The 267,339-nt window shown below is 37.6% G+C and overlaps 35 protein-coding genes, 4 long non-coding RNA genes and 3 pseudogenes across 66 annotated transcripts; 21 read left to right on the top strand and 21 right to left on the bottom strand.

Moving 5' to 3' along the window:
* Positions 1-13,316: 13,316 nt before the first annotated feature.
* On the bottom strand, positions 13,317-15,242 carry LOC148697577 (uncharacterized). The gene is made up of 4 exons (XR_015961249.1): positions 15,117-15,242; positions 14,877-15,021; positions 14,345-14,410; positions 13,317-13,557 (listed from the first exon to the last, which is right to left on the bottom strand). It is a non-coding gene; the product is annotated as an uncharacterized LOC148697577 (long non-coding RNA).
* A 565-nt stretch (positions 15,243-15,807) lies between these two features.
* Positions 15,808-18,661, top strand: LOC137722656 (jasmonate-induced oxygenase 1). Its single transcript, XM_068461707.2, has 3 exons — positions 15,808-16,132; positions 16,219-16,757; positions 17,951-18,661. The coding sequence occupies exons 2-3, from the start codon at positions 16,252-16,254 to the stop codon at positions 18,531-18,533; spliced, it is 1,089 nt and encodes a 362-aa protein (XP_068317808.1). The 5' UTR covers positions 15,808-16,132; positions 16,219-16,251; the 3' UTR covers positions 18,534-18,661.
* A 5,128-nt stretch (positions 18,662-23,789) lies between these two features.
* Positions 23,790-25,963, bottom strand: LOC137721893 (myb family transcription factor PHL6-like). The gene is made up of 6 exons (XM_068460917.2): positions 25,580-25,963; positions 25,221-25,297; positions 25,062-25,101; positions 24,903-24,960; positions 24,700-24,772; positions 23,790-24,487 (listed from the first exon to the last, which is right to left on the bottom strand). The coding sequence occupies exons 1-6, from the start codon at positions 25,689-25,691 to the stop codon at positions 24,062-24,064; spliced, it is 786 nt and encodes a 261-aa protein (XP_068317018.1). The 5' UTR covers positions 25,692-25,963; the 3' UTR covers positions 23,790-24,061.
* A 1,852-nt stretch (positions 25,964-27,815) lies between these two features.
* On the bottom strand, positions 27,816-30,375 carry LOC137722494 (PHD finger protein ALFIN-LIKE 1). Its single transcript, XM_068461509.2, has 5 exons — positions 30,031-30,375; positions 29,893-29,925; positions 29,258-29,480; positions 28,616-28,736; positions 27,816-28,308 (listed from the first exon to the last, which is right to left on the bottom strand). The coding sequence occupies exons 1-5, from the start codon at positions 30,119-30,121 to the stop codon at positions 28,057-28,059; spliced, it is 720 nt and encodes a 239-aa protein (XP_068317610.1). The 5' UTR covers positions 30,122-30,375; the 3' UTR covers positions 27,816-28,056.
* A 1,229-nt stretch (positions 30,376-31,604) lies between these two features.
* Positions 31,605-33,402, bottom strand: LOC137722367 (uncharacterized). The gene is made up of 3 exons (XM_088692736.1): positions 33,198-33,402; positions 32,437-32,806; positions 31,605-32,192 (listed from the first exon to the last, which is right to left on the bottom strand). The coding sequence occupies exons 1-3, from the start codon at positions 33,303-33,305 to the stop codon at positions 31,750-31,752; spliced, it is 921 nt and encodes a 306-aa protein (XP_088548862.1). The 5' UTR covers positions 33,306-33,402; the 3' UTR covers positions 31,605-31,749.
* Positions 33,403-34,273: 871 nt separating this feature from the next.
* Positions 34,274-37,817, bottom strand: LOC137722973 (uncharacterized). Its single transcript, XM_068462111.2, has 3 exons — positions 37,429-37,817; positions 36,898-37,328; positions 34,274-35,002 (listed from the first exon to the last, which is right to left on the bottom strand). The coding sequence occupies exons 1-3, from the start codon at positions 37,591-37,593 to the stop codon at positions 34,564-34,566; spliced, it is 1,035 nt and encodes a 344-aa protein (XP_068318212.1). The 5' UTR covers positions 37,594-37,817; the 3' UTR covers positions 34,274-34,563.
* Positions 37,818-41,217: 3,400 nt separating this feature from the next.
* Positions 41,218-43,631, top strand: LOC137722864 (uncharacterized). The gene is made up of 6 exons (XM_068461966.2): positions 41,218-41,691; positions 42,075-42,203; positions 42,295-42,415; positions 42,506-42,587; positions 42,893-43,046; positions 43,151-43,631. The coding sequence occupies exons 1-6, from the start codon at positions 41,410-41,412 to the stop codon at positions 43,274-43,276; spliced, it is 894 nt and encodes a 297-aa protein (XP_068318067.1). The 5' UTR covers positions 41,218-41,409; the 3' UTR covers positions 43,277-43,631.
* Positions 43,632-43,894: 263 nt separating this feature from the next.
* LOC137722082 (uncharacterized) lies at positions 43,895-58,598 on the bottom strand (annotated as a pseudogene). Its single transcript, XR_015961184.1, has 16 exons — positions 58,242-58,598; positions 57,979-58,138; positions 57,738-57,830; positions 57,557-57,662; positions 57,305-57,473; positions 56,167-56,341; positions 54,342-54,470; positions 53,634-54,191; positions 53,224-53,554; positions 52,982-53,094; positions 52,808-52,888; positions 52,652-52,723; positions 44,876-44,920; positions 44,714-44,797; positions 44,338-44,441; positions 43,895-44,247 (listed from the first exon to the last, which is right to left on the bottom strand). The product of XR_015961184.1 is annotated as an uncharacterized LOC137722082 (transcript).
* Positions 58,599-59,904: 1,306 nt separating this feature from the next.
* On the bottom strand, positions 59,905-61,107 carry RSR4 (Aldolase-type TIM barrel family protein). The gene has a single exon (XM_068461488.2). It carries the CDS (start codon positions 61,020-61,022, stop codon positions 60,093-60,095), a length of 930 nt encoding a protein of 309 aa, XP_068317589.1. The 5' UTR covers positions 61,023-61,107; the 3' UTR covers positions 59,905-60,092.
* A 3,303-nt stretch (positions 61,108-64,410) lies between these two features.
* LOC137722808 (E3 ubiquitin-protein ligase APD2) lies at positions 64,411-68,060 on the bottom strand. Of its 2 annotated transcripts, none has more exons than XM_068461904.2 (10): positions 67,574-68,060; positions 67,374-67,480; positions 67,144-67,269; positions 66,955-67,048; positions 66,374-66,448; positions 66,209-66,291; positions 65,705-65,851; positions 65,547-65,619; positions 65,124-65,463; positions 64,411-64,865 (listed from the first exon to the last, which is right to left on the bottom strand). In XM_068461904.2, the coding sequence occupies exons 1-10, from the start codon at positions 67,896-67,898 to the stop codon at positions 64,790-64,792; spliced, it is 1,446 nt and encodes a 481-aa protein (XP_068318005.1). In that variant the 5' UTR covers positions 67,899-68,060; the 3' UTR covers positions 64,411-64,789. The 2 variants fall into 2 exon arrangements, with proteins under 2 accessions (XP_068318005.1, XP_088548861.1); XM_088692735.1 differs by having other exon boundaries at positions 65,124-65,472; positions 67,574-68,019.
* Positions 68,061-73,849: 5,789 nt separating this feature from the next.
* On the bottom strand, positions 73,850-76,078 carry LOC148697576 (uncharacterized; annotated as a pseudogene).
* Positions 76,079-76,407: 329 nt separating this feature from the next.
* LOC137722080 (uncharacterized) lies at positions 76,408-80,484 on the top strand. Its single transcript, XM_088691955.1, has 4 exons — positions 76,408-76,665; positions 76,759-77,533; positions 78,899-79,426; positions 79,826-80,484. The coding sequence occupies exons 1-4, from the start codon at positions 76,408-76,410 to the stop codon at positions 80,482-80,484; spliced, it is 2,220 nt and encodes a 739-aa protein (XP_088548081.1).
* Positions 80,485-84,165: 3,681 nt separating this feature from the next.
* On the top strand, positions 84,166-88,484 carry LOC137723019 (LMBR1-like membrane protein). 2 transcript variants are annotated; one of them, XR_011066837.2, is made up of 15 exons: positions 84,166-84,877; positions 84,999-85,084; positions 85,277-85,386; positions 85,489-85,599; positions 85,970-86,068; positions 86,158-86,280; positions 86,406-86,468; positions 86,551-86,615; positions 87,060-87,169; positions 87,255-87,369; positions 87,481-87,546; positions 87,668-87,778; positions 87,877-87,943; positions 88,037-88,323; positions 88,399-88,484. XR_011066837.2 is itself a non-coding variant. In XM_068462174.2 (14 exons), the coding sequence occupies exons 1-14, from the start codon at positions 84,528-84,530 to the stop codon at positions 88,082-88,084; spliced, it is 1,524 nt and encodes a 507-aa protein (XP_068318275.1). In that variant the 5' UTR covers positions 84,166-84,527; the 3' UTR covers positions 88,085-88,484. The 2 variants fall into 2 exon arrangements, 1 of the variants encoding a protein (XP_068318275.1); XM_068462174.2 differs by having other exon boundaries at positions 88,037-88,484.
* Positions 88,485-90,817: 2,333 nt separating this feature from the next.
* Positions 90,818-96,271, bottom strand: LOC137723018 (GDSL esterase/lipase WDL1). 3 transcript variants are annotated; one of them, XM_068462172.2, is made up of 6 exons: positions 96,034-96,271; positions 92,324-92,401; positions 91,896-92,036; positions 91,691-91,767; positions 91,446-91,595; positions 90,818-91,305 (listed from the first exon to the last, which is right to left on the bottom strand). In XM_068462172.2, exons 1-6 carry the CDS (start codon positions 96,142-96,144, stop codon positions 91,074-91,076), a joined length of 789 nt encoding a protein of 262 aa, XP_068318273.1. In that variant the 5' UTR covers positions 96,145-96,271; the 3' UTR covers positions 90,818-91,073. The 3 variants fall into 3 exon arrangements, with proteins under 3 accessions (XP_068318273.1, XP_068318274.1, XP_088548860.1); XM_068462173.2 differs by having other exon boundaries at positions 96,039-96,220; XM_088692734.1 differs by lacking the exon at positions 96,034-96,271 and adding an exon at positions 92,916-93,004.
* A 1,506-nt stretch (positions 96,272-97,777) lies between these two features.
* LOC137723017 (GDSL esterase/lipase WDL1-like) lies at positions 97,778-100,125 on the bottom strand. 2 transcript variants are annotated; one of them, XM_068462171.2, is made up of 5 exons: positions 99,816-100,124; positions 99,343-99,420; positions 98,894-99,034; positions 98,549-98,772; positions 97,778-98,332 (listed from the first exon to the last, which is right to left on the bottom strand). In XM_068462171.2, exons 1-5 carry the CDS (start codon positions 99,924-99,926, stop codon positions 98,101-98,103), a joined length of 786 nt encoding a protein of 261 aa, XP_068318272.1. In that variant the 5' UTR covers positions 99,927-100,124; the 3' UTR covers positions 97,778-98,100. The 2 variants fall into 2 exon arrangements, with proteins under 2 accessions (XP_068318272.1, XP_088548859.1); XM_088692733.1 differs by lacking the exon at positions 99,343-99,420 and having other exon boundaries at positions 99,816-100,125.
* On the top strand, positions 98,662-99,169 carry LOC148697575 (uncharacterized). The gene is made up of 2 exons (XR_015961738.1): positions 98,662-98,791; positions 98,938-99,169. It is a non-coding gene; the product is annotated as an uncharacterized LOC148697575 (long non-coding RNA).
* A 1,138-nt stretch (positions 100,126-101,263) lies between the features above and the next one.
* LOC137723016 (26S proteasome regulatory subunit S10B homolog B) lies at positions 101,264-104,557 on the bottom strand. The gene is made up of 10 exons (XM_068462169.2): positions 104,119-104,557; positions 103,767-103,886; positions 103,526-103,662; positions 103,271-103,432; positions 103,061-103,147; positions 102,826-102,912; positions 102,604-102,741; positions 102,252-102,443; positions 102,077-102,175; positions 101,264-101,586 (listed from the first exon to the last, which is right to left on the bottom strand). Exons 1-10 carry the CDS (start codon positions 104,222-104,224, stop codon positions 101,512-101,514), a joined length of 1,203 nt encoding a protein of 400 aa, XP_068318270.1. The 5' UTR covers positions 104,225-104,557; the 3' UTR covers positions 101,264-101,511.
* A 720-nt stretch (positions 104,558-105,277) lies between these two features.
* On the top strand, positions 105,278-107,582 carry LOC137723609 (S-adenosyl-L-methionine-dependent methyltransferases superfamily protein). Of its 2 annotated transcripts, none has more exons than XM_068462807.2 (7): positions 105,278-105,485; positions 105,570-105,631; positions 106,109-106,242; positions 106,449-106,594; positions 106,789-106,860; positions 107,036-107,140; positions 107,223-107,582. In XM_068462807.2, the coding sequence occupies exons 1-7, from the start codon at positions 105,425-105,427 to the stop codon at positions 107,411-107,413; spliced, it is 771 nt and encodes a 256-aa protein (XP_068318908.1). In that variant the 5' UTR covers positions 105,278-105,424; the 3' UTR covers positions 107,414-107,582. The 2 variants fall into 2 exon arrangements, with proteins under 2 accessions (XP_068318908.1, XP_068318907.1); XM_068462806.2 differs by having other exon boundaries at positions 105,281-105,485; positions 107,036-107,143.
* A 411-nt stretch (positions 107,583-107,993) lies between these two features.
* On the top strand, positions 107,994-112,465 carry LOC137723143 (vacuolar cation/proton exchanger 3). Of its 3 annotated transcripts, none has more exons than XM_088692730.1 (12): positions 107,994-108,110; positions 108,891-109,226; positions 109,477-109,544; positions 109,634-109,662; positions 110,009-110,205; positions 110,352-110,561; positions 110,942-111,076; positions 111,166-111,282; positions 111,375-111,428; positions 111,533-111,649; positions 111,739-111,833; positions 112,109-112,465. In XM_088692730.1, exons 2-12 carry the CDS (start codon positions 108,945-108,947, stop codon positions 112,119-112,121), a joined length of 1,317 nt encoding a protein of 438 aa, XP_088548856.1. In that variant the 5' UTR covers positions 107,994-108,110; positions 108,891-108,944; the 3' UTR covers positions 112,122-112,465. The 3 variants fall into 3 exon arrangements, with proteins under 3 accessions (XP_088548856.1, XP_088548857.1, XP_088548855.1); XM_088692729.1 differs by lacking the exon at positions 107,994-108,110 and adding an exon at positions 111,941-111,983 and having other exon boundaries at positions 108,853-109,226; positions 112,109-112,362; XM_088692731.1 differs by lacking the exon at positions 107,994-108,110 and having other exon boundaries at positions 108,806-109,226; positions 110,352-110,486.
* A 9,068-nt stretch (positions 112,466-121,533) lies between these two features.
* LOC137723704 (vacuolar cation/proton exchanger 3) lies at positions 121,534-127,791 on the top strand. 2 transcript variants are annotated; one of them, XM_068462896.2, is made up of 12 exons: positions 121,534-121,917; positions 124,815-124,882; positions 125,119-125,147; positions 125,311-125,507; positions 125,726-125,944; positions 126,222-126,347; positions 126,434-126,550; positions 126,692-126,745; positions 126,840-126,956; positions 127,058-127,148; positions 127,236-127,304; positions 127,408-127,791. In XM_068462896.2, exons 1-11 carry the CDS (start codon positions 121,645-121,647, stop codon positions 127,295-127,297), a joined length of 1,353 nt encoding a protein of 450 aa, XP_068318997.1. In that variant the 5' UTR covers positions 121,534-121,644; the 3' UTR covers positions 127,298-127,304; positions 127,408-127,791. The 2 variants fall into 2 exon arrangements, with proteins under 2 accessions (XP_068318997.1, XP_068318998.1); XM_068462897.2 differs by having other exon boundaries at positions 121,541-121,917; positions 127,405-127,791.
* Positions 127,792-130,681: 2,890 nt separating this feature from the next.
* Positions 130,682-134,130, top strand: TAAC (thylakoid ATP/ADP carrier). The gene is made up of 10 exons (XM_068462363.2): positions 130,682-131,166; positions 131,695-131,751; positions 132,042-132,104; positions 132,213-132,269; positions 132,358-132,441; positions 132,680-132,748; positions 132,829-132,941; positions 133,030-133,199; positions 133,433-133,511; positions 133,681-134,130. Exons 1-10 carry the CDS (start codon positions 130,816-130,818, stop codon positions 133,778-133,780), a joined length of 1,143 nt encoding a protein of 380 aa, XP_068318464.1. The 5' UTR covers positions 130,682-130,815; the 3' UTR covers positions 133,781-134,130.
* Positions 134,131-134,544: 414 nt separating this feature from the next.
* RUS5 (root UVB sensitive protein (Protein of unknown function, DUF647)) lies at positions 134,545-138,310 on the top strand. Of its 3 annotated transcripts, none has more exons than XM_068462113.2 (15): positions 134,545-134,959; positions 135,049-135,108; positions 135,217-135,374; positions 135,476-135,576; positions 135,667-135,725; positions 135,936-135,982; positions 136,064-136,142; positions 136,230-136,302; positions 136,503-136,592; positions 136,761-136,820; positions 136,934-137,047; positions 137,154-137,214; positions 137,301-137,419; positions 137,523-137,615; positions 137,710-138,310. In XM_068462113.2, the coding sequence occupies exons 1-15, from the start codon at positions 134,784-134,786 to the stop codon at positions 137,938-137,940; spliced, it is 1,521 nt and encodes a 506-aa protein (XP_068318214.1). In that variant the 5' UTR covers positions 134,545-134,783; the 3' UTR covers positions 137,941-138,310. The 3 variants fall into 3 exon arrangements, with proteins under 3 accessions (XP_068318214.1, XP_088548854.1, XP_068318215.1); XM_088692728.1 differs by having other exon boundaries at positions 134,600-134,959; positions 137,694-138,310; XM_068462114.2 differs by having other exon boundaries at positions 134,878-134,959; positions 135,517-135,576.
* Positions 138,311-141,042: 2,732 nt separating this feature from the next.
* LOC137723061 (E3 ubiquitin-protein ligase AIRP2) lies at positions 141,043-143,603 on the top strand. Its single transcript, XM_068462217.2, has 5 exons — positions 141,043-141,418; positions 142,041-142,191; positions 142,343-142,409; positions 142,523-142,757; positions 143,194-143,603. The coding sequence occupies exons 1-5, from the start codon at positions 141,294-141,296 to the stop codon at positions 143,399-143,401; spliced, it is 786 nt and encodes a 261-aa protein (XP_068318318.1). The 5' UTR covers positions 141,043-141,293; the 3' UTR covers positions 143,402-143,603.
* A 1,018-nt stretch (positions 143,604-144,621) lies between these two features.
* LHCB4.1 (light harvesting complex photosystem II) lies at positions 144,622-146,373 on the top strand. The gene is made up of 2 exons (XM_068462737.2): positions 144,622-145,169; positions 145,820-146,373. Exons 1-2 carry the CDS (start codon positions 144,669-144,671, stop codon positions 146,177-146,179), a joined length of 861 nt encoding a protein of 286 aa, XP_068318838.1. The 5' UTR covers positions 144,622-144,668; the 3' UTR covers positions 146,180-146,373.
* A 746-nt stretch (positions 146,374-147,119) lies between these two features.
* On the top strand, positions 147,120-148,988 carry LOC137723647 (uncharacterized). Its single transcript, XM_068462845.2, has 5 exons — positions 147,120-147,330; positions 147,483-147,699; positions 147,788-147,860; positions 147,955-148,120; positions 148,641-148,988. The coding sequence occupies exons 2-5, from the start codon at positions 147,534-147,536 to the stop codon at positions 148,746-148,748; spliced, it is 513 nt and encodes a 170-aa protein (XP_068318946.1). The 5' UTR covers positions 147,120-147,330; positions 147,483-147,533; the 3' UTR covers positions 148,749-148,988.
* An 8,260-nt stretch (positions 148,989-157,248) lies between these two features.
* Positions 157,249-159,972, top strand: LOC137723006 (protein yippee-like). Of its 4 annotated transcripts, none has more exons than XM_068462159.2 (6): positions 157,249-157,402; positions 157,628-157,767; positions 158,867-158,910; positions 159,336-159,444; positions 159,548-159,603; positions 159,675-159,972. In XM_068462159.2, the coding sequence occupies exons 2-6, from the start codon at positions 157,672-157,674 to the stop codon at positions 159,754-159,756; spliced, it is 387 nt and encodes a 128-aa protein (XP_068318260.1). In that variant the 5' UTR covers positions 157,249-157,402; positions 157,628-157,671; the 3' UTR covers positions 159,757-159,972. The 4 variants fall into 4 exon arrangements, with proteins under 4 accessions (XP_068318260.1, XP_088548851.1, XP_068318261.1 ...); XM_088692725.1 differs by having other exon boundaries at positions 159,672-159,972; XM_068462160.2 differs by having other exon boundaries at positions 159,650-159,972.
* Positions 159,973-160,758: 786 nt separating this feature from the next.
* LOC137722959 (uncharacterized) lies at positions 160,759-164,178 on the top strand. Its single transcript, XM_068462094.2, has one exon. The coding sequence runs from the start codon at positions 160,904-160,906 to the stop codon at positions 163,484-163,486; it is 2,583 nt and encodes an 860-aa protein (XP_068318195.1). The 5' UTR covers positions 160,759-160,903; the 3' UTR covers positions 163,487-164,178.
* A 3,889-nt stretch (positions 164,179-168,067) lies between these two features.
* On the top strand, positions 168,068-171,381 carry LOC137723068 (uncharacterized). The gene is made up of 5 exons (XM_068462222.2): positions 168,068-168,479; positions 168,587-168,707; positions 169,127-169,241; positions 169,630-170,583; positions 170,764-171,381. The coding sequence occupies exons 1-5, from the start codon at positions 168,275-168,277 to the stop codon at positions 171,016-171,018; spliced, it is 1,650 nt and encodes a 549-aa protein (XP_068318323.1). The 5' UTR covers positions 168,068-168,274; the 3' UTR covers positions 171,019-171,381.
* A 3,089-nt stretch (positions 171,382-174,470) lies between these two features.
* Positions 174,471-178,511, top strand: LOC137722923 (Protein kinase superfamily protein). 4 transcript variants are annotated; one of them, XM_088692724.1, is made up of 9 exons: positions 174,882-174,994; positions 175,165-175,298; positions 175,433-175,794; positions 176,138-176,250; positions 176,419-176,629; positions 176,822-177,059; positions 177,376-177,526; positions 177,728-177,916; positions 178,003-178,511. In XM_088692724.1, the coding sequence occupies exons 3-9, from the start codon at positions 175,737-175,739 to the stop codon at positions 178,183-178,185; spliced, it is 1,143 nt and encodes a 380-aa protein (XP_088548850.1). In that variant the 5' UTR covers positions 174,882-174,994; positions 175,165-175,298; positions 175,433-175,736; the 3' UTR covers positions 178,186-178,511. The 4 variants fall into 4 exon arrangements, with proteins under 4 accessions (XP_068318147.1, XP_068318148.1, XP_088548850.1 ...); XM_088692723.1 differs by having other exon boundaries at positions 174,891-174,994; positions 175,123-175,298; XM_068462046.2 differs by lacking the exon at positions 175,433-175,794 and having other exon boundaries at positions 174,471-174,994; positions 175,123-175,298.
* A 3,093-nt stretch (positions 178,512-181,604) lies between these two features.
* Positions 181,605-183,282, bottom strand: LOC148697574 (uncharacterized; annotated as a pseudogene).
* Positions 183,283-185,407: 2,125 nt separating this feature from the next.
* Positions 185,408-194,742, top strand: LOC137723269 (RNA polymerase II C-terminal domain phosphatase-like 2). 8 transcript variants are annotated; one of them, XR_015961734.1, is made up of 14 exons: positions 185,411-185,863; positions 186,152-186,622; positions 187,232-188,374; positions 188,492-188,549; positions 189,408-189,541; positions 189,657-189,710; positions 190,179-190,275; positions 190,376-190,524; positions 190,602-190,754; positions 191,173-191,243; positions 191,726-192,110; positions 192,546-192,623; positions 193,056-193,104; positions 194,011-194,742. XR_015961734.1 is itself a non-coding variant. In XM_068462425.2 (10 exons), the coding sequence occupies exons 1-10, from the start codon at positions 185,594-185,596 to the stop codon at positions 191,829-191,831; spliced, it is 2,553 nt and encodes an 850-aa protein (XP_068318526.1). In that variant the 5' UTR covers positions 185,408-185,593; the 3' UTR covers positions 191,832-192,351. The 8 variants fall into 8 exon arrangements, 2 of the variants coding, with proteins under 2 accessions (XP_068318526.1, XP_088548848.1); XR_015961737.1 differs by having other exon boundaries at positions 190,585-190,754; XR_015961733.1 differs by lacking the exon at positions 190,602-190,754.
* Positions 193,782-197,326, bottom strand: LOC137723287 (uncharacterized). Its single transcript, XM_068462442.2, has 5 exons — positions 196,987-197,326; positions 196,325-196,364; positions 196,044-196,204; positions 195,205-195,957; positions 193,782-194,436 (listed from the first exon to the last, which is right to left on the bottom strand). The coding sequence occupies exons 1-5, from the start codon at positions 197,188-197,190 to the stop codon at positions 194,101-194,103; spliced, it is 1,494 nt and encodes a 497-aa protein (XP_068318543.1). The 5' UTR covers positions 197,191-197,326; the 3' UTR covers positions 193,782-194,100.
* Positions 197,327-201,315: 3,989 nt separating this feature from the next.
* On the bottom strand, positions 201,316-205,845 carry LOC137722644 (putative LRR receptor-like serine/threonine-protein kinase At3g47570). 2 transcript variants are annotated; one of them, XM_068461693.2, is made up of 3 exons: positions 205,561-205,845; positions 202,182-204,901; positions 201,316-202,080 (listed from the first exon to the last, which is right to left on the bottom strand). In XM_068461693.2, the coding sequence occupies exons 2-3, from the start codon at positions 204,898-204,900 to the stop codon at positions 201,644-201,646; spliced, it is 3,156 nt and encodes a 1,051-aa protein (XP_068317794.1). In that variant the 5' UTR covers position 204,901; positions 205,561-205,845; the 3' UTR covers positions 201,316-201,643. The 2 variants fall into 2 exon arrangements, with proteins under 2 accessions (XP_068317794.1, XP_088548846.1); XM_088692720.1 differs by having other exon boundaries at positions 205,619-205,845.
* A 7,521-nt stretch (positions 205,846-213,366) lies between these two features.
* LOC148697573 (uncharacterized) lies at positions 213,367-214,363 on the bottom strand. The gene has a single exon (XM_088692721.1). The coding sequence runs from the start codon at positions 214,320-214,322 to the stop codon at positions 213,630-213,632; it is 693 nt and encodes a 230-aa protein (XP_088548847.1). The 5' UTR covers positions 214,323-214,363; the 3' UTR covers positions 213,367-213,629.
* A 13,691-nt stretch (positions 214,364-228,054) lies between these two features.
* On the top strand, positions 228,055-229,705 carry LOC137722558 (uncharacterized). Its single transcript, XM_068461589.2, has one exon. The coding sequence runs from the start codon at positions 228,144-228,146 to the stop codon at positions 229,434-229,436; it is 1,293 nt and encodes a 430-aa protein (XP_068317690.1). The 5' UTR covers positions 228,055-228,143; the 3' UTR covers positions 229,437-229,705.
* Positions 229,620-230,442, bottom strand: LOC148697572 (uncharacterized). Its single transcript, XM_088692719.1, has one exon. The coding sequence runs from the start codon at positions 230,336-230,338 to the stop codon at positions 229,721-229,723; it is 618 nt and encodes a 205-aa protein (XP_088548845.1). The 5' UTR covers positions 230,339-230,442; the 3' UTR covers positions 229,620-229,720.
* Positions 230,443-230,707: 265 nt separating this feature from the next.
* LOC137722559 (small ribosomal subunit protein bTHXc) lies at positions 230,708-231,431 on the bottom strand. The gene is made up of 3 exons (XM_068461590.2): positions 231,184-231,431; positions 231,050-231,114; positions 230,708-230,926 (listed from the first exon to the last, which is right to left on the bottom strand). Exons 1-3 carry the CDS (start codon positions 231,341-231,343, stop codon positions 230,798-230,800), a joined length of 354 nt encoding a protein of 117 aa, XP_068317691.1. The 5' UTR covers positions 231,344-231,431; the 3' UTR covers positions 230,708-230,797.
* A 2,954-nt stretch (positions 231,432-234,385) lies between these two features.
* Positions 234,386-235,865, top strand: LOC137722079 (uncharacterized). The gene has a single exon (XM_068461065.2). The coding sequence runs from the start codon at positions 234,430-234,432 to the stop codon at positions 235,681-235,683; it is 1,254 nt and encodes a 417-aa protein (XP_068317166.1). The 5' UTR covers positions 234,386-234,429; the 3' UTR covers positions 235,684-235,865.
* Positions 235,866-237,808: 1,943 nt separating this feature from the next.
* LOC137722078 (uncharacterized) lies at positions 237,809-239,453 on the top strand. Its single transcript, XM_068461064.2, has one exon. The coding sequence runs from the start codon at positions 237,866-237,868 to the stop codon at positions 239,186-239,188; it is 1,323 nt and encodes a 440-aa protein (XP_068317165.2). The 5' UTR covers positions 237,809-237,865; the 3' UTR covers positions 239,189-239,453.
* A 3,785-nt stretch (positions 239,454-243,238) lies between these two features.
* Positions 243,239-247,251, bottom strand: LOC148697571 (uncharacterized). 2 transcript variants are annotated; one of them, XR_015961732.1, is made up of 4 exons: positions 246,878-247,251; positions 246,675-246,786; positions 246,032-246,094; positions 243,239-243,655 (listed from the first exon to the last, which is right to left on the bottom strand). It is a non-coding gene; the product is annotated as an uncharacterized LOC148697571 (long non-coding RNA). The 2 variants fall into 2 exon arrangements; XR_015961731.1 differs by having other exon boundaries at positions 246,032-246,786.
* A 2,935-nt stretch (positions 247,252-250,186) lies between these two features.
* Positions 250,187-252,121, bottom strand: LOC137722076 (UPF0481 protein At3g47200-like). Its single transcript, XM_068461062.2, has 2 exons — positions 251,941-252,121; positions 250,187-251,858 (listed from the first exon to the last, which is right to left on the bottom strand). Exons 1-2 carry the CDS (start codon positions 252,019-252,021, stop codon positions 250,356-250,358), a joined length of 1,584 nt encoding a protein of 527 aa, XP_068317163.1. The 5' UTR covers positions 252,022-252,121; the 3' UTR covers positions 250,187-250,355.
* A 6,993-nt stretch (positions 252,122-259,114) lies between these two features.
* LOC148697570 (uncharacterized) lies at positions 259,115-260,739 on the bottom strand. Its single transcript, XR_015961282.1, has 3 exons — positions 260,634-260,739; positions 260,037-260,118; positions 259,115-259,190 (listed from the first exon to the last, which is right to left on the bottom strand). It is a non-coding gene; the product is annotated as an uncharacterized LOC148697570 (long non-coding RNA).
* Positions 260,740-267,339: the final 6,600 nt, after the last annotated feature.

Below are 267,339 nucleotides of genomic sequence, written 5' to 3'. Positions count from 1 at the left end.
CATTAAGGAGGCAACCAAGGGACCCATGACCCCCCATGAGGAGACAAATGAGGATAAGGGTGGGTTGGGAGAGATATCAGTTGATCGCAGGCTCACCAAGCGATAGTTTTTGCCATTAACTTGGAATTCTATGATTTTGTTTTTGAAGTGCCAGCCAATGTAACCCAAGGATTCTAACCATTCAGCCCCCAGAACTAATTCGCACCCTAGAACGGACAAAAGTCGTATATCCGAGGAAAAAAATATAGTCCTACAATTGAACTGAGACATTGTATGCAAGCTCATTGATCTAATAAATGTGATCATTAGCAACCACGACGGGTTCGATATGAGAACTATCGATGCGGAGGCCAAGGTGGGTTGCTATGGTAGGGTTGAGAAAGTTAAGATCGGCCCTGGAGTCCACAAAAACTTGAATAGGTAGAGTCCTAATATGACCCACCAAGCGTATAACATGACATTGAGTACGTTTGGGAAAAACCAGTACATTGAGGGTGATGGGAATGGGGTCCTCCAGTTGAGTTTTATCAGGCGCCAGTAGAAGGTTGTTAGTATATGTTTCAGAAGCGGCCTCAGAGGCGGCAGAAAAGGCGGCGGCGTCTAGAAGTAGCAAATGAGGGGTGGCACATGTATAATCGGGGTAGTATTTGTCGGGACAATAAAGACATTGGCCCCAGGCACGACGCTCCTTAACTTCCGCAGGGGAAAGGGGCAGTGGTGGCCTTGCCGGAAAGGATGAAACTAGTTTGGGAGGTGGAGGTGGAGAAGATGATGATGAGGCCAGTACTGTAAAGGTGGGTCAGGTGAAGAAATGGCAGAATGGACCTTAGCGACGTTGGTGCTTGTTGTCGTAGATACGGGAGAGTTTGATGGCACGGGTCAAAGAGCGAGGAGCCTGGGCTAAAATGTGATCCTAAAGTTCCAACTTAAGTCCACCAAGGAAAACCCCTAAGAGTATGGAGTCAGACCAACCTTGGGCCCAACAGGACAAACCAATGAAATCGTTGATGTGGGCCTCTAATGAGCCTTTTTTAGAGACATGGGAAAAAGAACGTGTTGAAGTCTAGTTGGTCACCCAGCCCAAATCGTTGGAGCAAAAGCTTCAGTAAAGATGGCCCAAAGCCCGGACCCAATGTGCAGCTTGTACTATTTGAACCAAAGGGCAGCATCTACAGTGAAATGGAACGCTGCAATTGTGACCCGGTTGGTGGCATCACCGTGATAATCCATATATTCCTCCGTTAGAGCCAGCCAACTATACGTATCGTCCCCGAAAAATCAAGTGAGCTCAATTTTCATGTATTTCAGGCCGATGAAGGTTAGTGGTGCCCCCAAAAGAAAGGATGGCGGTTGGGGAAGGTGAAACAAAGAGGATGGGAGGTGGGGACGGAGTGTGGTGGTAGAGGTCGAGATGAGAGAGGACGCATGTAGGTAACCTATGACTTGGGGAAGGGAATATGGGAGAGAATGGGAGTGAGAGTAATAGGTACCCTATGTCGGAGGTGGACCAACGGAAGGGGGTTGGGAGGTTTGGGGCAGTAGAGTGGATGTTGTGCCCAGGGGAATGTGGAAAGAGCCGATCAGAGTCTAGGAAATAGGGGTTGTTGTTGGCGACTGTTGCTTGGAGGCACGGAGCTCCTCCATCAAATGGTTCTAGACGAGACTGATATTAGCCAATGAAGCTTGAATATTCGTCAAGTTCGACTGGAAGGATTCTTGGCAAATGGCTAACAGAGACACCGAATCATGAAACCCATTAAGCTGCTCTAGGTTTTGGTGTTATTGGTACTCCAATTCCAGGTCAGCCTCCGTGATGTCAACCACTACCACGGAGGCTTTGCTTTTGCCCATAGATGGCAACAACCTGTCGCTGATACCAAATGATAGGAGCAAAGTTTGAAACAGTGTGGAGGGTACGGAGAAAAAAGGAAAAGGTATAAACTAAAACATTTGATTTTCATTCATACCTTTCCCAAATGGTGAAATGAAGCTTCTATACAACCCTAGAGGGGAAGTGCTCACAATTGGAACACATCACCATATTCCCTACCGTTGGATGAAACCAACACTTACAAGGATAAAATAAAATACCATAAAAGATAGACTAGCAGCTGCCTAATAATCCAATGTCCTAACATCGTCATTGCACATCCATGGACCTCATCGAAAATTGGCTTAGAGTTCCTGAGGGTGAGACAATCTAACTGATGGTGGTGGCACACGGTTTAGTTTTTTTATTCTCGATTTCTTTCAAAACGAAATAGAAAGCGACATGCAATAGACGAATTACAAATCTAAGAGCGAAATGAAGTGATCTGGCCGGTTGGTGGAGACGACCGATTTCAACAAAATTCGACCAGAAACTCGTCGGAAAACTCAAGAGTTTCACGTTCTGCATCAAAAGTCGACTCTTTTGCAATGTCTTATTCGAAATTTGTGACTTGCTATGCAAATCTTCCAACTATGCCTTTTGACAACCAATTTTGCGATTAAATCAGGAACAACCGGTCACCCAGTGATGATTCTGGGCCCTTGGATGGGATCTAAAGGCCACAAAATGTTCAGTACAAATACCTAATGGCACCGAAGAAAAGTTGTATATGTCGAAGAAACCCAAAAAGACATCTGACAAATCTGTTCCAAAAACTCCATGAATTTCAGTGTCTTATTAGGCGCAGCCAGGTCTACAGTCACTCTTAGTCTCTGTCATGCCAAATAGGCACATCATCTCCATGTAAAACACATTCACTTTTCTCCCAATCTGCCAAACTATGCACTTTAATAGTTTAAAAAAAAAACTATGCACTTTAATAATATAAAGTTTATTTCGCACCATTATAATCTACAGAATCAGATAATGCCCACATTATGGCTGGCTGCTGTTGGCTGCTGTGGCTGCTACATATCATGTATCAACATGATCATTCTCACAAAACAAGTAAATAAATAAAATAAAACACAAAGCAACTTGGATGGATTCCCACACACGGTGAAATCTTTACGTATCTCTTAAGAATGAATCTCACATTGATAAGAAGAGAGACTTTGTATGTGTTTATAAATAGTTAGGCTACTTCTCATATTGCCAATTGGTTTTATAATGAAATCTTTTCATGGTATCAGAGCCTAGTTGTCTCACGTGTGAAGTCAAACGATCACACGCGCTCCATGTTATCCAATTTGTGTTGTTCACGTGTTAGACTTGAAAATTCACGTGAAGAGCATAGACAGAGCTTTCTTTTTTAGCAAGCTTCATTATGCCATAAATTGTAGGAGTTACAGTGATGGGAATATAAACTGAAATTATTTAAAGTACTAAAATTATAGAAAAATTCAAGTTGCAAGTCTTTTTCTTTATATTCCACTAAAAGGAGCAGCATTAATATGACCTATATGTTCTTCGCACTTTCTAAATTCATCATAACTTTTCCCCTCACAAAACTTTAGTGAAGGCAGTTGCCCCCAGTGGGCCTTAGCTGCCTCCCTCTATGGTGAGGAGGCGTGTTAAGAATGAAATCTACGTTGATAAGATGGGAGTTATTGGCATATTACCAATTGGTTTTATGGTGGAACTTCAACTTTCTTCAATATCACCCCTTATTGTTTAAGTTTGTGTTTATGTTTATGTTTATTTTTATGTCAGGAGGAGGCAATTCATAAGTAAGACGAACAAAGTATGCGTCTTTGATCTTACTTTAAATTATGCCTTATATTTTCTTTATATAATTTTTCATTATTATTGATTCAAAAGAAGGAAAAAGAATCTTGTATTCTCATAAATTTAATATGATGCATCTCAAATTAATATTGTTTTGAAAAGAAAAAAAAATCATATTTAAAGTATTGGACGCCATCATTTCATTTTCGTCACAGGCCATAATTTGCATTAGGACGGCTCTGTGCCAGGCGTTCACCATTTACCATTTACCATTTACATGGCAGCCAATCTCTGGGTTTGACATGGACTTTCAAAATGCAACGTGAAATCATTTCATGCACAATTGATTTTCAATTTCTAGAGATTCATTGTGTGAATTTGGATAATATTTTTATATTTTTATATTTTTATATTTTATCTAACCTGTTGTCTCTCTCCCATGCTTATAAATTGAACCCCTGGAAAACATATCAGTTTAACCATCTAGGCTCCAATTTTTAGATGCAGCCCTAAGGAAGGTCACACGGATGATGATGGTCAGCTGCTTGGTATTGGAAGGAACCGAACTTTGAATTTGTTATAATCCTAACTCATTACACTATCCTTCATCAGCATTTTGGCTAACCCTAAAGAGAATCAGAGCTTAGGGCCTTTCTATTTAACTGGGATACTAGACTTTTTTTTGGGTCAAGAAATTAAGACAATTTGAAAAAAAAATAGGGGTTTTGAACTCTGGATCTGTAGCCTGCTCTCACTCATCACCCTACTCAGACTCATCATTAGGTTAACCCTAGAAATACAAGAGAATTGCTTTATAAAAAAGAGAAATGAGAAGGTTACTAGGCCAACTTGCAACTCATTAATTTGTAAGAATATGTGGCTATAGCTACTATCATCAATTATTATAAGAATAATTAGGCTGAAGTGATCAGTAATTTAATGTTTGAGAATTGATTTTCACATTCGTTTTTCATCTTTTGCACTTTCTTTATCGTTTCTAACCATTGGATTGAATAAACGGTTGGAGAATCAATGGAATTAGAAGGGGTGCTTAAATCAATCCCCTATTGTTTTCCAGCATGACCAAGGCCAGATATCTTACAACGTTTTAAAACCCCTCTTAAATCATGTTTTCATAATTGATTGTTGTTCTGTTATGAGTTCACACTAGCTTTTTGCAGTAGACAACTCAATCAAACTCCATCATCTTGTAAGTGACAAGAATATATGTTGTCCCTGAGAAGATACCTCACTAATACAGCCCTAAACTCCGCAGACAAGAAATAGGTTTGCGTCCATCTCGTACCTTACAAAAAAAACAAATAAAATTTGAAATCCAAAACATGACGATAAGATAATGGCATCTTCAAGTTATCATGCTTTAATCATTCTGTTCCTGCACGTTCAGAAAGATGAAAAGTTGCTACTTTAAATGGTCAAATAAATTGCACCAGCAAAAACCAAGCAAAACGAATAAGTTTCTCATTTCCCATGTTTGGTTTGCATCATTGAATGGTCAAACTCAAAAGCACTTGTAAATTGGGACAAAGTGAAAATGCCTTTCTCCAAACGGTGGAAATTGGAAAATCGATCTTGTAGTCCAAAGTGAAGCATCACCGTTGATGTTACCTGAAACATTTTAGTGCACATGCACCCCCTTGGCTTTTCTGTAAAGTGCTTGTTGGGTATTCCCCCTAATTGTTGTCACCATATGAACCAGACATAACTTTCTGCTTTTCAATAGCTCTTTAATGGGTTTCCATGATTAGCTTATTATGCACATATAAGCAATAAAGCAATGCTTAGAGGGTGATATATACAACTTTAATTTTTTAAGAAATATTGGCGTTGGATTGTGAAACAACTAATAAGGTCGACATTCTAGTATACTTTAAGCTCTAGTTTTCCACCCTTGGTTGGATTCGATTCACATTCTAAGATCAAGTTGGGCACAAGAGGCTTCAATCATTGAGTTTGATTCCCATGTTGGGTGAGGCAAAACATTGGTGAAATCTTAGTGTGGTGGTTAATACTTTTATGCCAAACATGCTGCATGTACTGGGTATGTAGCCATGTTCTTGTGTTCTCAATTGCCACAAGTCTACAATGGCATCAACTGGCAGTAAAAATTTCATTTCCTCAATAGAAAACTCAAATTGTTCGTAAACGGTTTCGAGTCACAAGTAAAATATAAAAGAGAGATTTGAAATTAGTATTGATCAAAATATAGGATATTTAGAAGAGAAACGCTAATAGATGGAAAAGCTAAAAAATTGACACATGTATTAATTTGTTACTTTTACATCATTATTGATGAGTGACATTATGACGTTGATGAGTGACATTATGACCAATCCACTATATAATTTCATGGCTCAGAAAGGCACGGTGGGTTAGGGTGAGCCCTCACACCGGGACCAGCGGCATGAACCACGAGCATGGATGGGCCATGAACTTCACGTGAGACAGTGCATCCTTCGATGTGATTGGAAGTTTTAGTAGGTGTCATTTAGCCCTTATCAAACCATCTGCTTCATACCTTTTTTTGCAATAAAGAGATCAAGCTAATCAATATCATCACAAAAAATGTGTAGATGTGGTGGCCTGCTTTAAGTTTCAAAGGAAACCAACCTGTAGTGACCTCCTCTCTCTCCCAGTCGACATGCATGGTGTACCAACATTGTTGTTACGAAGTCCACCTCCAAACGAAGTGGCCGTATATGGTTTTTTTCTTTTTTCCCGACAAACTATTTCACTCAATTTGAGTTTCTATCTTAAAACTAATGAAAATAGGAGGGAAATATTTATATCGTTATAAGCTTAATATATGGCCAACATTATATTAGATAATGTGGAAGTACGTGAATCATTAGGTTCACATGTAAATAACATGCTCTGATACCCTATTAGAATGTGAGCATCCATCTCAAATCTCACTTCACAATAAAAGAGAGACACCCAATATTATTTAAACTATTAGGCAAGCTATTCACGAGTGAATCCAACAGCTATTCACATGTAAGCCCAAAGGCAATCTTAGTACATGGATAAAAAAAATACATGTAGGATTTATACTATCAACAAAGATAGAGATTTTTTAATCTACATCTTTTTTAAGAAGAAGAAAAAGAATAAGCACGATATTCTATTCATAGAATAAAGACATTACAAATACATATTCATGAAGAATTCAACCCGAAAAAAGTCCTTGCAAACTTGATTTGAAATTTACAATAAAACATGATCAATTGCAAAACAAAGAGTAGATTTCAAACACTTCGCTGAAAACCTAACTCATTAGCTGGGAAGCACAATATTAAAGAGATCAGTTGAATTGATAAATACCGTATTACGTCGAGATCGTGTAACAACAATAACTCTCAAATCATATCAGGACAAGTTGCATGATGCACACATGCCTACTACATCACCTAATCACCGCCCCATGAGCCTAAAACATAAAAGGAAGTAGTAGATCCATCAAATCAAACAGTTTCGCTGCTTCACAACCTATTGACATCCCGAAGAGATCCGTAGCACCAGGCTAAATTCTTAGTATCGTACTCGCTAAACCTGAAATCATGATTTGACATATTTCACGCCTTGTGGCTCCTTATCCATTTCGAAGATGACGACTGTAACCAAGTTCTTATATTAATTGTGTGTGTCAGCCAAAAAGTGGCGACTATCCCAGCTATTTCTACCCCAAAATCAAAAGTAGGAAAATTTGAGAGAGAGAGAGAGAGAGAGAGAGAGAGAGAGAGAGATTAACGGCAACCCCAAAACGACCAGGTTTTTTTTCTCTCCAGACGGCTAGGTTTTTTTTTCTCTCAGGCGGCTAAGTTTTTTTTTTTTTTATTAACTTTTGCTCTAATCCATCTATTTTTTTTCTTATTTAAAACTCAAACCTACTCTACTTTTTTGTCTATCTCATGACTATAATATTGCTCGTGGCTAGAAAGTAGAAACAACCATTTTCCAAAATGGTGGAGCATGTATAATATAAATATAGGGTGGTGTTACCTATATTAAACTTGTGGATCAAATAATATGGTACATTGTACATCATATAAAATTTCCCTACAATTATTATCAAATTTCAACTTGCATTAAAGTACAAATTTAATTAGTAACACATCAATAATGCTCATATATGCTAATAATTAGTGCAAGTGAAGAGAAATCCACTTAGACATGTCTAACAACAACATCGTTGTGCAATCTATGCTAGAATAATCGCCCTGCTCATTGCATATATTAAACATTTGAAACCCTTTATAACATGACAAAAATTAATGCAATTAAAACAATTTATAACTCCACATTTTAATTTTTCGTCAAAACCACAAAGTCAATCCCACTCCAACATTGTTGTCTTGAAAAATAACTATGAGGTACATTTATTAATAGAAAATTAAAAAAATACAACATTTCGTGACAAGAACCCTAATCATGCAATGAATGAAACCATGAAAAACAAACAAGTACACTAAGTGCCTCAATAAATCCACACCAGTAAAAAACAAAGAAAATCTACGGAAGGCGGTAGCTTGGAAAACCCATATCATTTCGATATTAATATAAAAGGATGAAAGTAGGAGCCTACCAAACATGATCAAGAGATGCCATGATTTGCTAGAACATCAACATCTTTATTAATATATAATTCCACATTAAATTTCACGTGTACTTTGAAAAAACAATACAAAAAGTTAAAAACTAGCTAATTAGCTTGAAACTTTCTATTACACCTCTAATTTTTTAAGGCAGGAGAACAAGAGCCCCAGCAGTTTTGAACTGTTAACTCTTTTTAATATCGTTGAGTGAAATAATGCCTACCTATAAAAATAAAATAAACATATTACGAGATGAATTATAAAAGTATTTAAATAGAAATAGTTTAATTTCTTATATGCCATCTCTATCACATAACTATACATAAACTTATAAACAAATAAAATTGAAAGGGACTCTGTGGAAATATTGGGCCTTCGGGGGGACATTAGATTTGGAAGGCCAGGAATGGCCTGGCTGATATCATCTCGACTATGTCACATATTCTTAATGTTTTCTAGCCAATGTTTCCCACGTGATGAAAAACCTTAAGCCCTCCACCGAAATGTCGGCCAAAGACTATCTAATAACGGACTTTGTATTATATTTGTAATATCTTTACTAATTAATGAAATCTTTTTTGTCAATTGAAAAATGATAAAAAAACAACTTAGTCTTCTATCACATAAAAAAAATTATGAGCAATAATATAATTTCACAAGTCCAAATTTTACTGTTTTTTATTGAAACCTCACCTACAGCTGATGTTAAAATACCTCCAACATTATTAAAAAAAATAAAAAAAACAAAAACCAAAAACAAAAACCTCCCACTCCCCCATGTTCTCCCTCCCTCCCTCCCTCCCTCTCTCCTTCTCATTTTCTAAAAAAATGTGTTCATACACACAAAGTGTGTAGGCAAATATTAGTTATAATTAAGGCAACACTGCAGGCAGTGATGCTTGCAGCTTCCTTAACAAATTAAAGTGATCGAGTCATTGAGGTTGATGCCGTCATAAGCCTAACGATGGTTGTGTTTCAGCCGAAATTGCATATATCACGAAAGCTTAATTGTTTGCCAAGCGCACAACCACTAATATTACAATTACATATTTAGGTTAATTATTCAAAAACCACAAGCATGACATCTGAATCTTGATATATGGAGGTGAAAAGCTTAATTCGGACATGTTTAATAATTGCTTCGGTATTTCGTTTTTTGATTACATGTTTTGTGGCTTAAGATATGATGAAAGTGTATATGGAAAGAAGGGTGATGCCGAACTCTTTTACCTTTACATCTTCACAAAAAAAAAAAAAAAAAAAAAAAAAAAAAAAAAAGTGTCACATTCTGTCCGGGCTCGACTCCATCGTAGCACAATATTGTCCGTTTTGGGCCCCGACCACGCTCTCACGGTTTTGTTCGCTTAACTTCGGAGTTCCTACGGAACCCGAAACCAATGAGCTCCCAAAAGGCCTCGTGCTAGGTAGGGATGGGAAGATACATATAAGGCTTACAGAATCCACTCCCCTAAACGATGTGGGATGTTACAACAAGAGTATGTGAAATCAAAAACCAAAAATGAAATTGTTATCAAGGAAGCTCTTAACCTATATAATTGGAGTAAATGATGAGATTGTGTGGCTAAATTATCAGTTAAGACCAAGCCAGGATTTAAGGATTTAAGGTTTGTTGCGAGTTGAAGACCAAGGCAACTATAAACTTCTTCCTTATAGTGGTGATGTGTTATGCGGAGGGATTTTAGTTAATTATTTGATCCAAAGTAGGCTAACATATCTATCTAAGAAAAAGGAACTGAGGACAACTAAGATTTTTTTTTTTTTTTTGTTTCATTACGAATACATCACATCCCACATCCAACCATAAAATTTAGGTTTGAGTATTATGTGACATCCCACATCGTCCAGGGGAGTGATCCTTATATGTATATTCTCATCCCTACCTAGCACGAGGCCTTTTGGGAGCTCACTGGTTTCGGATTCCATCGGAACTCCGAAGTTAAGCGAAAAGGGGACTAGAGCAATCCCATGATGGGTGACCCACTAGGAAGTTGCTTGTGAGTTTCCAAAAACAAAACCGTGAGGTAATGGTAAGCCCAAAGCGGACAATATCATGCTACGGTGGTGGAGTGGACCCGGGAAGTGATTCGTCCCGGGCCGGGATGTGACAATTTGGTATCAAAGCCTAATCCTGGTCTCGTGAGTGCCGACGAGGACGTCGAGCCCCTCAGGGGGGTGGATTGTGACATCCCACATCGCCCAGAGGAGTGATCCTTATATGTATATTTCTATCCCTACCTAGCACGAGGCCTTTTGGGAGCTCACTGGCTTCGGGTTCCATCGGAACTCCGAAGTTAAGCAAGAAGGGGGCTATAGCAATCCCATGATGGGTGACCCACTGGGAAGTTGCTTGTGAGTTTCCAAAAACAAAACCGTGAGGGAATGGTAAGCCCAAAGCGGACAATATCATGCTACGGTGGTGGAGCGGGCCCGGGAAGTGATCCGCCCCGAGCCGGGATGTGACAATGAGGAGAGGTTTCTAGTGCAAATCTTAAACTTTTAATATTTTCTTTCAACCTAAAACCAAATATTTAGATTTTACGCTTTAGACCTATGTTTTGAATATATTCTTAATTAAAAAGAATAAAGAATAAAGAGGAAGGAGATATCTCTTTTTTCGTTTGAAGGAAAACCCAATATTAATATTAATATTTCGATGTATTTTAATTTTGGAGAGCAGTGAAGTTTCGATGACATTTCTCATCCCATTTGTAACGAAATATAAATGCACATGAATTGTATAACTTTCTATACACGTGCAAGACAGCCCGTGTAATCTAGTAAAAATAATCCAGGAAGGATGCATTACAGTTCATGTACAGTGGCGGATTCAAGAAATATTATTAGGGGTTCACAAGAATAACGTGCGCAGCGTGCAAAATTTTTTAAACAAATATAGCATGCATATCGCCATTTTATCGAGTCTTAGTAAGTCTGAAGTCATTTGCAAAGGCATATTACACACCTGTTAATGCCTCAGTTGCATGGGTAACTATCATGTTCCAAAGCTGCTCCCATATGAATGCGTAACAAAATAACACGCTTATCTTGAACACACTAACAAATTGATTGATATCATTGCATCCCATTAATATGTTTGTCCAAGAATGATGATGCTCTGTTCATTCTCTGAAATTACCATTTCATTTACTTTGCATTTTTGGATAGTCTTTTACTTGGTTCTTTTTTTTTTTTCTTCCTACAATTGTAATCACAACCAACAAATACACCAAAGATAAATTATGTTAAGGCTAGACTATAAAGAGGCAGCACCTCTCTAATGCATTTTATCAAGCAATTGGAGGCCATATATGAAGGGCAACTCCAACCTTCAAAAGAGCAATACCCAAATCATCCATGAAGATTCACGAGAGTTCAGAGGGTCAGCCGACCTTGCTTCCCCCTAAGTCAGTCCGCCTTTGTTTATGTATATATACTTTAGAATTACATAGATAATATATTATACAAAAAGTTAATGGGAGATATAAAAAATTATATATATATATATATATATATATATATATATATATATATATATATATCTTAGCAATGTGAGAGGAAGGAAAAAGGAAAAGGAATTTGGATAACTACATGCCTTGTCTACTTTTTTTATCTAGGGCACCATATTGGTCCACAAACTAGTATTTATCAATATATGGAGGATATTCATTTGATATTAGCTAAGATCAGCTAGTAGAATACAAGTAGTTGAGAAGTAAAAGAAAGAATAAGGAAATGTAAGTAAAGAACAATAATTCTGAAAAATTACTTTCAAATTTAGCCAAGAAAGGTGCGACAGAGAGAAGATGAGACTATCTTATAGTTAGAGATAAATGAGGTTTTGAATTAACCTAAACATAAAATATTACTAATACATCAGTTGGAACCTTGCGATTTGGTTCGATGATTTAGATTTTAGAGTGGACCTAAACAACTTAATAAAGCACAATAATAAACAAAAGATTTTACAGAGGTATCAACTTTCATAAAAAATAGTCTCATCAACTACAAAGCACAATAATAAACGAAATTTTTACATAGGTTAATCGTTTAGTTTACAACTCAACCCATGTTCATTCATATTGCGTTATTCAAGTGGTAAATTGCATATACAACTTAATGGATAATGTGCATGCACATATCAATTAAACTATTCAACTAACTAGTTGAACACAGAGGAAAGAAAGAAATGTAGAATTTGCAGAGGGAAATGATAATTACACGTCTCTTCTTTTTTTTTTTTTTTTTTTTACATTCATTTATATCCAGCCATTAAATTGAAGAAATCAACAAGAACAACATAGAAGATTAAACAGAACTGTGTAAAGACGAGAACAAATATTGGACCACAAATAAAAAGGGGTAAAGTAAAGTCTAAGCGCATATGACACGCAAAGGAAATCCGATTTCAGTAAGACCTAATCTTAATCATAGTTCAGATTCAAGATATAGTGTAGTTATAATTTTTTTAGAGGCATTTAGATATGGGTCAAAAAAATCAACATGCTATTAGATTAAGTCTAGTATTACCTTTTCTTCACTTTTATATTTTTTTTACATTTTTTAATATTAGAGATAATTAAAATCCTCTAATTTCATGCATCTTTTTGTTTGTATTTTTGAATTTTGAATATTTGAAAATTACTTTATTTTTAATCTACTTATTAAAAAAAATTAATCTACTTATTATATTTTAACAAAAAAAAATTAGCAAGTGGCCCTTTATTACAATGGTGGAAAGGAGTTGAGTCGTTACATGATGGCATGGGTTCTAATTCCGTTGGTGACTAATCATCTAGTAACAAAATTTATCGTTTGACAAAATAAAAATTAATATACTAATATATATAAACCCACTTGCAGAACATACCTAATTCAAGAAACAAATAACTAAATGGATAATATACCTATAAACGAGATATGAAATCTAACTAAAAGGTACAAAAATATAATTGACACACCCCGATCGAGATCAGGGCATGCTGGCTGTCACGTGGAAGTGACGTAACCATGTGCACAGTGCGGAAGCTAATAAAATAATAATATAAATAGTACGAATAAATAAAAACTAGTCTTACATAAAGTAAGAACAACGAGTGCAAGCATAAGTGCGACGTTAAGTTCAGAGCATAAAAGCCTAATGCAGTCCAGGAGAAAACGACGCAACAAAAGTACACCCGAAGGTGGTCCTACACTGGTGATCGTCTGTCAGATATGCTGGGGAAATCCTAAGGGAAACCACCAAACGTGCTAGCCAACTAGAACCTGGAGGGGCGCAAAACAAAAGCGTGAGTGGGCAAAAACAAAGCTTTTCGAAAACCATTTAATAAATAAGTTCTAACCCATCGCTGTAAAACCTGTATACTTCCCAGAAAATAGAGTGTATATATATATATATATATATATCATGCTCAAGAATATGCTATGCCAAAACCTCAAAGTAAAATGCAAGTGCTCAGGTAATATCACATCAGTATCATATAATCTGTCAGCCGGAGTCACCGAACGTGACCTGTACGACTAAATCTAGAGCTCAAATCTCCATCTCACTAACTAGACCTGCACACGAGTCGGAACCACCTAAAGTGGTCTGTACGACAGGCCTGGGTGTAACATATATATACGCTCAAGTGCTACGATCACGTGAAGGCTGTGCGAATAATCACGGGTCACCTACGAGTCGGAACCACCTAAAGTGGTATGTACGACAGGACTGTGCACCTAACTTGGATCCAAGCTGAGCGTGTGGTGCGGGAGGTGAACATCACGTGAAGGACTGTGCCCAACTCTGGGCGGGAGCACTAACATCGGGGGTGCAGGTTATGAGCTCTCTATGCATCTCAAATCACTACTGAAAGTAAACATGAATCACAACTCACCTGGCACTTACCTGTGCGTCCGCAGCACCAAACATACATATATATAAACAATTAACAATGCACAAATAACGGCAAAGCTATAGGCATGGCATATAACGAATAAACATTCTAAATAAATTTCTGGGAAAAGTATAAGTATATAGGTATATACGGAAAACCAAAAGCCCACTCACTGGTAAGTGGAAGGGTCGTAACCCCCTGCCTAGAGTGACCACGCTCGTCCTCGGGATAGGATTCACCTATATGCGAAACAACTATTAAAAACGTTAATTTTAAAGCACATAACCAAACTTAAGAAATAACTTCTCATACCATGCTCAAATGGGGTGTATGAATACACCAACGTGATCTACTCAACCTCAGGAATATCTCCATATTTTTAAAATAATTTTTCACCGTCGCACGCGCCCCCACGTGCCGGCCAAGGTACGGCCACACGGCCCGGCCACGCGCAGGCACGTGCCTGGCACGCTGACGGCGTCAATTAACGCCGTCAGGAATATTCCGTTAACTTTAACGGATTCCGTCAACGGCGTTAGGAATATTCCGTCCAAAATGACGGAATATTTCGTCGTCTTCTCCGGCGAGGCTCCGGCGCCGGAAAATCGGGAAAATTTCAAATCGTCCTATCTTCTTCGTTTTTCAACCAAATTTCACAAAATTGGTACCAAAATGAAGATTACAACGAGAGGAACAAAATAATACCACTTTCAAGTGCTAAAATCCACAAAAATCTCGCCTGGAAAATACCCCCAACTCCGGCCAACCTCGAAACTCGTGATCCCGACGTCCAAAACCTTCAAACGAACCACCCCGAGCCTCCTAAGGACCTCACCAAGCTTCCTACAAGCTTGAAATTCCCAAAAACATAAGAATTTACGTGTGCATGAACAGTACCAAAAATCGGGTATCCCGAGTTCGACGTGAAAACGAAGGTATCCTTACCTGAAATGGGTATGGTTAGACTCCAATGGACCTCACAAGCATGGATATGTACTTTGTTTCTTCGATCTGTGAAGATTTGGGTGGTTTTGGAGTGTGTCCGTACACATGGGATAGAAAATGGAAAGGGAAATGGCACGGGATGGGTGCAAGGATAGGGGAAAGGGTGAAGGGAAGGTGTGGGAAAAATGTGTGGTGCAAAACCAGCCACACCAAGCTCAAAACAACCACACAACGTAAAAATCACACTAGGGGCAAAATCATCTTTTCACGCGTACGTTTTAAAATTTTCGGAACGGGCTGTCACAATAATATACTTACAAGTAAGACACATTAATATGTGTACAAGTTGATTATCAAAAAGGAAGAAGAAGAAGAAGAAATTACCTATATGAATGGTGTTTAGAAGAGGAGGAAGAAGAAGAAAAAGAAATAACAAGAAATAATTAAAAATAATAATTAGGAAGAGATTTAAATCCTATAGTAAATTATATCATTAAAAAAATAATTATTGATAATAAAATAATAAACTAAAAAAATGGGACCTATTTTAATAAAATAGAATATTTTTAATATTATTTTATATCAAGTTTTCTCCCTTTTTTTTTAATTGGAAAAAGACATCTCAGCACAAATCAATAAATGTATTGTGATATATTTCAATCATAGTGGTACACAAAGATAAAAGGCAGATGGAGCGACACAAGCTCAGCCACAAGTAGTCATGCAGTGTAGGCAGGCCATGTCAGCCAGCCCAAGCTAGGACATGCTGTCTTGCTAGCTGCCAATTCTCAAAAGTGAAAGTATGGTTTCGGGTTCAAGCACATAAGAAATGGACCCTCCAAGCAGCTTTAATTTGATTTCTCTCCTTTTCTTCTCCTTTTTCTTCTCCTCTTAATTGTATTTTTGTTTGAAATTTTATTTTTAATTGATATGCATATCAAATTATTCATAAGTATTATTTTCTTTTAAAATTATGGTGATGAGAAAATCAAGTTGCTCACGGCGCCGAAACCATGGCTAGTTCCCCCACCCTCACCCTCCTTCAACTACTTTATATAAACCTCCCGTCTCCTCCTCTTACAGTCTCACTCTTGCATTGCAGATTTAAACTTATCTGACTAGAAGCATAACCACAATGAGTTGCTTGCAGTCTTGGCCTGAGCCTATCGTGAGAGTCCAGTCCTTAGCAGAAAGCGGCATAACCGCTATCCCCGATCTCTACATCAAACCACCATCCAAACGACCATCACCGCCAAACACCAACAACCACCGTGATGCTGACGTCAACATCCCGATCATTGACCTCCAAAACCTTTTGAGCGACAACCGGTGCCTCCGCGAGGCAACGATGCGTTCAATCTCGAGCGCCTGCAGGGAGTGGGGTTTTTTTCAGGTGGTAAACCACGGGGTGAGCCACGAGCTGATGAAGCGGGCGAGGGACACATGGCGCGAGTTCTTCAGCCTGCCTCTGGAGGTGAAGCAGGAGTACTCCAACAAGCCGAGTACGTACGAAGGGTACGGAAGTCGGCTGGGAGTTGAGAAGGGGGCTATTCTGGATTGGAGTGATTATTACTTTCTTCATTACATGCCTCCTCAGATCAGAAACCACAACAGATGGCCAGCTCTCCCAACTTCATGCAGGTACTTTTCATTTTTCATTTTCTGACATGAAAGTATTTCATCATTGAAAACGTGCCTGTTATGACTTTTCTTTTTCTAATTATATAATGCCTAAATAGAATCGGTCTGTTTTGCTTGTTAGGTGGCTTTTTAGACACGTAAATTATGTTATCAGATACTGTGAAAGAAGCCTTGTATGGGCTTGTTTTGTTAAGAGTATTCTTTTTGTGTGTAAAAGTCTCATTAGTCGTGACGACTTATTATTTATTTTTGTATTATTAAGCATGTATGAATTAACATGTAAGTTGTGCTTTCTTTTTATTAGGTTTATAAATTGTGTATAGCACAACTCTTTTTGTGTAACCATTAATCAAACGTAACATGTTACTATATATATAAACAGAAATTGATCAAACTTTTTTCTCAAAATGTGGTAAATCTCTTATGTGAACATATCTATATATTTGATATCAATATCTTACCAAATATTTGATGTTGAATATGAAAAATAATGTAAAAAGAAAATTTTGGTTTTATTAGATACATAACTTCATATTTCCAAACTTTGGGCATGCCGATATTTCTCACCTAGTGATCTGAGTCTTTTAGTCATGCATCCACTAAAATTTCCCCACTAACTTATAAAAATAAAAAAATAAAAAAAAATAAAAAAATCCTTACTAAAATGAACTGACTAAAGTCGTGAGGCAAATTTTCCACAAAGCATATCTATGGTATTACCTTGTGGCATTTTCGCCTTTTCCATGAAGGTCATACCTAAGCACATGGTTCGAACTACAACACGCAAATTACCTTTTTTGATTTATAAGAATCCTTATTTGGTACACATGAAATAAGGAAAATACGTATCGATTGATTCTAACTAATGATGACACATGCGTATACACTACTAACCTTTGCATTCTTTATAAATTCATAAACGTATGCTAAAAAACTTAAACAATCTAAATATTTGCAAATATATATATATATATATATATATGTGTGTGTGTGTGTAATAAGTATGTGATTGTTGTTGTACTAAAATAATTAGTAATGTAATTTGCCATAGACTTCGCCAATTAATAGAAGTATTTTGTACTTTTTAGAGAATTACTAGGAAAATTGCATGTGACTAGTCAAATTACTAATTTAACTTTGAATGTGATATTTGTAAATCCACTCCAGGCTATAATATTTAGCTTCTGTTGTAGGAAATTGATTGAAGAATACAGCGAAGAAACAATTAAACTGTGTGGGATTCTGATGAAGGTGTTGTCTCTAAACCTTGGCCTTGGGGAAGACCAACTTCTCGATGCTTTCGGAGGAGAAGAGAATGTTGGGGCATGTTTACGGGTCAATTTCTACCCAAAATGCCCTCAACCAGATCTAACCCTTGGTCTCTCAGAACACTCTGACCCAGGTGGCCTGACCCTTCTCTTACCTGATGAAAATGTTGCTGGACTTCAAGTTCGTAAAGGTGAAAATTGGGTGACTGTGAAGCCTGTTCCTAATGCCTTCATCGTGAACATCGGAGATCAAACTCAGGTGCTGAGCAATGCAATTTACAAAAGTGTAGAACATAGAGTGATTGTGAATTCAGTTGAAGACAGAGTTTCACTGGCCTTGTTTTACAACCCAAAAAGTGATTTGATGATTGAACCTGCCAAAGCTCTTGTCACAAATGATCGCCCTGCCCTTTACTCGCCTATGACATTTGATGAGTATCGGCTTTATATTAGGATGAAGGGGCCTTGTGGAAAGGCGCAAGTTGAATCTTTAAAGTCCTATGAATAGTATTAGTTTCCATGTTCTTTTATTAGAACACAACATATTATAAATGGTGGTGTTGGTGCACTGGAATAATCTTGTAATTTGTTATAGACTTCACCAATTAATAAAGCTATTCTATATTTTCCAAAGAATTACGTGGAACTATTGCATGGGATAAGTCAAGTACTAGACTTTCAATGTGATATTTGTAAATTCACCTTATGTTATGTGCATATTTATTAATGTTATACTTCCCTCAAGCATTAGCTTCTCACTAGAGATGCACAATCAGCTACTCCGGCATGAATCTGGCACAAATCCGGTCTGGTTAAAGTCGGCGCGGGAATGGCCTGACTCGCCAAAAAATGTCCAAATTAAAATATAATTGACAGGTCGGAAGTTGATCAGTACAAGAATGGATTAACAAAACCACACCTTCTTCCACAGCTGGAACTCTCTCTAAGTAGTGGTGTTTTCCTTTCTTCTAAATCCTAATCACCCTCAAAGATCTTACTTATGCTTTGAACTACTTTTCCCAACTGATCAGGAATTTCATCACTCAAAAACAGAAAATCTAATCCCTAAGTCGTTCAAGTCCCCTTCACCTCCATTGTGGATCTAATTCTTGCTTTTTGGTATCTAATTACGGATTTTAAGGAGAAACTCACATTTTTACGATTCCATGTGTTAGTAAACACAAAGAATGCTAAAAATTGAAATGATTCTCATATCCATATTTTTAGGCGTTGCATAGAATTTGGTCATGGAGGCCTCTGTTTTCCTATAGTGAACTTATTTTAATGAAGATTGGACAATGCAATATTTAAAATCCAAAAATATGTATCTTCTTTGAGTGAATACTACCGAATTTTTTAACAGATTAAATTTGAGTTGACTGTTATTGTATGCTATCGGTCCTGAAATTAGTATTTTTCATGCGAGATCATATGACACCGGCCTCACTTCAAGTTCTGCAACGAGTTAAGGTACAAAATTAATAAAAATTATGCATGATGTGGAAATATCCCATTGCAAATCACTTATTTCTATTTGTAGTTATTTGCAATATTAGTTGAAAGGACGACGATTACCCTTTCTCTTCAATATACCTAATTAAGTGTACGTTCTCTCTTTGCCGACTCAAACTCACGAGTCCGAAGACTTGGTAATTCGTATAGTGGTCCAATTCTTTTGATAAAATAAGCATAAGTTTCATGTTGTTTGAACTCGATCAGTCGGCCCCTATAATATACTTGTATACTTGAAACAGACAAGATATCATTATATATGAAATGTTCAATGAAGATGTGTCTGCATGCCTTTGGTGCCAAGGCTTAGTTGTGGAGTTTTAGTTCCGTACGCACTGATTGTAGAACTGTAAATGTGGGTTTTAGGTGGACTCCACTTTAAAAAGTGGCCATGCATTTGCACATTGGATAATGTCAAACAACACCTTTAAGGAAAAAGACAAAATTAGAGTCTTGATCAATACATAAGAGTATCTCTAACAGAAGTTCTAAAATTTTGTTATACTAGCTAGTGAACAGTTTAATTTTTCATTACTATCAACACTTTATATTTTAACAAATTTTAAATATTTTATTATTAACAATTCAAACCCACAACTCAATTTCTTAAGCATCCTTCTAAAATTATGTGGTTATTTAATCTTTAAATTGTAATAATGTCAAGCAATGATTTTTTGGGTAATTCCATCAAACTTTATTGTTTCTTACTTGGCCATTTAAACACTTATTTTGGATGAAAGTTCTATCAGTGCTAATAAAAAAGATCATGGCTTCACATTGTGACAAATTTAGAAGATCGGTAGCCAAAGATTTTTAGTTTATAGATAAAAACTTCAATAAAGCCAAAATCAATGGTCATTGCTCCAATTTTCTCCTGACAAATTTGCAATGAGTCTATAAATACTCCAATATCGAGTGAACATATAATAATGGTAGGATGAAGAATCGAAATAGGACTTAAGGAAATTTAAATAAAGATAAGATCAAAATTAGTGTGATTGTAAATGAAGTGTAAAGTACAAACATTAACAAGACAATTCTCAAAGAAGGCTGAAAGTAAGAGAGAAAATGAAGTGTAAGCAAGCACAAAAGCATTGACAAGACAATGCTAAAAGAAATCCAAACGTAAGAGAGAGTGCAACTGTTTCATGCACGTTTATTTTATGTTAAATTGTGAAGTTTGATTTTTACAAAAGGGGTTTTGACTCGCTCACTAAATATCCCACTTTCAAAGGCACCATCATTGACCATCCACTCATCGATCATTACAGGCATGCAGGTGTTGGCCAACAAAGTTATACACAATGGGAAACGCACTCGTTCCCATTAAGGATCATGCATTGTATATTTAGAAGTAGGAAAGATGATGTTCAAGTTTACACTTACTAATAGAGTAAAGATATTTCCTCTATACGTTTATATATTGACTAGTCGACACACTCTTTGCATTCTAGAAGTAGGTTTTCTTGGATTATGATTATATTCATTTCTTCCTTCTTTGAGTGGAGTCCACCATGAATGCATTAACAAGATGGGGCTATCCTAATGACATCTCTACATGAATATGAGGAAGTCTGAAATTAGGAAGAGAAATATTGAGTATGAAATAAATTAGGGATCGGTAACAAATTGAAAAACCAACCAAATCAAATTGTTTGGGTTGATTTGATTTTTTTTTTTTTTGGGTCAATTCAGTTTATAAACTCGATTAAACAAGAAGAATCAATTTAGTATGTGATTTTGATTTTTACAAACTGAGTTAACTGAACCAAACCGTTGATAGTAAAAGATACAAAATAATACACACATATATAGGGTTAAGACTTAAGACTAAGAGTTGAGGCTGGTGTGCTACGATCTAGGGATTGGTCATTGCAATTTCTTTCTTAGCAGAATTTTCAGCAATTATTATTGGTATAGAGTTTGCATATTAGAAAGGTTGGCGTTGTCTTTAGTTGAAAAAATGACTCTTCTTGTGTTATTTTTGCTCTCCAATCGACTATTTTTTAATCCTCTTTAGACTCTTCATGCGCAATGGTCTATTTGTTTGGACCGCAATTGGAAGATGACTTTCTACTTCTCTCACATATATCGCAAAGGAAACGTTGTTGCAAACAATTTTACTAACATGGAATTGTCTTCTCCAACGTTGGTATGGTATGATTCCCCTCATTTGGCGGTTCATGCTACTTTGCTTTTCGAACTATATTGGCTTTCCTGACTTCTGCTTCTTCAATTAATGTGCATCTCAACATATATTTTTGTCTCACTTTCTTGTTTTCTTCTTATCCTTGTGATGTTGCTCGATCTGTTATGCAGGTTTAGACCTTTAGGTTCAACTTTAGAGGGGTTAGGGTTTCATGTCCCCCCTCCCCCCTTTCTCTTCTATCTTTGTTGTTTTCGTTTCTAGAGAGGTAAGTAGGGCTGGGCACTGGCCGGTCCCAAATTTGGAGGGACCGAATTGGACCCGTACGAAAATGCAACGAGGCGAGTCAGGGCAAGTAATGGGATTTCAAATTTTGGAACCGAACCTAACCCAGCTCGTTTGAAAGAGGCCGATTCAAGCCGAGTCCACAGGTCCAATTACAATTTTTTCCACAGGTCCAATTACAATTTTTTTTAGGTCAGCACAGAAGGGACGAACTGAAGGTCGTGTTTCCTCAGCACAAAAAGGAAAATACCAAAGTCATATTCCCCAATGACAAGATCGTCACTGCAACCAAACAACCAGATTCAAAGACCGATGAATATTCTTCAAAAATTAGAAATTGCATACAAAATTTCAGAACATGGCCTGCTGTATGAGAACTCGTCCTCAAGCCGTAATATGGCAGGCTGAATAACCTTAGGATTCGCAACGCCGATGGACTTATTGTCGGCCATGGCTATCTAGTCTTGAATCGTGGCGATGAGGTCGTCGATTGAGTCAAGAGCGACCAAATTGGGTGGTCAGCAGCCGAGTTGAGCCTATTGTTTTCTCCGATCTGGAGATTTGCAATATTCGTGTTCTTTGATGGTGAGGTGATTTCGTGAGTTGTGACTCTGGTGGTAGAACGGGTCGGTTCGGGGCCCTAAGATTCTAAAATTATGGAACCGCCCGACCTAGCTTTGTCCCTACCAAATTTGGCCCCACCCCGACCCGCAGGTCCTGTACCCGTTTGCCCAGCCCAAGAGATAAGGTTTATGTCCCCCTTCTTTTTCATGTATTTTTTTATTATTATTAATTTTCTTGCATTATGATGGATTAAGTTTATGTCCTTCTAGTAAGTGTAACTTTTTTTTTTCCTCTTATACTTTCGAGGTTTTCTATATAAAAAAATAATAAATAATAAATCGTCATCAAACTGTTAATTTATTATATATAGGAAATAGTTTTGTGAAGCCCAACTGCTTTTATGTTGGACCAACCTGACTGAATTGACCAATTTTACAAAAAGGCCCAACTTGACCCAAAATTCCTCTCATTCTTTTTTGTAACCAATAGTACACGGGAGGGGAGTATCTACATTAATTAGGTTTTGTGCGGCCCAACTAGTTTGGTACTACTTTTTTGAGTTTTCAATCTTCATTTTTTAACAAATAATATTATCTACACTAAGAAAATAAAAGAGTGGACTAATTATTTGTAGCCTTCACTTTCCTAAAGCTCCTCTACATTAGCAGCTTCTCCATGGACTCTCCAGGAGAAGTTTCCAGTGTCAAGCCTCAAAGCACGCCACTTGACATTCCCACCTCAATGCTTTTAGGAACCTCATCTTGTGCCACCAATGTTAATAATATATTTTGAAACATAAATTTTTAATTCACCCATATTATAACAAGTGAATTAGTTAATTGTAAGTGTTTATTTACTTTTTTCGGCCCAGAAAACCAAAACCTAATTAGAAATTGTTATTTGCCTCACAAGACTTGGAAATATCTGGGCTAATTGAAGCCTGTTGCAATGCCTTCGTCCTGAACATTAGAGATCAAATCCAAGTAATTAGCAACATCATTACCATGAGTGTGGAGCATAGACATAAGAGCGGTAGTAAACTCGTTCGTTTTATAAGTAGGTACTTTACGTGTCATAAAATAAGTGGAGGGACACAAAATAATATATCATTTTCTTCATTTATATTATAACATGTGATGTACCGTTTAAATACTCGGTATTTAAAATCTCTCCTCACCACATACAAAAGAAGAATAGTTCCTCTTGTATGGTCAATCCAAACAAAAGAATACAATACCAATGTAGTATAGTGTGAGTTTATTTCAGAAACAAAACCAACCTAAACCCCATATCGAATATTTATATTTATACATGTAGTCATCCATTTGGCAATAGAGAAAGTGGTGCCAAGTTCATGCGGATGATCTTATTAGGAAACATCTTCAACTACAAAACTATACTATGATGGATATTTTGATTGCTTCCACAAACTTCCAAGCAAAGCAAAATGGAAGCAACAAAATCAAAATATCACCTTTATCGTAGCAAACTGTATATATATTAACATATGGGACTCATCAAAATTTAATTTATAGAAAGCAGCTGGGCACTGCTAAAGGAGATGAGCAGGCTGCAAAGTTCCAAGGAAAGCTGATGTGGTCCTCCTCATGAGGGAGAAGCAAGCTGTGGCTTTGAGCAGTATACAACTCTGAGTTAAATGCAAACTGGACATTAGGGTCATTTTGATGATGGTGCAGCCTGAGCTTCTTCAGAGTTTGGAATTGTTCTGCAGATGACTGTGTTTCGCTTCTGTCAGGCTCCGAGTCGGATGCAAAGTCCTTTGCATTTGATTCCAAGTCGTCACAGAGAGAAGGGAGCGATGTCCGCGACAAGGGTGCTTTTCTAGGTTTTGTGATCACGATAGGACGGTTCTTGTTTGTGTTATGGCGTTCTGCTGAATATCTTTCAAGAAACCTTCCTTGGGATTCAAGTTTATGTTTCAGGTTCTTTTGCACCTTCAAAATAAACCCACAACAAAAGAACCATTATTGGTTTGTTTTGGTATTCATGTGACAGAAATTCTAGGTTCTATTTCCCATAAATATATCGACACAATAGATGGCGTAACAGTATGAATTTAATGAAGAACGAACATTTGTTCCATAGCAAACTATTTATACGGAGGTAAAGATTTTTACATAACTATAATTGGATATTATATATGTACCTCATGTTGATCACTGAATCTCCTGTGTACCTGTATCTGCATAATTTTGAAGGCTTCATTGAGCTGAGCTGCACTAGAAGTTGTTTAGAAAAACACAGCAGTTACAAAGTAAGTTAGTACTAAGCCAATAATTAATTGATACAAACAGCATAATAACTATCATTTTAATTCAAAACCTAGGGAGAGTGGACATGATTACTCACGATGTTGTACCAAAATTAGGCAGCATTTCCGTAATGTTTTTTCTCTGAAGCTTGCCTTCTGTGCAAATTAAACAATGGTACCACAAGATAAGTAAGCATTAGGGTTTAGATGTCATCATATGTACCAAAATTTTTAAGGGAAATTAAAATTGAACTCACTGCTCGTCGACTCTGGAATGAACTTTGAGATTCTATACTTCTGAAAATCATCACATGAAAAGAAAAATAAAACAATCAGATAGTTTATCCTAGAAAAATTATTGAAAATTAAACACAGTATGTCAAAATCGGGACGTGACAAAGGGAAAGAGAGAGAACCTGCAAATGGCTTTTGATGTGGTAGATGGTCAGTCCGGAAACACTCATAGCTTTCAAGATACCCTTTGGTGTTGCCCCTATAAAACCAAACAGATTATAAACCTAAATAATACGCACCAGCTACAGGCTATAGCAACAGCACAAGCCAGGCACATCGCATCAAATAACCGGGGAACTCTTGTAACCTCGTATGTATACGCATTTCGTTCTCTCTCACATCACGTGACCTCTCGTATCATGTGATATAAAGAGAGGGGCTAAAACATAGGTTACACTCAACGTGTTTCTCAAGTAACTGGGACAATATTCATGTCACGTTAAACTAATAAACTTCATGAACCAAGATTAATTAGACTTACGATCAGGGCCACCAAGCTTAGTAACTGCCTCCACAAACCTATCATGCAGCTCTTGCGTCCACCGCAGGCGATCCTTGTTTGCCGCAGAGCTCTCTGATCGTCTCGAACTCATCTCAAAATTCGACCAAGATCAGCAGCTGCTCCCGAGCTCTGCGGAGAGGAGGAACACGATTATAATAGAAGGATCAACATGTACGAGAAGCAGCAGTTGGAGACAAAACAAATGACGATGTGAACAAAGTGGTGAGTGCTGGATTTGGATATATGCCTTACGCTGTCTCCAACTGTCGGATTAAACGAAGAAAACGCAGCAGAGTCCACAACATTTCATACTTCAATGTCTTACGTCTTAAGACTTTGTAAGTCAAATTTTTCGACTTGGTTTCATTGGTTGCAGTGTTCTGTCCGAAGTTGAACGTACCTTGGTCAAATCCCAAACCTTAATCACTAGGAAAATAGTAGGGCAGCTTGATAGAAATTGTATATGCCCTGCTGTCATATTATATTTTTTTTAAATAAAATTAACATTGCACATATTGGTTTTGTACGCGTAATAGAGTTGTGTAATGATTGATAAAGGTAAAATTGCGAATAAACATGTCGACATTCCCAAGCAAGTCAACCCCAACCGATTAGAAATACTATGTTGCAACTTTTGAACGGGTCGTGCACCTTACATGTAATAAGTATTTATTGGACAAATAATGGTATTGGGAGAGAAATTTTTCCAGGTTCCGTACACATCTGACACCTGGTGTTCCAACAAATGGAAACTACACACGTGGCTCTTCATTTGTTTAATTAAATTGCATTCTTGAAAAACCGAAGAGACAAGAAAGTCTATCAAACTTCCATTGCCGTTAATAACATTTAAACGCCCCGATGGCCTTTCCTGCCCTCATTAGGATAAACCAATCTACTGCAGTTTATCAACAATTGCTTCAGATTTAGTTTCAGACAGTTTCTTTGAGTTGTACTGTCATTTTCCTTGGTTGGGTTATTTTGGCCCTTTTATGAAATTACATAAAATAAAAAAAACCTCATTTTACAGACAGATAAGTGCAAATAGGCCGCCATGCATGCCTTGTCAAGCCAAATCATTCAATACTCCTTGTTTGATTTCATGAAAATCAGATTTTGAAAACCAGAAGAAGAAAAATAAAAACCCATAAATACCCATGAAAGAATAAGAAATTACTCAATGAAGCTTCGGAGAACTGAGAAATTAACGATGGAGGAGGAGGAGGAGGCCATCGCACGTTGCAGCAATCTGGATGATGGAGGAGGCCAATGCACATCGCAGCAATTTGGATGATTTGACAAGTGTCTATTAGACAGATGGCCAAATATATCCAAAAATAGATCGAAACTCATAGGGTGTGTATGGTCTAGTTCGGCCCGGTTTCACCCTCAAATTGGAACCTGAACCAGAAATATCAATAGTTCAATTGGTTACAGTTTTCTTAAATTTATCACTAAAACGTATGACTCAGTTCACGCCTATTCCAGTTCAATTCATGCAGGTTTACGGTTCTAACCACAAAAAAAAAAATATATATATATATATATTGAATCTTCTATTTTCAATACCAAATACATATTTTAACCATGAATTCAAGCAAATTTGAGTTCACACAACTAGATTTACAAGATTTGTGACCGAAAGATAAAAAGTGTACATATAAATATAAATCAAAAGATAGGAAACCTCTTATCAAACCAAACTGTACATAAGGTATAATATACTAGAAAAGAATGAAGAGAAATAAAGAAGGGGGAGAGAAGTGAAGAAAAGCAGTTCGATCCGGTTCCATTGATTCTTGGTATTTTCAAACTGAAACAAATACCGGTTTGAGACAGTCCGGTTCGGTTTTTGTCACAATTTTAACTTTTTTGATCAACATAGTTTTTTATCTTTTTTTGTCACGATTTGATTTGATTATCCGGTTCGACGGTTTTTATGCCCACCCCTCAAAACTCAATAAAACAATACATATGACATCAAAGATCTAGGAATTAGATTGATTAGGAGATAGGTAGTCGATCCCTTCCTCATCTCGAACTCCCGACTTTCTCGATTCATGACTTTCTCTTATTTCAACTTACAATAAAAACTTGTACCCTGCACCAAGAATACCACATGTACATGCGTACCTGAAGAGTAAATTTCAGATTTGCCAAACCTGGTTTAGACTTGTCATAATTTCCTAAGGTTGAAAGATTGGAACAATAACACTAACAAGAAGCAAATATAATTCATAAAATTTGTCATAATTAAGAACTGGAAGGTTATATAAAAGCCGAAGCAACGTTTGATAGGGAAGAAGAAGAAAAAAAGCATCTATTATGAACAAACATCACAACAACAAATGCAGTACATTAAACAGTGACATTTCCTATACTACTTTGTCAGTCACGGAGACGACGTTATCTGCCCTTTTCTCGTCCGACGGTTTGGGTTGATGGTTGAGTGTCCACTACTGCCTGCCCCTTTTCAAGCTGCAAGACGGGCATTTGTATTGCTTGATGTTCTCGGCCTTAGCAGGTGTTATCTTAACACATTTTCCATGGAACCATTTCTCGCAGATGTCACACCCGATCCAAAATTCATCTGCATTGTAATTTCCACCACAGCTACCGCAGAGAGTTTCGCTATGTTCATCCTCCTCCTCCTCGAAGCTCTCGTCAGGTAGCTTAGGAGTGCTTTTCACTAGTCCATCACCAGATCTCTATAGAGAAGACGAACAAGTTAATGGCCACTACGTAACAAACAAATATTCCAAATTCCTGCATCAGCAGTACTGAAAAGCAAGCAAATTATAAGACATGACATCTTTTAAGTACACCAACATCAGCGATTTTCTGTAATAAAAAGATTTTTTCTTTTTTTTCCTTTTCTTTTTTCTTGAAATAACAAAAGAATCTTACTGTACATCGTAGCAAAAAGCTTCTGAACTAGGTAAGAACCTTACACAAGAACGGGTATTCTAAGATTCCAAGAGGGAAAACAAAAGAACAAGAAATGATTCATCTAACCTTCGTGCTGCCTCGAGATTTGCTTCCACTATCCACGCTGGGCTTTTCTTTGACAGGTTTCCGTTCCGTAACAACTTCAAAGACAGTAGGCAGATCATTGATCAAGCTAAATAGGCGTTTCCTGTCATACAGAACCAACTCATGATGGATAAAGCCATAGAGAACTCAAGCAAAGGGGCATGGTGCATAAAAACTTGCTACAATGGAATTCCTCGATACCAAACAATGGAAGATATTAAAAAATGAGCCATATAATAAATTTATCGTTGGTGCATTGGTGCAAATTGCAGAAAAGGGGATCAAGTGCTAAAACTTCTTCAATGACCATAAGGGACTTTTTTAGGTTCATTTCACGTTGATATTATAGTCAAGCGGGACATTGGAGAATTCACTGTTAAACTAAAGGATTTCTATCAATGAATATATGATTTCAGTTTTATCACTACTATCATCAATGGAGACAACTAACACTAAACCAATTGATCCACTCATGCTGCTATTTTGCATCTGCTTAAAAACTAATTTCAACTCGGCATCTAGAGTTCAGACATCTTACACACATGCATCAACAACACAGAACAAGGAACACTACCAAGTATCTATACCCCATATATGGAGCAACAACAAAAAAATCTCAGGTACCTCTCATTGCGGTTCAGACGTGCTCCAAAATAAAAGGCCACAGACAGCAGCCAAGAATCACTGTGAACAGCAACCAGAGAAAGCCAGTCCCTGCGGTTCATGCCATCTCTTGCAAAATTGATCCCAAGTGCTGGCTCAGGAAGCTCCGGTGGGACTTCTTCTGCTGGAAGCGTCACCTCCCAGGTTTCATTCGGGTGCCCATACAGACACAAGTTCTCCTTTTCTAAACCAACCAGAGTAATTAGAACCAAGGAAAACCATGAATTGGGTCAACAAAGAATCTGTGAATTGGTTTCAGCTAACTAAAGTGAATTTAAATACAGGTAAGGTCAAAAGGAGTTGCGGTTTTAACAATTAATCCAATTAATTACCACACAATTACAGTAAATTAAGATTTAGCAGAATCGAAATAACAGGCAAAGTAAACAAATTACTTTCCCTAGATTCTTCCATATTCTTAGTCTCTAGGAAACATATACAAATCCTTTTTACAAAATACATTAAGCATTTAATTAACCTAAAAAACATTCACAAATTCATACAAAATTACAAAAGCTAGAACCCTAAAATACAATTAAAATTTCACAAAGCAAGCAAATTGTAATTAGAAGTCTGATCTACAATTAGGCATTTACCTGGATCACAGAGTCCGTAAAATTCATCGACATCTGCGAGAAAACAAAACCACCGCAAAGGTCAGAGATATCCAAAACCGAAAGAAAATTAAGAGAGAGAAAGAGAGGGGAGAGGGAGAGAAAGAAAGATTGGAGTACCGCAAGTTAAAGCACTGACGACGGCCTTTCTCCGAGCACTGTAATCCTTGAAGATCTCCTCCACCGTACGGGGACTCGAGGCCATCTCCATGGGATCTAAAAACGCAGCGTTTTGGGGAAGAAATTGGGAATTTAGTATTAGGGTTTGAGTGCAGGGGAAGAGTTCGAATTAGAGAGAGGGAAGGAGGAGAGCATGAAGAGAGATCGGAGGAGGAGAGAGATGCATGTAAACGTGATGTGAGAGAGAGAGAGAGAGAGAGACAGAGAGAGCGGGGGTGTGTTTAGGTCGCGGATACTTGATAAATCCACTCCCCCCTTCGAGTTCTATAGAGAATCCAAAATACTGAGAAATTTTAATTCATCAAGGACATATATTGTATCAATTTCACATGGACGCCTCTATACCAGTTCTTATTTGCAATTTGACCCCAAATTCTTTTGGTTTTTTTGTATGGGTGATTTTGGGGTATTTGTTAACAGCCATGGTTCGTTTTAGACTTAAAAATTAGTAAAAGCACAAACAAGCCAAGCCAATTTATTAGGGACTACTGATTTGGTTGGTTATGTTCCTTTGATAATTACATGGACCTTCATTATGTAAAATGAACGATTTTTTAAAATGTGTTTTACCATTGCAGACGAAAATAGTTTGGAGAAAGAGATGTCGAAATGTTTGAATTTAATTTGTTGTATTAAACTATTAATTGCTTGATATCAATGGGGGATCTAAAATATAAATGTAAATGGTAACTCTACTAAGGAAATTTGAAGTGTCAAAAATCAAAAAATTATTATTATTGATTTGGCTCAATTTAAGCAGTTTTCAAATAAGGCAAACCGAAATGGACCAAATTAATTGCGGTCTGGTTCGATTTAGTCCAAGATTACACTTTCTTACTTTAAGATCAAACCAAAGTGATTGGACTGGTTTGATTTGGCTGGTTTGAATGATTTGGTCTTTTTTCCCCACCTCCAATGGGTAGCAACTGTGTTAAATCGGCTAATCTGGTGAATCGAGGTCATGTCGAAAATTGAAGAAGAATTTATATATAATGGGGACGTCAAGGTGATGATGTCCCAAACCAATCATAGGACACTATGTAGTAGAGTTAAGAACAAGACAACACATTAAGATGCACAGCAGGGAAATTCCCTTGCATTTCAATTCATCGACGTACTCCACCAGAAGAAACTCCCGATTCTTTTCGCAAGTCCGTGCACGAAGATTTGAGGAACCTTCGTATAGAATGGTTAGGACAATTTCATCTACAAGAGATGGTAATGTCGAATGTGATGAGTGCAATGCTGGAAAACCAAGCTGAGCTGATGAAACTATTTAAGTCTAACCGGAAAGAAAACCGGCAGCTCCAGCAATTGGTTTGAGTTCCGGTAAGGACCGTCATTGTTTTGATAGTTTTTCAGTGGCCGTTTGCTCTATAGGTGGATGAGGAAACTGCATCAACTGAATCTGCATCGCATTTCGGCGTTTCTTCAATTGCATCAATTTCTTGTTCATGCATCAAGTTTTCATCAGAATATATTTAGATTGACGAGGAAAGTAAACACACTGAAAATATATTAGAACGGATTTATTGTCGTTGCTGATAGAGCAGCAATCTACTTAGTACACAACAAACACAACAAACACCTTTGTAAACCTAGGAAAGCTAACACTAGCTTGGAAGATAATACGGACTTGTACGAGTCAATGACCTGCGTTCACGAAGATGGCAGCAACATTCTGATGCCGGATTTCTGCTCTGAGGTGAGCTTCGGGATCTTGACGCCAAACTTGACGATCAAGTTCCCCTTCTTGGATTGTTCCTTCTGGATAGGCATCCCTTCCCCTCTAACCACTTCTTCATGGGCCTGGCAGATAATGGAATCGATAGAGACTCTCAGATTTCTCCCGTCTAGGGCTGTCAGCTGCGCGGTGTGACCCGCCAGAGCCTCCGCGAGAGAGACCTTCTGAGTGATGATCAGATTGTCCCCGTCCCTCTTGAAAACACTGTGAGGCTTCTCATCGACGATGAAGACAATGTCTGCTGGTATCACACCTCGCTGTGTGTCGTGCCCTTTCTCTTGGAAAGTGATCTTTGTGCCCTTTTTCCATCCCGGCTTGATCTCGATTGTCAGAACTTCTTCCACCGTGCTTTTTCTTCTGCACCGAATAAAAACGAGCATTTTAATTTACTTCAAATTTTCTTTGACTTGGAACCTTGCAACCAAGTTGATTGATGGTGCTAATGTATCGATTCGTAGTAATAATTGGTTTCAAAAATATTTTCTAAACATTTTCATTGAAGCGACAATCATTTTAAAACACTTTCAAACAAGTCTTAGGCTTTTAGCAAAAAATTAAACAAAACAAAATATTCATAAAAAAGGGGGGAACAAGGGCTTTCCCGCTAGCACCAAGAACATCCCTGAAGATCTTCAGCTTCTTGGTGGCGCCCTTGTACAGCTCCTCCAAAGTACAAGGCAACGTCCTTTCAATGGCCGCTGCTTTCCTCGGCCCATTTCCAGGTCCCGAGTCCGCGAATCCAAACGACTGGAATACATCTTCCCTCATCGGTCTACCTTCGAAAAACGTCGAGAATATCTCTTCCGGTTGCCGGGTCTCCTTGACCCGAGACCCCCAGGCTCCTGCCCCGAAAAAGTCCGTGAAGTTCAAGCGGGTCGACCCGGGCGAATCAGGAGGCGTCGCTGCCTCTCTCTTCAGACCCTCCTCGCCGTGCTGATCGTACACCGCTCGCTTTATGGGATCACTCAGAACCTGCCCATTTACCCATCAAATTAACAACAAATTTCAGTTAGCAAGTTCAGTTAAAATAAACTAAACGTAATATTGCAGCAGCTCCCGCCCATTCTGCATGCTAACAACCAAAAGCGCTTTTTGATTCATGAAGAAGCACCACTTCCAGGTGCTTGAAATTTTCTATGGGCTTTACTTAAAACACTACTAACAAAAAAGCGCTTATAAATAAAATTGTTTTCTACATAAATAGTCTCAGAAGTGACCATTTCATATTTATAAGCGCTTATGAACAGAAGTGCTTCTGTAAACAATAGTTCCAATCGAGACCATCTACACCGCCAACAAATTAGAGCAGTCTAAAATATCGCTTATGAGAAGATAGAAAACAAAAATCGGAATGATCACATACCTCGTAGGCATCGTTGATTAGGTTGAGCTTGGCCTCGGCGGCTTTCCTCAAGTCGTCGCCTCTGGCGTTTCGCTGAACTTGAAGAAGCTTATAGTAATCGACGGCCATTCCTCCCTCTCTGTTTTTCTCTGCTCACTCAAAACCGTCGGATCTTCTGTTGATGTAAACTCTCTGCGTTGTTGTGCGTTAAACTTCGGGTGCTACCATGTTTATATAGCGAGCTCAATTATTGATCGCACCAAGGAAACAAAGCAGAGTCACAATGATGGATGGAATCTGCAAAAGCAGAGGGGCAAAGGGTAATTTCGTGGGACTTCCGAGACAAGGTACTAGTACAGTGGCTTGACTTCTGTAGCAGAAGACTTGTTAACCGAAAAATATTTCAATGTGTCGGAAACACGATTCGTTACATTGTGTAGTTGAAAATTTTCTTTTCATGTATCCAACTATTTGTGTCCTCATGGTTGGTGTACACGGAACATGACTTGTTACACTGTGGTTGGAAATTTTCTTTTCACGTATCTAATTGTTTGTATCATTATACTTGATGTACAGAGCTATGTTTCGACATATTGGAAAAAGTGTGATTAGCTTTTGTTTTACGAAGTATTTTCAATCACCACCATAAATTACGTTATATATTCATCATGCTCCTCGTCATCTGGTTAAATGAAAAAACACGTGAGACGTATAATACGCTGTATGATAAACATAGACTATAATTTATAGTAGTAAGCAAAAATACTCTATTGTTTTTGGTTATTTGGCGGGATTGAAGGATAATTGGAAATTTAGGCGAAAAATTTATTCTAGACTACTTCAACCATGCAACATGTCCGACCATTCAATATCTAACAAGTTTCTCTGCAAGCCTAAGTAGAAGTCTAAATTGAGAGTAAATGGTGATAATAATATTAAAAGAAAAATAAATAAATAAATAAAAAATAAAAAAAGATAAAAAATATTCTTGGGTTATAAACCTCCACACATGATCAAGCTGCCTGACCAAAACGAGACACAAACATTTGGTTTGACAAAGCGAGGTTTTGCAATATTCCACAAAGTGCACAACAAAGTTCCTGGAACACTTTAAAATCCACTGTGCTATTTATTAATGTTAAACAGAAGGGGGCAGATTCTATCCAGCATTTCTACATAACCAACAAAAAGATTGGACAACGAAAGAGGAATGTGGAAATCAACATAACCTCCTAGTCAAATATTGTGATCAAACATCGAACCCTCATTCGACGAGGCATCAATTTCCAAACCCAAAAACAAAAAGCGCTAAGAAAGCAAACAAATGCAAAACTTTCACAAGTTCGGCGGGATGGAAGGGAGAAGGGAGAGCTACCATTGGCCTTTACTAAGATGTTAATAACCGTTTCATGTTGGTTTTTTGGTCCGAGGTAAGCTTGGTCGGGAACTTGATGTTGAACTTGATTCTCAAGTTTCCCTTTTTGGAAGGCTCCTTGGGAATAGGCATCCCCTCCCCTTTAACCACTTCCTCATAGGTGGGACTGATGATATTGGTGATGGAGACCGTAAGATTTCTGCCGTCGAGGGTTGTCAGCTGTGCCGTGTAACCTGTCAGAGCTTCCGCAAGAGAGATCTTCTGAGTGATTGTAAGATCATTACCGTCCCTCTTGAAAAGGGTGTGAGGCTTCTCATCAATGATAAATACAAGGTCTGCTGGTATGATTCCTCTCTGTTCATTCCCTTTCTCCGGGAAAGTGATTTTCGTGCCCTTTTTCCACCCTGGCTTGATCTCAATTGTTAGAATTTCCTCCACTGTGGTAGTTCTCCTGTAAACAAAGAAAGGAAACAAGAATAAATAGCATATGGATCCAACACAGACTTGTTAATGTACATCGTTTTTCAATACTTTTACCTCTAGTCGATTAAATTGATCCAAAAGGTGCCAATTTGACACCTGGATGATAAACAATAACATTACTAAGGACAAGAACAGCATGCTAAAGCCACAGTACCTCCCAAAGAGTCTCTTTCCGACGTCAACACGTATTAGATAAAGCAAATATTCATCCTTCCAATCAGCAAATTAATCTAACCACAACCATAATTCATGTATCAATCAGCAAAACTATGATGCCCACAAAACCAAAGAGATATTTCTGTCACCCCAATGCTAAAGTCTAAACATACTAGTACGCCTAGGTAGACACGGATAGAATACATAATCATAGTACACAATATAGGGAACAATGCAAAACTTGACCACATAAGCAGACACAAGAATCCATCATTAATAAAGCAGGAATAAGCATGCACAGTACATGAAAGCATTAAGATAAACAATGTCTTATAGTTATTTGGGCATCTTGGATTCCCTATCTGCTGCCAGATATCCAAATATAGAAAGTTTCTTGTCGTACTCTGCATCATTTTGGATGACTGTCTTGACTGTGAGACAATAAAAGACACCAAATACATAAATATGAGGAAATATACATCCATAAGTGTTATGAGGTTTACTATTCCACGGTAAAAAATTCCCAAGATTATTCGATAGTGCCTTCCAACAGTTTTGTAATCTCAATTAACTGGAATTAAGTAACAACTAACAACTAAGAAATAATCATAAATTAATGTGATTTGGCATTAGGTCAAACTACTTCAAGCATATGAAAGGATCCAAAGAAGGAAGTAATATCTCGTCGTGGGTTTCAAAAATGAGTTATAAGTGACAGGTAAAGTTGTATGAGATGATTATCAAGGATATAGTGGAGATTAGATTATATAAACTTGAAACAGAAATAGTAAGGTTAAGGCTTAGTCCAGTCAGTTCATCTTTAGTTTATTTCTTCATCAGCACTGGCTATCAGGTAAACCATTACTCAACAAGAAACATCTACACAAAGCTCCTATATATAGCCAGATTCCTAAGTAGATGTATCCAAATTTTCTAGTTATCGTGTATTGGGAGACCAAGAATCACCTTGGAGGAAATTATAAGGTTAGTACTGGAAATAACCATAATCCAGATTTAGTGCATTAGGTAGCACTATTAACTAAATTTTGTTAATGAGATCAATAAAAAAGATGCACATCCGGTGATATAACAAGCTCTTGCAACCACTAATACATACTGATGTTTTGTGCAATTTGTCGACAAGAACTTTCCTGCTCCATTAATGATACTTTTAATCAAATGAGAAGTGATCTCATGCGGGAAACAAGACAACAATATAAGTTAAAAACTTAAAACAACCCCAAGATCGAGATAAGACCCTCAAGCAAACAAGTACCCAGATCAGTAGTCATATCATCATCCTTGTATACTTCAAAAATAAATGCTTTTATCCCCACCTTTCCTGCCTCTGGATAGTAAACAAAGTATGACACTGCAATACTTTTCGCAAGCAGGGATCATATGTTCGCAAGCAAGGATCGTACTTTCGCAAGCAAGGATAGTAAACAAAGTACGATGCAATACTTACATTAAGAATAACACAAACTAACGGAGATCTGACCTAGAATTCTAAATACCCAAACAAAAAAAAGCCACCTGAAAGATGTGAGAAGACATAGTAACAGGTACCAGTCACTTAACTATGAACAGTAGCAAAGGTAATATGAAGCATATTAACAACTAACAGACAATGGCATTGCTAAGACAGATATGTAGGGAGATGATTTGTACAATCAAACAATGCTCACAGAGAACGAAAAATCTTACCCACTAGCATCAGGAACATCCCTAGAAATCTTCATCTTTTTGGTGGTGCCCTTATACAAATCCTCCAAAGTACAAGGCAATGTCCTCTGTATTGGTGCAGCTTTCCGCGGGGCAGCTGCAGAAGGCTCTGCTCCGCCTCTAAACTGCGCAAATATGTCTTCCCCAAACATACTCCTCGGAAACGGGTTCCCGCCAGCCCTCGACCCGCCTGCCCTTGACCCACCCATGTCCGGCATCCCCCCAAAACCCGAAACCCCAAAAAACTCGGAGAAAATATCGTCAGGGCTCCGGGTGTTGAACCGGAACGTCGTCGGACCACCCTCATGCCCTTGTCCGCCGGACCAGGACGAATCGGGCGGCGGTACCCCTCCCTTCAACCCCTCCTCCCCGTACTGATCGTACACTGCTCGCTTTTGGGGATCACTCAAAACCTAACCAATCAATTCAAAAATTGGAACAAATCTCAGCCTAAAATTTGGGGAATTTTGGGAAATATCGAAATCGAATTGAGGGAGATTAACATTAACGTACATCGTAGGCTTCGGAGATTTGCTTGAATTTGGCCTCGGCGGCTTTCTTGTTGTTAGGGTTTTTATCGGGGTGCCACTTCATGGCGAGCTTCCGATACGCTTTCTTCAAGTCATCGTCTTTGGCGCTTCGTTCTACCTGCAGAACCTTGTAGTAGTCGACCCCCATGCTTCTCTCTCCTCTGTTTCTCTCTCTCCTCCCTCTGTGCTCCTCTCTGGTACAAAAGCCTGGGAAGATTTCTTCTCGAAAACGCTGCGTTTTGGTGCTAAACCTGGCCTGTTCTGGCCGGAGTTCCGAAAAGGAACTGGGGTGTAACGTGAGTGACGAGTCGTCTCGACAACCACCGTTTTATAAAATGGGCTGATGCGGGCCGTCAGATAGCAGATCTTATTATCTTGGACTTTTTTATTTCTTAAACTATAAGAGCATTCCCAGCGTTGGGTTTGGCTCAGGGGACAGGCTCGAAAACAAGGGCCCGAGGGCCGGTGGGAGGGCTCCAGCGTGGGCTAGCCCGATGGAAGGTGGAGGCCCAAGCTCCGGGCCCGTGGGGGATTGTCAGCCCAAGAGTCCGAGGTGGGCGTGACGTCAGGCTGACGCCAGGGTGGAGTCAGCGCAATATTTAATTTTTTTTGTGTCAGGCGCGTGCACCCCACCCGCGCGTGGGGGCGCGTCGCCGACACAAAAATCAGAAGAAAAAAAAAGCTGTCAGTTACTGTTGGGAAGCCACGTGGCTTCCCACGGTGCGTTAGATCTCAACGGTCCCTTAATTTGGACCGTTCGATCTCAACGGTAAAAAAAAAAAAAAAATTAAGTCAGATTTAATATCCACCGTTCGATCTGAGATCAACAGTGGATATTAAAATGCTTTATAAATAAAAAAATAAATGACGTCTAAAGTACGTATTAGGGAATGCACTATTAGGAACAAAATAATCATCCAAGAGTTCCATACCTCGTCGTTGCCTGCTTCTATCAAGGTTTCCGGAACGGCTGGGCCTGCAGATCTGAGCCGCAGCTTGGATGACTCGACAGGAATGTGAGGCTCTGCCCTTTCTTACTTCATCATCTCTCATTTGACGCTCCTCATCCTCTTCCCTCTCATTTCTTACCCCCTGGTGATTGAACATTGCTTCTGATTCGTTAAACAATTTTTCCTCTTCCTGATTGAATTCCCACATCATCCTTGAGGAAGAAGAAGACGACATTGAAAGAAAGAAACAGAAACTATGAATAATGATACAGATTTTTGTGAATAAGGAAGCATAAACTATGAATAATGATAGAGATCTTGAGAATTTTGGTGTGAGATTTGTGAGGATGGATGGTGGATTATATAGAGGATTCAGAAAGGATTAGGTTGTGCATAATGCCACGTGGCATGCCGTCATTCGTTACAAATCTGATGGAAATCTATCCTCAAAGATTGTGAACAGATTATGACACGTGGCATGCCGTCATTCGTTAAAAATCTGATGGAAATTTATCCTCAAAGATTGTGAACAGATTATGACACGTGGCGCGACGTGATTGGTTAATAATCTTATTAGAAATCCATCACCAGTAATTGTATTATTTTGTATTATTTAATAATACTTCAGATAATGACACGTGGCGCAACGAGAACGATTAAAAATCTTATCCGATATTACAATTAAAATTATTTTGTATTATTTTATAAATAAAAAAAATACTAATATTTTATTGCCTATTGCCATGGCTATTGAAGTGTAACGGTGGAGATGCAAATTCTATTACCAGGGCTATTTACTGTTTATTAAAGGCAGTTACTGTTCATTAGGTGGATTGAATAGTGCATTGCCAGGGGGAGGGCTCCAACGCTGGAGTTGCTCTAAGGCCCAACTAAGTTTTTTTTTAACCTGAAGTTAAGTTGTATTTTAGTCGAGCGATAGAGTTAGTACGCTAAATAATTAGTTGGGAAGGAGAAGGAAAATTGGTAGGCATCAAATCCACAAATAAAGAGCATAAGTATAATTGTATTCCATCAATGTGATGAAATTAAGTTGTTTGATTGTATGAAAATATAACAACTAATTTATAAATTTTTTTTATAAAACCTATAATTTGTTGGTTATTTTCATGCAAAACATTTTACAAAGTAGAAGTTGTATTAAAACAAAACATTCAAAGTACCATGTTTAATGGATTTCAACATCTAATACTAAATTGTTTAGTGATTAGTTATGTGGCCATACTCCATCGAATTTTACTGATCTAAACTATTTATTTTTCAAGTTACACCTCATATAGCATCTTTGCAAAATATTAACCAAATAAAAAATATTTAATATGTCACATCCCGGCCCGAGGTAGATTACTTCCCCGGCCCGCTCCACCACTGTAGCACGATATTGTCCGCTTTGGGCTTACCATTCCCTCACGGTTTTGTTTTTGGGAACTCACGAGCAACTTCCCAGTGGGTCACCCATCATAGGATTGCTCTAGCCCCCTTCTCACTTAACTTCGGAGTTCATACGAAACCTGAAGCCAGTGAGCTCCCAAAAGGCCTCGTGCTAGGTAGGAATGAGAATATACATATAAGGATCACTCCCATGGGCGATGTGGGATGTCACAATCCACCCCCCTTAGGGGCCCGACGTCCTCGTCGGCACACACGCGACCATGGTTAGGCTCTGATACCAAATTGTCACATCCCGGCCGGGGGCGGATCCCTTCCCAGGCTCGCTCCACCACCGTAGCACGATATTGTCCGCTTTGGGCTTACCAATATACATATAAGGATCACTCCCATGGGCGATGTGGGATGTCACAATCCACTCCCCTTAGGGGCCCGACGTCCTCGTCGGCACACACGCGACCATGGTTAGGCTCTGATACCAAATTGTTACATCCCCGCCCGGGGCGGATCCCTTCCCGGGCCCACTCCACCACCGTAGCACGATATTGTCCGCTTTGGGCTTACTATTCCCTCATAGTTTTGTTTTTGGGAACTCACGAGCAACTTCCCAGTGGGTCACCCATCATGGGATTGCTCTAGCCCCCTTCTCGCTTAACTTCAGAGTTCCTACGAAATCCGAAGCCAGTGAGCTCCCAAAAGGCCTCGTGCTAGGTAGGGATGAGAATATACATATAAGGATCACTCTCATGGGCGATGTGGGATATCACATAATATATCTAATTGAGTTCAAAGAAATGGACGAACATTTTCTTATGAGAAAACATTGAAATTTCTTCATGGTAATTAAATAAGCAAATGACTTGAGATTAAATTGAATTTTTGCAAAAATAATTTTTGAATTGAGACTTACAAAATCGATTGAATTTGACGTGGAATGAATCCTACAACTAATCTCCATTTTTAAAATAAAATAAGAATTTCTTCCTTTAAATAATAGAGTGACATATAACTCCCAAATATTTTTTGTTTGCTTTGATGGCAGATTTTCTCATGAGTCATTGAGTCATGACCAAACTTCTTCACCAAACCCAAAACTCCTATAGGCTATAACCACGCCATTACCAGCTGCAAATTTACGCTACGTCCAACCCACCCAATAACTAACCTTAATGGAATGGTTCAGAGATTAGAGATGAATTACATATTCGTATTTCATACTGCATGTTTTGGATTCGATTTATAGCACTGGTAAACCGCGCTATAATAATCAAATGAAGGCTAAAATATCTATATAAATCTTCTCAACCGCTAAAAAGATAAATGAAGAAGTCACCATGTGATCATCTTAAAATAAATAAATAAATAAACCCACACAATAACTCTGTCCCATAAAAAGGGAAAAAATTATTAAAATTGGTCAAAATTTGGAAAAAATAAATATACCAAGCACAAGGAGACATAGTTTTTCGAGTTAAAAAGCAAAAGGTCCATCACCACCATCCCATATTTTAATTTTTTCCAAAAAGTGACGAATCATATCACGTTACCATGATTGCCTCTCTGAGCTAGAATCGCGTTCAGTCACCGATCGGAGTTCGGCTGCTGCTATGGCGCCGATGGGACAGCCTGCCGCCGCCGCCGAAGTGTACGTGCCTATGACCCTTCAAGTATGGCGAGGTCTCGTGAACTGGGTGGGCTTCTTCTTCCAGATTATTCTTCAGATCCTCAGAGGCGCGCCTTGCCTTCCTCACCTGCTGTCCTGCATTTCTTCATCTTCTCCTCCTGCTTTCAGGCCTCTGCCCGTCGCCGAAGTCCCTCTCAACGACTTGTCGTCCTCCGCCCACGTCGAAAACGGCGTCGTTGATGGTCGCCCCGTCGAAAAGCTCACGGTGCGCTTCTTCTTTCTTCATCTCCTGGTTTTATTATCGCAGTTGTTAATTTTTACTGTTGGAAGTTAATTTCGTTGCATTATTATTTTCTGGGGTAATACAACTGAAATTTATGATCGGATGCAGTTAATTATGCGAAATAACAATCTGGGTTCTTTGCTTTATCAATAAAACTATCTGGGTTAATTGCAAAAACTGGGATTTTTATTTGCTTCAAGTGAAATGAATCACCATGGTGTTCTTAATTTTTTTTCCTTTCAAAATTTTACGGATAGAATTTAATTCGATTTAGTTAATTAAGCTTAAAAATGTTGGAACTTTTAGGCTTGTTTAGTAATTCTGTGAGTTGTTAATTTAATTACTAATTGGATTTTGTAATGTAGGTAGTTCTTGATTTGGATGAGACTCTAGTATGTGCTTATGAAACATGTAGCGTGCCTGCGGTTGTTCGTGCTCAAGCAACGGAAGCTGGGCTGAAGTGGTTTGAAATAGAATGTCTATCTTCAGGGAAGGTATGTAGACCGCCCGTTCTCTGCAACTTTCATGCTGAAATTTGTTTGCCATCTGATAGTGCGTTTAATATGATAATTCTTTGGGTTGAAGGAGTCTGATGGTAAACCAAAGGTCAATTATGTGACAGTGTTTGAACGTCCTGGTTTGCGAGAGTTCTTGAAGCGAGTTTGTGAGTTTGCTGATCTTGTGCTATTCACTGCTGGTCTTGAAGGTTTGTTGGTATCCCCGTCTTCACAATCTTTTTTTTATTCTATTTAGTTGTTTATTTATTTTGGATTTGTTATTTGATGACTCCAAACAGATTATGCTAGACCACTTGTTGACAGAATTGATGTGGAGAATCTGTTTAAGCTTCGTCTTTATCGGCCTTCTACAGTTAGCACGTAAGTTTGTGATTTCCTTTATGTAACACCTCTTCATGTAAAGCATGCCCGGTGCAAATTCATAATAAGTGCTGACCCATTGTGCGATATATCAACATACACACGGACACGCACACATATGAAAACATAAATATAGCCGAATTTTGTACTCAAAGCTGTCAACAATGTGAACTAGTGCCAGTCTGCAAAGGAAAAGCCTTTGTGATTTATTTTTAAGGACTCTTTCCAATTTTAGTCATAAGTCTAAGCATGGAATTTGTTATACTGTGTGCAAGGAATGATGTTTGAACTTGTGTAAACCATAGGGAATTTCGGGAGCATGTGAAGGATCTGTCATGTTTGTCAAAAGATTTCTCTCGAATCGTCATTGTTGACAACAACCCATTCAGTTTTTTGCTGCAACCGTTGAATGGAATTCCATGCGTTCCATTTTCTGCTGGACAGCCATACGATGATCAGGTAATTCACTAATTCGCATTTTGAGTAAAGAGTTTATTAGTTATCTGAAGTATGCTCTGATTACAACCTTCTTTGCCTTTCATTCCGTCATGTCGATTGTATAGCTTTTGGAGGTCCTGCATCCTCTCCTCAAGCAGCTCTCCTTGCAAAACGATGTGAGACCTATGCTTCATGAGAGATTCCACATGCCTGAATGGTTTCAAATGCATGGATTCCCCGTTTCTGGTTGAGAATATGGATGGTAATTCGGTTACCTAATGGATAGCTGCAATTTGTCTCGGGGCAGCCAACCAGATAGTTGTCCAGTGGAAGCATTTCTCAAGGGGTATCCTGCCCCCGTAAATTAGTATTCCGCAGGTGCCGGCAAAATCCAATTCGTTATATTGCTTCCAAGGCCAACAATTTTGACCTGGGAACATATTACGAAGGCTGTCTCATGGTAGGATTAACTCCTATTCTTTTGTAATTAGACGAGATTTCAAATAGGATGTAATGCGTTCGGAAACTTCTGGGAAATTTTTTGGTTTATTCTTTTGACAGTGTAATGTTAGCATGTCATCTCTGAATTTAATCGTTTTGTTTTCACGAGGCTTTAAGACATATGCTGGACCATAAACTGCGACTGAACGGAGTATTACTCCATGCTTCGATACAAACTTTTAGGGCCTGTTTTTGGACTGCTTCTACTGCTCAGTGAAACTTGAAAAGTACTTCAAGGTCATGGAACCGCTTTCTGGAGAAGCACTTGTACTTCTAGGAAAAGCACTTCTTAGCAAAAGTACGCATTATATAGCTTGTTTGTACCGGAACTACAAGGTTCACCGAAGAGGAAAAAACAATCGCGAGAATGACGGAAGCAGCAAAGTTTTGATCATAATTGAATTGAATGTTGCCTACCATGCATCTCTCTTATTGTAACTTTTCTAAGAATGCGGTAAATCGGTTTTACATGGCTATGCGGTCCGTACTTATTACGGCATTCCCCATTTGATAATAACACGATGACTCCTTTGATTTCTCTGTGACTGCGTCCTTTTCCAAGTTGCTTGCATCGCCGGCCTGGGACTGACTTGTTTGTGCCTCGGCCTGGGACTGACTGGTTTGTATCTCGGCCTGAGTCTGACTTGTATGTGCCTCGGCCTGAGATTGACCTGTTTGTGCCGACGAATCTGAAACAATTCCCAAAACTACCAATATTGACCTGAAAAAAGAAAATCCAAATATCAGAGCTGATCTTCCCCGTTCTAGAGATCTTTAATGTCAAATGAGACAAAAGCGACTTTTCATTCACCTTGGAAGGGAAGATCGGATGTCCGGTTGACTGGCATGAGCAACCAACGGTCCTTTCGGAGCTGCAGTTCTCTTCAGTGCGTTTTCTAGCTGTGCTGAAGGTAGCTGAGACAATAAATTATATACCATCTGCTCATACAGATGTGAAGAACGCTTGTTTCAAAGTCCAAAAATATATTTTAGACTAAGCAATTTCATCACATATTAACTTAGATTTTCTTCCCTCGAGTGAACGAAATAGTCCAATGAGTATGCAGTTTATTATCCGTTCAAAAAGATCGCCAGAGTGAAATCATAGAGTCGGGGCTTCTAGTGCAAAAGGTAGTGATAAAAGATTGCAAGGATAAAGACGCAACATGTTAGCAGCAAAGACACACCTGAAGCAGCACGGCAAATGACTGAGGTTTTGTCAAGAACGCACACTTCAAGAATCCCACCCACAATTTTGGGTATTTCCATATCTACAAAATGTCGTCAGTCACATAAACACACTAGACATTATAAATGGAAAGAAACAAGATTAAGAAACTGAAACTTACCTGCTTGCTCACAATTCGAGAAAGGATTTCCATTATAAAATCCACCTATGTTATTTATTGACAAAAACTCGACAAGTCAGCAACACATCCAAAGTTTGAACGTGAAAAGTATAGTGAATTTTTCTTTTAATTTTAATGGTAAGGAATCACAGCCTTCACAGATGGTAACCAATTAATCTAATAGGAAATCCAGCAGATTTGCAAGTAGGCTTCCATAACCATCGAACATATATGTAGGATGTGTGCATAAATTTCGAAGATCTAATAAGGTACAACAATATTTACATCGAATCCCACATATACAAATATCTGCGCATGGTCATAAAACTAAATTGGACATCATAAGAACAAGGCGGGGCATGCAAATGTAATTTCATAACGTTGACTATGAAGAACTGTTGTTTGTTTAGATCTAATCTGGTTCATTACTTTGACAGATTTTATTACGGTGTGACAGTAATAGAGAAGTTATGGTTCCTTATCCCCAAAAGCAAAATCAGCAGTACTACTCAAACTCGTAGTTAATTTATTAGTAAATAATTAGTAGATAACTTTTATTTTCTGCAAGTTATGCGGACGGCATATCAGTGTCAGACCAACTAGATTTTACAAGGGCGAGATGAATATGATTGAAAGAATTTCTGAGCAGCATATGCGTTCCCAGAATTGTTGTGATCCAACTTGCCTAGACGCTCCTTGTGTCAACGAGTGATTCCTACCTAGTATCACACTAGCATGATGCTGGTAATTTCTATTCGTTTATTGTAATAATTCCAAGCTGTTTCTTGAATTTTCCTATTTTAACTCAATTCTCAACAATTTACAGCATGCATCTCACACTTTAAACAAACATCAGTAAACATAGTCCAAAAAAAGTTCTAAATGCATGTATTTTCCTTCTTGTCCTACATCAGTGTAGACATCGAAATTTCAGTAAAACAAATGCTCACCAATGCATTAAAGTTTTGACGTGTCAAGGCATACATGGCATACGCCACGTGTTGTACAAATTGTACACATGGCGTGTGACTCAACAAAATAGGAAGAAATACCCTTGAAGGACTAAACAAGTTTTTCTTCTCATTTTGGGCAATGACAAGGCAAGTACATTTCAATCCATTGAGGATCAAAACAAGTTCTTCTCATTTTGGGCAATGACAAAGCATACACATTTCAAGTTTAAAATGGTGTTAAGTGGGAAATTAGGCCATAAGTTAGACCACTTCAAGTTTAAAATGGTATTAAGTGGGAAATTAGGCCATAAGTTACACCACTTCAATTTCAATATTGCATTAAGTGGGAAATTAGGCCATAAGTTACACCACTTCAATTTCAATATTGCATTAAGTGGGAAAATTAGGCAATGGTGCTTGGAAAGGAAAAAAATATTTTGTGGTGGTGATTCATTCTCAAAGCCTATAAATAGGCTTCTCCATCAAGGTATCAAGCATCAACCAATTCACAAATACATTTCTCTACTCCCAAATTGGAAGAGAATTCCCCAAATCCTTGAAGCTTTGAAACTCCAAAGCTTCCAACCATCCAAATTCCCAAGAAAAGCCAACACACACCAAAACCAATTCACAAATACATTTCTCTACACACCAAAACCTTGAAGCCTTAAAGTTCTAAAGCTCTCAAGAAAATCCCGAAGGATCAAGAAAGCACTCTTCGTTTCTTCGTCAAATCCTCCTTCAAGATCAAGCCCCAACGGCCCTTGAAGAACTTCCACCAACTCAAGATCAAGCCCCGACGGCCCTTGAAGAAAGTGTTCATTGTTCATCAACTGTTCATCCTAAGATCAAGCCCCAACGGCCCTTTGGATCAACAACCTCAACAAATCCACACATCCAATCGTTCTTCAAGATTAAGCCCAAAAGCCCTTGAAGATCCGCTCATCCATCAACCTTCAAGATCAAGCCCCGACGGCCCTTGAAGAAAGTGTTCATCGTTCATCCTAAGATCAAGCCCCAACGGCCCCTTGGATCAACAGCACAAACAAATCCACACATCCAATCGTTCTTCAAGACTAAGCCCAAAAGCCCTTGAAGATCTGCTCATCCATCAACCTTCAAGATCAAGCCCCGACGGCCCTTGAAGAAAGTGTTCATCGTTCATCCTAAGATCAAGCCCCAACGGCCCCTTGGATCAACATCACAAACAAATCCACACATCCAATCGTTCTTCAAGACTAAGCCCAAAAGCCCTTGAAGATCTGCTCATCCATCAACCTTCAAGATCAAGCCCAAAAGCCCTTGAAGAAATCCATACACCCATTCTTCAAGATCAAGCCCAACGCCCCTTGAAGATCCGTTCATCAACTGTTCATCCTTAGATCAAGCCCCGACGGCCCTTTGGATCAACAACTCATCCACAAACCTACACCCTACGAAGATAGAATCAGAGGACCAAATTTGAGAGAGATCGTAACCCCAAAATCATAAACACAAAAAATATTATTTTGTGCCACGTTATTCTTGTTTCTTGTTTCAAGAAATTTTTTCGTGTTCACAAATTTGGCACGCCCGGTGGGACTATCTCTACCTCTCATCTCTGTCTCCGTTCAAGATATTCAAGCACAGTCCATGGCTTCAAACAAAGAACAAGTCATGACTATCGGCACTACCTCCATTGAAAAACAGCTGGTTCAGATGAAGGAAACAGTTGCAAGGCTGATAAAGACTGCAGAGGAGAAAAACTTGCAAACCGCTGGACTCATCAACCGTCTGGAGGCACATCATGGCGTCAAAGTGAAACCAAGCTCTCTTCCAACTAAGAAGACCGAAGAAGGCTTTAACCCAAATGCCTACGAACTCATGTCAAAGGCTAGGCATGACTTTGCCTCCTCTTCAAATCTTGGAAAGAAGGTTTCAAACACCGTCAACGACAAAGATCGCGACCTCACCGAGACTCAAAAGAAGTTGAAGGAGCATGGTTACGGAGTTGACAACAACCAAAGCACACCTCCAAAATCAATGGCATCAAGCAAGGGACAAGCCGTTCTTGCAACCACCAAGGGAAGAAGCATAAGCACTTCCGCCACAAATGGAGCATCCATTGGTGCCACAACCACTTCTCAACATGCCGCTGCAAAGTTGGTACTGCTAAGCAAGCAAGAGCAGCATCAAAGGCGCGAGTCGGTCATCCACCTGACCTTGATGGGGGCCCCAAAACATGCTATTGAGGCACACAAGATGACACCCCAAAATGGCCAATGGGGTTCTTCATCAGCACTATGGATGTCTGAAGGAAAGTCATGTCTATTGGTTGCACAAGTCATGACCATCGGCGTCACCTCTGTTGAAGAACAACTGGCTCAGATGAGCGAAGCAATTGCAAAGCTTACACAGACTGTGGAAGAGAAGGACTTGCAGATTGCCGCACTTGTCAACCAACTAGATGCGCTGCTCGACGTGAAAGTCGACCCAAATGTTGGCCTATTAAAGAAAGAAGTCGACGAAGAAGAGGAGCCTCCAGTGGGGAAAGTCGAAGAGAAGCTGAAGCTAGACCAAGCAACGGCGTTCATGGAATCTCTCTCTATCCAGCAGCTACAGGAGATGATCGCAAGCACTATCAAGACACAGTACGAAGGAAGCTCGCATGACTCCGTACTGTACTCAAAGCCTTACTCCAAGAAGATTGATGCTTTGAAGATGCCAAGGGGTTATCAGCCCCCAAAATTCATGCAGTTCGATGGAAAAGGCAACCCGAAGCAACATGTCGCCCATTTCATTGAAACTTGCAACAATGCTGGGACAGAGGGAGACTACCTTGTCAAACAGTTCGTACGTTCGCTGAAAAGTAACGCTTTTGACTGGTACACCGACCTCGAACCCGAGTCTATCAACAGTTGGGACCAGCTAGAAAGGGAATTCCTCAACCGTTTCTACAGCACTCGTCGTACTGTAAGCATGCTAGAGCTGACCAGTACGAAACAGTGGAGAGATGAACCTGTCATCAACTACATAAATAGATGGCGCTCCTTAAGTCTGGATTGTAAAGATCGGCTTTCTGAAACCTCTGCCATTGAGATGTGCGTTCAAGGCATGCAGTGGGGACTACACTACATCCTTCAAGGCATCAAACCACGAACATTTGAGGAGTTAGCCACCCGCGCCCATGATATGGAGTTAAGCATCACCCGTCATGGGAAGAAAGAACAGATCGCCGACTACAAGAATGACAAAGTTTTGGGGCCCAAGGTGGATAAGGCTGCGTGGAAACCCACCAAGGAAGCAATGACGGTCAACACAACTCCAGTCAAAACCTATACACGAGGCAAGGCGATTCAAACCGAAGCTTTTCGTGATCAAGAGATACGTAGACGCACTTTGAAGGAGCTTGAGGAGAAGACTTATCCATTCCCCGACTCTGATGTGGTTGCCATGTTGAAAGACTTGCTTGACAAAAAGGTGATCGACCTACCTGAGTGCAAAAGGCCGGAAGAGATGAACCGTACTGACAGTCCAAGGTACTGTAAATTCCACCGCTTCATTGGTCATCCGACGGAAAAGTGCTTTATGCTAAAAGATCTCATCATGAAGTTAGCTCAGAAAGGGATCATCGAGCTAGATCTTAATGATGTGGTGAAGTCAAACTATACCACCGTCACTTCTGGCTCTTTGAACTCAAAATCTTCACCTCAACCGCTGGGGGCATGCTCCAAAACCATGTCAGTCACGTCAAGTGAAGTTGAAGGATGGACTTATGTCACTCCAAAGAAAATGCACAAGAAACATAGGTCTCCTCCACAAGTTCACCAATCGGAAAGGGGGCAAAGCAGCTACTGTCAACCTTCAAAGCTACATGAAAGTGTTGAGGATGAGGAAGTTATGACACAAAGATCGTCCGTTGCCATCACAATGCGCGATTTCTTCCCCAAAGACTTCTTCAATCACTCGGTCAAGACTCCTTGCTATGAAGATTGCAAGGAATGCCTCTCTAAGATCGTTTGACAAATTCAAACACGCTCCTCGTTCGCACGAGCATAAAAGGCGACAACCAATGCTCCTCGTTCGCACGAGCCTAAAAGGCGACAACCAAAAGCTCCTTGTCTGCACGAGTTGAAACTGCAAACGACACCACACGCTCCTCGTTCGCACGAGCATAAAAGGCGACAACCAATGCTCCTCGTTCGCACGAGCCTAAAAGGCGACAACCAAAAGCTCCTTGTCTGCACGAGTTGAAACTGCAAACGACACCACAAGCTCCTCGTTCGCACGAGCCTAAAAGGCGACAACCAATGCTCCTCGTTCGCACGAGCCTAAAAGGCGACAACCAAAAACTCCTTGTCTGCACGAGTTGAAACTGCAAACGACACCACAAGCTCCTCGTTCGCACGAGCCTAAAAGGCGACAACCAACGCTCCTCGTTCGCACGAGCCTAAAAGGCGACAACCAACGCTCCTGGTCCGCATGAGCATAAAAGGCAACAACTGCATATGCTGAGCTATCCTCTAACCCTCTTCAATACGAATTGGAGAGATTGAACAAAGAAACAGAAAAAAAAGGAGTAAAGCTCAGACCTTTGGAGGAAACCAGAAAATCTTCCAGTCGAACTCAAGATCAAGCCTCGATGGCCCTTGAAGAAATTTCCTGCTGCCCAGTTCAAGAGTAGCACAAAGGAAAATCAACGATTGGAGGAAACCAGAAAATCTTCCAGTCGAACTCAAGATCAAGCCTCGATGGCCCTTGAAGAAATTTCCTGCTGCCCAATTCAAGAGTAGCACAAAGGAAAATCAACGATTGGAGGAAACCAGAAAATCTTCCAGTCGAACTCAAGATCAAGCCTCGATGGCCCTTGAAGAAATTTCCTGCTGCCCAGTTCAAGAGTAGCACAAAGGAAAATCAACGATTGGAGGAAACCAGAAAATCTTCCAGTCGAACTCAAGATCAAGCCTCGATGGCCCTTGAAGAAATTTCCAGCCCAGTTCAAGACTAAGCTTGTGGAAAATCAACGATTGAAGGAAACCAGAAAATCTTCCAGTCAAACTCAAGATCAAGCCTCAATGGCCCTTGAAGAAATTTCCAGCCCAATTCAAGATCAAGCCTCGACGGCCCTTGGGTTGACATCTACATTAAGGGACTTCAAAACGCATCTTCTACACGTGACAAGCACATGTATACGACGCGCCTTGAAGTGGGGGCATTTGTAGACATCGAAATTTCAGTAAAACAAATGCTCACCAATGCATTAAAGTTTTGACGTGTCAAGGCATACATGGCATACGCCACGTGTTGTACAAATTGTACACATGGCGTGTGACTCAACAAAATAGGAAGAAATACCCTTGAAGGACTAAACAAGTTTTTCTTCTCATTTTGGGCAATGACAAGGCAAGTACATTTCAATCCATTGAGGATCAAAACAAGTTCTTCTCATTTTGGGCAATGACAAAGCATACACATTTCAAGTTTAAAATGGTGTTAAGTGGGAAATTAGGCCATAAGTTAGACCACTTCAAGTTTAAAATGGTATTAAGTGGGAAATTAGGCCATAAGTTACACCACTTCAATTTCAATATTGCATTAAGTGGGAAATTAGGCCATAAGTTACACCACTTCAATTTCAATATTGCATTAAGTGGGAAAATTAGGCAATGGTGCTTGGAAAGGAAAAAAATATTTTGTGGTGGTGATTCATTCTCAAAGCCTATAAATAGGCTTCTCCATCAAGGTATCAAGCATCAACCAATTCACAAATACATTTCTCTACTCCCAAATTGGAAGAGAATTCCCCAAATCCTTGAAGCTTTGAAACTCCAAAGCTTCCAACCATCCAAATTCCCAAGAAAAGCCAACACACACCAAAACCAATTCACAAATACATTTCTCTACACACCAAAACCTTGAAGCCTTAAAGTTCTAAAGCTCTCAAGAAAATCCCGAAGGATCAAGAAAGCACTCTTCGTTTCTTCGTCAAATCCTCCTTCAAGATCAAGCCCCAACGGCCCTTGAAGAACTTCCACCAACTCAAGATCAAGCCCCGACGGCCCTTGAAGAAAGTGTTCATTGTTCATCAACTGTTCATCCTAAGATCAAGCCCCAACGGCCCTTTGGATCAACAACCTCAACAAATCCACACATCCAATCGTTCTTCAAGATTAAGCCCAAAAGCCCTTGAAGATCCGCTCATCCATCAACCTTCAAGATCAAGCCCCGACGGCCCTTGAAGAAAGTGTTCATCGTTCATCCAAAGATCAAGCCCCAACGGCCCCTTGGATCAACAGCACAAACAAATCCACACATCCAATCGTTCTTCAAGACTAAGCCCAAAAGCCCTTGAAGATCTGCTCATCCATCAACCTTCAAGATCAAGCCCCGACGGCCCTTGAAGAAAGTGTTCATCGTTCATCCTAAGATCAAGCCCCAACGGCCCCTTGGATCAACAGCACAAACAAATCCACACATCCAATCGTTCTTCAAGACTAAGCCCAAAAACCCTTGAAGATCTGCTCATCCATCAACCTTCAAGATCAAGCCCAAAAGCCCTTGAAGAAATCCATACACCCATTCTTCAAGATCAAGCCCAACGCCCCTTGAAGATCCGTTCATCAACTGTTCATCCTTAGATCAAGTCCCGACGGCCCTTTGGATCAACAACTCATCCACAAACCTACACCCTACGAAGATAGAATCAGAGGACCAAATTTGAGAGAGATCGTAACCCCAAAATCATAAACACAAAAATATTATTTTGTGCCACGTTATTCTTGTTTCTTGTTTCAAGAAATTTTTTCGTGTTCACAATCAGTTTAAAGATTTCTTCAGATCTTACCAGTGCAGGAAAGGCACCTATGGCTTGTAATACCGTACGCATGAACAGTAAGGGAAGAGGAATCTGCTCAATCTGCAAATAAGAAGCTTGATCATCCTTACATTCTGCTTGAAAGCGGTGTAAAAGAAAGAAAAGGAAGCATCCAATTGTACAAACCAACTGATTCAAAACTTTGGCAATAACTTGTTGGGTGAATATTTGCCTCTGCTCAAAGCAGGCATTGCATGCATCTGTGACCTGCTCATCAGAAAAACATTGTCCAGACATCCATTATTGCCACTCAGAAAGACTTAAAATCAAGAAAATTAAAAAAAAAAAAAGATGACATGCCTTCTTTAGTGGAATTCCATCTTTGTCTGGATCAATTCCATGGATAGCAATCAAGATTTCAGCTGGAGCCAGAAGAGGACCAGATTGGGATAATCCCTGTGCATGGTGGATTAAAGATCAAGCTATGAATAAGAGTACTTCACAAGCATATTAATAGCAAACTTACTTACAAAATCATCTAAAGGATTACAAAATATATGTCTATAGATTGGGTATATTAAGTGGAGTCTTTTGATCCATACTGGTAACTTGCTCTTGGCTTGCATTTTCTACCCTAAGACTGGTACATTGCTCTAGGCTTGCATCTTCTACATCCATTAAGGCTGATGAGGATGTAACAATAGGTTCTGATCCACTATTACAAGCAGAAGAATCCAGTCCAGGTATTTCACTCTCAAGATATTCCATATCATGATCAGATGGAATTGATGGGCAACTATGCTCCATTTCAGATGAAGCTGGTAAACCCATAGGTAAGATAGCAGTATCATCTCCAAAAACATAATCCATGCCGGTAGATGCAACACCGCTATCAACTACAGCTGCTACATGTTCTTTCTCCCTTTCAGATTTCTGCAATAATCATAAACATTTCAACTCTAGAAAAACAAAGGAATAAAAAGGGGTGAAAACCAAAATGAGAATAGAAAACCACTATATCATTGGACACTGACTCACGAGCATCTAGGAGTGCAGCTATTGGAGGGAAAGTACTTGTAAGTGAAAGAACATCAGCAATAAATGATAGTGGATATTTAATTTGAGAATCACCGCCGACTATACCCATGTTCATCAGAGATTCATCTCCTTCAGTACCAATAAGATTGGGCGGAAGGTTGCACATATTAGCCATCACGACCTCTGCTAACAAGTCACCAGAGATACTTGAGATAAGAATTTCCAAAGAACCAACAGCTTTTTCACCTTGAGCAACCAGCGCACCAAACATAGCAACAAGTTGCTGTACAGGTCCACTATCACCATCTCCTCTAGAAGTGGTAGTTCCACTTGAAGAAACATCATCTTGAGACACAGAAACATTCCTATCTCACTCTCTAGCCGAATCCCCAGAGACACTAGATGTCGATTTGGCACGCTTTCCTGATACATCTTCATCCACTGCAAGATCACTACTATCAAGTGCTCCTAACCGTTTCTTCCCGAAACTACTTTGCACAGCATTATATATGTTAATAGTGGGCTTCTCTTCCTGCAAAACATAAAGCTCATGCTCAAGAAGCTTCAAGATGCATGATGCCCATGGCCCAATGTGTACTTGTGCAAGAGCATCCATTTTTTTTTTTTTTAACCTCTACAGATCTAATATAATATGAAATAGGAAGAAAAGGTGAAGGAATACCTTAGTAACTAGAGAATCATCTAGCCCGTCTTCCACACTTCCATTAATCTTGCGTTCTTGCTGGGTGGCTAGCTCTACCAGCCCTCCAGCTTGCATCTTTCTCATCGCACCAACCAAACAATCCCGCCACTGCAGAATGCAAACTCCATTATTCAGATTCTTTATAATAAAGTAAATCAGACAAAGTAGAAACAAGGTTACATCAATTAATGAAAACAAACTGTATTGTATTGCAACAGATAATGAGAATAATGAAACTATTCCTTTTACAAGAAATCAATGTTTCAAAGCTATTAATGTTTTCAAAGCTATCAGTATTTCCAAAGGTATCAATGTTTTCAAAGCTGAAGACAGGCAACAAAATTCATGGAATTATTCAAGCATAAAAAAAATCCTCCAAGTGGGTTTCTAATTATATTCTTTCAACCTTTACTGAAAGAGTTTGTCTGACAATTCTTTTGGGTTGGAAATCTTTTGGGTAATCACTAATCGACATTCACCATCATTGATCCATTGCTAGACTAAATAAGATGGTGATAGAAGTTTTCCCCACTTTTGTTATAAAATATTGAACATACACGTGCAAACTGTTCATAGAAATCTTTTGAGTAAGGCCCCGTTTGTTACACATCCTTAAGAGGGGCAGGCTTAACTAGGATTACAGTCCTATGTTTGGTATGGTCAAGAACTACAATAATGAGACTAACACGGATTAAGAGAGACTTTGCTCCTCACTAAACCCCATAATCTAATCATGAGCAAAGCTCGGTATTATAAAGTACTATCTAGAAAGGAGGCCAATGACCTCACCCCGACCCCTTCCCCGCGCACATCTTCCTCCTCCTCTCTCTCTTTTCTCCCTTCATCACTCTCTCCCTGCCTTTCTCTCCATTCTCTCCCTTTGAACCGACAACAAACCTCTTGGCTCCAAACCTGAATCAACCTTGCACAGGCCTCCAGCTGTAGACGGGTTGGACTGATCGGAGAGGGAAACTTTAGAGAGGTAGAGATCTGGGTGGACGATTTTGGAGAATGTGATTTTAGTTGGGTGTTACTGTGTTACAATAGACTTTGGTTATGGTTGATTGAACAAAGGAAAAAAATTAAACAGAAACTGTCGCAGATTGAGACGCTGCAGAGTGCCATGGTAGTTGGTCTGGTATATTTCTTATCTTCAGGAAGTTCTGCACTTCCACCCAAATACCATCAAGAATTTCAACTTAGCTGAAACTCAAGAGCACCCAGATCCTCTCTCTATCTCTCTCGCAGATATGGAATCTCCCAACCCAAATCAACCACCACCAACCCACCACCGCAAATACCTACAGAGGGTGATGGAGAAGACAAATGTCAAACCAAATCTACCAGATAGGTTTCCAAACTAGAATCCGTATGAATATCTAGTACCAACACAGTCTCTGAAACGGAATAAGACAATTGGTTTCCAAAGATCGAGCTGCTACTCCACCACAACGGATCATGCAAAGGGAAAATTCTATGGGGTTTTTCTAGAATCCATTGTTGGACAGCGTGTACTCACTAACAATACCATGACAGACACATTTTCACGTTTTGTAGAAAGTTCTTCAATTGTAACAACATCCTTGCTGAAAGAGAGAGCACCTATCATTTGTCAAAACAATTATTCCTTTACACACCGGAGCCCAATGCTCTTTAGAGCCACATGTTATCAAGCATTTTTGAGCAATTATTCATTAACTTTCACTGCCTTACTCATAATTAACTGGTACCACAGGTATATCAAGGACAATGTATAAAATAAAAGTCTCCAGTTTTTAGTATAGAATCATATAAAACAACATACCAGTGCAGCACCCTGGTGCGTACACTTTAAGCAGGTGAGAAAGGCATTTTTTAAGGCATGACGTGGCCCAGAAACATGTACCCCATTAATGAGAGTGCTTGAGGGATCAAATCCAAGTAATACAGGCAAAATACGACCATAGAATGCAGGCCTCTTCTTTGCAATTGCTGAAAGACTGGCAAGACCCATCATATAAAATAAAGAAAAGAAAAACTTGCAGTAGATATAAACAAGCAGACACCAATGGTTTGAATTGTACCCAAAAAAAAAAAAAATATAAGGAAGCTCCCACCCTGGAGGACTCAGAATAAATACTATATTAATGATTTAATATTTTTACAAAAGAATATATCGGTCACCACAATCTACTCTCGTTCCAAGATATTTTGTCCTCAAAATTTGCATAACCCTACTGGTGCCACTATTATCTTCACCCTATATATGATCCTAAAATACAGTCCTCTAGTACATAACAATCAACCACCTAACTCCTTAATAAGTTGGCAGTTACCCAAAACATAGGTCATCACGCCACTCAGAGAACAATTCTTTATAAATTTAAACATCATCATTTCGGGTAACTGTTTGATATCAGGAGACATAGTTATCACTTATCAACACCCATGACCTAGGTTCATACATATGTTATGTTTAAACTTTTTTCTTACCAAACCCAATGACGAAAGAGAGGAAACGAAAAGAAAATTCCCTTATAACATGCACTTCCTCCTAATATTGAGAGGCAGTGTTTGTAAAGTGAGAACAATTTTTACACCTTTTACTTTTCAGGTGGATGTTCGAGAGACTATCTTTTTAGACCATATTTTGTATGGTGTAGCAGTTGATGGTTGGTCTAAATCATTAAAAATGAAATCCAACAAACAACCACCACATAATGTGGTTTACAAAATAATGGTCTAAAACGATGGTCTCCCTAGCATTTCCCTTACTTTTCTCATGGAGAACAGCTCCTATGGAGCTCCAGATATGGTTTACAAATGTTTAATCTTCAAAACTAGTTGAAATTACAGAGGGTCATCTACACCTTATCAGCATTAAAATTTATGATACAAGGCCTGTATGGAGTAATGCATAACAGTGGTAGAAAATTGAATATGGCCCAAGAAAACCAAGATACCTGTTAATAAGCACAACGATCGCTAAGCTACCAAGCGATTTCACAGTTGGGAACCTGAGTTGATCAAGCAATAAACCCAAACTTTTACTAGCCTCAATTGACAAATCTCCAACATTGAGTAGGGGATGACCACCATGAAGCCAGGATACATTAAAATCCACCAAGTCCCCTACAAAGCGGACAAGCATCCTTCATAAGCAAAAACAAGCCAGTTCAGTTCTGAGCCTAAATAACAGAATCAAATTTAATTACCTTCATGAGCAGGGGGCGCCGGGGAGCCATTAGGGTCAGGAGTATAAAGAAGAATGACTGACTCAACAAATTTCAGTGCTCGCAACCTTACTCCCCCACTTCCCAGCTGTTAAGCATGATACAGTGAACTAGACATCAATGAAAATCCGATCATATTATCATTAAAAGAATCCTCCCTTACCTGAAAAGCTATAGAGTATATTTCATCCTTCAACTTTAACACCCATGCCCAAGCCAACTCAAGCAAACTGTCCAATTCACTAGTATGTAGACCCTGAAAGGTCAGCTGGGAATCAGAATGTCGATTTTTACAAACTCAACTTGGATTTACATAGTCAATACTTAACCATAAAAAGTAACCCCACCAAAAACTCCATTAGTAAGGCATTACACAACGTTTCAAGTTCAACCAATAGAATTACCTGAATCGAAACATTTTCGAGAACGCAACGAAATAAATGAATCCCGGTAGTGATCGCCTGTCGAGCAACTGCCGGTGTTCCATCACTCAAAACATTAATTAAGGAGCGTACAATTTCTGGCAACAATTCAACGTGCATCAATCCAATTTCGCCAAGCATTCTACATTCCAAAAAAAAAGCGAAATTTCTCAATAATTACGATACAGTTAATTTAAAGAGAAGGATATTAAACTAGTACAAACTAGGGTTTTACAAAAACGCACTCGGTGGCGAATTTACCAACCGGGCCGAACTGGTCGGACTGAAGCTCGAAGAAGCGAGTGAGGAGTTCGGAACGCAAATCAGGGTCCTGTTGGCGGACCAAATCGTGCTTCGATTGGCGCAACCGGTCGAGCTTCGACGGAATGTCGGAGGCGAAGATGGCGGAGTCCATGAGACAAGCGAGCCTTTCGTGGGAATTGGCGGTCATCGTCATGCCCACCATTGCAGAAACGAAACCCTAATTCTTTTTGTTCTCACAGTCGATACAGTGAGATGGTTCGGACATAGGGTTGAAGGGGGCGAAGAGAGATTTGAAACTTGGGGGAGAGAGGGTGGGGGGGGAGGGAAAAGGGTAGGAAGTTTGAAAGTGGAGAATCCAAATTCGCGGTTCCTGACCACGGACAGGGAAAATTTTTGAATTTCATAATTAAGTGAACCTGAGTTACAGACGTGGATTAGTCTAGTTGGTTAAGTTAATATGCCACACTTTGTATTTAAGTTTGAATTCTTATTCTTGCAACTTATAACTCGTTTGGATGTGTTTTTAAAATAACTGAAATCATTTTTTGTGGAAATATTTTTAAAACTATTTTATTTAGTAAAGATGCAAGTAAATCCTAAAAAAACACTTAAAAAAAAGCTTTCTGAAAGAAGCCCCAGTTACATTTTCTCTAAAAACGCTTTTAGTAATTTTAAAAGAACATCCAAATGAGCCCTTAATAAAGTTACATAGACCATGTATGTACGGATTTTTCTAGAACCATTCCCTTACTTGCCTATTAAAACAGTAGTCCACGATATTTCATCCATATTTCCTTTTATGAGAGGAAAATTATTGTTTCTTTTATCTTCTAGTTCATATTCTAATCATCAAAATTATATTACGCTTGTGAAAAACATTTCAAACGCAATATTCTATAAAATCCTTCTTACTTTGCCATGGTTGAAGGGTTTTTTCCCCTTCTTCAATTGACTTCGTGAAGTGTCTATTTATAAATATCAATGATCTACAATTGCTAATGCTATTGATGTTGGGGCATAAGTGTGTTACCATGGTAACTAAACAACTCCTGACCTGATAATATGGTAGTGAAGAATTAGATGGGATAATGTCTAATAACTAATATTTTGATTTTCAATATTGTAATTTCTGATAAACCTGTCAATGTGACAATCAAACCAACACATAACATTATCCAACTAATTAGTAACACCACAACGGTTGAAAACTTCCCATAAATTAAACTTGGGCCATTGACCCAAACTCAAACTTGGGCCGATGACCCAAACTCAAACCCGAATCTTACTGGAACTTTCTTGGGTACTTAAAAGTATTGATACTCCAAATGTTAAATCTTTATTGAAATGATTTGTTATTGATATTTCAAAATTCTTATTCTTCGTTCCAAATTAATGTAAAATGAGATTCTTATTCTACGTTTCAAATTAATGTAAAATGAAATTTTTGAACTTCCTATAACTTCCCCCGGTTGAAAATGTAAAAATCAGCATCTAACAGTTAAAACACCGGAGTACCGTTAGTCTCGAGCACCCAAGAGGTTTCGGCCGAAAACTTGGAGCCCAATTAACCTGTTGGGGAAGATCACACCCAGCAAAAATTGCATGCTGTGTCGCAAATTACGCTTAATTAATAAGCCAAAAGCAGAAAACATAACTTAATCCATTATTAAGCAAACAAAATCAATACAACATCCAAGTTTCCAACAACAAAGAAACCCAAAACCCCGGTGACCCACCACATTATCTTAATTTTTTACATGTGAAAAACCCACTAAACCCATCCAAACAGTCCCTTAAACCCACCAATCCACCCAAACAGTCCCTTAACTCCATCACTCAGACCGATTCGCAAACCTCTCCACCTTCTCATCCTTCAAATTCAACCCCACCATCGCCTCCCCCAACCCGCAGCTCACCTCCGCCAGCACATCTGGGTCCTGGTAGTGCGTCACCGCTTGCACAATCGCCCTCGCCCGCTTCGCCGGGTCACCGCTCTTGAACACGCCCGACCCGACAAACACCCCATCGCACCCCAGCTGCATCATCAGCGCCGCGTCCGCCGGCGTCGCCACTCCTCCCGCCGCGAAGTGCACCACCGGAAGCCTCCCCAGCTGCTTCGTCTGCATCACCAGATCGTACGGCGCCGCTATCTTCTTTGCGAAGGTGAACACCTCGTCGTCGTCCATGTTCCGCAAAACCCTAATGTCCCCCATCACGGACCGCACGTGCCGCACCGCCTCGATGATGTTTCCGGTTCCGGCCTCGCCTTTTGTTCGGATCATCGCCGCGCCCTCCCGGACACGGCGGAGGGCCTCGCCGAGGTTCCGGCACCCGCAGACGAACGGCACCCGGAAATTGTGCTTGTTGATGTGGTGTTCCTCGTCGGCGAGGGTCAAAACCTCGCTCTCATCGACGTAATCGACGCCGATAGCTTCGAGGATTTGGGCCTCGACGAAGTGCCCGATTCTGGCCTTTGCCATGACAGGGATAGTCACAGCCTGCTTGATTTCTTTGATGAGTTGGGGGTCGGACATCCGGGCGACGCCGCCTTGGGCGCGGATGTCAGCGGGGACGCGCTCCAGGGCCATGACGGCGCATGCACCTGCCTCCTCAGCGACCCGAGCCTGCTCGGCGTTCACGACGTCCATAATCACGCCGCCGCGGAGCATTTGGGCGAGGCCGACTTTGACGGAAAAAGGCGACTGCTTGCTCTCGGAAATTGCGCCGTTTCCGTACACCGCGACCACCCCTGAACCTGCCATTTCTAGAGAGAAAGAGTGAAGGATCTAGAGAGAGAAAGGGGAGTGAGAAAAGAGGGTGGCGACTGGCGAGGGTTTTGGGAGGGGAAAGGATTTGGGGGGGTTTATATAGGGTGGCATGGAGTCGCGTGGGGTTACACGGTGGGGTTGGGTCGTGTGATTAACATTGAGCGTTGGATTTGTTTTTGTTTCGGAGTCATCGGTTGAATGTTGGGAAGTATGTTGATCGGACGGTTGGAAGGGTGGGAGCTGACACTGGTTGTTGTGGAGAGGCCCGCTTGGTAGTTTGTTTGAGTAGAGGCCACGCAATTTAATGAGCCGAATCGGTTAGCTACGTGGTAAGTGGGGGTTCCAATCGTTGGTGATAAAAATGTAGAGACTGTGACTGTGCTGCGTCGAATCTTAGAATATGTTTATTTTTCGAATTATTAATTCTCTCTATCAATTCATAAATAAATATGCAATTAACATTTTTAATCTCAACCGTTCAAGTTCTAAAGATTTCCTTACAATCGTACAGTGTAAGGATCTGTAGTTCAAATAGTTACAAGTGTTTATTTTATGAACTCAGAACCAAACACTCTTTATCTTTTGTATTTCTCGTTTATTTGGTATGTAACTCATGTACAAAAGGTTTGAATGTATGAGATTTGTTTCATATGATGAGCAAATGCGAGATATTGGATTAGTATGTGACAATAATAGCAAGTTTACTTGTTTGAAATGAGTTTGGATGATTTTCTTTGTGTTTACCAACCTATAGTTTTTTTTGTGTTACAAAAAGTTTAGGGAGAGATGAGGCTACCTCATCCCAGAACCATGACATATCACAACCCTTTTTAAAGACTTATAGAAGAGGTCTTAGCCCCTTTTAGTTTTTACTGAACGTCCACCAAAAAAAATTGCTGACAGTAGAACTCAAATATTAGGCTTATTGCTACCTGAATTCAAATGCATAACTTAACACATCCATAATAAATGAATAAAAAGATATATAGCTGTCACATTATAATTCATGATTCAAACCTAAAGAACAATATGATTAATTTACTATTTGTCTTATTTTCATGATTTTTGTTGCTTTGGTTCCAAGTAAGTAGATAAATATAAGACTAGTGAAAGAGCAAAAATTGCAATTTTCTTTCTCAACCTCAGTCTTTAACATACACCCCATTTCTCTTAAACAAGTCGAAAAAAGTGATGAAAATGGAACTAGACAATGGGTTTATTAAAGAAATGGAACTAGACAATGGGTTTATTAAAGAAATTAGCCATCAGTTTACGGGCACCTTTTGACCAACACATGCTTTCACCATATTTTCTGCCGTCGTCGCAGGCTCGCAGACTCGCACTAGTAAGAGGAGAAAGGCGGCTTCAACTTGGCCTCTTTTCTTATTTAATGTTATCTTTCAGTTGAGAATTTATTTTATTTTATTTATCACGAAATTATCTTTCATTATATTAAAAACTAGTAAAAGATCTAAAAAGAACCAGTTAAACAACCTCGCATAAAGTACAAAACCCAAGCAAAATGAAAGCGGCAACCCAAGATACAATGGGAGGTCCACACAAGCTTAGGCCAGAAGGTTGCAAAAAAAATAAACAATAAAGACCCTAATCTCCAACAAAGACCACATCATCACTGCCGTCACATCCTCAGAGGAAGCCAAGCCAAACCAAGAAAGTAGACACCAGATCCAAGTCCCCTTCAAGAACCCCTGCAAATCTATACAAACAAAGTAACATATGGGCAGAGAGTGAGACTAAGGGAAATACCCAACACTTGGCCTCAATGGGGATCCGGCATGCTGGTGGGGGAGGGAAAGCGAGGGAGGGAAGTGGATTTGATATCCAATTTCTAATCGAAGCTCACCAATTCGAGCACATGGTGGGATGGGATCACAGCTAGGGAGGGGGAGGAAGGAAAATTTAAAGACAAAAAGTAGTAAAAGCAGGCGAAAAACACTAGGCATGAAGTCCGAGATAGTTGAGATTTGGCTTAAGGAAAATTGAGATTCAACTCAGGGGAGAACCAAGAATTAAAAAGGAAGGGAGAAAACTGGTAAAGGTGAAGGAAGAGGAGGAAGCTGGGAGGGGAAGGAAGATGAGAGGGGAGGAAAAGAGGGGGAGGGCAAAGAAGAAAGAAATTGAGAAAAACTCAAGAGGAAATAGAGAAGACAGAGAGGAAAAGAAGAAAGGAAGGAAGGAGGGGTGGATGCCTCCGACACCCAAGCCAAAGGCTAGGGCCGGCGGCGAAAGTTTCTAGAATTGTGTTTCACATAGAGCATTTTAGAGAGAGAAAAGATGAGGTTTTTAGAGAGGGGGCCGAAGCTACTTCAATTTGGATTTTTGGGAGGGGCAGTTTTGGAGGACTACATTTATTGGACAGTCTGTTTCGCCGACACACAGACAAAGGACAAAACCAAATCTTTGTTCCACTTTTAAACCTTTTAGGTCTCAAACCAAAATGGCTAAACATAACCTTGTATAGAATTATAGCCCTACAAAAATTATTTTTAATTTAACAATGTCATGCCCATATTCATATACCATTTCCAACCGAATGGGCTAAACATAGCCGCCTCAATATTTTATTAGTTTTAAGTTTATACTTTACTTATTGGTTAATTTAGTTAAACTACCGTTGAATATTTTCAAATCTAGTAGGTCAATTTGAATCAATTATTGCAACTGAAGAGTTGAGCCCCAAAAAAGGGCTAAGAGAAAGGCTATATTTGGCCAATCTAATGCCCCCTTGGCCAAATAATAGTCTGGTGAGCTCTATAAAACTATAGCCTAGTCATCGGTTGAAAATGAATTTTTGGGCAAATCATGTAATTTTTTGACTTTTAGACGTTTAACCCTCTCCATTAGAGATGACCTGACTTTCATCAATGCAATTCATCTTAGATATTTCTAACTGTTTACCAATTAGCAATGAATATATTCCGTTGCTATGGGCCATTGTGCGTACGGTTTGCGGATGCATCCGTCCAGTATAATGACGATACACTATAGTGGAGATACGCAGTCAATACACCGTGCACACAATCCAGGTGCATGGGTGAGCAAACCTCGAAAAGTAAGATGCCCGTGTTGCTAGTGATTTTGTTTGAGAAGGCTGCTCTAGTTCTAATTAATGAGAGAGGGTCTCACCAGAAACAAACCACAAACACATTATTCTGACCAACTGCCCAAACCCTACATATACACGTAGACAGGAAACGATCAAACTTGGGTACAAACAGACGAGCAACATTGTCCTGGCCAACACATCAGCCTTCTCAAACACTTGAACAGGAGGAGATTAAACTTGGGAACAAACATTCATGAACCGGTTTTACAACCAGTTCTTTTTCCCTACATTAACAAGGTCTAGAGACAAATTGAGTTCAATCACACAAAATAAGATGCATAAATTTGTAGAGCAGTCTGAAAAGGGGTTGAACAAACAATATACATCAACAACATTATTATCGTTGAAGATTACAGCTTAAAATCAACTAACTTAACCCAACCTACAACGTGGGAAAGAAAAGAATCGAGAATTTTGAATTCTTTATCCTATTTAGGTGTATCGAGGCTCTCTATACCCGGAAATAATAATACATATGGGTAAGCTGTTGTAAAACGACAGGGCATGGCCTTTTTTAATCCACACTCAGAAACTACCCAGGTAAGAATGTAACCATCTAAATTTAGCTCTGATCAGTTATATTGACAGGTAGTAAAGAATGGCGCACACCAGCACTACAAGGAGGTTGAATTACTTAAACTGTAAAGATCTTTCTCACCTTCTTTATGTTCCTCCGACAAACTGGACAAGTAGCAGCTGCCTCCGCAATCCTGTGAAAAATTGAAAAACGTAATCAATCACTAAATTGGATCTGAAACAGATAAACAGGACAAATATGACGTGTGGAACACAGTTCACTAGTATTCTAGAAGCTTATTGGATGAACCTTGTATGAAATCAGAACTTTTGATAGCCTAATGGGCATTGGCCTCGCCAAACTAGTTTGTGAAATTGTTGCAGGGTACAGCGCAGAGCAACTTCTTAGTTAGATATGACTATAGAAAGTTATAAACGATTGAGAAAAATACCTTGTTGCACACTCAGAACAAGCCACACAATGCCCGCAGGGAAGGAAAAAGCAGTCCCTGGGAGCATCAAAGCAGATTGCGCAAAGACGACGAGTGTTATTACTTTCACCATCTCTTGACGACTTCCCTTCTCCAGCCAGAAAGTCTTCAAGATCCCCCTCATCGTTTGAGGCAGAATCATAAGATGAGCCCCAACTTGATTGATCATCATCTTTGTAGGCAAGCAATGGGGCTCTCTCAGATCTGAACTCATCATGTTGTACTCTTATTCCATCTTCATTGGTACATCGGTACTTGTTTAAGAAGTTGAAGGCCAACAACATGAGCACAGTCATCCCACCTACACAGGCTGAAATAATTAAATATGATACAGATTAACAGACAAAGGTTACATTATGAAAAGAAATAAGAAAATGAGCCTACCTATACCAACGATATATGTGGTCCATCTTGGGCCATATGATAGTTTGACATACTGGTTTGCCATAGGAGTATCCTGAGGAAACCAAAAAACGTAAGAAGAAAGAGTACCAACTTCCAGCGTACCCTATTTATTTGATAATCCACTAGATTAGTTTTACCTGCTCTGTACCAGGAGTGGTCAACACAGCCACATTTCCCTCCGGAAACAAAATTTTCAAAGTACAGGATTCATCCATGAAAGTACATTTGGAATAAGCCGTATTTGTATTATACACTAAAGCATTCATTGTGAAGTTTAATTGCACCTGTTCAACGTCAAGAGGAACACAAATGAATACCGTGAATGGGTAACAAATCAACATCAGACCAGCAACAAAATTCTTTAATGTGAGCTATAATAGCATTCGGAAAAGGGGAAAATAGAGACCCTTGTGAGAGATACTCCCAAGACCAACAAATCAGGATCTATGTCTAGTGTAAAATAAGGTTTTGCATTCTTACTCACTCAACCTGTTACTCACTGTAGCAGTATGCTGCGGGCAACAAGGATTGTATTAATCTCATAAGTACCATTTCCCAATATTTTAATCGGATGAGTACAGACCATAGTAACATCTGCATTAATTCCTAGGTTATAGTTATTCTACATGTTCCACAATTACCTCCACAACATCTGCGTTCAAGTTACCCACAGAAACATAGTAGGTAGAAGACTTTGATAGGTCCTGCTCAATCGTACCACTACCTGTGAGGAAGCAATTACTGACATTAGTATAGTACGATTGTGTTGAGAAGACAATAAGATCATATTCCACACTTCGTCTCACCATGAATGTGGTTCCATGATAAAGTAGTATTAGGGTATGTCGGTTCTTCGAGCCACTGAGCAAGGCCTTCTTTACCTACAACGTTCTGGCTTCAGAATGCTATGGAGGTCGAATAAACTTTGCAATAAAGAAAAATGCATGGACAACTGCAGAAAATTCTTATTTTTCAAATAATGCACAAAGATACCACAGAAAAAGAAATCGGAGAAATGTAGTAAGAATAAAAGGTCTTGTAAGTGGCTAATTATGACTTCAGTTAAAAAGTTGGTCTGCAGTCTTCGCTCACTTATGTGGCTTGCTATCTATAAAACAGTATTTATAGGTATATACCCAGGAATTTGAGTGAAGGGTCGATGACTGCATAGCAGCCATCACGAAACTAATCAATTGGTATTCCAATTTCCTCAGCAGCCCATTACACTAACCAAAACATACTCAAACTTACTCAAAAAATACCAGGAAAGATATTAAACTTCAATCGCTGTAGTAGTATATATAAAGTATAGATACTAACAAGCATGAATATTTCTAAAATGAGGAGCATTTTGCGTGGGAAAGAAAAGGAAATGTAGGTTATATACCTTGAGCGATAATAAGAAAAACAGATGAGCTCGGAGAGTTCACGCTGTATGATATACTTATTTGAGACCCCGCATTTAGGTAATATATCCAGTCCTGAAGAAGAAGCACAACGAATTATCATCCTAATCAACAACTAACACATGCTTAAAAAAGATTTCAAAAATTCTTGTGATAGAATGCAAACTTGCCGTATGGGAATCAGCTTGAACCGAGACAGTACGCGTTTCAGACCAAATGGTGGCAGTATCAAGAGGTGGACTACTGTAGAAACCATATAGTATAGGTCCGGGATTTGATATATTCAGCTCTTGTACCTAACAAAGACCAAACAAAAAACCAACCCAGATTGCCAAACAGCACAAAAAAGCAGGCATTCCATCAAAAAATGGAAAATGGCAAAAATTAGAGCAAAAACTACCTGAATAGACTGCACAAAAAATGGGTTAGGTTGCAGAAGAATTGAAGTATTAGGGCCAAGTTCCAAACTCGAAGACCCGTAAACTCCCAAAATCAAAGTCATCGACACTGAAACATCCAATTACCATCAAATTATGGATAATCAAGTAATTAATTAACCATAAAAACTTGAGACAGATAATTTGACAATTGGATACAAACCGAAGAACCAGAAGGTGAGGAGGACGATGATGCAGGACCACGTGTCATCCGTAATCACCGTCGACACCTCATCGAACGCCGGCACATTTCCACCGTACAAAGTGCCGAATTCGTGGTTTTGCTCCAGCTCCGGATGCCGGAAATGGTTGTGTTGCTGGTACCGATTGTCATCGTCCTCCTCTTCCCGCACCTGGGAAGCGTTCGAAGACGACGTCGTAGCGACAGAAGCAGCAGCACTGCCCGAAGTGTCCCTACTGGTCGAAGCAGCAGCAGAAGAAGAAGATGAGGAGGCGGAGGAGGAGGAAGACGACGGTTGGTCTTCCATTGCAAAGAGAGAGGGAAAGGTAACGCACCTGTGGGGGTCTGAGGAAGAAGGTCCATGGAGGGAAGGAGGCGCGGGTGAGTAACTGGTCCACTCACCAGTCAGTCTTTCTTCTTCTCCGAAGGACTGGTAGCTGCGAAGGGTGACGGTTTTTTATGGTGTTCTAGTAAATTGGATTAGCTCCGGATCTTCGACAAGAAACAATGCATATGGACCGTGGATTCGTCTGTAAAAGAAATTAAAGTGGTTGGTTTGCGAGGGGTAGGTCAGAAAAATGAGTTAATGGAGGTCGGTGGATTCAATTTGTGCGGTAGATTAGTTTTTCCTTAGACTCCGGACACCAAAATCTGAAGCGGATCCAATTCGGTGTTTTAGAGCATTTCCAAAGTAATAAATAATTTCTTAGAAACAATAGATTTGAAGTCAACTTTTACCGCAACCACTTTGCTGCCAATCCACGTCATGTCACATAAAAATTGACATTTCAGCTAAAAATATTAATATTATCATTTTTATTATTATTGTTGATATTGACTTTGTGATGTCTCTTTTAAAAATGCTCTTAAACTCGTGTTTCTGCCAACCAATGACGCTTCCCACCCTCACACACCTCCAACTCCAACTCCGACGACTATTACAATTTGACGTTAAAAGTTGGCTTGTAGTAGTAATCGAATGTTGAATTGGATAATGTGCTCAAATGTAGATTATTCTTTTGTTTTTAAAGTACGCTACACTTACCATCTATTTTTAGAGGTATAGGTTCGTCAACGCATGTGGGTCTCACCTTTATTAAAAGATGATACAATGCTGGTACAAATAGGTGGTAAAAATAATATTTATGTTATTTTTATAGAAAAGAGACATGTGAGAGTTGATTGGTCATGGTCAATGAGAGAGGTGGACATGATGTTCAATTAAAGAATGAGATGCAAGTCTTATACCTCATTTATTGGGTCATTAACAGTTTCATACCTCATTTTTAAAAAGTTTTAATGTCATACCTCATCTATGAATTTTTTACAATTTCATACATTCTGTCAGTTTTTTGTCAATTCTTCCGTTAAAATATTAAAAAATTAATTAAAACTAAAAGATAAAATTATTTAATAATTTTTTTTAAATAGGGACCCACCCCTTATCCCTTTCACCCTTTCTTCTCCCTCCCAACTTCCCCAAACCTAGATCCCACAATACCTCCTCCAACTTCAACCAGTCGTTCACCTTCGACCCCATCTCCAACCTCTAGTTCTGCCTCCCCTCCCCCACCTTCCCCTCAATCCTCCTCTTTCTTCGGCGCCGATGGCTTCTTCCTTATCATTGCCCCCTTTATCACATTCTACCCTATTCTCAAGCGCCACTGGTTGTCCACCTCCCTTCTCCGATTTTCCCGCATCAACCCCTCGTCGGCGTCGATTTTCCCCCGCCTTCCCCATCCCTAGCTTCGTCGTCCTCGGTGGCGTCCGATTCCTAGCTCTTCTGTCCTCTCTTCCTAGCCGATTTCCGCTCTGAAAACTCATCCCAGTCGCTTTCCTCCGCCCTATCGAGACCCGAATGTCTTGGCGTAGGCGAGCTGTGGGTTGGGGGAGGCGATGCTGAGGCTGAATTTGAAGGACGAGGAAGAGAGGGCGGCGATGATGGAGTTAAGGGACTGTTTGGGTGCGTTGTAGGTGTGGAGATGGAGGAAGAAAGGGCGGCGATGGGGCGGTGAAGGAAGCTTGGGGGGAGGGGACACGGAAAGAACCAAAGAAGAAGAAGGGGTGAAAGAAGCTTGTTGGGGGGGGTGAACATGGGGCGGCGGTGGGGCGGTGAAGGAAGCTCTCCATCCACTTCCCCCTTTCCGATTCCCTCACCCAATCTCATGAGAAGCAAGCCCAGCAGGCCCAGCCTTAACCTGTCCCCAGACAGCCAGCCCTCACCAGGCTGCTGGAATTGCTATATCTTTTGATTAACCATCCTCTCCTCTACTTATTCTCCCTTAATCTTCTTCGGGACACGGAAAGAACCAAAGAAGAAGAAGGGGTGAAAGAAGCTTGTGGTGGGGGGGGGGGGGCGGGGTGGTGTGGGGGGTGAACATGGGAAGAGCCGAAGAAGAAGAAGGCATGAAGGGTGGGTCCCCATTTAAACAAATTATTAAATAATTTTATTTTTTAGTTTTTAATATTTAATTAATTTTTTAATATTTTAACAGAAGAATTGATAGAAAATTGACGGAATGTATGAAATTGTAAAAAATTCGTAGATGAGGTATGACATTGAAACTTTTTAAAAAACAAGGTATGAAACTGATAATGACTCAATAGTTGAGGTAGTTTTTTGTAATTTACCCATTATATTATTATAATTTCTTTATAAAATAGATGTGATAGACTTTGCATATTAGTTTCTCTAAAATGAACTTTCATTGTAAGTGAAAGGAATTAGTGTTGGATAAAGCAAAAAGTCCCACTTTGGCAATCTTACGAAATAACCCATAACTTATATTAAATGTTTCCATTTCTAAGCATAAAAATTACACACTTATTGATTGCACGAGTGATTAAGTGCGGACAATATTAATGCTATTAATAATGGAAATCTGTCTCTTCAAAACTTTAACAATTTTACCATCAAAGTTAATTTTTTTTAAAAATGACTAAACACGTTTCGAAGTTAGTGTCTAAAAATATGCTAAATTACTTTGCCAAAAAAAAAAAAAGAGTACGGTAATTTCTATTAGTGGATAAAAAATGGTTTTACCTTTTAAATCAATGAAACAAGTTGGAGCTATGATGTCCAACGAAATTGTTTGTTAAGGAACTTTTAGTAAAGTAAGAGCCTCCATTCTCCAAGCCACCTAACCAAACGGAGAAAACGGCTCGAACCTTCTCCTCTACATACTAAATGAGCAAACCAGTGAACGAGCTTCCAACAAAACTGAATCTACTAATTAGGGCAAGGAAAGTTCTACCATCCACATATATAGCCATAGGCAAATTAAAGCGAAATCAAAAGTGAAGGGAGCAAAGAAATTCACCATTTAAATCGATTCGATTCGAGAATTGTAGCTTTCAGTACGGGAGAGCGACGTAAACAAATGAGGGAAATGAGTCGAGATCTTCGGTCCTTCTTCGAGCAACAAGGATGGAAGGTCGTCGGCGTCTGGAAAAGAGGGTGGTACCGAGTCCGAACCAACCTCAAGATATAGCTTGGAGGACAAGAAACCAGATTCTCGGATGCCGTCTTCTTTTTCAATTGGCTTATTCCATAACAACTTGTACTTTTAAGTTGCAATAATTCGTGTAACATGATTTTAGAATCTTAGTTTGTAGATGGTCCTAGGATCGAAGACCTCCCATCATTTCATTGTTCAGTATCTATCTCTGATTAATTTATAATGAGTGAGGTTGCAGTTGCAGTATACATTTATAATTTATCCAGCATTCTATTCACATCTTCATTTTGGAACCTCAAGTTTTCGGCGTCTACCAATTTGATGGGGTATGTTTGAAACCATGGCTATTGAATGATACATAAAATACTACAGGGTGTGTGTTTAATTTGCGGTTGTCAGATCTACTGAATTAAAGAAGATAAAATGACAAAAATTAATAAGAGGTGTGAGAGAAGTAAAAGGATGTGTGTAGATAGCCACCCCAAATATTATTGTCATCTCTATTGACCATATGTATCATAAAAGTTTGTAACATATGAGGAGGAGTTGTATCATAAAAGTTTGTAACATATAGTGGCGTGAAATAATATTGCACGTACTATTGCGTTATTAGATTAAGGTGTTACTCTAAAAGTGTGTTCAGTCTATCTAAGTTGCTCACACATATAAAAAATTATCGTTAATGGATTTTAAAGCGTCAACGTTGTGAGATAGAAATTTATTGAAGGAAGCATAAGTCAGCAATAATGCTGCTGACAATCCTTGTCAAAATGTTCTGTGTTGCACATGGAAATGTTGTATTTCTGCATTATTGATCTTATTTTTTGTTGCTGTTTAGACTAAAGAAGTATCCTAACATTTTTACTTTTGCTCTTTTGCCCTACCATTTCAAAAACAAGAGAACACACATAAGTTTCGTTACAGAAACACTTTTTTAACTTTTTTTTTAATACCTTTTTAGTTATAACTTATATTAGCGTTTTGAAGCGATGACACTTATGCAAAGTAGTCAACCAAAAGTCAACACATATTGGTTCAGTTAGTAAGGTCCCTGCCTTGTGTGTCACCCCACTAAGGTTCGCATTCCGCTGCTTGCAGTCTTTTGTTGGTAGGTGATCTGGAAAACCAACAAAGGGGGCACAAAACCATCTGTAAGTCCTAAAAAAGGATTGTGGTATGCCTGGTCCTGGGAGCCACCACCCCCCCCCCCACCCCCCCCAAAAAAAAACTTTCTGACATAAAAAAAACGTAGTCAACCAAAAAAAACAACCCAACCATCCAGGACATCAACTAATTTCGCATGTCAACTATTTTAAGAAATCTCGGTTTGCTAATTTAGAAAGGTTAAGGTGGCAAGTAGCAAGCTATATATGTTCTCAAAAAGCTGCGATTAATATCATATATTTTGGAAAAAAAGGATTGCCTACTTTCCCGTCGATCTCATTCAATACTTGTTTTGAATTAGATGGCAGAACTGACGGAGCAGGTTAAGCAAAAAACTAAGAAAATGAAGAAGGTGTTTAGCACACATGGAGGGAAGGTCGTCACAGTATGCAAGAAAGGATGGTACACTCTTCGAATCCGTGTCTTCGAATCCGTCTCAAAATATAAGAAGTGATCGATATACCAAATGATGCCCTTGAGAATCTCAACGTAAAAATTTAGAATGTATGCAACGTTGATACTTTGATATATAAAAACCAATTGTTCTTTAGACAGAAAAAATGCACGCGTTGAGAAAACGTCATTCCTTGCTTGATCCCCATGGTCGAGTTCATAGTGTAAGTGTTGGTGTATATCATTATAATTATGGCCAAATTTTTTTCGTGATCCTTGTGATGATACCCTACTTTTAAATAGACCTCTGTGGTGAAAAAACTATTAATTGTAATATTGTGGTGAAATTCGTTATCAATCATAGTCCAAATTGGATTTTTCCTCATTCTTCTGTTATTTGTAGGGGCAAAATTGTTATTTTCATTTTTATTGATTCCATCAACCAATCATAAAGCGTCATATGGACATAAATTTTTTTATTTTTTTAAAACTTTTAGAGCTACAATAAAAAAAAAATAAACAATAAAATTACAAGGTTCATATTATCAAACTTTCTCATTTCAAGAGAACCAAGAGTTCAAATTCAAGATTTAAAAAATCAAAAAGTACCTCACCGCGTTTAGGTTAGAATATAAGTTATTATGCAAACATTGCATTTACTTTCATTTTAAGAACAATGATGGACAGGATGTCTAGGGTTATGTGAGAGAGGGGGGAAGGTGGTGGGTGGGCTGTGGCTGACATGGGTAGGGATTGGGGAGGGATTTCATTTTTCTTTTTCCTTCTATTTTTGTTGATTATAAAAAGTAGAATTACCAAAAAGAAAAGAAAAAAGAATAGAATGATCTTTTTACCATTGCATGTGGATGAGATTTTGACAGAAATTTCAATTTGGACTACGATTGATAACGAACTTCACCACATGGTTAAGATTAACACTTTTTTCATCACATGGGTCAATTTAAAAGTAATGTCTCACCACAGGGATCAAGAAAAAAATTTAGCCTTATAATTATATGTACATGTCTAGATTATAGAGCATTATCAAATATGAAGGGTTCAATTATTTAATTAGGGTTTCAAGAATTCAAGGCTTGACGCCTTGTATTTCTCACCTTCAATTATCTTTATTTTCTTGCACAACAAGTGAAATTAATTTGGTTATTTGAAAAATCAACAGCTTTTATCCAATATATTACAGCACTGTTAATTGAATCAGCACATTTCAACGAGCAAAACAGCGTTCTCCAAACATGAACTGATTATTTGTATAGGAAACACATACAGAATCGAACATGCATATGCATGTTTACCAGGCCATTAATAATTTAATATCAAGCATGCATGGGGTAGGATTTAATTTCTACAAGCTATAATTTAGGGTTTAGGGTTCAACCCATTACATATGCACTTTCTTGGTGCGCCCTATAGCTATCAGTCACACAGCTGTAACTACCAGCACATTCGATGAAGGAGCTCTTGCCAGCATCAGGTCCTTCATGTTCAACCTTGGAGATGACACATTTCTAGCCTTCGCCACACTCGCAGTACGCTTCGTTTGTACCAAAATTTTTTACCTCCTCCTTCACCATCATGGCCTCCTCTGTCACTATCCCGTCTTCATAACTGTCAAAGAATTAGGCATTATCGTCACGACCATATATGAACTAATTTACGGACACTGCTCGGCTCTTTACATAGGAGTTATTCCTCTTTCAGTAACAACGGAACATCAATATTTAAGGTCATAAAAAGAATGAACAGTTCCGATTATAACGATTGTACAGTAAATTGTTGTCACGTCGTCATTGAAAGGAATCCTGAGCCAAGTATTGTTCATTGTACTTGTAAACTGTAAATAATTTAGATTAGTTTGCCCCTACGCTGATTGACATACATAACCCAGGTGCAATTTACGCCACAGCTGAAGAAGGCCTTGCCAGCATCCGGTCCTAGTGATGACACATTCCCACCCTTCGCCACACTGACAAAACGCTTTGCTGCTGCCCGAGTTGCCTCCCGCTGCGACAGACGTGCACAAATTAGAGGCAGCTAATGACATGGTGCGTCTGACAAAACCCTTGAACTAGAAATATAAACACAAATATTTTGCATCTTCTTATCCTCTTACTATAAATATGTAACAAATTCGTACATCCAATCCAAACAAGACGAACATCCCATAAAAAATATAAGTAGAAATAGTTGACCTTATAATCTGGTAATTAAAAACAAGACCTAATTATCGTCGGCCTCTTGAGCAGCTGTTGGCCTTTCCTCAATCCTCACAGGTAAGCTTCTTAAGGTTGTACAGCACAAAGCAGAAGCAACCCAGCGGTGGAGCGTGAGCGGTCAATTCATCATTCACGAGTCCATGGATGGCACTCGCTCTCTAAGGTTGGCTTGGCTATCAGAAAGCAACCAACCATTTGGGCAATGGAGGTGCGGCAAGGCGATTCCATAGAGAAATAGTATTCAAAGGTGCAAGACGCTAGGATGTCGACAGAGATACTACTAGTCGACCTTGAAACGGAAAAGTGAAATCTTATGACAAGAAAACGCATCTTGGAGCGCTGCCTTCTATACTTGTGCGATCCATAACTGCGAAATTGAAAAGGCAACCGACCAGGAGGATCAGATTAGAGCCAAGGTGCTCAACAGACTCATTGTCTTCCATCATGCACATACGGTAAGCAGCTAGGCCTCTCTTGATACGCAAACATTAGCTTTTCATCGTCACTATCATCCAAGTCGAGGACTGAAGCCGTGCCCGCGAAGGGAAAGTCCATGCCATTGAATAACATGGAAGACAGTTGTCTCCAGTGTTGCCGTTCGGGATCCTTGGACCACTACGAAGGTGGAAGAATGGAGTTTCCGGCAGAGTAACCCATTCCTTGGATGTCTCATAAAGTACCTCAAAAGTGGGAGGGAGACACAAAGAAAAAGGAGAACGGGAGAGAGCATAGAGATCATTCTTCCCGTCGTCCCCGTTGAACTCAACCATACACGGTTGGGTTTTTTCGCCCTATGAATTCCTCGGTTATAATCCTCCGGCTGCTTTCAGAAAGGGGCTTAATGGAAGGATTCGATTCGACAATAGAACCTGTCTCAAACACATAAATCTTCTTACTTGCAGTCAATGAGGGTCCTGACCGTATCCTATCGGGTTCCAAGCCGCCGGCAAAAGTAATTAATTTGGGAGCCGAGGACGCCACAGCCAGGCGAGTAGCAAAGATTCTCGTCATGTATGGAGGCCAAATTCCGCAGCAGCGGCAATTCACCGGAGCCGGAGGAACAGAAGTCGCATACTTCGGTTGTCACGAGCTCATCGCCGTCAACAGTAGGAGGTTGAGCGTGAATCTTACAGGAGCATGACAACAAAATCTGCGAAATCGATGGCGTGGACAATGTAACGAGGGTGATCCCTCGTTTCACCTTCTGAGTCTACAGCTCCTCTATTGGAAGAAAGCATGGGTGTATGTATGGTACATTGGCTGTCATAGTTGTCATAGTGGTGACAGTTGTTGATTGTCCTCACCTTTACTTTTCCATGTTTTCTGCTTTACTTTTTCATGTTTTCTGCTTTGCTTTTTCTTTCTTTCTGCTTTGCTTTTCCTTGTTTTCGGCTTCTGTTTCTTTTCCTTTTCTTCCGCTCATTTATATGAGTTTTCCTTGTACTTGGTTTCACATAATACAAAATATAGACATTCAAAATTCAATATGGTATCAGAGCAGTGACCCTAACCGGCCTGTCTCTGTGGTGTTCTCTTGAGAGATTTGTGAGCTTCTTGTCCTTCAATCATGGCTGAAGAAAGCTTAGTAAATTTGGAAGGAGACGGCTTTCATGCTACTCCACCATCACCACACTCAGATATTGATATCAACCCAAATCAACGTCTTAGTTCTGTCTTGCTAAATGAGTTTAACTATCTTCCATGGGAGAGAGCAGTTTCTCTTGCTCTGGGAGGACGATCAAAGCTTGGTTATGTTAATGGTGCTATTCCAATGCCTGAGACTACCTCACCGGAGTATGATGCTTGGCTATGCAAAGACCAGTTGGTCATGTCGTGTCTACTCAATTCCATGGATCATAAGATTGCAGAAATTTTTAGCTATGCTGAATCCTCCATGACTCTTTGGAAAAATCTCAAGGAAATGTATGGAAATCAGAACAATGCGGCTAGAGTGTTTCAGTTAAAGAAGGACATTGCTGGTTTGCAACAGGAAGGGAAGCCATTTGTGCAACATCTTGGAAAGCTGACCATTATGTGGAATGAGCTGAATGTGTATCGACCACACACCATCGACGCTGCTGTGCTAACTAAAAGAGCCGAGGAACACAAAATATTCCAACTCCTAGCAAGCCTGAGCCCTGAATTCGAAGATCTTCGAAGCCATATCCTCATGAATCCCGACCTGCCTTCTTTTTCAAGTGTGTGTGCCACAATTCAAAGAGAAGAGGTTCGAAGGAAAGTCATGACCTTGGACATGAAGGCAAATATACCAGAAGCTAGGGCTTACTTCTCTAACCAAAAATTTGGTGAGGAGAGAGGCTACAAAGGAAAGAAAACTGGCTTAAAATGTAGCCATTGTGATGCTGGTGGGCACTCAAGAGACCGATGCTGGATTCTTCATCCAGAGTTAAAACCAAAGTTTCCTAGGGATAACAAAGGTGTCTCGAAAGGCTCGTACAACCCTTCTTACAAGGCAAATCATGTTGCCACAACTTCTTTTGATGGAGCACTGAAGTTCACCACTAATCCAGCTGCACTGATCAATGAGTTTGCTATGTTTCTTCACAAGAAACAAGGTCTTGGAGATAGTGAAGGACCACTAAATCAGTGTGACAACAATCAAACTGCACTACTAGGACAGTTTGCTGGCTTCCTGGCTGGAAATGAAGGCGTGGTACAAAGGGACATCCCAGGTATCTTACACTCCTTCTCAACTGCTCTCAACATTGGTAATGTGCATGATTATTGGATTATAGATTCTGGAGCCACTGATCATATAACTAACAAGTCTACAAACTTGCATAAATTTGAAAAATTTTCTATTCCATCTCAAGTGTCAGTTGCCAATGGAAAAAATGCTATGGTTGTGGGAAAAGGAAAAATACATTTGATCTCAAGTGATGTCGAGAATGAGGCTCTTTATGTTCCCTCATTCCCTTTTCAACTTTTATCTGTTAGCAAGATCACAAACTCATTAAATTGTCTTGCCATTTTCTCTCCCAAAAATGTGATCTTTCAGGATGTAGTCACCAAGAAGACGATTGGTGAAGGATTTTTCTTAAATGGTCTCTACTATCTTTCCAAGCATATTCAAGTTCCCAAGGTTTTTCAAGTCACTTCAAGCTTAGCTCAAGAACAACAACTTTGGCACCAACGTCTAGCACATCCTTCTGAAAAAGTTCTATCCACCTTGTTCCCAAATATGTGCAAAGTTACAAGTCCTTGTGATGTTTGTCATTTTTCTAAGTTTACTAGATTACCATTTACTTCCTCTTTGTCTAGGGCTAGTAACCCTTTTGAAATCGTGCATTCCGATGTTTGGGGACCAACTATAGAGTCTTTTGATGGATACAAATATTTTGTAACTTTTGTGGATGATTTCACAAGGATTACTTGGTTGTATCTTTTGAAATTTAAAAGTGAAGTGATGGAAGTTTTTCAAGATTTTCATAGACTTGTGGCCACCCAATTTGCTTCAAAAATTCATATTTTACGATCAGATAACGGCACAGAATATATGTCTCATAACATGTCACACTACTTGAGCACGCATGGTATCTTACACCAAACAAGCTGTGTTGGAACACCTCAACAAAATGGGGTGGCCGAGAGGAAGAATAGAGATCTACTTGAGAAGACTAGAGCTCTTATGTTTCACATGAATGTGCCTAAGAAGTTTTGGTCTCAAGGAGTCCTTACTGCGGCATATCTCATCAATAGATTGCCTAGTAAAGTGTTGAATTTTAAATCACCTTATGAGGTCTTGAAAAATAGAAAGATCAACTTTTCCCATTTGAGAGTCTTTGGGTGTACATGCTTTGTTCACATTCAAACTCAAAATCGTGACAAGCTAGACCCAAGGGCTGCCAAATGTGTCTTTCTAGGTTATTCATCTACCCAAAAAGGTTACAAGTGCTATAATTCAACAACTAGAAAAATGGTTGTTTCAAGGGATGTTAAATTTGAAGAACATGTTCCTTATTTCTCACAATCACTGGATTACTCTAGACAGGGGGAGCATTTGATGGACTTATTTCCTTTTCCATATCCAAACGGAGAAGATGCAACATGCACTCCTAGTGATCATGTGCCGGATGATGTTAACCTTCACTCGGTGGAACATCTTGAAGATGAAAACCCTTCCTCATCGGAGATTCACATTGCACCCTCCAGTGATCCTTCCAACCATGATGTTGTTCAAATACCTGTAGTTCAATCTCCTACAGTTCGTCGCAATCCTGCACGAGAGAGGAAACTTCCATCCAAGTTGCATGATTATGTGACCTACACTGCTAGGTATCCCGTGACTGATGTTATTGATTATAGCAAAGTCTCATCTTCTTTTGCTACATTCCTAAGTGCCATTAATGAAGCTCGAGAACCTCAAAGTTTTCAAGAAGCCAATCTTCACAGTGAGTGGAGAAATGCTATGGCAGAGGAGCTTCAAGCCCTCCATGAAAATAACACATGGACTATAGTGAAACTTCCAAAAGGAAAGAAGGCAGTGGGGAGTCGTTGGGTGTACAAAACTAAGTTTCATTCAGATGGCACAATCGAAAGGAATAAGGCTCGCTTGGTTGCTCGAGGTTTTACACAAACCTATGACGTCGATTATAAAGAGACATTTGCTCCGGTGGCAAAAATGAACACTGTTAGAGTATTGTTGTCGGTTGCAATTAACAATGCATGGCCTCTCTTTCAAATGGATGTTAAAAATGCTTTCCTGCATGGTGAACTTGAAGAAGAGGTTTACATGAAGCTACCCCCAGGTCATCCTCAATCAAACAATCCAGAAATGGTGTGCAAACTCCATAAATCCATTTATGGTCTCAAGCAAAGTCCACGTGCATGGTATGCCAAGCTCAGTCATGTTCTGGAAATGGTTGGTTTTTGTCGAAGTATTGCGGATTCTTCCCTATTTGTTCATTCCAGCTTAGTGGGTAAACTAGTTGTGCTCATTTATGTTGATGATCTAATTGTGACAGGTGATAATATGTCAGAGATTAATGCTCTTAAACAGTATCTCAACAACAAGTTTGCTATCAAGGATCTTGGCACTCTCAAATACTTTCTGGGCATCAAGATGGCACACTCTCACAAGGGTTTCTTCCTCAACCAACGCAAGTATGTCATGGATCTTCTTCACGAAGCAAAAATGACAGATTGCAAGCCTGCTCGTACCCCCTTGGATAGCAACTTGAAGCTAAAAACTCACGGTGATCCAGTTCCCAATTTAAGTTACTATCAAAGAATGGTTGGCAAACTCATTTATCTGACTATCACACGTCCTGATATATCATATGCTGTCAGCATTGTTAGCCAGTTTATGCACTCTCCAAGCATGGATCATTTGAAGATTGTTCATCGTGTGCTACGTTATCTTAAGGGTTCCATTGGTAGAGGAATTCTTATGCGCAACAATAGTCACACTCAGATCTCAGGCTATACCGATGCTGACTGGGCAGACAATTTTCTCGATCGCAAGTCTACCACTGGGTTTTGTACGTTTGTGGGAGGCAACCTAGTTACCTGGAAAAGAAAGAAACAAAGTGTTGTTGCACGCTCTAGTGCAGAGGCAGAGTATCGTGCTATGACGTTCACTGCTTGTGAACTTATTTGGCTCAAAAGCCTTCTGTTGACTTAGGTTTTCCTCATCAACAACCCATGTCCCTACACTGTGATAATCAGGTCGCGATGCACATTGCATCGAATCCTGTATTCCATGAGCGAACTAAACATATTGAAGTTGATTGTCACTACGTCAGAAATCAAGTTCAGTCCAAGGTGATCGACACTTACTACACGCGCAGTCATGATCAACTTGCGGATATTTTCACAAAAGGATTACCCTCTGCTGATTTTCAACGTCTTTTGTTCAAGCTTGGATCAATTAATCCCTTTGATCCAGCTTGAGGGGGAGTATTGGAAGAAAGCATGGGTGTATGTATGGTACATTGGCTGTCATAGTTGTCATAGTGGTGACAGTTGTTGATTGTCCTCACCTTTACTTTTCCATGTTTTCTGCTTTACTTTTCCATGTTTTCTGCTTTGCTTTTCCTTTCTTTCTGTTTTCTGTTTCTTTTCCTTTTCTTCCGCTCATTTATATGAGCTTTCCTTGTACTTGGTTTCACATAATACAAAATATAGACATTCAAAATTCAATATCCTCCATCTCTCTCTCTACTCTCGGCTCTCTCAAACCCTAATTTTCTATGTTTCTCATTTTATGATAAGAAGAATTTAGGTTGCATATATTGTTGAAAATTTGATATAATCACCTTAAAATACTACTGATAGGAGCATATTTAGGCGACTTACTTAGCTTGTTTTCGTGCATTTATATTGTTAATTCATAGTTGTTTTTGGCGTTTAAGCCATTTTCGTGTGTTTTTAGGTTCATGTGGCTAAGGAAGCAAAAAGATGCATTTTGGAGCATTTTGGAGCAAAATTGGACTTGGAAGGGATAACTTATACTTGGAGCAAAAGGAATGGACGAAATTGAAGAGTTGATGTCACAAGGATGCCTACTTGAAGTAGCCACACACCTTCCACATTTCAGCCACATGCACTTGTTCCTCCATCATTGCACCAACAACAACATTGCACATGCACTCCCTTTAATTAATTAACCCACATGCACCCTTTATTCTTTCATCATTCCAGCCACTCCACATCCCTCACCAAGAAATCATTCAACATATGCATCCATAATCATTTCTCCACACCAAAACCGTGCACATGCATTCCCCTTGTGCAATTCCATCATTCCACACCTCCATGGCAGCCACCAACCAACCTAGCTGTCATGTTTCCCCTTTAATCATTCAAACATTCACCCACATGCACCCTAGATTCTAATCAGCCATTCACATTTAATCATTCATTCCCATCAGATTTCTAGCATATTCACATGCATTCCATCCTTTAAAACATTGCACATGCACTCCACATGCATTCATCCTAGCTGTCATGTTTCCCCTTTCATCATTCCCTCACATTCTTTAAATCAGCCAACACATGCATCCACCTTTCTCCCATCAGATTTCCAACATTGCACATGCATTCACTTAACCTAGCTGTCATGTTCCCTCTCCCATCCATTCATCTCCCTATAAAAACCATACACACTTCACACAACATTCATTCACACTCATTCATTCTCATTCACTCTTCCATATTCCAGAAATTCGTCAAAACCTCTCCACACCCTTGCAGCAGCCACCAAAACACTTTTCTCCTCCATTGCAGCCACTCCAACCACTCCCCAAACCATTCACACCATCAAACCATCCTTAGACCTTGTGCTACAACGAAGAGGAAGATAAGAGGGCCTAAACGTTCATACAATTCAAGTTTGAGTTGTTGGAATGTTTAGGTGTTTCTTTGATTTCAATGTTTAATTTCAATACTCTTTGTTTTGTATGAATGAGGAATGGAAGAGAAGAGGGCCTAAACGTTCATACAATTCAAGTTTGAGTTGTTGGAATGTTTAGGTGTTTCTTTGATTCCAATGTTTAAATTCAACTAAACCCCCTTTGGCTAGGGGGGAATTCGAAATATATGTTTATGCTTGCATTTTGATTTGATTACTTCTAATTGCGTTTCATAAGTTGTGGATTCAATTCGTTTAACTGTTTGATTGATAACTTATTTATGTATGTTTATTGAGAGTGCACACTTAATTTTCATGCATGAATATGACGCTAGAATATAAGTGAGTTTCACCTAATAGTTACGAACTTATATTCACAAGTAGTGGAGGTTGCTTATAAACAATCGCGTTAAACGAATTCTTGGCATAAGTTTCATGCGTATTCCATAGTAACGAATGCCTCGTCGATGTTTATGATTTCCGTTGAACTTAATGATCTTTGTTGAATGTCTCTATCATGCGTATTCCATAGTTAGGGACTTTGATTAGGAATAATTTGGTTGTAATGCGTATTCCATTCAATCCAATGAATCTAGGGAAATCTGAAAGTTAATTTAAGCGGACCTAATTAACTTGGAGCATTGAGAATTCATGGTTTGTTGAAATGCAATTGGAAATCGTTTTATTATGCAAGTGTAACATGTATGGAGATGAACCCCTTAGCTATTCTATCATCCATTCCTTCCATTTCATCAATTTCGTTTTTACAATCTGTTTTGATTTACAATCTGTGCATTTAGTTTAATTTTGTCCAAAACCTCAATCCCCCTTTACTTTATTGTCCAAATTAGTTAGAAAGTGTCTTAATTTGTGTTTCTAAGTGTTTTGAATCAATTTATTTCCAAAATTCGTCCAAAGTACTCAAAGTGCTCAAAACTGCCCAGAAAGTGTTTTTTAGGCAGTTTTGAGTGTTTTGGGTGTTGTTTGAGTCTTTCGGTTTGTTTTAGTGTTTTAAAGTTTAGTTTTACATTCTTTGAGTCTAGTTTAGTGTTTTATATTGCGTTTTTACGTTTTTGAGTCAAATCCAAGTGATTAACAATCCCTCCTAATCCCCGGTCCAGAACGATCCCTACTTACATACTTACTACAATTGATAAAAAGAGGGTTTAATTTGTGCGCGTATAAATCTCGCATCAACTACCTTACTCTAGATACTTAATAGTCTACAGATTATCGAGTATTATCAAAAGAAAATGATTTCTGCACATTTTTTTCCATCTCTTATACAACTCTCTCTATTAGCCATTGATTGAAAAAATCTACGGAGAATAAAAGGCTAGAATGTACGGAAGGGGTATGCAAGCAAATTTGAAAATAGTTATTTATTTGGGAGAAATTCAATAAGCAAATTCGAGATAGTTGTTTCACTATTTTTTAGTTCCAACTAGCAATTAAATTCTTAAATATGTGTTAAATCAGAATAATAGTGACAAAAAACAAAAAGATTTAAAGTGAGTGCAAATTCAATTTGGTTTATTTGTTCGTTTGAACTTTGAACACATTTTAACTAGGAAGCATTTTGCACTAACACCAAAGAAGTTGAAGAACCAAAGTGAACAATCCTCAACAGTATAGGGAGCAAATATGAAATTATCCATAAAATATAAAAAAATTTCATAAAAAGAAAAATAACGAAAATTCAAAAAAACTTTAATTTGAATAAAAAATAACAAATAAATGTGTAATGAATAGTATCAGTTAAAAATGTATTTTTTCGTTAAAAATAAACAGTACTGAAACCTTCCTTCAAACTTTCAAAAATAAATTGAAGACGGTCCCACTCTTTAGTTTGAACACTCTCCCGCATAAAGGGATGACGTCAGTCACGTCACACGCTTTCCACCGTGGAGCTTTCGAGCGATTTATACATGTCTCGAACCGGCCTCTAGCCGCATTGCCTCAATGTTTGACAGCCTGTCGCTGTTTGTCGCGGACACCCCCTCATTTTACAATAAAACCCCCGAACCACCTCGCTCGCCGCCCTTATCTCTTCAAGGACAGAACCGTAATTATAACTCCAACGGCTAAACGGACCTACAGGTCCTACACCACCTCACTGGAACCGAGACTTCAACCTTTCCCGGTTTTCCCTTTCTCTCCCTCAACGGCTCTGCTTCTTTTCGAACCAGCGACAGAGATCTGCGATCACTCGAACGCGCAATTTCACATCCCTAACTCTAATTTCTGATTCCCCTTCTCGATCTCTCCGATTCGATTCGATTCGAATCGAGAGCAGCTGAAACGACGCCGCCGCGATGGGCGATTTCAACCTCGCGCTCGTCATCGTTGCCATTGTTCTCTGCATCATCGTCTTCGTCTTCAATGTCTACCTGCTCGTCAATTACCAGCACCCCGACGATAAGAACCAGGCATACTTCCCCAAATTCGTCGTCGTTTTGGGGCTCTCCGTCGCCGCAATTTCAATACTCATGCTGCCGGCCGACGTGGCCAACCGCCAGGCGTGTCGCCACGCGATATATAATGGCGCGTGCAATCTCACTCTCCCGATGAAGGATCTGTGGCTCGCAATCTATATCCTTGACGCCGTGCTCGTATTCTTCATCATCCCCTTTGCTATGTTCTACTACGAAGGAGACCAGGACAAGTAGGTACTTGTAGGGTTTTTGATCAAAATTATGATTTTCTTATGAATGCTTGTCAGATTCTTGTGTTTATTCAGCTTGCTATTGCTGATTTGTGAATTGAGTTTGTGTTTTTGTGTTCAGGAGTGTTGGAAAACGGATTGGAAGCGCTTTGTTGTGGGTAGGGGTGACTGCCATTGTCTGCGCTCTTGTGCTCGGAATCTTATACGGTTGGTTCGCTTCACTTGTCATTTTCATCTGAACATTTATTGCTTTGCACTGAAAGAATTGTTCTTTTCTCGACAACTGTGCGTCACGAGTTTTAAGTATTTGTTTGGGTAAATTTTGATTCTTTGTTGTACATGTTTTGTTAGAAGACTCTGGATTGTGTATCGTTTGTTTACTCTTTGATTGTTTACCAGGGCTAGTTGGGAAGGTGGACTTTACTATTAGGCACCTCTCTTCTTCCACAGCTTCCTTTAGTTCATTTGACTTTTCTAGCAGTAATGAATGCATAAATGGCGCAAAGGCGGTATGTGCTTGTCACAGGTGTTTTATTGGCCTATGATTGCACCAACTTGGTCCTCTTACTCATATTGGTTTTATTTGTGTCCTGCTTCTCTTGTTCTTACAGTGCTCTGCATATCTTGCAAGTGATACATCAGAGAAAACATGGACAATGCGTACTACCTTTCCAGAATATGTCGTTGCTCTTGCTACCATTGTTGGATCCGTGCTTTTTACCGTAAGTTTATTCCCAGAATTTGTCACATATTTGTGTTGTTATTGAATATGCATGTGATAACTGGGGAGTCTTTACCCATTTTTAGATAAATGAGTGTGGATGATGAAAAGAGATCAGCTTCTTTTGTTTAAATCTTGAGAACTATTGCTTGGTTAACTTGGCTACGGTCCAGAGGAGCAACAGGCCTCTCATGAGTTGATTAGACTGCCTTTCTTCTTTTGCAAGATACTATGTATGTCTGTGTGGAAATATGTTAATTTTTATGCGTGTGTGTATAGTCAACAAAGATATTATAGTGACATTGCATTTTCCCATCTACTTTTTATATAGTATAAAATATATTAAATCCACATCCTTCTTTATCATCCAGATATTCGGTGGTATTGGCATTGCTTGTCTACCGCTAGGACTCATATTTTCATTCATCCGGCGTCCAAAGGCTGTTATTACTCGGTCACAGTATATCAAGGTACTACTTTATTTTCTATCAAGCGTAAAGTTTAAGATGATGAAGATTGTTTTGATTGCTTATGGGTAGTTTTCCTTGTTATATTCTAGGAAGCTACTGAACTGGGCAAGAAAGCGAAAGAGTTGAAGAAAGCAGCTGATGCGCTTCATCAAGAAGAAAGAGGCGGCTCTAAGGGTAGAAAATGGCGTAAAAATGTAAAGGCAGTGGAAAAGGTATATCCAATTTCTGCATATAGTGTAAATTTTATTTCACAGTTAGGCATCAGTTTTTATTTTTTTGTTCTGTCTTGTTTTAACAACTTTAAGTCATCAAAAGTTTTCTTTGCTTAATTTTGCAGGAGCTGCTTCAATTAGAAGAAGATGTAAAACTTCTAGAAGAGGTGTATCCTCAAGGAGAGAAAGTAAGGGGAATTACACATGTGACTTGTTGTACATTTGATATATATAGCTCTCTTCTATTCTAATTGTCCTGCGTCAGTTCAGGCTGAGACTGCTTGGGCTATGACGGTTCTTGGGTACTTGGCAAAACTTGTGTTGGGAATTTTAGGGTGAGTGCTGATGTTGTCCATTTAATCATTGTAATATCTAATTATGCTTAGTGATTTAAACAGCTCTGGCTTCCTGAGGTGATTGAGATGAGATAGATATTTGAGAGCAGAAAGTCTTAGACAAGGAAGAAGAAAGATTATGTTGTGGAAGAGAAATTCAAGCATTTGATATAACTTATAATTATAATATATGCATTTCACTATGGTATATTTTTGTTCGTGCTCACCGTAGGCAGTGATGTTTGAATATAGCTTGATTATGCTGTAACATTTAAATAGCTTGGATGGTTAGGAATACTTTATTCTCTGTAAGGCTATGACGTGTTATCATTCATGATTTTTGTCATCGCATCTACTGCCATAGTTCTTGTTTTCTTGTGTGTCACGCTTTCTTTAATGACTGATGATTTATTCATACTGAAACCTTTTGCCCGTGTTTTTCAGATTGATTGTTTCAGTGGCTTGGATTGCTCATATCGTCATATATCTATTGATTAGCCCTCCATTTTCTCCTTTCTTGAATGAAGTTTTCATCAAGCTGGATGATGTTTGGGGTACTGTCATAATATATTTCTCTTGCCTCTACATTATATAGTTTCTTCTTCTGAATGAGTTTGATCTGCTTATCTTCTTCATCAGGTCTTTTAGGCACTGTTGCGTTTGCATTCTTCTGCTTCTACCTCCTGCTTGCAGTTATTGCCGGGGCCATGATGCTTGGGATGAAATTAGTTTTCATCACAATTCATCCGATGAAGTAATGATATTTCTGTTTCCGGCCTTACTTATTTAACAGTTTTTGTATGCACCTTCATAGTTTAATCACCAAAAGGCTTGGTTGCTCATAAATTTAATTTACTCATTTCAGGTGGGGTGCTACTCTAATGAATTCGTTTTTATTTAACGTGGGACTTATACTGCTTAGCTCCATCAGGTTAGTATCTTTGTGATTCTCATTTACATATGAGATGAAGACTGCATGTTCATGGTTCCCTAAATTTCTGAAGATTTCTATAAATCACGATTGTAATTATTACTGGTTTCCACTGTTTCAGTGTGATTCAGTTCTGCTCCACAGCGTTTGCATACTATGCTCAAGCAACTGCAGCACAAGAAATATTTGGTCACACCTTGCAATCTCTTCGTGGAATTAGATATCTGTACAAGTGAGCTGTTCTGTTTTCTCCGATTCAATCTAATTAGACCTGTATTATGTATGTATGTTCTACTGATATGGTTATACATTTTGGTATTTGCATTACAGGTACAATGTGTTCCAAATTGCATTTATTGTCCTGGCGGGACTGACGTTTGTGTACTATGCTGCTTTTGTATGTTTTTTAACTGTATATTCTTTTTTTTTTGGTTTATTAGTCTTTTCTACGGGCTTTCAAGAGTAAAGTATTATTGGTTTAAAATTTCAGGGATGGAGAAGAAAAAAACCTAGCGGCAGGTTCCAACTTTCGTCTTAATTTACGTTTTCCCTAGAGCAGCATGCACCCACTTGTAGCTGTTGGAATTCCCGGTTTTATCATCTCTTTTCGGAGTGTTTTCACATTTGGATGCATACGCCGAGTTTTGATCTAATGTTGAAAGGTTTTGGAGGAGTAGGCGGATATCATCGGAGTATGCATTGGGTTAGTGCAGGGGCCCGGGGGAGTAGCATGTTCAGTGTTCTCCTGCTGCCACGGCCGTTTGTTTCCCCCCGTTTGTATGTAAATTTCCTTTATTTGACTTCTTGTGTTATAAATTGGTTTGGTCTTGTAATCGTGTTAATCCTTTGCAGACGTGGAAACTGGATCCCTGGAACTGCCCTTGATGTAACATAACCACTGGGAACAAATTATTGTACGAGCACCCATTTTAGTTTCATATTTGCTCACTTTTACGGGTAGCGATTTTAGACACGATACTCTATATGACTCAAAATCCCCTACACGAGTCATGACCATTTTACTTCATATTTGCTTTATGGTAAGCAGTTCGTTTTGTCTTTATGAGATGTGATATATACCGCTTCATCAGTCTCCGAACACACACTAGTGTTTCGAAAAGAGGAAATTGTAGCAATGGTTTTTCAACTTTAACTCAATTGGAGTAATGGTCTCTCAATTAAAATTCGTGACTATGGGTCGCTTAACTCATCGAAGCGTGTATCTATGGTCTTTTTCGTCAACTCCGTTAGAACTTATGTCAAAATGAGATACATGCGTGGCACATGAGGTTGAATCAAAGATAATTATGGAAAACCAAATGACAAAAATGGTAGCAATGGTCCTTCAACTTTAACCTAATTTGAGAAATGGTCTCTCAACTTTAACCTAAATGGAACAATGATCATTTTAACTTTAATCCAATTGCAGTATGGTCCTTTTAACATGAATCATTTTGACGAAATTCTGACAGTTGACGGAAGAATCATAGTTGCATGTTAAGAGACCAATAGTCATGAATTTTTAGTTGAGAAACCATTACTACAATTTACTCTTTCAAAAAGTAACCATTTGCCTTGAAAAAATTAGGGTAGGATTTTTTATTTTTTATTATAAAACGATTGCATTAGTGGTTATATGTTAGATTAGACAGTCGACGGAGTTCAAATCCACGCCGAATTGCAAAGGCACAACTCCTTTCCACGTAAAGGGCCACTTGCAAGGGCAGGATTTGTAATCATCATGAATCAGATAGTTCACTTCACTTGTAAATTTTCCTTTTGTTACAAAGGAGGCCCACGGCCGAGGACGGGGAAGAGCGAGAGTTAAATTCTCTACAAGTCCTCAACCATGATTCAACAGTGTTCTGCAAATCACATCTGAATATATCTTAAATCTCAATGCTTGGTCCCCAATTCATGTGACTCGCCCGCGATGCTGTGTTCAGCAGTGTTTACAGTTGCAGACTTGCAGTGCCATCAGCCCGGGGCGGTTCATAAGGCGAATCCTATGCGAATTCTGTTGGTAATGACTCCCATTGTAGGCTGGGCTTCCAGTCTGCTTCTCTAAGCACATTCAGTATCTCCTCCACCATAACTGTGTTCCTTTCCGACGAAAAATGGATTCCATCCCTGCCATTACCAAGGACTAATGTTCGATTAACATCCGATTAAGTGGGAAGATAAATTACCATGTGGAAACTGCACATACTTAGAGCAAACAGCAGGCCAGTCTTTTGTTTTCTGAATTGAAAGTCCATAGATCAACAGCCTTGACACCGAACTACCTGCGCGCCTCTAAACAAGCATCTAAATACATTTTGCAGCACTCGTTTGTTCGAACCTGCTCCAGAATCCTGCCACTGATTTTGGTTTGAAACCAAGCTCTTAGAGCTGATTAGGAAAATAAAGAAACTAACACAAAATCGTCACCCTAGGCCCATAAACACCTGTAATTTAGACGTATTTGTTCCTCGTCCAGAGGATGAGCAGTAAGAGAGATAAAACGAATATTTTCCGAAAGATCTGGCAAACCAAATGTTTCTCTTCACTGTTAAAATCTGCATATTTTCATGTACAGATGGATCGAGACTTATAGAAGTGCTGGAGCTCAGTCAATAATCTGTAGTTAGTGTCTGAATGGAGGGAAACCAAGAGAAAACTTGGACTGCAAGTATCAGAAACCTTGGTACGGATGTCTACAGTTTGATCATTTCTGCAGACATATATAATGAATTTTGAATGTCTATATTTTGTATTATATGAAACCAAGTACAAGGAAAGCTCATATAAATGAGCGGAAGAAAGGAAAAGAAACAGAAGCCGAAAACAAGGAAAAGCAAAGCAGAAAGAAAGGAAAAGCAAAGCAGAAAACATGGAAAAGTAAAGTAGAAAACATGGAAAAGCACTTCCTTGATTTATGCTTTACCTACAACTAAAGGTGAGGACAATCAACAACTGTCACCACTATGACAACTATGACAGCCAATGTACCATACATACACCCATGCTTGCCGACTAGGATTTAGACTAACCCTAGAACTTCCCTAGAACTTCTTCCAATAATATAGAACTCCTAAGAGATGACAAGGACAAGCCGTACAATGACCTGGACTCGGTTCGCTTTGCTGACTTGGATCCTTATGTGTCTCCATAGTGACAGCCTTAACGTCACATACTCTATCTGACGAAGGGTACCAATACCCTTAATAATAGGCCGGCGACAAAAAAATTTCCATGGATTAATTCTGCAGACGCCTTTCCAAAATAACCATTTGCCTTAAAAATCCGAGTAAAATCTTTTAGTATCATGAATAAATCAGATTATTCAGTTACAATTCTCCTTTTGGTACAAAGGAGGCCTTAGGCCGAAGGCGCGAGAGTTAAACTCTTGCCTTGAACTCGAATGCTCTCTACTATTGGATCTACATACGAGTCGTCAATTATTATCAATTCTGCAAAGTAACAGGCTTAATACATCCCTTGCCTTCAGCTATATGATTCAGCTAGGTTTCTGCTAATCATATATCTTAAATCTCATTGCTTAGCCCCCACTTCATGGGACTTGCCGCAGCGCTCTGCTCAGCAATGTTCACAGTTGTGGTTCCATCAGCACTGGGCGGGTCATAAGGTGAATCCTCCGAAAATTCTGTTGGCAACGACTTCCAGTGTAGGCAGGGCTCCCAGTCTGCTTCCCTAAGAACCTTCAGTATCTCCTCCGCCACAATCTTGCTCCCTTCGGATGAAAAATGGATTCCATCCCTGGGCGAACAGTACCAAACATACACACCCACCCACCCCACAAATGGTAAGTCCAACGATTAGCTTAATTAAGTGGAGTTGATAAACAATATAATGTCTGATTAATTGGAAAGATAATTTACATATGAAATTATACGTACCTAAAGCAAGTAGTAGACCAGTCTTTTATTTTCTGAATTGAAGTCCACAAATCAACACCTTTGACATCAAACTCCCGGCACACCTCTAAACAAGCATCCGAATATATTTTGCAGGACTCGTTTGTTCGCTTCTGCGGCGAAGTTTGATCACTGATTTTGTGTTTAGGAAGAACAAAATAAAGAAAACAAAGCTCTTAGAACTGATCAAAAAAATGAAAGATAGAACTCATCACTACAAAGCACACCTCAAGTTTTCACGTATTTGTTCCTCGTTGACAGGAGGAGCAGTAAGAAAGATGACCCGAGTTTTTTCTGAAAGGCTCTGGCAAAAAATATGTATCCGTTAGTACTGTTAGATTTATATGCATTACACACCAAGAAGTTGCTTATATAAATGTCATGATCCATGATTCCGGATCTGTATATTTTCACTGTTCTACAGATTATTACCTTTAAATGTTTAGCTATCTTCCGCATATTTTCTACATATTCATTACGTGGTACATGAGCGCCTAGGCCCGACGGATGAGGATGCATTGAATCATTACCACCGAAATAAACTATCACCAAAGACGGCTGAGTTGTAGCATCCTGTATATGTCAAATTTAATCACACATATCAGCATCAAAACTACTACGTACTAGGAAGAAGTATCTCGTATGCAATTTTCAGACACCAATCGTACGAGCCATGATCTATATGTTCTTGCACCTAAGTTCGAATTTAGTATATGCAAGCATAAACGAGCAGACATGCTATACTGATAGTTGGATTTGACACAAATGTTGAAGTCAGTGCGTCGTTGATGTGAATTTATACAGCCCTTTGAATGCATTGCCCATAAAGTCCCCAAGGCGAGATGTTGATGAACATATACCTTAGGAAAAACTTGCTCCAAAACCTGCAGAGCACGCCTCGAGTTCCAACCAGCATATCCTCGCAGCAGTACGTCCGCCTATGCTCGAAAAGGTTTAAGATCAGTGATGTTATTAATTAACATGAAACTTTATAAACATTTAATCTTTAGCAGTTCTCATTTTTTGTGAGAGAGATAGATGAAAAGTATGCGAGAGAAATGACGGAAATAAAGAATGGAGGAAAGATGATAGAGATGTAGAAGAAATTTAATAGAAAGGCACACAAAATGAAGACTAAAACCGAAAAATCGTTTTAAGGTTTTTTCACTTCCAAGATTTTGTTTTCATTATTTCTTCTTAATCTCTTTTTTTCGCTCATATACATTTCTCATATTTCAAGTATGAAAGGAGAAAATTAAAAACAAAAAACAAAAAGGGCACAAACTAGAAGTTCTCTTAAACAAGGATAAAACTAAAAGACAATTACAGTACAAATTTACCAACAAACTGAAGAGACCCTGGAGGAGAATGGAAAAAAAAATATAAACTGGGAAAAAGAACATAAATAAAAGAAATACGTATTGGTCTTCAGAAAAAAGAGAGAAATCTTACTTGTACATGACTCGCCATTTCAATGCGTAATAATTTTGAAATAATACGTATATGAAAAAACTAATCGTGCCACAACCTTCCTTCTTACACCAGTATATTTGACAAAGATGCACAAACAAATATATACATGGAAATCAAAACTACTTTCACTTTAGAAAAGTAACTATCAGATAAATCCAATATTTTGTACGTCATTCATTGAATCTTCCTTTCTTGATTCTTCGTTTAAAAGAAGAGGGCATAAAGTAAAGTATGAGGTCCCCATTGTCAAAAATCCATAATTCATCCTAATGGTGGTCCAAACATTGCTTTAACAACTAGTTCCAATTAGCTACCATAATTAATTCCATAATAATTACTTGGGTTAGCATCTCTTCATGTTTAAGCTGATTTTTGAAATATACCATAAAATTTTAATTTTCTCATATTGTACTAGTTCTGAAATTGATGGTGTGATGAGTGTACGACCAGCTTTTAGGTTGACGTATAAGCCACATTGCACCACGTGCACGAACAAATGAATCATCATCAGCGTTTGCTTCACTTAAATCAATGTTGTGTATACAAAAAAAAAGAGATAACCAATCGTATATTTTGGTCCAAACTATTGGGGGTGTAATATACAAGAGCCCAAGAACAGGTCCCACACATGACAGGTCGTCTATTTAACAAATGACTAGAGGTTCAAACGCCAAAAAAAAAAAAAAAAAAAAAAAATATATATATATATATATATATATATAAAGTATTTGGATCCTCTTCTGAGCCCAAGAAGAGGATTCTCTGACCAAGACATGTGAACCGTTGAATTTTTATCCAACGACTACAAACAAGGGAATTACTTTAAAACTATAATAATTATAGCTGTTGGATAAAATCCAACGGCCCACGTGTCTTGATCAAGAATCCTCTTCTTGGGTTCAGGAGAGGATTCAAATCCATATATAAATTAATGGGTAAAGTACAAAAAACTACTTCAACTATTGGTGTCACGACACTTTCATACCTCATCTTTTAAAATTGAAAATATCATAGCTCATCTTTAGAATTTGGTCCAATGTTATACCTTCCGTTATTTGGCCGTTTACCTTTCAGTTAAATGCTGACGTGGTTTGATTCGGACCCACTTTCTATTAAAAAATCATTAAAAAATTATTTAATATTTTTTAAATATTAAAATAATAATAAAAAGGAAAAAAAAAAAAAAAAACAACCCTCGTTCGTCCCTCCCCCTTCCCCCCTCCTTTCTCTTATCCCTATCTTCATCTTCTTCCCAACACCTGCAACCCAAAAAAAAAAAAAAAATCAAAATCCAATTTGTCTTCTCCCCGCACCCACCCTCAGTTTGTCTTCCCCCCTCCCCACCCCCTCTTCTCCCTCCTGCAACCCAGAAAAAAAAAAAAAAAAAAAAAAAACCCAGATCCCGTCGGCAGGAAGATGGGTGCGGAAGAGGATGTGAAGAATGGATGAGAGTGGTGGATTTAGGGTTGGCAGGGGGTTTGGTTGGGGGGAGGAACGAATTGGGTTGGGTTGGGTTTATTTATTTAATTTTTTTTCCCCTTCTTCTTCCTCCTTCTTCTTTCTGGTTTGCAAGGGGTTTGTTTTGGGGGGGGGGGGTGGATTTGGGTTGGGTTGGATTTTTTTTTTTTTTTAATTTTTTTATATGGCAAATTTTTTTTTTTGGTTGAAGATTAAGAAGGGAATAAGATGAAGATGGGGAGAGAGAATGGGTAGGGACGAACATAGGGTTAGGTTGGAATTTTTTTTTTTATTTACTTTTTATTATTTAAAAAAAAATATTAAATAAGATTTTTTTTTTTAGTTTTAATAATATTTTATTAATTTTTTAATAGAAAGTGGATCCCAAATCAAGTCCCGTCAGCATTTAACTGAAAAGTAAACGGCTAAGTAACGGAAGGTATAACATTTGACCAAATTCTAAAAATGAGGTATGACATTGTCAATTTGAAAAAATAAGGTATGAAAGTATCGTAACACCAATAATTAAGATAGTTTTTTGTACTTTATCTTGAATTAATACAATGTCAAATCTCAAGATGCAATGTGAATTTTTTAAAACTTATGGACTACGTAAAAAACGAACTCAAAGCTGAACGGTCGATGTAATTAAACTATGATTATCTTTCACCACTTTCACTTTGCTTTATTGTCAAGGGCATCAACGATTATTATATGCAATATAAATACAGTCAGATTATACATTTCCCAGATTAAAAAATCCCAATAAATATCAGACTCAGTTGCTGGTGGTCGAGATAATGGGAATAGGATTCTCTCCGGATCCTCATCAATCAATCGTGTTCATTTATTGTACATCGTGTGGTTATAAATCATTTTAAATTTTAAATTAAATATAAATAATATTAAACGAAAATTGATCACATGATGTACGATGAACGGTTAATTGAATCTCGGATCCCCATAAAGAGGATCCGGAGAAGATCCTTGTCCTAGATAATGATAATTATACACTAATGGAACATTAAAGAAAAATTAAATAACATAAATTATTGATGGAAACTGACAGTTAAAAGAAAGCTTTTTCTAGCTAGTTCATGAATGTGTGAACTAGAAGAGTTCAAATAAAGATAACAAGATCATGCATATAAGGACATCTAAAAAGATAAGAATGAAGAATGCATACATTGTCAAGTTGATTTGCCAAGTTGAGGGTTACCTACTAACCCGAAAGTTTATGACGTGCTTAATTTGTGCTTTGCAACTTGAGATGGTAACGAATCTCACCATCTTTATTTACTCTCCACATAACAAATCATTTTAATTCATGCTTATTAGTTAATTACACGTCAACGGCAATACATGCATTAATATGTATATATATATATATATGTATGTATATATGTATAAACTTAGAGAGATTAATAAAAAGCGTGATGACTCACCCACGACTAAGAATAAAAATTGCCCATCAATCAACATGAAAAGTTTATCAGGCATCAATGCATGTCTTTGAAAATTTGATAAAGAAAATCGCTATAAATTTTGTTTATAAGCAATTATAAAACTGAAATTAATTAACCATATATAAAAATTCGTGAGGAAAAGAGATGATGAGAAGAAATTTGATGAAGAACACCTTACGAGCATATAGGTCAGCGAGAATGGCACCCCATCCTCCATGGCTGTAACTGAACTGGACGATGGACGAACCAAATATCACAAACTGAGGTCTTACTGGTCCAACCATCTCCCTCTCTCTCTCTCTCAGAACAGTGTCTCCCACTAGCTCTCTGTAGTTCTCTCTGACCTGGATACCTTCTTTGCTGCAAACACTACAACGTTATGCCCGAGGTCGGTAGCTTTTACAAACATATTCTTACTTTTCTCTATTTTATATTTGTAATTCGGATACGAAACATACTATTCACCGCTTGGTTGCGTACACAAGCTGACAACTCTGTAGAGCATCTTGTATGGCGATTATTCGTCCCCAACATCACGTGTCAATAATACAAAAATATGAAGATAAATTAACACATTTTTTTTATTTATTGATACGAAACATTGTATCATGTTACATATATCTTTTTCGTAGATATTGGGGATGAAATTTTAACTAATTCAAATGGGAGGGGATTCGAACAAAGTGGCAAGGAGAAGGAATTCGAACTGCAGAGGGGAACAGGTACAACTCAAACCAACTAGTAAAATCTGACATTTTTATAATTAATTGAGGACATTATTCACCTCTTTACTACTATAAATAAATGCATTCTTTAAGGGGATAACAAGAACTCACACACACAAAGATATCCCTACATTTTCTCCCATCTCTTGCCGCACCCTCTTTCTTCCCCTGTCAGATAAATTGGCCCAACACTAATATAAAATTTTCTCAATTAAAAAAAAAAACCACCTTTGTTAGTGGGAATGAAAAAGCTGGATTATAAGAAGGGCTGGTTTGGTATTGCTGTGCTTTAAAAAAAAGCTGCTTCTGCTGTGCTGTGAGAATAAGCAGCTGTGAAATAAAGCAGCAGAGTGTTTGGGTAAACTTTTTTGTAAAAGTGCTTTTGAAAAAAAAAAGCAGTATTAGAGTGTTTGGTAAACTTTTATGTAAAACAGATGTGAAAAAAGCCAGTTTTTCAAAGCTAGGTTTTGCAGCTTCTTGTTTTTGGCTTTTTTTCATCCAAAACTATGAAAAAAAGCTGAAGCTGAGTGTTTACCAAACACAAAAACAGCTCCCAGCTTTTTTTGATAGCAGCTTTTGTCAGAATCACCTCAGTACCAAACCAGGTCGAAGTCAGTTCTCTCTAAATCAAAAAATTGTTTTTCTTTTTGAACTTGTAGTTTAAAAATCTTATTTTATACTCCTCACAATTGTATTTTCTTTCTAAATATATAAATTTTGAAATGCAAAATAAATTTTTGAAGTGACAGTAACAATTCTCTATTTTTTAACGAGGAGAGTGTGGCAAACTTTGTAATTTTGGTATACGAAATATGAGTCATATGTCACCAAAGTTGTAGAAAAAGAATTTAATCAAATCTATAAAAGCAACAAGTGTTTAGTATAAGATGCGTTACGTGGATATTATTTAGGGTGTTGCCATTGACACCTTAACAAAGGTCATTGTGCAATTCAATAATTTTTTTAGAGTGTCAATAATATCTCTTATTATGTAATAGTTTAACATCTCCGATTAATTTGTTTCACATGTTAAAATTCATTTTTGCCGTGAAAGAAGTATTTGTATCAGTGATCTCACTTACAAGAAGATGCATGTTCATCTGACGAGCACGTAGTGATGACTGATGAGTGCTTGGATTCTGGGGAGGGTTTTAATAACCATTTGTCTCAAAACATTTCAGGCAGCTGAATCTTTATCATATGTAAATTCAGAATATCATTCACTTATAATTTTCCTTTAGCATCGGTAAAAAGGAGGCCTTAGGCCGAGGTTGAGGAAGAGCGGGAGTTGAACTCTTCTCTTGAGCTTGAATACTCTCTACTATTGTATGTACAAGTCCTCAATTATTATCACTTATGCAAAGTACTCTTAGTAATTAACAGGCCGAATTCTATACAGCCATTATCTACCTTCGGCTGTATGATTCAGCTAGGGTTCTGCTATTGAATTATATCTACATATGTGTGTGTGGGGGGGGGGGGGGGGGGGAAAGCAAAACAAACTTGCACTATATCTTAAATCTCATTGCTTAGTCCCCAATGCTTGACACCCTCATTAACGCTGATCTCAGCGATGTTTATAGTTGTTTTTCCATCAGCAGCGGGCGGATCATAAGGCGAATCCTCCGAAAATTCCGTTGGCAATGATTTCCAGTGTAGGCGGGGCTCCCATTCTGCTTCCCTAAGCACCTTCAGTATCTCCTCCCCCACAATCTTGCTCCCTTCGGATGAAAAATGGACTCCATCCCTGGACAGATCAGCATCATACACGCACCAAATTGTTAGATAAGTGGAATTGTTAAACGCTTGGGAGCTGTTATTGACACTCCAAAAAGGTCATCATGCACTTTGCATTTGTGAAATAAATAATAAAGTAGATGGAAGATGATATTTTCGAAGTGCCAATAACAACTCCTTATCTGATTAAGTGGAAGGATAATTTATAATATGAAATTGAACATACGTAAAGCACGTAGTAGACCAGTCTTTTCTTTTTTGAATTGAAGTCCATAAATCAACACCTTTGATATCCAAGTCCCGGCACACGTCTAAACAAGCATCTGAATATGCTTTGCAGGATTCGTTTGTTCGATTCTCTGGCGGAACATAGTCACTGGCTTCATGAATTTGTTCCTCGTTGACAGGAGGAGCAGTAAGAAAGATAACGCGAGTTTTTTCTGAAAGACTCTGGCAACCAGATGAATCTGTTAGTTATACTGTTAGAATTATATGCATTACGCGCCAACAAAGTTGTTTATACAAATGTCATCCATATCTTGCAGATTTTCACCTCTCTACAGATTATTACCTTTAAATGTTTACCAATCTTTCTCATATTTTCTTTATATTCAGGAAGTGGTACATGAGCGCCTAGCCCTGACGGATGAGGATCCAACGAATCATTACCACCGAAATAGACTATCACCAAAGATGGCTGAATTGTGGCATCCTGTATATGTCAATTATAATCACACAACATCAGCATCAAAACTACATGTATAAGTACGTATTAGGAAGAAGCATCTCCTATGCAGTTTCCGGACACCAATTGTATGAGCTATATTCTATATGTTCTTGAACCTGAGTTCTAATTCAGTACATACGCCCGCAAACGCACAGACATACAATTAGAAGTACTGCTCGTATGGCTTTGACACAGATATCAAACATGTCACTCATTAAAGTGAATTAATAAAGTCCTTGAATGTATTATCCCTCGGTTAAAGACCCTCAGGTAAGATCTCCATATACACTTACCTTGGGAAATACTTGATCCAAAACCAGCAAAGCACGCCTCGAGTTCCAACCAGCGTATCCTCGCACCAGTACGTCGGCCTATATTCCCGAAGAGATTAAGGTCGGTAATGCCATTAACATGGAACTTTATCTAGGACATGAAAATACAGGGCCTATTTGATAAGCATTTCATCTTTAGTTTTTAGTTTTCATATTTGTGTTACAATTGGAGGAGAAATTGTACCAGAAATTCAGATTTCATCATCATGCTGGTTCACACATTGCTTTCCAATTAGTATTATGCAATATTGTATCACAAAGTAAAAGAGAATTAAGAGACGGTTTTTAATAAAGAGTGCACGAAATTTACGTCTTCGAAAAAAAAATCACACTAGTTTTTTTTGTAAGTAATTATAAAAGTGAAATTAATTGATCATGTGTATATAAACATTCTTGAGGAAAAGAGATGACGAGAAAGAAATTTGATGAAGTACCTTACGAGCATAGAGGTCAGCGAGAATGGCACTCCATCCTCCATTGCAGAAGCTTAACTGGACAATGGACGAGCCAAATATCACAAACTGAGGTCTTGTTGGTCCGACCATCTTTCTCTCTCTCTCTCTCTCTCTCTCCTTTTTCTTACGTTATGGTTGGATTAGGTTTAGGCTTCTATATATATAGTTGATTTTTTATTTACAACGCTAGTAGAAAAATCAGAAACAATTTTTGGCACCAAGTTGATTACCCTAGATATAGGGGGAGGGGATTCAAACTCGGATTTAAAGGGCAGGAAAACCAAACAAGCTGCAAATAGTGTGCAAGGCCAACGGAAATTTTAAAGAATTCTTTTTCTGGATAAAGTGATGTCCAAACTTCCAAGGAATGGCTACGATCCTAGTCAACTAGTCAACTCATGTCATACGTATTTGTGTTCAATTGAATTAAAAATAATTTTAAAATGATTGCTCTAGAAATACTAGAGGTGTATTACTCTTTGAATCTATCAGAACATTTAAATAAAAATTAGATGAATTATAATTTATCTAGATTTTCGAACTACGTTGGGAAACTCCGAGAGAGCATCGACTCTGAGAATTCCTTTATTCCAACATGTCCACCCCAACTTTTTCTTGAGGTCTATGTTAAAATATACTTCAAACTCAATACTTGAATAAAAACATAGCGTCAGCGACTCTTGTTTTATTTTATGAGTACCCTAATCTTGCAGGGATTGAGACATCAAGTGATGCGGCTAAAGATGTTGCCACCCACATCTGCAAAGTCACCAGAGTTGAGCAAGAGTAGCAGAATGTTGTCCTCCAATACAAAAGGAAAGACATCCCGGACGTCTCTCGGATTGCCAACCTCTAGTCAGTTCAAAAGATCAAACAGATCGTCTTCATCATCACAGAGAGGACTATCATCAATTGATGATCTTCCTGACGGTGTGTAGGTTGAAATCTTTTACCGGCTTACCTGCACTAAATTTGTTTTACAATATAAGTGTGTGTCCAAGCATTGGAGCTCGATCATCAGACATTCTTATTTTATTGGCCGCTTTGTAAATGCCCAAAGTGCTAAGAGAACTCCGAAGATACGCACGCTGATAAGCGGTAGAGCGGTAGAGCGGAGGGTTTCCCCTTACAGTAAAAAGGTCGTCGCCCAGTGTACTAACGGTAGTCAGACGAATCATGAGTTTTCAACGTTTGATGAGTTGCCAACCATTGTAGCGACATATAACGACTTAGTTTTGTGTTGCGAAAGCTTGTATTATCAACGCAGTTACTACATTTGTAGATGTCATGCCGACGAGGAGTTGGATTCATTAGCGACATTCCCGACTGTAACGGTGAGAAAGACGATTTGGAAGGAGACAGAGCATCCAGCTTAATGCCGATGAATCATTGCAGCCTCTGCTCGTGTTCTTATGAAAGAAGCACACTCGTGAAAATAATTAATCTTTGAACCCCGAATTGAACATTGACTTACATTCTTCATGTAAAGAAAATGTGAGTCAAAATGCAATTCAAAATGTGAGTCTGGTGGTAAACACATTCTTAGAAGCTATGTTGCAGTACCACCGGGCAGTAGCCACATCTCGTAGAGAAAATATAGCACAACAGCCCGATCATGATCGGAGTTTTAACTTTTACGTAACTCTTCATGTAGGTTCAAAATTCAAATCTGGTTTCATTCCTTCCCAAAATCTGCGTTGTAGTGGGAACTAGATTCAAGTTTCTTTGCTTCATTCAGTTTCCGTACAGCCTGAGACATAAAAACACACCCTTAGAAGCAAGATATAAAAAATCGATTGTTTGCATGCACAGTGCCAAACGAGCAAGACAAACACCAAATATTTGACGACACTTGACTTTAGTAGCACACTCTTATTCTGTCCCTTGAGGTCTTGGGTTCGATGACCTTTAAGATAGTAGGTAGTCAAACCCCATAGGTGTCAAACCCAACAAAGCCATCAAAAGAGAAAGTTAAAGATTGTGACCTAGAACAACATGAAATAGACAACCCTAAACACCGCCAAAGACATTCTTGGGTTCCATCTCTAATTGTTAGAACAAGGTATGGGAGTAGCTCCGCAAATGAAGCATTGGGACTTCCATAATTTTCAGGAATGGACATAATCGATTTTCATGCCACACAACTGAGACCATGGCCCATGTAGTTTTTAAGGCTCATTTCATCTCATTACTCATCATTTTTAATAGAGTAAAACATCAGTAATATATTTAACGCGTACCTTCATGAAATCTTCATGGATGACATAATCCCTCTCTGCACGGATTGCACACATCCCAGCTTCAGTGCAGACATTACGGAGATCAGCTCCATTAAAACCCTGAATGAAGACAATGCATCAAATCATTGAGGCAAAGCATGTAACAGACTCTTTTGAAATAGATAATCATGCTTACCTCAGCAAGCTTCACAACTGCCTCATAATCAATTTCCCCATGTTTGGCAATCCCGGCGGCATGGATTTTGAGAATTTCCATTCTTGATTGCTCATTAGGCAATGGGATCTCTATCTTGCGGTCTAGTCGCCCAGGACGCAGAAGTGCAGGATCCAGGACATCAGGCCTATTAGTTGCCATGATCATTTTCACCTGCGAAATGAAATTAATCAACTTCCATAATCCATGCCAAGCTATGATCTACTTTTATGCCATTAAAGGTTTACACAAGCATGACCAGTAAGCGAGTTTCATCTGTCTGTTGTGACCAAACCAAAAAAATCAATCTTGATTTAAATCAAAATATACTTACCTTTCCAAGCTGATCAAATCCATCTAACTGGTTAAGCAACTCCATGAGAGTTCGCTGAATTTCTCGGTCTGCACTAGTCCCTTCACTAAAACGCCGTCCACCAATAGCATCAATCTCATCCATAAAAATGATACAAGGCTAGACACAAAGTCAACAAAATTAAGCATCTTTCAAATAGGAATATTTAATGTTATAATGCTAAAAAAAATTTCCAGCTCATACCTGGTGATCACGGGCATAACCAAACATTTCCCTTATCAATCTTGCACTTTCACCGATATATTTATCAATAATGGCACTTGATACAACCTAGGCCAGGCATAGCAGTAGCCAATATCAAAGATAAGTTGAAACAATTAAAAAGATTCTAGTCTTGTTCAAAGAAACACGTAACTACATATGCAGCAATACAACTTATAACGTCATAAACAAGCTGCTATCTAGAAGAATGAATAACCTTTAAAAAGTTAGCATCTATGTTGCTAGCAATTGCTCTGGCTAGTAATGTCTTCCCTGTTCCCGGAGGACCATACAGAAGAACACCCTGAAAAAATTTGAAAGGTGAATACAGTAAGAAAAGAAAAGTTCTATTTGAAAATTCTAAGTTTCTAGGTTTCTGAAAATATTGCTAAGAATACGAAGAACACCAACAACAGTTTAAAATTACCTTGGGAGGTTTGATCCCCACTCTAAGAAAAAGTTCAGGATTCATTAGCGGCAGTTCTATGGATTCCCTAAGTTCTCGGATCTGATCTGATAGTCCTCCCACGGCCGAGTAACTAACATTACCAGGATCTTCATGAAGCATATTATATACAATGGGATCAACCTGCCAACAAAAATATGAAAGAATGTTCATGAATAGATGAGTAAAGTGTCCAACTTTATAACAAATAATCAGATGATAGCGGATAATAATTACTTCTCTGGGAAGAGCCCGCATGATTGTCAAAGTCGTCATATCCAAAACAACACGCGTGCCAGTCACTAGTTTTTCCTTGTCAACCTTACTGCGACACCCAACGACATATCTAGGGCCACTACTGGCCTTCACAATCACTGAGGCAGCAAACACAATGGCCATTAGATTGGCAGTTCTAACAGGGTTTCCAACAATTAAACTTTAAACAATGAAACAAGCGTTAAGAAAACAATCTGCTTACAGCGTTCATTATCGAGAGGCCGAAGAACTTCACCAATAATCTGTCCAACGCTTTGAAGGGACTTCAAATCATCTTCAGTTTTCCCAAATTCTTTCCTTGCAGTCCGCAAGTTCTCCCTCACTGCAAACCGTCCCACCATTGCAAAACAAATCAATTGTGTTTCTTCAAAATATCTAAATTTCCCAATTCACAACAGAAAGCTCCAAACAAACCTAAATCAGAGCAGAATCGCTCAAGTGAAATGTGAATCGAAACCCTAAAAGGGAGAGCAGAGCTTACTAAAAGCTTACTAATTTGAACAATTAATTTGATAACTGAAAAAGGGGATAGGGTTTCAGGGTGCGGAATTGACCTGCGCGAACTCGGGAGTCGAGCTCCTTGTGCTGGAGTAACCTTTTGCGGTAGTCGAAAACCGCAGTGCGACGGCGTACGGCGTCCTCTGATGTCTCTGTCGTCATCGCAGCGCAGCGCTTCTTTGGTGGAGAGAAGTATATAGTAACTCTTTGAATTAGAGAGAGTGGTGGGCAAATTTATTTATAGTGGTGGTCCTTGTGTTCCGAAACTATGGAATCCTGATGGACTCGGGCTTTTAGTCTGGTGGCTGGGTTTGTGGTGGTGGTGGATGACCCTAGCAGCGATGGATTCGGTGGCTCCGGCGACGCCGATATGAGAGAGAGAGAGAGAGGCGAGAGGGAGGGAGGCTGACCTGTTTCAATGGTTTATTAGTCTTTCTAACTCTATGCACGAGGTTGGGGGTTCGAATCCTCTTCGTTCCCTTTTTGCCAAACATTACAATCCTTCCTTCCCATTTGATATATATATTTAAATTGTACTGTTATTTGGACTCTAAAAATATTATTTTACATTTTTTAAAGTATATTTTTAATTGTCATTTAATGTTACTGTATAGTAGTATTTCTATGTTCACTTGTAAGTAAGAGGTTTTAGGTTTAATTCTCGCAAAAGATGCATTTAAACCATATTATTATGGGTAATTCAATGTGAGACTTTTTTCCACTCTTACTCCCTTAGTATAAATAGTATCGTTTGTTAAAAAAATGTATTTTAATTTTAAATATAAAAATTTTGAAGAGCAAAATTAGAAGTGTTCCTAAGTTACAAATTTAGTGGATGATGAGGTTTATTCTTTCAAATCTTAATATAAAAAATCATTCTATAAAAAGTAAAATAAAAAGAACAGAAAATTCAAACTTTGAAGTATTTGATGTTTAATTTGTGGTCAGATTTCTTCCACCTAATCCTCCTTATTATGTAATTCGGACACTTAAAATTTGATCTAATGACTAAAATTATTATAACTTTTTAGAGTTTGCTCCTATTTGTAACCGTTGGATTAAATTTCAAGAACATAAATTATTTAATAATTTCCTAATTTGTGAACGAAAACCTATTTGTATTTGGAAACAAAATGATAAAATATTATTGGGTAAACCGCGAGAGTTTCTCAAATATAAGGGGGGAATTAACAATATTTTCCCTCAAATACAAGAAGAAAAGAAGAATACTCAAAATATTGAGACTGATTTCTGAATTTTTACTGTTTTGGGGGCAGGATTTTAATTTCCAATCCTTGTTTTCTTCTCCGGGTAGGTTTTGCCTCCTCGCAGCTTCTGTTTCTGAGCAGAAGAACGACGACGATGGACATTGCTCTCTTTTCCCCATCTTCGCTTTTTCATGACGACGATGACTCTTCCAGTGGTATATTCTCTCTCTCTCTCTCTCTCTCTCTCTCTCTCTCTCTCTCTCTCTCTCTCTCTCTAACTTAGTGGGTCTAAGTTGCAGGTGAGGAAAACACAGAGAGCCAGCAAAACTTCGTAGAGAGGAGGCACGAGTTTCCTGGGATGGTATGTCTATTCCTTCATCTGGGTAACACCCAGAAACGTGAATTTGTCTTTCACTTCCTCTAACTGTAATTTTTCATATTTTTTCTTTTCTGTTCTGATTTGTTGAATTTGTGTTTTTTTTTAATCTCTTTCCCATTTGAAATCACTTAATGAAATGAAATTTCGTAAACAGGTTAGAGTTTAATTTTACGCGATCGATTTATAGTTTAGAAACAACATTTACATTCATATGTATCATTTGTTCCATGGATAAATCAAAACTCAAAAGCACATATATGAGTTCGATTCCGTGGAATTGAGTGCTTAGGTGCATTCGTTTCAGGGGGTATTCGACCTTTCGTTGAACGCCAAAAGAATTATTTCGAGTTCTAGTTTTAGTTTATATTTCAGCTTGGTTCTTGATTGCTTCTTTGTAGAGTTTGGTAGTATAGAACTTTTAGTACTCTAAACTAAGATAAGTGGTTCGGATTGGTACAGGAGTTGGTCGTCCGAGAATTTTCGTTTCATCAGTTGAATGCCAATTTACTCTGGCCTGGGACATTTGCATTTGCAGAATGGTTAGTTGAACACAGGCCATCAATTGAAGGAAGGCATTGTCTTGAACTGGGCAGGTTTTTCTCGACTGTTTCTCTTCCATATGTGTATGCAATCATCTACTCCTGCATGGAAGGATTACTTGAATCCTTCTCTTTTTCTTGTTCCTCGCACTTTTTAGTGTTGATCATAGGTACTGACTGCATCACATGGATGCTTTTTTCACATAGGGGAAACCCTTTGTTGCTTGTAAGCTGATGTTGGTTTGTCTACTGATTGGCAGTGGCACGGGTGCTTTGGCAATTTTTCTACGAAGATTGTTTAATCTTGACATTACCACATCAGACTATAATGATCAGGAAATTGAAGATAATATAGCTCATAACTGCAGGGTAAATGGAATTACACCTGTCCTTCCTCATATAAAGCGTATGTCATCCTTTTCTGGACTGAGTTGTCCTTCAGTTTCTTCACTCTTGAGCATTTTATTTTACTATTGTTTTTTATCTCGGGTTTCTTTTACTGCCTAAAAACATAGTGTGTTGAAATTCTAATTGACTGACTGTTTCTTAAATTTGTGCTGGGATTCTATTAAATTCATAAGATGGATGCTAATTTTTCAGATACATGGGGCGACAGTTTCCCTACTGCTGATCCAGACTGGGACCTAATCATTGCTAGTGATATCTTATTGTGTAAGTTTCTCCTGTTGTGATTTCACTCAGTTATCTTTCTTCAAACCTTGGAGAGTCGGAATCTTTATTCCGATGTTTGTAGTACTGAATATCCTCTTGATTGTAAATAAACTGATGCTCATGGAGCTGCACATTAACGGTATGCTAATGGTTCCTTTTTCTTGACTACTTGCAGATGTGAAGCAGTATCCAAATTTGATAAAAACCCTTTTGTTTCTCCTCAAATCTTACAAGCCGAAGGATGGTAAAGTACAGCCTCAAGCAAAGGATGAACAAAGTGGTGGTACTATGCTGACAAATTTGTCCAGTATAAGTAGTATATGTTGACACTATGCTCATTCTTGTTCACCTCTTGCTCACAGGAAACTCTTTTAGTTTGCCCCGGCCAGCATTTCTGATGAGTTGGAGACGCAGAATCGGAAAAGAGGATGAATCACTCTTCTTCACTGGTTGCGAGGATGCTGGCCTTGAAGTAAAGCATCTGGGATCTCGTGTATACTGCATCAAACCAAGAGAAGCAACTTCCCACGGCGACCAAATAGAGAAGGTTTAGAAGCTATATTTGTTTGAGAAGTAGCCATTCGAAGTCCCAAATTGGCAAGGCGATCCCTTTTTTTGGGTGGCTGATATCAATATTTGATCTTTCTGCAATTGCATATGGGAATGTAGGAAGTAGCAGAATAACTTTTGAAGATATTTAAACAATCCTTAGTTTGTCTTGATTATGTCTTAATTATTATTGATGTTGTTTAAAGATAATTAAGTACACATAAAGACTTGGACATGAAGGATTAACATTTCCCTTGTTTTTTTGACAAATTGATATTCTACACTACTAACTTGTAAGAATGCGGGTACATTATCTTGATCGATTGGCCAAAGTGAATTCTAATTCTCGTTAGTGTGGTGGTTTTTAGATTTTCCAAGAATATCCATCATAATACTAATTGGATGGATGGTTAATAATATTTACCAAAAATTGGTTAATGTTAATCCACCAAATTAAGAAATTAAGCCAAAAATATGCAAGGTTATGGTTGAGGTAATTTGAACAAATATAGGCCCCAAAAGAAGCCTGGCTTGTCTCTTCATGGGACGTGGAGACAGCCGTTGCCAATGCTTCCAAATAACATGGTTATTTCGAATGGGATTTTTTATATTTTTTTAATTTCTGCAAAGGAGAAACTCAAGCAACTGTCAAAATTGCCTAAAACATTAGTCGAGGATTGGTGGCTTCTGGAAGTTGGGAGGTCAGTGGATCAAATTCTTCTTTTCCTACGAATATTTGAGCAATTTATGTAGTTCATAATAAGATATCCGGATAGATGTGGGTTAGGTCAATTTACCCGTCCTTTTGTATAGCAATCTGAATCATCTTTCTCTTAAATTAAAAAAATGTAAAGAATATATCATATTGCATCTCAATCTAAATCATCGTTCTTGGAAATTAGAATAATATAGAGAATATCGTATTGTACTTCAATTTAAATAATTTTTCTCGTAAATTAGAATATTGTATTGAAAAAAATGATATGCACAAAAGGAAACAATATGAATGGGCCATGAAACTCATGACATCGTATTGAAAAAAATGATATGCACAAAGGAAAGATATCCTCTCTAGATCCCTTCCACCTAATTCTTCTTATCAAACAATTCGGGTCTTTGAAATTTGATCCAACACTTAAAGTTATTATAACTTTTAGAGTGGGCCTGTATTTGTAGTCATTGGATCAAATTTCAAGGGTCCGAATTATTTGATGAAGAGAATTAGGTGGAAGAAATTCGAAGATGATCTCTTTCCATGCACAAAAGGAAACAATATGAATGGGCCTTGAAACTCATGGCACACCTCAACAATAAACTGATGGAGTTAATGTTTTGCTTGCTCTGTGACTGACATGCATTTGTGACCGTCTCCACATCTGGCAACATGCATGCCGATACAATATGTGTCCCTTCATTACTCAGATGACATAATAATCTCTCTCTCTCTCTCTCTCTCTCTCTCTCTCTACTCTCAACCAGAGTGTTTATGTCCGTCCCCTTGCACCGGGGTTTGATCTCTAACTCTCAAACCAAAAATGGCTTCCAACCAAGAATGCCTCTTGGAAAACGGCAACCCTATCAATGACACAAGGGAGGAGGCGGAGGAGGTGAACAACCACCATGGCAGGACAGCCAGGCAAATGTCAGCGTCTTCGCTGCGCAGAAAGTCGGATCCTTCACTAGCAAATGGTGTCCAGAACCGCCACCTTAGGCAGTTGCTCGTAAATCTTCAAGTTGTTCTTTTTGGGACTAAGCTTTCAGTTCTCCTTCCCACCATTCCTCTATCCATTATTGCTGTGTGCTATGGCTTCGGAAAGGTGAGTGCTTTCACTTAATTAACATTAAATATTCCATACAATTTGGTGATGAATTTCGTACTTCTTTTTTTTATCCGTTGGACTCTAAATTGAATATTTTTTAATATTTTTTTCACTCAGCATTTTTGGTGATTTTCGCACCCATTTTCATTTTAATCAAAAGAGAATCAAGTGACTTAACAGGAGTACGAAAATCACTACGGGCTATAAAAAGGCGTGTTAAAAACGACTAACCTTCGTCTTTTGACAGCCCTGGATTTTCGCTCTGAGCTTACTTGCAATAACCTTACTTGCTGAGCGGATCAGTTTCCTTACAGAGTAAGGCGTTCTACACAATCAGTTAGACTTTCTTCAAAATTATGCTTGGATTAATCTTTGCCACTATGATTTTGTACTTCAAATTGCAGACAAATATCATACTACACTGGTCCAACAGGTAAATTGTATTCATTTTTTATTTTATTTTTTATATTGTTACTTATGACGGCTCGTTTGGTGCCTAGGATTTGATGGTATTGGATAAAACATACGATTCAAGGTTATGTCGAACGTACGTAGAGCTGAATAATTTTTCATTTCGAATGGATTAGAAGGGATTAGACTCGAATGAATTTTATGCCTTCTAATCTCTTCGTTACTTCTTTAAACATATCTTGAATATAGTGAGTTATCGAATCTAATCCAATCCTTGACAAGACGAACCCTTGGAGAACGAGACTGAAGTATGAAATTGACATTAACAGAATTTGACTCTCACAATATTTTGTGGTTTTGGTTTGCAGTTGGGGGGCTTCTGAATGCAACATTTGGTAATGCCACAGAGCTGATCATAGCAATATCAGCTCTAAGCCAAAATAACATAGCTTTGCTCAAGTATTCTCTCTTGGGTTCAGTTCTTTCCAACCTTCTCTTGGTCCTTGGCACCTCCCTTTTCTGCGGTGGCCTTGCCAACCTCAGAGGGGAGCAAAAATTTGAAAGAGTAAGAATACTAAGAATAATTTTCGGATTTTAACTTCCGTAATTCTTTGGTTTGAACTTTCTTTTTAAATTATCCGAATTATATGTTGCTGCGTATACCTGAATTGCTTTTTCTTATAAACTTTATATGCATATTGTTTTCATCAGAGACAGGCGAATGTGAACTCTCTCCTTCTACTGCTAGGCACATTCTGCCACATGCTACCGATGTTGCTTCGATACGCTGGGGACTCTGCAGTAGCAGCGGACCAAACACTCCAAATCTCAAGGGCCTTTAGTATCGTAATGCTACTTTCTTATACTGCATTCTTATTCTTCCAACTGTGGACTCACCATGGATATTTCGAATCTCAGCAAGTAATTATCCTAATTTTTTTGCTGCAATCATGATTTTATTTTCATGATTCCACCCTCTGTCTGATGAGTACTGCATAGGAAATAGATGATATAATAAAAGCATCAATCTAATTATATAATACAGAAGAATCGTTACATGAAAATTCATGCTACCATTGATGAAACTTTTCATCTGTTTATTTTTTTTCTGCTTACTTGTCATGCAAGTCTTCATACTGAACTGATATAAGAGAATGAAGATCCCAAAACAAAGAGAATTTATGTTAAAGCAATTGATGATATGTGCATTAAACTTGCATTTTCAGTGCTTCCCTTCACAAAAACAAGTTGTTGAAATGTTAGAGCTCGGCTAATTCATTAGGAAAAATGCAACTTAGCAGGTATCGGAAGTTGATGGCGACAAGGATGTTCAAGAAGATGTGGCTGAGGTCGGTTTCTGGAGTGGATTTTCTTGGTTGTTTGTTGTCACTACCATCACAGCTTTGCTGTCTGAGTATGTGGTGGGCACAATTGAGGTAATTAATTAGTACACTATGTTGTTTAGTGGGTTTGTAAACCTTCTCATCAAGACATGCACATTCACTGAATTCGTGTATTATATTAGGATGCGTCAAGATCCTGGGGTTTGTCAGTCAGCTTCCTCAGCCTCATCCTTGTACCGATTCTTGGAAATGCAGCTGAGCATGCAGGATCGATCATATTTGCTCTCAAGAACAAGTTGGTGAGTAATCCTATTATCTTTGATTAATTGATCTCCTCTTCTTGCAGGAAGCTATAATTAAGTTTACATTTTTCTGTTTTGCACAATGGCAGGACATATCTTTAGCAGTCTCTTTGGGGTCTGCAACTCAGATTGCAATGTTCGTGGTTCGTGTTCATAACCTAAGCTCAATTACTGTAGTGTCTTTCCAAACCAGAAGAACAAAAGTTCCATTAACTAAAACTCTTTTCTTTATATACGCATGACGCAGGTTCCGTGCTGCGCTGTCGTTGGTTGGATAATGGGAGTTAACATGGATCTGAACTTCAATCTGATTGAGACAGTGTCATTTGCTCTAGCAGTGATCACAGCAGCCTTTGCTCTACAAGTAATACTCACATGATTAATCATACATAACTTCATATATATTAAGTATATCATACTTTCTCATATGTTTTTAACCTTGATTTTTTTTAGGATGGGACTTCACATTATGTGAAAGGATTGGTTCTTATTCTCTGCTACATTGTCATTGGAATCTGCTTCTTCGTATACGAAACACCCCTCGATCGGTGAGTCGTTAGAAGAGAAATGACTTCTGCATACACTTTTTCACATCCTGTACACCACTATTCTATTTTGGTCTTTGGTTTGAATCAAGGGTGGTCAACTTCAATAGGCGTGAACGGAAGGTAAAAAGAGGCGTGTAGAAATCACTCCCGGTAATTAAAAATGCCGTAAACACCAACCCTTTTCAATTCTCAAAGCTCTCTACACGCATATATATATATATATATATATATATATATATAAACCATATTTGAAACATGTTGATTTGTTTCCGCAGAACAAACAAATAGCTAGCATCAACTTGATGAGACCAGTTATGAATTAAAGGCAGTATTCACATCCTTTGATTGACGTCGGAGAAACTTGAGGGCAGGATTGGTTCAAGGTCACTCCCAAAAGTGGAAATATGCTTCCTTCCTTAGCCTGCGATGAGATAAATTATTTGGGCCCAATTGATTTCGTTAACATTGGCCAGATTGATTTGTTATTCAAATAAAGGGCTTCCCAGCCCTGGCTACGGTTTTTCTTTTATTCTTTTATTTTTCTTTTAATATGACTATTTATTTATATTAAGAGGTCGGAAATTTGAATTAGGCTACATAATGGGCCAATCATATATATTAGTTTAAACTCACAATCCGCGAGAATTAAATCTAATACTTCGTACTATAGTTTAATAGTTAAAAGCTCGTTTAGAAGTGCTTTTAAAATGGCTGAAAACGTTTTTGTTAAAAATGTTTTTAGAACAAGTGAATCATAAAAAAACACTTAAAATGTTTCCTCCAAGTTCCAGTTATGTGCTTCTTACAGCAAACATTTTAATTGCTTTTAGAACCCAAAAATATTTTCGTTAAAAACGCTTTCAGTCATTTAAAAAAAAAAACTTCCAAACAAGCTCTAAAGGATGCTTGAGAATAAATTGACATCAAACTCGCCAATCATAATATTCTAATCGAAGACCTTTCACTTATAAATTAAGATGAATATTATTAGACTGTAGTACTAAGTGGTTTTACTTTTATTCTTTTCATCACATTTCACATTTCCAAGAAATGAGCATGTGGTTCACTATCCTAATGAATAGTATCTGGGTTTCACTCATGTGTTTCGGTTTTGAAACTCCTCTTCCTAAATTATTGTAAAAGTTTTGAACCTTCCTCCTCCCTTAATAGTAATATGATAAAATTACATTGCATCATAATGGTTTTACTACAGCATCGAATGTATGAGATACAACAAGAAGTTCACATCAAATGTATGAGATAAGGTTACACTATAATTGTTCAAAATTACACTCTTAAGTTACATAATCATCTAACAATATAATTAATTACACGTAAAAATACTAAATAACAAAGTTACCATTTACGGTGTAGTCGTCAGATTACATTGTTAAAATAGGAAATTATACTTAAATGTTATTATTTATAGTATTACTGTTCAAATTGAAGTGTACATATACCACTCCGGATGGGTGAAAGTCAATGTTAATGGTTCTTTCCTTTCTACGTCGAATGTGGGTGGTGTAGGAGGGGTATTTCATGACGAAGCTGGTACCTATGCTGGAGGTTTTGTTTGCCAAATACCTTTTGCATCGTGCTCCACTATGCTAGAGTTTCTGGCAATCCATGAGGGAATTCGTTGGGTAGTGGAAAGGAATTTGGATCGCATTATTGTGGAATGTGACTCGTTGCAGGTGGTTCAAGTTGTTGGCAACCGATTCCATGGGTCTTCTCCTATGGATCTTCTGTTGGATGACATTTGTGCTAATTTGTGAACCTTGTGGATTCTCAGGTTTGTTATGTGCACCGTTCTACGAATGTTGCGGCACATGGTATGGCCAAATTGGCTATGTATTTTCCTATTGAGTTTTGTTGGTTTGAGGAGCCTCCGGATCCGATTGTGAAGGCCCTCATTAATGTTGTTTGAATTTTGTTGATTCAATAAAAGCTATCGTCTCTCTTCAAAAAAATAAAAAATAAAAAATTACAATGTAACCTTTTATTTATTTCCTTTCATTTTGTCAACCAACCTTTTATTTCTTCTGGGATCATTCGATTCCCAATCTTACCGATTCTTTCAATTATTTGATAATTAGGAAATCCAAATATATGAAACTCTCCACTAGCTAAAGTACAAAATCCAAATTTTTCTAGATTTGCCTTTGATGTTGAGCTTTACCAGTATATGTATAGTCAACCACCCTAGGTGTGACTGGTACGGAAGTAGAAAAGTAAGTTGTGGATGGTACAATTAGTACATTAATCAGGCTTTAATATGGTAATGACGTGAACCTTCTCACTATCAGCAGCACACAGTCCAAATCTTGAACGACTTCTTCTGCATCATTTGTAGATTTTAATTTAATTCGATTGTTTTCTTTCTTCTCTTTTAGTCTAAATATTGACATGCGTGCATAGAGTTAAATATATAAAACGCAACTTAAATCGTAATGTCATCTTTTTTTTTTATATTTTTAATTTTTTATAGCAAACGATAATATCTACACTAAGAACGTGAAGAGTGCGCTAAGTTTTACAATGAGTTAGTAATTATAGAGTTCAAATTCGCCTTTAACGAAAATCGAACGTAACACAGTAAACTAGCAGTAATGTCATGTAAATCGCTAAATTTACCTTCACTTCAACCAAACGTGCCCTAAGAGTGTGACCCCTGATTGGGAGGAAAGTTCGTGGAAATTTCTGTTCCCAACACCCCACGTATGATTACATCCCAGAACAACTGTTCCGTCCTTATGCATCCAAAACGTATTCCGTAAATCGCATGCACGACCCAGCTGAGATCTTGTACCAAATCTTGCATGTACATATAGAGAACGACGTGATGGAGATGTGTACGGAGTCGCGGACGTGGCCACAAAGATATGGGCTGGATACCTAAACAGATGGAGGAAGCTTCGTGGAAACTTCTGTCTAGGGTTCCACAGTCAGGGATCGAGTGGAGGGCAGATATACTTAGAGGTGTATGTGGATATTCTAGCGAAGACATAATCAACGAGAGCAAGACATGTTTTTGTAGTGTGGGTAGATGTTAAATAATGTGATAAGAGCTCTAATAATTCAATGGTTTATAAGGATCGAAGTATGATTGAGGTTGATATATGACAAAGTAATTCTTTCTTTCCCTTCTATGAAACCAATTCGTACTTTTTTCCAAGCAACCAATATAGATTTTGAACAACTAACAGTGGTAATTCAAAGGTTTTTATATATATATATATATATCGTTCTTAACGAAAGGGACCACATCAGAATTTTACCACACTCATTACAGTACATACTAATTTGGCCTCAAAAATTTTAATTACCAAATTAATTGAGCATGGCAGCGCAAGACGATAAATAAATGATCCGTTTGATAATTATTTTTCTTATGTTGTGTTATAAATAAAGGGATAATAGATGAGAAAATTAGATATACATGCGTGTGACAGTTTGTTTAGCTTGGATTTTTTTTAATTAATTGTTTTATTTTAGAATTCTAATTAGGGAGGGCTATTTGGGGACATTGAAGCTTCACCATTTTAGTGTGCTCCCTTTATATATAGAAGATAAAAGAGCGGAGAAAAGCACACAATATAACGTTGTGTTTGGTATTTTTTTTTTTTTTTTTTTTTTACGGAGAGGTAGACGAAATGCACATAAAAGAAAACTAAAAACAAAAAAACAATTGTAATTGTTATACTTTTAAGCTGCTTAATACAACGGCCTAGCTAGTGATATTCCTCTTCACTTGTAAGTGAGAGGTTTCGATTCTCGCCAAATGCGAAGTTAAACCACATTATTATGGCAAACACATTTTAAAACTTAACCAACTCCCTCACTCTCTTCATGTAGATATTATTGTTTGTTAAAAAAAAAATTGTTATACTTTCAAGACTTTTAAAAAAAAAAAAAAAAAATTATTCTTCTTAATTTGTTTCTTCCTTTCTCCCTCCCACCTCTCTTCTTCACCACTTCTATAACATACTTTCCTTATATCTCAAACACATATTTATTTTATTTTAAAAAGGCTATCAGAGACAGTAGAGATCAACTTATGAATAAGAAAATACTAGTCAAATGTAAATTTGGTTGCTTAATAATCTTCATGAATAGAGTAACCCCAAAGAAGATTTTATATTTAAGAAGCTGTGAAAGCAACTTATGTCAGAAATTCAAAGCTGAAAATTAAGAGTAGGGTCATGAGCATACGTGTACATATATACGTTCATGAACACATGATAGAATGCAGTCAAAATAAGCAAATTAAATGGAGCATAAATTCTACAACTAAATAAGCAACTAGCAAGAATTAAACCCTTCAAACAACACAACCGTTGATAGCGCAGTTTCAAACTTGGACACCCGAAATTCACCTGTAAATATTGTGCAAAATTGAAAATCTAATCGAGCCGCAAACATATATATAGGAATTTGTCCTTAAATAGTATGATATAGCACGAAATTTCTTTCTACCTTCCCTAATTTTGTCACTTTGCTTCTTGTTAATTAGTTGATTACGACTCATTAATTTGTTCAAATTATAAACATACCCAAGTGCATAAAAGAAGGTAGTTTTGTATTGTATGTGTATGGCAATTAAGCAAGAAAGTGGCTTGATAGTTGATACGTAAATTAATCTTTTCTTTCCCTAAGCAGTCTCTTATTCCAACATAGGCATCTCGAGAGACATCGTCACGCTGGAATGTGAATATCCAACGTAAAATCAACGGGGTAATACCGTAATAGGCGGAGACCATCCAAAGCAAACAAACAAATATCAAATCAAAAACAAAAACGATCGTATATGCTCATGTGCAACTCCATGTGAGCCTGCCATTCCTGCCTAGCAAGAACTTCATGATATAGCTCACTCGAGATTTTGTTCGAGCATGGAAAGCTAAGCATAACCGTCTAAAGTTGTTCTACTTGGGATTAAAATTTAGAGATATGATCAGAGATAATCGATCCATGGAGGAGTTTCCAGGAAGGTTCGTATGTAAGTATACGCAGGGTTGTGTACACAACTACTTCTGAGAGTTCTCAATCATTATCTGATATATGTGGCATGCATTTGGCCCAGTTAATACTAAAAAAAAAAAATAATACGCAATTGTATATTTGCATATGTATGGTCATGAGTCATGACATCACCATCGTTAATATTATTTCTCTTTGTTGTCTCCATAGAAAATATTTTGCGTATAATTTTTTATGTGCTAACCTTTGGACTTATTTGTTTTTTTTTTCCTCATAATTATATTGGATATACGTGGTTTAAAATCAATGTGAAATTATTTAATTAATAATTAAAAAAACACGTTAATAGTTGTGAGGATGTGAAGGTAAGAACGTTAGGGTTCCATATAAAATCAATTGGTAACATGTGGAGTAGCCAACCTCTTATAAGTCATTGCAAGGTTTATCCTTTCACTAATGTAGGACTCTTTTATCTTCATATTCTCACACGTCCCCTCACGTGTGGGGATTTTAAAGCTAAACACATGGACAAGACGAATTGGGTGATGTGGAGCACGTGTGCCCGTTAGACTTCACATGTGGGCCAACTTGCTCTGATACCATGAAGAAGGTTGGGGTTCCACCATAAAACCAATTGGCAATATGGGAAGTAGCGCAACCTCTTGTACGTCATTGCAAGGTTTATCTTTTCACCAATGTAGGACTCTTTTCCCTTCACATTCTAACAAAAGAATCCCAAATTGGTGAAAGCAAAAACTTTGTAAAGACCTATATAAGTTGGGCTACTCCCCATATTGCCAATTTGTTTTATGGGGGAACTCCAACTTTCTTCAAGTATCAAGTCAGGTTGACCTACGTGTGAAACTTGAAGGCCACATATGCTTCATGTCACCTAATCTTGTTGTCCATGTGTTTAGGTTGAAAATTCACCACATGTGAGAGGCTTGTGAAAATGTCTCTTGCAAGGGCTTATAAGAGGTTGAGCTACTCCCAATAATATTATCAATTGCTTTCATGGTGGAACCCCAACTTTCTTCATAATATTAGAGCATGCTAACCCACGCGTGTCCAACGGCAACACATGCTCTATGTTGCCTAGTTTGTGTTATCCACGTGCTTGACTTGAAAATTCGCCACACGTGAGAGGATTTGTGAAGATGTCCTACATCGGTGAAAGGAAAATCTTGTAAGGACTTACAAAACCATCTCCAACTTCTAGGTTAGAACTTAAATTTTTTAAACCAGAAAATTTAGGTTTTAATCTAAAAACAGTTTTTCTGGACCAACCCTTCTAGATTAAATTTTTAGCCTGCAATTATTAAAGAAACAATTTAGGATAATTTTGTTCTTGAAGTAACTTTAAAAAAAAATTATGTAATTCTAATTTTATTTTATAAACATTTTTAACCTAAAAATATGTAGATTCAGGTAAATATTCAAAATCACTAAACCGACATCATGAAACTTGTGGAACACTATGGAAGAATATGATACACATGAAAGAATTTTTTTTTTTTTCGAATTAATTTAGCAGTTGGATTTAAATTTTTGACCATTAGATCTTTTTTTTTACCATTAGACTTTATTATTTTAGGTCTTAGCCGTTGGATTTAATGCATAAATATAAAAACTAAAAAAAAAAATACATATATTGACCAAGCCCACTAACCTAGGGGAAATTATAGGCTAAATTGCCCTATAAATGAGTTTTGGGTTAAAAGTTATATTTGGCCCAAGGGTTGGAGCAAATTTGGGTAAGTTTAAAATCTAAAATTTGAGTTTTACTTTAAGAGTTAGAGCAGGTCTAAGAGATTGAGGTACTCCCCATTATATTGTCAATTGCTTTAACGGTAGAATCTCAAATTTATTCATAGTATCAGAGCATGTTACCCACATTTGCCAAATGGCACCACATGCTTCATTTCACCCAATTCGTGTGGTTCACATGTTTGGCTGGAAAATGCGCCACGCGTGAGAGGCCTTTGGAGGATGTAAAGGTAAAAGACTCCACATCAGTGAATGTAAAAACTTTGCAAGAACTTATAAGATTTTGAATTGCTCTTCATATTGTAAATTTAGTTTATAGTGAAACCCCAACTTTCTATAATAATTTTCTATCTGTATTCTTTCTTCAAGTGGGTTTTATGCAACTTTTCTTTCTCTACTGAATTTTTGCCTATTCTTTCATGAATTGCACAACAAGTATTTTATCTTCAGTAAAAAATAGGATGCCGTTTTTTTCTTTCTTGATTGCTATGAATATACTACTCATTTAATTAGTTAGCAATATGAGGATTAGATTTGAATAGATAACACAATATTTGCAAGGTATGTTGAAAGGAAGAAATGGTAAATTTGTTACTATCTTGGAGGTAGGAGATGAATATTACTCAAAAAGAAAACTTATAGATTCCTATCCACCATAAAATGACAATCTCCTCAAAATAAAAAATGATTCATTTATATTTTTGGGCATCACGTAAAATTCCATAACTTACGCCTCTTGTAGTGCTTGAATTTAGAGTGTTTCTCATTCTAATACAATCCTCTATACCAAACAACATATGTCATGATTTTTTTTTTTTTTTAAATAAATGATATTATCTACACTAATATGATTCAAATTCGTCTTTGGTGATAATTGAATCTAAGATATCTTACTTACAAGTAAAGAAAAATATCACTAGAACGAAGTAGTAAGGGGCATATATTATGAATTATCTGTTGCAAGTCTATAGCCCTTGGCTTATTATGTTCGTAATTAATAAACGTCAAGTTGCTAAATTGTCGATTTGCGAGTACCTTTCTAATTTGATATACCCTATACACACGCCTGCCACTGCCGACACTGGTTTATTAATTCCTTATATCTTACCCAGAGCAAATGCAATGTTCTGGACCATTTTTTAATTAAACATATGATCAGATGTATATTTTGAACTGCAAAATTCAGGTGCAAAAGATATAAATTATTAAAGCTAAGTTATGCAAAAAAAAAAAAAAAAGAATTTCATACTTTATGGGTACTCAAAATTTCATACTGTTATATGCACATAGATCTCAATCACCATATAAAAGGAACACTACCACACCAAAATTCCTCAAACTGCAAATATTATTTAGTTGGTTTCTCATATAATCAACATTTACCAAAGTAAGATATTTGTGTGTAGTTATTATCGAGAATTGAATTTGGACCTCTTTTAATCTTAACCACCAGATTTACTACGATATTATGGAGAATTGAATTTGAATTGCACGTTATATTATTGTATCGAAAAATCAACTGCGTTATAGTATCATGTTAGTTTGAGAAAAAAAAAAGGATTAAGAAGCGTAGCATTGTCTAATGCAGGACGAATATACATATTATTTTTTGGACAATCAGCACACCAATATTACTGACCACTACGTGGATCAATTGAATTTAAACATCTGTCATTTGAAACCTATCCCAACAGTTGCTGACGTAATACCCAAACACCCAACTGTCACCTTATGTCCCTAACTAAACAGCAGCATCTTCTTCCCCTTGCTTCTTCCATGGCAGATCTCACCAGCCAATTCATCTCTCCTCCGTCAACCCCACCTCCATTCCCTTGTCCAACATATCTTCCGTCCTCCACAACAAGTCCGCGACCACGGCTACCTCGTCGACTCCGCCGCCATCGTTTGCAAGATACAAGCTGTAGATTTTAGCAATCGCGGAGCAATACTCTTTTGGAACGACGACGTCGATCCAGTGGCGGGAGACCGTCCTTAACAATGGCCGTCGTCCACGACGGAGGACGACTATTTACAGTTGCTGCAGAAGAGAGGGATTGGAGGTGGGTCGCTGGAGAAAAGAAGGATTGGTGGTGGAGGTGGCCTGTTAGGGTCGCCGGAGAAGAGAAGCCATGCCGGCCATGGCTTGTAAGATTCGCATACTTGGTGGAGAAAGACCAAGTGGTCTATTTGGTTAAGGGTTTAATAAGAGAAACGATGTTTGGTTATTTAGTTATAAAACTTAAACATTTAACACATGTCTAGTTTTTATTGGGCCAAGTAAGTTAATGAGTAAAATGGGCACTGATCCAAATATTATTATTTTTTTTTAGAGTAAATTGTAGGAATAATTCTTTAATTTTAACTTAATTGGAGTAATGATCCCTCAACTAAAAATCAATTATCATTGATCTCTCAACTTTATTCCAACTGGATAAATGATCCCTCAACTTTAACCCAATTCGAGCAATGATCCCTCAACTTTAACCCAAATGTGGCAATGGTCATTTCAACATAACTCGTTTTGACAAAATTCTGACGAAGTTGACGAAAAGAACCATAGCTATACGTTTTGATGAGTTAAGGGACCCTAATTGTAGCAATGATCATTCCAACATAGATTATTTTGACAAAATTTTAACGAAGTTGATGAAAAAGATCATAACTATACATTTGATGAATTGAGGGACCAATGGTAATGAATTTTTAGTTGAGGGACCATTGCTCCAATTTGATTAAAATTGATGGACCTTTGCTACAATTTACTCTATTTTTTATCTCTTATTTTAAGAAATACGTGCCGTAATAAGTCTGTAAGTTGTATTTAAAAAAATAAATTAAAACTTAAAAAATTAAAATAAATAAAAAATAAAAAATAAAAAATAAAAAAAAGAACTTCCTGAAAGCCTAGTTGGCAAATTCAAAAGACATTGCAAGCCTCTATTTAAACCGTATAACTCCAGTCTACTTCATCTCAACATATACTATTGAGCTAGCTAGATAGCGAGCCTGCTGCATACCTTGCCTTGTTTTTCTTCTACATTTTTGTGTTGAACCACCATCGATCATGGCTTCAAACCCCGACCAGCCATGGCTGCTAGAAAATGGCACCCTCAAGGGTTTAACCAAGGAGACTGGCCGGACCGGACGGACTGCGCACAACATGTCATCCTCTTCACTTCGGAAGAAGTCCGACCGCACACTTGTCTCCAAAGTTCCATGTGCCCTTCTCAGACAGTTTCTGGCGAATTTGCAAGAGGTTTTACTGGGGACTAAACTCGCTGTTTTATTCCCAGCCATCCCTCTTGCCATCGCTGCTCAGTGCTTTGGCTTTGCAAGAGTGAGTTTCACTTTAGGGGTTTCAATAAAACAGTGAAAAACAACATTTTTATTTAGTTAATTTTAAAACGTCATTTTTCAAACTTGATTAAAATTATGATGTTTTAGATTTTGGCCCTTACAATTTATGATTCCTAGATGAAAATCCATCTACATATAAATGTCCAATAAAAATCCAAATTTAAAATCTGCAGCCACATGAAAACACTATTGACCTATTAATACAATTTATTTACACCCATGCCACTTTTCCTAATCCTTAAATTTATTTGAAATTAAAAGTTGTAGAAAAATTGAAATAAAATATATAAAATGTTGTATTGCATTAATTTTATCCATATCACACCAAAAATTTACCTTTATATATATATATATATATTGCATTAATTGGGAAGTAAATTAATTTGTTCCAATTATATAAATACACACACACACACTCTACACCTAGATTATATATATTGTTTTTTTTTTTTTGGAGAAAACCTACATTATATATTTTGAATCAAATAACATTTTTGTATACATGGTAGGTAAATTATTTTTCATGTATTATTACATATATTAGCCTATTAGTGGCATTTTTTGGTAAAAATATATAAAGTAATATGTATATGATTGTTTGTAGGTAAAAGATAAAATCAAAAGCATGATCCAATTCCTAAGTTTAGGCAATATTTTGTTGTTGGTATACAATATTTTGTGTAATTGGAAATGAATATTTCAAATAGTAGGTAGGTAAATTAATATGGTCTAATTATATAAATACACACACACACACATTTTGAATCAAATAACATTTTTGTACATGGTAGGTAAATTACTTTTTTTTTTATGTATTATTACATATATTAGGTTTTTCTTTTCTTTTTTTTTTTTTTTTTTTTTTTGTGTAAAAATATATATATGAACTCATAATGTCATGCACATAGTGACACACTCCAACCCGAAATGTCCGTTAGGACTCCAAATCAAGTTGTGATGGCCGACACCTAGTCCATACCCGCTCACCGCGCAATTGTGTATATAGGCGCTTTTAGTTTTTAATTTATTCACATTTTACACATTATCACATTCTATGGCTTCGTCACCTTCTAAGTGTCGGCCAGCACAGCTCGATTTGGAGTTCTAGTGGGCATTCCGGGTCGGGATGTGTCAGTTTGGGCCAACACAGCTTGATTCGGAGTCCTAGCGGACATTCCAGGTCGGGGTGTGTCACATAGAATTAAGCCAACAATTCTCATATTTGATATTAATATGCAATGAATTTTTTAACATTAATGTCTTATTTTTCATTTTGCAAAATCATTAACTCTCTCCTTACAATCTGCATAGAATTAATTGTGCACATCAAATATGCAATAGGGGTATTTTAAGCATCTAAAAAATGTAAAAATGTGTAAAGTAATATGTAATTAATGAATTCATTTAGGTGTATCCTAATCATTGGGGTTTTTTTGAGTAAAAAAATTATGTCGAGTTTTATATGGAAAAAAATTGAATTTGAGGGGTTACAGTCATATTTTCAATTAAAAGATTAATTGAAGAAAGTTGGGATTCCACCATAAAACCAATTGACAATATGGAGAGTATTCCAACCTTTTATAAGCCTTTCAGTGGCAGAGCCAACAAAGAGTTATTCGTTGTCCTTGACCCCAACAACTTCAAAACCCATTTATATTTGTTAATGTATTGTATTTCACCTCTATAAACAGGTAAGACAAACTAAATTACAACACCCACCTCCTACTTCTTCTATTTTCTTCTGTCATATTTATCTTCTTTTTCTCTCTTTTTATATGAAATACTTTAGTTGAAAAGCCTTGGCAGTCTTCAATATTACTCTCCAGTATCCTGCATCACCCTTGACAAGCCTCAACAAATGTCGACATAATTTTTAGCATATGTTGACTAGAATTGGAAAGTGCCTACTAGGCCTTCGCAGTCTTCAACATTACTCTCCAGTATCCTGCATCACCCTTGACAGACCTCAACAAATGTCGACATATGTCGACATAAATTTTCAGCATATGTTGACAAGAATTGGAAAGTGCCTACTAGGCCTTGGCAATCTTCAACATTACTTTCCAGTATCCTGCATCACCCTTGACAAGCTTAACAAATGTCGACATAAATTTTCAGCATATGTTGACAAGAATTGAAAGGTGCCTACTAGGTGTTCAGCAAAATGGCCGCATAAACTTTTTTTGTTGATATTATGACCCCGTTGTTTGAAAATCATGGCTACACCACTGAAGCCCTTGCAAGGTTTGACGTGGAGCATGTGTGACCGTTGGGCTTCACACGTGAGCCAACCTGCTCTAATACCATGAAGAAAGTTGAAATTCTACTATAAAACCAATTGGCAATATGGGGAGTAGCCCAACCTCTTATAAGCCCTTACAAAGTTTCTCATTTCGCCAATGTGAAACTATTTTACCTTCATATCCTTACATTAATGTCTTATGCATAAAAATAGAAAATATCTGGCTCCTTCTCTAGAAAAATTCATTCCTCCTTGCAGCGCTACTTACCATTTTACAATTATGCAGAAACTTTTCCTTTAAGGTTAGGAGAAATGATTCCTTACAAGAATGAGCCAAATAATTATGCATATATTGATTACTCCAGTATACATGTACATAAACTAAATGATATTTCAATATATCATTTGGTAAATAAATCTAATGAGTTTAAACTTGGTGCATAAATCTAATGAGTTTATATCGTTTATATATTATGTACGCAAATGTTTTTGACCATAACCGTTCTGACTTCTTTTATGTGCTTGTAACTCTTCTGATTTCTTTTCTATAACCGTAACCGTTCTTAATTCTTTTGTGATTGTAACCGTTCCGACTGTTTTTCTCTAACTACAACATTCTAATTTATATTAAACAGCCTTGGGTGTTTGCGCTGAGCTTAATTGGACTCATGCCACTAGCGGAACGAGTCAGCTTCTTGACAGAGTAAGTCTAATTTTATTAGTAGCGATTTTGACGCACAACTTATATTCTCGGACTCACACATAAGTATATCAAAATCCCGTAATGGTTTTGACTGCGAGAAATTAAATGAGGAGTGCTAACTTTTCATTCGCACTATTTTATGTTAGTACTTATAGTAGTGTAATTTTCATTGTCATTGACATAAACTAAGCATTAAACCACACTAATATTGTACTTTTCTCTTCCCAAAAATGCAGACAAATTGCTTATTACACCGGTCCAACAGGTAATTCATTTCATTCTTATTATTTGCCCTACCATACATATATATGTAATTATAAGTACACAAAAGGGCAAGACAAGAAGGAACTTGATTTATGAATTTCTCATATACGCACGGAAAATGATCGATTTATCTTATTCTAATTTATTTATTTTTGGGTTTGCAGTGGGAGGCCTTCTAAATGCGACCTGTGGCAATGCTACAGAGCTCATAATTGCAATATTTGCCCTAGCCCAACACAAAGTAGCAGTGGTGAAGTACTCTCTACTGGGTTCCATTCTCTCAAACCTTCTCTTAGTCCTCGGCACTTCTCTCTTTTGTGGTGGCATTGCCAACATGAAAAAAGAACAAAAATATGACAGGGTAAGCTGGCTCGGCTTGAACTAGACTATTTCAATCGAATTGTATAAATGTTATGGCCGTTGTTCGGTGAAATTTATAAATGTTGGAAGTCGACGTATTAAGTCTATATAACAGTCCAACAATTATCTCTTCATTTTTAAACTTATCCTTGTCCTGGATAGTGTATGGTTTCATTTCATGCTTATCTAAAATATGTTGTTTGGTTGTTGTTCATGCAGAGACAAGCTGATGTGAACTCCCTCATGCTGCTTCTGGCTCTGTTGTGCCACTTGCTGCCAATGCTGTTCACGTTTGCTGCTGCAGGGAGCTCTACTGGTATGGGAGTGGACTCCACACTCCATTTGTCCAGAGCCAGCAGCACTGTGATGCTCTTAGCTTACGCTGCATACATAGTCTTCCAGCTGTGGACACACCGCGAATTATTTGAAGCTCAGGAGGTAAATAATTAAATAAGTTAACTAATTTAATTGCACCTTTCATGATCTCACAATCTGGTGTTCGACTAAGGAAATTGTGGGAAAATGTTCTTTTGCCAATTTGGACCACAAAATATGTCGGAATCTTTCCTAATGTGTCGTTCAGATTCACAGTCTTCCAGCACAAGCATGGCGAGAATATTGTTATGCAATACTCTTGAAACTGAAATTTGCGGGACATTTTTAGCAGCATTGATAATTACTAACCTAGACATTTTGTTTATGGTGTTATGATCAGGAAGCGGACGATGATGATGTTGTTGAAGAAACGCCTGATATAGGGTTCTGGAGTGGAATTGTGTGGCTGGTTGGGATGACTGCTGTCATTGCCTTGTTGTCTGAGTATGTTGTGGGAACAATTGAGGTAAAAGTCAGACCACCCTGATTGAATTTGTTACCTTATGTTGTTTACTATGTTAATATAAACTTCCTCACAACTTTTTTCAACAGGAAGCAGCAGATTCTTGGGGCTTGTCTGTCAGCTTCATCAGCATAATCTTGCTACCAATTGTTGGCAATGCAGCAGAACATGCAGGAGCAATCATATTTGCTTTCAAGAACAAGCTGGTGAGTCTTCAATCAATCGCATCGATTAGTTTCTCAGTGCATTTCTAAACATAATTAAGATTAATCTTTCCAGCACGTTTTTGTTGCCACTATTTATTTGGAAATCTAAGTTCTCCAGTACATTTTTTCGGATAAACGCAGGATATAACTCTTGGGGTTGCTTTGGGGTCTGCAACTCAAATTGCCATGTTTGTGGTAAGTATATATACACTAAGAATATATAATGCTAGTTTTTCTTTTCAAATTTGATTCAAGCTTAATTTCTAATGCCATTTAAATGAACTTTCAGGTTCCGTTGTGCGTGATCATTGCTTGGATAATGGGAATTAACATGGATCTCAATTTCAGTGTCATTGAGACTGGTTCTTTGGCTTTATCAATACTTGCTGTGGCCTTCACATTACAGGTAATTAATTAACAATCTAATATTGCTAAACTTAACCTAATCAGCTTTCCTTCATTAACTGGCAAGCAACCATTTATCTCACTTTCTCCTTGATTTTATAGGATGGCAGTTCCCACTACCTGAAGGGATTGGTTCTTTTGCTGTGCTACATTATCATTGCAGCCTGCTTCTTCGTAAACAAATCTCCGCTTCGTAAGTACTTAGCAATCTAATTTGCTTGTTAATGTAACAATTAAAATTCTTCATATCTAAAACATGTGTTTTTTTTTTTCCCTTTAGATCAATCGAACATCCTGAACCCGGGACTTCAAACGTCCACTGGAGCAGTTCGTGGAGCTTAATTAAAATGTAAGTTCATTACGATACTTCAACGCAAATGTTTACTTTCCAGCTAGCAAGTTATAAAGTTAATTAACACATGAATTAACTCAACTGATCGGTTTTGAAGCAGATTTGGCGTTTCGGGGTCATTATTTCCCGATTACAAAAGTTTGAGCCTTGATCAGCAGGTTTTGCTGGATGGATGCAGCTTTGTTATGTTAGTTCAATTTTGGATTGTGTTCTTGAGCCTGTCTAAAAGCAAACAATTTTCGTTTTGCTTGGGGATCCAAAACGAATTGGAAGCACTGTTGAAGCTTGATGATGACCGGCTACAGAATATATATAATAAATATGTCATGTATAGCTCCGTATCGATATGATCAGATTGTTTTATCATCTGATTTTTCATTTCATGTTCTGAATAAAGTTGTGGCACATGGCATAGATGTCCATTTCTTTGATTTGTAATCCAATAAAAGAATAAATAAATTCAAGATTGGTGTGGGTTTTGTAATTTATTTGTTCTCTTGTATGATTTAGGGAAAACGCTTGTTTAAGCACTTTAATTTCTTTTATGTACCTAATTAACAATATCTAAGGTACAAACCGACTCGTATATATGTTGCCAAAAAGGACCAAAACAGTGCATGCTTTAGATTTTGAAAGTGATTGAATCGAGAGGCCAAAATGATTGGATTTTAGCAAACAGATTATGATTTCATACAAAGATTTCCTCTGAAATTATAAGTGTAGTCAAACTAAGATTTTAAAGGATTTTAAAAATGATAGATTTTATAGGATTTCAAAGAATTTGAATGAATTGTGGTGGAAGGATTTGAAATCCTAGGGAGTGAGGTTGGATTCTTTTTAGTCTTGGTTATAGCTCTCAAATCCCACAAAATCCACAACTTCCTGAAATCCTCCAAAATCTTAATTTTTTTAATACACTTAGATTTGAATGGATTTTAAAATCCTTTAAAAATCTTTTAATTGACTGCACTAAGATTTTAAAGTCTTTTAAAATCTTCTCAAATCCGAGTTTGACCACACTCCCTTAAGCCTTAGAATTTCATGGGGTTCATTCCTTAAGATAGCTCGGAGTTGCATGAGTTTCATGGGGTTCAATCCTAAAAAATCTAACCAGTCTAACCCTAGAGGCATTGACTTGAGATTATGGTGAGAACTCAAGGTTACTATTGGGCCTCTTGAATGGACTCCATTGTGCCCTGATTTGGGTCAGCTTGTTTTTGTACTTGGGCTTCAGAAGGTTGGGCCGGCCTAACTCCTATTTCTTTCAAGGTAATGGTTAGGTCTTTCTTTTTAGTCTAGAATTAACCCATTTTGCTCGTTTAATAAACAACGAAGAAACTTATATACAACTGAGCACGTACGATTTTATGCCTATTTCTCATCTCATTTGACGCATCTGAGAGATAAGCATAGCCACTCGGTTTTACTTAAGTTTTAGTTCACAAGTTGACTCACTCATCCCATTTTTTTTTATATCTTTGTTCGTTCATACTCTTCGATTATTCAATCTCTTTCACTATTTTGGTTGTGAGACAAAATTTGTAAGTTCTAATTGATTTTTCAATCTAAGTATCTGTCATTTTGATTCTATGTTGATTATTATACTATTAACAAGAGTAATTTTTGTCCACCACTATACAAATATTGCCGATACACCTTTTTGTCCACCATAATATAAAAATGTTGTGCACCCTTTTAATATAGCCATTAATCCACATGCGACAAAATATATTGATCAGTTCATATTTTCTATATAGCATTAAATAATTAAGCATATTTTTTTTATACAAGATTGATATTCTAAATTATTCTAATTTAATGAGATAAGTCATTAAACGTATATGAGACATATATGTGATTTTTAATGGCTTAACTCACAAGGTATTCTGCTTTAGAGAAGGGCTAAGCTGAGGAGGGCATATGCCTTTCTAGGAGCATTACGATCTGCAACTTAAATGGTCCCTTTTGAAATTTCTATTGGTCTTATTTTTATTGTGCATCTTGTGATCACGTTTGGAACTACGAAGGCAATCGCTCAGATGTCCCCCAACCCAACTCAGGAACAAACTGGGGGGAACTATAGCATGGGGAATTTCCACGTCTTGTCGCAAGGCTCATTATTAATTGTGGGTCATAGGGTGGGAAGCTTTATCTGATCAAGGGTCGGGGCACAAGAGTCCTAGTATATCCAGGTGCGAAGAACCCTAAAATCAAGAACCCTTGTGGCCCTCTTCACTAGAGTTCGAGGCTCCCCTACCCCCTATTCCCTTCTTCACAAAACCCCACTTAAACTGTTGACAAAAAAAGGACTAAACCACACAACATGTTAGTCATTACTAACTACTAAACTCTACACAAATATTATACGTTATCAACTAAATCAGTAACAGTATTGCGATAACATAAAAAAGTTTCTCAAATTTTATGAAATGAGATCATCATCTTCTATATATATAAAGTGCACCCCAATATGGTGAAAACATTCAAAATACCTTAAATTGTCCTCTAGAATTTCAAAAATTATAATTGAACCAAAATGAGTTAAAGTAATTTACCACATTTTAATTTTCAATGAATTTAAACTTAAAATTTTAGGGAGAAAAAAAAGAAAAAAAAAACTCCCACGTTAGTACGTTAGTGAGTGGCTAGGTTTCATGTTTTCGTGTGGCAATAGGCTAGTCTATGTACATAAAGTGAGTATCCCAAAATGGTGAAACATTCAAAATACTATAAATTGTCCTTTAAGAATTTCAAAATTTACAATTGAACCAAAAAAATTAAAATAATTCACCACGTTTTAATTTTTAATGAATTTAAATTTAAAACTTTAGAAAAAAAAAAAAACAAAAAAACTCCCATGTTAGTGGGTGGTTAGGTTTCATGGTTTTGCTTTATTTCTTTCTTTTTAATAATTTTTAATAAAAATATAAATTAGTTTTTCAAATAAAAAAATATAAAAAGGCAAACTGCCCTGGTCATTGTAATATTCCAATCCAACAATACATTACCATGTGAATAAATTAGTCATGTGGTGAAAATTTTCCGTCCATCTAAGTCATTTTCGTATATTGCTATTTAATATTACGGTATATCAATATTTTTCTTCACTTGTAAGTAAGTGGTATTATGTTTGATTCTCGCTAAAAGTAAATTTAAATCATATTATTACTAATCTATTGTGAGATTAATCATCCTCTTTAATATAGATAATATCATTTGTTAATAAAAAAAAAAAAAACCAAAAAAAAAAAGTTAGTTGTCAGATATTATACAAAGCCGAATTATACATAATATAAGCAAATGAACAAGGCCCCCAAAGGTCGCCTCCTTTTTAGAACACGCGCATTTCTTACCAAATTAGCAAATAACATATACGCGCCTGTCTCTACAGATTTGAGAGTTGGAACAAGTGTGCCTTCCCGTGCTCTCTGCTCTCTCTCGCTCTGCAACTGCCTTCCTCGCCTTATCCCTTCATTCTTCCACCTCCCTTCTTCAAAATTCCCGCGCCATGGCCGAAGATTCCAGAGCCATTGTATCATGGCGGAGAATCCCGAGCCTCAACGCCTCCCGCTGCGCCCTCACCGACGCCGCGGACCACCACGAAACGCTGTGGACGACCGCGCAGCTCAGCTTCAGCAGCGGCGGCGGTACTCGGTACAATTTCGCCTGCATTTCGGTGGCGGAAAGGGGAGAACAGAGGAACGAGTTTTCGCCGACCTCGGCTCAGCTGTTGAAGCATCCGTTGGCTATTCTCGCATGCGTGCCCAAAGACGTTGCTCTGTTTGCTGCCGGAGCCGTCGCTGGAGCCGCCGCTAAGAGCGTCACGGCTCCGCTTGACCGCATCAAGATTCTTATGCAGGTGCTCTTAACTCTCTCTCTCTCTCTCTCTCTCTCTCTCTCTACCTTTAATTTTATTACATTTCCCACAATTTTATTACCCGATATGCTTCCGTACGGCGTCGTATGCAAGAGATTGAGCGGCCCTTTGCCTTTTGCTTTCTGGTTTCGGTGAAAATACAGATAGAATGTTCAAAATTTGTTGCTTCTGGGAAATTAAAGAAGGCATTCGTTACAAAATTTAGAATTTTTATTTGCATTTGTGAATTTTGGAAGTAGCTAATTTGAGAAAATAGCATAGAACAGAATACATTACTCTGGAATTTTCAAAAGTAATTCTGGGTGGTTGCTTTTGCTGCAAGGAAGGCAAAGATTTCTGATTGCGGGGAAAAAAAATTCAATATTTGATTTGTTATTCTGTTAATTGCATTGTGGTTAAGGGCCGTAAATTAGCAGCAAATCGTATTCTTCACTATTGCTTTCGATCTAAATCAAGTAGTAGTTTAATTGGAAATGTTCAGTACTCGAAAATATGTTCACATCTTTGCAGACTCATGGCGTGCGAGTTGGGCAACAAAGCGCTAAGAAGGCTATCAGTTTTGTCGAGGTATGTTATGGTTGGTCCGGACCATCCTCTGGCTCTGCCCAGTTTTTAAAACCTCATAAATTATATGCATTTGTCTTACAGTCATGCATTCAAGTCCATTGCCTGCTCGCTAATTTCTCATATTGTGGTTTTGTGGCTTACATAATGTAGATTTAAGATTTTTTCAAGAGTTGCGTAGTTTATGGTCTTTCAAAATTTTATTACTTTATTATTAACATATCTTTTAGAAGCATTTGACATTATCCTGTATGATCACCTCCTCATGTTTAATGTCGGGTCATACCCTGCAGGCTATAACAATGATAGGGAAGGAAGAAGGGATTAAAGGGTACTGGAAAGGCAACCTTCCTCAGGTTCTTTGCTGATTAAATTTCCCATTTTGTTATATTACTTTCCCATGCTCTACGGAAGGGGTTTGCTTGAGTTGCATTTAATTTTTGAAAATTCTTTTGATTGTTTAGGTGATACGGATTCTCCCTTACAGTGCTGTCCAGCTTTTTGCTTATGAAGCTTACAAGGTAATAGTGAAACCCTCTTTACAAAAATGTTTGTATAACATTCCATGTATTCAGATCTTAAAGCTTCTTTTTTAATTTGATTTTGAAGAAACTCTTTAGGGGCAAAGATGGTGAGCTATCTCTTCTAGGAAGACTTGCAGCAGGTGCTTGTGCTGGCATGACATCCACCTTTGTGAGTAATACATTTATGGTCATTTGTGGTACTGCGACATTTTTATTTGATGAGCCTTTTCGTGTTATCGTCAACCTGTTTGTCAGGGTAGTACTCCATGGAACATGTAAACCGTGTATTTTACTTCTAAAGTCTACTCTATGGGTAGTCTTTAATATTGTTGATTTTTTTATCTACCTTTTTTCGTTCTACCTGTTATGTCGAACTATTCAAAGATGTACCATTTTCCTCCTTGTAGGTAACATATCCATTGGATGTTCTGAGGTTGCGCCTAGCAGTTGAACCAGGGTACCGAACTATGTCTGAGGTATGACTGACCTGATAGTGTTATTTATGAATAGCTGCCATTATCTTCATGAAAGATGAATTTTGAAGTGTTGTTTCCAGATTGCCTTAAACATGCTAAAAGAGGAAGGAGTTGCATCCTTCTACTATGGTCTTGGACCTTCTCTGATTGGAATTGCTCCATATATTGCTATGAACTTTTGCATTTTTGACTTGTGAGTCCACTCGTACCTCATTCTTTGTCACAATAAGGATAATACGATAATGTATTCTATGTTAGTTATAGTTGTCTTTGGATTGCAGGGTGAAGAAGTCTCTACCGGAGGATTTTCAAAAGAAAGCTGAAGCATCTCTATTAACGGGTTTGGTATCAGCTTCCCTTGCCACACTCACATGTTATCCTTTGGACACTGTGAGAAGACAGATGCAAATGAAGGGCACACCTTACAAGTCGGTTTTGGATGCCATTCCAGGTAGTGTTAAATATTTTTACCATCTGGCACTGAGATACAAGTGACGCATGGTGTTAAATATTTTCACACATGTTCTCTCTATTAACAGGTTTGTGTGTGTGTGTGGGACTCAAGTTATGGTATATAGGAAAATTTTATTATCTTGTTCGTCGCTTCTGTCTCTGTTTGTAATGAAGTTACATTTTTAGGTCCATAGTCAAAGTCATTGATCTGAGTTGATGTTGCTTGTGCAGGTATTGTGGAGCGTGATGGACTTGTAGGCTTATATAGGGGTTTCTTGCCTAATGCTTTGAAAACTTTACCGAACAGCAGGTTCCATGCACACCCTGTCTATTTTTTCCCTCTCGCATTATGTTAAAGTATATGTCGAATGATCTCATTCCTAAGCGCAGTTTTGGTTATTGTTCCATGCTTGGGGATCTATCGATTTTTCAATCCTCGTACTGTATTAGCTGATGAAATCTCCTTCTTTCAACTGCAGCATTAGGCTCACTACTTACGACATGGTCAAGCGTCTCATTTCAACCAGCCAAAAAGAGTTTCAGAGAATTGTGGAGGAAAATCGCAGTAAACACAGTTAAAAGGCTGTCAGTTGAACTGTCCAACATTTTGTGCTGCTGTATTGTTTTTGGCTCACCAAACTACGCGAGTACTAGGAGGCTTAACCTTCACCGAATTTTGTTCCCGACATCAGGTGGGACTTGTATTGTGAGGACTGAGCTGCCTAGTGAATGCTTTGTCCCGAGGTTCTATTTTTGTAGGACAATCATTAGTTCTAGTTCTAGTTCTAGTTAGGTTGCCTATTTTTTGTGGAATTTTGTATTCCACCTGGCTATGCAGTGAGTTTGAGATTATGTTAGGTAGAAACCCTTGTTGTAATGTAATCGCTACAGGTAATGGAAGCTGTTCTGATATAATTTTCATGTAGTAATTCTTTGCTTGGCTCAATTCTATCAGAATTGAACACACGATATTATAACACGTCAACATGTTTGTGACACTTAGTTCATAAATTTTATGACTGCTGAAAAATGTGTCTAGGCAAGTATTACTGCAAAAAACTTGTTTATGTTTCATCAATTTCTGAGTTATATGCATCAATTTCCAGGCTAATGATACAAAGTCTTGTGAAAATACATTGACGGTATATGTTAGGAGGAACTGCATGAAACGATAACTCAAAATGATGGTATCTTAAATTAATCACACAACTTCGACCAAAAAAAAAAATAAAATCACAGACACCTTGTTGGTATCGTAAGTCAAAATGCGGGTAACGGGTTTGGACACCACCACATTGGCATCCCCTTCTCACTTTAAAGCCTCCATTCAGGGGGCCAAACGAGGTCGTTTTGGAAGGTGGGTATGGTAAGTAGGCATAAACTCCGTTTTCAATGTCCGTACAGTTTGGGTGGTAGAGGATCGAAGAGAGATGGAAGATAGATTTGACCGTTAATTCCGTTTTGCTGCAGCGAGCAGTGGAGATTTGGAGAAGAAGAAGACTGACTCTGCAGCTTCTGTAACCTCAAAAACCCTAATTAAACTCCCCCCCCCCCCTTTTCAAGGTCCTTCAAACAAATCGCAATGCCTTGTGGCGCTGCTGCTCTGCAACTCTCGCTTCCTACCTGCGCTTTCAACAAATCTTCTCGAAAGCCTCTCAATTTCAGACATTGCCGTTTCCGAACCGTCGCATCCTCTTCCTCCTCCTCCTCCTCTCAAGACGGAGATGTTAACGACGAAAATCGAGCCGGAAACGGCAGGTAAGAGTTCTCTGTTTGGCTCCCGAGAAAATTTTTGCAGGAAAAGAAAAAGAGTAGGATTGGATTGTAAATTCGTGTTTTTTTAACAGAAATCAACGGCAGACGCAAGTGATTTTAGTGGAGAGATATGGAAATGGCACTGCTAAGAGGTCAGATTGCAAATTTGAAATTTGATTAACCTGTTCAAATTTTAAACCCCCAAATGGTGTTGATTTCTGTGCTGTTTTTATTGAATTGTGGTTTGGTTTCGCGAGCAGGTATGTGGTAGATGATGAATTTCAAGTGCAGACATTTGTCGAGGACGAACTTATTGGTTCGGTATCAGATAGTTCCGGGAGCTCACATTTCAACAACGAAAAATTATCATGGCTTCCGGATATTGTCAAAGATTTTATCTTTCCTGCAGGCTTCCCAGGTGACTGACATACCTTTATTTAATAGATTGTATAGAAGAATAGACCTAAACATGATTCGCGGTGCTAAGTTTTTAACTTCGTGTTTTTCACTTTCGTGCAGGATCGGTTTCTGATGATTATTTGTTGTACATGTTGTTACAGTTCCCTACCAATGTTACTGCATGGATATGCCATACCTTAGTCACATCTAGTCTCCTAAAGGTTGGTTGGTTAGTTAGTTAGTTAGTTAGTGGATGAATCATTTGTCTTTTGAAAATGGTGTTTTACATTGTAATCGTGCGCTACTTGCAGGCTGTCGGTGTTGGCTCTTTCTCAGGCAGTACGGCTGCTGCTTCAGCGGCTGCTATAAGGTGGATATTCCTTTTTGTTTTCTGTATCTTTAATTTTTGTGGAATCATACGTGCAAGTTACGTTCAACTTCTAGGATTTGAATCTAGAGATTTGCCTAAGACTCGAAAGCAAAGGACATCATCTGTTCAGCATTTTTATGTATAAAGCAACGTTTGTGTATCAATTCTTTTTGTTAGACTGAACTGTAGGCTATAAGATTGTTTCTGCAGATGGGTTTCAAAAGATGGAATTGGAGCTGTTGGACGCTTATTTATCGGTTTGCCAATCATAAAGAGAGCTAAATGGAATACAAGGTTATGTGCTGAATTTTGTCAGTGACTATGCTCTCCTTTTTCAGGTGGGCGATTTGGAAATGTTTTTGATGATGATCCAAAGCAGTGGCGCTTGTATGCAGACTTTATTGGCAGTGCTGGAAGGTTCATCTAACAAACTTTCTGTTGGATATTGCATGATTGAAATTAAAATGAATTGTTGGGTAATTAGATTTTTAATATATTATGCAGCATTTTCGATCTTACTACACCATTGTATCCTGCCTATTTCCTGCCATTGGCATCTCTCGGAAATCTTGCAAAGGTATAGAACTGCTGTCCTATGTTGCCTAGATTGGTTGTACAATCACATCTGCTGCACTAGCTTCTGTTATCTCTATAAGTTTGGTTCCTGAAAAATGCATTATTCCCTCTAGTCATTTTAATTCTATATTTTTCCACCATAGCAGCATTCAGCTGATGATTGAGAATTCCAATATTTACATGATGTTGGCATCTAAACAGGCTGTTGCGAGAGGGCTAAAAGATCCTTCAAACCGTGTTATTCAAAATCATTTTGCAGTTGAGGGAAATCTTGGGGAGATAGCAGCAAAGGTCATTTTTTTTAATCAAACTTCACATAATTATTTAATCAACAAAAGAAGACAAAAACTTCTCGTGATTTGAGTAAAGCAATATTGCCTCGCTATATCTTTCCCCCTTTCATTGAACTATTTTTAAAAGAGACCGCTCTTCTCATAATTAATTGATCAAATGTTTCAGGAGGAAGTATGGGAAGTGGCTGCTCAGCTGCTTGGCTTGGGCTTGGGCATACTGTTCCTCGTAAGTTATTTTGTTTCTGATGATGATCTTTATTCTCTAGAAAGTAATGTGAACTTAGCAGTGACCAGCTTCTTTTGTTGATGTATTTAAATGATCTAGAATCGTGAATGCAGGACACCCCAGGCCTTGTAAAAGCATACCCAGTATTGGCAACGACATGGATGTTCATGCGACTACTACATCTTTGGTTACGTTATCAATCACTTTCTGTTCTCCAATTTGACTCGGTAAGACTGTCTCTCTCTTGCACTGGATAATAAGGGGAAAACTAGGAGATTTGATTTAAGGGTTAGTTCATATACAAACTATTCTTTCTGTTTTACTTTCTTACAGCTAAATCTTAAGCGTGCTCGTCTACTGATTAAATCGCATGTATTACATTCTATTGTACCTGGTAAGATATGTACCTTTTTCTCATCCTCTGCTTATAGAGATGTTAGATCATAAACAATGACCTTTCTCTCTGGTGGTTTAATTTAGGTGTTGTTGATTGCAATAGGGAAGAAAACATATTAATATGGCAAAGATTCATGAAACCACGAATTACATTTGGTGTGCCCTTGGAGGAGATGATTTCTGGAGAGAGAGCCGCTCCTACGGTAAAGGTTACGCTTACAAACATCTCACCATCTCTGTTTGTCAGTTGTTTGTTATACAGTCCTTCATTCTTTTATCTTCTCGTCTTTCATCCCTTAATAACAGGTGAAGGAACTTCTGGAATTATACGCAAAGGAGAAGTATATTCTTGTCGTGAACCGACAAATAAGCGAGTTTGAGGTCTTTGTTTCGTTCAAGGTATGCATATAAATTGCTAGTAAGGGTATACAGAAGATTGTTGTTCTCAACTTTTCATCCACCTTGAAATGACAAAAGAATAATATTAATGCAGGTTGGAGCTACGAGTATCTCGGTCTTACGAAGTGTGTGGCAGGCTTATTGGCTCCATGCCAACCGGAATAGCTTAGGAAATGCATTTGACCAACTTACAGAAAGCCGGTTGGAGATGGAAGACCGGTTCGAGGACTTCATCCAGCAGTTAAATGGAAGTGGATGGGATACAAATCAAATGAATCTGAAGGTCCCCAAGGAAATCTCCCTTGATGAATTGAACCCCGCTTGAGATTTCATATACCGGCATCAAAATAGGCATGTAGGTTTCACAGATGACAGAACAAGCACCAAGGATGATGAGGTTTGGATAGCTCTTCCAAGAAGTAAATTGTACCAAGGTGAGGTCTGGTTCAATTCCTAACACTGGGGAATCACACAATGGTAGTAAAAAGGTGAGGGTGAAATACCTCTATGAGTCTTCCCAACCCCCAGAATGATGGACTGTCGTGACGAAGCCACTAGCTGATCCTTTTTTGTAAAAGAAAATTACAAAAAAAATACGATTTTGTACCACTTTGGAACAGCCAAGTTTGCCCATAAAACATTTAAGTAAGCAACATGCCACATCAACCTATATTATATAATTTTATTTACTTAAATTGGCCATACTATTAGAGATATTGTCTTAGAAGTTACATTTTATGTTAATCTAGTGATAAGGATCTTGCACGGCAAGGTTTCAACTTGGATCATTTTAGAAGGTTTCTGCCTGTTGCCCATACTCTAGCTTTGGATTTTCTTAATAAACAGCTTACCACTCACTACTCATCCAATCAGTGGCAAAGTAAAAGAATTAAGAATTAAACCAAATATTTCCTATATAATTTAACTAAAGAAGCGATTGTCAAGAGTTTGTAGCTCAAACGGTAAAAGCTTTTACTTCAGCACACATCCCATATTTGTACTTCTCTCCCTTAATATCTTTGGTATTAAAAAATGAGTAAATTGATGTTTAACCTCTAAATTATTATCCTAGTTGATATTGAATCTTGAACTATTTGAAATTAACCATTAACCCCTTCCCGTCAAATTTGATGAAGTTTCTCCACCTTGTCGTCAAATACTGGCACGTGAATCAATTTTGAGGGTAAAGTCATGCCAGTATTTAAGGGCAAAGTGGATGTAATGTCATCGAATATTTCAGTGAGTGGTTAATTGGTTGATTTTTTTTTTTTTTTTTTTTTTTTGTAACAAAAAGTTTAAGGGAAGATTGCCTACTCTCACCACCAGCACCAAGGCATACCCACAACCTCAAGCCAGAAAAAACTTATGCGTGACATCTAACTGCCAGCTGCTACAGGTAAGGATTTACGAAAGAATTTACAAGCTGCGCACCAACGAGAACTGTTGGCAGCGGGGATCCAACTTGGATTGAGGTCAACCACAAGCACGTCCTTACCAACTGAATCAACCCTGGTTCACAGAGTTAATTTATTTAAAAAAAAATTCAGAGAATCAATTTCCAATGGGATAATAATTCACGCGATTGAACCACGGTTTAACCATAAAAAATATAAGGGTTAATAGATCCCAGTGCTATTGATCTTATATTTGAAAAGAATTTGTGATGCATAATAGTCCATGGAGCACTTAATTATATACAACTTGAATTAGTGGTTTGACGTCGAATCACAAAAAGGGAATGCTTGCCCTTGTTTGCAGCCAAGTTAATTAATTTGTTGATCACATATGCAATCTCTCTTGGGTTGCCTTGTCATTATCATCCAATTAACCAATCATTAAGTCTCTAATCCTTATTTGATTGCATTTGCTTGCGTTTGTCAGTTCGATGCTTAATGTATGTTAGTAGTGGTATTTGATGAAGATAATTCTAATTTGTACACCATCTTGTTAATAACTATACGTTGGTCGTCAAAATTTTAGCATGTCTACTCTAATATCACGTTAAGATTTTAAATTAGTAGTTCTCATTTCTAATCAATATTAATATTGTCTTTAACTTAATCATTTTCATATACCAACATGTACGAAGTTTTATGCACGTTTTAGCAGTACAAAATGCCGTAATTTTTTTATGATATTTTTTATTGGCAACTCCGCACCGTGCAGCATAAGAAAAAATGTGTTAATCTTGATAATTATTTTATTTTCTGCTTAGTGTTTGTTAAACAATGTTGGTGGACAATAATTAATTTCTAAAGCAATAGAAATACATGATTATGGACTACAACTTTGCAAGAAACCTCCTTTTTAATGGCATATATATATATATATATTATCTTTCCCCATCAGGGAACCACCATCCCATATGGTTCTAGCATTACCATACATTAACAATGAGATACATTATATATTAACTATAGTTAATCTGTCTTAACATTGATTACCTATATTATGTTTGATGATAATATTTTTATGTGTACTTAGAACACTCATCACATGTGGTGCTATTTATAAGTTGATATATCATACATTCAGGTTTCCCTTAATTTACTTTGATTATTTTACTGTATTTATGCCTTGCATAAAAGAAATGCACCTCATACGGCTCAAACAAAATTGACTGAAGCAATAAAAGAAAAGTAATTTATGTAAAATAAAATTATCATTATGCAACGTTCTAATTCAATAATACAATTTCTACGAAAAAAATCTCTACGAAAAACGAACTCTATTCGTTGTACAAACTGATAGAGTTCCATTCACATGGGGCATGAAAACCAAATGTCCGAGTCGCTATATTATATCAATTATTTTTCACTTAATAGGCCAATAATAATAGCATACTCCCGACTCCATGATGAACAAGGGAAGAGATTCCTACGGATTTCTTCGACCAAATTCTTGGAATTTGGAAATTTGGATCTTTAAAATTTGATTTAACGATTATAATTATTATAACTTTTAAAAAAACTTTCTATTTATAGTCGTTGGATGAAATTTCAAAACTCTGAATATTCAAATCCTTAAAATCTAGTGAGAGAGATTCGGAGAACAATGGTTACAATACAGCTCAAAGGGCCCCGTCCCTTCACCAATCACGACACGTCGCGCTTGAAGCAACCACCAAGCGCGGGACCCACAAACAAACGGTGGCACCAGATCGTCACACCCACAGCTCGAATATAGCTTCGTCCCTGTCACCGTGCACGTAGCACCTCTGCAACCCACCGCCTCAGCGACGTCGTTTTCCGCAAACATAAATCGCGAGTCGGTAGGCCAAACGGTCACTCGCGCGGTGATGATGAAAGATATCGGCAAACGGTCTCGTCATGAATCCCGAAGCGGGTAGAGAAGGGCAAATTAGTTATTTCACAATTAATATTTTCTTTTCTGTTCTTTTTCGCTCTTCTTCTTTTCTTCATTAATAGACTGTTACGTGTGCTCTAAGCGAAAACCAAGTAAGCCCCAACCCCTCTCTCTCTCTCTCTCTCTAAAACCCTTCACAGTGTGCACGATTCTCTCTCTCTCTAACACCTGAGGAGTTACAGATTCACAAACACAAAAACCAGTTTTATAAGTTTTGATCAGATTTTTCTTCCGGTTGTAGAGAGAGAAGGGGTCATATATTTTCTGCTGTTTTTGGAGAGAGAGGATTTTTGAGGTGGTTGGGAGTGATGGATGTTTAGGGTTTTCTATGGGAGGGATGAGAAAATAGTAAAAACGATCAAGAAAAGCAAAATGCGTAAGTCTTTCAAGGATTCTATCAAGGCGCTCGAAGCTGATATCCAGTTCGCCAACACTCTGTAAGAACTCCTGTTCTTTCTCTCAAATTTCATCCCGTTTTGTTAATTTTATAAAACTTTCAGATTCTGGGTCGTACCCAATTCCCAATTTTTCCCTTGGGTTTATGTGATTTTTATGGAAAATTATCGTATTAGCAATTTGATGATTTTTCAGAATTTGGGCTCTCTGTTTCACATAATTTTTGTTAATCTCTTATGTTTCTGGATTTTTTTCATGTACTTAGCATTGCAGAATTTACTTATATGTTGAACAATTCACTTCTGTTTCCGATGTTAGGCTCGATGTATCCAAACTGCCTCTTGATTTGGTAGTTGTTCTTGTTCAAATTCTTACTATTTGGTATAGGGGGATTTGAGCTTGTTCTTTCTGCTTTTACACTGATTTGTGTGGTGGATTGGATAACTTATTTCGGTAGAACTTTAAATCTGCAGTTAATTTTGATATAGGATAATATCCTGATCCTGTTCGCATCTTGCCAATCTGGGAACTTTTGTTGGTGCACTGCATAATCTAATGTTTTACTTTCTTAAAATTTTGTTTTGATGCATCATTTGCTTTGGAATTTTCTGAGGGAGAGATGTATCTTATGGGTTTTATCCATTGAAATTTTATTGTATACAGGGCTTCTGATTATCCGAGGGAATACGACGGGGCCTGCCTCCAAATGAGATTATCCTATAGGCCGGCCGCACAATTCTTCTGGTTTCTTATTCGGTGGACTGATTGTCACCTTGCTGGAGCCTTGGGATTGCTCAGAATTCTAATATACAAGGTGAATTGCAGTTTATTCCACGCCTATGTAATGTTATTTTTAGCTTAGTTGATAGATAGTGACCCCTCCGTCCAACTTTTAATCTGGTGTATTGGTAATAAAGAAATGGTAGCTTCTTGTCTTTGCTGTGATGGTGTCAATTTTGTCGCAGGCGTACGAGGATGGGAAGACCACCATGTCTATTCATGAAAGAGAAGCTAGTCTAAAAGAGTTCTATGGTAAGTAAATTGACGGCGATTTGTGTTCTTTTATTCGAATTCTTGAACAGAAGTGTTTATAAAATAACGATGTACAACTGTTTAGCAATGCCATTTTGACTGTTTCAAAACAGGCGTGATATTTCCCTCGTTATTGCAACTCCAGAGAGGAATGACTGATGTAGAAGATAGGAAACAGAAAGAAATCTTATCCGCCAAGTACAAGAGAAAAAATGAGACGGACAAAGGAAAGCTCACTGAAATTGATTTAGAGCGAGAAGAAGAATGTGGTATTTGCATGGAGATGAACAGCAAGGTCGTATTGCCCAATTGCAGTCATTCTATGTGTATGAAGTGCTACCGAAACTGGTAAGCAGCTGTTACTTTGTCCTTCGTTTTCCCCTTTTGCTTGTTGATTTTATTTTCTCATTTTTCTTAACGAAAGCACAAGTGGTTGAAGATTCTAGTAATCTTTACTTGCACATAGATAGGCTGAAATTTGGCTGAAACACAATAATTTAGATCGGTATACTTCGAAATTTAGCAGTCGATATACCAGATGACGGAAATATTTCTAGGGTAGACGTTTCTATACTGCAAGAGTGAATTACAGTTAGACAAACACTAACAAGAATGAATTGAAAGTGAGAAGATGATGTTCGGTTCTCATAAGTGATAACATAGCACGAAGGTCGAGTCGTCACTAGCATATATAATCGGAATCTAAGACGTATGTTTTTCCTTTGGCTACACCAATTCATGCAAATATGCACAGCTGAGAAGATTTCCCCTTTGATTTGTGTAGGCGTACGCGGTCTCAATCGTGCCCCTTCTGTCGGGACAGTCTCAAAAGAGTCAACTCAAGTGATCTTTGGATCTACACCAGCAACAGCGAGATTGTTGATCTGTCTGCAATCTCTAGGGAGAATTCGAAGAGACTTTTTATGTACATCGATAAGCTTCCTCTCATCGCCCCAAATCCTGCGTTTGTTTCGTATGATCTTCGTCGGTAAGGGGTTCATACTCGCATGTTCTTTCGGTCCTTGTTATCAGTAAGGACAATTAACAGGGGCTGGAGTATCAACTGGGACATTCTCGTTACAATTCTTTCCATATTTCCCATTTAAATTGGAAAATGTAAATAGTGTTGCATTACTTTGACAATTTTTTCTTTAATTTGTAATTAATTGCAATACTACCATTTTATTTGTGTTAGTTTAGAGGTTCCTTATCTTTGTAAGCAAGCATGAAAGTTGTTTTCTTTATTGGTGGAAAGGCAAGGCGGAACACGGTGTGTAAGCAACCAGTTTCCGATTTTTCTTCCAAGGGCCGGGAACCTGTTTGGTGGAAGATGCGGCGCTGCCGCACACACGTCGATCATCCAGACCGCGGTAGACGCCGTGCCGATAGTGACCTACACATGACATTACAATTTTCAGATGCTTATGCACAAGCTCTCTTAAAAAGACAAAGACGCATCTAAAGCTGAACATTACAACATAGAATCAACTGTTCAGATATTAATATCCAAAAGAGGTGGGCATATATGTACAGAAACAAGTGCATTTTGATGGCATTGCTTTGATCCTATGTAGTACTAGCTTGGTACCGATGAGTTTTAAAAGAAAAAAAACGGATATCAAAAAAAAAATTGTGTTTGGTAAACATTCAACTTCAACATTTTGTTTCACAGTTTTGGATGAAAAAAAACTAAAAGTTGTGATAAAAATAAGCCTTGATATGTAAGTTATTTTCTAATCTTATGGGTTTATGCTAAGACACCTTGGGTCTTCCTTGTGGATTGAGCTTTAGGAAAACACCTTTATCTCACATAATTCACAGTTTTAGGTAAAAAAAAAAAAAAAAAAGTTAAAAGTAGTGGTAAAAATAAATTACTCGTTTAAGGAAAAAAAAAAGTCGAGCAATGCTCTGTTGTACCAAATTAATACGAAATGGAAGAAATCACTGAGGAAGTGGCAACCACAAGAAAAAAACAAACTAGATTTTATGGTACTTGTAACCTCAGCCACAAGAAATGCCACAACAGTCAATTGTGTACAAATTTCCAAAACCCCCCCCCCCCCCCCCTCTCTTCAGATAAGGCAAAGATAAGGCCGATACCCTCACAGCCGTCAGATGGATACTCTCCTCAATCCAACGCCCACGAACCCGCCACATCGGATCATCCATTCGAACCCGATAAAATACTTCAACTTCCACCTCCACATAAATCCCAACCAAATTCACTTAAAACATACATTGCAATCTTAGCACACAACCATGGCAACAACCACAGCTGCTGCCGCCGCTGCATCCTCATTCATCGGGACACGCCTTCCGACCGACGCGTACTCGAACTCGGGACGGGTCCAGGCCCGTTTCGGATTCGGCGCCAAGAAGCCCAAGAAAACAAAACCCACTTTCTCAACAGACCGCCCGCTCTGGTACCCGGGCGCCAAGGCTCCTGAATGGCTGGACGGGAGCTTGGTGGGCGACTACGGGTTCGACCCGTTCGGTTTGGGCAAACCCGCGGAGTATTTACAGTACGACTACGACGGGTTGGACCAGAATTTGGCCAAGAACTTGGCGGGTGACGTTATCGGGACCCGAACCGAAACCGCGGACGTCCAGTCGACGCCGTTTCAGCCTTACACGGAGGTGTTTGGGCTGCAGAGGTTTAGGGAGTGCGAGCTGATTCATGGAAGGTGGGCCATGCTCGCCACGCTCGGTGCTCTCACTGTTGAGTCCGTCACCGGTATCACATGGCAAGACGCCGGAAAGGTACTTAACTTCCATTTTTCATGTTTTGATTTGGCGCCAAATCAAATTGACTATATTCTCCCTCGTTACGAAGTTCGTCATTTGATTCACTCCTCACGATCACTTAAATAGAAAAAATTCAGAGAGTAACAAAGAAACAAATTAGGCTCTTTCTATGGTTACCACGTCGATTAATCTCTAGTCGTTTGAAAATTAATAAAAAACGTTTAGACCTGTTTAGGCGTTCGTTTAATCTGCTCATATTTGTCTAAGCATCCGCCTAAGTTATATCTCTCATTTAGACATAAAATACATAACTTTCAGTTTGCATTTTTTTTTAATAAATTTTAAAAAACTTGTTAAATATTTAGATGAATACATATTATATGTTTGTTTCTCATATTTTCATTAACTTCTAATACTTTATAATTTATATATCATTCTATTTTGCAAGTTAGTATCTCAATAAAATTATGTATTTTTTTTTAAGTAGAAGTAGACACTTATTTATACAATATATAACAAATTTTCTTAAATCCAACCTTAGCCCTAGACTTTAATCCACCACCTAACTAGTGTCTAGTATCTTTTAAAATGCTTACATGAAGTGTATTTTTTTCGCCTGTTCACTTCACACAGTCAACACTAATTATGTTGACCTATTTGTACAGGTGGAGCTCATCGAAGGATCATCCTACTTGGGTCAGCCACTCCCTTTCTCGCTAACCACGTTGATCTGGATCGAAGTTCTAGTGATTGGTTACATCGAGTTCCAGAGGAACGCCGAGCTCGACCCGGAAAAGAGGTTGTACCCGGGTGGCAAGTTCTTCGACCCGTTGGGTCTTGCTGCTGACCCGGAAAAGAAGGCCACTCTTCAGCTGGCCGAAATCAAGCACGCCCGCCTCGCCATGGTTGCGTTCCTGGGGTTTGCCGTGCAAGCCGCCGTCACCGGGAAGGGACCACTTAATAACTGGGCTACCCATTTGAGTGACCCGCTCCACACCACCATTATTGACGCCTTCTCTTCTTAGAGAAGTATCTTTATGTGCATATCATGTTTGGTTTTTTAATCAGTAGACCATGATCATGTACCGTTGGTTAATTAGCTGAATCATGATATGTACTGCTTAAGCTTGTAAAGATTGTGATGGGATCAAAGGATTAGTGTATGCAATGGCATGTGAGCTTTTCCTATTTGCTAAATGACTACATGGTTGATATGTTACATTGCTTGCTTTAGACGTAAAACAATTTATTTCGAGTTAATAAGTATATTTTTTAACCACCATGAGACGACTCAGTGGTTGGAGATGAATTCTAGACTCGTATTTTATATGACACGTTCTGAGTTTGATTCTGGCGCTGATGAATCACATGATGGTGGATAGGGAATGTGGAAATGTCTTTATGAGTCTTCCCAATATCCGATACGATAGACTTATGTGTCGAAATCATGAAGTCATCAACTACTCCTTTTTTAAGGTAGAAAAAGTTAACCTATTTTCACTTTATAAACTTGATTGAAAATAAACATATTGCATTCACCAATTTTCTTTTAGCCTTGATCGACTATTTAAGATATTCTTATGGGTGAATAAACTCTAATTACAATTATCTAATTGAAAAATTCAAAACCCTAAGGACCCAATTGAAGAAAAGAAAACATAGCATATCAAGTTCGAGATTCAAGCATAATAACATAACTTACCAATTTGGCGACGAATAAGAATCTCACTCCTTATAAAATGTCGTTTTCTTTTAAAAAAACGATTGAAACTACAATAAATCAACTTAATTGGAGTCATTTTTTATCGCGTAAAAGAAAGATAGAGTTCTACAAGGTCTTATAGCTCAAATTCACAAAGAGTGTTTATCACTACAACCGTTGTAGATTCAAACTCCCCTCCTCCAGTAGAATCTTAACTCTTTGATTGGATTGGGCTTAGAATTCCCACTTTTGCAACTTCAAACGGCCCAAATCCGGTAAAATTCAAATCCCTTTGAGCAAAAAGCATCTGTTAGCTCAAATCCGAAAAATATTCCAGACTCTGCTTCTCCTCCAAATCACGAGTCCACGACGGCGGCAGTACACGACCTACCTCCTCCCGCCTTATCTCCATTAAAGAAGACTCCGGCCGGCGAAGGAAGCTTCTTCGACAGCTAATTCGAAACATTCCTAATGGTAACCTTCTCCTTTCCCTCTCGTCCACTGGGCTCACCAGGTGTTTGATTGTTTGCCTCTGAGAGACTGGATACTGTTTTTGCTTGTATAAATCTTTTACGTTGGTTATGAACTGTCTTTTATGTTTGGTAAATTTGATGATAATGTTACAGATGGTTGCATTTTGCACATGAAATGTGAATATTTACGGAAAAAGATTGGACATGGGAACTCGGAGTGGTTTGTGGAATTTCGGCAACAAGTTTTTCACATGTGGGATCATAGGCTTATATGTTTCAGACCGATTTGCGAGTGTTGCTCCGGTGCGTGGTTCCTCTATGTCGCCTACGTTAAACCCTGGAACTACTTCTTTGATGGGCTTGCCAATTGGTTGGTATATTGAAAGATATCTTATTAAGATTGTTGTGCTGTGCAATGTGATGGTTTATTTAGTGGTCTGATTGTGATTTGGTTGCAGATGACTATGTTTTGGTGGAGAAACGGTGTCTTCAAAGCTACAAGTTTTCACATGGTGACGTGGTAGTTTTCCGGTAATTTTTGCCCCCAATGTTGGTCGAATACCATTTGTGTGTGCCTGTCTGGTGAATTGTAATAAGAAACTAGACTTGTTGGAACATTTTGCAGCTCCCCAAGTAACCACAAGGAGAGTCACATAAAGAGAATAACTGCCTTACCTGGTGAGTGGATTGGAACACGTCGTTCCTATGATGTGGTGAAAATTCCAGAAGGACATTGTTGGGTTGAGGGAGACAATTCATCTTCTAGCTTGGATTCAAAGTCGTTTGGACCAGTAAGTTCCCCTTACTGCTAAGTTTGTGCACTACAAACAAGTAGTTTAGTGATAGTATAATTTATCATCATGGCCTTCATTATTTTGATTTGCTGCCTAAAGATGTGAAACCCTTCGCAGACTAGGTATCTGAACTTACTTCTGTATATTTATGGCAAATCACTCTGCTTGTTTATGCATACTCTAAAAAATTTTGAAATGCGGAGTAGGATGGAAATCGTTTAAATGAGACAGTATGTTATTTCAGGACACGATGAAGTTGAAATGCTGTATAGATAATTAGTTTGGCATTAGCACAAGACTTATCATTTTGAAAGAAGTTTGCAACCCGAGGCTATGCTAGATGTTTTTGTAATGCTTGACATGTTTTAGGAATTTCTTTCAGAAGTTACCTATGATCGTTTTTGTTCAATTGTCTGCATCAGAATTCATATTGCATTTTTGCAAATTAATTTGAAAATGTTGGCTTTCTTCTACTTTTTGGACACTTTGGCTAAGTTAAACAAGCTGTTGTTGGCAGATTCCTCTGGGTTTAGTTCAAGGAAGGGTTACCCACATTGTGTGGCCTCCTCAGAGAATGGGTGCTGTTGAGAGAATAACACCGCAAGACACGATTTCATCATCATAGTTGGACACACCTGCTGATCCCCACTTTTGAACGGGAGAACATATACTTCTTCTTTCTGGAGTTCTTTTATTTTGACCATTTGCCATGGCAGCAGCCTTTTATTGGAATATTGTTAGTCAAGGTAGATCAAGTAAGGTCGTTTGAACTTCCGGCCCTCCTTGAGGTTTAGCCATCAGCTCATCAAGTTCCTTTGTCTTAGCTCTTGTTTGGTTCTCTATCTAGTTATTTTCTTGTGCTAAATCTCGTCCACTGGTCAATTTAACAGTCTCTAGATTATTGATTCAACAAAAACTTCGTTTCAAGAAAAACTTAGTTTCGTTGTGAGTTAATTTTCTGTCAACTGGTTTGATTTCATTTAGAGGCTGGGGAAGTTTTGCTTTGTACCCTGACCTAGCGGTAGCCCTTCGTTGAGGCGGCTTGCCCCTTCCCTGGAGTTGGATTCAGTTGCGTGGTGAAACTAGCTCTAGTACCGATTACTAAGAGCAGAAACTTGCCCCTAAAATTCTACTTGTAAGGGAAGGGTGACCAAGAGCTCCTTAAACCACTTCAAGAATTAAGGTACGTTATATGATGTGGGATCACTGAGTTCTAAGAGCAATTACGTATTTATCTCTCATCACAGCTTGAATAGTCGCGTGATAACAAATGTAAACACATGACCGCATAAAACTTGTGAAACCATGTCTAGTTGGATGTGGGATCACCGAGTTCTAAGAGCAATTACGTATTTATATGTTATATAATATATTTAATTACAGCCGCCTAGATGTTTAGGCGCTAGACTTGTGGAACCATGTCTAGTTGGATTGGGTTGGCCTTTTCTGCTTTGGTCTAGTCACACCAAGTGAAACGTTTCCTTCGTGTCCTTTGGCACCTTCTTGGGAAAGGGATTGGTGAATTGTATATTTCTCTCCGTTCTCCAGCCAAATCAGAGTCTCATTGGGCTTCATGCCATGTCCCGCTAAATAATGGCATTTTCCTCCTCGCACTCTTTCGCCAACCCCTTTCTACCGTCGCCTTTTCCTATTGGCGACGAGTTGTTTTACCAAACAATAGGCCATGTGTTGTAAAATCGACAGTGTGTGTGCAGTGGAATAAGACACAAAATTTACGAGGTTCCTCTACAGTCAGTGTGACTGGAGTACGTCCTCGGGCAGTAGTGATGCTTTCATTATAATTGGAATAATAAGAGTACAAAGATAACTCTATTAATTCTCTCCTCTCCTCTTCCTCTCTTTCTCTTCCCTCGTCTCTTTTTCTCTCTGTGCTCTCTCTTCAAAGTATACGGAGTGCTCTATTTATAGAGCAACTCCAAGTACACATCTTTGACATTACAATCTCCACATATCAATATTCTGCCAAGGTTTTCAACCCTTTGGCAATGTTTTCAATGTTGTGGCAGGTATTCAATACTGTGGGCATTCATTACCCACTAGTATTTTCAACACTCCCCCTTGGATGCCCACATATCAACATTAGTTGCCTCGTTAAAATCTTGATCTATTTTTGGATGCTCCCCCTTGATGAGTTTCTCCCCCTGATTTCACATTCTTTAGGCTGATCATTGATCCTGCTACTTTAGTCTCTTAGCGGTGATAGTTGTCGAATGAGGTGTTTCACTTGTTGTTAACTTTCCACAGACTTGTTCTTGAACTGGGTTAGAGGGTCTTCTGCTAGACTTCCTCCAAAGGTCTGAATTTACCTATTTTATCTGGAGCTGAATTTGATTCAAGGGTGGTGGACACTTAATCTTGAATCGGACTTGTGATTTCTTCAAAGACCGTCTAGGCTTGATCTTGAATGAAATTGGACCATGAGGAGCTTCATGTGACAAGTGATCTTAGACTTTGTCGGGGATGAACTGACATGTGTTTGTTGTGGTTGTCTCCACAGGCTTCAATGTATCATTTTCACTTGCCTTACTTGCTCCCCTTGCAGAAGTGGTATTTTCCTTATGCAGGTTTGGCATCTTCTCGTGTAGTATTTGTCCTCTGATACAGGAGTGGGATGCAAACCTTGTATTTGAATGGACCATCACTTCTTGGTGGCAACGAAAGTTTGAGTGGAGGTTCCGACATATTGCTTTCTTTGTCCTTGTCTTGGCAGGTAAGAACAAGGACAAAGGAAAGGACAGGGAGATTGCATGATATGAGATACTCTTGCTCTCATCCCTGATGATATGAGATACTCTTACTCTGGTGTGACTTGTTTGTAGATGTATTTTCAGAGAGGAAGAAAACTGAGTATTTCGAGATACTTTGTGAAAGATGCATTCTCGGAGATGAGGAAGAGTTAAATATTTTTCAGTTCTGCCTTGCCATGGAGGACAGAGGTTGACATATATATGGATTTCCCAATAGCAGGTAGTAGTGATGTGCCTTTACTCTTATCAGCAACTGTGGTGTAATTAGAACAGTAAGATTCACGCGTTTTCAACTTTATCAGAGATCTTTGACAAAGTTGCACGTGATATCCAAGAGCTGAGATTGCGTCTGAGAAAATGTTGACAGACATCATGCAGAGAAATCCGGCTTTTGAAATTCGAAAATCGGTGTCTCTTCGATTTTTGAATAAGTGGTCATGTTGCCCCTCCTTTTATAGAGATATCAATTTTGTTCAGAAACACTCAGAAAATTGTTGCCTGCAGAAATTTCCCTTTCTTGCACTTCTGAGATTTTATCTGACTTCCTTCATCATTTCTGAAAATGGCTTGCCCATCTAACATTTGCTTAGATTTGAGTCTCAGGATTGATACAGACGAGCAGCGTCAGGATAACATATGGCGCTCGTCCTTCTCATCTTCTAATGGTCCTCTTACGGTTGGGGACTCTGTGATGAAGGATAACATAACTGCTACAGTGGTAGCCAGGAATTTTCTCACTCCAAAGGACAACATAATCCTTTCAAACCGGTCTGATGAAGCGGCCGTTCAAGACTCATTGGCACTCAGTGTTCAATGTGCGGGCTCTGTATCCAATATGGGCCAGCGCTTACTTGCTCGAACCCACCAAGTTGAATCATTAATGGCTGAGGTGGCAAGTCTTAAACAAGAGATTAGAGGGCTTAAGCATGAGAATAAAGTGTTACACATGCTTGCAAATAATTACTCTACGAGCATGAAAAGAAAACTCGACCAGCTACTGGAATCCGAAGGTCGGACTCAAAATGACAATCGGGGGTTCGAGTCTTTATTCCAAAGACATCCATTGTCTTAGCTGTCTGGAGTTCCACCAAGTATTGAGACTCCAAATAATCAACTTCTGGTGTCTTCCCCTTCTGGGGTACTTCCGAGTACTGAGGTTTCACATGAGCAACCTTTGTAAAGGATCCCTCCTATTTGTTTGTTTTAACTCATGTGTATGTAATTTCTCGGAGATATAAGCTTTATTTCATTCAGTGTATTGTGTTAAATACAATAAAGCATATATTTCACTAAGATGTGGTACTTCTGGACCAAATATCAATTTATCCTTACCCCTCGCGAAGATAAATGATCATTCTTAGTGTATTAATTATTTGAGTATTCAACTCATAATCTTCAATCCATATGATTCTTTAATGTCGTAAACATCATGGATAAGATTCGTGTTGACATATTGTTCGATTCTGCAGTTCGAGACAATATTTCTCTCAACACTTTATAATCTTTCTTAACTCTTCAGGAGTCCCAATTTAACATCATCAACTCTTGCAAGAGATTTTAGTATGTTGCAACAATACCATAATGGAAGTACTCACTAAGGCAATTCATACCATTCATTGGTATTGAGTACATATTTCATGCTTTACCCTTCCGAGGCTTTCTTCAAGCAATTTGAATCCTTCAGGGATTTTCTACATTTCATGACACATTTTCCTCTAGAATTTATACAAAGCAATTTGCTTCCATGTATATTTGAAGGATTTATTTATGGAGATATTATGTGGGCGACTCATAACCCTTCATATATAATTCTCCATTCATATGAACTCGTTTCCAACCCTGTGTCTTATCATATGAGTGTATTTCACGGTATTACAAATGCCCATATGTAACCTTCTAGGTTCAACATCTTTTGGCTATTTGTATTATATCCAAGTATATAGGTCTATTTTTCTAAGTTCTTACAAAATTATAATGGAATTTGCCTTTCTCCATCTTTAGCCCATAATTTTGTTGATGGAAAAAAAAACGGGACTCAATATCACCACAGCTCATTGATGAATTTAGTAGTTACTGGTAAAAACCAAAATTACCATTGGTTATTATCAATCTGTGATCCCACATTCTCATGTGCATGCGCATGCATAAAAGTTTTTCATTTCTTTTGGGATATCCATTGCCTCTTCAAGGGCATTACACTATCTCTTCCAGGATAGTTATAATTTAGAGAATGCGGATCATAACCTCCTTTTGAGCGTTATAGAGCTTGGATTTTAATCTCCACTTCGGGAGTTGAGTCATTAGAACCTATACGTCTATCATGCTTCATGCATGAGACATCAATACTCTCATGTCTGCGGATTGACCTTTCCGGGACAAGTATCCTTGCAACAACTGTCATGCTTCTGGCATGCGACAGTTATGCAATAGTTCAGTAGTGCCATATTTTTCTTCTTTCGAAAGACTGAACCTTTTGAGTCTGAGGGTCTGCCACACTTCAGGCGTGCAACAGATAAATCATTTGCTGCCATATTATTTTGTCCAACAGGGACATTAATTCTTGTAGGCACATTTGCAGCAAGTATATGTGATTTCATCACTTTCGTTGCATCATTAAATGCATCATTCAATTATTCTCACTTCGTTTGTATATTGATTGCTTCATGAATCAAAATAAGACAAATTCTCTTCGTTCTTCTGGAACGGTTTTTTCTTATCATTCTTCTGGAATGATATTTGTTCATCGTTCTTCTAAAACGAAGTTATTTTCTCCTTCTAACGGCGGGAAAATTATCTTATCAAAATGACAGTCCGCAAACCACGAGGTAAATATATCCCCAGTCAAGGGTTTTAAATATTGAATGATAGATGATGTCCAACATCAATGCCTAATCCGCAATGATGCTTCATTTCAGTATGTTGTGGCAGTGCAATAGGCACATAGATAACACAACCAAAAACTCGTAAATGTATAATGTTTGGCTGGTTCCCAAACACGAGTTGTACTGAGAAGTATTGATGGTTGTCTACAGGTCTCAACCAAATCAATAATGTATCATGTAAAATGACATGTACCCATGTAAAAACTGGCAATTTTATTTTCATCAGCAGAACGCGGGTAATCAATTTCATCCGCTTAATAAATGCTTCTGCTAAACCATTTTTGAGGATGGACATAAGGAACTTCTGGTCCTTATTTAATAGTCTGTAGACTAAGATTCTTATGGCTTTTATTGTAATTAAGTTGAGGCACTGCGGCACTTCAAACTTAAGGTACTTATCAAGGAACTTCATGTCCTGATCCTTTTGTTTGATGGAACTTCAGGTCCAATCATTTTTATTTGATGAGAATCAAGAAACTACAGGTTCTGATCTAATCAAGGAACTTCGGGTCCAGTATGTACTCATCGTAACAAAAAGAAGTACAATAAATAAATTAAAGCAATAGGCGGTAATTCCAGCCATAATGAATAAATTGCATTTAAGTAAATAAAGCTTGTGACAATGACTTTAATTTAGCACCATTCACATAAATCAAAACTTAAAGCAGTAGGCGGTAAAACCGTCCATGATAAATAAATTGATTTAAAGGAAATAGAACTTGTGAAAGGGTTTTAAACCAACACCAATTCACATAAATAACAAAAAGTATCATACCTCCTTTTATTTATTATTTTTCTTTCTTTTTGTCAGCACTTATTCAAACCTTACTTTTCTTATTTCTGTAGCATGGTGCCATGCACCAACAGAAACCATTTATGTCATTTTGACTAAATGGTGTCATGCACCATTCTGCACCATTCAAATCCAATATATATATATATATATATATATATTTTGTTAGGTTGCAGTCAACATCTCCCTTTTTTTTTCTTTTCTGTCTCTGCCAATCTCGAAACGCAGGACCTGCTGGGTAGTTATGGAGGTTGCTCAAAATTCAATTCACTCCAAAAAACGCTACCAGAGGCTGGCGTGGTTCTTGCATGACCCAGGGAACATGTCATCGTTAAGCAAGAACCTCCTTACAGAGACATATATGACAGTGGGGTTGACGAAGGCACAAGAGAGGGAGGCCTGTGTGGATTCATTCTTGCCATCACCATCTCAAACAACCAAGTATTCATGGGAGTTCTCAAGATCCGTCGAAAACAACGTGATTTGGGTTTCCAAGTCTGATGAGATTCTTCTGGATCTCTGGAAACCAGTTGTCAAGTACGAGTTTTCTCATCTCGTGACGACTTCAGGTCGTAAATTTCAATTTTTTCACCGGAATTCGGTGGGGCGCTTCTGGCGCAGTGGGAGAGACGAAAAATGGACATACCTTTTATTCTGTAAGATTTTAGATGACTGAGGTGAGAGGTGGATAGTGCTTTACCGGATTTATGGCGTTATGCTTTCCACTGACATGAGAGCTTTTCGTGCTGATAACGTGTTGTAAAATCGACAGTGTGTGTGCAGTGGAATAAGACACAAAATTTACGAGGTTCCTCTACAGTCAGTGTGACTGGAGTACGTCCTCGGGCAGTAGTGATGCTTTCATTATAATTGGAATAATAAGAGTACAAAGATAACTCTATTAATTCTCTCCTCTCCTCTTCCTCTCTTTCTCTTCCCTCGTCTCTTTTTCTCTCTGTGCTCTCTCTTCAAAGTATACGGAGTGCTCTATTTATAGAGCAACTCCAAGTACACATCTTTGACATTACAATCTCCACATATCAATATTCTGCCAAGGTTTTCAACCCTTTGGCAATGTTTTCAATGTTGTGGCAGGTATTCAATACTGTGGGCATTCATTACCCACTAGTATTTTCAACACCATGAGAATTCTTCCTCTTTTTTCTTTTTCCTCAAATAGAGGTATTTTTTCTTTTGAAAAGTTTTAAACATGTGCAAACCTTATTTATTTCTGAAAAATAATAATAATAATAACGTGATGCATATGAACGTACTCACGTTAGTGGAGTGATCTCCTAACGCTTGAGTTTGAATCTCATTTTCCCTTTTAGTGCAGTTTAGATTAGATCAGAGTTAAAGATTATTTGTATAAGAATAATAATGCAATACATTGTCTTTTTAATCCGAGGAGTCATTATCCGATAGTGATGCAAAGACTATTAATTAACAGTTTCTAGATTAACATACAATAGGCCATGAGAATTCTTCCTTTTTTTTCTTTTTCCTCAAATGGAGGTATTTTTTCTTTTGAAAAGTTTTAAACATGTGCAAACCTTATTTATTTCAGAAAAATAATAATAATAACCTGATGCATATGAACGTAGTCACGTTAGCGAGTGGAGTGATCTCCTAACGCTTAAGTTTGAATCTTTTTTTCCCTCTTAGTGCAGTTTAGATTAGATTAGAGTTAAAGATTATTTGTATAAGAATAATAATGAAATACATTGTTTTTTTAATTCGAGGAGTCGTTATCCAATAGTGATGCAAAGACTATTAATTAACAGTTTCTAGATTAACATACAATAGGCCATGAGAATTCTTCCTCTTTTTTCTTTTTCCTCAAATGGAGGTATTTTTTCTTTTGAAAAGTTTTAAACATGTGCAAACCTTATTTCTTTCAGAAAAATAATAATAATAACGTGATGCATATGAACGTAGTCACGTTAGCGAGTGGAGTGATCTCCTAACGCTTGAGTTTGAATCTCTTTTTCCCTCTTAGTGCAGTTTAGATTAGATTAGAGTTAAAGACTGTTTGTATAAGAATAATAATGAAATACATTGTCTTTTTAATTTGACGAGTCGTTATCCGATAGTGATGCAAAGACTATTAATTAACAGTTTCTAGATTAACAGATCAAATTAAAAGAAGGATACTAACTTTTTTTTGTTTTTTAGTAAATCGACAAAGCCACACAATAGGCAGCCTAATTTGGTATCAAATTCGTCATCCGTGAAATTCAAACGTAAGACCTTTCACTTTCAAGTGAAGAGAAATATCATCAAACCGTAGTACTGAGTGGCAGAAGGATACTAACTTTTAAATACAAGCAAATTTGAAAAGCACTAATGCTAATCATTGTGAAGTTAAACTTACATCTCTTTCCTTTAATATAGATAATAACATTTGTTAAAAAAAAAAACGTATCATTTATTTTGCTAACTCTAATAAGGGATGAGAGATTAGCGATAAACAACCCAACATACCAAAACAAGACCTTCGAAATCCACCCAACACAAAGATTTTCCTGGTATTAATCTTTTCTTTAAAATCTACATTTTTTTCCTTGAAGTTATCAGATTCATTGTAATTTAATTTTGTTTTAAAAAAAAATTACATTTCTATAATTTAAAGACAAATTATTTTACTTAAAAAGGATAAAAGAAATAAAAATGAAATAATGGAAAAAGTTAATTATCTTATTGTATATTTACACTCGGAAAAGCACTTTCTCTGTTTAAAAGCTGGCACTTCTCGTCTTCTCAATTCTCGATGAAAGCTTTCGTTTCTGTTCAGCTACCTCTGTAACTACCGGCAAAGATCACACAAAACCCATTTGTACGTCGTCGTTCTGTTCTTCTTCTTGTTCTTCATATCACACAGTTATTGGAAATACATGCCTGCATTGTACACCTTTTCTTTCTTTTTTTCGTTATTTTTTTCCCTTAAATTTTCAGGTTTTAATCACATTGATGCTTCTCAAATTTTCGTCGACATAATTTCTGGGTTTCGTTTGGAATGCTTGAATTTCTAAAATGGCGGCCGATCTTGGTGTTTTTGCAGGAAAGAAAATCAAGAAATTAAGGAAGCTGAATTGTATTGAGAAAATGGGAAGGCTGTTTGTGACCACTCTTGAGGAAAACATGTATAGCTGCAAGCACTGCAGAACCCATCTCGGTCTTGTGGACGACGTAATCTCTAAGGTCCGAAATCGCCTTCTCCGTGATTCTGTTTGTTATGGATTGTTACTGTTTATTTGCATAATGCACTCTACCTAGACATTCATGAACTCTGTGAAATTGGGATGCATTGTTGTGATATGTAAATCTGTGGCGATTTTCGAAGAGAGATTTATCGGTATTAGGCGTATGAATGTAATTTGTGGGGGTCTAATCATTGGATATATAGGAGTTGTGATATGTACATTGTTGGTTTTAGGTATTTTTTTGGAGTGTTTTGTTTGTGATATTGAGGAGTTGGGGTACCTTTATACCGTAGTGCAATGCGATCGTTCATGTTCAAAGTGGTTGACATTGGAAGCTTAAACATTGGGTTGATTCTCGGTTCCTTCTTTTATTCGTGGTGCAGGGTTTCATTTCCTAATTGTGTTTATGGCTCATTACAATCAGCTTTGGCTTCTTGTGAAATGGCTTGCACGTTTGATGAACGGATGGGCAAAATGCTCAAAATTTAGAACCTTTATCTGTAAAGCCTCTATGATGATATTGGATTTAATTATGCAATTCTAGAAACACAGATTATGGCTTTACTTGCTGGAGAAGAATTAGGTACTTAATTCCTGCTAAGATTAGGTCGAAGATATCTACTTTACACTTTCCTGGTTTAATAGTTAAATTTGGCTGGAAGATTAGATGGGAACTTGCGTCTCTGTTCTCTAAGACTCTAATTCTAGACCAAAATGTTGTCCGGGGTACTTGCCTTATTGTTGTTTCAACGTCAACTATATGGAAACAAAAGCGATGCAGTTTGGTAGCTCTTTAATCATTTATTTGCGCACTATAATAACTCTTAAATTCTGGTTAACTGTAAGTAGCTTGAACATCCCTGTAAATATTGCATCGGTGTAAAACTTATGCGGCAAAGCTGTATTTATACTGTCCTGATTTCATCACCCATCTGAGAGCAGCAAGGTTTTTCTTGGCTTGTCTTTTTCAATCATATCTTCCCACTTCTTGCTTGATGCTTATGTACATTAATCCCTCTTTTATGATGTTATGTGTTTGATATCAGGATTGATTAGTGACATTCTAACCCTGTGATTTGCTTTTGTTTTTGTTCCAGTCTTTTCACTGCAGGCATGGAAAGGCTTATCTTTTCGATAAAGTGTAAGTGCAGTACTATTTTAATGTTGGAATTTTGAAATTGATTCACCCATAGCTATGCTGATGCATGCTTATGTACTTTTAGGGTCATGGGTGTGCAAGTTATTTTGGTCTCACTTGTGACAAAAAACTTGCTCATTCTATGTGCACGTATTTTTTCTTGTCCACCGATACAGAATGACTTATAGCAGCAAACCAAACATGGTTTGACGTTGGCCAGAAGATTCATTCATGTTGATAAATTTGAGAGCTTAACTTTGAGGGTGGAAAAAGAAAGAGAATAATGAATCGATAACAGCATAATGTATTTGTCTCAAAAAAGCATTTTCGTTCACTTGAATCCTATGAAGGCGGCTTATGCGTAACTCACACCAACTGCAGCTTATACATATGAATTCTGAATTAACCTTTCGTTTCCCCAATGGCAGTGTAAATGTCACACTTGGAGAGCAAGAAGAGCGGATCATGATAACAGGATTGCATACCGTTGCTGACATATTTTGTGTTTCATGTGGCTCAAATGTGGGGTGGAAATATGTAAGAAGATATTTTCTCCAAAACTATGTTTTTTGTGTGGATATTTACAGTACTTTCATCGCTGATGGCTGTATGAAACTCATATTTTGGTTATCGGTTTCAGGAGGCTGCACATGAGAAATCCCAGAAGTACAAGGAAGGAAAGTTTATCCTTGAGAGGTAAAACCAAATTGGTGTCTGTGGTTGCTGCATTAAAAATTTTTAGAGTGATTTTCTTTGTTCTTTAGCAGATTTCAGATTCTCGGTCCTGATGGAAGCAACTACTCGATTGCTCTCGAAGCTCAGATTGGTGGAAGCGATGGTGATGACTGATGAGGCTTTGATTTACCATCCATTCAGGAAAATTGAACTATTAATTTCAAATGTAAATTCTTAGCAACCTATTTTCTTTCGTCGAGTAGGCTACTGGGATTAAAAATGTCTTCATCGATGATGTAGGCCAGGACTCTTTAAGTTCTTCGTACCGTCGTGAATTGCTAATTGTTTTAGAACATGGTCATTGAATACCAATACAGTACAGTTAATCAAGTACTCGGATTAAAAAAAATTAGTGTACATCTGGTTTGCTATTGCTTTTAGGTTCATTGGAGATGAATCCCCATGTGACGAGACTGAATCTCTAGTCTTTTTCGCATAGCCAAATTACGTGACGAGTAAGACACTCGTACGGGGATATATTCCGAAAGATAGGGCAAATGGCCTCATGGATTCAAGTTCTTGAACTAAGTACACTCTCGATGCTTATCATATTCAACTGATTTCTCGGTTGGTAAAAGAAACTATATGGATTAGTAAATTTAATCTTAAAAAGAGACTACTCAGGCTTGTAGGAGAAGTGATTTAAAGCATTTGCCTCTGCACTCTCGAGGTTTGACTTTCTCTTCTTAAAAAAAACAAACAAGTTTTAAATTAAATACTCTTAACCACTTGAGCTACAAGTTCCTTACAAAATAAACTTAAAGGCGCTGGATAAGAAGAAACACTCAAATTATTTGGTAAACAAAATAGATGATTCAAGAAGCAATGCAAATGTGAAGTAAATAAGTTCGTCAAGTCAATGTTTCCGTCCATTAGCACTAAGTTTTAATAATTTTCCGTGGAATATAGTAGTATTTTTATGTCACATAATTTGCCCACCATATGCATGTGGTATTCAACTCCCAATCCGAAAATCCAACCTAACACATTCACATATATACAAATAATCAAGTGGTAATTTTTTTATAAAGCAAGCACCATTTTCTGATTTGCCCATAAAAAAAAATAAAAAAAATCCTTGATATGTATTTGGCTTTTGAATTTTAACTCAAAGGGGTAAATCGTAAAATGGCCAAAGCTCGCGCCACAGCTTCTGTTGTCGTCCCCTTCCTCACTTCATCACTCTCGCCGCCGAGCCGAAACCTTTAATCTCGATTAGGGTTTCTGCTATTTCTTCTTATGCAGCAAAAACCCTAAAACAATGAAGCCCCTCAATTCCTCACCGCTTCCTCCACTACGTCGCCTTCCTTTCTTAAACCCTAAATTCCTATCCTCCAAACCCCATTCAGAATCGCCACCATTTTCCGAGAATCCCAATCCGAGCTCAGGTTTTCCAGAGAAAATCGCTCCAAAATCTGATTTTCCCGGGAAACCCACTTTAGAAAACGAATTTCACGAAAACCCAGTTGCATCAGACCCCAATCAGGGCGAGTTCGCCGCCCCAACTTCACAAGACTCCGAATTAACACAAACCAGTGTGATTAGCACTCTTCTTAGCCACAAAAGCAAGCCATATTCGGCAGTTAAATACTTCAAATGGGCTGAGAGGGAGCGAGGCTTTGTCAGAGGTGTCGATGCCGTCTGTGTGTTGCTTCACATTTTGATGGGCTCTCCGAATACTCAGGAGCGTGCCAAGATGTTGCTTAACCAGTACGTTTCAGGTGATTCGGGCCCCGTTCCAGGAGTCTTTGTCGATCACTTGGTGGACTGCGCCAAAAGGTTTGATTTTGAACTAGAATCTCAGGTTTTTGGCTATTTATTGAACAGTTATGTTAGAGCCAATCGAATCGAATGTGCGATTGATTGCTTTAATAGAATGCTAGAGCTTGAGATGTATCCTTGTGTTACGTATGTGAATATTCTTTTAACAGAATTGGTTAGGAGAAATATGATTGGGGAAGCACGAGAGGTGTATGATAAAATGGCTTTGAGAGGAATTGGAGGTGATCGTGTCACTCTACACGTTATGATGCGTGGTTGTTTGAAGCAGGGGAAGCCGGATGAGGCAGAGGAGTACTTTAGAGAGGCGAGGGCAAGAGGGGTAGAACTTGATGCAGCATCATATAGTGTTGCTATTGAGGCTTTTTGTAAGAAACCCAATTCATGTTTGGCTCTGGAGTTGTTGAATGAAATGAGAGAAATGGGGTGGGTTCCTTCCGTGGTCACTTTTAGTAGTGTCATCGCAGCTTGTGTGAAGCAGAGGAATATGGTTGAAGCCACAAGGATTAAGGATGGAATGGTAAGTTGTGGGAACCCAATTAATTTGGTTGTTGCTACAAGCTTGATGAAGGGTTATTGTGTGCAAGGGAATTTGGAGAGTGCTTTGGCTTTGTTCAATACGATTATAGAGGATGGACTTACTCCAAACAGGGTTACATATGCAATTCTTATAGAATACTGCTGTAAGAATGGGAACATGGAAAAGGCGTATGAGCTTTACAAGCAAATGAAACACATGGATATTTTGCCTGATGTCTTCATTGTAAATTATTTGATACGAGGATTTTTGAAATATCGGTCATTTGAAGATGCTTCGAAGTCTTTTGATGAGGCCGTTGAGTGTGGTGTTGCTAATGTTTTCTCGTATAATAATATCTTATCATGGCTATGTGGGAAGGGTAAAGTAAGTGAAGCTTGTAGTTTATGGGATAAAATGATGTCTAAAGGTGTGGTACCTAATGTTGTATCCTACAATAGCAAGATACATGGCTATTGCAGAATAGGGAATATGGAGCATGCACATAGTGTATTCGTGGAGATGCTTAAACGGGGTTTGAAACCAAATGATGTGACTTATTCTATCTTGATAAATGGCTACTTCAAGAATAGTGATGTAGGGCGTGCCTTTGATGTCTTTGATGATATGGTGGCTGCCAAGATTTCTCCCACAGGCTTCACAGTTGACATTGTCATTGATGGCTTGTGCAAAGCTGGTCGTACGTCTGAGGCAAGTGAGATGCTAAAGAAAATTGTTGCAAGGGGTTTTGTTCCTGGATGTATTAGTTACAATACCATTATTGATGGGTATATCAAGGAGGGTGACATTAATTCTGCACTGGCTGTGTACAGCAAAATGTGTGAACGTGAAGTCTCCCCCAATGTTGTCACTTACACCAGCATTATTAATGGGTTTTGCAAAAGCAATCAAATTGATATGGCTTTGAAAATGTGGAATGAGATGAAAAACAAGGGCATTGAAGTGGATGTTACTGCATATTCTGCTCTCATTGATGGGTTTTGCAAAAGACGAGACATGAGAACTGCCCGTGAACTTTTCTCAGAACTCCTTCAAGTTGGTTTATCTCCAAATGTAGTTGTTTACAGTAGCATGATATCTGGCTTCCGGAATTTAAATAACATGGAAGCAGCTCTTGACATGCACAACAAGATGATTAGAGACGGTATTCCTTGTGATGTGAAAGCATACACTATATTAATCGATGGATTGCTAAGAGAAGGTGAGTTACAATCTGCTACAGACCTCTACTCAGAGATGCTTCAGAAGGGAATTATACCTGATACAAACACATATACGGTTTTGATAAATGCCCTTCGTAACAAAGGACAGCTAGAGAGTGCACGCAAGAACTTGGAAGACATGGATAGGCGGGGTATGACTCCTAGTGTTCATTTTTATAATACTTTGATTGCTGGAAACTTCAAGGAGGGTAATTTGCAAGAGGCTTTTAGGTTGCATGATGAAATGCTTGACAAGGGCCTTGTACCAGATGACAATACATATGATACTCTTGTAAATGGGAAGTTCCAAGGTACAAGGATTTGATTATTTTGTTTATGACATGCCTTTCTGCATTCCTGCATTCTGTTTCCAAGCACTGGGTGGGGAAACAAAAATGCCTTTCAGCCTCATGCTTCAGATGTGGGGTGAGTTCTGAACCGTTGACATGCAGTATGGTTTGGGCAAGTAGGAGATGACGGCTGTTACTGATGCACTTCCTAAAGGTGTTGAGGTGCTGGTGTGGATTTATTGAAGCAGCTGCGGCATGTCTTGTCAGGGCGGGACCTTTGTTGGTTCCTATTCATCAATTGGTATCTTTGGAGTGAAAGGAATAATGGTCTGCACTTCTTCTCCCCTCTGTGATGGCTATTGTGGTGTGACCGTTTTCATGATCGCCATTCTTCATCTTCCCATATAGCCTCATCCAATTTCCACCGGAGGCTCCTCACGTTCAGTGCTTTAATATGGATGCAGTGCCTCTTCGGGGTTGAGAGGTGTTGGAGCAGTGGTTAGTCCACGGCGAATTGAGTTGCTGGACGCTTTTCCTGAAGAACCAACTGACAGCGTTACGGTTCTTCCGACAAAGAACCTTCGAAAATCCTAGGATGAAACGGATGATTTTGTTTAGTCCGAGCGAGTCTAATTAAATGGATCATTTTGTTTTTCTGGTTAGAAGAGGTTCACCTTCCTGTAACTGTTGCTTCTAGTTAGTAAAAAGTTGCCCAACAGAAACAAAATATTTTTTATGAGCTCATCATTTATGCATGAATCTAATTGCCTGCGACAGTTTTTGACACAAACCTACCGCGACAGGAGCGAATAATTGCTCTTAAGCACTTGAGTTTACATTCGCGTTACAGTGATTGAGTTGCCTATCAGGAACATGGACAGAAATATCAGATATTGCAATTAAAGGATTGGTAGCAACCTTCTCGTTTGAACTTTGTCGTTCTAGATTCTTGGCTCTATTTCTTAATCCGCAATGTTGCACGATGATCACTCTTTAAAGATCAACTCGCCAAAATCAACCAAATCCGAAATTTTTTGTCATCTAACATTCATCTAATCATAGACAAATCATGTTTTACAATTAAGCACCAAAATCTTGACAATGTTAGCTGTGCATTAAATGATTCATAATTTGGTTGTTAAGGATGATCTAAAAAGTAAACGATTTTAATCAATGTAAATCATCAATAATGAAAAAGATAACCAAAAAAGTAAGACGAGAATATTGGATTGAAAAGGTAGCTAACTTCTCCCTTGCAATTATGTGGTGATGCCCACCACCGTGCAATTATTGTTCTTATTCCCTGCAGCCAGAGATGCATTATATGTGTTGAGGACGATAGGACCTGATCATTGTCTTGTTTGTGTCTTTGGCACTGATTGCTCGGATCATCACCAAAAATTCCACACTTAATCTGACAACCACGTGCCCCTACCCACTGCATGGGGCTCAAAACATCGGGGATTAAGCATGCGACATGCCCTACGTCTCACTCGCTTCCGACCCCAAAAATGGAAAGGGATCCTCTCCGGATCCCTTCCATCAAATCAATCAATCCGAATCCTTGAAATTTGATCCAACGATTATAAACATGAGGCCTCTTTAAAAGTTATAATAACTTTAGTTGTTTGATCAAATTTCCAAGGCCCGGATCAGGTGATTTAGTGGAAGGGATCCGGAGATGATCATTTTCCCGAAAATACCACAAGTAACACAAACATGTATTCCTATCCATACTCAAAATGTTGGTCTTATCTCATTTTTGTCTCGAAACTTAAAAACACACTATGTTTGGTATGCGAAAATGAAATTTGATAAAAATCGATTCCTAGATTTTTTGTTTGAGGATTGAAAATGGAAGGATCATTTTTGTTACTTATATTGTACTTTGTTGACATTTTAAGTGCGTTGATTTCGAAAAACGTGCCCTAAAATGATATTTAATATTTCATCATGAACCTTGGAAATCTAGTTCAAATGCTAAAAATCCTTTCTCGAACTGATTTGGAAAGACTTTGTCTTAAAATTTAACATATGAAACAAGTATGTACTGCTATATCATATTTCATCGTCAATTCTAATGAGATTAGCAACTCAAAATTACACTAGTACACAAAATGCATGTTTAAAATTTTCTAAAACTTAAATTACATATTCAAAGTGAAAATTATCTTAAACTAAAAAAGCCTAAAAGTGTAGATTTATTGATAAAGAAAAGAATTAAAGAACTTTTTAGCTGAACAAAAATAAGAGCCATATGAATGATCCTTTTCAGGTTGGGCTTTTTTTGGGCCATAGGTTAGTGACCAATCACGGCAATCTGCAATCTAATCGGGGCCCACGAATTGAGAAAGATACCCAAAATTTAAACCACACGATTCTCGGGGCGGGACCCACGCCATGCGCCCCTTTTAAATTCGCCGACCAACAGCATCCGTCCGATGCTTAGGTCATCTCGAGGAAAGGAATCCAACAGCCCACGTTTAAATCCGAGCATCTTTTGAGCAACGAAGTTTGAATTAAATTCCTCGGCGTTTTAATACGACGTGTCGTGTCAAGGCTCCTGGCTTCTAGCATGTGCCACTGTTAACGGGAATGTTTCTCTCCCGTTTTAAATCTCATAATTAAATGGGTTTGTCGTCGCACTTAATTACAATATTGCCACAGATTTCGTCATTAACTTCAAATCTGGGATACGGATATTGTTCTCTCAATTATTATTAGAAAATGAAATGTTACCTATTAATTATGAGATTACTTTTATTGCAAGTAATCAAGTATTTTATGCAAGTTTCAATCTTTTACGGAGAGTAGGATTCTCTTCCTTTCAAATTCCTCTTCTTTATGGTCCTCTCACTGTGGTAGAGTCAGGGTTCTACATGAGGAAGTGCCTTTCATATATGTATGGGAAAAAAATTTGAACTCATCACGTGAGTAATTGAAGTAATTTTTACAAAACTGAAAGACCCATTCAGTTTAATAGAGAGAATAAAAAAAAACTTTGCAATACAACTTAGTGGGAGGTAAAGAGTAGGGTAACCGCTAAAAAATTTAAAAATATAGAAAGAACATACACAAATAATTCAAGTTTGTTTTAGAAATAATATTAAAATCTTAAACCCCCATTTACAAACTCACCAAAAATGTACAACATGATCCGACTCAACTTCTTCACAAGAACAATCCATCTTATTCCTCATGTCTCACAGTAACTGCAGGCTTGGGACTGCTAAGAAATTTCTCACACCGTAGTCAAGGTGGGACCGGGACCACTCTAGTCCCTTAGTGACTCAGTCCTTACCATTTTCTATTTGAACAGTTACGATTAAATCACGTTAACATCTGGTGTTGACATCTTTATAGAAAGGGAAAGAAAAAGAGGAAAGTGAGAGAGGAGGAGACTAAAAGGGAGGGGAGGAGATTTGAAGGAGAGAGAATCATACTGTGATGTATGGAGATATTTTCTAATAAAATTAAACTTGTTTATCATCAAAATTCATAGGGTTATCTATTAATTGATGATTGATTTTATCTTATGCTTAACTACAAAACCTAGGTATGGTTGAGGTTGCTGTCATAGCATAGTATTTTCTATCACTCAACATATTATGTTGTCAGATTGTCAATCTTAATCACACATTTTACGTGATCACTAATCATACATAATATTAAAAATCAAGAACATAAGATATACCAAATTAATAGACTATAGTTACAAACAATGTGAAAATTAACCCCATGTAATCCTCTCCCAATGACTTCTTACAAGCTAAATTGTTAAATTAAAAATTTTGTAACTCAAGTTTTTAATAACGTTAGCCTTGCACACTTAAAATTACGTGTTCAAATCTTGATCATCCTCCTTGCAAATATTATGAGCATCTTATAACAGGAATTCTAAGCTTTTCACTAACCCCAAAATCATTTATTTTCAGTCATGTTTTTTGTTGAGTTCGTGTGTAGAGTTCCGGTGTTTTATCCGGCTCAGGTGTTTCCTACACCACCACGTTCTTTTTGTTGTCTGCCGTTTTCAGTGGTGTTGCTCGGGAATTTCCCGGAGCTTCTTTTTATGGTTGTTTTCTCTCTCATCAACTATCTCTTGTTGATGGCTGTGTGCAAGTGGCGTCTATGGAGGTGATGATTGGCGGTGGACAGAGAATCGGATGGCTAGCTGATTCTTAGATCGGTGGTGGAGAGCACAGTGGATGGTTCTCGGACGTTCTGTTATGTTTGGGCTTCACTGTTGTTGGACTCATTTTTTGTGATTTCTTTGTTTTTAGGCCAATTCTTTGTTTGTTTATAGGAATAAATTGGGTCTTTGTTTGTTTTGTAAATGTGTGTTTGTTTTAATAAAAGTTCCTCGGTAACGATCCTGTTGGATCCCAAAGACTAAAACAATAACAAAATAAAAAAGCTTTCAATAAAATTCACATGCATCACGAATCTTGTATCTTCACATGTCTACCGTTTATGAGGAAAATGATCAAGAGAAGGCCACGTCTCGCAAGAGCAAATCCAATGGCACAGTCGTAATTATCCCCATATCTCAGCCCATATTCAGCACTAATCTTCATAAATTACCCACATTAAATAAAATATTAATTTCCCAATGCCTTGTTTTTTTGTTCAAATTTCTGAATGCTTCCAAAAAGAGAGAGAGAGAGAGAGAGAGAGCGACTGACTGAGAAATTCTATTTCTTGTCAAAGCAATCAGAAAAATACTACAAAAAAAACTCAGCACCCGAAATTTCAGCTACAGAAATACTCCGCTCCTCTCTCTCTCTTTTTGAAGCCTCTGTGTTTGCTAAGCTGCAGAGACGACCATGGAAGTTACTGTGGAGTCGAGGGCGCGAGAACGGAGCTTCGGGAAGGTGGTGAACGTCAACGACAGAGACGAAGAGCTCGCTCTGTTTCTTGAGATGCGGAGGCGCGAGAAGGACAAGGAGAAAAATGCCGGCTTTCTCCTCCTTCCTCCGAACAAGAACGCCGACGAGCTCGACCCTATTGGCGCTGCTGCTGCTCCTCCGGGTACGACGGCATTTGGGTTTCTTGTTTTTGGTTTCAAGTTTCGGTCTTTGTTGTTTTTTTGGGTTTTGAGGTTGGTTTTGATGGTGGGTTGTGTTTGGTTTCTGCAGAATCTGACAACCGCGGAGGCGCAGCGGTTTCCAGGACTGTTGGGACGGTGGCGCCGCCCCAGCCGAAGATCCGGGTGGATGAGTTTTTAAATTCGGAGAATGAGAAATCTGATTACGATTGGTGAGTAAATTATTGTCAAAGCTTAAGTCTTTGATTTTATGCTTATTTTTTGGTGGGATTAAATTTCCGTAGGACTAATCAAAGTTTAAGTCTCTGGTTATGGTAGCTTGTTGAATTGATGAAGAAAACTGTTGGGTTTCTAAATTGGGTGGGATTAAATTATCCTAGGACTAATGAACTGGGATCTGATTTCTGAAACATTTTGCTGAGGTGTTTGAAAAATCAGGGGCGGTTCTGCTTCTAAGGACTGTTTTCAAGAAAAACTGGTTGAGCCTTCATATGACAGAAATCCTTGTTCAATTTTGTAGACTTCTAGTTCTCACTCTAATCTCTATGCTTTGGTCTGGACTCCGGCGTCGTAGTAAAGTTGAGTCATTTGTTGTGGTATCGGATTTATCGGTGATCTTTTCTGTGTCCAGGCTTCTTACTCCACCTGCTACTCCACTTTTTTCATCCTTGGATATGGAAGTGCAGAAAACTACAACGAATCAGAGTGAGATTACCAATGACCGTGCATCCGCCCCAAAATCTCGGGTAAGGATTTTAGCTAACACGTTCTAAATACATATAAGCGTTAAATTCTATGAGATGTATGTGTAGCATTCGGACATTTGACTCATTTGTTGTTAATTTTATGAAGTGTATGCGCAGCATCTGTACTCATTGATATTAATTCTACGAAATGTATGTGCAGCAATTGTACATTTGACTCATTGATAGTAGATTCTATGAGATGTATGTGTGTCATAGTAAGGTTGGACTTGAATCTTCCCATAGTTTTTAGTCTTCCTTACTTACAAGTTACAAACTTACGACTGCAAATGGTGTTCTATTGATTGTTTTAGGAGACATTTCGTTTTACTTATGAAGTTGTCATTTGCAAATTTATTTTGTCATGTTTCCCATAACTTGGGACTTTCAGCTATCAAACAACCAGCTAGAATCTGCTTCAAGGAACAATATAACATCTAAGCAGCCAACATTGCCGTCTGGACTGAACTCTTCCAGTTCCGGTAAAAGAAGGCCCTCATCACCTGCTACTCGTAGATCTGCAACACCAACTGGACGGTCCACATTACCTTCAACAACCAAGCCCTCAAGATCCTCCACCCCAAATTCTCGAGCCACCTTATCATCCGCAAAGCCTGTGGCTCCTCCCGTAAGGTCTTCAACTCCTTCTAGGTCCACAGCTCGTTCTTCTACACCAACTGGCAGACCTTCTGCACCAACTACCAGACCCTCTGCACCAGCTTCCAGGTCAACATCAAGATCAGCAACACCAACCCATCGACCAAGTTCATCAAGTGCATCTGCTGTATCTGCCCCTCCTGGTCGATCTTCTTCAGCATCAAAGTTACGTCCCACAAGTTCAAAAAATCCTGTTTCATCACGTGGAAGTTCTCCAACAGTAAAACCAAGGCCCTTGAAATCCTCTGAGATTCCTGGTTTCTCACATGATGCGCCCCCAACATTAAGAACATCAGTGCCACAAAGGCCGGCTTCAGCCTCTAGGGATAGGCCTGGAGCGCCAAGTGTTAAATCATCTTCTGTTATGGCTGGTTCTAATGGAAAACCAAGACAGCAATCATGTTCACCTTCTAGAGCACGGGCTTCAAATGTTAGTACCACTACCAATGGGAACTCTCATCGAGTCATAAGCAGAGCATCTTCTCATGACAATGATGATGTGAACCCTGTACTTATTGGAACACAAATGGTTGAGAGGGTAGTAAACTCGCGGAAATTGGCACCACCTAAGCATTATGACCATCATAATACTGATAACGGTTCCAATGGGAAGTCTTCATCCTCTGAAAGCTCAGGCTTTGGAAGAAATCTTTCAAAGAAGTCCATTGATATGGCTATGAGGCACATGGTATGCATCACTTTCCTTGTTCAAGTGCACGTTGTTTCCCTTCATTTGGATCTTGCATTCCACTTTATACTATCCAATTCCAAATTATGCTTGGTGTGATACATAAATTATCCACATGACTAGCAAAACCCGTTTTTAGAAATAGCATTTAACTTAAATTTTGGAATTTTCTTTATACAGGATATAAGGCGAAGCATGCCAGGCAATCTACGGCCAGTTCTGACGAATGTTCCAGCTTCCTCTGGGTATAGTGTCAGAATTAAACCAACAAAAAGCAATACAACTGGTGCGATGGACTCTCCTCTTGCCACATGCAGCAATGCTAGCTCCGAACCAAGTGTCAACAACATTCCTCTTAGTTTAGAGGGGTGTGAAATTGAAGATATTGATCTTGGAAGTGAGAGAGGAAACTCCTCCTGCAAGACACCAAGGTAGCTGACCGCCCCATGGGACCATCGACCCCGAATTATTTGCAGCCAACCTCATCATTCTCCCAGCAGTATTATTTTACACGGGGGATTGGCATACTCAGCGCGATATTTATGCTACAGCGCATACCTGAACGAAGCTGATCTGTAAATGTTAGAGAAAGTTTGTGAGTCGTGTCGATTCTGAGTATCAGTCCTCGCTATGCCAGAACAAGTATCAGGTGCTTTTGATGAACCATATTATCCGTAGCCATGATTGTTTGTACTAGATTTCGATGATTTGGAAGTTGAAGACCTCCTTCAGCATTTACAATTTACTGTTCATACTATGAAACTTGAAAATTGAAATTTATTAAGGTTTCATTCTTCATATTGCTATCATATTAGACATGACATTCCATGGGAGTTGCTTACACGCTCCCGTTTACTTTTGCACTTATCCCCTTTTCTTTGCCCGTTCATTATCTTTTGATTTATTCAATTCAAACACAACGAAAAAGGGTGGAGTGCAAAAGAGAAAATGGGAGTGTGGAAATCAGTTCTTGCGTAATTGTGCATCTTGACAATAGACAACCAAATGAAGGAAACGGGTGTTTAAAGCAATTTGAAAAATGAAAACTAATGAAAAATGTTTAAAAACTTTGAGTTTTAATGATAAAGACAAAATAAAGGATAAAGTGAATAGTATCAAGATTAACTTTTTAGTGTAAAAATATAATTTTTCGTTAAAATAAACAGTACGTAAGTTTTTTGTTAAAACTTCTATTTGAAAAAGGCCAAGCAATTGAAAACTAGAGACAACAAGTCAATTCGGATTGCGAAGAGAGTCCAAATTACAAACGTTTGACAATCGAACAATTGTTCAAGTATGCTCCACATGAATGAATATGTCCCTGTCAATTGTCAACATATATATTGCGGAGGGAGACAAAATTACAAACGTTTGACAATCGAACAAGTGCTCATATGCTCTGCGTGAATGAATACATGTCCCTGTCAATTGTCAACACATATGTATAGAGGGAATCTGACCACATGATATATGATGAACGGTCACGATCACAGGATTTTCAGGAAAAAGATCCGGCAAGAATCCTTTTCTTATATAGGAACCTTTAAGGAAAGGGATTCCATTTTTTATTTTATTTTATAAAAATGAGATTAGTTGTAGGGTCTACACCACATTGAACTTTAACGATCCGAACCATCTATTTTTTAAGTTGCACTTCATAGATCATCCTTGAAAGATATTAGCTAAATCGGAAATGTTTAAGATATTTAATTGAGTTCAAAGAAATTAACGAATACTTTGATATATAAGAAATAATGAAATTTTATCTTGATAATTAAATAGACAAATGGTTTCGGATTCAATTGAACTTTTGCAAGGATGATCTATCAATCGAGACCTATAAAATAGACGGTTCGGATTGTTAAAGTTCGACGTGAAGTGAGGTCCACACCTAATCCGGATCCCTTTGCATATATATTATATTCAACATTTTCCCGTGTTCTTCCCCTACTGCTTCCGCACCGAACCCACTCAGTAATAAACTAAAAATTAGCAAAAAGGAAGAAAACGTTCAAACTTCAATCTTTTCGTTTTGCTTCAGAAGTGCAGACTCCACTAGTCTGGCAAGAATACCCAACCTATTTACAGATATTTTGAAAAGGAGAAATGCTAAGAAAACTTTTTTAGACGTGAGATTTTCTGTACGTTTTATGTCACTTATTTTTTAGCATAATTTTTTATAATATTGGTATAAAAATTGACGTTAAACTGTTAATAATTTATTGAGAGTCTTACTTTGAAAAAATCTCCTTAAAAAAATGCTTGAATTAATAAAAAAGAATTGCTCACACGTGCATAAAAGATTCTACAATGTAATCAGTTGTATATTCTCTTGTGTTTATTTCTCTCTATGTGCATCATGTATCTAGAACAGTAATATGGGGACTCAAAAACATTATTACTTTCATAGGATTACACATTAAAAAGTTATGGTTTTTAAGCAGTTAATCTCCATCGTTAAAGACTATGAGATGTGGGCCTTCTTATATAACAGATGCGGGAAAGGTGTTAGTTCAACTAATCCATTTCCAAGGACTGGTTAGGTAATTAATCTTTAAATTAAAGATGTATACGTTGTGTTATTCATTAATCATAACCGACTTTAAAGTTGGTGTACATTGAAAAGAAAAGAAGCAAAATCCTGATCGTAGTAACCTGCTCTACAGCTTGTGCAACGGTTAAATCGAATTTTGATGGTTGTTATTATAGCACTTTATGTTGTTAACCGAGTTAAAAATTTATTATCTGACAGAAAGAAAGAAAGAAAGAAGAAGAAGAAAAAAAAAAAAAAAACCTTTGGGTTTTGTCAAAGTATGATGCATAGGGGAAATGAAGGGTGTGGACTGTGGTTGGTTCGTCTAATTCAACTCTAACAAGGAAACCTTTGAAAGAAAGATTGATGTGTTGCCAACAAGGGTTGGCTCAATGGTCTGGTCCGTGTACGAATTGGGAATTCCTCTTCCAACTTGTCCCGAATGGGCGTTAAGGCAAAGAATAAGAAGAAAACTAAAGGAGAAATTTGTTCAATAGTAACAAATGATTGATAAGGTTCTTGTTTTGTGTGTCATTCTCTCAAAGTTCGAGTTCCACTGTCAGCAGTCCTTGTTGGTTTGCTATTTGTAAATTCCTATACAAATCCTTACCGGTGACAACCGGTAGTTAGGTACCAAACGTAAATTATTCATGCTCGAGATTGTGGGTGTGTCCTGACATTAGCAGTGAGAGAAACCAATCTCCTCCTAAACTTTTACAAATCAAAGAAAGATGGATGTGTTGTGTGTTCAATCATAGTCCAGCAAAGAAAAGAAAACTCATAATACGAGATCTTATTTATATTAGAGAATGTCAATTTTGCATGTCTACCTCTAATATAAATTAAAGAATGTTAATTTTGTGTGCATCCTTTTAACATAAACAGATTAAGAATAACTAGGTGGGTTGATAACGTCCACATGTTAACTTAAGTTCGATTCTCAATCAACTCCAAGATGACCCTCTTTATTTTTATTTTTATATTTTTTTTAACTTCAGTTTTGCCAACTTTCCTATCTGGTCTATACTAATTTTAGGTAGCTTATTGATGTGGGATATGAGAAATTATGTGTACTCGAAACATTTGTCATGCGTTGAAAATTAATATTATGTGATGGTCTTTGGATACACTAAAAAAATTAGGGGATTTTAACGAAAAACTTCCGGTATTGTTTATTTTAACGAAAATCCACTTTTTTATACTAAAAAAATCAATTCTGGTACTATTTATTTTACCTTTTATTTTGTATTTATCGTTAAAACTCAAAGTTTTTAAACCACTTTCATTATTTTTCCCAAAAACCTATTGTCGGGGTCAAGGGAAGAAAATGGTTGCCGCGTATAAAAAAAAAAGAATCAAAAACTTGGTGGGTGAGTTTGAAACTACAGCAATTCGTGTGTGACCGATTACCTACCAGCACCAGAAAAGGCCTAAAGTATTACGGAGGATAAACGCCCAAATCTTCAACTTTGACTTACCAATGTGATCACTCCCACTATGTCCCTCTCCGCCAAAACCCCAACTTTAATTTTGATTAATCTTTCCCTTCTCTTGCAACTCGGGTAAGAAATTTAACCAAAGAAAAACAATGTCACCATCAGAAGCCGTTCACTCGTTTCTGTAAATAGCAGACTTTTGACCCCTTCAAATTTATCAGGTTTCCCACTTCTTGTTATTTCTTATACCCTTGTTCATAGGTAACATGGGTTTTCAATTTAATCCTCCACTATTAATTGCCCACCTTTCATCTGCCTTCCCTGTTACTATGCCATTTGGGTTTTTGTTTTTGCTTAAAAACCCAACAGGCCCAGAAAAGCAAAAGCACTTTTCTGGCTTTTTCCTGTTGCAGAAGAAGAATTCCAGAGGTTCCCAATTCAGGTTAGGGTTCCAGATTCCGCAGTGATCTGCTTTATTTCAAAGTTCCCAGCTTTTGCTTTTTCAATTTTCATTTTGTAGAACAAAAAGTTCTCGACTTTAATTTTGGTTCTTTGTGCTTTTGCTTTTAGTGGGTTGTGCTGGATTTTGGAGCTTGATTCTGTGATTTTCAGATTAGGGTTTAAGGAGATATGGTGTGAGGGTTTTAGGGCAACTAAATTGTGTGCTGCAATGGTTTGTGGTTGCTTCTCTGTGCTGAAATGGCGTAAAGAAGAGAGAGCTTCCTCGTCTTCCTTCCAGGAGCAAGGTAAGGATTTGTTAGTAATTAATTAGCAAATGAACTCTTTATATGGTAAAAGCAGTAAAATAGTAAATACTTTCCATTTTTGTGTGTTTCCCTTCTGTGAGTTGCTTGTAGCATAATTATTGTTTTGATTGCAGATTTTTGGGTCTCTATTGAATTTCAGAACCAAAGTCTAGGTTTTTTTCAAGTGGATGCAAAAGGGTTCTGTTAGAGCTTTAGTTTGCACCTTTGTACCTTTTCAGTGGATGTACAAGGGTTAAAATTTTTGTGGGCAACGGCCGCAATGTAGCTCAAGTTCTGAGCTTGTGAAACATCTATTGTGTTGCATGTAAGAAATGAGAGTTCTCAAATCTAGCAGAACGCAAGCTCCCCGAATACAATGATTCCTATTGTTGCTGTAGCGTAAATTAATTGGTCGTGTTGTGTCTGTATTTCATCACCATGACGAATGGTAGTGTCGTGTTTGTATATCACCACCATGGTGAATGGTTGTGTCCAAGTTCTATTTTCTTTCCCTGATAAATTGAATTTTCATAGCAAGCTAGAAGAGTAAAATTATGCAGATTCGTATGTCTTATGTCCTTAATTTCTGCAAGACCCTGTTAATTATTTATTTATTTATTTCTACTTCCACCTCTTTGACCATCTGTTCAACTAATGAATTTAGAAATCACATATATGAAGCAGAAAAGAAAGACCGAAAAATGTGTATGCAGATTACTGTGTTAGGCTTAGATTATGCTGTCGGATACATACATGCTATTAGAAGTTTTCTTATATTATTTCTGAACTGGATAAATTGATCTCACAAGGGTTTTTATGTCTGTATGTATGGAAATTAGGGATTATCAACAACAACGTAAGGCTTTTCTCGTATAATTCTCTGAGATCAGCTACTAGGAACTTTCATCCATCGAGCAGGATAGGTGGAGGAGGTTATGGAGTTGTCTATAGGGTGAGGTCAATGAAGCTTTTATTTGTGTAGTAGGTCTAAATTTCTTCATGATGGCCAGCATTGAAGCACTTAAAAATGAAAGATTTTTAATCCTAGGTCTAAAGGTTCAAGATTGACTACTGTACGGTTTCTTTATTTCTGATACTTTAATATCATTTATCACATCAGGGAGTTCTAAGAGACGATGCCCAAGTTGCGATCAAATGTCTTTCTGCAGAATCTAGACAAGGAGCAAATGAATTTTTGACAGAGATTAATGTGATATCGCGTATACGACATCCGAACCTTGTTGAGCTCCTTGGTTGCTGTGTGGAGGACAATCATCGGATATTGGTATATGAATATCTGGAGAACAACAGTCTTTCTAAATCTTTGCTTGGTAATTATTGGAATGTTTAAGTTCTATGTTTTATCTCAGATTTCATTTTCTAAAGTTAATTTTTCACCCACCCGCGGGGGAATTGACATGATTTAATTCGCTTAGTTGAGCTGTTTATCTCATCGTTTTTCCCTTTTATTCTAATCTGTCAAACATTCTGTATATGCTAATATGCAACAACTATCTTTCCAGGTTCGAGAAGTAAATATGTTTTTCTAGATTGGCCAACGAGAGTTTCGATTTGCCTTGGTACAGCTACCGGTCTTGCATTCCTTCACGAGGAAGCTGAACAGCAAATTGTCCACAGAGATATCAAGGCTAGCAATATACTTCTTGATGCAAATTTTCGTCCTAAAATTGGAGATTTTGGGCTGGCAAAACTTTTTCCTGATAATGTCACTCATCTTAGTACTAGAGTAGCTGGAACGGAGTAAGAATTTCTTATAACATTTAATTCAACTGCAACCCAGCTATGTAGTTCAGAATTTAGTTTTTGAATGTGGTGTGTTGGAGGTTTCCACTTTAAAATGAATGACCAATATGATTGAGTAGTAACTTCAAGTTCAATTCAGTATCAGAGTTTACGAAGTACATAGTTGCTCTTAATCTGCCAGAAATTTAGTCAATAATCTTGTAGTGCGTACTGCGTAGGAGAGTAGGAACCAATAGCCATTACCAACTGATATAATATAAATGTTCCTACTAATGTTTTGTGCACTAACAACAATAATGTTCTGCTTCTGCAGGGGATATCTCGCCCCAGAATATGCGCTTTTGGGACAACTTACGAAGAAAGCAGATGTGTACAGCTTTGGGGTGCTCTTGCTTGAGATAATTAGTGGCAGAAGTAGTAGTAAGGCAGCCTTCGGGGAGCAACTGCTGGTTCTCGTCGAATGGGTATGCTTCTGTTATGTATAAATTTTTACATTGTGCTCAGCCAAAGTACAAAATTCTTAGGCAATGAATCATAGAAACCCTTTTCATGTTTTGATGCAATGGTCGTTAACAGGATGTTTTGCGTGCATTCATCTTAACTTAAAACATACTTACAAGAGGTATATTCCGAGTCCCTTGACAATCGTATAAATGCTTTTTCAGGTATGGAAACTAAGAGAAGAAGAAAGGCTCCTGGAACTTGTTGATCCAGAATTGACTGCATATCCAGAGGCCGAGGTTATGCGCTTCATCAAGGTTGCACTGTTTTGTACTCAAGCCACTGCACAACAGAGACCAACAATGAAGCAAGTTGTGGAAATGCTTTCCAAAGAGGTCCACCTAAACGAGAAGGTACTTATGATTTCCCAGGTGCTGAATGATGATGTTACACATTTTAATCGTTAATAAACGTCCTCTTCCGATTGAAACATGAGAAGGCACTAACAAAACCAAGGCCGAGGATGCATGCATCTGGAAAATTTGGCGGTACCAGTTCGTTGGAGGAGACATCGTCATCATCTCATTCAGAGAAACGCAAGAAATCAACAGCAAACCCGGATGTAACTTCCACCAGCTCGTTGATCTTTGATGATTCTGAAACACAAATACTTCCCAGATGATCGTTCGCACGGTGTCGTATAACTGTTTTGCGGGAACGTTGCAAAAGTTCCTGGCTGCTTCACATTTTTCCTTTTATTTGTTAGTATAAAATGAGTAACAAAGCTTATAGTATGCAAGCGGTTGCTGATTTTTAATCTTGTTAGGTGACGCGTGATTTCTTGAAAACTTGTAACTTCCGTAGTGCGGCATTACTTATCTTGTTGTATGGTTTAGGCTTCTTTGAGCGACAACCATGAAGTCCTATTTGTACTTGGTTCCATGAGAAAGAACCCCCATCAAAGTATCATTTCTAGGTTTTCTTAATACAACAATATATTTACATTAAGCAGGTGGAATAAATTAGTTGCGAACTCACATTCTATAAATTTGAACCTAAGATTTCTCGCTTCAAGTGAAGAGGAATACCACTAGGCTGTAATCAAACTGTAATATTAAATGGATATTCTTTGTTTTGTTAATTGAGCTAGTTAGACTTGGGACTCTGGATGCGTACTTCTCAATAGTTGTCGAGCTTGAATGACCAAGCCGAGCTCAAGCTTACCTCGACCTGTCTCATGAAAATTTTTGAGTTGTTCACGAGTTTTACAAGGCAAACATACTAATGCTCAAACTTGACTTATTTTTTAATCGAGCTGAATCAGGCTTGGCTTGGTTCTTTCATGAGCCGAGCTTCAACGAGCCAAACACCAGTAGAAACCGGTACAAGTTCGATCTGTTTCGAGCCAATTTACAGCTCTAAAACTCAGACTATTAAGACTTACCCGAGTAACTTAAGACAAAGTACATCATTTTTGGCTTATAGTTCTCAGAACATTGTTTCTTTGTTCAACATTTCTCTAGACTGATTAGTGTTCAGGCGACATCCGCATGAATGATTTAACCCTCACATCCTTTGTTCGAGATTTTATGCTAAACCATGTTTGTCTTATCAGTGTGGTTCGTGCGTTGCCAAATTTATACATTTTTTTATTTAAATATTTTTATTTCACATGGTAATATTTAATTAGACTTATGAAACCTGATTACGTGCCACATCAACACATAATAGAATCTTTGATAGAATTGTGAAGGAAGGACCACGTTAATTTCAGACATCCATTTCAAAGACTACATTGAACGATTTTCAATTGCAGGAACTAGCTTGAAGAGGTGGAACTATTTTTTTTATAAAAATTCAAAAAAATTTAATACAAATAATAGCAAGGAGGAGGTATCGAATTTAGAACCTCTAATATAAGAGGTGTTTTTAGTTAAGGGGTGGTGCTTCTAAAAAAAGAAGCTTATTAACAAATTTGGAACATAAAATGTGTTTGGTAAAATAAAAAAAATGGTTAAACTCTGTTTGCTACCCTGAAGTTTTGTAGTTTTCAACATTTAGTACATCAAGTTTTTTTCGTTCCAGAGTCATACCTAAAGTGTAAATTTTGGGACAATCTCATACATCCGTTAGTCAAACTGTTAAGTCTCTCATTAACTGTGACTTGGCGCCCATGTGGACAATGACTAGGCGCCACGTGGGTCGATGTGGATTTTTTTTTTTAGGGGTTCAAAAAAAAATTTCCCGTCCAAAATTTTTTTCCCACAACCATGTAACTTACATTTTTTTTCCCGCCAAAATGTTTTGAAAAAACAAATAAATTAAGTAGGAAAAAAGGCCAAAACTTTCTATTCCAAATCTGCAAAGTCAATTCTAAACAAACTTTGAATTCTAAATATGCAAATTCATCATTTAAACTACCAACAAAGTTGAATTGTCAACAACTTTCAATTCACAACAAAGTTCAATATACACCCTTCAATTCAGACAAAAGTATCAAAAGACCACAACTTTTACAACTAATAGGTCAAGGTGTTCTTCCAAAAACACTCAAGATCTGTCCAAATCACTGTCCAAAATACTAATGGGTCAACTTAAACAACTAATTGAACTCTATCCAAAACACTAAAGATCTATCGAAAAGTTGTTTCCAAAAAAACTAAGGGCATATTCAACTATAACAAAATGAACCTTTAAACAACCTAAAACATTAAAGCAGCATCATGGAACATTCCTCCTCCTTTTCTGACCTTTTGCAATAGACTTTGAAGTGGTTTGAGAGGCTTGAGTTGGCTGAGATGAAGGTTGTGAAGCTTCCTGAGTGCATGGCTGCGATGACTGAAAGGGTTATGATGCCTTAGATGTTGAGGCCTAAGTAATGAACCCATATAGCTTTAGCACTGACAGATACTACACTTCACAAATAACAAATTCAAATGAAAAATCAACAAAAAATATCAAAATTATACCTCATTTTCTTGCTTTTTCTTCCTTTTCTAGCAGTTGGATGAGGATGAGTGGTAGGGCATCTGGCCTTGTTGTGTCCCGAGGCCTTGCAAACACTACACTTCACACTTTTTTGCCCTCTCTTGCTTAACTTGAATTCATTTTCATCACCCTCTCTATGTACCCTTTTTTTTGGTCTCCTCGACTACCTTTTAAAAGTTGGAGGAAGAATGCATTTGTTTTCAGATGGCTCCCAAAATTTCATGCCTTGGACGGGTTGAATCAAGTTTTCGTATGCCTCAAAGTACTTCTCATTCTTATACCAAGAGGAAACAAATTCCTCAGGCTGTCTCCTTGCATAATAGATGGCCGAGCAACCATGTATGCAAGGAAAGCCTGTCAAATCCCATCTTCTGCATGAGCAAGTGCACCCATTCAAATCCACCACAAATACATTGCCTTTGCCTTCATCCACTTCAAAATTTTCTCCTCTAGACCATGTAGCTATAGTGTGTGAGCTTTTCAGTTTGTACTCCTCCAACTTTTTCTAGATTTTTGGGTAGATAGCTCCTTTATCCTTCCTCATTGCATCTCTTCTCAACCATATCCTCTTCATCAATAAAACTCTTATTGTTTCCAACATGGTAATAATAGGCTTGTCCCTAGACCTGAGGCTAAAAAAATTGAAGCTCTCAAAGAGGTTGTTTAAAAGAATGTCACACTGAGTGTGTCTCTCAAAGTGTGACCTACTCCAATGCAAGGCTGGTCTATTCTCCAACCATTTATAAGCTTCTTCATTCATCCTATTCACCTCAGCCATACTCTCCCTAAGCATCCTTTAATCCTTTCCCTTTAAACCCATCTACCTTGTAGTTGGTGTATAAGTGCCTAACACAGAATCGATGATTACAATTAGGCACCACCTTCTCAAAAGCTGGTAATAAGCCCTTTTGTTTGTTAGAAATGAAAGTCCATGCATGCTGGTTCACAATTCCCAAGTCAGCAGCTAGTAGTTCCAGAAACCAAACCTAATTGTCCTTGTTCTCGAGCTCTACTATAGCATATGCAATACCTAAGTTTGGTTATTTGCATCCATACCTACTGTAAATAGTAACTGACCCTTCAACACTCCCTTCAAGTGACAACCATCCAACCCTACAAGCTGCCTATATCCATTCTTAAATCCATTTTTAAAGCCCCCAAACAAATATAAATCCTCTGAAATATCACATGAGCATCATCATAGAGTAGCACCTTCATCTGAACTGTACTACCCGGGTTTGTCCTCATAAGCTCATCACAATACTTCCACAACTTTGTGTACTGATCCATGTTACTCTCCTCAAGGATTTTCAAACACTGTGCTCTTACTTTGTAGGCTGTCTTGATGTGGATCTCAACCATTCTTTCATCTTTCATTGTCTCCATAAATGTAGTGATGGGCATGCTTGGGTTGAGTCTGAATTTGTCCACATACCTCTTCACAAGCTATGCCACTTTGCAGTGAGGATTTTCCTTCCAAATCCTCGAACATTCATGTTTCCTAACATAGGTTTTCACTTGCATTGAATCTTCATTGTACATCCTGGAAGCATACAATCTCCATGGAAAGTTTTTCTTAGACCTTGCACTAATCTTCCATTTCTCATTCCTTTTTAGCTTAATAGAAGGTGCACCATTCTTAATGGAGTGAGACCACATTGCCTCTCTCAACTATGCAGCATCTCTGAACTTCAATCCCTTTCCAAACTTTGGATCATCCCTGTCGGCTTCTTCATTAAACTCAGGATAAATGACCTTCTCGTCACATTCTGAACTTGAATCGTCAACATTGTGCAGGCCATCTGAGTCTTGTCTCTCATCATCAAGAGGAACGTCTTCTACATCCCTTTCATCAATAACGTCTTCTGGATGTTGGTTCCCAACCCCTTCACCCCTTTCAGCATCTCCAACGACATTTTCTACAGCCGTATCATCTACTTCATGATGATCATCATCTTCCAAACTATAGTCATTATCCAAAAACTCACTATCTGTTGTGTCATCCTCTGCATTTACTGCCACAAAAAATGAATATTTGTTAAATACCTAAACTTTGCAAAAATAAGTGAATACTGAAATTAAAATTGTAAAAATAAATGTTTCAAAAATTTTACCTTCATTAGCATTAGCTTCTACTTTGGTCCCTTCATTAACTTCTTCAGCTTCGTGACATTCTTCAGTTTCTTCACCTTCATTATCAGCATTGAGAGGACCATCTTCAGCCTCATCTCCACTTCCTTGTCCTCCCTCAGTTGCTTTAGCCTCATGTTCATCATCACCATTTTAGGCTATGTCAATTAAAAGATATAGCCATTTTTCTAAGTCATCCGCACCCCATTTTGCTCTACCCTTCTTCAGTTTTGATCCACTTCCTTTTGTAATCGAAATCGCCACCCTCGATTCCTCAATATCTTCTATAATGACACCTTTTTTTTAATATGGCACTCTCATCTAGATTCATCAAAAGCTTATGTTTCAAGGCAGCTTGCTTCAGGCTTAGATGTTCTAGGTACATTTCTATTTCCCTAACCCCTGGAACATACTTGCACATTTCACCCACGTCTTGATCCCGTTTAATAAGCCTTAATCCCTCCCAATAAGACATCACAGGAATCCTATAGTGATACAACATAAACCCATCATATCCTAACTCCTTAACCATTTCATCAATCTCGAAAAATGACATGAAGTCTTTGTCTACGTAATCAAACCAAGCCTCAAACCCTCCCGTATATGCACTTTTAGACCACTTCTCACCATGGTTAATTTTAAGGCTAAATAATTTGGGCATGCTTGCAAAGTCATGGAGAAAGGTGAAAACAACATAAAATCCTAGAGCACATGGGGAAAAAGGTGAAAACACTAGTAAGACCATGAGGAAAAAAGGTGAAAACAAAACCATGGGGACCATGAATACAGTTCCACCTTTTTTCCTGAAACCATAGAAAAAAAGATGAAAACAAAACCATGGGGACCACGATTGAAGACAAAACCACATGCACAACCCACTACAAAACACAATTCCAGAAACCATACAAAAAAAAGTGATTGGAACTCATAGATCCCTAATCCCTAATCCCTAAAATTCAAAATTGAAAAATCGGAAAGCCTAAACCCATATTATCTACACTTCGAAAAAGGTAGGTTACTTACAATAAAGTGGTGTTTCACCCACTTCGATCCTCCTTTTTTCCCACCCCATCGCTAGCGATGACTTCACAACAATCTTTCCCAGAAACGTGTGCGCAACGTACGATGGCGTGAGAGGTGGAGCGACGGCGTGCAAGGTGGGGTGACGGCGAGGTCGAGTGACGACCCGTGGGTAGGGTTTCGGACGGAGATGGGGGGTCGCGATTACTTTTCACTTTTTCACTTTTTTACTTTTGCTGGGGGAGATAGGGGGTTGCGAATTTTGAATTTTGAATTTTTTTTTTGTCATTGAAACCCCTTCTCTAAAAAAATAAAAAAAATAAAAAAATCCACGTGGACCCACGTGGAGCCCAGTCATTGTCCACATGGGATGCGTCACAGTTAACGGGAGATTTAACAGTTTGACTAACGGATGTATGAGATTGTTCCAAAATTTACACTTTAGGTATGACTTTAAGACGAAAAAAACTTGATGTACTAAATGTTGAAAACCACGAAACATGAGGGTAGTAAACAGTCTTTTGCCCTTAAAAAAAAGTACTTTTTAAAAAAATTGCTGTAAGTGACAGTACAAAATCATAGAAAATCAGAGGCAGGTTTTATCATGCCTTTGAAAAAAGTGTTTTTTTTTCAAAGCATAATAATCAGTGCTCGTTTAATGAAATTTTCAAATGACAAATATATCTCACCATATTTTACAAAATTACAATGATTGCCCCTACATTATTCTTTGTGACAATTATTAATATCACATTAAATACCATATCCTTTTTAGTTATTTACATATTCAAAACAATTTATCTAAAAGTTTATCAAAAGCTTTGACACTTTTTTTTTTGTTAAAAGCACTATTACCAATAAAAAAAATTTACTAAGCACACAACAACTTTATTTTACAGCTGTTTATTCTCATAACACAACAAAAACAACCTTTTTTTTTTATTTTTAAAACAATCTTTTTTTTTTAGAACACAAGAATACCAAACTAGCCCAACTAACCTACCAACTTCTTATTTATGAAATAAAAGCTTTAGAACTTTCTGTTGCATAATTGGTTTTTCGGTTTTTTCCATTCAATAAATTGAGTTGTCAAATGCTATTTGGGTTTTCTAATTGGATTTTGAGGGCCAAGTTGCTGCAAGCAATTTTTAGTGGCCCATTTAAATAAAGCCCAATGGATCTCATTACAAATACTCCAACATTACTAAGATTAATGTTTAAGACCATGGTTAATTAACAACAAAATTCAGCCTGTTTTCCGTTGATTAGCTGATAAAAATTAAATTATTCCCATGGATTAAAAATAAAATATAAAAAAGAATTAAACTCAAAATAAAATAAAATATAATACCTTATAACTTTATGCATCTTGAACTAAAAGATTCACAAACCACAACAAGTGATCTAGTTGTAAGACGTGAATTTCGGCTTTTAAAATATAAAAAGACAAGGAAATTTTAGGTTTGAGACCCAAGCTGGTGAGTCTAATTGATTATGGCAACAAAAAGCTAAAATACATTTGTGAGTCTTCTGATTTTCAAAAATGATGGATAACTGTGTCAATTGTCTTTTTTTTTTTTTTAAAAAAAAAAAACAAAAAAAAACAACTGAAGGATGCGCAAAAGTCCAAAATCCTACCTTTGATCAAACGGTCCAGAGGCGGCCATCCTAAATCAACGGACTTCCGGACTGAATGGATATAATGGTAATTTCGGACACATAACTTCCCCCTTGGGCATATAAATAACCGGCGAGTCTCATTGTTTGAAACCGAAGGCAGAGAGAGCGAGAGAGAGCGAAGAGGTCTGAGAGGAGTGAGAGAGAAAGGAGGAGCAGAGAGCAAAACTGGAGAATTACTCCCCAATTTTTCACAGAAACCCCCTGATCTTTTCAACATTTACGAATTGACCTCAAATTCTTCGCGCTTTCCCTCTTAAATTTGATCTAAATTAATGAGCCGTTTAGGGTTCAAGTCCGTGGTCTACCATGGCGAGCTGCGTTTGGGAGAGCTGGACGCTATTCCGGTGGCGGACGGGAATTTCCAGTTCCCGAACAATGAGATTCGTATCCACCGGATTTCGCAGCAAAGCGAGAGGTGTCCTCCGCTCTCAATTCTCCAGACGATTTCTTCGTTTTCTGTTCGATGCAAACTCGAATCGGCCTCCCCTGCCGAACAGCCGCATTTGATCAATCTCCACGCCTCCTGCTTCTACGAGTTCAAGGTTCCCACTCAATTGCTTCCATTTTTCGATGTTTGCATTTGTTTATATAGATTGTTTAGATTGAGCTTTCTGTTTGGCTCCCAAGAAAATGTACCAGCAGCACAGAAATTTTAATCTGAAGTTTTTGGTGGGAATTCGATTGGATAAACGTTTAGTTAACTGACCTAGTAAAGTTAGCTCAGTTAGTATCGTGGTTAAATCAAGAATGTGATCCAGATTTAGTTTTTTTCTTTTTTTCGAGTTAATTAGGCGGAATGTACTAATAAGGTGATTAATTGTCTTAAGCAGACGGCGATTGTGTTGGTAGGGGATGAGGAGATTCACTTGGTAGCCATGCCGAGTAAGCAGAAGAAATTTCCGTGCTTTTGGTGCTATGCGGTTCCTGTTGGTCTGTACAGTGCTTCTCTAGGAATGCTGAATCTGAGGGTTCTCTCAATTGTGTTTGATCTCGATGAGACGTTGATTGTTGCCAACACCATGAAGTCTTTTGAGGATAGGATTGAGGCTTTACGAAGTTGGATTACACGGGAGAGTGATGGGATGCGAATAGCCGGTATGTCTGCTGAAATGAAGCGGTACATGGACGAGAGGTGGCTGTTGAAGCAGTATATAGATAACGATTGTGTGATGGATAATGGAAAGTTGTATAAAGTTCAACTGGAGGAGGTTCCTCCACTGTCTGATAACCACGAGAAAATGATTCGGCCTATCATTAGATTGCCAGAGAAGAACATTGTGCTCACTCGCATCAATCCCGAGGTGATCCTCTAGTCATGTTTTTTTATTTTTTAATTTTTTATTTCTGTATGTTTTATATGTTTGTTTCCCTTTTGTTTTATAGGAATTCAATACCCTAAATGCTGTTATTGAAGATAATGAATGAGTGCATTGAGACAATATGTTGCAATATCATTCATTGCTAGGACTTGAGAACAACACCATCCTAATGTAAAATTTATGAAAACAACGTAGTGTGTTCTTTAGGCAGAGATAATTTAGCTGCACGCTAGGAGTGTAGCCTAATGTTGTTTGCAGAATTTTAGATTTTTTTTCATTTGGCTAGACCTCGGTAGGTTTTCCAAACACTTGCAGTGCTTTTTTGATCAACATATGTTTGTTAACTTTTTGATCCATTGATACATTCACCTATCTGTGCGATATGTTCCCTTGAGTTCTCCAAAATTCATGTGGCAGTTTGATTAGTCAGGAAGCTTTTAGAAGTTATTTAGTAAAACAACTGTCATCTTACAAAAAAGTAGAATGGGTGATAACTGATAAGTCAATCTCGTCATAGTAGCTGCAAATATAGCTACATATTCTCATACAAGTGTGCAAAAGACTACAATACAATTTTGTTGTTTATTGCAGATTCGTGATACCAGTGTGCTTGTGCGGTTACGACCTGCATGGGAAGATTTGAGAAGTTATTTAACTGCAAAAGGACGCAAGAGGTTTGAAGTTTACGTCTGTACTATGGCTGAAAGAGATTATGCCTTAGAAATGTGGAGGCTTCTTGACCCGGGGTCACACTTAATAGGCTCAAAGCAACTTCTGGACCGTGTTGTTTGTGTTAAATCAGGTTCCAAGAAATCTTTACTGAATGTCTTCCAACAAGGAGTGTGCCATCCAAAGATGGCACTGGTTATTGATGACCGTTCCAATGTCTGGGAAGATAAGGATCAACCTCGAGTCCATGTTGTTCCGGCTTTCAGCCCTTATTATGCTCCTCAAGCAGAGACAGCTAGTGCAGTTCCAGTCCTCTGTGTAGCAAGAAATGTTGCATGCAATGTCAGAGGTTGTTTTTTCAAAGAGTTTGATGAAATTTTGTTGCGAAGAATTTCTGGAGTTTTTTATGAAGATGAGGTGGTAAATTTGCCTCCTGCCCCTGATGTGAGCAATTACTTGATGTCCGAGGATGCTGGTTTTGCACCAAATGGAAATCCTAATGCTCCCATTAGTGAAGGAATGAATGGTGTCGAAGTGGAACGAAGATTAAACCAATCTGATGATAAGGGTGGTGTGGAGTCGGTGGTTCATTCTGTGAAAAATCATGCTGAGTCAAGATCTGACAACTCTCAAGCACCGGCTGCAATTCTTCCCAATGCTGCTGGTACGACTTCTTTGAGGCCGGTCATACCTTCTCAGAAACCTGGTCTGCTTGGACTTCCTGTTAGACGAGATAGCTTTTCTGATCGTGACCATGAAATGAGGAGAGGACTCCTTGGTACAAATCCTGGTCTAGATATAAGGAGTCAAAGCTCTGCTGAGCCCCCTCTTTTATCTAAAGTGCCTGCACAACTGCCAGCATTCTCAATAAATGCACAAGGAGGATGGTTGGTTGATGATGACAACAACAGAGGACATTCGAGTAATCACACTTCTGAGCTTGTTCAACAGCCTGGTGTTTCAAAACCTGAAAAGTTAGTTTACCAGAATCCTTTCGGTCCTGCTACACCAGGTTCTACACCCACTGGTTTGCTCTCACACAAATCTGATTTGAAGAGGGAAGAGGTATGTCCAGAATTTGTTAAATTTCTTTCGGAGTCACTTGTTTTGACAATTTGAATTAAGGTGTTACTATAAGAATTCCAGAAATGTCTCAGTGACCAAAACTTTCTCTATTTGCAGGTATCTTCTGGGCGTGATTTGCAAAAACAGAATCTTCCTTTTCCAAGTCAGCCGTCAGGTAATTTAATTTATCGCCTGGTATAGAAACCTACATGTCGAACTGGAATGAATTGGATGATTTCATTAGAATGTATCTTTCACTTCCTAGCCATCATCTTTTGAATAGTAGGTTGCTGGGCTTTGCATTGTATTTTAGGTCATGTCACCTTGATGATATTATAGAATAACACTATAGCTTGCAGTCAAAGTTTCATGGTACACTCTGTGCAAATGAGTCTTCTTATGTCCTCTTTTTCATGCACAAGTTAAGTAACCTGAGAAGAGATTGTCAAACAAATGGAAAGTATCATATGGATTTGTAAGATCCATTGAATGATGTGTTGGATTTGAGTGGTCAATGCATTAATCCATATATTTACAAATTTTAAACATAGATGTGAGACGTTGATGTTCCTTGGAGCTTGGAAAATCTTAGATATAGATTGTTAAGTTTCCTTTTGATGTGTCCTTGTTCTCTCAAGTGGTTTGAAAGGTTTTCTTTTTTGAAATGCTTGCTGCCTAATCATCATTCTACTTTTTAATTTTGAAGTTTATATGAGGAATGTTTTTGAGATATTAAGAAGAAATCAAGAGTCCGAGGCTACTGTCCTTCCGTTTTGGTATAGATTATTGTTGTGTTGGTTTTGAGACTGAAAGTTTTCTGCTTTGTGCCTAATGAGCCTTCCTCTCTTCTTTATCTTTCCATCCTTTCGTTTTAGTTTTAGCCTGTTATCCAACCTCACAACTTGGAGGATGGGAATAGGATTATCATTCGCTTTTGTATGGTTTTAAGTTATAATCTTCCTTTAGGATTAATAGTATGGTGTATTTTTTATGAGTGATACCTATCGTTTTATAACTTAGTTTTTTCGTTCAGAGGCGGGTGTATCCCAGAATCAAGCATCTTCTTTGAATAGAGAATCTCAAATAGAATCTGGTAAAGTGACCCTGCTGCCATCCCCTTTATCTATTGGAGTGCTGCAGGAAATTGGACGGAGGTGCAGTTCAAAGGTACAAATAGCTTTAGTTTTATCTCCCCAACACAGTGCCCCATTCCGTCCTTTCTCTCTCTTCTCTTTTCTTATTTTTCGTAACGGAGTTTATCATGATGTTGCCCATTGCTCAGATTGAGTTCAGGTCTGTTTTAAGCACCAGCAATGATTTGCAGTTTTCTGTTGAGGTCAGTGAACTTTCCTTCTATACTTTTTTTCCCTTTGTACTTTGGTAGTTTTTACTACTTATTTACATCACGGCTGTTGTACTTATTATTTACATGCGTTAAATGCATGAAGTTGTTGTGAAATGATTTAGTTATAGACAATAGATATTGTAAAACTAAAATGTTGTCTTAGGGTGTGGTGTTTCCTAACATAAGCTGACCCTGATTTGTCATATTTCTTTCTTTAGCAGAACAAATCAATAATAGAGTCAGAAAAAAAAATGTCAAATCAATAATACAGTGTCATAAAAAAAATGTTTTTTAGTTTGGTAGAATGAAAAGAGAAAACTTGGAGAAAAATTCAAGACTTCGCTTCGTTCTCAATTTGTTTGTTTATACATTTTGTATTTATGTTTTAATTTTGATTTGAGGAGTGATCTTTTATCAGTTTTGGACTCTAATGTGCTCATTGTTAACTTTGTTTTAAAGGTTCTTTTCACTGGAGAGAAGATAGGTTTTGGAACCGGTAGGACGAGGAAGGATGCTCAACAACAGGCTGCTGAGAATGCCCTTCACAGCTTGGCTGGTAATGTTATTCTGAAAACCACAAGTTTCTTTTTTCCTTGCAATATTTTGAGATGTTTTTGTTTGCATGTGCCGAATATATTTCTTGTGTGGGGTGGCAGATAAATATGCAGCATATGTTGCACCTCATACTGGTGTCGTGGACAGAGATTTAGATAAAGGAAACGAAAACGGATTTCTATTGGACATGGTTGGTCCAGGATCGGCTGAGCTACTAAGGGATGGATTGCCTACAGAAAGCACTTCTGAGGTGGGGATAATTGATGATGCTTTCATTAGTTGATTTGATTTTCAATGTTTAAAAACATAGGTGATGCTTGGATAAAGGGTATGTGGGCAAGACACTGAAAGGAGAACCACTCCCATTTTGAATTTTGCATCTGACAAAGATGTGATGGCTAAAACACTGAAAGCGGATTGAGCTGGCTTCAATGTCTGCTACTGCTGCCTTATTGGCTCCATCAATTCCTGTTTTGAAAGGTATGGGCTTGGTTGTCAGTCCCTCATTTCTACCCGTTATCCAAGTATTCCAACGTGCGTGATTTAGCTATGTTCTTTTCTCTTTTTGGTTTGAGTGAACAATTATTTTGTACCTCAATCGATAGGTTTTTAGACATCCTCATCACCATTATCACTTCTAGTTGAATGTTAAACTTCACATAGACTCGTTTTAAACTTCTCACAGATTCATTTTTCTTCCCAATGTTTGTGCTGGATCTAACTTATGCATTGTGGAAACCATCTCCTTTTTCCTCCTGTGAAAGAGATGCTTCTGAACCCAAAGTTTCTTCCTTTTCTGGAGGAATAGAAAACAGGAGACCTCAATCTAGCGTGTAAACTTTTTGACTTTGTTGAATTTCCTTATTAAATTCCTGTCTTTTCAATGCGAAATATACAGGCTGCTGAAGTTGAACCTGGGAGTACTTCTACGGTGAGTCAGCAAGTTCTAAAGCGTGCCAGTTCCCCAAGGTAACATTAAGCGTCTTTTCACCCTGTTTGAGTTGAGACACGTCCGAAACTGAGTTTCTCTGTTATTTTCTGGGCTAATTCTGGAATCCTCAAGGGTTCTTGGCTGGACAGAGCACGGCCAAGTTATGGTTAATGTTGATTTTTGGCTGCTTCTTTCTGCTTGTTTATTGGATGTCTTCATGGTCCATTTTAAGCATTCAATGAGGTTCTTTTTTTTTTTTTTCTTTTCCCGCTTGCCGCTGCTAAGCTAGAAGCCAAACAAAGCAAACTTCTAGCCTATACGCAATTGTGTATCTGTAAGATTGACGAATAGGACAAGATGATGGTCAGACACTGCCTGGGATCTAGAATAAAAGGCCCCGATATTCTCATGGAACTTTCTTGAATAATAAAACGATCTATGAGTTCATTGCTCTTATTTCACAAATCTTTGTTCCCCAAATTTTTTCATTACCACTGTCCTTACCACTGTCCTTTTGCAGATTGATAGAGTCTGTTGCAAAACGATCCAAGGAAGAAATACTGCATGGTTCACGAAGTTTATCATTTTCACGGCAACAGAAGAATGGGGTTACAGACAAATTTTGAGAAAGAAGTCATTTCAATCAAGGCTCCTGCTAGCACATTCTTCCTCTCCTCACAAATGAAACGAAGGTCTCGAAGAGGTTCAGTGCCTCCATCTCTTCCCAGCCTCCGATTTTACCACTAGCTTGAAGATTTGGAAAACAAAGGAACAAGTAAAATTGAAAAGATTGGCGTTTTGAGGCGCACGACTCTGGCATCTTGTACATTCAGAATATCTTTTCCCCTTGCGGAATGCTGGTTTCAATATCGCCAAGGCGGCGTGTAAGTTTTGTTGGTGGAAAGGTGGGCTATATTTCTTTTCATCTTGCTCCATCTTTTCTTGCTTGCATACATTGTCGTGAGTCTTGAGGTTCGGGATTGCCATATTTGAATACAACATACATTTTACGTAAATGTGGTTGATCATAAGATTTTGAGCATGGAAACTGAAATTTGAGACCCATCTTGTTCCCAAGACGTGTAACAAATTTGTTATGCCGTCAAAGTCGATAAATAATGACATTGTGTTTGCTTCCTTTCTAAATTTTTTTATCTTTGTATGCCGGCTGTATGTTAGATACAAACAGATTCCGAGTATGTAAGAAGCTCTAGCTCTTTCCCTAATCGCTGGAGAAGTAAATTAAATATCGACCTTATTTTTGGGTCCGGAAATGATTTTCGCACACCCCGTATGTTTCATTTATATTATTCGATTTTCTGTTGATTTATCCAATCCAGGTGTTAGAAATGAACGAGGGGTGAAGAAAAAGAAACGGAAAGTGGGAGTCATTTGCCCCAAAAATATGTTAGGATATGGTGAGTTTTGATGTCCAAAATATTCTCGTTTGATTGAAGCGAAAGTAAAAAAAATTATATAAATCCAGCTTCAGAATCTCAGATAAAAAGAATATAATCTAGCTGTAGTGATTGAAATCATAAATCCCATTAGAGGATAGACCGACCTCAATAAGTTTGTAGTTCGGTTGTTTAAGAATATTCACCATTAAACACAAAAAGGTTATAATTTCGATTTCTTCTTTTCAATATCGTTCATATATTAAAAAAAAAAAAAGAACAAAAAAACAAAAAACTATTATTAGACCCACCCCATTGTTTTATTTCTCTACTCAACTTATAACTTGACCCATTATAAAAAGTTAAAAAATTGAAATGTTATTTCTTCACCCACTATTATTCCTAAAATACCCTCTAATTTATATCTAAACTCATTTTCTTTTAATTTATTAGAATGTCATCACCCTGGCCGCACCACCCCCTCAAAACTTCACCCACCCCGGTAAGCAACCAAAACCTTTGACACCTGCTTGGTGGCATCTCCTTTGGGAAGAGAGAAAAATGGGAGAGGGAAGTAGAGAGAGAAACAGGAAGGGAGGAAGAGATAAACGGGAGGGGAGGAAGAGAGAGAAGCACGGGAGAGAGAGAATGAAGACCCTCTCTTTGTCAACGATGGTTGAAATGCAATTTTGATGGAACATAGGTGGACAACAGTGGGGTGGGGGCTGGGTTATGGAGTGGTGGTGGGTGATGAGGAGGGAGATTTTCAGTTTTTCCAGTTTGAGAGAGAGATGGAGAGACGGTGGTGGTGGGCGAAGGGCGTTGTTAAATTGTGTTGGGTGGTGTTGGAGTAGGGTTTTTTTTATTTTCAGTTCTAATTTTAAAATTTTGGAAAATATTTAAATTGATGCACGGACAGTTTAACAATATTGATGGGTGAAAAAAAAAGCGTTTTAATTTCAAGGTTTTATAAGGGATTAATATAAAATGTGGTGAGAAAATAAATCGTGTTGGTAGCATTGGCTGGCTAATCAGTTGATACCATTTCAGACAATGTAAGGAATCGAACTCTCGAGTCTTGACTTATTTCAATCCTGACTCATTTTCCCACCCACCCCCTCCCCGGGGCTCAACCCTAAGGGTAGCATATTTTCAACCAACATCACGTTATGACAGTACTAGAAAGAAGCAACCCAATCCTCACCAAATCAGCATTGTGAAGAAGCTTTACAAAACTTTGTATTTGGAACAAATTCTAATATGCCAAACCAAAAGAATACAAAAACCTGAGCACTCTTACATCACAGGAAAGTGGCAATATTAGTCTCAAACAACTATGTTCATATCATATGCACATATAACAGTTTGCTTATAAGATTGCCTCTCTCTCTCTCCCCCCTCTTTGTAGGCCACCAGAAAACATCAGCTACAAAGCAGGAGAGTTACAGGCTCAATTGAATTCCCTAAATTTCTTCCCGGGTTATCGGCAATGTGCATGCTATTGCAATCTGAAGTTAGACAGAAGGTTCTGCAGCATCTTACGACCCCATTGCATGTCATTGTGCAAGACCTCGTTGATTGGCTCTGAGTCGGACTGTTCTTCCTTTTTAGCAGAATTCTCTTCATTATCATTGATTGCGGCAGCTGTTTCCACTTGAGGTTGGTCATTGCACAAGACCTTATCATTGACTGGCTCTGAGTGGAACTGTTCTTCCTTATTTGCAGGGTGAGGTGTTTGCTTGATTTCATCGTCAAAATTCTCCTCATTAGCGTTGATCATTACATTAGTTACTTCTTGAGGTAAGTCACTGTACTGTTCTTGCTTCTCTTCTAGCTGAATCCATTTGTTTGAGGCCACGAAAAGATAACAGAAAGGAGAACATCAATAATAGCATAATCAAGGGACAAGAACATCTAAATCAAATACTGCTGTTCGGCAACAATACATCGCCTTATGCATGGCAAGGAAAAATTATTCATCATGATCGGCGGTCTAACTTTGATCATAATCATGATTATATGAACTCTTTCATATGTTTTTAGGAATAGGGTCCCTCTACATATGAATAGTTGACCATATGGAAATGCTCATGAATTGCCAGCAGAAACAAAATATATAAACAAAATGCTTGATAGATAATTTGGTGTCATATTCCAGAGTGTTAATAGTTTCGATTTGAATCAGACAGCGCAGTTTCGATTTGCAATAGGAGAATGTTTGGCTCGGGATTTATATTTACAACGTTAATTACACTGCAATGATATTGTGCGAAGCTGGTCTACTTTGTTGGTTAATGATTGTAAGATATAACATGAACTTTTCTTCATGAGAATTTATAGACGATTGCTCAATTTCGATGAAATTAAATAATTGCCTTGCCATACACCATCATCATGAACTTCTCTTCAAGGAAAACATAGATTCCAACAACATACAAGATGAAACCAAAAACTACCTAGTAGTAAAGAATCTCTCCTATAGCCCTGGACAACTTGCAGTTTTACGGAAATGGAATGGATTGTTATTTCAGGGATGAGGTAAATGCAGTACAAGAAGAAACAGAAAAAGATAAAAGATACGTCACTCTCATCAAGCAGTTACCTCTGGCATATTACGATCCTTAGCTTCAAAGGCTCCAACCGAACCATCAAAAGACATCTGTTTGTCGATGCCCTCTTTGTTCGCTTCTTCAGTTGGAACAGGTGGTGAAGGAGTCAGCCCAGGTACCAGAACAGGACCTTCTTCGTAGTTAATTAGACTTCCCTCGATTTGAGTGCTTGAAAGGTTCATTACTGTTGCAGCTCCACCATTATTTCCGAAAATGTTGTCTGCCACCAACAACTCCTTACTTGAGATGGCTGCACAATCCTCGCTCGGAAAAATAACTCTCTCTTCATTAAGCACTGCAGCTCTTGCAGCAACTGGTTCCTCATATGATTCCACATATGCATTTGGCCATTTAGGGGTCACATTCTCTTGTGAAGGAGAACCATTTCCGGCACCAATTTGTTCCTTCCATGGTTCCACTAATGGCTTCTCTGCCGGATCAGTGTTACTATTGGTGATCGTAGGTTCATTGGTTATATTGAAAGCCAGTTCATCATTCGGCTGTGTCAGGTTCTCATCCACAATCAACATATCTGCATTAGCATTGGAACCATCGCTTTCATCTGAAACTCGATCTTCCTCTATTATTTTCTGAAGCTCAGCATCTGCCCAGTCTTCACAAACAGTGATCGCATTCTTAGTTTCCCAGGTCTGGAAAATCCGATCAGGGCCAGGCTGCCACGAGATATTCCCTGTGCTTTCTTTTAGTATGAACTTGAACTGAATCGATTTCCCAACTGGTATATCCTAATCAAACACAAAGACTTACATTAAACCACAAATCCGGTATTCACCTAACAAAAAAATTGCACTTGTTGGTAGATTTCACTCACCATCTCAACAGTCCACACATTCCCATCCGACCAGTTCATCGGTATTGCGCTTGCAGGATCCCACAAACCGAACATAGGATCATCCCCCACAATGAGGAACTCCTGACCGAACGAGCACTCTTTCTGCAACTGGAATTTCACATGAATAGTTTTTGTATGATCTGCACAACATGGCATTGTCAGTAAGATTAATATGCCCATATATACAAACATAGACACACACACACACACACACACACATATATATATATATTATTTTAAAAGAAAAGGCAAGAACTTACATGCTTCCTGCATTTGAGAATCTGCAACCTCCAATTCTGTCTGCAAAGAGAGTGCTCAGAAATCAGATATGGAAACAACTTCTTCAAAGAAATATTTTAAATTATGACAACATTCCTAAAGAATGAAAACAAATTATTAGACTGATCATAAATCTTAGACAATCATATTGCTTTGAGTATATATAATATATATACACACATACATTATAATATACATACATATATATATATATATATGTATATATTGTACATCCGATTACACTGCATGATTGATTCTCTGATACAAAATGCTTCAAGAACAAGATTAAAAATAAATTAAACGAATAAAATGATTATATAATCTTCAATGCATCATAAAGCTGCCAATTAATAATCTACTCCAAAATAAATAAACATACAAAAAACAAAAACAAAAAATAAGAATCTAGCCCCAGCCCAAAAAAGCAAGATTCCAAACTTTCCCAACCCGAAAAAGCAAGATTCCAAACTTTCTTGGCAACCCAAAGAAAAGAATGATCACAAAAAGCAAGAACAACATCACATTCTAGAATTTTTGAAAACAGAGAAAACAAAAATGGAAACTTCACCAAAATTTCAAAAAACAAGAAACGAAATAACTGAAATTACGAAAGGTTTTCAGAAAATCGAAAAAAAGATTCCACCTGGGTTTTTGACGAGAGGCAAATGAGTGGTCTGATGGGCTTGCTCTGTTTCAGAAAACACACCAAATTCAAGAACCGGAAATTCTCGCTGCTTCTCTTTGGCCTGAGAAAACAAGGTTCAAGCTTGCGGAGAAAGACATTTTCTCCGCCGACCCACTTCTTCTCTGCCGCCACCCTCGAACTCGGACTCGACAGGGTTCTCATGACTCGGTCACTGACTCACTGAATCAACCCTCCCGAGTTGCTCTTGCACTCAAAGTTTGTTGCTTTCTGGATTTCCACAGAGAGAGCGAGAGAGTATTGGGTTGTTTGCTAGTGGGGGTCTCTGTCACTTTTTCCTAATGAGCAATCGAGTTCTAGTGGTATATATAGCGGTGGGTCCTCGTGGGGAGATAAAGGATCGGATCCGTTGCCACGTGTAGCTTGGGGACACGTCATCGGTAATTTGGGTTGAATTGAATCGAATCTTGCTTTGCAACCCCAACCAACTGTTTTTTTAACTGTTTGAGCATCATATACTCCGTGATGACTGCTTTTTCAGATCGGACAATCTCAACCCTTAATTTGTTTTAGTGTCAAATGGTAAGCACGAAAAAAGTGGCAAACGTTACGTTGGTGTGCCTAAATAGGTTTAAGTTGAACTAGTAACTAGTAACTTTCACTCATCTATCATTACTAATAATTTAAACATTTTGGATGCCTAATTAATTCCTGTTAAGTGTTGGATGAATTTGGAATGCTGGATGCGCATTGAACGAGTTTTATATCTCGTATTCGTTAGATGTGCACCAAATAAGTTATAAATCTAATATTTGCCAACAACAACCTATTCTTCACCAACTTCAACTTTGAAACTCATCGATGATGGATGAGATTGAGTTGGTGAATGTTCAAGAGAGTCAGCTGACTTGGCTGAAAGGTAGAAGTTGCAGGGATAGTTTGAATAGAAAAGTTGGATTCCTGAAAGAGGCGTCTCTTTGGAATTTAGATACCACCTCCTTGAAGGAGATCCAATTATAAGAGATTTAGAATTCAATTCTTGATTTTGAGTGGATCCCACCTTTACTTGTTACTAAAATGTTGATAAACGCTCGAATGCTTCAAGAAGTATAATTTACTTTATTTCTATTTCATTCCGGTTTCATAAACACGCCATTAGGTTTGCATTCTTTATAGGGGCCTTGTGAATATTTGTGGCTGATGAATCAAGGGTAGAGTAGATAAACAAAAAGGGAAAATGCCTAATGCCTATCAAGTTTTGGATTGAATATTTTGGGAGATTCGAACGTCATTCGACTCATTGCATTAATCCAACTTTCATATGACAAAAATTGTGGATTTTTCGGTTACTTGCTGGTTGAAAGAAAGACATAATAAGCCTTGGTTGCAGAATTTGACAGTGATCGAGAGGTATCACTTGCTAGTTGAAAGAAACCGTAATGTGCCAATGGTCTTGTCGCCCTGTTGATGAAGATCTTTATCATATTGTGCATTGTACCGAGACAGTTTACGATAAAACATCACACTTGCTATCCTATATATTGGCAAATGCAAGTTGGCGTTAGTATTATGTAATTAGTCGTGAGAAGCTGATTCCTCTATCCAACACCCTCTATGCTATGCTAAGTAGCAAATCTAGATCCTCTATTGCACTTTGATAGCAAGTTTGATTCTCTCTTCCGATGTTGAAGGTTGTTAAAACATCAAGTAGCTCTTATTTTAGTGGTATTTCTCCTTCTGATATTGAGAACGATCATAGGTTCAAATTATGTCTCTCGATCTATAAAAAGTAACTTGTTAGAATAATATAATGGATAAATGATAACTTTTACTTAGCATATACAAGACTTACCATTGATCAATATTTTTTTTAAGTAAATGGGCTAATAACCCGACAAAAGGAAAATTACAAAATAACGTCGCGGGAAATATAATATGATGCATGTACTTATTGTGAGATGAATTTTGTTGTTAAGGACTTGGCCAACCCGAGCTTCTCTCATCTTTCTAGTTCAGTTCACTCTAAGTATGCTCCATCTTCTCATAAGCAGTTATTATCGTTTAATATTTCTGAAATAGCCTGGCCTTAGCAATATTTAAATGTCTTTGATAAACAAGAAAACCTCCAAAACTCATCCCTTATCCCTACAGGTCTTCACTTGATCACATAAAATTTTGGAAATTTATTTATTTAAAAATAGTTGTAGTAGAGTTTACTCTTTGGACAGTTACTGTGTCACGCGACCCAGCTGATGGTCATTTATTGGTAATTTATAAATATTAAAAACTGTTCAAAAATTCATGGTAAATGGGCCATAGGCCTTGGTTTCCGCCTGGGTTACCGGGTTGTCATCGACCCGAGGAAAATTAAAATACTAGTTAGCTGGACCTGGTCTTGGATTGGGTTGGGTTGGGTTGGGTTGGCTGAAAATATTATTTGATTTTTGGGTCGGAATATATATATATATATTTTTTTTAATACTTTGATATTTTTACATTAAAGGGATGTGAAGTTCGGTTAAGCCACACAATGAGTAGCCTAATTTGGTCTTGAATTCCTCATCCATGAGATTTGAATCTAAGACCTCTCACTTTCAAATAAAGAGGAATATCACCAGATCGTAATATTGAATGGTTTTCGGGTCGGATTTTAGACAGGGTGACTTGCATTCTTTGCCTCTAGTTGAGGCAACTTTCTTCTCCCAGTCAATTACTCAATGAGTCAGAAAGTTGAATTTTCTCACACATGAAAAAGTGTGCATTTAAGTTATATATAAATAAGAGTCGTTAAATTTAATTAGATCAAACAATTTAGTTGCTCACATGTGCAACATAAATTTGTACTTTTGATGTACACTAGAGAAAACTTCGTGAGAAAGTGCCAGTAATTTTCTTTGGCTTGTTAGCCAAAATGATTCATGAGATTTGCATAACACATCACTTTGGTTCCTGAAATTTGAAATCAATAGAAGTGGTCATTGAGATTGTCCACCATTAATCATTTTAGTCATTCCGTGCAAAATTATGTTAAATAAGGATCAAAGTAACAAATATACCCTCAATTTAATAAACAATGGGCCAAAATGATTTAATAAAAATTAAGGGTATTTCAGCCATTCTATTCTTATTTATGGAGATTTTTCAATGAAGGACTAGTACGATTGATGGTGGACAAAATCAGAGACTAATTCTATTGATTTTAAATCTCAATGACCAAATTGAGGAGTTATGCAAATCTCATAGACTATTTTGACTAAAAAGTCTACTTTAGATGGCTAGAAGAGCCTTCTGGGCCTACAATACACAAAACCCATTAGATATGAAATCTTGATAAAGCCCACTACTAGCTTGCTAGCACACGTTTGTTACTGAGAAAAAGATATAGGCCCAAATCAACCCCTCTAGGAAAGGAGATAAGAAAAGGTTTCAATTAAACTTTGGTTTACTTTACTTATAAGTGTAAGGTATAGAGTTCGACTTATATGGATGACGTAAAAGGAAAAATGTGAAATATGTCGAGTGAGGGTTTGATTGGTTCCCACTTTGTCTTTTTCAGAAATTTCAGTCAATCCTCTAACTCAATTTCTTTTTATTTTCTCTACAATTTAACATCCAACGCATGCATAGCATGTGACATCCTTATAAGATTTTTTTTTTTTTTTTTTTTTGACAAACCAAAATTAACTTTTAAAGTTATAGGCTATTACACCGTTGACCCCTCCATCCATCAAACACAAAAAATTAACTATCATCAATCAAATGAGATTCATTATTCAACATGGTACAACGTCCATTGGTGCAAAACATGAGAAATTTCAATACTACACCCAAATAATAAAGTATAACTTGGCGATGGAAGGTCAATGATGTGAGAATTCGTAACTCTATGAGTTATTTTGACAATTTTAGAAAAATATATATCAAAACTACTACATGCCTCAAAAACGCATATCCAAAGAGGGTGCATGCAAGAAATAAATATGATTAAACATAGCATAAGTAGCTTTGTTAGACAGGCTGTCATATAATCGTTCCCATTAGTAGATACTAGGTGGTATCAAAACATGAAATGAATGTGATGTAAGTTACAGAGAACTTTATTGAAGGAGAAAACAAGGGTGTGTGTGCAAGAAATGAAATAAGCCTAGTAATAAAGAATTTGCGCATTTTTTGGAGTTCTAGACAGGGTTTCGCGCGTGACTAAATTTCTAAATCTTGAATAAATAGTATGGGCTAGACTCTACCATCTTAATCCAAATGTCTCAAATATTCGGGAATTCAATACCGAAAGAAGCAAGTTTGAATGGAAAGTTGCAACTGATTTTGAGGTTTACAGAAAGTTAACAAGCGATATATTCAGTGGGGAAAGAATATCGAGCTCGGGACCAACTAACGAATATGTTTACAAAAGATAGACATAAAAATTCAGAAGCTCACATCGTCTGCTTGAACTGAATATATAACGTGTAATCTACAAAGCAAGAGAAGAAACAAAAAAAACACACGACTGCAATGCCTTCTAATACGAAGCAGATTGGTTTTAAATTAAAAGACATTTCGAAAGAAAATTAGAGCTGACGTATAACGAACTGTGGAAGAATAGCTTGCAGATATATGGGGATGCATGTTTAAATTAGGCAACATACTTACTTGAGCATCAGTAGCGTGTTCGTCTTCGATTGAGGTATGATTCTCTAATTGCCTTCAGTTTGTTAACAACAAAATTCATTGGCATCCGCTCTTTGGGCGATATTGAAGAGCATGCGAGCCCTATTTCCATCACAGAAACCAAGCACTCCTCCAATCTTTTCGCTTGGGCTGAGCTCCGATCTTGATATTTTGTAATTGGTCCTTCTTGTATTTCATTGTTGTATTCTTCATCATCACCATCCGGATCATATATTTCAAGGAGCAATGAACGGTCAACAACGTCCATGACATGGTCTGGCAACGCCATGGCTGTGAAACGGTGAATGCTTTGACCATCTATAAACATGTCATCGGTAGGGCTTTTTCCTGTGAACATTTCTAGCAGCAGTATCCCGTAGCTATAAGTATCTCCGAGTATAGAAACTTGGCCTCCCATGGCATACTCTGCCAATGGATACACAAAAGAATGCCATAGTCAAATGACCTTTTGGATTTAGGTCTTGTTTCAGAGTTGGCTCAATAAAGAAAATGATAGAAACTCATACCTGGAGGAATGTAGCCTATGGAACCTTTTAGACCTGCTGACATTGTTTGACTTGCGGCAAGATTGTTCGAATTTGAAGCTTCCAAAAGGAACCTTGCTAATCCAAAGTCACCAACATGGGCTACCATGTCTTCATCAAGAAGCACATTGCTTGGCTTTAGATCACAGTGAACAATAGGCGTTTCACATTGGTAGTGTAGATAATCTAATGCAGAAGCAACATCAATTGCAATATCTAGTCTTTCGGTAAGGCTCAATATTCTCTTTGTTTGAAATTGCTCATCACCTTTGGGATGAATCCACGGATCTAGACTTCCATTTTCCATGAACTCAAAAACTAGACTTTTGAAGTCATTACCTTGATTGTCAATGCTTGAGCATGCAGTTATGATCTTGAGGAGATTACGGTGCCTTATACTTTTCAGAGTTTTGCATTCATCAATAAAGCTCTTGGAAGCTCCTGGTTGTTGAAGGTTCAATACCTTAACAGCAACTATTGCTGCATCACTTGACAGTACCCCTTTGTAAACAGAACCAAAACTTCCCGAACCAATCAGATTGTCCATAGAGAAACCATTAGTTGATTCAGAGAGTTCAGAGTACGAGAGACCTGATTTCCAGTCCTCATAAGAACGTAAAGTCACAGGTTTGCGTCTTGATCTTTTCACCATTGAACAAGCAGCAATAAAGCACGATACAACAATTATGAGTGCAAGAGAAGAAGCTATAGGGATGACTACTTTCAGGGCAAGTAGTCCTCGAGTTGAATGGGGCTTTTTGCATGCAGGTAGACGCAATTGTGGGATGCCACCACAGAGCCTATCATTTCCAAGAACTGACACGCCACTTGCGTTCAAAAATATCCCTTCTTTAGGTAATTCACCCTCAAAATTATTATGAGAAAGATTAAGTTTCTCAAGTAATGTAAACTTGCCTAGAAATTCAGGAAGCTGCCCAGATAAGTTATTGCCCGAAACATCTATTTCTTCCAAGCTTCTTAATTTTTTAAGAGATTGAGGAATTATTCCCTCAAATTTATTACCTTCTAAATGCAGGCGCACCAACATTATACAACTACCAAGAGTTTGTGGGATTTCACCTGATAACTTGTTTTCTGATACATCTAGCTCTGCGAGATTTACCAAATCACCCACTTCGGATGGTAGTGAACCAGTCAAAGAATTGTGAGACATGTTCAAAGAAATGGAAAGGGATGAAAGCGCAAGCAGCTGTTTAGGTATGGAACCAGATAGATTGTTATGAGAAAGGTAAAGTAGCAGTAGAAATTGGCAGTTGGCAAGACTTGGAGGGATGCTTCCCTCGAACATATTCCAGTCCAAGTAGAGGTTTGTCAATGCAGACAAGTTACCCAGGGAGGGAGGAATTGGCCCAGAAAGTTTGTTTCTATTCAGATACAACTCCACTAATTTCTGAAGCTTCCCAATTGTATCAGGGACAGTACCACCAAAATTGTTATGTTCTAGTACTAGGGCTGTCAAGTTCACAAGATTTCCAATACCCTCAGGGATGACTCCATGTATCATATTATCCCCCAGAGTAAGAGTAATTAGTTGGGTTGACTGATTGGCTATCGATCCTGGCAGTTCTCCTCCAAAACGATTACCATAAAGACGTAAAGTCTCCAAACGAGTACAATTAGCCAAGAAAGTAAGAAAATTCAAGTCACCGGGTTTTCCACTTCCTAGTCTATTTTTTTCAAAGTTTAGCCAAACTAAGCTCCGTAAGCTTCCAAGATTTTCACCGTGGAGTGCCCCAGTGAGAGAATTTCCGAACACATCAAGCCTCTCAAGTCTAGAAGCATTTCCAAATGAGACAGGAACACGCCCTGTGAACTTGTTGGCACCAGCGAAAAACCCTATGAGATTAGGAAGAGTATTGCCCACATTTGGTGGTATCTCTCCTTGCAGCTGGTTCTCAGGAACATCGAAAAAGTTTATGGAAGAAATATTATAGATTGAAGAAGGGACCGTACCAGATAAATTATTCGCCTGAAGTGAGAATATCTCCAAGCTTGTTAGACGCCCGAGTTCCTTAGGTATGATTCCTTGTAAATTGTTTCTGCCAAGATAAACAGTTTTCAAATAAGAAAAGTTTCCTACCCAATAAGGGATGGTTCCGGTGAGATTGTTGTAATCAACCCATAGATGGTTTAAGTTCAACAACAAGCTGAGTTGGTCAGGAATCGACCCAGTAAGCTTGTTGAAATAAATACTGAGCACTTTTAGTTGGGTACAATAAGACATATTGGTTGGAATTTTTCCGCCGAAGGAATTGTAAGACAGGTTGAGATATTCCAAGCTTCTTAATCGGCCGATTTCTTGCGGAATTTCACCATGGAAGCCGTTGCTTGTAAGGTTAATCCCAGTAAGATAAGTGAGGTTTCCAATAGAAGGGGGTAAGGAGCCTACTAAATTTTGAGAATTCAACTTCAATGTCAGGACTCTTTTGTTGGAATTGTTACATGTAACACCTCTCCAGCCACAGAAATCGGTGGAATCATTCCATGAGCTCATGATATTTTGAGGATCTTCAGTGATCCTTTTCTTGAAGTCTAGCAGTGCCAGTCTGTCGGATTCATTTCCGAAAGTACTGCTTGACAGTGCTGCAGGTTCCAGACCTTTGCTCATGTATAAAAGAATGAACCCATGAAGGAATTTAGACAAAATCTGCTTCCCATCGTGCATAGATGAATGCTTCATCCTGTTTGAAATACCGATAAAAAAACAGCAACCAAGTTTGTATACATGATTAGGACAGAGTCATGGAGAGGAATTCAACAAAGACCAGCATTCACGTCCTATACGGCGTTAGGAAAACTTGTGAGACAGAAAATTTAGATCTCATTTCCCAGTTCTAATTGCTTTCGAAAATTTCGCAAGGACTAGACTAATTGTAGGGTTATTCTATGATGCGAAAAATGATTATAGTGATTTGGTTGAATATGAATGTGGATTTTGTTTTCAATTGGTTTGTGGAGATTAGATTTCTAGTCGAGAAGCAATTAAGACTTATATGCGTATTTCTTGCATCTGCAGAACTAGTCAAGAAGGTGAAGTGTCATAGCCGAGAGATCAAATATCAATCATGTTGTCTACTCTTATTGTAAACGATTAATATAGTATGTTAGTTAATATGAACAACGTGACGATGTGATAGTCAAATTCAAATATTTAATGTGCAAAATGTTCTAAGAAAAACTAGTGTGAGTAGTCCTAACCACAACACTTTCATATATTCATGTATTATATTAAAGACAAACAATCGTCAACAATGCACCGAAATTCAATTGCCCGAAAATATATCAAAATTGTTTTAGTTGAAATTTATCAGAAATAAGCAAAGATCATAGAAAAACTGACCTAAATGATGAGTTAGTGCCTGATTGAAATACTCAGCTGGGGGAAGGGGAGATCATACCTTCAACATTTTGCAGTCTGCAGCAGCTATAAATTTGTGATTTTTTCCGTTCTTGTTTGCTAGAAATAAAAAATCTGAGTTTCTGAAAGCTTGGTACCACTGCTGCTATTAATCTTGATCTTAAATTGTTCGTCGGTTGATTACGATAAGATAAGCGTGATCCACTGATTTATTCTGGATGCTATTTTTTTTGTTAAAAAGGGCTGCTGATGTTGACAACAGTTGCTATCTGCCAACATGGATATTGTCAACATCAGTTACTACCTATTATAAATATTGTCAAGTGGGGTGGGAAATGTAGTTAATACTAGCCGCCCAAATTATAGAGTCTTTAGATATTAGTTGTATAGATTGTGATATAAAGAGGTCTTAAGGGAGACAAAGGAATATACAGAAAATTGACCACAAACCCATTATTTCTGAGATGGTATTAGAGCAGTCGATCATGATGACTGACTTCACGAACGCTTCATCCTGTTCGAAATACAGATAAAAAAATCATATAACACAGACTACTAGTCAAGATACAGATAAAAAAAAATCATATAACACAGACTACTAGTCAAGAAGGTGAAGTGTCATTAGTGACGAAGCCAGAAATTGTTGGGGATTGTAAAATTTAAATGTGAAAAAGGTTTTAAAAAAATGTAGACAACCAAATCCTTTTAGATATTAGACAATATTAATGTCATTCATAATTTATCAATACAAACAAGTTATAATGGTTACCGACGGGGTTTCATATCAGAAAACGCCGCATAATAAGCTCATTATCAATAAAAACAAAAACATTTCTCTCAATGTTAAGAACAAAGCTATCACTCAATCATTGATCTCCTATTTTGTATGCAATGATGTTTTGACAATATTCATAGCAGAAAACGGTCTTAAAGTCATTTACATCATTTCCTCACAAATTTTTTGTACATCATGAAACAAGTACTCAAACTCAACATCTCTCAACTTTAAAAGAAAATAAGAGAAAATAATTTAAAACTCTGGAAATAATAACAAGAATTAAAAAAGGAACAAAGCTTAGCGGTTTAAAATAATAAAGGAGCTCATGCTCTCACCGAATAACATGGTTCTAAAAAACGCTAGGCCTTAGTTGGGCGGTAGACTAGAGTCTAGCGCCTAGGCGACTAGCTAGGTAGAACTTAGGCGGATGGTTAGGCAGACTAGACGGATTTAATAAATTTAATATAAATGATATATACACACACACACACACACATACACTAAAAGAGAAAATGAACTGAAGCACTATTTATAAGCACAATGTTGTTCCGATTTTAGCCCCTATTTTTTCCCCTTTTTTCAACTTTGCCATTTTGCCTTGCTGTCAAGTGCAGCAGCATTCTGAAACACATGGGATCCCGTTCCATCGACATTTAATCGAATCGATCTCAAGTGTTAAGGTTTTAGGGGTTCGGTCTTCAAATTTCGGCGAATTTTTTTCGTCTGAACACCGGTGACAAAATTGTTGTTTGGTTGTCAAGAAAATATGTAAAAAAAATGATATCCCTCTCAACATATTTAGATAATTTCATTGGATAAATTCGTCCATGCACCTTAAATTTTATGTTTGCTTAGTATATGTTTTTCATAATTAGATCATATCAAGCTCCATTCACATCCACTTCTATTCCTAAGAGCCCGTCTTTTGTCAATGGCGACAAAGGAGGCTAGGCTTGAAGCCAAACCAGAACCAAAAGAAATTGAATAGAGTTTTGAACCTCTTATCAAATACAAGGTAATTAAAACTAAAATATCCTTTTTATGAACACCAATCAGCTTCTTTGCCCGCTAGGTCCATTGTTCTTCATTTTGAATGTCTTTCGATGGATATTTGAGGTTAGAGATTTAATACTCCTCAATTTGGGATTTTGGTGTTGTAGATTTTGCAACAGTAGTTGCATGGAAGGCAGGGAAGCCATTGGTGATGGAGAGGGTGAAGTTTGCTCCACCTAAGGCCATGGAAATGAGGGTAAAGGTCAAATATACCTCAGTTTATCACACAGAACTCTACTTCTGCCGAAGGTTAGCAATAATAGCTACTACATACATATAATATACATAATATATACATATACGTGTGTGTGTGTGTGTGTGTGATTTTATATGATTAACCTTTGAGAATTGCAGATTTGTAAACTATGAGTAGAGTTTTCTAGGCACATTTACTTCGAGTGAATACATTGGTGTTCATTTTAGCCGTCTTTCCAAAATTAAGCCCCTTGCTCAGTTGGACAAAGTTTGCATCCTCAGTTGTGCCTCTTTCTCAATGCTTTAGAGCCTTGAATTATGCATCCTAAATTGATACTACATATTGATTTGTTTGCATTATACTGGATATTTTGTTTTTTAATATCAGGTTTGGGTGCCCCTCTGAATGTAGCTAGACGAAAAAGTCCCTGTAACGTCTGTAACTTCTGCAGTCCCTGTAACTTCTGAAGCTTCCCAATTCCATCGGGGACACGACCACCCAAAAAGTTTCCTTCCAGTCCTAGACTGGTCAGATTTACAAGATTTCCCATGTCATTGGGGATGCTGCCATGCATCAAATTTGACCCCAAAGTAAGAATTCTCAGTTGCGTAGAAAGGTTGGCTACTGATCCGGGCAATTCTCCTCCAAAATAATTTCCCATAAGACCCAACACCTCTAGACTCGTACAATTAGCGAGGAGACCAAGAAAATCCTTGCCACCAGTTATCCCCCTTGCTAGTCTGTTTTCATCAAAGTTCAGTCTAACTAAGCTTTGCAAGGTTGCAAGGTTTTCAGCAGGGAGTGTCCCGGTGAGACCATTTATAGCAAAATCAAGCACTTGCAGTCTAGAAGCATTTGCCAATGATAGTGGAATAGTTCCGGTGAACTTGTTGACCCCACCGGCAAATACTTCGAGATTAGGAAGCGTAATGCCGACATCTGGTGGTATCTCTCCGTGCAGCTGGTTTGAAGCAACAGTGAAATAGTATATGGATGATATATTATAGAGTGAAGCAGGTACCGTACCAGACAAATTATTTCCCCACAGTACAAACCTTCTCAAGTTTGTTAGACGTCCTAGCTCATTGGGTATGTTGGTATTTGACAGTTTACTAACTCAATACCAAAATATGTGGGTGATAAGTTTACAAACTCTATCACACCTCTTTCACTTTGCACTCTCAAATAAAATTGGACAAAGAAAGAAATAGAGAAAGGAGGGAAGCAACAAGCTTTGGCAAAACACTTGGACTTTGATATATGAAAAAGGTTTACAAACTATTGGAATAAGAAAGCTTACAAGCTTCTTCACAATTGGAAGTGGGATTTGGATGGGATGATTTACAATGCTTGAGAGCTTGGGTATTTATAGCAAACCAAATGATTAAACTAAGATTATTTATTACCACACAAAACACATTAATTGCACCTAATAATTTTTATTCAACCATACCTAACATTGCCTAACTTTCAATGCCTAACTTTGACATTGATTTTCAACAATGGCTAGCACCAACTTGTTTTGAGTTGAATTTCCAACACACCTCCTCAAATCAAAACGCCTTCATTCCTAGCATTTCACGCAGTAGTCGGAATGTTTCAATTGGCAATGGCTTTGTGAAGATGTCTGCCACTTGTTCCTTGGTGTGACAGTAGACAAGTTCAATTGTCTTTTGCTTCACATGGTCCCTTAGAAAATGGAACCTGGTATCAATGTGCTTGCTCCTTCCATGTTGAACAGGATTCTTTGCAAGTTTGATTGCAGACACGTTATCTACGTGAATCACAGTCGATTCCACTTGTGGATGACACACTGACTTCAACAGATTTCTTAACCAAATTGCCTCACACACGGTTGAGGCTACAGCAACATACTCGGCTTCACATGATGACAAAGCAACAATTGATTGCTTCTTTGAAGTCCATGAGAAAGCTGTTGATCCTAGAAAAAACACATAGCCAGTTGTGCTTTTCCTTTCATCTTGGTCACCTCCCCAATCACTATCTGAATAACCAAATAATTTTGCATCTTCACCAAAATTATAAAATAGACCATAGTTTAGAGTACCTCTTATGTACCTCAAAATTCTCTTGGCGGCCAGCCAATGAGACTCCCTTGGTGTTTCCATGTATCGACTCACGAGTCCAACACCATAAACTATATCAGGTCTTGTGATTGTAAGGTACCTTAGGCTTCCAACGAGGCTTTTGTACACTGTTGAGTTTACAAACTCACCCTCTCCTCCTTTGGACAGCTTCAATCCAGTTGCGACTGGGGTATTGACAGTGTTGCACTTGTCCATATTGAACTTCTTCAATATGTCTCTCATGTACCTTTGTTGAGAGATGTAGATACCATCACTTTCTTGCTTCACTTTTATGCCAAGAAAGTATGACATTAATCCATTGTCAGTCATCTCGAATTCACTGAACATGGATTGCTTGAACTCATGGAACATTGCCTCATTGTTTCCTGTAAACAATAAATCATCTACATAGAGACAAATAATTAAGAACTCCCCTTTTTCACCATTCTTCATGTAAACTGAATGCTCGTATGGACATTTCTGAAATCCATTTTGGTGAAGGTAGTTGTCGATCCTTGAGTTCCAAGCTCGTGGTGCTTGCTTGAGGCCGTACAAAGCCTTCTTCAAACGATACACCTTATCTTCTTCTCCTTGTACTTGGAAGCCTTCCGGTTGTTCCACGTACACTTCTTCCTCAAGTACTCCATTAAGGAAGGCTGACTTGACATCTAGTTGATAAATTTTCCATTTATGATGTGCGGCAAGAGAGATTAGCAATCTTACCGTGTCAAGTCTCGCAACTGGAGCATAGACTTCATCATAGTCCACTCCATACTTCTGTTTGTAGCCCTTTGCTACAAGCCTTGATTTGTATCGATCCACACTCCCATCTGCAGTGCGTTTGATCTTGTAAACCCACTTGACACCAATAGCCTTCTGATTTGGTGGGAGTTTTGTCAGCTCCCAAGTGTCATTCTTCTCGATGGCATGGATCTCTTCTTCCATGGCTTTCTTCCAACAATCTTCTTCCACAGCTTCATTGAATGAGAAAGGCTCGTGGTCTGCATACAAGCAGAAAAGGTTGGTTTCTTCTTCTTCTTCTTGTCCATAAATCTCTGTGAGACTCCTTAACCTCACTGGAGTTGAGGAGCTGCTTTCCTCACTAGATGTAGGACCACTCCTTGCAATTCTGTGCACTGGAGTTGTTGTGATTGTTTGAGCAGGCTGTTGCTCAATCGGTGGTACAACTTCTGGTTCTTCAAAATCAGTGGAGACGATCTTCTCTTTACTGACTTCTTTGTTGTTCCACGTCCATGTCTCTTCCTCACTGAAGATGACATCTCTACTAACCACTAGTTTGCCAGTTAGTGGGTTGTAGAGCTTGTATGCCTTGGACTCTTCACTATAGCCCACAAACACACACTTCTCACCTCTATCATCAAGTTTCCTCCTCTTGGCTTCTGGAACTTGAGCATATGCAACACACCCAAAAATTCTTAGGTGTGTAACATTCGGCTTGTATCCACTCCAAGCCTCTTGTGGTGTCATCCTCTTGACACTCTTTGTTGGACATCGATTCAACAAATAAATCGAACAAGCTACAGCTTCTGCCCATAACTCTTTTGGCAAATTCTTCTCCTTAAGCATGGACCTTGTCATGTCAAGGATGGTTCGATTCTTTCTTTCGGCTATCCCATTTTGCTGTGGGGTATAGGCAGCAGTAAGTTGATGCCTAATTCCTTGCTCCTTGCAGTATGCTTGGAAAGCATTGGAGGTGTACTCTCCACCTCTATCTGATCTCACAGCCACAAGCTTGTGGTTACTTTCTGCCTCTATGAGTGCCTTGAACTCCTTGAAAATTTTTAGGGCAGCTGACTTCTCCTTGAGAAAATAGACCCAAGTCTTTCTACTGAAATCATCAATGAAGGTAATAAAATACCTATTACCTCCATAAGACATGGGATCCAATGGACCACATATATCTGTGTGCACCAACTGCAGTGGTGCCTTTGCTCTCCATGTATCACCAACAGGGAACGATAGTCGTGCTTGCTTGCCAAGCACACAACCTTCACATACTTGGCGTGTGGCTTCAATCTGGGGTAGACCACGAACCATTCCTCCACTTGACAGCAACTTTAGGCCATTGAAATTAAGATGGCCAAATCGAAGATGCCATTTCCATGACTCATCTTCCATTACACCGATGTTGCAGCTTCCAATCTTTGTGTTCAAATTCAACGGAAACATCCGGTTCTTTGACATTCGAACACGTGCAATAAGCTTTCTCCTTGCATTCCTGAGAGTGAGAAGCATGTTCTCCATATGTATAATGTACCCTTTCTGGAGCAGTTGACCAATGCTCAGAATGTTGCTCTTCATACCTGGTATGTAGTAGGTATCGGAGATGTATTCTTCTCTTCCATCCTTCTGGATGATCTTGATTTTCCCTTTGCCTTCAACTGGCAACTTTGAGGAGTCACCAAGACTTACAGATCCATAGGCCCCTTCTTTGAGTTCGGCAAAAAACTCATTCTTTCCACACATGTGATTGCTTGCACCAGAGTCCAAATACCAAACATCTTGTTGGCTACTGGAATCATGGTGTGCTAGTAAGACTGTAAGTTCTTCATCAGTATTTCCACTTGATTCTGCCATGTTGACATGCTCACCATTTTTATGTGAACATTCATTGGCATAATGTCCATATTGCTTACAGTTGTGACACTGGATATGCGCCTTTCCTCGAGTAAATCTCCACTCCTGAGACTGACCTTGATTTTGTGCATAGCCTCGACCTCTTCCTCGGGCTCGTCCTCGGCTACGGTTGGATGAGCTCCCACGACGTGAGTTCCACTGCCCACGACCTTTATTTGGTTTGTCAATATTCAACTTTGACTCCAAAGCTTGCTCTAGCGTTGTGGGGCTTGCATTCTTCTGAATGCGTTGCTCGTGAACTAGGAGGGATCCTAGTAGCTCTTCTGCGCTCATCACCTCCAAATCCTTGGATTCCTCAATGGCAGTCACCACATGCTCAAACTTAGATGTGAGTGACCGGAGTATCTTCTCCACAACTCGTACTTCATCGAGTCTCTCGCCATTTCTCCTCATCTGATTTACTATCACAATGAGCCTTGAGTGATAGTCGGAGATGCTCTCCCCTTCATTCATATGAGCAGTTTCAAAATCTGCTCGAAGTGATTGTAACCTTACTTTCTTGACTCGATCTACTCCTTTGTAGATTGTACTGAGTGTATCCCATACTTGCTTGCTCGTTGTTGCTTCTGCAACCTTCTCGAACGTTGAATCTTCCAAACCCTGGTATAGAAGATACAGCGCCTTTTGGTCCTTCTTTCGTAAGTCCTTGAGAGTGTTCCTTTGATCCGCAGTATATACGGCTTCTTGCTCGGCAGTGGGTACAACATACCCACTACTGACAACTTCCCATAGCTCCTGTGATCCAAACAATGCTTTGAATTGGATGCACCATCTTTCATAATTTTCTTTCTTCAATGTGGGAACTTGGAGTTGCACTAAGTTGGACGCCATAACTGCTGCACCTGCCAGAATGGTATTCTGGCTCTGATACCAATTGTTGGTATTTGACAGTTTACTAACTCAATACCAAAATATGTGGGTGATAAGTTTACAAACTCTATCACACCTCTTTCACTTTGCACTCTCAAATAAAATTGGACAAAGAAAGAAATAGAGAAAGGAGGGAAGCAACAAGCTTTGGCAAAACACTTGGACTTTGATATATGAAAAAGGTTTACAAACTATTGGAATAAGAAAGCTTACAAGCTTCTTCACAATTGGAAGTGGGATTTGGATGGGATGATTTACAATGCTTGAGAGCTTGGGTATTTATAGCAAACCAAATGATTAAACTAAGATTATTTATTACCACACAAAACACATTAATTGCACCTAATAATTTTTATTCAACCATACCTAACATTGCCTAACTTTCAATGCCTAACTTTGACATTGATTTTCAACAATGGCTAGCACCAACTTGTTTTGAGTTGAATTTCCAACAGGGTATGCTTCCTTGAAAATTATTGACAGGAAGCAATAGAATTTCCAAATATGAAAAGTGTCCAATCCAGGCTGGGATAGTTCCGGTAAGATTGTTAGCCGAAATACCCAGACCAAGTAAATGATACAATGAACTGAGTTGGTTTGGGATCGAACCAATAATCTCATTGGAAACAAGATCGAGTACTCTTAGTTGTGTACAATGAGATATATTACTTGGTATTTTTCCACTGAAAGAATTGAAAGAAAGGTTGAGATGTTGTAGGTTCAGTAGTCGGCCAATTTCTTGAGGAATTTCACCACGAAAGTTGTTGTTTATCAGGTTAATTCCAGCAAGGTAAGTAAGATTTCCAATGGAAGGTGATAAGGAGCCTACCAGTTTTTGAGCTTCCAGGTTCAAAATCATGACTCTTTTGGTGGCGTGGTTGCATGTAATCCCTACCCAACTGCAGAAATGGATTGAAGTATTCCATGAGCTCATGATTTGGAGAGGATCTTGAGTAATTCGTTTCTTGAAGTCTAGCAACACCAGGTGATCGGATTCATTTCTATAAGTGGAAAGTGTTGCAGATTGCAGACCTGTGGCCATGCATAAAAGGAGAAGAAATTTGAAGAAAACCTTGCAAGAACAGGTACGTGAATGCGCCATTTTTTGTTCTAGTTACGGATAAAATCAGAAGACAAGTTACTTTTAGATGATGAAAGTACATAAAAAAGGAAGAAATCTGTCACATAGCCAAAATGTTTGCCGCAGGACCACAATATATAATTGAGATAGTAATTACAAACCATGGATGGTCCCCGAAAGTGAACTAGAAATTGGAAAAAATTTATAGCGATAGGTTCAAACTTAAAAGCTGTCATAATAGTAGGTATAGAGTTGATATCCGATTTTAAGCAAAGTTATTATGGAATAAGACAGTTCTAATTAAATAGCACCGAAGACATGTAAGCAGGTTACCATCTTGCTCTTCCTTGCCTAATTGTGGAATTGGATCCTCTGCGAGGCAATGCCTCGGGTCTTACTGACCGGACAACATGGGCCGTTGTATTTTGATCCAACGGCTACAATTATTATAACTTTTAGAGGGACCTCCTGTTTGTAGCCGTTGAATCAAAATCCTGACGGCCCATATTGTCCGCTCAGTAGGATCCCGAGGCATTGCCTCGGAGAGGATCCAATTCCCCTAATTGTAGCACATCACCGTCTTGCTTTTCCTTACCTAATTGTGGCACATAATTGTTTGAAGAAGCATTCCAAAGATTTAGGTGTTGTAGAATTTAGCAGGACTACTTTCCGCTGGTTACGTGACGTGATACAATTAGGAAAGTCCCCCTCGATTATTAGGGATAAAGTTCACGTCCCCATTCTGATCACAACTTTAAATTTTCTGTTTAGTGAAAAGTCATATTGGGTGGTCAAGTACGAACACATGCGAAAAATGAGTGTAACGTTGATGAGAATGTTTCGTTTGATGTGTGGGCTCACGAAAAAAGGACAAGATTAGGAACGAGGATATCTAAAGTAAAGGGGGAGTGACCGCAATTGAAGATAAGATAATAGAAAATTGGTTACGATGGTTTGGACATGTGCAACAAAGACATACAGATGCTCCGGTTACAAAATGTGACTATGAGACAAAAACTTAGGGCAAAACGGGTAGATGAAGACTTAGGAAGACATGGAAAGAGACTTTAAGAAAATACATGGAATACTTGAAGCTAACAGAAGACTTGGTGCAAAACCGAACTCAATGACGTTTTAGGATTCATACAGCTAACCCCATCTAGTGCAATAAGACTTTATTATTGTTGTAGAGAAAAGTCATATAATTGTTGTAGAGAAAAGTATATAAGAGCAGGTGTCGGTATGCAACTGGGAGCAAGATTTTTAAAATGGGACCCTGTTATAATCTTGGTAGGGCATTTCCTCTCTGCACATACGTTGGTACAAATAATCGCATCATACTGTTACAAACTTCAACAGTATAGATGTATAATATTGCTAGCTTTTTACTTCTTCAGTTTGAGGTATGATAAGTTGCATCCACTTTGTTGACAAACACATTCATAAGCATTTGTCTTTCTTGTATGTCATTGCTGTACATACATCAGCGTCGTCTCTTTCAAATAATGAGCGAATCGAAAACCGAATTGTTTGCATGAAAGTATAATAAGAAGAAACCTATCAAATAGAAAAAATGTTGGTTGCAGGACAAGAAAACACTGAGATAGTAAGTATTAATTACAGGCGTGCAGAACCCTCCGCATATATTAATACAGATAATTTCTTTCATATAGATAACTATATATAGATTGGAACGGGTAGGAAACTTAGCCTGTGTTGTAAATTGCAATCATCATCATCTTCTTCTTTTTAAGTTGAGATATGAGTCCCTAATTGCATTCATTTTGTTGACAACCACATTCATAAGCATCCGCTCTCCCGGTGATATTGCAGAGCACAAGATCCCTATTTGTATCACTGAATTCAAGCATTCCTCCAATCTTTTTGCTTTGTCCGGGCTGGGATCCTTGTATTTGGCCCTTTCCTGTATTTTATTGCTGTATTCGTCATCATCTTCGTCATTGTCATCATCTTCATCATCCTTGTCATCTGTTTCGAGGAGTAATGAGGGCTCAACCATGTCCTTGACATGGTCAGGCAAAGCCATGGCGGTTAATTGGTTAATGCTTAGACCATCTTTGAAAATGTCATCAGTTGGCCTTTTTCTGTGAGCATTTCTAGCAACAATATCCTGTAGCTATAAACATCTCCTCGTATGAAAACTTGTCCTCCCATCCCACACTCTCATTCAAATTAGTTGACCTTTAGAATTTAAAACATATTTAAACTTCTTAATATTAATAATTAAGTAACTAGGAGTAGAACAAATCAGGATTATAGAAAATCCATACCTGGAGGAATGTAGCCTATTGAACCTTTTAGCCCTACTAACAAGGTTTGGTTTTTGGTTGTATCATTCGGGGCTTCCAAGAGGAACTTTGCTAGGCCAAAGTCACCAACATGGGCAACCATATCTTTGTCAAGAAGAACATTACTTGGCTTTAAATCACAATGAACAAGGCATGTTTCACAATCGTGGTATAGATAATCTAGTGCATAAGCGACATCGATGGCAATATTCAGTCACAGGTCTAGATTTCCATTTTTCATGAACTCCGAAACTAGACTTTTGAACTGATTACCTTGACTATCAATGCTCGAACATGTAGTAATGATCTTGAGAAGATTGCGGTGCCTTATGCTTCTTAAAGCTTTGCATTCATCAATGAAACTCCTGGAAGCTCCTTCTTGTTGAAGGTTTAAACAGCTACTACCATGCCATCACTAGAAAGTACTCCTCTGTATACGGAACCAAAACTTCTCGAACCAATGAGATTTTCCTTTGAGAACCCATTGGTTGATTCAAAGAGTTGTAAATAAGAGACACTGATTTTGAGTCCTCGTTAGAACGTGAAGTTAAAGGTCTATCGCTTGACCTTTTCACATTTGCACAAGCAACAATGAAACATGACAGAGTAATTATTAATGCAAGTGCGCAAGTGAGAGGGATTATTGTTAAAAGTACAACACCAGCCCAAAGAGCCCAAAGATAATGGATCCAGCCCATGCACAAAGAAAGATCCATGCACATGCTAGAGAATTCTAGCAAAGTTCAAGTTGGTGGAAGAGTATAGAAGAATGATGAGGATTCCACCACCATACAGGATTAGTGTAGATAATTCTAGCTTAGGAAGGTAGTGGAATTATCTAGACATCTCTAGCATGATGCTTCCATGCTTCTCCAAGGTTCCATCCATGCTTATAAAAGGAGAAGGCATCCACAGTTCCACACCATTTGTATCAATCAATTAAGAAGAAAGTAACCCAGAAGCAAGCAAGTAGGCAACCAAGTGAGAGTGAGAAGCAATAGTAGTCTTGTAGGAGTGTGAGTGGTCTAGAGTGTGTCTCTAGAAAGTGAGTGAGTGTCATTGCTTCTAAAGTGTGTCCTTGAGAGTTTTGTGTGTTGTAATATTTTGTGAGTGTAATACAAGTAATTAGTTTACTTGTGTTGTCTCTCCAACACTTGTGTTAGAGTTATGTACTATAAGTTTTTCCTCAACAATTGGTATTAGAGAGGTACGATCTTTGATCGTCTCTATTGAAGTTTTTGAGAATCGTGAGAAATTTAGTACTTCGCAAGATTATTGACCGTTCGGCTTATCGAAGTTCTGCCGACATGATGGGAGATTTTCAAGTTGTTGGAGGAATCAAGAGGTTGAACAACAAAAATTACAACACATGGGCGATGTGTATGGAGTCTTACCTACAAGGCCAAGATCTTTGGGATGTCGTCGGTGGTAATGAAGTTACGCAACCGAAAGAAGACACTAGTGGCACTTTGCGGAAATGGAAGATCAAGGCAGGTAAGGCAATGTTCGCCTTGAAAACCATAGTTGAAGAGGACATGTTGGAGCACATACAGAAGGCCAAGACATCAAAAGAAGCGTGGGACACTTTTGCCACACTCTTTTCAAAGAGGAATGATACAAGACTGCAGCTTCTTGAGAACGAGTTGTTATCGGTGGCCCAACGAGATGATTTAGATTTTCAGCAGGGAGTTTCCCCGGGAGGCCATTTTCGGCAAAATCAAGAAATCGAAGTTTACCACCAGCAAATATCTCAAGATTACGAAGAGTAGTCCCCACATTCTGTGGGAGCTCTCCATGCAGCTGGTTCTGAGTAGCTGTAATATAGTATATCGACGATATATTATAGATTGAAGAAGGAACCGCACCGGAAAGTTTGTTTGATGGAATTACGAATCTTCCCAAGCTTGTCAACCGCCTGAGCGCATTTGGTATGCTTCCTTCAAAATTGTTGTAAGCAAGAGAGAATGCATACAGGGAAGAAAGTTTTCCTATCCAATCCGGAATTGCTCCGGTGAGATTGTTGTCATCAAGCCAAAAATGAGTTAAATTCAACAACGAACTGAGTTGGTCCGGAATTGACCCAATAAGCTTATTTGCACCAACATCAAACATTCTTAGCTGAGTTGGTCCGTGAAAGTTGTTGTCTATCAAGTTGATTCCAGTAAGATAAGTAAGGTTTCCGATAGAAGATGGTATGGAGCCTACCAGTTGTTGAGCTTCCAAGTTCAAGATAACGACTTTTTTGTTCGAAACGTTGCATGTAACGCCAATCCAACTGCACAAATCTATCGAATCATTCCACGAGTTCATGATCTGGAGAGGATCATTTGTTATTCTTCTCTTCAAGTCCAGCAGAGCGAGTCGGTCAGATTCGTTTCCAAAGGCGAATTCCGGGCACGTGATCATGCATAAGAGAAAGAACCCGGGAAGGAATTTAAACAGAAGTTTCATGCGGCAAGTATATGAAAGCTCCATTTTGTTGCAAATCTGAATACAGATTTCGTTTTTCTTTTTTTCTTTTTATTTTTTTTAATTGTGATTTTGTTGAATGCAGTGTTCGAAAGAGGACTCTGATTCTTCATTATTGGGTTAATATTGTATTGGATTTGTCTTCATTCAGTGAGGAGATGCGTTTACGAAACAGAGCTTCAGGACCAAAGGGGAACAGGAAGACTTAGGAAAACTTGGAAAAAGATTATAATAAAAGACTTGGACTACTTGGATCTAACGGAAGACATAACACAAAACCGAGCGCAGTGGCGTTCTAAGATTCATATATATAGCCAACCCCATTTAATGGGATAAGACTTTGTTGTTGTTGTATTTGTTTCCCATCAGCAGCCCAATCAACTGGAGAAATTCTTAAGTGCAGATATCCAAACAACGTAGCTGTCCGACTGCCCTCCGAAACACCCCCACTTGTATCTTGATCCCATCTCTTTGTGTTTGGTCACTTTTGTGTCCTGGACGGCCATCTGTACCGAAGCATCACTCCATTCACTAGGGCCAGATTGTTAATTTCACTATGGAGATTAGAGTTGTTAATTGGAAATAGGGAAAGCACGCGAAAGATCGATTAAGACGTGTTTGGAAAGATTAAGGCCTAAGCTAATGAGTTTTGGCTAGTTGAGATGGTGACATGTTCATAAAAGAGTATTATATTTGGTAGCTCCATGAGAGATGACCATTTAGTTTGCATCACAAACTTCTTTTATACTATTATCTACCGTATTTTTTTGAAGAAGCGTTAGAATGATAAGGAGCTTTACTATGTGGACCAGTTTATTTAGGGTTTGAGTTGACATCAGCCTGTCTCAAATAATTAACATGGCCAAGATATTTGCAGCTCATAAGAGGCTACCATTTTGCTAACAGTTTAATCATTTCTGTACACAGAATAGATCTTGCATCTAAGATCATTGTCAGCTAATACTGGGAGGAGTCTTTTCACATGCAGCTTGCAAATTTGAATCAAATAAATTCAGAAAACCTTTGTCTTGTTATCATATTACTCGAGAATATCCTCGGAAGTACCAAGAATTTCTGCTAGTATATATACTTACACATATTACATACATACATATACATACATACATACATATACATACATACATACATATATATATATATATATATATATATATATATGAATATATCCGTTTTCATACAGGGTTTTTGAAGTAAAGGCAGGGCCGTCTTTGAGTTTTTGAGACCCTGTGCTAAATTTATAAAAGGGCCTCTCCTTAAGATAGTTTTAAGAAAAATGTAGGACAATATAGCAATCACTTAAATCAAAACAAAGTTTAGCACTCACTGATTGAAAGTTTAAAAATGTCATTAATAATAAGTAAAAAGAGTTACAAACATAATGTCCACTAAATAATCAAAAGCAGTTCAATCTTAAACAACCAAATAAGGAAAAAAAAAACTTCAAAAACTTCAACTTTAAAGTTTCACTTGAATATATAACATTATTATATAATAAAATTGAAAAAAAATATTGTTTTTAAGGTGTTTTTATGGGCACTCAAAATATTTCATTGTACTCCAATTTATGTATAGAAAGGAAAAAAAAATTACGCTTATAGGGAGTGCACGATGAGGTTTTAAAGTGCAAACAAAAATAATTATTAAATATAGAACATTATTGCATAACAAAAGTAATTTTTAAATATATAACATTATAACATATAAATATTAGATGACAAAAATTTTAGAGGGTCTTATGTAACTGCACTCACTGTTCTGAAAAACGCCCTAGGCGCCTTGGAACCAAGGTGATTTTGTGCAAAACGGCTGGAAAAATCAGGGTGGCTCTAGGCGGGCTAGGCGGCTGGGTGGTTTTTTTTTTTTTTTTTTTTTTTTTTTTTTGGGAAATTTGTTGAGTTAATTTTATAGAATAGGTGTGTTGTGTATCAACTTAAATTCCGGGATGCCAAAGATAAGTATCTTACATTACTAAATTTCCCTATTTTCCTCCTATTTTCCATTTTATGTTGTTTTAAATTGTGAACTTGTTGTACATGTGTCATCCTACAATACTCCTTACTATGGTTATATGGCATATATGCTTAATGTGTTTTTAAATTTTGGACTTGTTGGATACTCTTTTTGCATTTTATCATTCTTTTATTATCTTATTCATGAATTTCATACAAGTATAATTTTTTGTAAGTGTCAATATGCACTTATTTATAAGATATACAAGAAATTTACCTAAATCCGCCTAGGCGCTAGCCCACCACCCGACTAACGCTTAATGTTTTTTAGAACCTTGACTACAACTTTCGCTCTTCCTTAACGCCCCCTCTAAATAAAGGTTAAGTTTTTGCATTAGTATACAAACTCCTCGAGCTAGATTCTTATTTTTGAAAAGGATTAAATACAAGCCATTACACATTAAGATGCTAAAAACTACAAGATGGTCCATGCCTTTTTTTGTTTGGTTTCGTAATAAATGTCCACCCACTATGAACCAACATTTATATATTTATCTCAATTATTTGGCTAGTACTGAGGGCGACATGTTAAAGGTGGCGATAGGAAGAGTTTCAATTATCTAATATATAATAATTGCTCTTCTCGATCATTAAAATTGATGAATAATCGTAATTTACCATCAGATGTCTTTTTTAAATTTTTAGAGAAAAATATATATAATAATTGTCAAGGAAAAGGAAATTTAGGCGCTCTCTATATTATCGTAAGCTTCTTTTCATTTGGCGGTTATTTTTGTTCTTATATAATTGAAACCCCTCCTAGCTATCCATTTAAGCTCTCATATATTGTAACTAGGTAATAAAAAAACTCAATATTAGAAAGGGAGAAGAGCTTGGTTCCTTGAGGTTGAGGAGGAGTTCATTCTCAAAATCCTTACGTTTTGTCAATCAATTGTAGCAAATAGAACAGTTCGTAATGCTTTTACCAAATCTATCCATATGTTTTATACAATTTAGTTACTCAATGATTTTAGTTTTAATTATTTTTTTTGTAGAGTTAATCTTTACAGAGTAATTTATATATAATATGAACATTTCTTATAATAAGCACGATATTCTTTGAATAGGCAACAAAGTATTTTAAGGAGGAATTCCTCCTCAATCTAAGGAGCCAAGTGTTTCTCTTGAAGGACCATTTTTGGTTTGTTCAACTTTTCCACATCTGAAAGTTCAGTTATTTGGTCATATTAAACAATAATTAGGGAGTTATGTTTTATAATTAGTGATCATGTTGTATACGTAAAATAGATGTTTCTACTGATATTGGCTTTTGGTTATTTACTAGTTTGTTATTAAGATAAATTGTTTTTTGAATAAATAATATATACTAAGGGGAAGGGGGTAGGGCTAGCCTCATAATGAGGTATCAATAATATGGTTCGAATTCGCTTTAGCGAGAGAATCGAATATAAATTCTCTCACTTACAATTGCCTACATGTGAATGGACGGTTCCCAGCATAATAATCAAAACTGGGAGCCGTTCCCGCTTAGCCGTTCCCGCGCTTAAGTTTTGACGAGCTTCGTGATCACTCATGTCGCAATGCAACCTTGGAATTTTCCTGACCATGCTGGTTTCCTACGTTCTAGCAATGGGTTTTTTGGGGGCTTCTACTAAACCGGGACTCGGAGCTAATATTCCAAGACCCCATCCAATCTGGTTTATACCTTTTCTTATACAGTATATATGTATCATGAATAGAAGAAAATAATTCCAGTAATAAAGACATTTTATCTACTTTGACAAAAAAAAAGAAAAAAAAAAAAAAGAAGACATTTTATCTACCATATAACATAAAATATTAAGATTGAATAACGTGAATCAGCCAAGTAATAGCCGAATAATTGCATAAGGATTAATTTAATGCCCAATGCAAAAAAAAAAAAGAAGTCAAGTTGCATGAGGAGACCCAACCCCTTGAATCGAATCATATACGTATTTTTCTGCTGGCACTACATAATCATAATTGGAGGCGAGTACGTACGTTGCTTAAAATTAAACTTGAATAATTTTGCTGCTTGTTCCAAAAGTCGGATGCGACCTCTTGATCGATAAATTAAATGAAGAAAAAAAAAACCTACACTAATTAGTGAGAAAATCAAAATAGTTGACAAGTAGTACTGCGTGGATCATATTAATTAGCTAACAAACTATATTGTAATTATGGGCACAGTTTAATTATTTTAGTTTTTATTTCAGTAACAGAAAAAAGCCCTTCAACATACCGTCTCTAACCGAGAGCTAGGCTAGAAGGCTCATAGGCTCCATAGAATCTGAAAGGGCCAAAGGGCCAACCAGCTAGCCTAATCCAGCCAGCCCCGGGCCGGGCTGGAATTTTCGTTGTTCCTGTCGGATATAACCGACAGGAATATGACTTTTTCCTTTCTTTATTCCTGTCGGATATAACCGACATGAATGATAGGAAAAATTTGAAATACAATGGCTAGTTACCATTGGATTCAAATTATTATTATTATTATTATTTTTTGGGCCAGATTTTTTTTTATGAAATTTAAAAATTCCCTTTTTTTTTTTTTTTTTTTTGTCCTATAAATACCTAAGCCATTCTAACACCATTTCTCACATAATTTTCATCATTCCATACTATTTCACTTCATGCTAACGTCGCTTAGTTGTTGGATTTGAATTTAAGTTGTAGTTTTTAAATAATAAATTATGTTTGGCCCTTGGTTGGAGATGGTTTTTTGTAACAGGGCTAAAACAAGCCCTATGGCCCTTGGTTGGAGATGGTTTTTTGTGACAGGGCTAAAACAAGCCCTATGGCCCTTGGTTGGAGATGGAGACAAATATGGCCATGTACCGTTCATTAAAATATTAATATCTTGGAGGGTCAGATGGCGAAAACGAGCCATTTGGCCAACCCTTGGTTAGAGATGGCCTAATAACTGAAACCTCAATCACCATGTTAAAATAAGTATTGTTAAACATTATTCTTAAGGGCACTTGTAAGTGAAGAGATTTTAAATTCGACTCTAGTTGATGACGAGGTATTAAAAAAATATTATTCTTATCATATACTTAGAGAAAAGCTATGTAACCAGGGGAAAATATTTGCATGTTACAGTTTTTCGTAGCCAAGAAAAATTTAACTCCACCACTTCATTTGTCAGCGTACTGGCAGATCCAGGCATCGAACATTGAGGGGTCTTAGTGTTAAAGGTCTACGTTTTTATTTTAATAAAAACATAGCGAGATGCACAAAAAAAAAAACAAAATCAGTTTATTATTCATTGAGTCATTTCGTCAAACAATTGGTGGGTTTGTTGACGTCAATCAAACCATGTTGCGCACATGTCAACAGATATTGATATATGTCGAAACAATCTAATGAATGTTATCAAGAGAATTTGCCTATGCTCTCGACCCAACTTGTCGAGTGCTACTGAGATATGTTTAGCAGACATTACATCAAACACTTGGTGGGCACAAAAAGGACCCATACCAAACATTCGAAGAGTCCTCTCAAAAGACAAACTTAGAATGGTCATGCGACCATTTTGGTCTCAATGTACATCCGCTGTTGACTATTGTATTATGTATCATGTCATGAGAAATGATGATAAAAGAATGTTATTCTTAATTGTATGTAAGAGTTTCTTTACACCTCGAAATGGATTTGATTGTATCATGTCTACGAGAGATGTTGTATAACACAAAAGGGAAACTTTACTCGCATGTTACGTTTTTGTAACTAAGAAAAAAATATTTCTGATTGTATGCGTAAGAATCTCTACCCAACAGATTTCATTGTGGGTGAAGAAAAGCTTATGCCTGTAACTACCAGAACAACCAATGTCTCGTCTGCTAGGAGTAAATAATTTTTCAATAGGGAACAGAAGAATAAGGAATGAGACACAAGACAATTGTACAAATCGATTGTTTTTTTCTTTTTTAAAAAGATACGATAGTAGATTCATTGATTGAAAGTATTACAAAGACCCGTTACAAAGAGCCAATCAAGGCCTAACCGATTCCTCAACAAGCAGATCAAAATCAATTGTTTTAGAAACCTTATGCAATATATCCCCCTCTAGGTCCACAGAAAAATGGACGTATAAGGAGGGAAATACACCAAGAACATGGCTAAGTTAAATAATCCGATAATTTTGGTAACCCCTTCTTCTAAGGCAAACAATTTAATTTCAAGGAATGGCCTTCCTTTGTGCTTTGATGAGATTACAATTTTAATGCTAGAGTATGGGTTGGTCACAAATACCTTGGTAGGTCTTGCTATCTTTGTAAGTCGGTGAAAAATAAAGCAATGGGGCAGTTGCCTAATCAATAAATAATCGTGAAACACGTTTCCATCACCATTTTTAATTAGGATAAATTACACAAAATTATTTCAATTCTTATACCTCATATTTTAAACATTACAATGTAATACGTCATCTTATGAATTTGTTGCAATGTCATACCTCCGTCAACTTTTCTGTTAATTTTTCTGTTAAATGCTGACGTAATATGAGTAAAGCCCACTCATTCGCTAATTGAAATAAAAAATGAATTAATTAATAATAAAATATTTGTTATTTATTTAACAATTAAAATTAATTAAAAACAAATAATTTTGTGGCCCCCATCCCAATCTCTCTCTTTCAACTCTCCCTTCTCTAGCAACGGTCACATCTGTTTTTTCTCTATACTCACATAGAAACCGAGTCAGAAAACGGCCACCCACTAGTCGCCGATTTCTGCAGAGATTCGTCGTTCGTCCGTTGCACTGTCACCGTCCGTTGCTCTATCGCTGCGCCGTCCGTGTGATTGGGTCGACCTGGTCTTGGTTGCAGGTTGTACTACTGCAACCCTCAAATTCTGCCAGGAAGAAGGCCAGAAAATTTATGCACCGTTCAACCTCAATTCTCTACCAAAACACATGAAATTTTTATCTCAAAATGAATATCACAGAAGAATGAATAGAAATATACCATTTTTAGGCAAAATCGTGGCCAGATAATGGCCTGAGAACTGCCTGAGCTTGTCAGCCCAAAACTGGGTTTGTGGCTGCGAAATCGAGGCATATTCGAGTCTCCCATGCTCTAATCTAAACCTCAAGATGAAGGGGAAGTGATCTGTGGTCCTAGTCTCGTCCAATCTGACGAGGAATAGCTGGATTTTTCATCAGGAAACCGCGAGGTGGTGGTGACTCCCATTTGTGTTGTTGTACAGAGAAGTTGAGAGGTTAGAAAAACTTAGGGAGTTGAGCGTTGAGGGAACAAAGAAGAGAGAGTGACACGGTTGTGGTGGTGGTCTGGTGGGTGGCCGTTATGGGCTCGGCTTCTTTGTGAACACAGAGAAGAAAAAGATGCGAGATGAGGGAGAAAGAGAGAGATTGGGATGAAAGGGCCCCCAAAATAATTTGTTTTTAATCAATTTTAATTGTTAAATAAATAAAAAATATTTTATTATAAATTAATTAATTTTTTATTTCAATTAGCAAATAAGTGGGCCCGTTCATGTTATGTTAGTATTTAACAGAAAAATTAATATAAAAGTTAACGGATTTATGACATTGCAATGTTTAAAACATAAGATATGAAACTATTACGTAACTCATAATTGAAGTTTTGTGTAATTTACCTTTTTAATTATCTATAATTTGATGGACCCTCAATATTTACTATTAATTTTAGAAGATACAAATATACTTTTACAAGTCAAAGTGAGCCACATATCATTTGTATTAGACAATAATTATACGTAGACATGCAAAATTAACACATTTTTGACGCATTGTCTAATAGACGCAGATATTACTATAGTTTTGTGGAATCTATTTATATTGGAGTGTGTCAATTTTGTATGTCTAAATATCACTCACTATAAATAAATAAACAAATATATACATACATATCAACCTCATATACATGTAAGTCAAACATTTGACCTCCTCCTCCACTGTATAGGTAGAATTGTGATCGAGAAGAAACGGTTTCATCTGACTAAGCGAAAGGAGACAGTTGGAATTGGTGAGTTTCAAAAAGTGAGCATCGTTAAAAGAGGGGTCCAGTGAAAGTAGAGGATGAAGATTTGAAGTGGCTTGCGTTGTCAAGGGGAATAGGGAGAAGGTGGCACGGCAAAAAGCAAAAGTTTGGAGAAAATTGACCTAGAGGGGGACGGCAAAAGGTTGAAGAAAGGGGAAAGGAGGGTAGGGTTTTACCAGGAAGAGGGAACCTAAAGCTAGTAATATCATGTAGAATTGTAATTCCTTGATTTCATTGATAAAACAATATTACAAATATATACTAGTCAATTGACTTGAGAACAAGTTATCTTAAACTTACAGGGAATTACAAGACTTAGGTGATTCTGAAAAAAGCTGGTATCAAAAAAAGTTGGGAGCTGTTTTTGTGTTTGGTAAACATTCAGCTTCAGCTTTTTTTTACAGTTTTGGGTGAAAAAAGCCAAAAACAAGAAGCTACAAAACCAAGCTTTGAAAAACCTGTTTTTTTTCACATCTGTTTTACATAAAAGTTTACCAAACACTATAATACTGCCTTTTTTTTTTTTCAAAAGTACTTTTACAAAAAAGTTTACCAAACACTCTGCTGCTTTATTTCACAGCTGCTTATTCTCACAGCACAGCAGAATCAGCTTTTTTTCAAAGCACAGCAATACCAAACCAGCCCTTAGCCCAACAGACTCCTAAACGGATTCTCTTACACTAACAATATATCAACCTTAGATTCATGTGAATGAAATTTGAGATATCTTCCACCTAAATAAAACAAAGTATTGCTAGACTAACTAGTCATTTACGATGCTAATTATGTATTAAGGCATCCACACAAAGCTGAGGACATAGTTTTAGAGGCAGCTACGTTTGACTTTTACTAAAAAGTCAAATTATTGAATGCTTCAAACTCGAACATTGAACTATAGAAAGCCTGCAACCAACATTTCTTTTGTATAAGCGTGTCTGCAGTCATACTTTGGTCTATTCGCCATGAAAGTTCCTCTCGAGCTATATCTCTTCAACTTCACTTCTTTCCCTATGCTGCAGCTCCTCTGGCAATGACCATGACTCGAATCGACAGCCGCCTTCTTAGCCTTGCCAAATTTCGCATCTTCTATACTCTTTTAATTGTTGCAATCATCGTCCTCGTCTATGCCGCTAATATCATCCATAGCGACTCGGAACAGTCAGTAGCGTCGAACAACAAGGCAATTTCTCCGTTGCTGCAGAGTTATGATCATAATTCTGCAGGCAGATTGATCAAGTCTGATGTAAGTCACTTAGTTCTGCGTTCCATGCAGGAGGAGACCATTGAAGTTGGTAGAGAAAACACAAGGCCTCTTGTTCCTCCTTTCAATGTCACAGAAGAAGAGAGAATTGCTTGGTTCCGAAGCATGCTGTCGGAATTTCACATTTTCAAGTCAGACAAGTCTGCAAAGCAATTCCATGGCCGTGTTCTGGAATTCTTTAACAAGGAGTGTGAGGGTCAGTTCTTTATGACATGGATTTCGCCAGCGAGGTCTTTTGGGAGCAGAGAGTTCTTGACAATGGAGAGTCTCTTCAAAGCCCACCCTCGTGGATGTTTGATGATTCTATCGAGAACCATGGACTCCAAGTGCGGTTACAGAATTCTGAAACCGCTGAAGGATAGCGGGTTCAAGGTTCATTCTGTGACACCGGACTTGTCATTTCTGTTGAAAAACACGCCGGCAGAATCCTGGTTTGCGGAGATGAAGAGAGGCAAGAGAGATCCTGGTGAGATTCCATTAGCCCAGAATCTGTCTAATTTGATGAGACTCGCAGTTCTATATAAGTATGGAGGTATTTACTTAGACACAGACTTCATCGTCTTGAAATCGTTCTCGGGATTGAGAAACTCGATCGGTGCACAAAGTGTGGATGTGGTTTCGAAGAACTGGACCAGATTAAACAACGCAGTTCTGATCTTTGATATGAATCATCCCCTTCTGTACAAATTCATGGAGGAATTTGCCCTCACTTTTGATGGGAATAAATGGGGGCATAATGGTCCCTACCTGGTTTCCAGAGTGGTCCTGAGGGTGCAAAACCGACCCGGTTATAACTTCACGATTCTACCCCCTCTCGCCTTTTACCCCGTCGATTGGAGTAGGATCGGAGGATTGTTTAAGAAGCTGGGAAGTCCGGCTCATTCTCGATGGATAAGAGAAAAGCTGCTTCAGCTGAGCGGGGAGACTTACGGAGTACACCTATGGAACAAGCAAAGCAGCAGAGAAGTAGTTGAAGAAGGAAGCCTTATGCAGAGATTAATCTCCGATCGCTGTATCATTTGCAACGACATATACAGTTCTTCAAGAATTTTAATCGAATAAATGGTGAAGCATCTTCAATCTGCGACAAAGTGGCAGACCGGAAATTAGTCTGTCTTTCGGTTTTTTCATTCATTTTTTTTTTTTTTTTCCGATCACACAAACTTCGTTTTTGATTTCGAGTTTTTAGCCCCACTGTAATTAAGATCATTGTTTGATTGTAATTTGTAAATCTCAGATTCTGTAAACAAGTTAAGAAGTTCCCAGTTTCAATATGTTAATCGAAGTTAACCTTTTCATTTATATATAAATATATGTGGTTTGTATTACAAGTCTGCAGACTAATATCAACATTTTCTTCTACTAAAAGCGATCCTAAGCCGCCGTAATCTCAATCTAAATCTAAATCCTTTGCATCTCCATAATCCAAATCCTGGCAATCTTCTAAACGACTTTGTCTTAGTCAATCTGCGGGCGCCGATTCTTACATCTCTATCCCGAAAGCCATAATCTCCACCCAAGAAGCTACCATCTGAAGCAAACTTATCCTGTCCATCACCAATCCTAGAACCCTTTATTGGTCTAAGCTGTTTGATGGATTCCCAGGGGTGACGGGTTTCCTTCTCATTGTCTGTATCACTGCCCCATAGAAGGATAGGCTTAACTATCGAGGATCCACTGAAATCCTCGAAATGGTTCCCCAAACTTGTATGCTCCATGTCAAACAATCTGCTCAAAGATGTGTTTCCTACTTTCATCAAACCAAACAAACTGCTACTTCTTCGAGCTGAAGAAAATGAGGAACAGGAAGCAGAAGAGGAAGACAAGGAAGACAAAGAAGATGAAGACTGATGAAGCGACTTCTGATACTCTATAATCCGCCTTATCCTCTCCTTCTGAGCTTCTGGATCAGCAAAAAACCCGATCTCATCATCCTTCTCTTCGGTTATTTCCGACAAAGTCATCCTAATCCTAAAGACCCAGGGTCTCGGATTGTACAAAAGGAACAGACAAAGTGCAGGTTTATGAAGAAGAAGCAGAATAGGGCAGGAAAACACCAACAGATGGGACTAAGCCGGCGATGAACTCCCTTATAAACTATAAAGAATGTCGAAAGCCGGCGAACATTTGTTTTTCCTTCCATATCTTTCCAAGAAGATTTTGTGTCCAAAAAGACAAGAAAGTAACACAAACAAGTGAAACAGAACTACCCAAGCATATCTGGGTAATTGTCCGCCCAAACTATAAGGAAAACTACAAATTAATTAATTAATTAATGGAAATTGAAAATTTAAAGCTTTGACTCATTAATTTCAAGCAAGAACAAAAAAATATTTGATCAAAATCCTCATAACATAAACTCAAGATTCATAAATTACAATTAAAAAACAGAAATTACACAAATTGGAGGATCCCTTAATTAACTAAGACAAGGACTCATCAATTTCAACTTTGACAATCGTATCGTCCTCAAACTTATCTTTCTTTTGGGGCGCCGCCGGCACCGGAACCCTAGGTGGTCCTCTGCCTTTGTTCTTGTTCCGCGGCCGCGCCTACAGTTTAATTTTCGATCTTTCTCAGAAAAATTTCGAACTTTAAAAGAACAAAACCATCACTTCAATGAAATTCATGAGCTTTTTTATGTGAAACGGTGAAAATTTAGAAAATTGACTTACATTTCCAAAAGAGTGATTGAAGCGCTTTCCCCTTTCGGTTTTCTTATCGCCTCTGCCGCAATATACTGCAGAAGCACAAAACAAAATTAGCGCAAGTTACACAGAGAGAAAGAGGATTTGGGATTTGCGTATACCTGAAGGAACCGGTGGAGAAGAAGCTGTGGAGAGCGAGAGCGAAGCAGTGGAGGAGGGGAGAGAAATGGCAAGGGTTTCGGAGCGAGAGAACGAAATGCGGGACTTGAAAGCGAGCGACTGAGAGGGGGCCGGGGGAGCACCGAGTATCAGTGACGCCATGGCCGGAGCTTGAGGAGAAGAAGCGGATAAGGTTTTCGAGGGAAACTGTGGCTCCGTTTTAGAGACCGTTGGGTTGAATATCGCTTCCATTTGTCTGCGTTTTGTAGTTTGCTTTGAAAAGCCCAAGATTAGGTTGGGCCTTTGGTTCTTTTGGTATACTTGATGAGTAATTCTTTGTAGTCTCTGCCTACAGATGGACTGGAATTTAGGAGTGAGCACGAGCCGGACCGGGCTCAAAATTAAAGGGATTGGACTGCATCCTTTTGAAAATAAAATGGAGAAGGCCGGGCTAGGTTATAGAAATTTAATATAGGAATCGAACCTAACCTAACCTGTTTGAAAGGGAACAGGTCCTACAAGTCCATGGGTCAGTTTTATATATTTTTGTTAGAACAAGAACCATAGTTTTCTTGGTTCTTTAAAAATAGGCTCTTACATCTCATATTCTTCGGATAAAAATCCACTTCTGTATAAACATTCAACAAATACTCAAAATTTTATTAAATTGCTACATTAGAAAATATATGACCTACTAGTATAAGTTCTTTACGATTTATGCCAGGACTTCTATAATTGTTCACACATTCATTATTAGCCAACCATTACTTTGATTTGATAGGGCCTAACGTTTTTTAAGTAATTTTTGCAAACACACAAACATATATAATAGTAAAACATAAAACTAATAAGTAGGTAATTATTCATATAAAAATAAAATTATAGATACATTACTGTTGTAAAAAGAAAAGAATAGGTAAATTAGTTTCCTAAAAATAAAAAATAGATAAATTATTTTTATAAATACATTAGTTTTGTAAAATTTAAACAATAGGTACATTACAAACACAGTTGGCAAATTATTTTCCTAAAATTAAAAAATAAGTCAATTATTTATGTAGATACATTAGTTTTGTGAAAATTAAACAATAGGTACATTATTCGTTATATATATATATATATATATATTTTTTTTTTTTAAACAAATTACGATATTCATTGATTGAGAACGGAACACGTATATCTTCTTTTTTTAATACATACGATATCATCCATATTAAGAGGTAAGGAGTAGGCTAAGCCTTACAATGTGCTAGCCATAATAATTTGATTCGATTTCGCATCTGGCGAGAATCGAACCTAAGACCTCTTACTTACAAAGTTACAAGTGAATAGGAATACCAATAAACTCTAAAACTAAGCATTAATTTTATAATTTTTATACAATAAATAAATTATATTATAAAAGTATAGGTGAATTTTTTTTGTGATAAACAATTTAATAGATAGACTATTTCACTAAATTAAGAATCTATACTATTATTATACTATTACTATTATTTCTACCAATTAATGAAACCCTCTTTGTCAACCAAAAGAAGGTGAAAAGACAACTTAATCTTCAATCACACAAAAAAAATGATGGGCAATAATGTAATTTCACATGTCCAAATTTTACTGTTTTTTATTGAAACCACACCTACAGGTGATGTTAAAATACCTCCAATATTAAAAAAAAAAAAAAAAAAAAAAAAACCTCCCACTCCCCTCACGTTCCCTCTCTCTCCCTCTCCCTCTCTCCTTCCCATTTTCTTAAAAAAATGTGTTCATACATATAAAGTGTGTAGACAAATGGTAGTACTATTATTAAGAAAACCCTCATTGTCAACTTTTTTTTCCTTTTTTTCCCTATTTTGCCCTCACTTTTGATGCACACTATTGACAAAAGGAGGGTAAAATAGTAATTTTGTACCTTTTGACAAAATGACAATCATATCCCTATTTTTCCTATTTTACCCTTTTTATACTTATTTTTCCTATTTTACCCTCACTTTTGATACACAATATTTACATAAGGAGGACAAAATAGTAATTGTGTAATATTAAAAAAAAATATACACTTATAAAGAGAAATTATTCACACACACAAAATATGTGCTCTCTGCTAATACTTTTTAATACATACACAATTTTGTTGAAATTAAGAAAACTTTTAAAATTAATGCCTATATCAATTAGAAGAAGATTTTATGGAGTGAGAAAGAAAAATGAATTCACGGGATGAATTACAACCAAATTAATTACAAAACAAGGAAATCATGATTTCAGTTGTTTTTTTATATTTTAATTTTGTGCATGGAGGTCCACGTGGAAATCATGAATTCAGTTATTTCTATAATAACTGAGATTCCTACCATCCCACTAGCCAATATGCAAGTATTTATGGAGATTAGTATCCATATGTAAAATGATGGCCGTGTCCCTTTTTAAACATTATTGTTTCATAAAGCCCATGATGTATTCTCTCATGGGAGGGATAGCTCATTCTTCTCTTGTGAATAATGTATTTTGATCATCCAAATTTCATAATCGGAAATATGGAATTTCTTAATCTTCATTTGTAGATCATTCTTACAAAAATTCATTTCAATATGAGATAATTTAGTCATTCAAATGTATAAAACAAATCGACGTAACGGATTCATGATGAACCGTCCATTTGTTTGATGCATTTGGATGATTAAACAATCCTCATTTCAAATTATTTTTTATAGAAGTGATAATCAAATGAAGATCAATAAATTGAACATTACTGATTGTTGAATTTATTCGGACAAGATATGTTATTTGCAAATAGAAGGATATGTACACTCCATATGGGGATGTAAGTATTATTCATAGGTATAATCACTAATAAGTATCTGTAAATGTCACATTTTTCATAAATTACTAATTTATTGAACTTTGAAACATGGCCATGAGTATTAAGTTTTAATAAAATGGCCATCAAAGCACTAAATTTGAACATTGAAAGAACTGAAAGCAATTATATATAAACCCTACAATTATTTGAACCCAACATTACAACATATTTTCTTAATTTAAGGACAACACCTGCAAATAATTGCACATTGATTCTATCATGCAGCTAATTCTTCACGGATGATTGGACAACACCTGCAAGACTACTGCAAGTTTTAAACGTTTTAGCTACTATATATATATGCACTTGGCAGACCGCACAATGCAACACACCAAGAACAATGCTTTCTCCAAAAAAATCCTCACCCTATTCTACTCTTAAGAAAATGAAAAGAATGTCTCAAAAAGTGTTTGATTACAGGCAACTTAGGCGCAGTGCCAAATCTCCCATCTTTTCCGTCGTCTCATTTGCCGTCATATTCTTCATCATCTATGCAGACAACATTGTCTTCAACCTTCCCATGCATCCTGTTGACTTGAGAATTCATGAACTTCTTGATTACCATAACACTCAATTACCTCAGGAGCAAATCGTCAAAAAGGTTAACGAAGTTGCTGAAGAAATTTCTGATCCTTTGGTTCCTCCAGACAATGTCACAAAAAACGAACGGCTTATGTGGTTCCGGCGCAAACTCCCAGAGCTAGAGATACTCAAATCAAACAATTTGACAAAGCAATTCCACGGTCGAGTACTCGAGTTCCTCAACCATGGATGTAGCGTTCAGTTCTACATGATATGGTTTTCGCCGGCAACCAGTTTCGGAAAAAGAGAATTCTTGGCAGTGGACAGCCTCTTCAACTCCAACCCTAAAGCATGCTTGATGATCCTATCGAAAAGCATGGATTCAGGACGAGGGTACAGAATCATGAAGCCAATACTAGATCGAGGATTCAAAGTACTCACGCTGACACCAGACCTGCCCTTCCTATTAAAGAACACCCCAGGTGAAGTTTGGCTAGAAGAATTGAAGAGTGGGAAGCTGGACCCCGGATACATCCCGTTATCTCAAAACCTAGCCAATCTAGTTAGGCTAGCAATGCTGTACAAGTACGGAGGAATCTACTTGGACACAGACTTGATACTTCTGAAGGATTTCTCAGCATTGAGGAATGCAATTGGAGCGCAAAGTTTAGATTCGGAGAATAAAAATGCAAACATGCTAAATAATGCAGTCATGGCCTATGACATAAGTCATCCAGTTCTACTAGACTTTTTAGATGAATTTGCTTCCACTTTTAATGGGAACAAATGGGGTCACAACGGACCATACTTGGTGACTAGGGTAATTGGGAGACTAGGCAGGAGTGCAGGATCGGTTGATTACAACCTTACTATCTTGCCTCCCAAGGCATTTTATCCGGTGCACTGGAATCAGATACGCGTTCTTTTTAGGAAGCCGCGGAAAGGGTCAGAATTGAGATGGGTAGAAAGCATGTTGAAGGAGCTAAATGATGGAGACACTTACGCTTTGCATTTGTGGAACAAGAGAAGTAGGGACTTGGCCATTGAAGAGGGGAGTGTCATGGCCAGATTAGTCTTAGACAACTGTGCCGTTTGCCCTAGCATATCTAATCCTTAAAGTAATATTTATTTGGCACAAGATGGTGAAGGTGAAGCCTATATACTTAAGCAATTTGTCTTGTCGTTGGAATTCATATTAGAAATAAAAAAGTAATCCTAAAAGAATTAGCTAACCCACCGTGTAAATTAGGACTCATTTGGAAGTGTTTTTAAAATGACTGAAAGCATTTTTAATGAAATTGATTTTGAGTTCCAAAAGCACTTTTAAGTGGTTTTTTAAAAGAAGCACCAGCTATGTGCTTCTTGTAGGAAGCACTTAAAGTGCATTTCTAGGATCCTTTTGGATTTTTACTAAGGATTGATTTCAAAAATATTTTCACCAAAAACGCATTCAATTATTTTATAAGCACATCCAAACAAGCACTTAGTTCTGCTGTTGCCTTTTTCCTACTTATTTGTGATGATTTCGTCTGAAAAGGACCTAAATCAACCATCAACCATTTTACCCTTCAAATAGAACACTGAAATCAACATTATGTTTTTGGAGGAGGAAAATAAATTTGAAATTTGGATAAAAATAATTTATAATATGCACTAATTCCTTGTTTGGGTTCATAAACATAAAAATTTAGATTTCCACATGAAAAAGAACTTGGAATTCAAGACCTCCAATTCCCAAATTAAATTCCATGCAAATAGTTGTCATTTTCTAAATTTTCATGAGTGAGAGTTTAAAGATGTAAAATAATAATAATAATAATAATAATAATAATAATAATAATAATAATAATAATAAAACCTATCGATGAGTGGCCACCACCACATGTTACCGCCACCATCACCACCCACCATATCTCATCACCAATATCACGGCTAGCACCACTACATACTGCTGCCTCCCTGCCGCTGCCACCGTGACACCCCACCGTCACCACCTACCATCATTGCCGCCGTCCCCACCAGTACATTTCTTAACTACTATCTCTCAATTATATATATATATATATATATATATATATATTAATGACTATACACACATTACATTTTGTATTTAAATTCCATTGTCCTTTTAAAAAAAAAAAAACTCACAAATTCTAGATAATAAAATTTCATCATTTTAATTTATATTACTTTAGAGTTTCTTAGTAATCTTAAATTTATTCTTTTAAACGCAATGTAAAAGAATTGAGGGAGGACTAAAATGTTGGGAGTTAATTAAAGTATGAAGACTATAGAATTTATTCTTGATCATATTTAGAAGAGATTTTTCACTGTGCCAAGAACACGGTCTGGTACATCAAGTCCCACAATACTAGTGGATGGATACTTGCAAAAAAAAAATTCAACCACTTGTATTATGACACTTAGTGTACCGAGGTATGTTCTCAATACATTGAAAAATATCTCCGTATTTAAGTAACAAAATGCAAATAATCAAGGTATAATTCATGGACCAATCTTATACGATTACCCAACCAACAAGTTCTTACCTCTTAATTAACTAGCTAGTTAACATGTCATTGCCTTGCCTTCTTTCTCTAAAGATGCCTTGCCTTGGCAATGGCATCACATGTCTTAGTAGTCCATAAAATGTCATGTCTAGCATTGCATGCCTTGCTAGGGTGAGCCTTGAATTTACAATGAATGATATTTCTACAATTTTCATATACAATTCAATAACTATAAAGACTCTATACCTTCTCATATAGTCATTATTATTTGACAGACCAATGGTTGTAATGGGTGTAATAAATAAGAAGTTACAAATAGATTTAAATTTGACATTGTCATATATTAACCTCTTGATCGATTCAAGATGTAATTGGTATTTATGTCCAATAAGCAAGTATTAAATGTTTGTCACAATGCATGAAAGCTCAATCCTTTATGATTGATTTGAACATTGAAAGAACTAAAGCAATTAAATTTGGATCCATAAAATATTGTACGAGATTACACTCCTCATATTTGCTGAATTAGTATTGGATCACACCTGCAATACTTGCTAAATACACTCACATCTAATTCTTGCAAAGATGACTCATTTCCAACCCATGTTTAAAACATCAGGAGGGTCACATCATTGCAAAACACGATTCATAATTTCATACAGTTAAAAACCTCCTATACGACTATATATATAATATTGTATAAATCACTTGGCCTTACCACCATATTATTTATTCATCATATTAAGATCAATACTTTCTCCAAAAAATTCCTTACCCAAATTTACCCTCATGTCTGTCAAAAGATTAATTTCACAAAAATTTACCCTCATGTCAGTCAAAAGAACGCCAGAAAATGTACTGTTGGATTATAGGCTGCTCAGCCGCACAGCCAAATCCTCCATCTTCTCCACCGTCTCATTTGCCGCCATATTTTTTATCATCTATGCAGACAGCGTTATTTCCAACCTTTCCATGCAAAGAGTTGTCCCGAGCAATCATGAAATTCTTGACCATGATCACCAGACTCAAATTCCTGAAGAGCAAATCAAATCAACGTCACAGCTTCCGAATATGCAAGCAAATATTGATAACATTGAAGATGAAATTCATGATCGTTTGGTTCCTCCGGAAAATGCCTCACAAGAAGAAAGGCTAGGGTGGTTCCGGCGAAAACTGCCGGAGCTTGAGATACTACACTCTGACAACTTGACAAAGCAATTCCACGGTCGAGTGCTCGAGTTCCTCGACACTGGATGCAGCTCTAAGTTCTATATGATATGGCTTTCACCGGCAAAGTCATTTGGGAAAAGAGAGTTCTTGGCCTTGGACACCCTCTTCAAGTCCAACCCTCAAGGCTGCTTGGTGATCGTATCGAAATCCATGGATTCCGAAAGAGGGTACAGAATCCTGAAGCCACTGCTGGACAGAGGATTCAAAATACTAGCAATCACGCCGGACTTGCCCTTTTTGGTCAAGGACACGCCGTCTGAATCTTGGCTTGAGGAATTGAAGAGTGGGGGGAAGGACCCAGGTTACATCCCATTACCTCAAAACCTAGCAAATCTTATTAGGCTTGCAATGCTGTACAAGTATGGAGGCATATATTTGGACACTGACTTCGTAATATTGAAAGATTTTTCGGGGCTGAGGAATGCAGTTGGAGCACAAAGTATAGATAAGAACTCCAAACAATGGACTACACTAAATAATGCAGTGATGATTTTCGACGTAAACCATCCGATTCTCGTGAACTTTTTAGCCGAATTTGCTAAAACTTTTAATGGGAACAAATGGGGTCACAATGGACCTTACTTGGTTTCGAGGGTAATTGAGAGCGTTGGAAACACACCAGGTTACAACCTTACAATCTTGCCTCCCAAGGCATTTTATGCGGTGGACTGGGTTCGGATACACAGGCTTTTCAGGAAGCCTAAGAAACGATCAGATTCAAGAGCGGCAAAAATCATTCTAAATGAGCTAAATGACGGGGAGACTTATGCCCTGCACTTGTGGAACAAGCGAAGCCGTAAGTTGGTCATTGAAGAGGGAAGTGTCATGGCTAGATTAATATCAGAGCATTGTGTCATTTGCCAGGACATATATACTTCCTAAAGAAGATTTATTTTTTGTAATATGGTGAAGGGGAAGCTACTTTTAAGCATATCAACTCGTCTGTGGCAAAACCGCTGCAGAAATGAAAGAAAGAACAGAAGCTTATTATTCTGAAGTAAAACTGAATTGGTATTTTAGGTTTGAATAAGTCCCAAGGCCAGGAAAGCTGTTATCTTTTACCGAACATTTGTAATTTTCGGTCTTTTGCTTCAAGATGTTCTATTTCTCCAGTTTCAAATGTAAAACGGTCACTGCTTTATATTTATATGTAGTTGTAGATGTTCTATAATGCAAATATATCTGTAATGGTCCTCTCTGTTTGGAAGAGTGATCATAATTTAGAGGATCTAGCTAATATAAGGGCCCGGTATTTCTATTTCGAAGGGCGTTCAGAAGTCTTAAATTCTGGAATAACTATTGGCAGTTACTGGTCAAAGGATCATTACAATTTTTTCTTTTTCTTGAACAAACGATATTATCTACATTAAGGAGGAGGGATGGGCTAGCAATAATATTGCTCAAATTCACTTTTCGTAAAAATCGAACCTAAGACCTTTCACTTACAAGTGAAGAGAAATCCATTGGACCGTAGTACTAAGTAGCAAATGTTCGTTACTATTAGAAGTCCGAACATAACTAAAAAGAAATCATTTACTCAGGATATCAAGAACTCATTTAGCAAGTGCTTTTAAATGACTGAAAGCATTTTCAAATAAAATATTTTTGCAACCTGAGATGCCCCTAGAAGAAAATAGAGAAAAATTGAAAAGGAAGTGGGAAAAAATGGTTCTATAAGAGCAACTCTAGCGTGTGAAATCTTCCTCCAGGCAATACATTATATTATCCACCTAGTGAATAACAACTGCCTTTAATGAACAGTAATCGTTTTTTGCATCTCTACCGTTGCACTTCAATAGTCCTAGCAATAGACAATAAAATATTAGTATTTTTATTTATTTATAAAATAATACAAAATAATTTTAATTGTAATTTCGGATAAGATTTTTAATCGTTCTCGTTGCGCCATGTGTCATTATTCGAAGTATTATTAAATAATACAAAATAATTTTATTTGTAATTTCGAATAAGATTTTTAATCGTTCTCATTGCGCCACTTATCATAAAATCCGAAAAGACAATTATTGGGAATGAATTTCCGATAAGATTTTTAATTGTACTCGTTGCGCCACGTGTCATTATCCGAAAATACAATTATTGGTGATGAATTTCTGATAAGATTATTAACCAATCGCGTCGCGCCACGTGGCATAATCTGTTTACAATCTTTGAGGATAGATTTCCATCAGATTTTTAACGAATGACTGTATGCCACGTGTCATTATCTGAAAATACAATTATTGGTGATGGATTTCAGATAAGATTATTAACCAATCACGTCGCGCTACGTGTCATAATCTGTTTACAATCTTTGAGGATAGATTTCCATCAAATTTTTAATGAATAACGGCATGCCACGTGACATTATCTATAACCTAATCATTTTTGAACCCTCCATATAATCCACCATCCATCCTTACAAATCTCACACCAATTTTCTCAAGATCTCTATCATTATTCATAGTTTCTGCTTCATTCATCACGAAAATCTCTATCATTCTTCATAGTTTTTGCTTCTTTCTTACAATGTCTTCGTCTTCCTCAAAGATGATGTGGGAACTCGATTAGGAAGAGGAAGAATTGTTTAACCAATCAGAATGAATGTTCAATCTCCAGGTGGCAAAAAATGAGAGGGAAGAAGATGAGGAACGTAGAAAGAGAGATAACGAAGCAAGAATGGGTAGAGCCTCACATTCTTGTCGAGTCATCCAAGCTGTGACTCAGATCTGTAAGCCCAGCCGTTCCAGAAACCTTGATAGAAGCAAGCAACAACGAGGTACCGAACTCTTGGACGATTATTTTGTCCGTGATAGTGCATTCCCTGATACGTACTTTAGACGTCGTTTTAGAATGGAACGATATTTGTTCAACGAAACCATGATTGCTGTTTGCAACCATGATTCTTACTTTGTGCAAAAGAATGACGCTTTTGGTTCTATGGGTCTTCTTCCTCAGCAAAAAATTACTACTGCCTTGTGGATGTTTGCATATGGAGTATCTGTAAACCAAGTGGATGAGATAATGAGGATGAGGAAATCAACCATTCTTGAGTCCCTGATGAGGTTTTGTAGAGGAATTGAATCTATAGTACCTCGGGAAACCTACAAACATGGACTTGCAAAGTCTTATGAAGAAGGCTGAGATGCGTGGTTTTCTTGGGATGATTGGAAGCATTGATTGTATGCACTAGACGTGGAAAAATTGTCCAAGTGCATGGCAAGACGCTTATGGGGACAGAAAATGAGCAAAAAGTATCATTTTCGAGGCGGTGACATTTTTTGATACATGGATTTGGCACGCCTTTTTCGGGGTTTCGGGAACTCAAAATGACCTCAACATCCTTGCCCAATCCCCAGTGTTCAATGATGTCCTGCAAGGAAAAACACCAAAAGTCACGTACTGCATCAACGGACATATGTATAACGGACCATACTACTTAGCAGACGGCATTTACCCAAGGTGGTCAACATTTGTCAAAACAGTGCCACGTCTGCGAAGTGTAAAGGAAAAACGCTTTGTAAGCTATCAAGAAGGGTGCAAGAAGGATATGGACGTTTGTTTTGGTATCTTTCAAGCTCGCTAGGCGATTGTCAGGGATGCTGCCAGATTGTTTAATGTAGAGTCACTTCGATCCATCATGATGATGTGCATCATTCTTCACAACATGATTGTGGAAGATAAGTACGATTATGATGTCGTTGATAAATATGAGTCAGACACGATGAACAATTCAAGAACACGTATATATTGTGCTCATGACGCCACTGAAGAACCCGTGCAACATGAGCCATTAGAAAGGGATAGACGTTACAATGAATTGGTCATTCCACGATATACTACACTTCAAAGGTCATATATGTACAATGCCTGACAAAATGACTTGATAGAGCACCAGTGGACATTGAAACAAGCTGAAGATGATTAAGTTCATTTAGTGTATTTGTTTTTATTTGATGTGTTTATTTAATTTTAGTTGGTGTGTTTTTTTTTAATTCAGCTTTAATGAGTTTTTTATTATTCGGTATGCTTATATAATTTTATTTGGTATGTTTTTGTCATTTGAATAAATATTCTCTTAGTATAAATAACTTACCAAATTCAATAAATTTACTCACTTTAAAAAAAAATATTAAATTCAATAAATTGGAAACAACATAAAGTACTATTTTCAATAAATAATAATTACAATCTAAAGTGATTGGAAAATTATGAGCTCTGATTACAAAAACTACTCTATTCATAATCACTTAACCAATTTGTGGTGCTAAGATGATCTTCTCTTATCGTGCTAGGACCATCTTGTCTTGCTTTCGCTTCTCTTGCACGCCTCCTTCGCACCACGTCGGCTTTCTCTGACTTCCAAAAAAATTTAGATTTTGGAGAGTTCCTTTCTAATGACGTGTTCATAATTTCACGATCTCGTTGAGCCATTCTTTCTTCTTTAACATGTTCCCTTTCTTGCCTAAGTAGCTCTCTTTCTCTCTCATTAGCTTGAAATTCTCTCAATAGCTGCAGCTTTTGCCTCATATATAGCCTTATCAACCTCATATTTCGCCATTTCCCGCGCCAAAGTCAATTCACCTTGACAAGCAAGTTCTTCCATGTACTTTGCATAATCATTCTTGGAAGCACTCCCTTTTCTCTTTGAAGCCTTCTTACCTTGAGGTCTAATTGGATAACGGGTCGAACCCGACACTTATTTAGGGAATGGCGTTTCGGGCATTTCTTCTGCATCATCTTCATGAACATGCGAGCCATGATCGGGTGTAGAGTATAGAAATGTGTTGTTCATGAAAACTTCTAGACCGACAGGTACAACTCTAAATTTATGACAATCTTTGACAATATTTCAACATTCTCACCGGTTGAATGATTTATTTTTGCTTTTGGTTTTGGCACCGTACCAAGCTTGTGTTTGAAGTTCTTACACACTGAAGGAGAAGAAATAATTATAATGAAAATAGGTAACAAATAAATAATACAAACAAATAATTATAATGTAAGTAGGTAACAAATAAATAATACAAACAAATAATTATAATGTAAATCTGGGTATAGTACAAACAAATAAATAATATATTGTTACTTGATCCGAGTAATTTTCCCCACTTCGAATATTAATACTTGCTTGTGTCAAGGCGTCTCTTCATGTACTAAACAATTGGCTAAGTAATTTCCAATGACTGGACATTGATTATTTGGTTCTTTTCCCACCAATTTTCTCAAGATAATTGATATGAATAAGACTCCACATTTCTAGCAACTGCATCTCATTATCCCCAAGCGAACTATGAATAACTTCAACCCAGCTAGTACACAACACATCTTCAAGAAGCGACCAATTCGTACCTGCATCAGTAGTCATTTTGTTGAAAAAAAAAATGGATTGAAATATGAATAACTTCAACCCAGCTAGTACACAACACATCTTCAAGAAGCGACCAATTCGTACCTGCATCAGTAGTCATTTTTTTGAAAAAAAATGGATTGAAACTTTGAGAGAAAGAAAGAAATGTGATTGAAAGTAGTTGAGAAAATATGAAATTGTGATGTTAAGTAAATCATAATGAGAAGATATTTATAGAAAAGTAAAAACAACTTTTTAAAAAAAAATTTGTATTCAACTAATTAATCTCCGTTAGATATAAAAAAAAATTGAATTCTAACACTCCAGATTGTGCCACGTGTCATAACAGAAACTTTTCTTAATTTTAAAACTATTTTTTCTTTTATTTTTTTATAAAGCAGATTAATATCAACCGTCGATCTCAGATCGAACGGTTGATATTCAATCAGAATTTTTTTTTTATTACCGTTGCATATCGGACGGCCCATTTTAAAGAACCGTTAAGATCAAACGCACCGTGGGAAGCCACGTGGCTTCCCAACGGTAATTGAGGCCGACTGCTCCCCGGGCCCCTGGGGTTTGAAACTTGTCTGCTGACGCGCCCCCACCCGTGGATGAGGCACGCGCCTGACAGAAAAAAAATTTAAATTGTGACTGACGCCATGCTGACGTCAGCCCTGCGTCAAGTCTACCTCGAGCTCGCGGGCTGGCGATTCCTCACCGGCCTCTTGCTCGGGCCTGGCCAGCCCCTCAGGCTCCCAACACTGGAGTGCTTCTGCCAGGCTATGGAGCCTTATTTGGTCCATCTTCCCCCGAGCACCAGCCAACGCTGGAAGTGCTATAAAGGATGAATAAAGGACTCTGCCGGCCTAGGACAAACACTTGTTGCGCGACTAAAGGAGAAGGGAAAAGAAGATAAGGAGGGAGGATTAGTTTTACAATGGGTAATTAAGACTTTTTATGTGGATTTTTTGTTAGAATTATAAGAAGTTTGGCTAAAATTCAATTCATGCTTCTAAAATTGGTTATCTTTCAAAATTTCCCATTCCAATTCCATAACTTTGAAGTAAATAGCTTCAACATGAACTTGATTCTGATTCTTCCTTATTCCAATTCATTCTCAATTCATTTTCTTCTATTCTGATTATGGTTACGTAAATAAGCCATTAGTGTTGTGCCTGTTAGAATGAATGACTATTATGAATTACGAGCGATAAAGTAGACAGACATCAGAGAAAAATCATGAATATGAGATAATTAAAGCAATGGTACGTCTTTGAACTTTAGTTTAATTGGATCTTTAGTTCATAATGACACTCTGACCTGGAATGTCCATTAAGACTCTGAATTGAACTGTGCTGGCCAGCACTCGAAGGGTCACGAAGCCATAAAGTGTAGTGATGTGGAAAATGTGAATAAATTTAAAACCTAAAAGTGCCTAAATATAAGAGTGCGCTGGTGATCGGGAATGAACCTATTTCACACGTGATGTTAGAACATAAGTAAAATATAGTAAAGTAGGATGAGAATTATATAATTGAAAGTAATCTCCAATAACAAGATTTGCCAAAAATCCTCGTCGACATGAAAGCTCATTACTAAAACCTAGAGGGGCGAAAAATAAGGATGAGTGGATCTAAAAACAAAGCGTGGTAGAAACCTTTTCAAAAAGCATAATAACCTCTCGTTGTAAAACAAGTATAGTTTCCAAAATATACATACTACGTATAGTAAGAAAATACTTATTGTAACTTGCAAAATCTCAAGAATTTAATACGACACAATATTTCATAAGTAAACACATGATGTCCATAATCACATAATAATATATCATATCAAGTGCTCAACACATGCTGACACACAAGTTCATGCAGAGATATTCTGATATGAATAGGACTGGGTGTAACAATGATATACGTTCTAGTACTACAATCACGTGAAAACTGACATTATGCGCAACACATACGAGTCCTAATTGCCTATAGCAATCTAGGACAGGACTGACACCTACAATAGATCCAAAGTAAGCGTACGGTGTGATGCGCACATACACGTGAAAAACTGACACTAGCTCAGGCGAGTATTAACACCGGTCCAGCAAACAATGAGCATATAACATAAATATAGCCATGCCATAGTTATTCGATAATTCTAATCAATATAATATTATTCATAGCCGTAAATATAATTATGGCATTAATAATAATACGCATGCTTATGCATCTTGTAGAACGTAACATAACTTCATAATTTCTAACAATGTGCTAAATCTTATAAACGTAATCCTAATCTAGGCGTATTGTAGAAAATTCTTACTAAATGAATAAATGGTAACTAACAAGTATATATATGTTATATAAAAGAAAAGACCCACTCACATATACTTGCGAAGTCGTAGCCGTTCGAACTAGAATATCTAGAGTCTCCAATAGTAATCGCACCTAAGCATAATATTGGGATCCATTTGTAAAACTCAATTAAAATGTTTGAATTTGCATAAATGAACTGTAGATTCAGAATCAGCGCGTTGAAATACACTAACAAGGGTCATGGGTAATTTTCCTAAAAAGTCAACGAAAGTCAACGATCAACCTTAAAAAGTCGAGACGCCAAGGTGGTCAACTGTGTTAAAATTTTAGAATTTTACTAAACGGCTGCCAAAAACGGATACAGGAAGTCAAAACTAGTTTAGGAGAGTTTTCGAGAAAATTCATAAAAAGTCAACACAAAGAATATTCCCAAAATTATTTTGAGCCAATTTCAGAACTGGGCCGGCTGGAATAATGGCCCAAAGGTTTGGATCAGGTTTTGGGCCGGATCTGGGCTTAAGGCCCTTTTTTTTTTCTTTCTTTTTTTTTTTTTTTTTTTGGAAATCTGGTCACCGGTTTATACAAAGAAGAAAGCCGAAACCGGCTGGTTCGGCCGGGAAGCTTCCCGAGTTTCGTTCGAGCTCGATTAGCAATCAAAATCAACAACTTACGTACGGATTTGAAGCTGGAAATGTGAGAAATCAAATTATACCTATACGGGACCAAATCGTGGCCGGAGATGACCAGAAAAATCGCCTGAAAGTGGCCTAATGGCCACGGGATCACTTTTCCAGAAAATGGAGGAAAGCTCTCCTTCATGATTTCTGCACCAAAACATCATTAAAACATACCTATAACCTAGTGATCGTTGCAGGACAACTAAGGGGTATAAGAAAGAGAGTTCCCGAGGCCTACCTTGGTCAGAAAAATGAAGTTTCGCCGGAGAAAAAAGATGAACAGAGGCAGTGGCCACTGACAGTGCAAGGTTCACGGCTGGGTTGCGTTCATAGCTTAAAGTCCTAGTTTTTTGGGCTGAGAAACTCGCAGATCTCGTCGGGGCAACCCAGTTAACGGTGGTGATGGTATTGCAGGACCACCCAATTAATCGGGGTTTGCAGAGAAAAATGAGGAGTGAAAGACAAAGGAGTGAGGTTGCGGAGGTCGAACTCGCCTGGGTTGATGGCAGGTGGTGTATGGCGTGGGTGTGCATCTCGGCCTCTCAGTGTTATACCCAGATAGAAGAGAGTTTGAGAGGGATGGAGAGTATGTGAATAACGGGGAATAGAGAAGGAAATAATAAGAGAGTGGGGAAGATGAGAGATGTCCGACAGAGAGTCAGAAGGAAAGTGAGAGGAGACACGGGAGTGAGGGGATGAGTGATGTGGGCCCCACTTGGCACACAGCTGAAAGTCACAAATGAAGAAACAGAAAAACATTCCCGTAACATGAAATTAAGGGCTGGTTTGGTATTTATGTGATTTGAAAAAAAATTGATTCTGCTGTGCTATGAGAATAAACGGTTGTAAAATAAAGCAGCAGAGTATTTGGTAAATTTTTTTTGTAAAAGTGCTTTTGAAAAAAAAAACAGTATTATAGTGTTTGGTAAACTTTTATGTAAAACAGATGTGAAAAAAAACCGATTTTTCAAAGCTGGGTTTTGCAGCTTCTTGTTTTTGGCTTTTTTTCACCCAAAACTGTGAAAAAAAGTTGAAGCTGAATGTTTACCAAACACAAAAACAGCTCCCAGCTTTTTTTTATACCAGCTTTTTTCAAAATCACCTCAGTACCAAACCAGGTCTAAAACGTCTTTCTCATTTGTAATTTCGTAAAATTTAAATCATAGATCCGATTTCAATTCTGCTTGTGCTTATGCGTTCGTTCCAACGAATATTTCGAGAATACAGTAAAATAGTAACTCGTACGTGTCCTGAAATGACGGTCAACGAAAGTCAACAATCTTGCCTCTAGGGACATTTTCGTCAATTCATTCCTTTAAAATTAATAAAATCGTAAGATTAGGAACGGATTGTTACAAATAAACTAAAAATTATGAGTATTGGTTTTTGATTTGTCACAATATGGAGCAATGGTCTTTCATGTCAAATTCTATGATTAAGACTTCAACTACACTGTTGATATGGATAGGGTGACGACTCAGTATAATATTATGTACGTGATTATTTTTTATTTGACTTAGATATGTTTATACGGTCAATTATAACTCAAGTGACTACCGAGAAAACTTAATCACATGTATTTTTCAGTGTATGGGCTGTGTTTCCTGCTCATTGAAAAATTTCTTAGACATATGGACTAAGAGAAACCCTCCACAATTCAAATAATTACACACAACATGAAAAGTTGACAATAATCACTAATATTAGTTATCATAGCCCAAGGCTTTAATTTTTTCACAGTTGTGCTCTTGTTTACTTTGACTTTACTAATGATTAAACTTGTTTCGTTGAAACCCTTATTATGATTAGCATTTGCTGCTGCAGAATAAACCAATTTTAAAATGGCACAAAAATGCTCGGTAAGGCATGAGTTCTTTATAGGACCGTCCACGAATTTGATAAATTACTCTTCTCGCTTTGTGAGCAGACATACATATATGTTGACCTAAAGTGTATACTTCTGTATATTTCTTCACCTTTCTCATCTTTATAATAAGATTCATCTCTCATTAATGAACGATAAACATCTATATTTTATTATTTTTTAATTAATTATTATCCGCTTCATTAACTACATAAGCTTTTTATGTTCAAATGTGAGTATGAAACTGGTTGTTTATTGTTAATTATGATGATTTAAATTGGATAATGATTCGTTGTTAGAATTTCACATAGATTCTAATAAGAGAGTCGAGTGAATTAGAGCAGAAATAAATAGTCCTATTATTGGTTGAGCCTAAAGTTTTCTACTGGAGAGGAGAAGGTTGCTAGAAGCTGACAATGTCTGCATCTTCACTTTCTAGATAAATTATTCTTCCATTTTATCCATCTCATCATATAATGATGCGATTCTAAAAGATATTAAGCTCTAGTCAGGTGATTGGTTCGTGTCAAGTGTCTAAGCGGTTTGACGGATGCCTAAACGAATTTAAGTAAATTTATTATATATTATGTTTATTTATACTTTAAAAAACACATCATTATATTCTTATACATAAATTGCAAAGTAAAATGACATGTAGATTATAAAGTATTATAACATATTGAAAACATGAGGAACAAGGATATACTGAGTGTTCATCCAAGTATTTAACAAGTTTCTTACATTTATTAACAAAATTAATATAATACAAAAAGAAAGTTATTGATTTTCTGTCTAAATGAAAGTTGCAACCTAAACAAATGTCTAAACATGTTTAGATGGAGAAGCATGCGCCTAGGCTCGAGTCTAGTCGCACCTTTTTAATTTTTAGAACAGTGTATACTAGTGGTATACTATGACTGATGAAGTTTGTTAAGCTCATGTCCATGAGTCCGGATCTGCCATCCAGACCATCCCACTTGTGCCCCTACTTAGTTTGATTCCACCTACTACCGCCCCGCAACTATTAAGATATAGTCCAAAGTTCCAAACTGAATGGTGTATTATTTCAATTTTTTTTTTTAATCCTTAGATGAAAAGGATCTGTATATATCATGCAGTACGTATATATATTAATTGGAAAGGGATCCTTCCCGGATTTCTTTTACCAAATTCATCAAATTCACCAATCCGATCTCTTAAAATTTGATGCAACGGCTAAAAACGGAGACTCTTTTTAAAAGTTATAATAACTTTAATCATTAGATCAAATTTCACGAGCCCAGATTAATGAATTTGGTGAAATGAATTCGGAGAGAATCTCTTTCCATATTAATTGACCAATACACACACAGACCCCCCAATCTCTCCAAGTAGTTGCTCAATATTTAGGACGATTTGTACGTGATTTATTTCATTTTTTATTTGACTCATTTTTTTATTTGCATGTGAGTACAACTCAAATGGCATGTGAGTGAATGGAGAATGGTAGGTTGTAAGTTTTGAATATTTTGAAAAATTAAAGAACAATATCTCTTCTACCTACCTAGCTATAAAAGGTCTTACGGGTTATTAATTATTAGCTTGTTAAAGCATCTTTAAATGAAATGTTAAAAAGTTCTCACAACGTGCATACATGAAAGCAAAAATATATATTAACGTCTTGTAAAAAATAAAAGAAACATAAACATAAACCCGAATGATGAAAATTCATAATTTAGGAAGATTAATTCCATACAACGTGCATACATGAAAGCAAAAATAGTATAGATAGACTCCAGGGCGAACCAGGACAGCGTTGGTAAATGGTAACATGGCCATATAAAAGACGAAGAAGCTTAAGGAAAGAGTATGATCATTTGTGAGGGCCGTGAATGGCATAGTATGTCTGTAGAGAAGTGAGAATGAGAAGGGCAAAGGCAGCCAGGAACGATATGATACTCCATGTAGAAGTGAAATAAGTATTATGAAGGTCCCTTATTTCTTTTAGAAATCGCACCTTCAAATATACTTGAAGCTTGTTCAAATGGCACCACGACTCACAGTATTGGTTCACCTGGTCTCGCACACTAGCAAAACAGAAGTCATCCTTGGCAACAACTTCATCTAGAATAGTCTTGAATTGGTTCAAATATTCCTGTTCCCCGATCAGATGAGGCTTTATGATCTTTCTCTCCTGAAGCAGCTTGAAATCCTCTGGGTAACGGACGAGACTCTTCATGAGGAAAGCGTATGATGTAACGGTGTTTGTACTGCTAAGACTGTACTGCTCGTAGGCAATCAGATTCCTGAAGATCGAACTTGTTGACTTGTTGATAATCAGAGTCGGAATGCTGAGGCCTCCGTTGCTGAACTTTATGTTCAACAAATTCTCGTCCGTCTCAGAGGGAATGTGAAGCTGCACTCCAGACTCCAAAAGTTCCTTAGCGCAGTAGTTGAATCCCCACTTATCATTGCCAGCTGCATCATCAGGTTGAGAAGAGTGGCCTGAAGAAGTTTGCAACTCACCACTTTTTTTTATTACTTTTCTACTGAGTGAAAAGCAACATCTGCTTCGTTCATCATTAAGCTTTGAATTATCGACCGGGATTGATATTTCACTAGGTTCTGAAGGGACGGGTTTGGGGAAATAGAATTTGTGCAAGAGATCAAGCAAATGCTTGAAGTCCGTTCCCAGCTCATCAGGTATATGCTTCTCATTCATGGGCTCGAAGAAGTCGAGAGCGAGGCTAGCAACAGAGTGTTTGATCGTGGCTTCAGGCTTGACAATGTTATACAAAGTAACTAGAACCGAGAAGGGGATCTGATTCTCGAGTAACGCCAGATCATGCTGAAGAGCTGCAATCATCCACTTACTTTTCAGTATCGGATCAGATCCGTCTCCTTCTATTACATTTTTGGCTTCATCTCCGTCTCCTTTTTTTTCATTTTTGGCTTCGTGGTACCTGATGAAAAGTTCCAATATGAAGCAACCATCAAGTAACATTATTTTTGCAAGCTCATTCTTGTCGGGCTTGATGGTTTCAGCATAGCATTGGCGAACGTTATCGTCTAGGTCATAAATTGCGTCCGAGCAGTCTTCAAAGCATTGGTGAGATTTATTTTCATCTTCTGTTTGCTGGAGAAGGCTTAACATGCAACGCCATTTAAACTCTCGAATAGCATCCACAAGGTCAGGGTTTTTTCGATGGAAAGGTCCAATTGAGACGACACGAGGGTTGTAGGCATCCTCCTTCACTTTTCGAAGTTTATTTGGAACTTTGTAGATGCATGAGTCCACTGGTGCTGCCATCACTACTTTCAGTTTATCTACAATCTCTTGTTTCCACTTTGCTTTCAGTTCTCTCTCTTTGGGTTCCTGCTGTTTTGAAATTTAAGTCAAGAGGTGGAGGAAAAGGCAGAGTACTTTCAGAAATACAAAAAGAGTAGCTCTCACTTACCAGACGAGTTCCGTTTTCTGAATGAACCATCTCGGCAGATTCTGTTGTGTCCGCCGGTCTGGTCCCCAATCCTGACGGCATTGCCACAGTGTTCAAAGGATCGTTAGACTATTGATTTCTATGAGGTAGTGCAAGGGAGAAATAGCACACCAAAGAGGAGAGAATCTGTTTCACGTTGAATGATTTGTCCAGAGGAATGAATCCTCCTTTTATAGACTTCATCCAGCCTTCCAGCCTTTCTTGAGAATTGTAAGACTTCTCTGAATAGTCTTTTTATCATTGATATTTGGATAAATTCTCATTTTGGTCCTTAAGATTTAAAATCAATAGAAGTGATCTCTGAAATTGTTCACCATCAATTATTTTGATCATTCCATGAAAAATAATGTTAAATAACGATTAAAATGACAAAAATATACTCAACTTAATAAACAATAAGCCAAAATGAATTGACAAAAAAAATAAGGGTATTTTTGTCATTTTATCCTTATTTAATTGAGATTTTTCACGGAATAACCAAAATGATTGATGGTGAACAAACTCATAGACCAAATCTACTGATTTCAAATCACAGGAACTAAAGTGAATAGTTATGCAAATTTCAAAAATTATTTTGATTAAAAAATCTTCATTATAAGACACATCACTTACAAAAGGGTATAACCCTTATAATAAGTTATACCTCTTGTCACAACTTTTAATTAAGTGTATATCAATACTCCAATCTTATGGTTCGCCTCTACCCATCTAATACACATATGGTAACATGCTCTTTTAAGGAGAGAGATTCCATTTTAACAAAAAACTTTGCTTGTAGCCGTCCGATCTCTTTCAATTAGATCGTGCGGTTGTAAGTTAATCCAGCTTTTTTTTGGGAAGTGTTTTTTTTTTAAAGTGTTATTGACATTTCAAAAATCTAATTTTACGCTCCTCACAAGTGTATTTTTCTTTCTAATTATAAAAAATGTAGAATATCAAATGAGATTTTTGGAATGTCTAATAATAATTTTTTATTTATTTATTTTTAAACTTGTTTCTTTTGTCTTATTCCTCTTCCTTTGTCTTCCTCGCCAACGGGACGCAAGCACAGCGAACCAGAGCTTCTTTCGTGATTCTTTTAACTTTTCCAATTTTCTGGAAAATGGGAGGATTTGGTTCAACCTTTTTTTATTCCTCCAAAAATTATAATTGAAGTCATTCCAAAAAAACCAGAAAGGAAAAATAAAAATCTCGAATAAATTATTCATCAAATTTCCCAAAATGATGAGATGGAAGAAACACATATCTGAAGAGGATAGAAGCCTCTGGTTATGCCTGATTCGAGTTGCAAAGTATGGCGTGCGCCGTGAAAAATTAGAAATTACAAGTTTTGGGGCGGTTGGGGTTGCTGTCTGCGAATATGGGGTTTTGGGTGCGGTTGGGGAGGGGTTGGCTAGGCTGTGATCAGAGGCCGGGGTGGTTTACGATGTGGTGACTTGGGGATGAGAAAGATTGGAAAGTCGTTCTACAGGAAGAGAAGTGAAACGGAAAAGAAAAGGGTGAAAAATGAAGAAGACAATCTACTTAATCTCAGCCGCACAATATCATTAAAATCAATCTAACGGTTGAGAGTATAATCTTTATTAAAAAAAAAGAAAAATCCCTTTGCTTACAATCTACACATAGTAAAGTAAACATCATTATGATCATATTCTAACATCTTCTACTTGATCTTGATGATGTAAGATCTGGTTGGCTACACATATTTGATATCATTATGGAGTGTTAATAGATAAAATTAACGAATATGTGTAAAATAGAAATAAATGTGTGAATAACACTCTTCTAACTATATCTATATATATCGTGCATTTTTACGTTACCACTTTTCGTCACATTTTTTATGCTTTTGCTTTGCTGCTACATTTTAACATTTTCTGTCATGCTTATGTTACCTATCTTTGAAATAAAAGAGAAAAAAAAAACAAAAAACAAAAAACAAAATAACAAACAATAACATGCTTGCTAGGCGGTTGTTGGTCACTTTATTAGTAAATTGCACTCCCCTAAGTCGCCTCCAAATTAATTGTTACATGCACGTCCAATTTATAATAATAATAATAATTTGAAAGGACGAAAACTCTGACACACTCTAGGCTCTGGTAATATGAATTGAATAATCACTATATGTTTCAACAGAAAACTTAATTATAGGATGTTTTTCAGAAAAAAAAAAAAAAAAAAAAAAACCTTAATTATAGGATGAGGATTCCATTCGGATTCAAATGGTGGAGATCCTAGAAATCCTCACATCTTAGTCGTTCATCGTACATCGTGCGGTCAGTTTTAGTCAGATACTATTTATATTTAATTTTAAATAAATAATTTAATTTTTTTTTACCGCACGATGTACAATGAACGGTTAGAATGTAAGGATCTCTAAAATCCTCACCATTTGAATCCAAATGGGATCCAAATCCTTAATCATACAGCATCAAGATGCTCATCGCCTCAAGCTCGAAACTTTGAAGAGACACTACTAATATATATATATATATATTTATTTATATTCCATAAACTAAGACTAATACATTACAAAGTATTCCATAAACTAAGACTAATACATTACATATTCCATAAACCAGACTAATACATTACAAAGCATATATATATATATATATATATATTCCATAAACTAAGACTAATACATTACAAATCAACTTAATATGCTTTCTTTTTGCAGTTTTTTAGGTTGGTGTGTTAAAAAATAAACAATTTGATAGAACAAAAAATTGTGACGAATGTGAGTGACATAATCTAGAGGAAAAGAGGCAAAGACATCAACTTCCAGTAAATCAACTATTGTTGTGATCATTAGCTATTGATGTCTTTGACTTAAATCTTATTGGTTTTCAGTTTTTTATTGAAGTCCTAACATTAATGTATTATGAGTTATTATATTTTTTTCAAATTAAAATTTGAAAGTTATAATTGCTTACATTAGTGAGATTTTAAATAAAAATAATGATTCGTGGGATTGAAGATATTAAAAGATAAATTATACTTCCCATCTAACCAAAGAAAACTCAAAATCTATAGAAAGTCACGTTTTTCTATATAAAGAAAGTGAGTATATGTATGTGTGTGTGTACATATGTAGGCCCTTTCACAAGAGGGATCCCCATTTTTCAAAAAAATATGAACATCCTCTTGACCGTTAGATTTGGCTTTCTGTGGTTGAAACATTGTGGAAGCCCTACTAATATATATATAGCCTAGCTTGACTAGAGAACTTGGAATACTGCTTTGTAATGTATTAGTCTTAGTTTATGGATATTGAATCAACTTAATATGCTTTCTTTTTGCAGTTTTTTAGGTTGGTGTGTTAAAAAATAAACAATTTCATAGAACAAAAAATTGTGACGAATGTGAGTGACATAATCTAGAGGAAAAGAGGCAAAGACATCAACTTCCAATAAATCAATTATTGCTGTGATCATTAGCTATTGATGTCTTTGACTTAAATCTTATTGGTTTTCAATTTTTTATTGAAGTCCTAACATTAATGTATTATGAGTTATTATATTTTTTAACTTAAAATTTGAAATTTATAATTGCTTACATTAATGAGAATTTAAATAAAAATAATGATTTGTGGGATTGAAGATATTAAAAGATAAATTATACTTCCCATCTCGCAAAAGAAAATTCAAAATCTATAGAAAATCACGTTTTTCAATATAAAAAAAGTGAGTATATGTATGTATGTATGTATGCATGTGTGTGTGTGTGTACATATACATGCCCTTTAACAAAAGGGATCCCCCCATTTTTCAAAAAAATAAGGACATCTTCTTGATCGTTAGATTTGGCTTTAATAAAATTTTGTGGTTCAAACTTTGTGAAGGCCGTACTAATATATATATAGCCTAGCTTGACTAAAGAACTTGGAATACTGCTTTGTAATGTATTAGTCTTAGTTTATGGATATTGAATCAACTTAATATGCTTTCTTTTTGCAGTTTTTTAGGTTGGTGTGTTAAAAAATAAACAATTTCATAGAACAAAAAATTGTGACGAATGTGAGTGACATAATCTAGAGGAAAAGAGGCAAAGACATCAACTTCCAATAAATCAATTATTGTTGTGATCATTAGCTATTGATGTCTTTGACTTAAATCTTATTGGTTTTCAGTTTTTTATTGAAGTCCTAACATTAATGTATTATGAGTTATTATATTTTTTAACTTAAAATTTGAAATTTATAATTGCTTACATTAATGAGAATTTAAATAAAAATAATGATTTGTGGGATTGAAGATATTAAAAGAGAAATTATACTTCCCATCTTGCGAAAGAAAATTCAAAATATATAGAAAATCATTTCTATATAAAAAAAGTGAGTATATGTATGTATGTATGTATGTGTGTGTGTACATATACAGGTCCTTTAACAAGAGGGATCCCCCCATTTTTAAAAAAAATAGGGACATCCTCTTGATCGTTAGATTTCATCCAGCCTTCCAGCCTGCCTTGAGAATTGTAGGACTTTTCTGAATAGTCTTCTTATCCTTTCATAATAGGCTTTTTAGCCAAAGTGATCCTTGAGATTTGGATAAATTCTCATTTTGGTCCTTAAGATTTGAAATCAATAGAAGTGATCCCTGAAATTGTTCATCATCAATCATTTTGGTCATTCCATGAAAAATAATGTTAAATAACGATTAAAATGACGAAAATATACTCAACTTAATAAACAAAAGCCAAAATGATTTGACAAAAAAATAAGGGTATTTTTGTCATTTTATCCTTATTTAATTCAGATTTTTCATGGAATAATCAAAATGATTGATGGTGAGCAAACTCATGGACCAATTCTACTGATTTCAAATTTCAGGGGACTAAAGTGAAGAGTTATGCAAATTTCAAGGATTATTTTGACTAAAAAGTCTTCATGATAAGACACATAACTTACAGGAAGAGAAGTGAGAAACGGAAAAGAAAAGGGTAAAAAATGAAGAAGACAACCTATTTAATCTCAGCCGCACAATATCATTAAAATCAATCTAACGGCTGAGAGTATAATCTTTATAAAAAAATAAAAAAAAATCCCTTTGCTTATAATCTACACATGGTAAAGTTAACATCATCATGATCATATTCCAACATCTTCTACTTGATCTAGATGATGTAAGATCTCGTTGGCTACGCATATTTGATATCATTACTGAGTGTTAATAGATAAAATTAACGAATGTGTGTAAAGTAAAAATAGATGTGTGAATAACACTCTTCTAACTTTATCTATATATATATATATATCGTGCATTTTTACATTACCACTTTTCGTCACATTTTTTATGCTTTTGCTTTGCTGCTACATTTTAACATTTTCTGTCATGCTTATGTTACCTATCTTTGAAATAAAAGAGAAAAAAAAAAACAAAAAACAAAAAACAAAATAACAAACAATAACATGCTTGGTAGGCGGTTGTTGGTCACTTTATTAGTAAATTGCACTCCCCTAAGTCGCCTCCAAATTAATTGTTACATGCACGTCCAATTTATAATAATAAATAATAATAATAATAATTTGAAGGGACGAAAACTCTGACACACTCTAGGCTCTGGTAATATGAACTGAATAATCACTATATGTTTCAACATAAACCTTAATTATAGGATGTTTTTCAGAAAAAAAAAAAAAAAAAAAAAAAAAAACCTTAATTATAGGATGAGGATTCCCATTCGGATTCAAATGGTGGGGATCCTAGGGATCTTCACATCTTAGTCGTTTATCCTCACATCTTAGTCGTTTATCCTCACATCTTAATCGTTTATCGTACATCGCGCGATCAGTTTTCTTCAGATACTATTTATGTTTAATTTTAAATAAATAATTTAAATAATTTTTTACCGCACGATGTACAATGAACGATTAGAACGTGAGGATCTCTAGAATCCTCACCATTTGAATCCAAATGAGATCCAAATCCTTAATTATACAGCATCAAGATGCTCATCACCTCTAGCCTGAAACTTTGAAGAGGCCCTACTAATATATATATATAAACTAAGACTAATACATTACATATTCCATAAACTAAGACTAATACATTACAAAGTATTCCATAAACTAAGACTAATACATTACATATTCCATAAACTAAGACTAATACATTACAAATCAACTTAATATGCTTTCTTTTTGCAGTTTTTTAGGTTGGTGTGTTAAAAAATAAACAATTTGATAGAACAAAAAATTGTGACGAAAGTGAGTGACATAATCTAGAGGAAAAGAGGCAAAGACATCAACTTCCAGTAAATCAATTATTGTTGTGATCATTAGCTATTGATGGTCTTTGACTTAAATCTGATTGGTTTTCAATTTTTTATTGAAGTCCTAACATTAATGTATTATGAGTTATTATATTTTTTCAACTTAAAATTTGAACGTTATAATTGCTTACATTAGTGAGATTTTAAATAAAAATAATGATTTGTGGGATTGAAGATATTAAAAGATAAATTATACTTCCCATCTAGCAAAAGAAAATTCATAATCTATAGAAAGTCACATTTTTCTATATAAAAAAGTGAGTATATGTATGTGTGTGTGTGTGTACATATATAGGCCCTTTAACAAGAGGGATCCCTAGTTTTAAAAAAAATAGGGACATCCTCTTAATCGTTAGATTTGACTTTAATGAAATTCTGTGGTTGAAACTTTGTGGAGGCCCTACTAATATATATATATATATATATATATATATATATATATATATATATATATATAGCCTAGCTTGACTAGATAACTTGGAATACTGCTTTGTAATGTCTTAGTCTTAGTTTATGGATATTGAATCAACTTAATATGCTTTCTTTTTGCAGTTTTTTAGGCTGGTGTGTTAAAAAATAAACAATTTGATAGAACAAAAAATTGTGACGAATGTGAGTGACATAATCTAGAGGAAAAGTGACACACCCCGACCGAGATCGGAGCGTGCTGGCCGTCATACAAAGGCGACGTAGCCATGTGCACGTGCGGAAGCTAATAAAGTAGTAATACAAAAGTACGAATAATTAAAAACTAGCATACAAGTACTGGAATAAGTGCTAGTTAGTGCGATACAAATTCAGAGCAGGTCTATAGCAGTCCAAATAAAACGACAACAGTAGTACGCTCGAAGGCGACCCTACAATGTGGAGTGTCTGTCAGAACGCCGAAAAGCTCTCAAGGGAAACCACCGCAACGGCTAAGCAACTAGAACCTGGAGGGGCGCAAAACAAAAGCGTGAGTGGGCAAAAACAAAGCTCTTTGAAAACCATTTAGCAAAATACAATCTAACCCCTCGCCGTAAAACCTATATACTTCCCAGAAAATAAACATATATACGTATGTAAAGATATACCACATATGCTCAAGGGTATGCCAATCATGCTCAATATATGCCATGTCAAATCTCATAATGATATGCAAGTGCTCAGGTATGAGTCATATCAATCACATAATCCTCTGGCAGCCGGAGTCACCTAACGTGACCTGTACGGCTGCATATAGAGCTCAAATCTCAACTCAATATCTAAACCTGCCCACGAGTCGGAACCACCTAAAGTGGTCTGTACGACAAGTCTGGGTGTAACATATATGTATATACGCTCTAGTGCTACGATCACGTGAAGGCTGTGCGAATAATCGCGGTCACCTACGAGTCGGAACCACCTAGTGTGGTCTGTACGACAGGCCTATGCACCTAACTTGGATCCAAGCTGAGCGTATGGTGCGGGAGGTGAACAACACGTGAAGGACTGTGCCCTACTCTGGGCGGGAGCACTAACACCGGGGGTGCAGGTTATGAGCTCTCTAAGCATCTCTAACCACTATTTAATGCAATCGTTAATTAACGCTTACCTGGCACTTACCTATGCCTCCACAGCACCAACATATAAATATATATGACATATGCATAATTGAATATATATAATTAAACGTATACGCCACTACTCATGCATAACCACCAATTATATAAAAGAAATGGCATATAACGAAGCATTTATACTAATTTCTGGGAATTAATATGTATATAGGTATATACGGAAAACAAAAGCCCACTCACTGGTATGTAGAAGGGTCGTAGCCCCCCTGTCTCGCGTGTGCACGCTCGTCCTCTGGGTACGTGTCACCTAAATGCGAAACAACTATAAAAACGTTAACTTTAAAGCACATAACCCGTTTCTCGTAATAACTTCTCACACATTGCTCAAAATGGACAAATGAATATACCAACGTGCTCTACACAACCTCAGGATCACAACCATATTTTTAAAATAATTTTTGGACCCCGCACGCGCCCCCACGCGCCAGCACAGGCACGGACCTACGCGCCCCCCACGCGCGGCCACGTGCCAGGCACACTGACGGTGTTAACAGACGCCGTCAGGAATATTCCGTTAAACTGACGGAATATTCCGTTAAAACTAACCGGAACCGTTAACGGCGTTAGGAATATTCCGTCAGAATTGACGGAATATTCCGTCGCCTTCTTCATTCGAACGCCGGCGACGTCGCCGGCGCCGGAAACTGGGAAAACCTGCAACTAGGGTTTTCTCGCTCGTTTCTCGACCGTTTTTTGTGATTCTTGGACCAAATGAAAGCCCTAGACTAGTAGAACATGTCCCAACAAGTTTTAAGGGCTAAAACTAAGAGATTATACCTGTGCAAATTCTCCAAAACCGGCCAACTTAGAACAGGACGATCCCGACGTCCAATTTTGTCCAACGAAGCACTCCGAGGCTCCTTGGAACCTCACCAACACATCTACAAGCTTCAAAAGTTCAAAAACTCAATGTATAAATTTTGCATGAACAGTACTCCAAACGGACATCGTCGAATCGACGTGAAAACTATGTGTTTCTCACCTGAAAATGCTACGGCTGTGTTCCCCTCGACCTCACGAGCTCAAATGTGTCCTTGGTTTCCTCGATCCACCACAGTTTGAGGGTATGTGTGTTGGTCCGTACGTTTTTGGAAGAAGAAGAAGGATAGAGGACTCGGGGAAAAGGGAGAAGACAGAAGGAGAGAGAGACAGAGGGAAAGGGAAGGACAAAGAGTGTGCAGGTGTGTGTGTGTGGCCCAACACATGCCACAACACACAAAACAACCCCACAACTTGACGAAAAACACACTAGGGGTAAAATTGTAATTTCACACGTACGTTTTAAAAATCCCGGGACGGGATGTCACAAAAAGAGGCAAAGACATCAACTTCCAATAAATCAATTATTGTTGTGATCATTAGCTATTGATGTCTTTGATTTAAATCTTATTGGTTTTCAGTTTTTTATTGCAGTCCTAACATTAATGTATTATGAGTTATTATATTTTTTAACTTAAAATTTGAAATTTATAATTGCTTACATTAATGAGAATTTAAATAAAAATAATGATTTGCGGGATTGAAGATATTAAAAGATAAATTATACTTCCCATCTCGTGAAAGAAAATTCAAAATCTATAGAAAAGCACGTTTTTCTATATAAAAAAATGAGTATATGTATGTATATATTTATGTGTGTGTGTAAATATAAATGCCATTTAACAAGAGGGATCCTCATTTAAAAAAAAAAAAAATAGGGACATCCTTTTGATCGTTAGATTTGGTTTTAATGAAATTATGTGATTGAAACTTTGTGGAGGCCCTACTAATATACATACACGCACACACACACGCGCGCGCGCGCGCACACACACATATATATATAGGTTAGCTTGACTAGAGAACTTGGAATACTGCTTTGTAATGTATTAGTCTTAGTTTATGGATATTGAATCAACTTAATATGCTTTCTTTTGCAGTTTTTAGGTTGGTGTGTTAAAAAATAAAAAATTTGATAGAACAAAAAACTGTGACGAATGTGAGTGACATAATCTAGAGGAAAAGAGGCAAAGACATCAACTTCCAATAAATCAATTATTGTTGTGATCATTAGCTATTGATGTCTTTGACTTAAATCTTATTGGTTTTCAGTTTTTTATTGAAGTCCTAACATTAATGTATTATTTATTATATTTTTTAACTTAAAATTTGAAATTTATAATTGCTTACATTAATGAGAATTTAAATAAAAATAATGATTTGTGGGATTGAAGATATTAAAAGATAAATTATACTTCCCATCTCGCTAAAGAAAATTCAAAATCTATAGAAAATCACATTTTTCTATATAAAAAAAGTGAGTATATGTATGCATGTATGTATGTGTGTGCGTGTGTGTACATATATAGGCCCTTTAACAAGAGGGATCCCCATTTTTCAAAAAAATAGGGACATCCTCTTGATCGTTAGATTTGGCTTTAATGAAATTCTGTGGTTGAAACTTTGTGGAGGCCCTACTAATATATATATATAGCCTAGCTTGACTAGAGAACTTGGAATACTGCTTTGTAATGTATGAGTCTTAGTTTATGGATATTGAATCAACTTAATATGCTTTCTTTTTGCAGTTTTTTAGGTTGGTGTGTTAAAAAATAAACAATTTGATAGAACAAAAAATTGTGACGAATGTGAGTGACATAATCTAGAGGAAAAGAGGCAAAGACATCAACTTCCAATAAATCAATTATTGTTGTGATCATTAGCTATTGATGTTCTTTGACTTAAATCTTATTGGTTTTCAATTTTTTATTGAAGTTCTAACATTAATGTATTATGAGTTATTATATTTTTTAACTTAAAATTTGAAATTTGAAATTGCTTACATTAATGAGATTTTAAATTAAAATAATGATTTGTGGAGTTGAAGATATTAAAAGATAAATTATACTTCCCATCTTGCGAAAGAAAATTCGAAATCTATAGAAAATCATGTTTTGCTATAAAAAAAAGTGAGTATGTGTGTGTGTACATATACAAGCCCTTTAACAAGAGGGATCCCTATTTTTCAAAAAAATAGGGACATCCTCTTGACCGTTAGATTTGACTTTAATGAAATTCTGTGGTTGAGATTAAATCAGAAGTCACAGAATTTCATTAAAGCCAAATTTAACGGTGAAGAGGGTGTCCCCATTTTTTTTTTTTAAAAAAAAATAGGGATCCCTCTTGTTAAAGGATTCTTATATATATACATACATTCATCAAAATTAATCAAAAAACTATTATACCATAAAACGTTTGGTAGATTCTTCAAGACCCATGGGTGCATTCTTCAAAACCACAAAAAGAGAAAGATATTAGGTTTAATAATGTTGATGCACAAAATCGGTCAATCTTGGAACAACATAAATTGGATGGTAAATCACACATAAGCACAAGAACACAACGCTGTCGATCTGGTTTTACTATATAAAATGAGGGTTACATTGTTGCTGCTAGAGAGGCTATGGTTTGTTATATAAATTTATGTTGCTGCTATAAAGGGTAGGGTTTGATAAGCCCATTGCTTTGGGCCCTCGATTTTAATTGTTTTTTTTTATAGACAATTTGAGTTTTATAATTTTTCACCCAACTTTAATTTTGGCTTGAAGTCCAAATAATTAATTCAATTATTATAACGATATGAACTCCTATTTGCATATTTTCTTGTTGCATAATTTTGTATATATTTGTGTTTGTCTGCAGGAACATATGAACCTGAAATTCATAATTATTTATAAATAAATAAAAAAACATCATCACTCGAAGTTTTTTCATGTAAATTTAAGCCAATATGCGTTTATTAGAACCTGAATGTTCTACTCCTATGTAAATGAATTGATTTTTCTCCATTACACTAACCATATTCTTATCCATTTATTTTGTGATAGGAACATGTCAAATTTGAACAAGCTCGACTTCACCGCTTTAGAGGTCTCTGGAAGGAACCACTACCTCAAGTGGGTCCAAGATGTGAAGCTCCACTTCACCGCAAAGAATTTACGTCCCGCTATTGAAGATGAGACGAACAACCTAATTGGCGAAGCTGAGAAACCCACTGCCATGATCTTCATCCGAAGACATATTCATGACGCACTGCAAACCGAGTACCTTGCTGAGGAAGATCAATGAGCACTCTAGGTCACTTTGGTTGATCGTTTTGATCACCAAAATGACATCTTCTTGCTTAAAGCAAGACATGACTGGCAACATCTGCGCTTCCAAGAGTTTAAGTCTGTGAATGAATATAATTATGAAGTTTGTGGAATCCGATCATTTCTCAAGTTTTGTAACGAGAACTTGACTGACGAGGATCTCCTAGAAAATACCTATTCGATGTTTTATGCTACTAATATTGTCCTGGAGCAACAATATAGGGCTCAAAAGTTCATTAAGTTTTCAGATTTGATTTCTGTTTTACTCTTGACTAAAAAGCAGAATCAGTTGTTGATGAAGAATTATCAAGCTCTACCTACTGGGGTAATTGTTGTTCCTGAAGCACATTATAGCGTGAGCCAACGTCCAAAACATCAATATAGGCGTGGTAGGGGTGCCAGAAGCCACCCCGTCAATGTCAATAGAGCCAAGGCCCACCTAAGGGATGAAACCGAGCCCAGAAGCACCTAACCTCACTCCCAAGACCCAAACTTCAAGAATAAGGGCAAAGCACTTGAAACTATGGATGCGGACATGAGCTACCGCTATGGTTCAAAAGAACATTGGTCTCGTGTTTGCCGAGCTCCCGAAAAGGTTGTAGCTAAATATCATTCTCGTCGTAAGAAGTTTGAATCAAACTTTGCATAAGTGGATGAACCGGAGAGTATCAAGATGGAGGTTTCTAACTTTCAGGAGGATACCACCCCTATGGAAGATTAGAATTTTAGACATAAACTAATTTTTAGTTAAAGTTGGAACAATGGGGCCAAATTCCACCTAGGGGCCGAACCCGCCTTTGTTTTTTGGTTTAATTTTGCATAATTTTCCTTTATATTTGGATTATTTGTTGGTGATTTGTTTTTTGGATATTAAGTTTTTATTAATTACCATCCTTGAATACTCAAATTATTTTGCACTAACTTCATACCTAAGAATGCACCTCTGACAACCATCTTAGGACCATTCAACCTGATTGAAAAATATGGTAAGGCATGTATAATGTTGTCCAATGCTAATATTTTGACCATTGATGAGTCACTCTATTCTCCACATTATGGAAGAACGTCGTTGAGTTTCAAGGACATTAAAGATAATAATTAACACGCTGAAACCTATGTAAAAAATAGAGTTGAATTTCTATGCATAACTTCCTATGAATATGGCCAGACGCGTATTCTACAGAAGATGGAGTGTATCCCGAGTGGTCTGTATCATATGACCATACGCCTTATAGAAAATCACTATGTGGCTGGCTCTACCTTTTGGACCGTGCACAAAATTGCACTTTGGCATGATCGTTTGGGACACCCTGGATGAACAACGATGTGCCATATCCTTAAAACATCACACGAACGTCCACTAACCTGAAGTTTAGGTTCGATTCAAGAAAATGCATGTCAAACCTGCTCAATGAGAAAGCTTATTATTAAGCCTTCTTATGAAAAGATTCGTTCGAATCCTCCTATTTTTTCTACAAAGGATTCAGGGGGACATTTGTGGACCAATTTACCCTTCATGCAGACCATTTAGATATTTTATGGTTTTGGTTGACGTTTCCACACGTTGGTCACACATATGCTTGTTGTCCACAATGAATGTTGCATTCTCCAAATTGTTAGCTCATATTATCAAGCTTAAGACTCACCACCTTGATTATCCGATCAAATTTATTCGATTGTATAACACTGGAGAATTCACATCTAAAACTTTTGATGAGTATTGCATGTCTGTTGGAGTTGAAGTTGAACATTCGATACCTTATGTTCACACCCAGAATGGCCTGTCAGAGACATTCATTAAGCGCTTACAAATGATTAATCAATCGTTGGTCATACGTACCAAGCTCCTGATCGCTACTTGGGGCCATGCAATATTGCACGCAGCCATGTTAGCCCGCCTGAGGCCTGTTGCAACCCAACCATATAGCGTCATTTAGTTAGTTACCAGATACAAACTTGAGATATTGCATCTGCGAGGTTTTGGTTGTGCAGTCTATGTGCCGATTTCGCCTCCCTTACATACAAAAATGAGGCCTAAGCGAAAGATAGGAATGTATGTCGCATATGATTCTCCTTTGATCATTCGTTACTTAGAACCTTTGACAAACAATATGTTTATCGCTTGTTTTGCGAATTGTCACTTCCATGAGACAGTCTTCTCGTCGTTAAAGGGAGATAAGAACGTCAACGTTCCTGAAGAACGACGTGAATTATTGTGGACAACTCTCACTTTGTCTCATTTAGATCTCTAGAGCATAGCTTAGATTATGCCAGATGCTTTCACCGAACTAGCGAGAGTGACAAGATCACATATTCCAGCTGCGAATGTGCCTGCAAAGATGAATGTACCAAATGTACGGTGAACTTTCCTCCTGGAGGCTCGGGATGCCAATTTGGCTAATCCACGTATATTAGTGGCTAGCCAATCATCTGCCCTTACACATAAGCGTGGTAGACCACTTGGTTTAAAGGAGTCACAACCCCGAAAAATGAAACCCACGGCACAAGCCTTTGAAGAGCTTACCATGAATCCGACTGTCACCTACTCATTTTATCCAACTTATGAGGAAATTCTAGATTACGGAAGCATCCTTGAAGAGACAAATCCACCTCCTAAGAATTGTTAGATTTTGGTCCATTATGCTAGCTTGGATGATATTTGGTGTAGAAATGAGATGATCGTCAACGATGCATTAGCATATGCAGTAGCTACCGAGATCATGTTGAGTGATGACATTGAATCCCGTTCCGTTGATGAATGTTGACGTAAAACCGATTGGTTAAACTGGAAACAAGCAATCCAAGTCAAACTTGATTCGTTTGCGAAACGTAAGGGTTTGGACTATAGCTCCTACTTATCCACATGTGAAGTTCGTTGGCTACAAGTGGGTTTTTGTTCGGAAGCATAATGAGAAGAACGAAATTGTGTGTTACAAAACTCGTCTTATTGCGCAAGGTTTCTCAAATGCCTCGGGATTGACTATGACGAAATTTATTCACCCGTTATGAATGTGATTACTTTCGCTACCTTATTAGTTTGGTAGTTTCGCTTATTAAATATTATTTTCTCTATTCTAAATGTAAATTCTATAAAGACCGATTTTACTATGTGTATTCAGCTGCTTTAATTAGTTTATGAGTGGTTTCTTCTAGCATGATCTAAGATTATTCATTTACTTCAAATATTTGACTTTCCTTTTGTCAATTTACGCATATAAATGCATTTAAAACGTGTAAGTCGCGCGTAGCATACCGTGATTCAAAAAATGTCTTTTACACTCTAGGTTATAGTTGCCAACATCCAACGGGCTTCGTACCCGCAAACTAAATGACCCTTTGTCCACCATGGAGCA

Source organism: Pyrus communis, chromosome 4 (genome assembly GCF_041283825.1).
Source record: "Pyrus communis isolate YQ-2024b chromosome 4, ASM4128382v1, whole genome shotgun sequence".
NCBI classification, from domain to species: Eukaryota; Viridiplantae; Streptophyta; class Magnoliopsida; order Rosales; family Rosaceae; genus Pyrus; species Pyrus communis.
This window is presented reverse-complemented; position numbering and strand designations above follow the sequence as displayed.

Excerpts from the sequence above, each read along its gene's own strand:
- LOC137722076 (XM_068461062.2), bottom strand. The coding sequence starts at position 252,021 with ATGCCGTCAGGATTGGGGACCAGACCGGCGGACACAACAGAATCTGCC. Across the intron at positions 251,859-251,940 it reads CAGAAAACGGAACTCGTCTG|GAACCCAAAGAGAGAGAACT; the intron begins GTAAGTGAGAGC and ends TCAAAACAGCAG.
- LOC137723287 (XM_068462442.2), bottom strand. The coding sequence starts at position 197,190 with ATGAGAACCCTGTCGAGTCCGAGTTCGAGGGTGGCGGCAGAGAAGAAG. Across the intron at positions 195,958-196,043 it reads ATGTGTGGACTGTTGAGATG|GATATACCAGTTGGGAAATC; the intron begins GTGAGTGAAATC and ends GTGTTTGATTAG. Across the intron at positions 194,437-195,204 it reads AGGATCGTAATATGCCAGAG|CTAGAAGAGAAGCAAGAACA; the intron begins GTAACTGCTTGA and ends AAATGGATTCAG.
- LOC137722923 (XM_068462046.2), top strand. The coding sequence starts at position 174,819 with ATGGGTTTTCAATTTAATCCTCCACTATTAATTGCCCACCTTTCATCT. Across the intron at positions 176,251-176,418 it reads GTTATGGAGTTGTCTATAGG|GGAGTTCTAAGAGACGATGC; the intron begins GTGAGGTCAATG and ends TTATCACATCAG. Across the intron at positions 177,917-178,002 it reads AGGTCCACCTAAACGAGAAG|GCACTAACAAAACCAAGGCC; the intron begins GTACTTATGATT and ends AAACATGAGAAG.
- LOC148697572 (XM_088692719.1), bottom strand. The coding sequence starts at position 230,338 with ATGACTTTGTCGGAAATAACCGAAGAGAAGGATGATGAGATCGGGTTT.
- LOC137723017 (XM_068462171.2), bottom strand. The coding sequence starts at position 99,926 with ATGGTCGGACCAACAAGACCTCAGTTTGTGATATTTGGCTCGTCCATT. Across the intron at positions 99,421-99,815 it reads CTGACCTCTATGCTCGTAAG|GCCGACGTACTGGTGCGAGG; the intron begins GTACTTCATCAA and ends TCGGGAATATAG. Across the intron at positions 98,773-98,893 it reads AGATTGGTAAACATTTAAAG|AGTCTTTCAGAAAAAACTCG; the intron begins GTAATAATCTGT and ends TCTGGTTGCCAG.
- LOC137722078 (XM_068461064.2), top strand. The coding sequence starts at position 237,866 with ATGTCTGTCAAAAGATTAATTTCACAAAAATTTACCCTCATGTCAGTC.
- LOC137722558 (XM_068461589.2), top strand. The coding sequence starts at position 228,144 with ATGACCATGACTCGAATCGACAGCCGCCTTCTTAGCCTTGCCAAATTT.
- LOC137722494 (XM_068461509.2), bottom strand. The coding sequence starts at position 30,121 with ATGGAGATGGCCTCGAGTCCCCGTACGGTGGAGGAGATCTTCAAGGAT. Across the intron at positions 28,737-29,257 it reads CGTCTGAACCGCAATGAGAG|GAAACGCCTATTTAGCTTGA; the intron begins GTACCTGAGATT and ends TCTGTATGACAG. Across the intron at positions 28,309-28,615 it reads AATCTCGAGGCAGCACGAAG|AGATCTGGTGATGGACTAGT; the intron begins GTTAGATGAATC and ends TCTTCTCTATAG.
- LOC137722367 (XM_088692736.1), bottom strand. The coding sequence starts at position 33,305 with ATGGCCGTCGATTACTATAAGCTTCTTCAAGTTCAGCGAAACGCCAGA. Across the intron at positions 32,807-33,197 it reads TAATCAACGATGCCTACGAG|GTTCTGAGTGATCCCATAAA; the intron begins GTATGTGATCAT and ends GTAAATGGGCAG. Across the intron at positions 32,193-32,436 it reads GGATGTTCTTGGTGCTAGCG|GAAGAAAAAGCACGGTGGAA; the intron begins GGAAAGCCCTTG and ends TTATTCGGTGCA.
- LOC137721893 (XM_068460917.2), bottom strand. The coding sequence starts at position 25,691 with ATGAGTTCGAGACGATCAGAGAGCTCTGCGGCAAACAAGGATCGCCTG. Across the intron at positions 24,773-24,902 it reads CCTAATTTTGGTACAACATC|TGCAGCTCAGCTCAATGAAG; the intron begins GTGAGTAATCAT and ends AACAACTTCTAG. Across the intron at positions 24,488-24,699 it reads GATTCAGTGATCAACATGAG|GTGCAAAAGAACCTGAAACA; the intron begins GTACATATATAA and ends TTTATTTTGAAG.
- TAAC (XM_068462363.2), top strand. The coding sequence starts at position 130,816 with ATGGCCGAAGATTCCAGAGCCATTGTATCATGGCGGAGAATCCCGAGC. Across the intron at positions 132,105-132,212 it reads GGAAAGGCAACCTTCCTCAG|GTGATACGGATTCTCCCTTA; the intron begins GTTCTTTGCTGA and ends TTGATTGTTTAG. Across the intron at positions 133,200-133,432 it reads GGTTTTGGATGCCATTCCAG|GTATTGTGGAGCGTGATGGA; the intron begins GTAGTGTTAAAT and ends TTGCTTGTGCAG.
- LOC137723269 (XM_068462425.2), top strand. The coding sequence starts at position 185,594 with ATGAGCCGTTTAGGGTTCAAGTCCGTGGTCTACCATGGCGAGCTGCGT. Across the intron at positions 186,623-187,231 it reads TCACTCGCATCAATCCCGAG|ATTCGTGATACCAGTGTGCT; the intron begins GTGATCCTCTAG and ends TGTTTATTGCAG. Across the intron at positions 189,711-190,178 it reads ATTTGCAGTTTTCTGTTGAG|GTTCTTTTCACTGGAGAGAA; the intron begins GTCAGTGAACTT and ends TTTGTTTTAAAG.
- LHCB4.1 (XM_068462737.2), top strand. The coding sequence starts at position 144,669 with ATGGCAACAACCACAGCTGCTGCCGCCGCTGCATCCTCATTCATCGGG. Across the intron at positions 145,170-145,819 it reads CATGGCAAGACGCCGGAAAG|GTGGAGCTCATCGAAGGATC; the intron begins GTACTTAACTTC and ends CTATTTGTACAG.
- LOC137723609 (XM_068462806.2), top strand. The coding sequence starts at position 105,425 with ATGGACATTGCTCTCTTTTCCCCATCTTCGCTTTTTCATGACGACGAT. Across the intron at positions 106,861-107,035 it reads TGCTAGTGATATCTTATTGT|ATGTGAAGCAGTATCCAAAT; the intron begins GTAAGTTTCTCC and ends GACTACTTGCAG. Across the intron at positions 107,144-107,222 it reads AAAGGATGAACAAAGTGGTG|GAAACTCTTTTAGTTTGCCC; the intron begins GTACTATGCTGA and ends TCTTGCTCACAG.
- RSR4 (XM_068461488.2), bottom strand. The coding sequence starts at position 61,022 with ATGGCAGGTTCAGGGGTGGTCGCGGTGTACGGAAACGGCGCAATTTCC.
- LOC137723143 (XM_088692729.1), top strand. The coding sequence starts at position 108,945 with ATGGCTTCCAACCAAGAATGCCTCTTGGAAAACGGCAACCCTATCAAT. Across the intron at positions 111,429-111,532 it reads CTCAGATTGCAATGTTCGTG|GTTCCGTGCTGCGCTGTCGT; the intron begins GTTCGTGTTCAT and ends CGCATGACGCAG. Across the intron at positions 111,834-111,940 it reads TACGAAACACCCCTCGATCG|GCGTGAACGGAAGGTAAAAA; the intron begins GTGAGTCGTTAG and ends CAACTTCAATAG.
- LOC137723016 (XM_068462169.2), bottom strand. The coding sequence starts at position 104,224 with ATGACGACAGAGACATCAGAGGACGCCGTACGCCGTCGCACTGCGGTT. Across the intron at positions 103,887-104,118 it reads CGACTCCCGAGTTCGCGCAG|TGAGGGAGAACTTGCGGACT; the intron begins GTCAATTCCGCA and ends GACGGTTTGCAG. Across the intron at positions 103,663-103,766 it reads GCCTCTCGATAATGAACGCT|TGATTGTGAAGGCCAGTAGT; the intron begins GTAAGCAGATTG and ends TTGCTGCCTCAG.
- LOC137722973 (XM_068462111.2), bottom strand. The coding sequence starts at position 37,593 with ATGGGGGTCGACTACTACAAGGTTCTGCAGGTAGAACGAAGCGCCAAA. Across the intron at positions 37,329-37,428 it reads AAATCTCCGAAGCCTACGAT|GTTTTGAGTGATCCCCAAAA; the intron begins GTACGTTAATGT and ends TTGATTGGTTAG. Across the intron at positions 35,003-36,897 it reads GATGTTCCTGATGCTAGTGG|GAGAACTACCACAGTGGAGG; the intron begins GTAAGATTTTTC and ends CTTTGTTTACAG.
- LOC148697573 (XM_088692721.1), bottom strand. The coding sequence starts at position 214,322 with ATGGCGCATTCACGTACCTGTTCTTGCAAGGTTTTCTTCAAATTTCTT.
- LOC137723019 (XM_068462174.2), top strand. The coding sequence starts at position 84,528 with ATGGGCGATTTCAACCTCGCGCTCGTCATCGTTGCCATTGTTCTCTGC. Across the intron at positions 86,616-87,059 it reads CTTGTGTTGGGAATTTTAGG|ATTGATTGTTTCAGTGGCTT; the intron begins GTGAGTGCTGAT and ends CGTGTTTTTCAG. Across the intron at positions 87,944-88,036 it reads TTGTGTACTATGCTGCTTTT|GGATGGAGAAGAAAAAAACC; the intron begins GTATGTTTTTTA and ends TTAAAATTTCAG.
- LOC137722079 (XM_068461065.2), top strand. The coding sequence starts at position 234,430 with ATGAAAAGAATGTCTCAAAAAGTGTTTGATTACAGGCAACTTAGGCGC.
- LOC137722864 (XM_068461966.2), top strand. The coding sequence starts at position 41,410 with ATGGCGCCGATGGGACAGCCTGCCGCCGCCGCCGAAGTGTACGTGCCT. Across the intron at positions 41,692-42,074 it reads GCCCCGTCGAAAAGCTCACG|GTAGTTCTTGATTTGGATGA; the intron begins GTGCGCTTCTTC and ends TTTGTAATGTAG. Across the intron at positions 43,047-43,150 it reads GACAGCCATACGATGATCAG|CTTTTGGAGGTCCTGCATCC; the intron begins GTAATTCACTAA and ends TCGATTGTATAG.
- LOC137722808 (XM_088692735.1), bottom strand. The coding sequence starts at position 67,898 with ATGGAAGACCAACCGTCGTCTTCCTCCTCCTCCGCCTCCTCATCTTCT. Across the intron at positions 67,049-67,143 it reads TTCAAGCTGATTCCCATACG|GACTGGATATATTACCTAAA; the intron begins GCAAGTTTGCAT and ends CTTCTTCTTCAG. Across the intron at positions 64,866-65,123 it reads TGTTCTGAGTGTGCAACAAG|GATTGCGGAGGCAGCTGCTA; the intron begins GTATTTTTCTCA and ends AATTTTTCACAG.
- LOC137723061 (XM_068462217.2), top strand. The coding sequence starts at position 141,294 with ATGTTTAGGGTTTTCTATGGGAGGGATGAGAAAATAGTAAAAACGATC. Across the intron at positions 141,419-142,040 it reads ATCCAGTTCGCCAACACTCT|GGCTTCTGATTATCCGAGGG; the intron begins GTAAGAACTCCT and ends TATTGTATACAG. Across the intron at positions 142,758-143,193 it reads ATGAAGTGCTACCGAAACTG|GCGTACGCGGTCTCAATCGT; the intron begins GTAAGCAGCTGT and ends TGATTTGTGTAG.
- RUS5 (XM_068462113.2), top strand. The coding sequence starts at position 134,784 with ATGCCTTGTGGCGCTGCTGCTCTGCAACTCTCGCTTCCTACCTGCGCT. Across the intron at positions 136,593-136,760 it reads TTGGGGAGATAGCAGCAAAG|GAGGAAGTATGGGAAGTGGC; the intron begins GTCATTTTTTTT and ends CAAATGTTTCAG. Across the intron at positions 137,420-137,522 it reads GAGAGAGAGCCGCTCCTACG|GTGAAGGAACTTCTGGAATT; the intron begins GTAAAGGTTACG and ends CCTTAATAACAG.
- LOC137723068 (XM_068462222.2), top strand. The coding sequence starts at position 168,275 with ATGGAAGTTACTGTGGAGTCGAGGGCGCGAGAACGGAGCTTCGGGAAG. Across the intron at positions 168,708-169,126 it reads GAGAAATCTGATTACGATTG|GCTTCTTACTCCACCTGCTA; the intron begins GTGAGTAAATTA and ends TTCTGTGTCCAG. Across the intron at positions 170,584-170,763 it reads ATATGGCTATGAGGCACATG|GATATAAGGCGAAGCATGCC; the intron begins GTATGCATCACT and ends TTCTTTATACAG.
- LOC137722644 (XM_068461693.2), bottom strand. The coding sequence starts at position 204,900 with ATGAAGCATTCATCTATGCACGATGGGAAGCAGATTTTGTCTAAATTC. Across the intron at positions 202,081-202,181 it reads CATAGGCTACATTCCTCCAG|AGTATGCCATGGGAGGCCAA; the intron begins GTATGAGTTTCT and ends ATCCATTGGCAG.
- LOC137722559 (XM_068461590.2), bottom strand. The coding sequence starts at position 231,343 with ATGGCGTCACTGATACTCGGTGCTCCCCCGGCCCCCTCTCAGTCGCTC. Across the intron at positions 231,115-231,183 it reads TTCTCCACCGGTTCCTTCAG|TATATTGCGGCAGAGGCGAT; the intron begins GTATACGCAAAT and ends GTGCTTCTGCAG. Across the intron at positions 230,927-231,049 it reads TCAATCACTCTTTTGGAAAT|GCGCGGCCGCGGAACAAGAA; the intron begins GTAAGTCAATTT and ends ATTAAACTGTAG.
- LOC137722080 (XM_088691955.1), top strand. The coding sequence starts at position 76,408 with ATGGCTGAAGAAAGCTTAGTAAATTTGGAAGGAGACGGCTTTCATGCT. Across the intron at positions 77,534-78,898 it reads GGTACAAAGGGACATCCCAG|AAGATGCAACATGCACTCCT; the intron begins GTATCTTACACT and ends ATCCAAACGGAG. Across the intron at positions 79,427-79,825 it reads GGCTCGCTTGGTTGCTCGAG|GTGATAATATGTCAGAGATT; the intron begins GTTTTACACAAA and ends TAATTGTGACAG.
- LOC137722656 (XM_068461707.2), top strand. The coding sequence starts at position 16,252 with ATGAGTTGCTTGCAGTCTTGGCCTGAGCCTATCGTGAGAGTCCAGTCC. Across the intron at positions 16,758-17,950 it reads GCTCTCCCAACTTCATGCAG|GAAATTGATTGAAGAATACA; the intron begins GTACTTTTCATT and ends CTTCTGTTGTAG.
- LOC137722959 (XM_068462094.2), top strand. The coding sequence starts at position 160,904 with ATGAAGCCCCTCAATTCCTCACCGCTTCCTCCACTACGTCGCCTTCCT.
- LOC137723018 (XM_068462172.2), bottom strand. The coding sequence starts at position 96,144 with ATGGTTGGACCAGTAAGACCTCAGTTTGTGATATTTGGTTCGTCCATC. Across the intron at positions 92,402-96,033 it reads CTGACCTATATGCTCGTAAG|GCGGACGTACTGCTGCGAGG; the intron begins GTGTTCTTCATC and ends TTTCGAGCATAG. Across the intron at positions 91,768-91,895 it reads AGATAGCTAAACATTTAAAG|AGCCTTTCAGAAAAAACTCG; the intron begins GTAATAATCTGT and ends ATTTTTTGCCAG.
- LOC137723647 (XM_068462845.2), top strand. The coding sequence starts at position 147,534 with ATGGGAACTCGGAGTGGTTTGTGGAATTTCGGCAACAAGTTTTTCACA. Across the intron at positions 147,700-147,787 it reads TTTGATGGGCTTGCCAATTG|ATGACTATGTTTTGGTGGAG; the intron begins GTTGGTATATTG and ends ATTTGGTTGCAG. Across the intron at positions 147,861-147,954 it reads GGTGACGTGGTAGTTTTCCG|CTCCCCAAGTAACCACAAGG; the intron begins GTAATTTTTGCC and ends AACATTTTGCAG.
- LOC137723704 (XM_068462896.2), top strand. The coding sequence starts at position 121,645 with ATGGCTTCAAACCCCGACCAGCCATGGCTGCTAGAAAATGGCACCCTC. Across the intron at positions 121,918-124,814 it reads AGTGCTTTGGCTTTGCAAGA|CCTTGGGTGTTTGCGCTGAG; the intron begins GTGAGTTTCACT and ends TATATTAAACAG. Across the intron at positions 127,149-127,235 it reads CGTAAACAAATCTCCGCTTC|ATCAATCGAACATCCTGAAC; the intron begins GTAAGTACTTAG and ends TTTTCCCTTTAG.
- LOC137723006 (XM_088692725.1), top strand. The coding sequence starts at position 157,672 with ATGGGAAGGCTGTTTGTGACCACTCTTGAGGAAAACATGTATAGCTGC. Across the intron at positions 158,911-159,335 it reads GCTTATCTTTTCGATAAAGT|TGTAAATGTCACACTTGGAG; the intron begins GTAAGTGCAGTA and ends CCCCAATGGCAG. Across the intron at positions 159,445-159,547 it reads CAAATGTGGGGTGGAAATAT|GAGGCTGCACATGAGAAATC; the intron begins GTAAGAAGATAT and ends TATCGGTTTCAG.